This window comes from Heterodontus francisci, chromosome 3, assembly GCF_036365525.1.
Source record: "Heterodontus francisci isolate sHetFra1 chromosome 3, sHetFra1.hap1, whole genome shotgun sequence".
NCBI classification, from domain to species: Eukaryota; Metazoa; Chordata; class Chondrichthyes; order Heterodontiformes; family Heterodontidae; genus Heterodontus; species Heterodontus francisci.
In genome coordinates, this window is record NC_090373.1 from 162,990,977 (window position 1) to 163,279,334 (window position 288,358).

The window sequence follows — 288,358 nt, forward strand, 5'->3', positions numbered from 1 at the left end:
TACAAGAGACTCGGCCTGTACTTGAATGTCGGCAAAGCAAAACTCATACATCAGGCCACACCTGGGCAGCTAAATATTTCACCTCCCATATCTGTTGAAGGAAAGACTTTGGAATATGTTGAGCGCTTCCCATCCCTTGGCAGCCACCTCTCTCAAAAGACTACCATTGACGAGGCGATCCAACACCGGATCACCTGCGCCAGCTCAGCCTTCTACACACTGCGGCAGCGAGTGTTTGACAACAAATACCTCTGCAAATCAACCAAAGTACTAGTGTACAGAGCAGTTGTCACCACACTCCTGTACTGCAGTGAGATCTGGACTGTGTATCAGCGACGCATAAGAGCGCTAGAGAAATTCCATCAGCAATGCCTCCGCCATATTCTCCAGATTCAGTGGGAGGATAGTCGAACTAGCACGAGTGTCCTTGAAGCCAGCTCCACAAGCATTCAGGCAAAACACCTGCAAAATCAGCTTTGATGGACTGGACACTGTGTCCAGATGGCCGAAAACCGTCTCCCCCACCAGGTCCTGTTTTCTCAACTTTCAAATGGCCAGCGAACCAGGGGAGGACAAGAAAACGCTTCAAAGGCACTGTGAAGCTCTCTGAAGCATGGCAGCATTGACATTGATGACTGGGAGGAACTTGCTATCAATTTTTCAAAATGGCGACAACTTGTCCATCAAGCTGCATCATGCTTTGAGTCCAAATACCTCAATGATGAGGCAGAGCGGTGGCAGAGAACATAGGAACATAAGAACAGGAGTAGGCCATTCAGCCTATCGAACCTGCCCCGCCATTCAGTATGTCATAGAGTTATACGGCACAAAAACAGGCCCTTCGGCCCATCGTGTCTGTGCCGGCCATCAAGCACCTAACTATTCTAATGCCACTTTCCAGCACTTGGCCTGTAGCCTTGTATGTTATGGTGTTTCAAGTGCTCATCTGAATACTTCTTAAATGCTGTGAGGGTTCCTGCCTCTACCACCTCTTCAGGCAGTGCGTTCCAGATTACAGCCATCCTCTGAGTGAAATTTTTTTCCTCAAATCCCCTCTAAACATCCTGCCCCTTACCTTAAATCTATGCCCCCTGGTTATTGACCCCTCCGCTAAGGGAAAAAGTTTCTTCCTGTCTAACCTATCAATGCCCCTCATAATTTTGTATACCTCAATTATGTTCCCCCTCAGCCTTCTCTGCTCTAAGGAAAACAACCCTAGCCTTTTCAGTCTCTGTTCATAGCTGAAATGCTCCAGCCCAGGCAACATCCTGGTGAATCTCCTCTGCACCCTCTCCAGTGCAATCACATCCTTCCTATAGTGTGGTGACCAGAACTCTACACAGTACTCCAGCTGTGGCCTAACTGGCGTTTTATACAACTCCATCATAATCTCCCTGCTCTTATATTCTATGCCTCAGCTAATAAAGACAAGTATCCCATATACCTTCCTGGCCGATCTTTACACTTCAATGCCTTTTTCCCACACTATCCTCCTATCTCCTTATGTCATTTGTATTCAGAAATCTATCAATCTCTGCTTTAAACATACTCAATGACTGAGCTTCCACAGCCCTCTGGGGTAGAGAATTCCTAAGATTCACAACCCTCTGAGTAAGGAGATTTCTCCTCATTTCTGTCCGAAGTGGCTTCCCCCTTACTTTGAAATTGTGTCTCCTGGTTCTAGACTCCCCAACCAAGGGAAACATCTTAGCTGCATCTACCCTGTCTATCTCTTTAAGTACTTGGTAGGTTTCAATGAGATCACCTCTCATTCTTTGAAACTCTAGAGAATACCGGCCCAGTTGCCCCAATCTCTCTTTTTAGGACAGTCGTGCCATCCTGGGAACAAGTCTGGTGAACCTTTGTTATCCTCCCTAAAGTAAGGGGACCAAAACTGCACATAGGACTCCAGGTGCGGTCTAACCAAGCTACTATACAATTGAAGCAAGACTACACTACTCCTGTACTCAAATCCTCTTGCGATAAAGGCTAAAATAACCATTAACCTTCTTAATTGCTCACTACACCTGCATGTTAGCTTTCGGTGACTTACTGACGAGGACACCCAGGTCCCTTTGTACAACTAAATTTTCTAATATCTTACCATTTAAGAAATACTCTACACATCTGTTCCTCCTACAAAGTGGATAACGTCACATTTTTCCACATTATATTCCATCTGTCACGTTCTTGCCCACTCACTAAGTCTCTCCAAATCCCCTTAAAGCCGCTTTGCATCTTTCTCACAACGCACATTCCCACCTAGTTTTCTGTCATCCGCAAACTTGGAAATACTACATTTGGTCCCAACATTCAAATCATTGATATATATTGCGAACAGCTGGGGCCCAAGCACTGATCCTTGTGGTACCCCACTAGTCACAGCCTGCCAACGCAAAAATTTTTTAAAAATTCATTCATGGGATGTGAGCGTCACTGGCTGGGCCCGCATTTATTGCCCATCCCTAATTGCCCTTGAGAAGGTGGTGGTGAGCCGCTTTCTTGAACCGCTGCAGTCCATGTGAGGTAGGTACACCCACAGTGCTGTTAGGAAGGGAGTTCCAGGATTTTGACCCAGCGACAGTGAAGGAACGGCGATATAGTTCCAAGTCAGGATGGTGTGTGAGTTGGAGGGGAACTTGCAGGTGATGATGTTCCCATACATTTGCTGTCCTTGTCCTTTTAGTTGTCAAAGGTCGTGGGTTTGGAAGGTGCTGTTGAAGGAGCCTTGTTGCGTTGCTGCAGTGCATCTTATAGATGGTACATGCTGCTTTGTCCTGGATGGTGTCAAGCTTCTTGAGTGTTGTTGGAGCTGCGCCCATCCAGGCAAGTGGAGAGTATTCCATCACACTCCTTACTTGTGCCTTGGGACCTAGGACACTACCCTGAGGAACTTCTGCAGGGATGTCCTGGAGCAAAGATCATTGACCTCCAATAACCACAACCATCTTCCTTTGCGCTAGGTATGACTCCAACCAGCAGAGAGTTTTCCCTTAACTCCCGTTGACTTCAGTTTTTCTAGGGCTCCTTGAGGCCATACTCGGTTAAATGCTGCCTTGATGTCAAGGGCAGTCGCTCTCAACTCACCTCTTGAGTTCAGCTCTTTTGTTCATGTTTGAACCAAGGTTGTAATGAGGTCAGGAGCTGAGTGGAACTGGTGGAACCCAAACTGAGCGTCACTGAGCAGATTATTGCTAAGCAAGTGCGGCTTGATAGCACTGTCGCTGACACCTTCCATCACTTTATTGATGATTGAGATGAGACTGATGGGGCGGTAATTGGAGAATGACCCGTTTATTCCTACTCTCTGCTTTCTGCCTGTTAACCAATCCTTAATCCATGCCAGTATATTACCTCCTATCCCATGTGCTTTAATTTTGCTAACCAACCTCCTGTGGGGGACTTTATCAAAAGCCTTCTGAAAATCCAAGTATACCATATCCACCAACTCCCCTTTATCAATTCTGTTGGTAACATCCTCAAAAAACTCCGACAGGTTCATCAAACATGATTTCCCATTCATAAATCCATGTTGACTATGCCCAATCAGATCATTATTATCCAAGTGTCCATTTATCACATCCTGTAGAATAGATTCTAACATTTTCCCAATGTCTATGTAAGGCGAACAGGTCTGTAATTCCCTGTTTTCTCTCTCCCTCTCTTCTTAAATAGTGGGGTGACATTTGCGACCTTCCAATCTGCGGGAACCGTTCCAGAATCTATAGAATTTTGGAAGATGATCACCAATGCATCCACTATCTCCATAGCTACCTCTTTCAACACTCTGGGATGTAGAATATCAGGTCCTGGGGACTTATCAGCCTTCAGCCCCATTAATTTCTCCAATACAACCTTCTTACTAATACTAATTTCCTTCAATTCCTCATTCCCCCTAATCCCTTGGATCTCTAATTCTGGGAGATTTCTTGTATCTTCCTCAGTGAAGACAGACACAAAGTAATCATTTAGCTTCTCTGCCATTCTCTATTCCCAATTATAAATTCCCTGAAAGAAAAGGAAGCAAATCCTGCAGTCCGGATCCCACAACCTCGTTGGACGTCCTGCCCCATGTGCCTAAAGATCTGCGGGTCAAGAATCGGCCTGTTTAGTCACCTGAAGACCTGTGGCAGAAACTAGTGACCTTGAGTAGATGTCATCCTCGAATCAAGTGACAGCCAATGACGAAAGGTTCAGCATAACTTCCCTGCTTTTCTGCGCAATGCCTCCATTTATGAAGCCCAAAATCCCATATGCTTTGCTAATTACTCTCTCAATATGTCCTGCCACCTTTAAAGATCTATGCGCATGAACCCCCAGGTCCCTTTGTCCTTGCATACTTTTATATCAAACTCTAGCCAAATTTCACAAGAAATATTGAAAAAATCAAACAGAAGCCTATGTATAGTGTGTGTTTTGAAAGAAGGGAATAAGGCAAAGCAAATGGCTGGTCATGTTCAATAAATATTTTTTAAACTTACACTTCTACCATTATTGTGCAATGAGATTCTGATTTTGAAGAAATATGGTGGAATGGGATTTTTGAAATCATTTTACAGAGGGAGCTTTTTTAAAATCTGTCACACGTTCTAAGAGGAAATACTAAATACCATTTTACAGTACAGAGGAGCCCCTGTACTGAACTCCATCCTATTGAAAATAAATGTGTTGAAGTCCTCTCTGTCTCAGTGACTCTCCCTTTTACTTTTTCTATTTGCCCTGATGTTATCCCACATACTTGACCCTTTGAATTTCGCAGGCCTGGTGGGTCTGTTAGCCCATTAATGGATAAGTCCATGCAGGAGAATGACTTACCAAGGCAGGAATTTATTTGGTAAATCTGGAATTTTGGTAAGACAAAGTTCAACAATTTGGGCCATCTGTGGAACTTGAATTTCCATTGTACTGAGCGGGTCCTGGTCTGGATTACTTTAGCATGGTGAGGTTCTGCTGTACTGTTTTATTTTAAAAATGCTTTAGCATGTAAATCATTTTCCAGTGAATGAAACATTAAATGGGTATTGCATTGAATAAATCTAACTATCTAATGTATATTTGAAATTATTCTTAAAATATGTTTTAGAAAGTGCTCCTTTTCAAGCAGATTAGGAGTCAGCGCTGATACAGTTGTTTTCAGTGTAACAGATAGACTTTTTACATATACAGTAGTTTTACATATACAGTCAACAAAGACTGTGAATCTCACCAAGAAACATTTATAGCCATTACTGTTGTCAGTATTCATGTACCTTTTTTCTCCTTCTCTCTCTTTAAGGCCATAGTAAAGCTGTGCGAGACATATGCTTTAACAACGATGGTACCCAGTTCCTTAGTGCTGCTTATGACAGGTACCTTAAACTCTGGGACACTGAGACAGGTACGTAAAAATATTCTGTTTTGGTGCTTGAAACTCTCAAATCATCTTGTGCAGTTCAGTAAACTATCACACTTCAACTAATTCATATTTTTAATATATTGTAGTAAATGCCATAAACAGAAAGTTTTCCAGAATCATTGGGCTGAATTTTCCCACAGTAGGTTTTTCCTGGACAGTGGGACCATTTTTGAGTCACAAACCCAATCGCCGCAGCAGCGGGACTGCTGGGACAATCTTTTGGGAGTCATCCATTTAAGAGGGCGCTTCTGGATTGTCATCCAGTTAGGGGTGGCAGGCGGATTGAGGAGGCAGGAGGGCAATTCAGCGTGTGCAGTCGTAAGGGCGGCTGGCAGCCTTCACTGTGTCTGCAGTAAGAGTGCTGCTGGGGTGAATGGAATGAGAGAGGGCAGGATGAAGTGGAGGCATGTAAAGGCTGGAGGAAACAGCAGCCACTTCTTCACTGCCAGCATTATTCATAACATCAGTCTCCCGAAGATGATAATGCAATTGCAGGCCTCTGCCTGGAGATGACGTCAGGCTTGCCGTTTGCCCCTTCAGTGTGCAGATTGCATTTTATTTTCATGGCGCTGAAACCTCCCGTTCTGCACTCATCTCCTGTGAGTTAACAAGCTTCAGACACTAAAGGGTGTGCTGCCGATAAAATTCCATTGCCCTTGAAAACGCTTGCTAATTGTCTCATCAACTACTTCAGTTAGCTTCTCACCGCTGCCGGGTGGGCTACCATCAATGCACAGAAGCCGCCTCCAGGAAAAGCGATAGGAGGTGGGAACATGTCAACAATCCTGTCCAACGGCATTTTTTTCTAATTTTCCTGACTGGCTGATGTCACTGGTCCAGCACTCGCAGCTCACGGCGCAAATTGTAATGAGTTCTATATAGACCAGACCATGTTACAACATTGGACTACCCTTCCTAAAGGATATTATTAGAGTTTAGAATCATAAAGCACAGAGGAGAACATTCAGCTCATCATGTCTATGAAATTGTGTTCATAGCCCTGCCTGAAAATTTCTCCAATTCAAGTATTTATCTAATGCCCTTTTGAAAGTTGCAATTGAATCTGCTTCCACCACCTTTTCAGGTCGTGCATTCCACACCATAACAGATTGCGGCATAAAAAGAAATTCCCCTCATCTTCGCCATCCTGGATATTTTGCCAATTATCTTAAATCTGTGACTCTCCTGTCAGTGGAAGCATTTCTCCCCATGTACTCTACCTAAACCTCTCATAATTTTGAATTCATCACAGTTTTTACAACAATCTGACAGCTTCATGGTCACTTTTACTGACACCAATTTTTTATTCTCAGATACTTTTTTGTAACTGGATTCAATTTCTCAAACTGCCATGGTGGGATTTGACCATTTGGGGCTGAATTTTCATTTGCGGGTCCCGATCTGCTGTTGGAATGAAATGTTGTTCGGGAACCCAGAAATGCCAGCGGTGGCACCCTGAGAGAAATTAAGAAGCCGTCTCCTGGAGCTCTGTCTAATTAGAACTGTAGGCAGGCTCCTGTGTCCAAAGGGCCAATAGAAGTGCCTGAGTCTCTGGGGGCCAATAGCCACATCAGCAGAGGTGCGCAGTGCTGATCTAAGTGGAGGACCAAGAAGGCGCTAAAATGTGGCAACAGCTGCCAGGCCATCATTGTAGGCAGGAGGCCCCTCCTTAGGATGACCTGCGGTCGCAGCTATAGCCCTCTGGCAAGCGCAGCTGTGGTGGGGAGGGGAAGGTTGGTGGAACTACATGAAGCATTGCTGGCTCCCTGGCCTGCCGTCGGGAGACCACCTCCATTTCACAGACAGCCTCCTGACTCGACAGGTACACTGCTCGCTGGCTGGAAAATCGAGCCCTCCAGGGGCTTAATTGGCTGGCTACCCGCCATGAACAGTTGGATAACCAATCTTACCATCACCCCACTTCCTGCAGAATTCCATGGAGGCGGGAAGGTGTCTTGGAGCTGCCCCCCCCCCCCCCCGCCCCACCCCACCTCCACAAGATCTTGAACATTTTGCCTGCGTTCTCTGGATTTTTCATCGAGGCCTCTGATTACTAGGTCAGAAACAACCTTTTGGAGACCAGAGTGAAATAACCTCAGGCCATATAATGAGCACTTGTGGGCTAGGCAACATAATCACTGATAGGCCACCTGTGCAGCACAATTTTACAGAGAAATCAACTCTTTGGTGATCTGTAGAAGATGGCTTACTAATTTTTTATGTTACCTTTTTAGAAGAAATCAATGAAAAATAAAGGAATATTGATCTCTCCTGTTTATCCATTTGTTGATCTCTCTTCTGCTCCCCCCCCATAAATGCTTGCGTAAACTGCACCATCAAATGCTGCCTCTTCACCATCCCCCCCCCCCAGCCCCCGTCAAATTATTTCCCTCCAATGCAACTGCAGACAACTAATTAGAGGATTTCACTCATGTTTATATTTATTGTATGCTAATTATATGGTAGTGTCTGTGAAGATATAGTTTTTTAGTTTGCAGTACTGTATAATCTTTTACGCCATAGCTTACCTTTTTTCTATTGTTTCTTTCCCATCAGGGAAATGTACAGCCAAGTTTTCTAATCGAAAAGTTCCATACTGTGTCAAGTTCAATCCTGATGAAGACAAGCAGCATCTATTTGTAGCTGGAATGTCAGATAAGAAAATTGTCCAGGTAAGAATTACCTATTGTGTCCCATTCCTGTTTTAAATTCTATTGTATTAATGGCTTCTCATTATCCTCTCAAAATTACAACAGTGTGAGAAATAACTAAGTTATAATCAGTTGCTTGGTAGTACAGAACTTGAGTATTGCTGAAAAAAAGAGGCATGCTGTCGAACCTTTTCATCTTGCACTTATCAGATGCAAGAATGCCAAATTTCAAAAGGGAGCAACAATTTATACTGCATAAGAAAAACGTGCTGATTGGTTGGCAAGACGACTCTGGTCAAGGTGTTGCCATGGATCCGGTGGATCTTTGACTGACAGCGAAGACTACGGCTCTCCAGGGGGATCGTCACCAACTTATGCGCCCTGGTGTAAGACGAGTTGTGATCTATGGAATTCAGTGTCCTATGCCAGTGGCCAAATGACATGCAATTGGGAACTTGGCAGTGATGCCTAACAGCTTCACAAAGCAGTAAAAACAATTTTGGGTAACTGATTTTACATTTTTCAATCTGTGGGTAGGAGAATTAATACAGTGCATGGTACATCAATCCACGCTGTTCTATAATGATTCCATGACTTAACAAGCTGCAAGCTAATGCAATGGATTGTTTGGACTGTAATTGTCTTTTCCCAATGATTGCAGAAGGTACCACTTTTAGAATTCCCTGTAATTTCCTTTTGACTTTCAAAACAAACATATTGCTGACGAGTCCTTGGGGCTAATTTGGAAAGCCGCTGAAAATGGACACAAGGATCTGGATACGAGATTAACCCGCGCCCATTGATTGCACTGCAGGCAGAACACCAACTTTGTGCCGTCTGCTCATTTTAATGATCGCTGCATCCAGCCTGTACCAACAGTGCTGTTAATTTGTTGGACGCATCAGCTGAGGGGGGGCAATATTGTTTTTTTCTGCACTACTTAAAGCTAGCCTGCACTCTTAAGGGGGGGGCGAGGGTGAATTGTGGCTTGAGCAGGTGCCAGGAGTTATGGTTGAAGAGAATCTGATCTGGGAAAGAGGGAGGAATGGCACCAGGGAAGACAGTGGACTCCAAGGTTTACAGATAGTATTATGAACACTGGACCTTGTCACATAATTACAATAAGCTATTGACTTCTGAGTCCAGATAAATGTAATGAATTTTCTGAACACAGTCAGTACGAGAAGAAACCAATGGTTGTGGCCGCAAGGCAGGCTGGAAGAAGGAACTTAGCATTTGCAGACACAGCAGGCTGTAAGAGAAGAAGCCAGCATTTGTGGATGAGAGAGAGAGGGAGCACCTGATACAGTAAAAGGCTACAAAGACTTGAACCTGTTTTGAGAGTCAAGCTTGCAGAGAAATAGAAGACCAGCAGGATCACCAGGTCTGAAGTGCTTGGAGAAGTGAGCGAAGAGAACATTGATTTTTGAAATGTTCTGGGAGATCCAACTGGGAGGAGTTTGGGACTTTTAACCACAAAGGATTTTGTCATTAAAAAGGACTGTGTAACGTATAAGTGAGGTGTGAAGTTTTCAAGTATTTTTAATAAGTAAAGAAACTACATTTCTTTGTAATTTGGGGTATCAGCCACTTACAAAGTACTGTTCAGTTAATTGGGTATTAATTCTTGAAATTGGTTTGGAGATTCATATCTCATATTTTCACGTTAACTATCTCACTGAAGTCGTAACAGTGGTGCCCTGGAGATCATGGTGGAGAAGAGCAAAGATGTCTTGTATCCACAGTGGGGAAGGAAGCCCTCCATACATATGGTCAAAAGACAGTTGGAGCAGATGGCTGTAGAGGTCATTGTCAAGAGTGTAGCCCCGAGGACCTGGAAGCAGTGTCGCAAGAAATTCAGTGACCTCACTCAAGTGGTTATAGTCAGTGAATGCATCTTCAAATGTCATATTCTACCAAAACCCTCAGCCACTGCTTAGATCACCATACCTCCATCACCCACCAACCAACAATCTTTATCAATCAGGCCTCATACCTAACATTGATGTGCTTCACTTTGCCCTTAATACACAATCCTGCTGCAAGCCTCACACCCACATCAGCCAAATGGATTGCACCACCCTTAAATACACACTTCCCTCTCTATTGCAGGATAAGGTGGTGCGCAACCAAAGACAGCAGGAGCTAACTGGTGGGGGAAAGACATGCCTGCATGTTCTAACCACCACAGAGAGACCGTGTCGGCCATTATTGAAACCGTTATTGCTGAAGTTGTGACCAGCATCAGGGCTGAAACGATCGGAGATTACGATATCCTCATATCTAATCCTTTCTCTTCTATCCCACTTCCCCATATCCCACATTCTGTTCTGAATTAAAAGCTGCAGATAGTGTAAGCATCCTCCCTCAACTCCTCATACCACACCCTTACCCAAGTGGTGCAACCTGGCCAGGCAGCGGAAGAACACCAAAAAAAGAGGGGTGATGAAGAATTAAGTGTCAGTTGATTTCGCACTGGCAGCCACCAGCTCAGATACTGACACTGCGCATCTTGGGGGATAGATTAGAGGTGGGATCTGCAGATGAAGAAACTGTGTGTGAGTGGGCTGCAGCCAGGGCAGAGGGCAAGGATAGTGCAGGTGCCAGCTTGCCAGAGTGTGGGGTCACACATGGGTTCCGCTGCAAGGGACTCAGGTGAGCACTTACAGAAGAACACTGATGGTTATGTGCAACAGAATACTTAGTGCATTGAGAAGCCTGACAGAAAGCTGCGATCAGTGTGAAGGAGCATGGAGGAGTCCAGCAGCAACATGGCGCAGAGCTTGGAGCCCATCCTTTCCAATGTGGAAGTGATGGCCAATTCCTTGAGAACACTTATGAGAACCAACCATGATGCAGCGTCTGATAGCTGATGTCTCAGCTTCCATTATAGCACAAGCAGAAGCCAGGCAACATCTTGGAAGCTCAGACTGAAGTCATACAATCTCAGCTTGATGCCATGCAGGCTCAAACTGCTGCCATCGTGGCTGCATATAGCAGTGACAAAGGGGGGTGGGGGGGGGGTGGTTGCGGTGGCGGAGGTGGAGGTCCAGGTCTCACTGTAGTCCAGCAATCTTTCCTCCAACAGATTATTTGGACTGCTGTGGCAGAGCCCTGAGTAAGTGGCAATGGCTCTGTGCAGCATGAACTTGCTGTCCTGTCTTTTGAACAGTATTTCTTCCCCCGCTACTGCTGTCTTAGTTGTCTAGGCCACGACAGATGAGCTCTAGGCTTAAAGGGTGGGGTCGTTCTAATGCCCTTGCTGTTGTCTCAGCCAGACATGCCAAGGTGGAGCAGTCCAAAGGGCCTTCTAGTCCCAGAGCTGTTCGAAGTTGTCCTTCAGGGCCATCTGCAGTCTCCTCCACTGAGTCAGCAGCCTTCCACCAGTCATACTGCAGCCACTGGGATAGCATTGCGCAGGAGCACTAGGACAGGAAAAGGCACACGCAAGACAGATAAGGGAATGCACAAGGGTGATTAGTTGACTGTTGTATGCAATATGGCATGACTTCAGTTATAAATTTGATTTGGAATGTTTTTTTTGTGTTGCCTTTTCTTAAAATTGTGGTCAAGTGGATACAGTGATGGTCAGTGACAGAAGGAAGGGAAGGTGTGACTGTTGGTGAGTAGGGAATTGGAGTTGTGGTTACTGGTGTTGCACTCGGATGAGTTTTTCGCAGACAGCCCAGGCAGAAAATGGCTGTCTAGGCTGCCTCCTAAAGGTGGGAAAAGAAGAAAAATTCTGAAACTCTCATGCTGGCAAGATATGGGGTGTTCAGATAAAGGTAGTAGCCTTTTGTTTTCAGTCAGCTGCATCCTATTTGTAGGATGGACTGTAATCACTGGTCCTCATCTACACCCAGCTCTCACTGCTCCTCATCTACACCCAGCTCTCACTGCTGGCTCCAAGCGCCACATCCCGGCACACCATCTCAGCTGATGGGCGAAACATAGTGAGGGGAAAAATGATGAACATGACACCACCTGGGCGGATGGCTTTCTCGATAAAGATAACGGGCAGGGCAGAGGGATTCCAAGTGGCACAGTTGACCATTATATTCTGGACCAAAGGCGTACCACACCATATTGCGTGGACTATGGTTGTTGGTATACCAGCTATGGATAAAATAGCAAGGGAAGGTGGGTCCCTTCAAGCCTTGGTCGGCAAACCACCTTGGAGAGGAAAACTATAAATCCAAACCTACGGCTTGGAGACCTTGCTGCCGCTGTCTTAGTTTGCTGGGCCACGACAGATGAGCTCTAGGCTTAAAGGGTGGGGTCGTTCAGCGCAGACTGCACTCTACCTGAAAGCACCACTGCACAAGCAAGAAGGAAATCCACCCCAACTGCAACTCAACAGGTCAGTCCTCTAGCGATGGGAAAGGGATGAAAACGGCAGGTGCAAGATGACACTGGCAGCCGCAGTTCCAATCCTGCATGCAGGCGGCTCAAGATATTGTGCATTTCCATGATGACCTGGAGATGACCTCATCACTCGGTAGCACCCTGAGCGACCAAGCAGCCTTTTTGAAGGACAGCATTGCTTGTTTCTGAATTGGAGAGGGTCCTAGAAAAGGTGGCCTAAACAAATGCTCGTCACCCCACCACCTAGTTGGCTTGCCGCGGTCAACGAGTATCTCTTAATGTGGCCAAATGCGACAAAGAAGAAAACACGAACTCCTAACCTCGCTTTAAAAGGTGGGAAAAGAAGGAAAATTCTGAAACTCGCCTGCTGGAACATGAGAACAATGCTCGACTCTGCTGACAATAGCTGCCCCCCAACGATGCTCAGCCCTGGTGGCCAATGAGCTAGCCAGATTAGACGTTGATATAGCGGCTCTGAGTGAGGTCTGCTTCTCTGAGCAAGGCAGCCCAACAGAACACAGCACTGGCTACACCCTCTATTGGTCAGGTAGACCTCAAGGTGAACAATGCCCCTTCGGTGTCAGCTTCATGGTGAAGACTATCGCCACTAAACTTCCAAGCCTGCCAATTGGCCATTCCGAAAACATCATGTCCCTGCACCTGCCCCTCAATGACTAGCAGCATGCAACCCTCATCAGTGTTTATGCTCCAACTCTGAAGGCTAACCCAGCTGACAAAGATAAATTCTACACAGATCTCCGTGAACTCATCCAGAATGCCCTTCCCAAGGACAAAATTGTCGTCCTTGGTGATTTCAGCACCAGAGTGGGCGGTGACAGCCTGGCATGGAAGGGAGAGCTCAGAAACCGTGGAGTTGGAAATTGCAATGAAAACTGATGTCTATTTTGGAACTCTGTGCAGAAAGGCAGCTTCCATAACCAACACCTTCTTTCAACAAAAAAGATCGCTTCAAGACCACATGGATGCATCCCCGCTCTAAACACTGACACCTGATAGATTACATCTTGGTGCACCAGTGTGACCTAAAGAATGTCCTGCATACTAGAGTCATGCCCAGTGCTGACTGAGCAAATGAGCCGATGGTCTGGATGACAAAGCTGAACTTCCATTTCAAGCCTAAGCCCAAGAACATGCCTGGAGCCAATCCATCAAAGAAATTTCAAGTCAGCAACCTGCAAACCTCATCTTGCAGAGATAGATATCAAGCAACCTTACCGACCAGACTGGAGCACCCTGTCGAGCACAACAGCGATCTCTCGAATCCCTTCAGAATTTCCAATGCCGTGAAGCCAGGATGTGTGCTGGCCCAGACCTTATTCACCATTTTTTTCAGCATGCTGCTGCAGCAGGCAACAGAAAACCTTGAGGGAGTTTACATACGTTTCCGGACTGATGGAGGCCTTTTCAACCTTGGGCGTCTTCAGGCTCACACAAAGACATTGAAAAACTCATCTGTGAATTTCTTTTCACCGATGACTGCGCTCTCCTGGCCCACAGTCAGTCAGAACTGCAATGTATAACAACACGTTTTTCCGAGGCAGTACTACTCTTCGGACTAAAAATCAGCTTAAAGAAAACTGAAGTCTTGCATCAGCCTGCACCCCAAGAAGAATATAGACCATCAAGCATTGTCATTGAGGGAACCAAGCTGAATGCCGTCAAGCAATTTTCTTATTTGGGGAGCGTCATCTCGTTTGATGCCACCATAGACAAGGAAGTGGACAATCAGCTCTCAAAAGCAAACAGTACATTTAGCTGACTCTACAAACGAGTGTGGAGCAACTATAGCCTCAGAGCACAGACCAAACTCAAAGTGTACAAAGCTGTAGTCCTTACCATTCTTCTGTATGGTACAGAGTCATGGGTCCTGTACTGCCATCATGTATGCCTTCTAGAGCACTTCCATCAGCACTGCCTCCGCAGCATCCTCAAGATCCGCTGGCAGGACCGCATCACAAACATTGAAGTCCTGGAAACGGCCAACGTCACCAGCATCGAGGCCATCTTCCTGCAAAGCAACTGCGTCGAGCAGGTCATGCAGCCTGGATGGATGACAGTCGCCTGCCCAAGATCGTGTTGTGTGGAGAGCTGACCACTGGTAAATGGAACAGAGGGGCCCCATGCAAACGTTTCAGTGACTCCCTACAGAAGTCCCTCTCTGTGTGCCACATCACCAGTGGGAAGCACAGGCCATACATAGATCGTGATGCCTGGAGATGCTATATCGGGAGTGCTACAGGCAGCTTTGAGACTGAGCAAAGAACCAACATGAAAGAGAAAAGGAGGAGAAGGTTAGATCCAATTGTTGCCGGCAGCAGCTACACCTTCACTTGCTCCTGCTGTGGGAGAATCTGCTGGTCACGGATAGGCCTGACTAACCATCAGCGGGCCTGCAACTAATGAGCAAAACCTTCCTAAAATCTTTGTCCGCGAAGAAATGCCAAGAGAGCCTGCCTCCTCCATTCTGCTTACTCTTCCTCCTGTTCCTCAGCTCCTCATCATATAGCAGGTGGATTGGTTGTGCAGCATGCAACAGACCACCACAAATTTTGATACCTTCTCTGCTAAGTACAGTTGGGTTCCTCCAGAGTGGTCCAGGCAGCAGAAGCATTGTTTTGATACACCAGTGATATGCTCCACCACATTTTGTGTGACAGCATGGCTTTCATTGTATGCTTGCTGCACACGTGCAAGGTTTGCACACAGGAATCGTTAGCCATGTGGTCAGCAGATAGCCCTTGTCGCCCAATAGCTACCCTTTGATTTGCCTTGGTGACTCAAAATGCAGCTGGTACAGTGGACCACCACAAATTGAAGGCATCATTACTGCTGCCAGGGTACTGATCATTTGACTTGCGTGGTTCGCTGTCTATGATAGCATACCTGCTCCGTGACGCTCAGTTTCGGTTCCGCCAGGGCCACTCAGCTCCTGACCTCATTACAGCCTTGGTTCAAACATAGACAAAAGAGCTGAACTCAAGAGGTGAGGTGAGAGTGACTGCCCTTGACATCAAGGCAGCATTTGACCGAGTATGGCATAAAGGGGCCCAAGCAAAACTGAGGTCAGTGGAAATCAGGGGGAAAACCCTCTGCTGGTTGGAGTCATACCTAGCACAAAGGAAGATGGTTGTGGTTGTTGGAGGTCAATCATCTGAGCTCCAGGACATCACTACAGGAGTTCCTCAGGGTAGTGTCCTAGGCCCAACCATCTTCAGCTGCTTCATCAATGACCTTCCTTCAATCATAAGGTCATAAGTGGGGATGTTCGCTGATGATTGCACAATGTTCAACACCATTCGTGGACTCCTCAGATACTGAAGCAGTCCGTGGAGAAATGGAGCAAGATTTGGACAATATCCAGGCTTGGGCTGATAAGTGGCTAGTAACATTTGCGCCACACAAGTGCCAGGCAATGACCATCTCCAACAAGTGCAACAGTGAATGACAGACTGCGAGATGTTGCAAATATCTCCAGCACCAGCCTGGAGGAGCCAGATACATAAAAGGTTATTGCCATTGTGGCCTCCACAGCCGTTGGCAGTATGGTGCTTGCCTTGCTGTAAGGGGTTGCAGTTGTAGCTGCAGAAGGTGGCAAATTTCTGTGAGAATATCATTACTGAAGCACAGATGTTTTCGACATTGTTCCTCACTGAGGTTCATCTAAGAGAACTGCTCCCTGAACACCCTGGGTGGGTACGATCTCTTGCAGAGAGCCTTTCTTACCCTACAACTCCCTCTTCCATCAGCTTGTCTTGCTCTGCATAGCTTCTATTCATTCCCCAAGTCATGCTGCATTCCAAGGGGAATTATGCACCCATGTTTGGGAGCAGCTGGTTTGTGAAGAAGTCTTAAAGTCAGAAAAAATCCTTCAGCAGCTGCCACATCACTCCCTGTAGATTTTTACAGTTTGAAACAAGTATAGAAAGCAACAAACACTTGCAGAATTTTAGAAATAGCCAGAAGAAATCAATAAGCAACTAACCTGAAAGTAGTTGATAATTCCTTTAAATAACACCCGTGGGGCGGTGAGGTCCTTCCTCCTGCTTCTGTGTGTCCAGCTGTGTGAGTTTAAGAGAGGGTTTTGGCTGGAGCGTTGAGCTCCAAAATGGCACTGCTAGCATGACATCATGATCTGCCTATCCTGCATACTTTCAGCAGAGGTTTACTGCTAATGCCTGCACTAATATTATTGTCAGACACAATTCACCCAAAAAATGTCTGTGTGTGTCATGGCTTCCATTTGGAGCTCTAAGCACGCTCATAGAGCCCAGAAAAAGGGTACTAACAAGTCAATTTCTCAGCCCCGATATTTCTGTGTGTAATGCTAACAGATATATAACATCCATTGTTTCTTTCCTGTAGGCAATAACACCCGTGTTGTAGCAATGCAGTCTTCCAGAAGTGTAGTTTTTTTTCCTTCTGTTATTCATTTGACTCATATTATTACTGAGTGCACAGTCTATGATTGAGTGGCTTTTGCACTAAGAGGCCATCACTTCATGCTGTGTCAGACTTGCACAAAAGCCATTTGTGGATGGTTCAGTCTTTTTCCCATCTGTCTTTTGTAAACTTGTTCTGTAGTTTTTCACTTCACAATTCAGACCATTTTGCATTTCCAGCTCAATAATTGAAAATAGATAACAGCACAGGGCATTTGTGATTGGCTGCATGTGGAAGTTTTGCAGTTCTCACCAACCAATCTGTTTTTCTTTTACTTAATGTTTTACTGAGTGTTTAAAAGTGTATATGTTAAATTTCTTTTAAATTTCTATGGTAATTATGATGTAATGAGATTCTGTTTTGATGGCATGGCAACAAAACTAGATATTGTCAGGATTAACAAGTAAGAAAAATGTTTTCTTTTTGAGCATGAAGCCAGTACTACTTAGCATTCCTATACTTTAACAAACAATAAACCAGTTGTGCATGGAGGTGAATGGAAACAGTGTTAGTCATACGAGTGTCTCAGAGTTGTTTTGGGTTTAATGGGGTTCATTTTGCGTGGGCACTTTTTCTGAAATGATTTAGTGCATTTCTGTAGTACAGACAGGGTAGCTGCACAAGTCAACATATAACAACAGTATTAGATTCCCATTCAGTGATCTTTAAACAGTGAAGGAAGAACATATACTCAGTATTCAAGAAAAAGCACACTCAACTAATTAATTATTCCACACACATTTTTAACTGACTTTAAGTAGCTGCAGATGTTTGTAAAACCATGTGATATTTAAAATCTGTACCAGAGACCTGGGATTAGTCCACTCCTTTGTTACAAAATCTTACATAAGATCTGAAGTTAGAGTGCGGGTGCTGCTCATTCAAGATTCTATAACAGTGCCGCCAATGGGCCTTAAAGGTTAGACTCTGCTTGATGAGGCGGCGTCTTTTTGTAATAGCTGATATTCCAATGACATTGCTCGTGCATAATTCTCGGGATAGGAATACAATTATGATGATTAGTTACTAAAGTAGAAGTGTAATTGACCTGGCCTGCCCACAGCTCTGGTATTCCTTGTCAGGAAGTGATCTAAACTGGCAATTCATAAGTGTCATTTAGAGGCTAAAATTGTTGAGGGAAGTTTCTGGAATGGTACTCATAAGTTAAATGCCTCAATTATAATAAATTAAACAAGACTTTGGCCTGGATTTTAGCCCAGAGGTGCGTTCCGTGCAGGGAGGGTATTCTGAGGTGGGGAAACCCAGAATAATAGGCTTCCTGATTTTCCTTTAAATTTTTTTGTTGGTTTCCTGACCACAAGCAGCATGATTGACAGGCTTAGAGCCCTGTCAGGTGAGAATCCTGCAGTATAAAGCCACAGCTGAGGACAGCAGCTAGGTCTAGTGATGAGTGGGAAAGATGGCAGGGGTGGGGAGGGGGTGAGATGGTGGAGGTGAACAGAAGCAATTGCCTTCATCCTCTATTGTTCACTTCCTTCAGGAAATAACCACAGGTTGGGAGCCAATGATTTGACAAATTACATTTTCCAGCTTTCAAAATTCGATAAAGGTGAACTGTGATCTCAAATTTAAATTGCAATGAATGAAATTAGGTATTTATAGGAAATAATTTTGGGGTCATCAGAGTTCATCTTCAGTGGGTAATTAAATATGAAATTATTCTCACTAGGAGAATAATCCTATTACAGTAGACATTAGAACACTAGTGCTGAAACATCTATTTGGTAAAATATCTGCATAGACTATTTAATACTTCTAAAAAAGAGCATGTATCTCAAAAATCTGCATCTTCGTTAACCAAAGCAAATTTCTAAACATCGTTACAGTAATTGGATGGAAAAACCAAATGTCCTTGAGGAAGAAACTTGGTGTTTTTTTTTGTTACCTGCAGTGAGCTCTTGAACTTTTCTGTATTTACAGATCTATGGTGTAAAAACAAGCAATGACCATATTTTCTCCTGCCTTAAACAGCCAACATGAATCAAATTTTATTTCTACAGTGGGATATTCGATCTGGAGAGATTGTTCAAGAGTATGATAGGCATCTGGGAGCTGTTAATACCATCACATTTGTGGATGAAAACAGGAGATTTGTGAGCACTTCTGATGACAAAAGCCTCCGAGTCTGGGAATGGTAAGTTTCCTCATCACTGTGAAGATGAGGCTAAATCTTCATTTTCTGTGCATGTGTGTGAAAGGGAAAAATGCCTGAACAGGAATGATATTCCAAGAAACTGCACATTTGGTTCGCTGGTGGAAATTTCCTAACATAATGCTCAGTTAGGTTATATTATGGTTCACGTAAATACTGCAATTGTTTTTTCTGAAGTTTTAAATTCCTTGGTATGTTCAGAATATTGCTTTTTTTTCTTTATTTTGGAAGTTTACTTATGTCCTGCCATGATAAAGATTCTGCTGTGGCTGTTGTGCTGAGTTTACACTGAATGAAAATTGCTTTGCATCTCTAGGAGCAGTCTAAGCAGTTGTAAGTATTTCACAATTTGAAAAAGTCAGTGTTACTGATCAAATTGGTGAACCAGTTATGCAGTCTAATGGTAATGATCACAAAGGTATATTGCAGTTTCTAGTAGTTCACTTCAGATTACTGATGTGGTAAAGCTCCTGATTTACTCATGGCTTGAGAATTAGATCAGATTGTTTGTATCAATAAAATACTGTGGTACAAATTCCTTGAATAAGCAACGTTCAAATTGGACTCTAAAATAAAAGCAAAATCAAATTGGACTTCTGGCCGTTCGTTGCTCTGCATCAGAGCAACAACTGAAAGAAAACTGAAGCATTTGCAGAAAAAGAGTAGTTGATTCTGAATTCTAATGGCAATAGTGACCTCAATGATATGTTTCTTTGGATGATTTTATTTTTTCAGTTTTCTCCCCTGTTCTTCTGCGGCTGTCAAGTAGTCGTTCCTGATCCAGTCTGTTTGTATATGGAGGGCATTACAGTTTGCACACTGTCCACAGACATGCACTTTGCAGAAGGGCCACAAGATCTTTATGAACATCTGACTCTCCACACCCTATTACCAGTGTGGCTGAAGCTAGTTGCAGAGAGCAGCACTTCTGCAGTCAAAATCAAAATGCGTTTTTAACCAACCACCAAAGCAATTTATGGGACACTGTAAAGGCAAATCTTTTATTTGGAATAGCCTAATTTACATCCACTTTGGCTAGGTTTTTTCTGCTTAATACCCAGAAAATGGTTGTGCTTAATTAGAATTTCCCTATCCTGGCTAATGGTGCAGCTGATGAAAACAGTGAGTAACTGATAAAGATCAGTTCTGCGCTGAATTGTTCTCTGCAGGGACAGTGGTATGGATACTACAGTTGACCAGGGATTAGCTCAACTCCACAATCATTATTGAAAAGTGCCTGTTGAACATATGTGTGAGAATGTGGAGCAAGAACAGGAGCGGATTTGGCTATGATGCTCCATGCTATCAAATAGCACACTGTTTAGGCTCATGTGAACATTAGCCTCTTAAGCAAGGTACTGGAGGGCATTCAGAACCATAGAACTGTACACCAGAAAAGAGTCAACTGTTTTGGGAGGGGAACAATCTTTTTCCTTTCCTTCCTTTTCTCCCAAGGATGTTCATGCTTTCCAAGCATATAATTCAATGGTTCTGCTCAAACTGCTAAGAATTATGATTCAAATCTTTTTTTCCCAGTTTCAATCTTGCCTTTTTTAAAGTTCTATTTGTATTTTTTTAGCCTGTTTAAAATCTATGTCAATACACAGCAGAAGATATAGTCTAAAGGCTGATGTCATTTAAAGACTGAGCTGGTGTCCTTTGGAGATGGTTTTTAAGGAGTTACTGTTTCTCATCTTGGAAACAAAATGAATTAACACCCTTGGATCTAGTCATTCACCTAGAGTACTTCTGTGATAGTTTTTTATTGCAGATGTGTATCCCCTTTCATCTATTTCTCCAGTGAGCTATTTGGCAGTGAAGAGTGAAAATTTGTATCCAACTGGTGGCTCCAAAAACTAAACTGTAGTAATTGATGAAAAACTTTAAAATGGAAATCTGGAATAAATCTGCATTTCAGCAAACAATGAATATGTACCTCTGCATGTATTAAATTATTCAAACTGCTACTTCCTTTTCACTGAACAGCTTGGATTTACCCTGATGCCTTGTCATTCCACATTACAGACTATTTGTAAACTTCTCTAGAATCTTATTTCCCAGCATTATTTTTCATTTAATACAATTTAAATACAAAATCTCCGAAATCCTGAATACTTAGCTACAGTAATTTGTTGATTTGGCAGGACTGGCCAATTAGTGGATACTGTCGCTTGAATATTAAATTAAATCAGTTTTGAATTTTAAACTGATTTGTCCAATTTTATGAAAAAGACAAATTTGTCTGCTTGGAATGAATGGAAAAATTAACAGCTAAAGTGGGAAAAAATATTTAATTTTACTTTCAAATTGTTCAAATATATTCTGTTTAGTAAATACATAAGCTTTTGGACAGAATCTTTTGTTCATCAATTAAACTTCTTGAACATCATGTTTTCCTCAAGCTACTCAAATTTCAAAGGTCAGATTTTCACTAGGTAAATGCTTTATCTTTTTTATTCTGCTTCATCTTTAGCATCAGATGCAACTGATACACAATATATATAATTAATATGTTGAATTAAAATGAGTGTCACTTTTTTACACAAACAGAATCAAAGCATCTGATTCTTCTACTAAACACTGTGCAATGCATTGATGTTTGTTTGATAAAAGAATTCCGTCTCTATCCTGTTCTTGGATCTTGGGCGGACTTAAATAAGTATTGCATGGTCTGCAACAAATATTCATTCTTAGACACAAAAACCCAACAGGAAAGTTGAATCAATCATGGCTAACAAAAGAAGTTATAGATTGCATTAGATCAAAGGAAGTGGCTTCTAAGATTGCCATAAAAAGTGGTAAACCCGAGGATTAGGAGCAATTTAGAATCTAGCAAAGGATGACCGAGAAACTGATAAAGAAAGGGAAAAGCGAATATGAATGCAAGCTAGCGAGAAAAATAAAGGCGGACTGTAAAAGCTTCTTTAGGTATATGAGAAGGAAAAGATTAGCAAGGACAAATGTGGGTCCTTGGGTCCTTTACAGGTGGAGACCTGTAATTTATAATGGAGAATAGGGAAATGGCGGAGAAAGTAAACAATTACTTTGTGTCTGTCTTCACGGAGGAAGATACAGAAAATCTCCCAGACATACTAGAGAAGCAAGAGACTTGTAAAAATGAGGAACTGAAAGAAATTAGTATTAATAAAGAGGTAGTACTCGAAAAATTAACTGGATTGAAGGTTGATAAATTCCCTGGACCAGATGATCTACATCCCAGAGTGTTGAAGGAGGTGGCTAAAGAGACGGTGGATGCATTGATAGTTATCTTTCAAAATTCTATAGATTCTGGAAAGGTTCCTGCAAACTGGAAAGTAGCAAATGTAACCCCATTATTTAAGAAAGGAGGGAGAGAGAAAACGGGTAACTACAGACCTGTTAGTTTGATGTCAGTAGTAGGTAAAATGTTAGCATCTATTATAAAGGATGTGATAACTAGACACTTAGAAAATAATGATATGATTGGGCAGAGTCAACATGGATTTATGAAAGGAAAATCATGTTTGACAAACTTGTTGGAGTTTTTTGGAGATGTTACTTGTGGATGTGGTGTATTTGGATTTTCAGAAGGCTTTTTGATAAGGTCCCACACAGGAGGTTAATAAATGAAATTAGAGCACATGGGCTTGGGGGTAATATACTGCTATTGAGAATTGGTGAACAGAGAGTAGGAATAAATGAATGATTCTCAGGACGACAGGCTGTTATTAGTGGGGTATGGCAAGGATCAGTGCTCGGGCTATCGCTGTTTACATAGGAACAGGAGTGGGCCATTCAGCCCATAAAGCCTGCTCTGCCATTCAGTTAGATCATGGCTGATCATCTACCTCAAAGACACTTTCCTGTGCTGTCTCCATATTCCTTGATGTCATTTGTCTCCAGAAATTATATCAATTTCTGTCTTGAGCATGCTCATTGATTGAACTTCCACAGCCCACTGGGCTAGAGAATTCCAAAGATTCATTCCCTCTGAATGAAGAAATTCCTCCTTATCTCAGTCTTAAATGGCCTACCCCTGATTCTGAGATTGTGTCCCCTGGTTCTAGACTCACCAGCAAGGGGATACATCCTATCTACATCCATCCTATCACGCCCTGTAAGTATTTTTTAAGTTTCAATGAGATCCCCTCTCATTCTTCGAAACTCTAGAGAATACAGGCCCAATTTCCTCAATCTCTCCTCATAAGACAATCTCGCCATTCCAGGGATTAGTCTGGTGAACCTCCGTTACAATTCCTCTATGGTAAGTATATCCTTTAGATAAGGAGACCAAAACAGTATACAATACTCCAGGTGTGGTCTCCAAGGCTGTATACAATTTCATCAATACTTCTGTACTCAAATCCCCTTGCAATGAAGGCCAACATCCCATTTGCCTTCCTAATTGCTTGCTGCACATGCATGCTAGCTTTTAGTGACTCTTGAGCAAGGACACCCAGATCCCTTTGGACATCAACACTTCCCAATCTCTCACCATCTAAGAAATATTCTGCCTTTCTGTTTTTTCTACCGAAGTGGATAACTTCACACTTATTCACATTACATTCCATCTGCCATGCTCTTGCCCATTCACTTAGCCTGTCCACGTCTGCTTGAAACCTCCTTGCATCTTCTTCACAACTTAAATTCCCACCTAGTTTTATGTCATCTGCAGACTTTGAAATATTACATTTGGTCTGTACATCCAAATCATTTTATATAGATTGTGAAGATTTGCTACTGCAGTTCGGGAGGATTTAAACTAGATCCGCAGGGTGTTGTGAACCTGAGAGTATTGTGTACAGTTTTGAGGAGAGATTGAGGAAACTGGGCCTGTATTCTCTAGAGTTTCGAAGAGGGAGAGGTGATCTCATTGAAACTTGAAAAATTCTTACAGGGTGTGACAGGGTGGATGTAGTTAGGATGTTTTCTCTGGCCGGTGTCACGCAAACCATCCTAGCTACCAAGACTGAGGCACACATTATTTCGCCACATGTACAGTAAAACTTAAAATTGCAAGCCCCTGACTGAAAAGACATTTGAATAGTAACAGACAGTGTTGGAACAATGGGGACCCAGTCGTTGCTTCCCCAAAGCACAGAAGAAGTTTTCAGACCAGCTTTAGTCACATGACTAACTGGCTGTTGCAGAGGTTGGAACTGAGAGAGTTTTAAATTGGAGAAAACAGGATTTGAAATAAGAAAGCCGTGTGCTCTTGGAACTGAAGCAAGAATTACCTTCTCTCCTGTCTGCCTGCTCCCATCTCCTTCCCACGGAACCGAATCTTGTGAAAACACGTGAACCTCAAAGAGAGAAAAGTCTGCTACGCGAACAAGGTTTAAGCAGAGTACTGGGCCCCAACGAAAACCAAGAATTACCTACAAAACATAAGAACTAAGAGCAGGAGTAGGCAATTCAGCCCCTAGAGCCTGCTCCGCCATTCAATACGATCATGGCTGATCTCCTCTTGGTCTAAACTCCATTTTCCTTCATAACCCTTCAACCCATTACTAATTAATAATCTGTATCTCCTCAAATTTACTCAATGTCCTGGCATCCACCGTACTCTGGGGTCGTGAATTCCACTGACTTATGACCCTTTGAGAGAAGTAATTTCTCCTCATCTCTGTTTTAAATCTGCTACCCCTTATCCTAAAACTATGACCTCGTGTTCTAGATTGCCCCACAAGAGGAAACATCCTCTCTATGTCTACTTTGTCAATCCCCTTAATAATCTTATATACCTCGATTAGATCTCCTTATTCTTCTAAACTCTAGAGAGTAAAGGCCTAAACTGCTCAATCTCTCCTCATAAGACAAACTCCTCATCTCTGGAATCAATCTAGTGAATGTCCTCTGAACTGCCTACAATGCAACTACATCTCTCCTCAAGTAAAGGGGCCCAAAACTGTACGCAGTACTCCAGGTGCGGTCTCACTAATGCCTTGTACAGTTGCAGCAACACTTCCCTACTTTTATACTCTATTCCTCTAGCAATAAATGCCAAAATTCCATTTACCTTCCTTATTACCTGCTGTACCTGCATACTAGTTTTCTGCGATTCATGCACGAGGACACCAGATCCCTCTGCACCGAAGTACTCTGAAGTTTCTCTCCATTTAGATAATAGACTATACCATGAGCTCGAAGCACAGTAAACAAGAAATGCTTTTGAAATTGCCTCAAACCCCTCTCTACTCTTCTTTCGTCTCCTTTTTTCTGTCCCTATTTGCATGTGTATATTGCTTGTGGATGCTAGCGTGGGCGCATCGTATATTCGTAGGCATTAACCATATTAGAGTTTAAGCTTTAATACATTTCTCTCTCTTCTTGAAATCTAAGGAAGCCAGTTTGTGCTCATTTCTTTGCCTTATAATTGGAAAGCTGTGAACAAGGATTCAAAAAGGGGGAGCTCAAAACACAGTTTGTGTTTAAAATTAAACCCTTTTACAATAAGACCAGGTGAAGATAGTAACAGGCCCCTAGATACCTTTCTCACCTGGTCGTAACAGAAATTTGGGTGCTAGCGTTCGGAATTTTACCCACAGACGAATGAGTGAAATTGGAAGTGGGAAGCCAAATAGTTCCCAATCAAAAAGTGCAAAAAGTCAATCCAGGTTTTCTTGTGGTTGTGTGTGATTGAATACTAACATGTCTGCAACTGAAGCTAGTATCTCTCCAAGCCAGGGTGAAGTAACTTGGGATAAGTTAAAAGCACTGTCTGTGGAGGAGTTGAGGAAAATGGTTGAGCAGTGTGGGATCACTATACGTGGCAAGGCTAGGAAGTCTGAACTCCTAAGGCTAGTGGCCAACCATTTTTCCCTTGAATCTGAAGAAGCAGAAGCAGTGTTAGAAACCGAATCCGACAGGCTGTTTTAGCAACGATACAATTGGAACAAAGGGAACTTGAATTTGAGGAAAGAGAGAGGGAGAAAGAAAGAGCCTTCCAGATGGAACGTGAAGAAAAACAAAGACAGGAGAGGGAACGAGAGAGAGAAGAGAGAGGGAAAGAAAGAGAGAGAAAGAATATTCCAGAAAGAATCCGAAGAGAGAGTGAGAGCTGAATTGGCTTGAGTTAGCTAGGGGGCGACACAGAGTAACCCTAGTGAAAGCATGGCCAATATAGAGGAGCGCAATTCAGGGCTGGATACAAGTTTGCTAAAACTCGCTCAATTAATTCCAAAATTCAATGAAGAAGATGTGGAAGTGTTTTTCGTGTCTTTTGGGAAACTGGCAAGGCAGCTAAAATGGCCAGCTGAGACCTGGTCTCTTTTAGCGCAAAGCAAACTAACTGGAAAAGCCCATGAGGTTTATTCCTTGTTGCCAGATGCGAGTTCATCAAATTATAAACTGACCAAAAATGCTATCTTCGGGGCATATGAATTAGTACCCGAAGCCTATCGCCAAAAGTTTAGAACCCTCAAAAAGCAAGCCAATCAAACTTATCTGGAGTTTGAAAGAAGTAAGCGCTGAGTGGCTGAGGGCTTTAAAAATACAACTCAGCTATGACACTCTCCGAGAAGTACTCCTGTTAGAGGAATTTAAAAAATCTCCCGCTCTCAAAAAGACCCATGTCGAGGAGCAGTGGGTTCCGGGCGCCTGGCAAGCAGCCATTCTGGCCGATCAGTTTGCTTTAATTTATAAGTTGGTTTCCCAGGGGAGAATCTTTCCTAATCATCCCCACAAATCCGAAAAGGGCAAAGGATGGGAAGGTGATAGCCGCCCAGGCAGTCCTGGAAGAGAAAGGAAAGCAGGAGACACGGGGCCTGCCTCCAACCAAAAAGGAAGGTGCTGTGAGCAAGAGTGAGACCCGGAGACCTGTGTGCTTCCATTGTAATAAGGCAGGGCATTTAAAAGCTGACTGCTGGAAACTAAAGGGGAAACTGGTAGGGTTAATCAGGGCACACCAGCTCAGTGAAGACGAGGCCCTGATAGAAATCACAGAACAAACTTTAAGCTGTGGCTTTAACTGCAGTAAGAGTGCAATCCAGGAAGCTTATGCCAGTGCAGGAAAAGTTAATAGGATTCCTGAAGGTAATCAGGGTTTTGTATTTGAAGGGAAAGTAACCCTATATCCCTCTAGTGGGGCAAGCAAGCCCATAGTAATTCACAGAGACACAGGGGCCACCAGATGCCTTATACTGGGCAAAAGCCTGACCTTTCGCCCAGAGAGTACAGTGAACATCAGAATGGTGGTGAATGGTATTGGAGGGCAGTGTATGCCTGTACCTGTACACTGGGTGTACCTGGAATGTGACCTAGTTTTGAGACCAGTGATTGGAGGAATTGTCCCTAATTTGCCTATGGATGGGGTTGATCTGCTCCTAGGTAATGATCTGGCAGGGATTAAGGTGGTAGCTCCCCCAGTAGTGAAAAAAAAAACTGCAGGAGGTCAGAGAGACAGGGCAGTGGCAGGAGACGGTCCCCTGCAAAGTCCCTGAATGTATAGTGGGTCAGGCCCTGATCAAGCCACCTTCCCCTAGAGGAGACTGCATTGGCACTGCAGGCAGATGACCATGAGGTCTGCCTGACCGAGACTTTCTTTGGAAAGTAAGGAGACCCAGGGAATGAATTAAATAGATTTTCCCTAGCTGAGGCTCAGCGAGCCGACCCAGTATTGCGAGAGTTAGCATAGGCTGTCCAGTCTGAAAGTGAAGCAGAGGGAGTCCCTGATTACTACTATTTAAAGAATGAGGTACTGATGAGGAAATGGAGTTCTCCTCACTGACCTGAGGGCAAGGAGTGAACAGTCATTCACCAGTTAGTGGTGCCATAGAGTTACCGGGGAGAAATATTAAGAAGGGCCCACGAGACTACAGTGGCTGCACATGCTGGTATATGAAAGACTGAAGCCCGCATAAGACAGCAGTTTGACTGGCCAAAACTCCACAACGATGTGGTGGAGTACTGCAGGAGTTGCCACATGTGCCAGGTTGAGGGGAACCCCCAACCTACAGGGAAACCTGCACCCCAAAGTTCTGTACTGGTGTTAGGAGTACCCTCCAGCAGAGGGCTGGTAAACTGTAAGGGACCCCCGAGAACAAAAGTGGACAGGCAGGCACATGGCTGGCAAAAGTTTAGAAAGAGAAGGGGAAAAAGTGACCAAGAGGGCAGGTTAAAGGAAGTCTGGGAGGAATCCCAGATGAAAACCCCTACTGTGCAGTCAACCAACCCCGAAAAATGTGAAAAGTTAGACCCCACGTCCTCCTATGTAAATGCAGACTCTAGAAGCACCCCACCAGAGTTGTTAACAGCATTTACAGGAGCCTGCAGAGACAAAGAGAGACCCCTAGGTGGCACAGAAACCATGAGGGTGGTGCCAGGTGCCACAGGAGAGTGCAGCCAAGTCTGCACAAATACCTACAGGTAGGAGTGTCTCAGAAAACAAAGGGGAGAGTAACAAAGTCTCCTCCCCCATAGTCAGAGGAAAAGGGAACCACCCATCCCCTGAAGTCAAAGGGAAAGGGAACCACCCATCCCCTGAAGTCAAAAGTCTTTGTAAAGCAGCCCTGGCACCCAAAACAGACCATTTTTAATAAGCTTTAAGATTGGCGAGTGAGTGGAAATGAATGAGAGAAATGCATGGTTTTTCTTTCTGTATCTTCTCTTTCTCTCAAACTCTGTAATGAAATGCCCTGTTTTTCTTCAAATCACATTTCATTCCCCTGGGTGTGGAGGTGTCAGGCAAACCTCCCACCTGCCAAGATGAGGCACACATTATTTCGCCACCTGAACAGTAAAACTTAAAATTGCAAATCCTTGACTGGAAAGACATTTGAATAGTAACAGACAGTGTTGGAACAATGGGAACCGAGTCGTTGCTTCCCCAATACACAGAAGAAGTTGTCAGACCAGTTTTAGTCACATGACTAACTGGCTATTGCAGAGGTTGGAACTGAGAGAGTTTTAAATTGTAGAAAATAGGATTTGAAATAAGAAAGCCGTGTGCTCCTGGAACTGAAGCAAGAATTATTTCCTCCCCTGTCTGCCTGCTGCCATCTCCTTCCTACGGAACTGAATCTTGTGAAAATACGTGAACCTCAAAGAGAGAAAAGTCTGCTACGTGAACAAGGTTTAAGCAGAGTGCTTCTTCTTCTTTGGTCTCCTTGTCTCGGGAGACAATGGGTAAGCGCCTGAAGGTGGTCAGTGGTTTTTGGAGCTGCGCCTGGAGTGGCTATAAAGGCCAATACTAGACTGACAGGCTCTTCCACAGGTGCTGCAGATAAAATTGGTTGTCAGGGATGTTTCGCAGTTGGCTCTCCCCTTGCGCTTCTGTCTTTTTTCCTACCAACTGCTAAATCTCTTCGACTTGTCACACTTTAGCCCCGCCTTTATGGCTGCCCGCCAGCTGTGGCGCGTTCGCTGTACAATGTGTCCTTGGGGATCCTGCCATCTTCCATGCGGCTCACATGGCCAAGCCATCCTGAGCGCCGCTGGCTCAGTAGGGTGTATAAGCTGGGGATGTTGGCCGCCTCGAGGACTTCTGTGTTGGAGATACGGTCCTGCCACCTGATGCCAAGGATTCTCCGGAGGCAGCGAAGATGGAATGAATTGAGACGTCGCTCTTGGCTGACATACGTTGTCCAGGCCTCACTGCCGTAGAGCAAGGTACTGAGGACACAGGCTTGATACACGCGGACTTTTGTGTTCCGTGTCAGTGCGCCATTTTCCCACACTCTCTTGGGACTGGGACCCAATGAAACGCAAGAGTTACCTACAAAAGGACTATACCATGAGCTCGAAGCACAGTAAACAAGAAACTCTTCTGAAATTGCCTCAAACCCCTGTCTATTTTACATTCCTCTCATCTTTTCTGTTCCGATTTGCAAGCGTGAATTGCGTGTGCATGCTAGCATGGGCGCATCGTATATCCGTGGGCGTTAACCATATTAGAGTTTAAGGTTTAATAAATTTCTCTTTCATCTTGAAACCTAAGGATGCCTGTTTATGCTCATTTCATTGCCTTATAATTGGAAAGCTGTGAACAAGGATTCAAAAAAGGGGAGCTCAAAACACAGTGTGTGTTTAAAATTAAACCCTATTACAATAAGGCCAGGTAAAGATAGTAACAGACCCCTAGACACCTTTCTCACCTGGTCGTAACACTGGTGAGTCTAGAACCAGTGACACAGTCTCAGAATAAGGGGTAGGCTATTTAACACTGAGATGAGGAGGAATTTCTTCACTCAGAGGGTGGTGAATCTTTGGCATTCTCTTCCACATAGGGCTGCGGAAGCTCAATCATTGAACATGTTCAAGACAGAAATAGATAGATATCTAGATACTAATGACATCAAAGGATATGGGGATAACGTGGGAAACTGGCATTGAGGTAAATGATCAGCCATGATCTAATTGAATAGTAGGCTTGATGGGCTGAATGGCCTACCCCTGCTCCTATGTTCCTGTGTAGAGTCTTATGTACTGCATAACATATCTGCATATAGAGATGGCCAGGTAACATGCCAGGTCTCCACCAGTGCCTCTCTGAAGAAGTTGTAGCAAGGTTTACAACAGTAGCTTAATGGCAATTTTTTTCCTGTTTAGTTTTTTTTCAATAGTCCTTTTGGCTCAGTTGATAGTAATCGCACCTCTAAATCAGAGAGTCAAGGATTAAAGTACCCACTCCAATATTTAAACACATTATGTAAACTGACATGAGGGAGTGCTGCATTGTCAGAGGTGCTGTATTAAATCATTCTACTGAATGATTCCTTGCTGCTATTCAAAAGAGAGCAGGAGGTTCTTCCAATGTCCTTGCCAACATTCCTCAGCTAACATCGCTAAAGCAGGTTAATGAGTCATTCATTTTGAATGCTGCTTATTGGACCTTGCTATGTGCAAATCAGCGCCATATTTGCCTCCATAACAGTGGTGAATACACTTGAAAAGTTGTTTATTTGAGAATGTCCTGAAGAGATGCCATGTATGCTCCTTTCTCTAGTTTCCCTTTTATGGAAAAGCAGCTTCTCCATGACTAGGTGCCAGTTGGCTGGGTTAAATTCATAAATAATTGATTTCACAGGAAACTGCTGTTTTTTCTATATATTTGTAAATTGAACACCTTCACTGAACAATTTTTTCTATTATGATCTCAATAATGTTGGAATGGTGTCCCTTTCTGTCTCGAGAGTGAATTGTATCCCTACGTTTTAACTGAGGTAATGGAACTTGAAACATTTTGCAGTCTGTGACAGTTGAAAGATAAGAATGTAAATTGTCCAGACTAGAATAACATACAATATGGAAAGTAAGCAGGACCTGAGTGGAAATGTGGTTGAAAGCAGTGTCATAATTTGAAGTCATAATGTTTAGGGAAATACAACTTTTTAATCTAATGGGGTACCATAGAATAGTGGTTATTTCATAGAGTCGTAGAATTATACAGCACAGAAACAGACCCTTCGGCCCATTGTTTCTGCGCCGGCCATCAAGCACCCAACCACTCTAATCCCATTCTCCAGCACCTGGCACGCAGCCCTGCATGCCATGGCGTGTTAAGTGCTCACCTAAATACTTCTTAAATGTTGTGAGGGTTCCTCGAGAGGCTTGGACTGATGATCCAAAGATAGGAATTAAATTCCCACCACAGCAGCTGGGAAATTTGAATTTAAGTAGATTAATCTGGAATAAAAAGCTAGTATCATTAATGGTGACCATCAAACTACTGGATTGTCGTCTAAACCGCTCTTTTATGGTGTATATAAATGCCTTGGATATTGGAATAGAGGGTAACATTTCAAAATTTGCCAATGATAACCAAACTTGGGGGTGTTGCAAAAGTGAGGATGATACACATGAACAGCAACAGGACGTAGTCTAGCAGAATGGGCAGAGAATTGGCAAATGGAATTTAATACAGAGAAGTGTGAGGTGATGCATTTTGGCAGAAGGGTTGGGGAGAGGTCACATAGACTTAAAGGCACAGTTCTATAGAGTGTGCAGAGACAGGGGGACCTGGAGGTGCATGTGCATAGATCTTTGAAGGTGGCAGGATATATTGAGAGAGTAGTCAGCGAAGCATATGGGATCTTGGGCCTCATAAATAGCAGTTTTGCGTACAAAAGTAGGGAAGTTACGCTGAACCTTTATAAAGCTTTTGCTAACTACAGAGTATTGTGTCCAGTTCTGGTCACCACACTTGAGGAAGGATGTGATGGTCCCTGAAAGGGTTCAGAGGACATTTATCAAAATGTTTCCAGGGATGAGGGATTTTAGCTACAGGGTTAGCAGGGAGAATCTGGGGTTGCTCTGCTTGGAGCAAAGGAGATTGATGGGAAATTTCATAGAGGTGTACAAGATTATGACAGGTTTGGAGAAGGTAGACAAAGAAAAACTGTTCCCATTATCTGCTGGTACAAGGACTAGCAGACGCAGATTTAAGGTTTGAGCAAGAGATGCAGGGGGGAATGTGAGGAAGTAAGTTTTTACGCAGCGAGTGATAATGATCTGGTACTCACTACCTACGAGGGTGTCAGAAGCAGAGACAATGATTTCTAAAGAAATTGAATAGACACTTGAAGAAAATAAACTTACAGGGCTAAAGCGATAGAATAGAGAAATGGCACTGACTGGATTGCTCTATGGAGAGTTGGAATAGACTCTATGGGCCAAATGGCCACCTCTGGTGTCGTAAATTGCTCTATGGGCTGGATTTTATTATCCCACCGCCAAAAGCGGCAGCGGTCACGCCTGTGAGGTTTGCAGTCGCCCACCAATTAGCATAATGATGGCAGCTGTCCGCCCACCCCCCCCCCCGCCCCCCACCCCCCACCTCAATCACGTGGCGGGGGCAGCATTAGCTATGCTGTTGATGACATCTCCAGATGTTGGATTGCAGGGTTGCCTCCTTACCGCCCAACAGTATCCACTTGCAGAGTTCCCTGCTTCTCTCACATCTGCAGATTGAGCTCAGTGGCAATGTCTGATGTGGAAAAAAAATTCCACGAGATAACAACGGATAACTTACCTAACTTTTGCAGGCACTGATGACTCTCGCCTTGGTGGTGCCAGCTTTTCAAAGACAAGAAAGTGAAGGCACGTGAGTGCCGCACGGCGTGCATAAGATTGCGAATGCCTGGTAGGATTGCGGCAAGCTAGATACAAATTCATGTAAAATAGTGTATAGCAGATTTAAATTACGATCCTGTCGCTTCGCGGCAGAGGTGCGCCACAGAATTTCACCCCCTCCGAGAAAATTGGAAACCAGCATTACAGCGTTGGGTTCCATGGCAGAGGACTCTGCGCTGATTCTCCGGCCCTCCCCCCCGCCCAACCCCCAGCCCCCCCCAAAAAAGAAATATGCCTTCTAACAGAGTATAAAATTCAGCCCAATAACTCTATGGTTCACTAACGTCCTTCAGGGAAGGAAACCTCCGATCCAGCCTATAGTGACTCCAGACCCACAGCAATGTGGCTGACTCTTAACTACCCTCTCCAAAAGCCCAGCAAGCTGCTTAGAAATGGGCAATAAATGCTGGAATGGCATCTATATCCTGTGATTGAATAAATATGAAAAAAATCTTTGAACCAAAGAGTACATATAATTAGATCTCTAAATAGAAGGAAAATGTCAACACTACTTCTTTCAACATTTCATCTTTTAACTTTTCCTGTTGACTATTTAGTTTCCCAACAGGCCTCTCCTCATTTTTGAATTCCTTTTTTTTATATATTTCCTCCACATAGTTACATTTCTATGCACAATGTTTCAAGGGGGAAATGTTTTTTTTCCCGCAGTTATTGATTGTAAGAGTTTACACTTTCCTCTAAAGGATCATTTTTCTAAAGCAAATGAGCCATTTTCAAGCCTCTTCCGTCGTCATTTAGCATGCCACAAAGAAATGTTATACCCATTCATATAAGTGGAGATTTGCTTGAACCCCGATTATATTTTTGTCTTTCTTTCTTCCTCCCTCACCCAATAAAAGTGCCTTGCCTACCTTTAGGCATCATGCCTTAAGTTAGCACGTGCCCATCCGTGTAGCTGAGATCCAAAACTCTGCTCAGAAATCAAGGTACGTCCTTCTTGCAGCACTCCTTGACGTTGTAAATTGATACACTGATACAAGTTTTCAAAGGGTGTAAAATTCTTTGGTTTTGGACTTGAGCACAAAAGCAACCCTGACACTCCAGTGCAGTACTGAGGGTGTGCTGCACTGTTGGAGGTGCCGTCACAATGAATGCCGTAAAGATGAGATGTTAAACCGAGGCCCCATCTACCCTGTCACGTGGATGTAAAAGATCCCACGGTACTCTTTCGAGGAAGAAGAGGGGTTACCCCAGTGTCAATGCTGATCTTTCAATCAGTATCACAAAAAGCAGATGATCTGGTCATTATCACATTGCTGTGCACAAATTGGCTGCAAAGTGCTTGGGGACATCTGGTGTTCATGAAAGGCGCTACAGAAATGCAAGTCTTTTTATTATTTTTATTATTTGGACAAATCTCACTCTGATAAAAATATATTGATTAACTTGGATCAATGTCTAACTTTAGTTCAGCCTGTTTTAGTGCCACTGTTTTTTAAAATGAAGAAAACCTAATAGTTCTTCTTGCCTTGAGAAAATGGCAGTTCCCAAGGCAACAAACAGGATGATTACAGGAAGCTGCCAGTCTACAGAAACTTCCCTCAACAATTAGCCTTAAATTGACCTTACCATGCCAATGATTTAGACTACTTCCCAACGAGTGACCTTAAAGGGACAGGCTGAATTTTTGGGGCCGCCCGAGGCAGGAACGGAGACAGGGGGAGGCGGAGGGGCACCGCTAGTTTGGGCAGCATGTCAGTTACAGGATGCCTTTCCCGGTGCTGGCCATGTTCACCAGAGCGGGGGGAGGGTGGGACAGGAATCCCATTCTCTTTCCATTTGAGGCCAATTAAAGCTGTGTAAAAGCTTGTTAAGAAATTGTCAAGTTTGGAATTTAAAAAACTTTTAAAGAGGCGCACAGATTACCCCACCTTCAGAAACAGATCAGCTAAAGGGAGACGGATAAAGAATGGGGAGCCTGTCATGGCTGCCCCAGGGCATCACCATAGCCCTATAAGAGGGTCAGCGGGGCAAAGCAGTACTCGACACGGTATGAAGGTGCGCTTGGTACTGTGCAGGTGGCAGGGAGAGTGGGCACTCAGTGCCCAGGCATTGAACAGTGTCAGCACCCCCGGCATCATGGGGACAGAAGAGCAGGGGTCAAGGCTGCAAAGGACAATTGGGCGGCCACCTGCCCAGAAGAAAGGCTGCAGCTAGCACTGGAAATACGACTGACAGATTTTTGGCCCAGTGGCAATGAGGAGCAACACCTTCCGCAGGAAGGGCAGAACCCCAAGAAGCATGAGGGCATGGAAGACGAAGGAGGGGCAGGAAAACAATGAAGGCCATACTCTCAACGCAGGATCTACCGCAGAAGACGGAGCTATCTGGAGATGACTGAGACCCTATGTCGCAGGACACTACAACTCTCCAGACAGGTGATCACAGACGTGCAATTCTGGTCGCCACACTACCAGAAGGACGTGGAGGCTTTGAGGAGGGTACAGAGGAGGTTTACCAGGATGTTGCCTGGTCTGGAGGGCATTAGCTATGAGGAGAGGTTGGATAAACTCGGATTGTTTTCACTGGAACGACGGAGGTGGAGGGGCAACATGATAGAGGTTTACAAAGTTATGAGCGCATGGACAGAGTGGATAGTCAGAAGCTTTTTCCCAGGGTGGAAGAATCAGTTACTAGGGGACATAGGTTTAAGGTGCGAGGGGCAAAGTTTAGAGCGGATGTGCGAGGCAAGTTTTTTTACACAGAGGGTGGTGAGTGCCTGGAACTTGCTGCCAGGGGAGGTGGTGGAAGCAGATACGATAGCGACGTTTAAGAGACATCTTGACAAATATATGAATAGGAAGGGAATAGTGGGATATGGGCCCCGGAAGTGCAGAAGTTGTTAGTTTAGGCAGGCATCAAGATCGACGCAGGCTTGGAAGGCCGAATGGCCTGTTCCTGTGCTGTACTGTTCTTTGTTTTTTAACTGTGACATTGTCACCGAAGACCTCAGACCTCGCAGCACTGGTCACCCTGCCAGTAGCCATCCAAGTCACTGTGGCCTTGAACTTCTTCGCTTCGGGCTCCTTCAGCTGTGAACATTGATGGCATCTTGCAAGCGCTGCACACCACTACATCTTGCAGGTTACTGATTTCCTCTTTACGAGGGTTGGACAGAACATTCATACGCAGCCTTGCAGGGCAGAGGGCAATGGGTATCGCTGCCATCACTGGATTCCTCCAGGTGCAGGGCATGATCAGTTGCACCCATGTGACCATCAAGGTAACCAGCCACTTCCCACTTAGATTTATCAAGAAGAACAGCTTCCACTCCCTCAATGTTCTGCTGGTCTGCGACTGCAACTAGAGCTTCTTACATGTGAGTGCTCACTTCCCTGGCAGCTTCCATGACTCCTTTATCATCTGGCAGTCCAGGCTGCCTCAAATCTTCACTGCAATTTCCAAACTGCGTGGATGGATCCTAGGGAACAAAGTAGACATGGTGCATACCCCTTTATGGGAGCGCCAGACAGAGGGACAGAGGCAATACAACCAAAGCCACTTGCTCAGTATAACAACCATTGAGCAGGCCATCGGGCTTCTCAGGATGTGATTCCAGTGCCTGGACTGGTAGGGTGGCACCCTCCAATACCCTCCTGCAAGGGTCCCGGTCATTGTGGTGTTCTGCTATGCTCTCCGTAACACGGCCCTCCAGAGAGGTGTAGACCTTGAGGACGGTCAAGCCCTAGCAGGAGACTGCTCATCCGGGCAGGAGCAGGAGATAAGAGAATAGGAGGAAGAGGGGGCGGAGTTAGATGACACTGAACAGAGAGGTGCCCCTGCTGCACGACAAGGTGGCCTCCTCCTACCACCCTCCGGGAAGAGGACCTCCCTCCTCTCCCTCACGGCCTCTAGCATTTGATTCAGGTTGGCATCAATGGCGTAAGGGACGGCCCTGCCCCGGGTGCCAGGCCTCTGGCTCTCCTGTGACATCTCACTTCCCTCTGGTGTTGTGCAAGGCTTTGACACAAACTGCAGATCTCTCCATCTGAACAACTAGCAGGCTCACTTCACCTGAGCTGCCTCTGTTCCCACCCCCACTGGATCTAAGTGAACAGGAGACCTGTCTCCATACTAATTAAAGGAAAATCTTACTTTAATCAGTTTTTCACCAGAGGCAGGTTTCTGACCTGAATACAAACTGGATCCTGTTTCCCACCTTCGTGGCAAAAATTCAGTCCTTCATCGTAGAAACTAACTCTTAATAGTGCTCCAGTCCCCAGATTAACTATACAATGCCTCATGAGATCATCTAATGAATTTATTAACAGAGTCGATAGTGAGAAACTTCCCATTGGCAGAAGGATCCTGAACCAAAGAACACCGATTTAAGGTGATTGGCAAAAGAAGCAACAGCGACATGAGGGAAAACTTTTTTATGCAGCAAGTGATTAGAATCTGGAATGCACTGACAGAGAGTTTGGTGGAGGCAGATTCAATCGAGTCCTTCAAAAGAGAAATGGATAATTATCTGAAGAGAAAAAATTTGCAGGGTTGCAGGGAAAAGGCCGGAGAGTGGGACTAGACGAGTTGCTCTTGCAGAGAGCTGGTACGGATGTGACAGGTTGAATGTCCTCCATCAATCAAAACCTGCAGTATTGCAAAGTGGTATGTGGCTCAGTAGTGCTTGGAATGCACCATACAAATACACTTTCTGAAAGCCAGACAATTCATTACTAAGATTAAATTGCTGGCTGTGCTATTCCTGACCTGGGTCAGTATATACTGATGATTATTAACACTGAAATGGTAGACTCTTTCTCCCCCACCCCTTTGTCTAATAATGTTCAAATAACAGTGGAAATAATGGGAAAACCTGTTGCTCGAGCAATTATGAGATCAGCTTCTCTTGCAGAAAAAAATTCATCACACAGATCGTGCTGCAGGATTATGTTTTTAGAACTGGGTGTTATCACTATTGGCAGTCAAATGTCTGTTGCACCATGTCACATGCCAATTAGCAACAGTGTTGCATAAGACCTTAATGTTCCCACTCATATCTTTTTCTGAATCAGATCTAGTATTTCTTTCTCCTGCACCTTACAAAGCATGGTTTCCCCTCCCCCACGCGCCCCTCCTTTTTGCTGCAGTTTTCTTCAGCCACCTTGGAGCCTAAATGTTGCCACAGGAAAATCACAATTTGATTGTCATCAACTATTTTTGATCTTCAAAGGCAATTTATGTGGGTAATTTCCATAAACAAACATAGTCCTAACTATATTCTCAGTTCAGAGTTGTACAGGGAAAATACTAGAATGTTTTGAAACTAAATTAGCTGTGTGACTCTGGTAGTAATTGTTATTGAAGTATCTGTATGATATGGCCTTTTAACAGCTTCATTTATGCAGCATGTTGGAGAAACCTGGCAGCCCATAAAAAATGTTACGTTTGAACTTGCAGCACAGAAATGGGCTATTGGGATTAATAGATCTGTGCTGTGTTTATGCTCCACATGGGCCTCCTCCCACCTTATTTCTCTTCATATTAACATATCCTTCTATTCTTTTCTCCTTCATGTACTTACCTAGCTTCTCTTTAAATGTGTTTGTTATTCACATTAACTATTTCATGCGGGAGCATAGTTCCTCACATCTGTCCCCCCTTCCTCCACATGGCGCTCACTAATCATCTCATCTTGTGTGTATTGATGTGTGAAAATACTGAACATATGGTAGGCCATCTCACAAGGGGCGGCAGGGCAAATTTGAAACAAAGGTGCTGTTTTAATGCAAATTCTATCACATCCTCAAAGTCCCAAAGCGCTTCACTATAGGGCTTTAAAAAAATACACAGAGAGCAAGAGTTCACCCAGAGAGCAACAGAAAATAGCGAGAGCAGAGTGATGCCTAAAAACAGTGCAGAGAGAGTGAGAGTTCACTTGGAGAGCAGTGGGAAGGAGTGAGAGTGGAGCAGGGTTTAAAAACAGCACAGAGAGTGAGAGTTCACTCGAGCGGCGGGAAACAGAGAGAGCAGAGCAGGGCTTAAAAACAGCGGGGAGAGAGCGAGAGTTTACTCGGAGAGCAGCGGGAAACAGCGAGGGCAGAGTAGAGCTTAAAAACAGCACGGAGAGAGCGAGAGTTCATTCGGGGAGTGGTGGGAAGGACTGAGAGCGGATTGGTGCATAAAGAGCGCAGGAGAGAGCGAGACTTCACTGAGAGATCGGCAGGAAACAGCGAGAGTGGAGCAGGGCATAAAGAGTGCAGGACAGACTGAAACTTCACTGTGAGAGTGGCAAGAAACAGTGAGAGCGGAGCGGGGCTAACTGCTGCTACCGCAGCCACCGCCAGCCTGTGGGTCCAGAGCCCGTATTCAGAAAAAAAACTCGAGGTGTGACATCACAGGGAAGCAGGTAGTTGGCTGGTGAGTATTTCCTATTTATCTTGTCTAAGCTAGGGAATAAACTGTTGCAACCTATTTTTTTTTAAAGTAAGGTTTATTACAAGTAGGGTGTATTAAATATGAGTAGGATTTATCAGTATTAATGAGGTTTATTAGCATTAGTGAGGTTTATTGGCATTAATAAGGTTTATGAACAGTCGTAAGGTTTATTAGTATTGGTAAAGATTTATTAGCAATAGTAATGTTTATTAGCAGTAGCAAGGGTATTAACTAACAGATAGAGGAATGGCAGGGCTGATCCAACCTCTAGAATGCTATCTTGTGCTATCTGGGAACTCCAGGATGCTTCCCGTGTCCCAGATAACCATATGTGCAGGAAGTGTAATCAGTTACAGCAGCTTGAGCTCTTGGTTTCGGAACTTGAGCAACAGCTGACTTCACTGCGGAGCATCCATGAGGTTTAGAGCTTCATGGATAGCACGTTTATGGATGTGGTCACCCTGCAGCTTAAGACTATGCAAGGAGAGAGGGAATGGGTGACCATAAGACAGTCAAGAAGAAACAGGCAGGTAGTGCAGGAGACCCTGCATCTCACTCTCCAACTGGTATTCATTTCTAAATACTGAGGAATGTGATAGTTCATCTAGAGCCAGACCCAAGGCACCACAGATGACTCAGCTACACGGCGGGGGGGCGGTAGAAGGAAGACTGGATGAGTGATAGTGATAGGAGATTCGATAGTCAGGAGAACAGACAGACATTTCTGTGGCCACAGATGTGAATCCAGGATGGTGTGTTGCCTCCCTGGTGCCAGGGTCAGGGATGTCACTGAATGGCTGCACTGGGGGAGGGTAAACACCCAGCAGTTGTCGTCCACATTGGTGCCAATGACTAGGTAGAAAGAGGGTTGTGGTCCTGCAGAAAGTAACATTCGCACCACACAAGTGCCAGGCAACGACCATCTCCAACAAGAGAGAATCTAACCATCTTCCCTTGACATTCAATGGCATCACGATCGCTGAATCCCCCACTATCAACATCCTCGGGGTTACCATTGACCAGAAACTGAACTGGAGTAGCCATATAAATACCGTGGCTACAAAAGCAGGTCAAAGACAAGAAATCCTGCGGCAAGTAACTCACCTTCTGACTCCCCAAAGCCTGTCCACCATCGACAAGGCACAAGTCAGGAGTCTGATGAAATATTCTCCACTTGCCTGGATGGGTGCAGCTCCAACAACACTCAAGAAGCTCGACACCATCCAGGACAAAGAAGCCCGCTTGACTGGCACCCCATCTACAAACATTCACTCCATCCACCACCAACGCACAGTGGCAGTAGTGTGTACCATCTACAAAATGCACTGCAGCGACGCACCAAGGCTCCTTAGACAGCACCTTCCAAACCCGCGACCTCTACCAACTAGAAGGGCAAGGGTAGCAAATACATGGGAACACCACCACCTGCAAGTTCCCCTCCAAGTCACACACCATCCTGGCTTGGAACTATACCGCCGTTCCTTCAGTGTCGCTGGGTCTAAACCCTGGAACTCCCTTCCTGACAGCACAGTGGGTGTCCCTACCTCACATGGACTGCAGCGGTTCAAGAAGGCAGCTCACCACTACCTTCTCAAGGGCAATTAGGGATGGGCAATAAATGCTGGCCTAGCCAGCGATGCCCACATTCCATGAATGAATTTTTAAAAAGAGTTTAGTGAGTTAGGTAAGAAATTAGCAAGCAGGACCTCAAAAGTAGTAATCTCCAGATTACTCCCACTACCACATGCAAGTGAGTATAGAAATAGGAGGATATTGCAGATGAATGCATGGCTGGAAAGATGGTGCAGAAGGGAGGGCTTTTGATTCTTGGGGCACTGAGATCAGTTCTGGAGAAGGTGGGACCTGTACAGGCAGGACGGGTTGCATCTGAACAGAGCTGGGACAAATTTCTTGCAGGGCGATTTGCTAGTGCTATTGGGGAGGGTTTAAACTAACTTGGCAGGGATGTGGGAACAGGACGAAATATCAGAAGAATCCCAAGGTGGAGAGATAGCTATCACGAGAGTAGGGAATAGTAAGTTATTAGATGGGGTCAGAGTAAGGGAGAAAGTAATAAAGTCTAAATCAGGGTTAATGTGCATGTATGTGAATGCAATGAGTGTTAATAAGATTGGTGAGTTACAGGCGCAGATTGATATGTGGAAATATGATGTTGTGGCTATAACAGAGACCTGGCTCAAAGGAGGGCAGGACTGGGTGTTAAATATTCCTGGATACAAGATGTTCAGGAAAGATAGAAAATGAAGAAGAGGGGGAGGAGGGGCAGTATTGATTAAAGAGAGTATTGCAGTGCTGGAGAGAGGATATCCCAAAAGGGTCAAGGACAGAATCTATTTGGCTCGAGCTAAGGAACAAAAAAGGTGCAATTATATTGCTCGGTGTAGTCTTTATGCCACCAACTAGTGGAAAGGGTGTACGGGAACAAATTTGCAAGGAAATTACAGAGAGATGAAAGAATTATAAAGTAGTTATAATAGGGGATTTTAATTGCCCAAATATAGACTGGGATAGTAGTAGTGTAAAGAATGAGTTCGGGAAAATTTTCTACAGTAGTACATTTCCAGTCCAATGAGAAGGGAGGCACTGCTGGACCTGGCTCTTGGGAATGAGGTAGGCCAAGTGGATCAAATATCAGTAGGAGAACATTTAGGGGATAGTGGTCATTATATCATAAGGTTTAGGTTAGTTATGGAAAAGGACAAAGAACAATCTAGAGTAAGAATAATTAACTGGGGGAAAGCCAACTAAGAATGGATCTGGGTCGAATAAATTGGAAGCAAAGGTTGGTACGAAAAACTGCAGCTGAACAATGGGCTACCTTCAAAAAAGAGATAGTTTGGGCACAGTCAAAGTATATTCCCTTGAAGGGGAAAGGTAGGGCAAATAAATTCAGAGCTCCCTGGATGACAAAAGAGCGAGAGATAAAGATGAATAAGAAAAAGTGTGCTTATGACCGATGTCAGGTGGAGAATACAATGAAGAACTAGGCTGAATATAGAAGGTTCAGAGTGGAAGTGAAAAGCGAAAAGAGACTGGCAGCTAAAATAAAAGGGAATCCCAAAGTCTTTGAAAGGCATTTAATAGTAAAAAGGTGGTAAAAGGACGATTAGGGCCGATGAGGGAACAAAATGGGGATTTACGCATGGAGGCAGGGTAATAGCTGAGGTACTAAATTAATAAAAACAGAAAATGCTGGAAATACTCAGATCTGGCAGCATCTGTGGAGAGAGAAGCAGAGTTAACGTTTCAAGTCAGTGACCTTTCATCAGAACAAGCAAAGGTTAGGAGGCGGTGGCATACCCAGGGTACAGTATTAAGGGGACATGGGTTGGAGTCCCACTACGGCAGAAGGTGGCATTTGAATTCAATTAATAAAAATTTGGAATTAAGAAGCTATCCCAAGGATGGCCATGAAACCATTGTCAATCGTTGTGAAAACCCGTCTGGTTCCTTAATGTCCTTTAGGGAGGGAAATCTGCTGTCCTTACCTGGTCTGGCCTACATGTGACTCCAGACCCACAGCAATGTGGTTGACTCATAAATGCCCTCTGAATTGGCTAGCAAGCCACTCACTTGTATCAACCCGCTACAAAGTCAATAAGGAATGAAACCTGATGGACCACCTGACATTGACTGAGGCACCGGAAACGACAATGGCAAACCCAGCCCTGTCAATCCTGCAAAGTCCTCCTTACTAACATCTGGGGGCATGTGCCAAAGTTGGGAGAGCTGTCCCACAGACTAGTCAAGCAACAGCCTGACAGTCATACTCATGGAATCATACCTTATAGACAGTGTCCCAGACACTGCCATCACCAATACTGGGTATGGCATGTCCCATCGGCAGGACAGAACCAGCAGAGGTGGCGGCACAGTGTCGGGAGGGAGTTGCCCTAGGAGTCCTCAACATCGACTCAGGCCCCCATGAAGTCTCATGCTATCAGGTCAAACATGGGCAAGGAAACCTCCTGCTGATTACCACCTAATGCCCCCCCCCCGCCCCCCTCAGCTGATGAATCAGTCCTCCTCCATGTTGAACACCACTTGGAGGAAGCACTGAAGGTGGCAAAGGTACAGAATGTACTTCAGAATGGGGGACTTCAATGTCCATCACCAAGAGTGGCTCAGTAGCATCACTACTGACTGAACTGGCTGAGTCCAAAAGGACATAGATGCTAGATTGGGTCTGTGGCAGGTGGTGAGGGAACCAACAAGAGGGAAAAATATACTTGACTTCATCCTCACCAATCTGCCTGCCGCAGATGCATCTGTCCATGACAGTATTGGTAGGAGTGACCACCGCACAGTCGTTGTGGAGACGAAGTCCCACCTTCACATTGAGGATACCCTCCATCGTGTGGTATGGTACACCACCATGCTAAATGGGATAGATTTCAAACAGATCTAGCAATGCAAGACTGGGCATCCATGAGGCGCTGTGAGCCTTCAGCAGAATTGTACTGAATCACAATCTGTAACCTCATGCCCGGCATATCCCATACTCTACCATTACCTTCGGGGGATCAACCCTGGTTCAATGAAGAGTGCAGGAGGGCATGCCAGGAGCAAGACCAGGTATACCTCAAAATGAGGTGTTAACCTGGTGAAGCTACAACCCAGGACTACTTGTGTGCCAAACTGCGTAATCAGCATGCGATTGACAGAGCTAAGCGATCCCACAACCAATGGATCAGATCTAAGCTCTGCAGTCCTGCCACATCCAGTTGTGAATGGTGGTGGACAATTAAACAACTAACTGGAGGAAGTGACTCCACAAATATCCCCATCCTCAATGATGGGGGAATCCAGCACATCAGTGCAAAAGATAAGGCTGAAGCATTTGCAACAATCTTCAGCCATAAGTGCCAAGTTGATGATTCATCTCGACCTCCTCCTGAAGTCCCCAGTGTCACAAATGCCAGTCTTCAGCCAATTCGATTCACTCCACGTGATATCAAGAAATGACTGAAGGCACTGGATACTGCAAAGGCTATGGGCCCTGACAATATTCCGGCAATAGTACTGAAGACCTGTGCTCCAGAACTTGCCGTGCCCCTAGCCAAGCTGTTCCAGTACAGCTGCAACACTGGCATTTACCTGGCAATGTGGAAAATTGCCCAGGTATGTCCTGTACACATAAAGCAGGATAAATCCAACCTGGCTAATTACCACCCCATCAGTCTACTCTCGATCATCAGTAAAGTTATGGAAGGTGTCGTTGACAGTGCTATCAAGTGGCACTTGCTTACCAATAACCTGCTCAGTGACACTCAATTTGGGTTCCGCCAGGGCCACTCAGCTCCTGACCTCATTACAGCCTTTGTTCAAACATGGACAAAAGAGCTGAATGCAAGAGATGAGGTGACAGTGCTTGCCCTTGACATCAGGGCAGCATTTGACTGAGTATGGCATCCAGGACTAGCAAAACTGGGGTCAATGGGAATCAGGGGAAAACTCTCTGCTGGTTGGAGTCGTACCTAGCGCAATGGAAGGTGGGTGTTGGAGGTCAATCATCTGAGCTCCAGGACATCACTACAGGAGTTCCTCAGGGTAGTGTCCTAGACCCAACCGTCTTCAGCTACCTCATCAATGACCTACCTTCAATCATAAGGTCAGAAGTGGGGATGTTCGCTGATGATTGCACTATGTTCAGCACCATTCGCGACTCATCAGATACTGAAGCAGCCCGTGCAGAAATGCGGCAAGACCGGGACAATATCCAGGCTTGGGCTGATAGGTGGCAAGTAACAATCGCACCGCACAATGCCTGGCAATGACCATCTCCAACAAAAGAGATTCTAACCATCTCCCCTTGACATTCAATGGCATAACGATCGCTGAATCCCCCACTATCAACATCCTGGAGGTTACCATTTACCAGAAACTGAACTGGAGTAGTCATATAAATACCGTGGCTACAAGAGCAGTTCAGAGGCTAGGAATCCTGCGATGAGTAATTCACTTCCTGACTCTCCAAAGCCTATCCACCATCTACAAGGCACAAGTCAGGAGTGTGATGGAATACTCTCCACTTGCCTGGATGGATGCAGTTCTAACAACACTCAAGAAGCTCGACACCATCCAGGACAAAGCAGCCCGCTTGATTTGGCATCCCATCCGCAAACATTCACTCCCTCCACCATCGGACGCACAGTGGCAGCAGTGTGTACCATCTATAAGGTGCACTGCAGCAAAGCACCAAGGCTGCTTCGACAGCACCTTCCAAACCCGCGACCTCTACTGCCTGGAAGGACAAGGACAGCAGATGCATAGGAACACCACCATCTGCAAGTTCCCCCCCAAGCCACGCACCATCCTGACTTGGAACCATATCGCCGTTCCTTCACTGTCACTGGGTCAAAATTTTGGAACTCCCTTCCTAACAGCACTGTGGGTGTACCTACCTCACATGGACTGCGGCGGTTCAAGAAGGCAGCTCACCACCACCTTCTCAAGGGCAATTAGGGATGGGCAATAAATGCTGTCCTAGCTGGCGAAGCCTACATCCCATGAAATTGTTTTGAAAAAGTAATTGGTTTTCAGGGATGGGTGGTGGGGCAGAGGGCAGGAGAGATTAAATCACAAAGATGTGATGGGATAAAGGCAGAGTGAATGCTAATGGTGTTGTGAAAGACGAAACATTAGGCCAGAGGCAGTGTTAATGCCAGAATAATGAACGGCTCTTTCCTAAAGCACGAACATAAAAAAACAAGTTTAAGGAAGGCACATGGTTCATCAATAAAATAAGAAAAAAAGGCCAATCATGCTCTGAAGTTATTGAACTCAATGTTGAGTTCCGAAGGCTGTAGAGTACCTAATTGGAAAATGAGGTGCTGTTCCTCGAACTGCTGATCCTTGAATTTGCACTCAATCAGGCCCCGCAACAATGCGGCACTTCCTCAATACTGCACTGAAGTGTCAGCGTAGATGATGTGCTTGAGTTCTGGGGGTGGGTTCAAGCCACTCTTACCTGTTGATTGACAGCGACTTTGGCCTCATATTTTGACTATATTGAGGCGCAGTGCCACAATACAGTAGCCCTCCAGAAGATTGATCAGAAAGCGATCATTTTTTCACACGTGAGCTATGCATTTATTTAGGCAGTAGTTAGCACAGGGTTATCCAATCTTTTCGGGCGGAGGGCCGCATTACAATTTTTGCTTGGCCCAGGGGACCGGTGAGCAAATTTTGAAAGATAAAGGCATTAAAAATTTAGCTTACTAATAAAATCAACAATAAATGTGCATTTTTGTGAAGAAGCTTTAAATGAGAAGACTAATTTATTGACTTACTTTCTCGTCACTGCATTGAAAACTGATTTAGTGACATACCTGGCATTGTTTTCACTTGCATAAGTAGTCAATCTCTGCCCGCATACTTGATGTAGCAATGCAGAGTATTCTCGATAGATATCCATCTGTCAGGAGAGATCTTGATATCTCTCTCTCTCTGTCTCTGTCTCTCCCTGTGTTCCCCCTCTCTGTGTCGTCTTCACTCTCTCTGTCCCTCCTCTCTCTCTCTGTCCCCCCCCTCTCTGTTCAACCTCTCTGTCTGTTCCACCTCTGTCTCTCTGTTCCACCCCCCTCCGTCTCTCTGTTCCACCCCCCTCCGTCTCTCTGTTTCCACCCCCCCCGCCGTGTCTCTTCCCCCTTGCTCTGTTTTCTGCCTCTCTTGCTGTTTTCCCCCTCTCTGTCTCTGTTTTTCCCCCCCTCTGACAATTACACTGAGCGGGAGTGCTCAGCACAGCAGCTTTGTGCACGATCAGTTTGTTTAAAACCAGCGTGCTGAGCTTCACAGCTGACAGCTGCTGAAGCAGGAATGCACTTCCCAAAATTGGACAGATTTGGGGTTTTCCAGCAAACTTTTTTTAAAAAGTCGGTAAACCCCGAATCTGTCAATGTTGGGAAGCGTGTTCTTGCTTCAATAGCTGTCAGCTTGGAAACTCAGCACGATGTATTTAAAAAAGGCCGTCTGCAAGAAGAAGACGGTGGGAAATTTCCCATCTCCAGTCACAGCCCCCCGGTGAGAATCAGGAACGACCCCGGGTACAGTTTACACCTGCAGGCCGGATGGGAACCTTTGGCGGGCTGTATGTTGGACAACCCTGAATTAGTCCATCCTGTCCAAGCATCCACATTAATGCACTTTCCAGAAGGTGTCAGTAGGTAGCAGTCAGGCGTTCATTTTCTTTTCTTCCCCCTGTTGAACTTATTGAGATAAAATATGGCACCTCAACTGCTTTCCCATGTGAAATCAACTGCAGAGACCAGAGGTCCAATTTCTTTCTCAGTTTTAGGGTTTCTCATCCTCTTCATCTCCAAACATGATTCCATGATCAATAGGAAAGTAGGTGACCCTCTCCTAGGTTTTTGCCTGCAACAACAGCAACTTGATTTATATTTTTTTTTCTATTTTTTCATGGGATGCTGCCATTGCTGGCAAGGCCAGCATTTCTTGCCCATCCCTAGTTGCCCTTGAACTGAGTCGCTTGCTAGGCCATTTCAGAGGGCAGTTAAGAGTCAGCCACATTGCTGCAGGTCTGGAATCACATGTAGGCCAGACCAGGTAAGGACGGCAGATTTCCATCCCTAAAGGACATTAGTGAACCAGATGGATTTATATGGAACCTTTAATGTAGTAAGACATTCTAAGGTGCTTTACAGGAGGATTATCAAAAAAAAATTAATGCCAAGCCACATAAGGAGATATTAGAACAGATGTCCAAAATCTTGGTCAAAGAGATAGGTTTCAAGGAGCATCTTAAAGGAAGAGAGAGAGAGAGAGGTTTAGGGAGGGAATTCTGGAGCTTAGGACCTAAGTAGCTGAAGGCATGGCCACCATTAGTGGTGCATTTAAAATCAAGGATGTACAAAAGGCCAGAATTGGAAGTGCACGGATACCTTGAAGGTTTGCAGAGCTGGAGGACCTACTTTTTTTGAGGCAGGCTATAATTGAATTGAGAATGTAATACTCAGTAACTTGTGCCCTAATAATACTTAAACTTTGCCCCTCTCTATGGAAGCCTGCCTAACATCTGTTTCATGCCTTTTCCTTAGCACAGTCAAGGTTTCTAGCTTTGTTTGCATTACAAATGTGGATATGACACCATAGAGTCCTTCCTGGAGAAAGGAACCCTAGTAACCATCCAATTATGTAGTTTTATGCATTCATTCACATCATATTCTTGAGAATGTATATGTATTGGCTTCTCTGCTTCTCCACTAGCAATCTTAAAAAAATTCTCCAACCCACCTACAATATGATGAATCTCCAACAGCTAGTAGTTGCTGTTATAAATTAAAAACCAAGACAATATCAGAATCTATGTTTTTATACAAATGACGTAAACTAGTTAAGATTCATTCTCATTGGTAACAACTTCTTCAGAGCATCTGGATTGAATTGTGACCACTGCAGTCAACTCCAAGATATCCATTTAAGTCTGTTTTTCACTAACAAAATTGTAATAGCTTCTGTTAATGCCAAGCCACATGAGATATTAGAACAGATGTCCAAAATGTCCAAATTAAAATTTGATGAATTTTATTGTTTTAAGAGGCGTATGCCCAATTTAAATTTCTGTATAAATTCATGCTCATACTTCGTGAATTAAAATATTATCAGCATTTGCAACAATATTCTTCTTATGCATTTCTGGCACACAAATCTTAATCAAATCCTTAATCCGATAATAAAAACAGAAAATGCTGGAACACTTATCAGGTCTGGCTGCATCTGTGGAGAGAGAATCAGAGTTAATGTTGCCCATCAATGATCTTTCATCAGAGCATTAATTCTGTTTCTCTCTTCACAGATGCTGCCTGACCTGCTGAGTATTTCCAGCATTTTCTGTTTTGATTTTAGATTTCCAACATCCGTGGATTTCTGAATCCAATCCTGCTTCTTACTTTAATTAATCTTTCAACACAAAATCATTGTGAATCCAAACAGAAAATTGAAGTAATATTGTTTTTGCATATTGAGGCTTTACTCTTTGATGCTCTTTGCTTTTTGCTTTACAGCCTTTCCTGAAAAGGCTGCTCTGTACTCTGCCTCCTACCTCCTAACACATTAACAATACATGGCACATGCACACATCCTGCTCCCATATCCCTTTATCCCAGGGTGGTCCAACATATGGCCCGCGGGCCAGGATCCAGCCTGCCAAAGGTTTCCATCCAGCCTTTGGATATGAACTGTACTCGGGCCGTTCCTCATCCTCGCCAGGGCTCCGTGACTGGAAATGAGAAATATCCCAGTGTCAGACCGGCTTTTAAAAATATTCAGATAGACTTGGGTTTTTTTTAAAGGTGGCCAGAAAACTTCCAAATCTGTCTGAAGTTGGGAAACGGCTGTTCCCGATGTCAGCAGCTGTCAGCTGTGAAACTGACAGCGCAATGTTTTTAAAAAACTGATCAACCATCTGCTGAGCGTTCCCACTCTTTGCAACTGTCAGAGAGAGAGAGGGGAACAGAGAAAGAGACTGGGGGAAAGGGGGTGGGGGGGGGATAGAGAGAGAGTGATCAAGATCACTCCTGACAGAATGACATCTATCCGGAATAGTCAGCATCACTACAACTTATAGAGTGACAGGAAGGACCTGTTTCCCCTAGCTGAGAGATCAATTACAAGGGGGCACAGATTTAAGGTGATTGGTAGAAGGATTAGAGGAGAAATGAGGAAAAACGTGTTCACCCAGAGGTTGGTGGGTGCCAGGAATTCGGATTTCACTGACCGGATTGGTGGTGGAAGCAGAAATTGTCAACTCATTTAAAAGGTAACTGGACCTGCACCTGAAGTGCTGTAACCTGCAAAGCTGCGGACTAGGTACTGGAAGGTGGGATTCGATTGGGTGGCTAGTTTTTTCATCCCAGCTCAGACACAATGGGCTGAGTAGCCTCTTTCTGTGCTGTAACTTTCTATGGTTCTAACAAGTGTGCAGGCAAACATTGACTACTTGTGCAAGCAAAAAATGCCAGGTTTCTCACTAAATCAGTATCCAACATAGTCAATAAATTAGTCTTCTCATTTAAAGCTTCTTCACAAAAATGTACATTTGTTGCTGTTTTTATTAACAGTAAGATAAATTATTAATGCCTGTATCTTTCCGAAATGATCTCACCGGTCCCCCATGTAAGACAAAAATTGTAATGTGGCCCCCCCACACAAAAAGATTGGACAACCCTGCTTTATCCCCTTTTCCTTGATCCGCCTCTCCAATCTATTCTTGAATGTTGACATGGTTTCTGCCTCACCACTAACCTGTTAATCCAATAATATTATTGTTTATCTCGCTGTCACCCACTTCACAGGATCCACATGACATTGCTGCAGTTAGCTTTTCCCAAAGAGGCATTAATTTCACATTTTAAGTTCCTGCCTGTGTCCACATTTATAATGGAAGCTGCTATTGTAAACTTGCAACGTTGTAATTATACCTGCACTCACCTGTGCCTCAGTTTTATGAGTCCCAGCTCCTCTGCCCGTATCATTGAGAAACTCCTGTGCTCCAGCCAATTTTACAACTGTTGCTTCCAAAATTATTGTAGCCTTTACTTTTTAATTATAAGTAATTTTTGTTTGTATTCGTTCTTGGGATGTGGGCGTCACTGGCAAGACCAGCATTTATTGCCCATCTCTAATTTCCCTTGAAAAGGTGGTGGTGAGCTGCTGCCTTGAACTGCTGCAGACCATGTGGAGTAGGTACACCCACAGTGTTATTAGGGAGGGAGTTCCAGGTTTTAGACCCAGCAACAGTGAAGGAACAGAGGTATAAGGGGGAATTTTATGCTCTCCCCAACGTCAGGCTTGGAGACTGGGAGAGCATATAATCAGGCGGGATGGTGGCAGTGGTGGGGAACCCCGCCACTTTTCCACCTCCACCCAAATTAATTCCAAGGTGGGAAGGCCTGTGAGCGGCCTTCCAGCCCCGCCACCAATTGAAGCCCTTAAGTGGGCAATTAATGCCAATTAAGGGCCTCATCCCGCCACCGGTGGAAGTAGGCCAGTGGCATGCGGGTCTGTCGCCACACGGGGAGCAGGCCAAGCAAACCTGTGCAGGTTGCTTGCTGACTCCGGAGGGTGGTCCTTCGTGAAAAGGCACAGTACTTGAACGAGAGACCCGGCATTGGGAAAGAGGAGGGCCCCGCTGTAAACCACCCCCCGCCCTTACTGGCGACCCCCCTCCCCCACGACCTCCACCCTGCGAAACCCCTTCCACCAAGACTTACCTGTGGCCTGGGTCCAAGGCCTCAAGTGAGTGCTCTACCCGCAGCAGCTACCGCTCCACAGTGGCACGGCTCAGTTAAAGAGCTGCTGACCTCTGATTTGCCAGTAGCTCTCAACGGGCGAGACTTCCACTCCCGGGATCTGATGGGCCTTCCCCAAAGTAGGTGATCCGGGGCTCTCGGTGCTTTTGCTGGTGGTCGAGACCCCCATCACCCGGATAAAATCCCAGCTATAGTTCTAAGTCAGGATGGTGTGCATTGATCCAATTATCCCCATTGTTCTCACCCCATTCACCACAAGACTATATTTGTTCTTGACTCCCTGTGTGCATTACCACAGGTGATTAACTCGGTGTGGGTGCGTGTGTCTCTAATACAAGTTGTGAGAGTCTTGCAGCTCTGATGCCTTTCTGAACAAGTCTGGCTGTGCTCTTGGTGTCATCTGCACTACTTGATTTGCTACCCTAATAACTACAAAAAGAATATTTCTTCATCTCACAAAAGACTGATTTTGGAAGAGCTGTGTGTTTTCTTCCTGTTTTAGTTAATACGTGTTGAATCTAGAGAAACACAAAATAATTAAACGTAAAAATAGTGCAAGGTTTTTTTCATATAAGAACAAAATGATTGCCTGGTGGAATTTGACACCTTAAACTTGTTAATCTGTCTGCAGTTGAATACTTCTATTAAATTTATATATGATTTACGACGGGCATGGTGCTTAACACCAAGCTGAGAATGGGATCATGCAATTGTTTGCTGTTGTAAACCTTAAAAGTTGCTATATCCCAGCTTCAAATCATTTAGTGTGCTGTGATAAATCATGATCATGTATTGTTTTATGATTAGAGAGAAAGAAGTCATGTTGAGGCTGAAATCTAATTCATTGGTTACTTGTGTATGTGTAATTTATTATTGATAGTTCATAAGTATATTTTATGAAGGAGGTACAGAAAGCCTTAACTTGTTGCTTCAAACCAGCCCAAAAAAAAACTGGAAATCACTTGGAGCTTACTGTTCAACTTTCAGTTGCTTTTTATGTATGCTGCATTCAGACTGCACTTTTGACATTCCAGTGGTCATATTATGGCCTCCTTATTTCATTGGGTTCATGTTGAATATTTCTTGTGTAACAGAGCAATGTAGACTGGAAACTTCCATGAACGAAAATCTTGCAACATTATTGCATTTATTTTTGAGACATCCCTGTCTTCTCATTTTCTTATGCTACTGTTTTAGTACCTGTGCCAAGCTGTTTCATTTGTTGGCAAATGGGCAGCTGAGAAGCTGTACTTATTTAGAAGAGTTTTGTTCTTTCTTACTGGTTTAAAGATGATTGTTACCTTATGACTAAAAGGAATGCCTTTATGGCATCATAATGACACACTAGCTTCTCCCTCAAACCCATGAATTGATGGATGTGTCAGGATAATTGCTTGACTCCAGCAACATAGCAACATTTTCTACAGTAAAAGGGCACACAGGTAACTTCTTAATGCTGGCAGTATTTTTCTTTATGCACTGTTTTTTCCACTTCATTTCCATAACATAATTGTGCCTAATCTAGAAAGGTGCACCGTTTTGCTGGTTTGAGTTTCATAAAAGGGAAAAGGTTTAGAATTCATCAGTGTTATTTCACCACAACCCCGGCCCCCTCCACCACCCGCCCTTATATAAGCAAGCTCATTGTGCAATTCCAGATGCTGTCTGCCACAATTTGCTAACCTGAATAACAAGGGCCGCTTGGTTTATTTTGAGCAACCAAATACGAGGAAGAACATTTTTAAGCAACGGGTGGTAATGGCCTGCAACTCACTGCCCGCAAGGGTGGTGGAAGCGGAGGCAGTCAATGACTTTGAGGAAGTTGGATGGCCATTTGAGGGAAATAGACTTGCAGGGCTATGAGGATTAAGCGGGGGAGTGGGACTGACTAGATAGCTTCGTGGAGAGCCGGCATGGAGTGCATGGGCCAAATGGCCTCCCCTTGTGCCATAAATGACTCTATAATATCCAACGCTTCACCAAAGCACTCTCGACAAAAATGGATCAATGAAGGTTCCAGCCGTTCCCTATCATACATCTCTCCTATGCTATTGCTGGCTAAGTTCCATACTCTGCTAGCATTCCCTACTCTGAGAAATCTATGGCAGAATTTTACAAGAGCCCATGGAGGTGGGTCAAGAGGTGGGGGTGGGGCTAAATACGAGAGGGAATTCCCATCGGGCCAGCTCCATGCCATGTTCTTGCACCCTTGGGATTCTTCAGGAGACCGGGGAGACGGCAGGACTTGTTACCCGACCGGCCGCAGTGGGTAACCAGTTAAGCCCCTTGAGGGCTTAATTAAGGGCACTCCCGATGCTGCCTGGATTTTCCGGCTGGCAGGCGGGGTACCCATCAAGTCAGGAGGCTGTTCGTGAAATGGTAGCAGGCTCCTGGTGGCTGGTCTGGTAGCCAGTGGAACCAGAGGCCCCATTCAATGGAGAAGGTACATAACTAATAAAAGGCTGCATCCATGGCAGTGCCCATTACTATGGCGGGCTTCCTCCTTCTGTCTGATGGCCCTGATCCTTTTGGCCCTTGTTAAATCCCCTATTTGTGGCCGGTGACCAGGAACGGAGGTGCCCTGTGCTTCCTTGCATACCTCAGCAGCATCCACCTCCGACGGTGGGGCTGTCAGTCTTTTAGTGCTGTATACCACCTATTGGCCCTCCAGACTTGGGAGCCTACCTGCTGTCCTTAATTTATCAGGGCTCCCTGAGTGGCTGCTTCTTCCAAAATCTCCCTTGGGATCCTGCCACTGGCATTTCCGGGTTCCTGACCTGCATTTCATCCTGATGGCAGGAACGGGACCCGGGTCTGAAAGTTCTGCCCCTAATGTGCAAAACACACAGAATTTTCACATTCTTCTGTAGCTGCTGGCAATGTCACCCTCATCATCCATCCTAGACACCTGGGAAGGCTCAGTAAAAAGTTGTAGAGGTGTAGTTACATTAAATTTTATGAGTGTCTCACTAGGTGTAATATATTTTTCTTTGAAATCAGATTAATATCTGCAGGAAAATATATTAATTGTAAATTAACGATTGATAAATTATCCAGATTGTATGTTTTGAGTTTCATGCTTTTGTCAATAAAGCAATTACGGGGCTACACCTTGTGAACTTTGTTAAGCTGTATCGGATTCTAATAAATCTGTGTAACTGATAAAGCCATGTTTACAATCCTATCATGAAAAGGGCATGAATATATTTAGGAAAGTTCAAAGAGCAGCAAGGACTTAAAATTTCCTAAGTTATTACTGTGGGCAGAATTGAGCCTCTTTTCTCTGGCTGATTTTGAACATATTCCAAGTCTTTAAAATGAAATGCTGCACGTCATGAATGAGTAATGCATAAATAAGCAATTATGTACGTAACTTGAACTGTGATCCCCAAATGAGAGGATCTCTGCTCAAAACTGGCATCCCTTAAGCAAAGCCTTAGGCTAAAGAATAATTTCCTAAAATTAAAAAAAAAATACATGGAATAGACTGCTTTCTAAAACACTTAGCATTATGCTGCTTAATTCTTGGGGGAAAAATAAGTTAGAAAATATCTGAGGAATGGATTGATGGTTTAAGAGTAAATGTAACCATTTCTATTTCAGTTGCTTTGCAGAGTTGTCACCAGCAAGTGTGTCATAGCAATCCTGTAACATAAAGGTGACCCATTCGAGGAAGGTGAATTCCTCCAACAGCAAACTGCCACCTCTATTGTGTGTATCTGAGCTAACATCTTGTTTCTGATTGGAATCTCATCCCACCACCACAGGAAAGCAACAGGTTATCATCACTGCTGGTCTACATGAACCTTCCCCTCATATCAGGGAAGGGCACAACTAGAACTTTGCAGCACAGTGGTGTACAATCGGGAGGGAGTGGCCCTGGGAGTCCTCAACATCGACTCCAGAATCCATGAAGTCTCATGGCATCAGGTTAAACATGGACAAGGAAACTTCCTGCTGATTACCACCTACTGCCCTCCCTCAGCTGATGAATTAGTAATCCTCTATGTTGAACACCACTTGGAAGAAGCACTGAGGGTAGCAAGGACACAAAAAGTACTCTGGGTGGAGGACTTCAATGCCCATCACCAAAAGTGACTCGGTAGCACCACTACTGACCAAGCTGGCTGAGCCTACAGTAGGTCTTGAGAGAGCTAACAGCCACACCAATCTACCTGTTGCAGATGCATCTGTCCATGACACTATTGGTAGGAGTTACCACTGCACAGTCCTTGTGGAGATGAAGTCCCATCTTCCCTGTGAGGACACGCTCCATCATGTTGTGTGGCACTACCACTGTGCTAAATGAGATAGATTCAGAACAGATCTAGCAGCTCAGAACTGGGCATCCATGAGGCGCTGTGGGCCATCAGCAGCAGCAGAATTGTATCCAACCACAATCTGTAATCTCATGGCCCGGCAAAGCCCTCACTCCACCATTACCATCAAGCCAAGGGATCGACCCTGGTTCAGTGAGGAGCGCAGGAGAGCATGCCAGGAGCAGCACGCAGCATACCTAACCAATGAGCTGCCAATCTGGTGAAGTTACAACATAGAATGACATGTATGCTAAACAGCGAAAGCCACATGCTATAGAGAGAGCAAATCGATCCCAAAACCAATGAATCAGTTCAAAGCTCTGCAGTCCTGCCAAATCCAATTGTGAATGATGGTGGGCAATTAAACAACTAACTGGAGCTGGTGGCTCCACAAATATCCCCATCCCCATTGATGGGGGGGCCCAGCATGTCAGTGCAAAAGACAAGGCTGATGCATTTGCAACCATCTTGGCCTCCTCCTGAGGACCCCAGAATCACAGATGCCAGCTTTCAGCCAATTAAATTCAGTCGTGATATCAAGAAACCACTGAAGGCACTGAATACAGCAAAGGCTGTGGGTCCTGACAACATCCCAGCTGTAGTACTGAAGAGTTGTGCTCTAGAACTAGCCGCTCCCCTAGCCAAGCTGATCCAGTGCAGCTACAACACTGGCGACTACCCAACAATGTGGAGAATTGCCCAGGTATGTCCTGTCCAGAAAAACCAGGACAAACTAATTGTAATTCTTAAAAAAAAAATCCAATCCAGCCAATTACCACCCTGTCAGCTTCCTCTCAATCATCATCAGTGATGGAAGGTGTCATTAACAGTGCTATCAAGCGGCAGTAATCTACTCACCGATGCTCAGTTTGGGTTTAGCCAAATCCTCTCAGCTCCAGACCTCAATACAGCCTTGGTCCAAACGTGGACAAAAAAGATGAATTCCAGAGGTGAGATGAGAGTGACTGCCCTTGACATTAAGGCAGCATTTGACCGAGTGTGGCATCAAGGAACCCTAGCAAAACTGGAGTCAGTGGGTATCAGGGAAAATCCTACCCTTGTCGGAGTCATACCTATCACAAAGGAAGATGGTTGTGGTTGTTGGAGACCAATCATATCCCCATCCCCAGGACATCGCTACAGGATTTCCTCAGGGTAGTGTCCTAGGCCTAACCATCTTCAACTGCTTCATCAGTGACCTTCCCTCCATCATAAGGTCAGAAGTGAGGATGTTCGCTGATGTTGCACAGTGTTCTGTACCATTTAAGACTCCTCAGATGCTGAAGAAGTCCATGCCACATGCAGCAAGACCTGGACAACATTTAGGCTGGGAGAGATAAGTGGCAAGTTAACATTCGCACCACACAAGTGCCAGGCGATCTCCAACAAGAGAGAATCTTAACCATCTAACTCCTTGACGTTCAATGGCATTACAATTGCCTAATCCCCCACCATCAACATCCTGAGGGTTACCATTGACGAGGAGCTTAACTGGTCCAGGCACATAAACACTGGCTACAGGAGCAGGTCAGAGGCTGGGAATTCTGTGACAAGTAACTCGCTTCCTGACTCCCCAAAGCCTTTCCACCATCTACAAGGCACAAGTCAGGAGTCTGATGGAATATTCTCCACTTGCCTGGATGAGTGCAGCTCCAACAACACTCAAGAAGCTCGACACAGGACAAAGCAGCCCGCTTGATTGGCATCCCATCCATCACCTTAAACATTCACTCCCTCCACCACCAATACGCAGTTGCAGCAGTGTGTACCATCGATAAGATGCACTGCAGCAACTCGTCAAGCCTCCTTCGACAACACCTTCCAAGCCCACGACCTCTACCACCTAGAAGGACAAGGGCAGCAGACACTTGGGAACACCACCACCTGCAGGTTCCACTCCAAGTCACATACCATCCTGACTATATCGCTGTTTCTTCTATGTCGCTGGGTCAAAAACCTGGAACTCCCTTCCTAACAGCACTGTGGGTGTACCTACACCACAGGACTGCAGTGGTTCAAGAAGGCAGCTCACCACCACCTTCTCGAGGGCAATTATGGATGAACAGCAAATGCTGGCCTTGCCAGTGACGCTCACATACCATGAAAGAAAAGAAATCTAACCTCCCTGAAGGTAGTGAACATCAAATAGTTAAAACTGGGTAACTAATTGCCAACTGTGAACATGAATGAGAACTCTAGGATATAAATTTAACATTATAATCGTCATCATTAAGCCTGAGCAGCTGCACAACATTCCGAAGGCTCCAACAGGATTGAAGCCCTAATTTTGCACTGATCATTTTCCCCAGTTTCTATCAAGAAAATGTTTAGTGTTTAAAAACTACTTCTGAACAACTGTGCAAAGCTTGCATGCATGCAGGTCTTCTATTGTTGCTGAATTAGCCTTATGATGTAAATGGAGCAAATTCAACAGCAGCTTTTTCTTCATATAAATGGGGCAAAATGCTCAGTGTAACTTTATGCCTCTAATTCCATTGAGACCTAAGGAATGCTGTGCAGCTGGTCGGGATTGAGTAATGTTGATTATAATAAGTTTATATCCTAGAGGTCTCATTCACATTCAGAGTTGAGGAGAAGTTACCCAGTTTTATCAGCTAATCAGATTAAATAATTTGTAGAAAGTGCATAATAAAAGAAAAATCTGCAACTGCTGGAAATCCGAAATAAAAGTAGAAAATGTTGGAGAAACACAGCAGGCCAGTCAACATCTGAAAAGTCATAACTCATCTTTTCTCTTGACCTGATGTACATTTCCTGCATCTTATTTTATTTGTCACAAGTGCATGAGGTGTCACACTGTAAATGACCTGCAGGAAATGGCAAGTTTGATGTGAATGTTTTTATTACACACATTTTTCATACAGTATATTTTGATTCCCTATGTTTTTTAAAATTCACATCATTTTTTTTAGCTCCTCCTTATGCAACTTTAATAATCAAGAGACCAATTAGATGATGGGCTTTCAATCCTCTGACACCACACTTAGTTCAAGAGAATGGCCCTCCCTAAGGGTGCACCATGCCTTTCTCCCTCCCTGTTAATCCCATAATTGTCAAGTCACCATTTGAGACATTATTTATTTTGGGGAGGCAACAGTATTAGTAGTATGATTAAATATTAACATTGCAGTGTCTCTTTCATAGTGCAAGTAACAGATATCAAATATAGCTTAATCTTTTTGTTCTTTTATGTTTTAGATGGCCTTAAAATACATGCTCCAGTGGAGATTTGAAGTAAATAAACCTTTGAAGTAGCATCCTGCTAGAGTTTAATTAGAATGAGAGGAAAATTTGTTTGTGGCAACATAGGAAAGGTTTGGTTGCTTTGATCTTGACCTAGGTTGCTCCCTATATTATAAAGGGGGAGTGTATTTAAGTTTTTGTACTGTAGCCTTTTCCATAGACTGGTACCAGATCTGCAGATGACTCCATTACAGTTTTTTGAAATGCTTTCTAGTGTTAGAGCCTTTGTCCTTGACTTGCTGTCGGCCACACTTTAACATATAGGAACAAGATGTTTGAATGTAGCTCATGTGAATTTGTAATAAGTGAACCAAGAACAGAATCTATCTTTTAAAGATGGCATGGACTGTATTTAAAACTTAAGCTGTCTGCCCTTAAAAGATTTAAGGTGATCTTTCTGACAGCTAGTAAGGATGTTGCTTTGTGCCATTTTGCAGGCCCGACTACAGTTGCATAGGCTTGACCGAGCGGTTGTATAGTGTGCGTTCACAGCTGGAAAGAATGTCAGTTAGGACTACTCTGGTATTTTGTGTTATGTTCTCAATAAGAAAAGGTTGGATGTGTGCCTGGACACGTCAGTATAAGCCTATTCCTACTTCAAAATAGATTTGATTTTGGAGATGTGGGGGGTGGGGGAAAATAAATGCATTTTGCTTTAATTAATAATAGGAATTAAATAAGGAAAATTCTCACCAGTGTTGCTCTGACTATAAATGTTCGTTCAACATACGTTGAGAAAATAATTTGGCCCAAGATCAGTGTGTCATTCTTTAGATACGACAGCAAAAGTAGGAAAGTATTTGCCATGTTTTAAAAAAAAAAGTGTTTAATAAAGTGGAGAAACTGAATTAAGAATTGGGCAGTTGCACTGAGAATAGTTTATCTTTAATAGTAGAGTGTGAGTATAGAATCCTGGGTATTGAGCAGTATCTGTTGAGCAGAAGGGAGCCAGATGGTTCACAGAAAATCACGGGAAGCTCTGAAATTTTTGAGCAAAAAGATTCATAGTGATATGACTAATAAAATTATAAATGCATCTTTTTAAATTATGTGTCAGCTTTAACTAGTTGGCAGACATTTTTTGTTTCAAAACTGTTTTACAGATTGATTTTTCACATGCCTGCCTCTCTTGCTGTGACTCAGATGTGCCGAAACAGTTCCTCCACATGAAGCATTTAATATTACCTGTTTTAATAAAATACATGTACACACTGCCTGAAGGATGTCTGACATTTAATATTTGCTTAATATTTGACAGTATTCATGTAGCTCAAAGCCACAACTAGTCAGAATGGCAAATCATGTTAACCAGATATAAATGGAGAACATTCAGGTAAAATGTATAAAGAAGATTTATTTGTGTTCCAGCGAACATTGATTTATTTAAAGCTTGTTTTAGTTTTTTTGTCAGAAATGGATGAAGTGTTTCATATTGATACGACCTCCGGGGATGAAATTTCTCGTGACACACAGGGCTGAATTTTATCAGCGCACCTCGCTCCGCGGCGGCGCGCTGTGAAAGCGGCAGCCTTCCGACACGGAAGTGCCGCCACACAGGCCCCTTGATATTACATGCGGGGGCTGATTTAAATGCAGGGGGTGGAACAGCTGCCCCTGATGACGGCATCCGGCGCCACCGCGCAGTTGCCAGCGCCATTTTTAAAGGGCTTCAAGCTCTTAGCAAAGATTTAAATTTTTAAAGGTATATTAGATGTAATTTTTTTTAAATAAATAATTAGGAGATGGAGGCCCTTTCCCAATCCCCCCCCCCCCCAATGGTCTTTTCATTGCGCTATATTCACAAAACTTCTTTTATTCCCGACCGAACATCTCTTCCCCCGCCCCTCCCCTCCCCCCCTCAACCTTCTCACATTTGCCCTTCAACCCCTTCCCACCATCCCCACAGCCAATAAAAAGTGTTTTCCCCGCTCCCCCACCCCTCCCACCCTGATAATTTTATTCATGCATTTCATTAATGCTAATTTCAATATTTAGATGAAAGCTTCGCCACTGCTGCTAATATCTGGCGGGGCCTTCATGATGTCGCGGATCGAGGCGGGCTGCTCCCGGCAGAATTCTACAGGCCACCCCACCATCACCCCTGGCGTCGAGGGGCTTGTAAAATTTAGTATGTTAAGTGCCCTTTTTTGTGCAGTCTCACAAACACAATTTTTCTGGAAGTTCTGGTGTGGTTAGGTGTGTTAACTGTACACAACTGTAGTACAATTGTAGTAACCGATCCAAAAGCACCTGCAAATGATCACTTAAGCACTGTATATAGCACTCTGTGGCGTGCACAAAATGAAAAAGACTGCTTACAGAGAAGGTGGAAGATTTATAGATGAAGATCTCTAGGTCACAGTTGATGGTGCGAGGGCAAGGAGATTTTTTCTGTAGTGTGCAGAGGGCCAACCCACGTATAATCAGGAGTTAAGGTGTTGTGGGAGGCCATTACACTGGCTGCAAATGTGAGGTGCTGTTCCTCAGGCAAGAATGCTAGCTTAAGCTGGCACTTAAACAACAGTAATAATGAAAAATCAGAGAAGAACATTAAAGGAATCAAGTTTGGCATTGGGGAAAGAGCTCCTCAGTCATAGCCAGATGTTAACAATGTGACTGCACTGCCTTTGCTAGTTCTTTGGTTTCATCATCATCTTCCTAATGTGCCTTGAATTATCACATTTCCTCGACTATCAGACAGGTGTATGTTTGTTTCCATGTTTATATTGTGTAGCACATCACTGTCATTTTGACATTACCTCTATAGCATCTTATAATGCATTCTGGCGCATACTAAATGCATGCCTTAGATGGTTACAGTTCCTGTTTTGCTTCAAGCAGGGACACTTAAGGGGAGATAGACATGTTCAAAATCTTGATGGGTTTCGATAGAGTAATTAAGGAGAAACTGTTTACAGTGGCAGAAGGGTCAGGAACCAGAAGATACAGATTTAAGGTAATTAGCAAAAGAAGCAGAGGCAACATGAGGGAATTTACACAGCAACCTCTTATGATTTCAAATATACAGCTTGGAAGGGTGGTTGATGGATCTAGATTCAATAATAACTTTGAACAGGAAATTGGATAAATGCTTGTAAAGGAAATATTTGCAGGGCTATGGGGAAAGAGCAGAGAAGTGGGACTAATTGCCAGCATGAACTCGATGGGCTGAATGGTCTCCTGTGCTGTAAATGACTCTCTGACTGTAATTGAATAGAATTTTCAAAGAGCTGGCACAGACACAAGGGGCCAAATGGTCTTCCACGCTGTATAATTCTGAGATTCTGGTGAGCTCCTTCATTCTGTCAGGCTCTATAACCATCGTAAGTTACTTTTTGTCCCCCTCATCCCACTCTTGATGATGCCATTACTGAGCAATTCGCAACCAGTGCTTAAAATAAAGTACAGAAACAAGATACTGTAGATGTTGGAAATCTGAAATAAAAGCAGAAAATGCTGGAACTACTCAGAAGGTCAAGCAGCATCGCTGGAGCGAGAAATTAAGTTAACATTTCAGGTTGATGACCTTTCATCAGAATTGGAAAAGTTAGCGATATTAGAGGTTTTAAGCAAGTACAGAGGCTGTGAAAGGGGGTAGATGTGGAGGTGGAAAGAACAAAAGGGAAGCTCTGTGATAGGGTGAAAGGCAGGAGGGATTAAATGACAAAAGGGCTGATGGTGCAAGGCAAACGGAATGGAAATGGGACAAATAAAGAAACAAAGATAGATCTACAGGAGATATATATGCATTAGCAAAATTATTATCAACAACTGCTGACTGAAAAAAATGAAAGTAGTGGTTATGATCTGAAATAGTTGAACCCAATGTTGAGATTGTGAAGTGCTTAATCAAAAGATGAGGTCCTGTTCCTCGAACTTCCATTGAGCTTCATTACAATAGTGTCGGAAGCCCAGGACGGAGTGGGAGCAGGGCAGAAAATTTAAATGACAGGTGGCCAGAAGCTCAGGGGCATGCTTGCGATAACCCAATCTGTATTCGGCTTCCTCAGTGCAGCATCCTAAATTGAAAAAAGTGTATTTAAGTCACTATTTCACCTGGAAGGAGTGTTTGGGGCACTGGATTGTGGGCAGGGAAGAGGTAAAGGGGCAGGTGTTGCATACCCTGTGCTTTTTTTAAAATTCGTTCCTGGGATGTGGGCGGCGCTGGCCAGGCCAGCATTTATTGCCCATCCCTAATTGCCCTTGAAAAGTTGGTGGTGAGCTGCCTTCTTGAACCACTGCAGTCCATGTGGAGTAGCTACACCTACAGTGCTGTTAGGAAGGGAGCTCCAGGATTTTGACCCAGCGATGGTGAAGGAACGGCGATATAGTTCCAAATCAGGATGGTGTTCCCATGCATCTGCTGCCCTTGTCCTTCCAGGCAGTAGAGGTCGTGGGTTTGGAAGGTGCTATCTAAGGAGCCTTGATGCATTGCTGCAATGCATCTTGTCGATGGTACACACTGCTGCCACAGTGCGTCGGTGGTGGAGGGAGTGAATGTTTGTGAATGGGGTGCCATTAAGCGGGCTGCTTTGTCCTGGAAAGTGTCGAGCTTCTTGAGTGTTGGAGCTGAACCCATCCAGGCAAGTGGAGAGTATTCCATCACACTCCTGACTTGTGCCTTGTAGATGGTGGACAGGCTTTGGGGAGTCAGGAGGTAAGTTACTTGCTGCAGGATTCCTAGCCTCTGACCTGCTCTTATAGCCACGGTATTTATATGGCTACTCCAGTTCAGTTTCTGGTCAATGGTAGCCCCTAGGATGTTGATAGTGGGATTCAGCGATGGTAATGCCATTGAATATCAAGGGGAGATGGTTAGATTCTCTCTTGTTGGAGATGGTCATTGCCTGACACATGTGTGGCGTGAATGTTACTTGCCACTTATCAGCCCAAGCCTGTATATTGTCCAGGTCTTGCTGCATTTCTACACAGACTGCTTCAATATCTGAGGAGTCGTGAATGGTGCTAAACATTGTGCAATCATCAGCGAACATCCCCACTTCTGACCTTATGATTGAAGGAAGGTTATTGATGAAGCAGCAGAAGATTGTTAGGGCCTAGGACATTACCCTGAGGAACTCCTGCAGTGATGTCCTGGAGCTGAGATGATTGACCTTCAACAACCACAACCATCTTCCTTTGTGCTAGGTATGACTCCAGCCAGCGGAGAGTTTTCCCCCTGATTCCCATTGATTTCAGTTTTGCTAGGGCTCCTTTATGCCATACTCTGTCAAATGCTGCCTTGATGTCAAGGGCAGTCACACGCACTGCACCTCTAGAGTTCAGCTCTTTTGTCCATGTTTGAATCCAGGCTGAAATGAGGTCAGGAGCTGAGTGGCCCTGGCAGAACCCAAACTGAGCATCACTGAGCAGATTATTGCTAAGCAAGTGCTGTTTGATAGCACTGTCAATGACACCTTCCATCACTTTACTGATGATTGAGAGTACACTGATGGGGCGGTAATTGACTGGGTTGGATTTGTCGTGCTTTTTGTGTACAGGACATACCTGGGCAATTTTCCTCATCGCCGGGTTGATGCCAGAGTTGTAACTGTACCGGAACAGCTTGGCTACGGGCGCGGCAAGTTCTGGAGCACAAGTCTTCAGCACTATTGCCGGAATGTTGTCAGGGCCCATAGCCTTTGCAGTATCCAGTGCTTTCAGTCGTTTCTTGATATCACGCGGAGTGAATCAAATTGGCTGAAGACTGGCATCTGTGATGCTCGGGGATTCAGGAGGAGGCCGAGATGGATCATCAACTCGGCACTTCTGGCTGAAGATTGTTGCAAATGCTTCAACCTTATCTTTTGCACTGATGTGCTGGGTTCCCCCATCATTGAGGATGGGGATATTTGTGGAGCCACCTCCTCCAGTTAGTTGTTTAATTGTCCACCACCATTCACAGCTGGATGTGACAGGACTGCAGAGCTTAGATCTGATCCGTTGATTATGGGATCGCTTAGCTCTGTCTATCACATGCTGCTTACGCTGTTTGGCAAGCAAATAGATGCCGTGGCTAGTGGAGGGGTTATTGGGGATGATTGAAGAGTGGACCAGGATGTCACGGAGGGAACGGACCCTTTAGAATGCTGAAAGTGGAGATGGAGGGAAGATATGTTTGGTGATGGCATCGTGCTGGAGTTGTGGAAATGGCGGAGAATGATCCGTTGAAAAGTGTTTCTATGGGAACCCCTATCTGTCTTAACTATGCCTGCCTTTTCTGGATATGTGGAACATTCTTTGTTCTGGTCCTTACCAGGACCCCTCCCTCATCTCTTTTTTCCAGCATGTTGATGACTGTATTGGTGCTGTTTCCTCCTCTCACCCCGAACTGAAAAATTCCATCATCTTTGTTTCCAGTTTCCACCCTACCCTCACCTTCACTTGGCTGATCGCTTCCCCTCTCTTCCTCGACTTCTCTATCTCCATTTCTGGGGATAGGCTGTCGACCAATATCTGCAATAAGTTCACTGACTCCCTCAGCTACCTGGACTACACCTCCTCACACCTTAGATCCTTAAGGACTCTGTTCCATTCTCCCAGTTTTTCTGTCGCATCTGCCACCACCTTCCATTCCAGTGCTTCCTCTGTGTTGTCGTTTTTCCTCAGCCAAGGATTCTCATCCACCATTGTTGACCAGGTCCTCGACTGTGTCCGTTCCATTTCTCTCATTTCTGCTCTCACCCCTTCCCCTCCCTCCCAGCCCCATGATAGGGTTCCCCTTGTCCTCACCTTCCACCCATCAGCCTCCACACTCAGCAGATCATTCTCCTCCACTTCCAGTATGATGCTACCACCATATTTTCCCCTCCCCTCCCCTCCCCTTGCAGCATTCCAAAGGTACTGTTCCCTCTGTGACAACTTGGTCTACTCTTCAATTACCCCAGTGTTTTTTTACCACCTCCTCCTCACCATCCAAGCCCCCAAACACTCCTTCCAGGTGAAGCAGCGATTTACTTATACTTTTAATTTAGTATACTGTATTCGCTGCGCACAGTGCGGTCTCCTCTACATTGGGAGACCAAACGCAGACTGGGCGACTGCTTTGCTGAACACCTCCGCTCGGTCCACAAGCATGACCATGAGTTTCCGGTTGCTTGCCATTTTAATTCACCACCCTGCTCCCATGCCCGCATTTCTGTGCTCGGCCTGCTGCAGTGTTCTAGTAAATTTTAACGCAAGCTCAAGGAACAGCACCTCATCTTCCAATTAGGCACTCAATATTGTGTTCAATAATTTCAGACCATGAGCCCCATTATTTTTTATTAATTTTTATGTATTTTCATTTCTTTTTTATTATTTTTTAACCATGTGCTCCTCTTAAACTTGTTTTTCATGTTTTTCTTTCGGACAGAGCTGTTCATTATTCTGCCATTCGCATTCTCTCTGGATTCATGCTTTGTCTTTTGCTACAACTATTTAGCACTCCATTTGCACTCTGTTCCATGACATCTCTGTCATTTGGGTCTTTTCCCCCTCCATCCTATCACAGTCCTTCCCTCTTGTTCTTCTTCGCTCCTCTCCCCTTTCACAGGGCGGCACAGCGGCGCATGGTTAGCACTGCAGCCTCACAGCTCCACTGACCTGGTTCGGTTCTGGGTACCGCCTGTGTGGAGTTTGCAAGTTCTCCCTGTGACTGCGTGGGTTTCCGCCGGGTGCTCCGGTTTCCTCCCACAGCCAAAGATTTGCAGGTTGGTTGGTAAATTGGCCATTGTAAATTGCTCCTAGTGTAGGTAGGTGGTAGGAGAATTGTGGGGATGTAGTAGGGAATATGAGATTAATGTAGGATTAGTATAAATGGATGGTTGATAGTCGGCATAGACTCGGTGGGCCGAAGGGCCTGTTTCAGTGCTGTATCTCTCTATGACTTGCTCAAAGGCTGTTACATTTCTAACTTTTGCCAGTTCTGATGAAGGGTCACAGACCTGAAACGTTAACTCTGTTTCTCTCTACACAGATGCTGCCAGACCTGCTGAGTATTTGCAGCACTTTCTGTTCTCATTTCAGAGTTCCACCATCCACAGTATTTTGCTCTTATTACCCTCAATACCCACTCTCTTTCCCATAGCACCATTCCATCCAGGCTCAGGAGATGCAACGCCTACTATTTTGCCTCTCTTCCCACCATCCAGGGCCCCATATAACTCCTTCCAGTTGAAACAGCAATTTACTTGTACTTCTTTTAATTTATTATAATGTATTCGCTACTCATGATGCAGTCATTGGGGAGGCCAAACATGGATTGGGTGATTGCTTTGCAGAACACCTCCGTTCAGTCTGCAAGTATGACCCTGAGTTTCAGGTCACTAGTCATTTTAATTCTCCAGCCCGCTCCTTGGGCTGGATTTTATGCAGGAGGCAGGGTTCCCGGCGTCAGGCCGAAAAGGCGGGGAAACCCCGCCTCTGCATTCTTCTGACCCGCAGAGTGATCCTCCGGTCTTTTGGGGTCAAAGTTGAAGGAGGTTGGAACCCCACCTCTTTAAACACTTCATATGGACAGGGATCCCGCCCCCCAGAGCTGCTGGCCAATCAGAGGACTGGTAGCTCAACAGTATCAGCAGCACCACCGGAAGCAGGCCTGCAGTGGCAAAGATGGAGGAGACCCTGGGATGCAGACAAGTGGATTCAGGGTTGCCAGGGCAGGGCCAGTCAGGAAGGCATTCAATCCAGGGGGAGGGAGTTCCCAGGGAGTACAGTGGTTCCCGGGGGGGGGCTGGGAGGAATGCGGGGGCGGTCCTCCGTGGGCCACCAGTTGCCCACGAAGGAGGGACCACCCACCCCAAGGCCACAGGGTGGGCGCTTCGTTTTCCAAGGCATCCTCCTTGCATAGTAGAGGCCCCCCCCCCACCACAGGTAACATCCCAGCGGCAGTGAGAAGAGGCCCTTAATTGGCCTCTGGGCGGGAAGGCTGACGTCGGCAAAATAGCTACAGTCTTAAACCCTGGGTTATCATCACTTGTTCAAACCAACAGATTCAAACATTCAATAAATAGATTGAATAGAGGGATGAAATGATTGCAATACTTTCTAGCTATCTGAATTTTTATAGTGCTGCAATATTGCAATTCTCTTCCTGCTTCAGTTGGATACCCATAGCTTTGAATTCTGTCATTTTTTAGAAAATGGAGGAGATACAGTAATATTACTGAAATTGTATAAATTTTATTAATACATATTTTAAAGGAAATGATCAGTTTTGACTGAAAACACTTTTGTACTCCTTTTTCCTAACCCTCAAGCAATTATTGCCTTAACCACACGAATTGCAGAGAGAGGTTTTTGACATTTTTTTGAGCACAGCTGTAACCATTATGTTTAGATTCATGAGCATTGTCTATCTAAAGAAATAAATGCCTAACCCTTAGGAATATCCATTATCTGTGACTCTTAAAGCAGTCTAATAATTGCAGTAGCTCCATGTTAAGCTGTTCATCAGTTGTTTGCATTATCTGCTTGTTCAACAATCATCCCTTTTCCTTTCCTTTCATGGGCTGGTTTACCACTCTAATGTAATGCTCGAATGAATGACATACACTTTGTTTTCTTTGTTTTTCTGTACAGTGCGAAATAGTTGCAGTGTTTAACAATAAAAAAGCAATGGAGATTTCCTCTTGAAACTTTTATCCCACTTATTTATCACTTTGACAGGTTTTTGTGTGAGCGCACGCTTTATGCTTTTGGAGTTTTAGCTCCGCACATTCTCTGGGACTCAGCCAGACTGATTGAATAGTCTGAACTTTAGCAGAACTTTAAATGGGGATTTTTCCATTACCTTATCTGTCTCTCTTGCTATCTTACAGGGACATTCCTGTGGACTTCAAGTACATTGCTGAGCCAAGTATGCATTCCATGCCTGCAGTAACTTTGTCACCAAATGGTGAGTTTGTCTAATCTCTGCACTTAGCGTCCTGACCATTAAGCCTCACTTCATTTTTAAAAAAATGTCTGATGCAATTTTTTTTTTTTATTAATATAGTTGATCACAACAGCAATTTGCATTTATATAGTGCTTTTAACATAGTGAAAGGTCTAAGGCATTTCTCAGGAGCGCTATCAAACAAAATTTGACTGAGTATTAGAACAGATGATCAAAAGAGGTAGGTTTTAGAGAGCGTTTTAAAGGTAGAGAGTGAGGTAGCAAAGGTCAAAAAAATTGTTTTTGTTAGAGATGTACTTTGTATGAGCCATTCATATGAAATTAACTATTCTGTCACAAATATCTGGCTGCCCAATCTGCTACACTTGCAAACACTGCCCCTTTTATTTAAAGACAGAGAGGGACCACAGCAAAAACCCATCCATATAATAAAAGCAAATTACTGCAGATGCTGGAAATCTGAAATTAAAAAAAAGAAATGCTGGAAATACTCAGCGGGTCTGGCAGCATCTGTGGAGAGAGAAGCAGAGTTAACGTTTCAGGTCAGTGACCCTTCATCAGAACTGGCAAATTTTACTTTTCTAATTTCTGTTCTGATGAAGTGTCACTGACCTGAAACGTTAACTCTGCTTCTCTCTCCACAGATGTTGCCAGACCTGCTGAATATTTCCACATTTCTTGTTTATATTTTAAAACTCATTCATCTTGACTGTTAGGTGATAATTTGAAAGTTATGGATGGTTTGTATCCATTAAAGTGAAAATTACAGTTGGGTTGTACATTACTGCTGAGCACCAAAATCCTGAATGCGGGCAAGGTAGACTAATTTTAGGGGAAAACTAACATTTTTGTTCCTTTCCCCACCCACTCCCACCCAATGCAACTTACTATTCCCCATGTTCCAAGATGGTGCGTAGGTATTATGTTCTTGGGCTTCTACTTAGATACTATCTTGTAAATGACTTTCAGCAGAACTACATGTGATTATCCTGGTTAACTTCATTTCCGCATTTTTATTTGTTCCCCCCTGCCCCCCACCTTCCAAAGGTAAAGATGCACTGTGAGATACACAAGATCTTCCATGTTTGGAACTGTCTGATTGCACCAACAAGAACTATTTATAACATGTGTCTTCGTGAAAAATAGATAGAGGGAATTAAAGAAACCCAGACATTATTTTTGTTGTAAGGTTGGCACTTGCAGCAGTTTACACTTTAGCCTGAAATAGTAACTGTTGTGTGTGATATATTTTTATACTGTTACAAGTGCAAAAGACCTGATTAATTTCTCCTTTGTTTCCTGTGTAGGCAAATGGCTGGCATGTCAATCAATGGACAACCAAATTTTAATCTTTGGAGCTCAAAACAGATTTAGACTCAACAAGAAAAAGATCTTCAAGGGCCACATGGTGGCAGGTTATGCCTGTCAGGTGGATTTTTCACCTGATATGAGGTGAGTTTTTCAATTGTGACTTTTTTATGGTGAATTCATTTAAATATAATTTTTCAAGTGATAGAATACTCTCCACTGGCCTGGATGAGTGCAGACCCAACAACGCTCGAGAAGCTCAACACCATCCAGGACAAAACAGCTTGCTTGATCAACACCCAATCCACCACCTTAAACATTCACTCCCTCCACCACTGCTCTACAAGATGCATTGCAGCAACTCACCGAGGCTTCTTTGACCACACCTTCCAAACCCGCGACCTCTACCATTTAGAAGGACAAGGGCAGAATACAAAAGCAGGGATGTAATGCTGGAACTGTATAAAACACTGGTTAGGCCACAGCTGGAGTATTGCGAAGAGTTCTGATCACTTTGCAGGAAGGACATAATTGCTGTGGAGGGAGTACAGAGGAGATTTACAAGAATGTTGCCAGGGCTTGAAAGTTGCAGCTATGAGGAAAGATTGGACACTGAGTTGTACAAAATTATGAGGGGCCTAGATAGAGTAGACCTGTTTCGCTTAGCGGAGAGGTCAGTTTCCAGGAGGCACAGATTTAAGGTGATTGGTAGAAGGATTAGAGGGGATATGAGGAAAAACGTTTGCACCCATAGGGTGGTGGGTGTCTTGAATTCACTGCCAGGAACGATGGTGGAGGCAGAAACCCTCAACTTATTTAATGGTATGTGGACATGCACAGAAGTGCTGTAACCTGCGAGGCTACGGATCAGGTGCTGGAAGGTGGGATTAGATTGGGTGGCTAGTTTTTTCGGTTGGCATGGACACGATGGGCTGAATGGCTGCCTCCTGTGCCGTAATTTTTCTGTGGTTTCTATAGTTTTCCTAAGACGCATGGGAACACCACCAGGTTCCCCTCCAAGTCACACAGCATCCTCACTAGGAAGTATATTGCCATTCCTTCATCATAGCAGGATCAAAATCCTGGAACTTGCTACCTGATAGCTCTGTGGGCGTACCTGCACCACATGGACTGCAGTGGTTCGAAAAGGCAGCTCATGACAACCTTCTCAAGGGCAATTAGGGATAGGCAATAAATGCTGGCCTTTCCAGTGATGCCCACATTTTTTTTTTAAAGTAGGCAGTTTGCAGTGTTAAAGATTAAACTAAGATGACCTTTGGGTAAAGCATGAAACTATTCTATTTTTACAGCCACTCACTAGAATGTCTCTATTCTTTAGCCTGGTAATTGAAGCGATTGATTTTTGCATTGAAAATAGATGTTTATATAACAGTTGTCTGAACATTCTGTGGAAAACTATTGCTATTTGAAACAAATGAGAAAATGGAACAAATAGTTGATGTTCAGTGATTGACCTCAGAAGGTATTGGCTGTTAATATATTATTGAAACTCCTCAAAAATAGTGCATTGTTCCTGAGGTTTCTTGTGTCTTGCTTCACAGATGGAAGGTATCTATCAAATCTATTTGCATGGAGCTTCCTGTTTCATAGCTTCCTTAAAAATTCATATTTAAATGATGAATTATACTGTTGTCTAAACTTATGCTGTACTTCCACATAAATTCATTTTATAGAAAGAAAAGTACTAAATCTTGGTCGCTGGAAAAATTTGCACAAGTATTTATTTTAGTATCCATGGCCTTAATACACCTAGTAACCAATATCCTAGTCTTCGGAATCTATTTTAAAACAAGCTTTTCCATGCATTCTAATTTTTTTTGTACCAACAGCTATGTTGCCTCAGGAGATGCAGATGGAAAACTGAATATCTGGGACTGGAAGACAACCAAACTTTACAGTCGAATTAAAGCGCACGATAAAGTCTGCATTAGTGCAATCTGGCACCCACATGAAACATCCAAAGTCATCACGTGTGGCTGGGACGGGCAGATCAAACTGTGGGACTGATCAGAGTTCCTGGAATTTTAAGATTTATTTGATATTGAGACTATCCAGAGAAATCGTGTTTAGTTTCCTTGAGAAGTAAGTGTTCTCTGGCCAGGTACTTGGTGCCCTCCTTGCTGGCTGTAGACACGGACATGCTCAAGGAGAGCTGGCTGTATATTAGACTGAAAGGTTCAATATCCAAGAGCATCCTTCGAAACTTTGGAAAATTTGAATAATCTTCTGTTTGTTTTAGGTTGTATTTATTAAAAAAAAGTTCCAACAAAACTATCACAGCTTAAAGCAATTTCTAGTTTTTAACAGGTTCATTTCAGAATCTGTGAACAGCTTTCAAAATAGTGCTGCTTGCATTTCCAATTATTTTGTAATTTGTTCTGAGGAAAGCTGTGGCTACAAACTAGAAATACAGATAAAAGAGATTCTCAATGTATAACAGAAGTCCAAATATTGGTGATGAGAAGTCTTTCGGTGCAAAGACTGTACCATTATACAATGCTTTTAGGCCAAAACAGTTAAGAGAGCCTTCAGAGGACTGCACTATTTTCAAAGAACCTGTTCCCTTTGAAATGCAGAACCATTGAGGCAACTACGCCTAATGTATTACTAAAGTGAACAATGGAGTACCATTCTCCAAATAATTTTAGGGTATTTTCTTTTATAAAATGTATGTATTTTAAATGAAAACTGGATAATAGCATGTTTCTCCATAATTCATGCCTTGTTAATGAAATACAAACATGCAATTTGAAATGAATAATTTCTGAGAATGCAATTCTGTTAGAAAGCCAATTACAGAGAAAAGCAGCCATTCTACTGTGCAGGAATTTGACCCGCATAGTGTCTCAATAATTAAAGTGACTATTCTTTAGCTTTCTGTTGAAACAGTAAGCTATATATGTCATTCAGGAGCCAAATTATTGACCATTTCAAAACTCTCATTGATTGTATGGTCAGGAATGTTTGTATAAAAGGAATTTTTTTGTTTCTGTTTATCCCTATTGTAAAATTAGTAAGATGCTAGCCATAAACCTGCATATTCTGTACTATGTGGAGCAAGAATCTGAGTTAACATTTTAAGTTATGTGTAGCATTTTCCGATTCTGAAGAAAGGTCACCGACCTGAAGCATTAACTGTTTCTCTGCGGTTGCTACCTGAGCTACTGAGTATTTCCACCATTTTCTCTTTATATTTCATTATCACTGAATGCTGGTTGAACCAGAAGGAAGAATTCAAGTACTTGAATTTTTGTAGAAAGCTGCAAGGAGGGGTGGGAGTTGAGGGGAAAAAAAATCCACACTGGCATTCACAGGTCTCCAACAGAAGTCTTTAAATTATTTGTATGCTCCATGATTAATAAGAGTTTATTTTTTGACATCGGTGAAGTGTGCAGACTTAACAGTAAATTGAGTTTAAAACTTTTTTTTAATACTACTGAGGCTTCTTTGGTGTACAGGTTGGACGTCCAAAATCCAGCACCCTCGGGACCGAGACTGTCAGAATTCGGATTTTCCTGGATTTTGGACAATAAAATCAGGTAGCTTGTCTTAGACTACATTCAATGAATAAGAGATACCTGAAATAAAGTAGGAAAAAGAATAAATAATGTATACATAAATTTTGAAAAAAAGTTTTTTTTGTACTTGCCAAGTAGTCTTCCTGTTATCCATTTCCAAAAATGGATATTGGGTTACTTACATCTGGCTGAAGGTTGAACTTGAGGGAAAGAGCTCAGCTAGGATGTCAGGGGTTGGTGATGGGCCAGCAATAGGATTTTCCAGCATTTCTTTAAATCGTAAATGGTGGAGGTGCCCACCCCATACTCCTCACTCAGCTTTCACACTGATGCACCTCTATCTAATTTCCGCAGTAATTCCACTTTCTTGGCCACAGACAATGAATTATGCTTCCTTTTTGTAGTGCTACACATGGGGATATCTGCTGGCCTTTCTGCCATGATTGCGATCATAGGTTGGGTGGTTCGGGTGGAGTCGAGGGTCGTTCGGGTTAACTTGGAGCATGGGAACTAGATTAGCGCCTAGCCGAATTGTCCTGGTATCTGGACAATAAGTTCAAATTTCATTTAACTGAGTATCAAATGAAATATTTTCAAAGTCTAGTTTTCAGATAATTCCGATTTTCAGACAGCCGGATTTTGGACGTCCAATTAGTACAGTGTATCCGAATAAACATACTTTTCTATATCTTTCTTTGTTTGCGTTTGTGTGTGCGCACAAGCACGCATTTGTTTCAGTGGCATGTTGGTTTCCAGTGTCAGTTTAAGGCTGACAGTACGAAAGGCCAGAGTTCATAACAAAATGCCAAGCAGTCAACATTGACAAGCATACAGAAAGCATTTTACAGAGGGAGATTTTACTTGGAGCTATTATCTACGCAAAACAGCCTGTTTGACTTTTATAAATTTTGGTGACAAAAGAAGTTATGATCTGGACAGTTATTAATCATTGTGCACTTTGAATGGTATAGTGGAAATGCAAATTGACTGATTCTTTGTAATTTGATACAGATTTTTGTATCCTGACTGTTCAATCAGCATACAGGCCATCATGATGAAGTTATCTGATGCACAGAATAAGCTCACATTTGTGAAGGGTACTGGCTTGCATTTACAGAGGTCATAAATAAGACAAATGTGATGGTATTGTGACAATTTAACAGGCTGATCGATGTCAGAGCTGAAGCAGGGAATCTGTTTCTATGCAAATACTGCACAAAGACGAAGAAAACAAGCCTTTTCTCCTGGTTTGTGGGTAAAGTCAATGATCCCATGTTGAAAGCACAACATTTTCTCAACAAATATTTACCCAGCACAAGCCGAAAGAAAGCAGCAGATTCCTGGTATGTGCCTTTTTGGAAATTTCCCCTTCTCCTTTTGTCCTATCCGAAAGTAAATGTTTTAAAAGGCTGCATTTGGAATGCTCATCGTTTTGCCAAATGGTTTTTCCAAAATTTATTTTTTAGTTTTATTTAGTTGTAATGCAGTGATTGCTGATGATGGGTTGATCGTCTGAACTGTTACTGCAGAGAAATAGTGAAAAGCTATTTAAAGTCCAGTATGCTTGATTTTTAAGGTGCCGTTAAAACAAAGTATACACAACAACAGTTAGAAAGAAAGAAATTGTGTTTATATAGCAGCTTGCGCATCCTGAGGACCTCAAAGCCCTTCACAGCCAATGAATTACTTTTGGAGTGCCAATACTCTTGGCTTTAAAATGGTGAGGACTGAGTGCTTAATTTTCAAGGATACAAAGTATTCAGAAAAAAATAGGGAAGGAATAAAGGGATAGAAACAGAAAATGCTGGAAACGCTCGGAACAGTTCTGATGAAAGGTCATCGACCTGAAACATTAGCTCTGTTTCTCTCCACAGATGCTGCCAGACCTGCTGAGTATTTCCAGCATTTTCTGTTTTAATTTCAGATTTCCGACAGTCACAGTATTTTGCTTTTATAAAGGAAGGCGGCGTAACAGTACCAAATAGGGCAGACATTGGAGAGAGAAGATGTCCTTGAGGAGGCAAGGACAGAATCCATTATGTTAGAATTGAGAAGCAAAAAAGTATGATCATGCTACTGGGGGTATTCCATAGGCTTCCAAATAGTGAGAGATAAAGGAGCAAATCTGCAGGGAAGTCATAGAGATGTGCAAGAATGATAGAGTGGTGATATTGGGGGACATTAATTGCCCAAATATCATAGGCAGCAGTTACGGGTTATAAGTCCAGCTAAATTGGCGTAGAAACTGGGCACCACGGGTTGCCTTTGTCGGTGGGAGAGGTCATCGCACCTCACTGGACAGCTACCGCCCGCCTCAAACCGAGCAGCCCCCGGTCAATAAGGTTCTGTCACGCTACAGTCTACCTGCTTCAATGGATGCTTGGAGCTCAGGGTCATTGCCCGAAAGGTGGACTGAAACACCGCACCAAACAACACGAAAAAAGGAAAGAAGGTACCAGCCCTTCGCTTTGCAAGCTGGAACGTCAGAACTATGTGTCCTGGCCTGTCGGAAGACCTTACACAAATCAACGATTCTTGGAAGACTGCCATCATTAACAACGAGCTCAGTAGACTCAATGTAGACATTGCAGCACTTCAGGAGACACGCCTCCCTGCGAGTGGATCTCTAGCAGAGCAAGACTATACCTTCTTCTGGCAGGGCAGGGATCCTGAAGAACCAAGACAGCATGGAGTGGCTTCGCCATCAGAAACTCCTTGCTCAGCATGATAGAGCATCCCTCAAATGGCTCGGAACGCATACTGTCCATCCGACCGCTCACTACCTCTGGTCCAATGCACCTACTCAGCATCTATGCTCCAACACTCTGCTCCCCACCTGAAGCTAAAGATCAGTTCTACGAGGAACTCCATAACATCATTAGCAGCATCCCCAACACCGAACACCTACTCCTGCTGGGGGACTTTAATGCCAGGGTTGGGGCCGACCATGACTCATGGCCCTCCTGCCCTGGGTGCTATGGCGTTGGAAGGGTGAATGAGAACAGGCAGAGACTGCTTGAGTTGTGTACCTATCATAACCTCTGCATCACCAACTCGTTCTTTCACACTAAACCCTGTCACCAGGTTTCATGGAGGCACCCAAGATTGCATCGTTGGCACCAGCTAGACCTCATTGTCACAAGGCGAGCCGCCTTAAACAGTGTTCAAATCACATGCAGCTTCCACAGTGCGGACTGCGACACCGACCACTCCCTGGTGTGCAGCAAGGTTAGACTCAGACCAAAGAAGTTGTATCATTCCAAGCAGAAGGGCCACCCGCGCATCAACACGAGCAGAATTTCTCACCCACAGCTGTCACAAAAATTTCGAAATTCACTTGTAGCAGCCCTTCAAAACACTCCCACAGGGGATGCTGAGACCAAGTGGGCCCACATCAGAGACGCCATCTATGAGTCAGCTTTGACCACCTACGGCAAAAGTGCGAAGAGAAATGCAGACTGGCTTCAATCTCATAATGAAGAGCTGGAACCTGTCATAGCCGCTAAGCACATTGCACTGTTGAACTACAAGAAAGCCCCCAGCGAGTTAACATCCGTAGCACTTAAAGCAGCCAGAAGCACTGCACAAAGAACAGCAAGGCGCTGCGCAAACGACTACTGGCAACACCTATGCAGTCATATTCAGCTGGCCTCAGACACCGGAAACATCAGATGAATGTATGATGGCATTAAGAGAGCTTTTGGGCCAACCATCAAGAAGATCGCCCCCCTCAAATCTAAATCGGGGGACATAATCACTGACCAACGCAAACAAATGGACCGCTGGGTTGAGCACTACCTAGAACTGTACTCCAGGGAGAATGTTGTCACTGAGACTGCCCTCAATGCAGCCCAGCCTCTACCAGTCATGGATGAGCTGGACATACAGCCAACAAAATCGGAACTCAGTGATGCCATTGATTCTCTAGCCAGCGGAAAAGCCCCTGGGAAGGACAGCATTACCCCTGAAATAATCAAGAGTGCCAAGCCTGCTATACTCTCAGCACTACATGAACTGCTATGCCTGTGCTGGGACGAGGGAGCAGTACCTCAGGACATGCGCGATGCCAAAATCATCACCCTCTATAAAAACAAAGGTGACTGCGGTGACTGCAACAACTATCGTGGAATCTCCCTGCTCAGCATAGTGGGGAAAGTCTTTGCTCGAGTCGCTCTAAACGGGCTCCAGAAGCTGGCCAAGTGCGTCTACCCTGAGGCACAGTGTGGCTTTCGTGCAGAGAGATCGACCGTTGACATGCTGTTCTCCCTTCGTCAGATACAGGAGAAATGCCGCGAACAACAGATGCCCCTCTACATTGCTTTCATTGATCTCACCAAAGCCTTTGACCTCGTCAGCAGACGTGGTCTCTTCAGACTGCTAGAAAAGATTGGATGCCCACCAAAGCTACTAAGTATCATCACCTCATTCCATGACAATATGAAAGGCACAATTCAACATGGCGGCTCCTCATCAGACCCCTTTCCTATCCTGAGTGGCGTGAAACAGGGCTGTGTTCTCGCACCCACACTTGTTGGGGATTTTCTTCTCCCTGCTGCTTTCACATGCATTCAAGTCTTCTGAAGAAGGAATTTTCCTCCACACAAGATCAGGGGGCAGGTTGTTCAACCTTGCTCGTCTAAGAGCGAAGTCCAAAGTACGGAAAGTCCTCATCAGGGAACTCCTCTTTGCTGACGGTGCTGCTTTAACATCTCACACTGAAGGGTGCCTGCAGAGTCTCATCGACAGGTTTGCGGCTGCCTGCAATGTATTTGGCCTAACCATCAGCCTCAAGAAAACGAACATCATGGGGCAGGACGTCAGAAATGCTCCAGCCATCAATATTGGCGACCACGCTCTGGAAGTGGTTCAAGAGTTCACCTACCTAGGCTCAACTATCACCAGTAACCTGTCTCTAGATGCAGAAATCAACAAGCGCATGGGAAAGGCTTCCACTGCTATGTCCAGACTGGCCAAGAGAGTGTGGGAAAATAGCGCACTGACACGGAACACAAATCTGAGTGTATCAAGCCTGTGTCCTCAGTACCTTGCTCTATGGCAGCAAGGCCTGGACAACGTATGTCAGCCAAGAGCGACGTCTCAATTCATTCCATCTTCGCTGCCTCCGGAGAATACTTGGCATCAGGTGGCAGGACCGTATCTCCAACACAGAAGTCCTCAAGGCGGCCAACATCCCCAGCTTATACACACTACTGAGTCAGCGGCGCTTGAGATGGCTTGGCCATGTGAGTCGCATGGAAGATGGCAGGATCCCCAAAGACACATTGTACAGCGAGCTCGCCACTGGTATCAGACCCACCGGCCGTCCATGTCTCCGCTTTAAAGACGTCTGCAAACGCGACATGAAGTCCTGTGACATTGATCACAAGTCGTGGGAGTCAGTTGCCAGCGTTCGCCAGAGCTGGCGGGCAGCCATAAAGTCGGGGCTAAAGTGTGGCGAGTCGAAGAGACTTAGCAGTTGGCAGGAAAAAAGACAGAGGCGCAAGGGGAGAGCCAACTGTGTAACAGCCCCGACAAACAAATTTTTCTGCAGCACCTGTGGAAGAGCCTGTCACTCTAGAATTGGCCTTTATAGCCACTCCAGGCGCTGCTCCACACACCACTGACCACCTCCAGGGGCTTACCCATTGTCTCTCGAGATAAGGAGGCCAAGGAAGAAGAAGAAATTGCCCAAATATCATAGTAACGTAGGAGCAGAAATAGGCCATTCAGCCCATCAAGCCTGCTCCAGCATTCAATTAGATCATGGCTGATCATCTACCTCAATGCCACATTCCCATGCTATCCCCATATTCCTGGGCTGAATGGCCACCTTCTATGCTGTAACTGGTTCTATGTCGATTTCTGTCTTGGCCAATGGCCAATGATTGAGCTTCCAGAGCCTTCTGGAGGAGAGAATTCCAAATATTCACCACCCTCTGAGTGAAGGAATTCCTCACCTCAGTCTAAAATGGCTTGCCCCTTATTCTGAGACTGTCCCCTGGTTCTAGACTCACCATCCAGGAGAAACATCCTATCTACATCCACCCTGTCACAGGGTGTAAGAATTTCGTAAGTTTCAATGACATCACCTCAGTTTCTTCGAAACTCTAGAGAATACAATTTCCTCAATCTCTCCTTATTAGTCAATCCCACCATTCCAGAGATTAGTCTGGTGAATCTCCGTTGCACTCCCTCTATAAAAAGTATGTCCTTCCTTAGGTGAGACAACCAAAACTTTACACAATACTCCAGGTGTGGTCTCACCAAGGCTCTCGACAACTGAAACAATACATTTTTACTCCTGTACTCAAAACCCCTTGCGATGAAGGCCAACATACCATTTGCCTTCCTAATTGCTTACTGCTCCTGCATGCTAGCATTTAGTGACTCATGAACAAGGACACCAAGGTCCCTTTGGACATCAACATTTCCCAACCCCTCTCCATTTAAAAATTACTCAAACAAAAGTCTTTGTTTTTTTTCTACAAAGTGGATTACTTCACATTTATTCACATTATATTCCATCTGCCATGTTCTTGCCCATTCACTTCAGCCTGTCCAGGTAACCTTGAACATTTTTTTATTCATTCATGGGATGTGGGTATTGCTGGCCAGGCCAGCATTTATTGCCCATCCCTAATTGCCCTTGAGAAGGTGACGGTGAGCTGCCTTCTTGAACCGCTGCAGTCCATTTGGGGTAGGTATACCCACAGTGCTGTTAGGAAGGGAGTTCCAGGATTTTGACCCAGTGACAGTGAAGGAACGGCGATATAGTTCCAAGTCAGGATGGTGTGTGACTTGGAGGGGAACTTGCAGGTGGTGGTGTTCCCATGCATTTGCTGCCCTTGTCCTTCAAGTTGGTAGAGGTCGCGGGTTTGGAAGGTGCTGTCTAAGCAGCCTAGGTGCATTGTTGCAGTGCATCTTGTAAATGGTACACACTGCTGCCACTGTGCTTCGGTGGTGGAGGGAGTGAATGTTTGTAGATGGGGTGCCAATCAAGCGGGCTGCTTTGTCCTGGATGGTGTCGAGCTTCTTGAGAGTTGTTGGAGCTGCACCCATCCAGGCAAGTGGAGAGTATTCCATCACACTCCTGACTTGTGCCTTGTAGATGGTGGACAGGCTTTGGGGAGTCAGGAGGTGAGTTACACGCCATAGGATTCCTAGTCTCTGACCTGCTCTTGTAGCCACGGTATTTATATGGCTACTCCAGTTCAATTTCTGGTCAATGGTAGCCCCTAGGATGTTGATAGAGGGGGATTCAGCGATGGTAATGCCGTTGAATGTCAAGGGGAGATGGTTAGATTCTCTCTTGTTGGAGATGGTCATTGCCTGGCACTTGTGTGGCGCGAATGTTACGTGCCACTTATCAGCCCAAGCCTGGATATTGTCCAGGACTTGCTGCATTTCTACACGGACTGCTTCAGTATCTGAGGAGTCACGAATGGTGCTGAACATTGTGCAATCATTAGCGAACATCCCCACTTCTGACCTTATGATTGAAGGAAGATCATTGATGAAGCAGCTGAAGATGGTTGGGCCTAGGACACTACCCTGAGGAACTCCTGCAATGATGTCCTGGAGCTCAGATGATTGACCTCCAACAGCCACAACCATCTTCCTTTGCGCTAGATATGACGCCAGCCAGTGGAGGGTTTTCCCCCTGATTCCCATTGACCTTAGTTTTGCTAGGGCTCCTTGTTGCCATACTCGGTCAAATGCTGCCTTGATGTCAAGGGCAGTCACTCTCACCTCACCTCTTGAGTTCAGCTCTTTTGTCCATGTTTGAACCAAGGCTGTGATGAGGTCAGGAGCTGAGTGGCCTTGGCGGAACCCAAACTGAGCATCACTGAGCAGGTTATTGCAAAGCAAGTGTCACTTGATGGCACTGTTGATGACACCTTCCGTCACTTTACTGAAGATTGAGAGTAGGCTGATGGGGCGGTAATTGGCTGGGTTGGACATATCCTGCTTTTTGTGTACAGTGTGCAATTTTCCACATTGCAGGGTAGATGCCAGTGTTGTAGCTGTACTGGAACAGCTTGGCTAGGGGCGCGGCAAGTTCTGGAGCACAATCTTCAGTACTATTGTCAGAATATTGTCAGGGCCCATAGCCTTTGCAGTATCCAGTGCCTTCGTTCGTTCCTTGATACCACGCGGAGTGAATCCGATTGGCTGAAGTCTGGCAGCTGTGATGCTTGGGGACTTCAGGAGGAGGCCGAGATGGATAATTAACTCTGCACTTCTGGCTGAAGATTGTTGCAAATGCTTCAGCCTTTATCTTTCGCACTGATGTGCAGGGCTTCCCCATCATTGAGGATGGGGTTATTTGTGGAGGTACCTCCTCCAGTTAGTTGTTTACTTGTCCACCACCATTCACGGCTGGATGTGGCAGGACTGCAGAGCTTAGATCTGATCCGTTGGTTATGGGATCACTTAGCTCTGTCTATCACATGCTGCTTATGCAGTTTGGCATGCCAATAGTCCTGGGTTGTAGCCTCACCAGGTTAACACCTCATTTTGAGGTATGCCTGGTGCTGCTCCTGGCATACTCTCCTGCACTCTTCATTGAACCAGGGTTGGTCTCCTGGCTTGATGGTAATGGTAGAGTGGGGGATATGCCGGGCCATGAGGTTACAGATTGTGGTTGAGTACAATTCTGCTGCTGCTGATGGCCCACAGCGCATCTGTTCAAAATCTATCCCATTAGTGCCACACAACACGATGGAGGGTATCCTCAATGTGAAGGCGGGACTTCACCTCCACAATGACTGTGCGGTGGTCACTCCTACCAATACTGTCATGGACAGATGCATCTGCGGCATGCAGATTGGTGAGGACGAGGTCAAGTATGTTTTCCCCTCTTGTTGGTTCCCTCACCACCTGCCGCAGACCCAGTTTAGCAGATATGTCCTTTAGGACTCGGCCAGCTCGGTCAGCAGTGGTGCTACCAAGCCACTCTTGGTGCTGGACACCCAGAGTACATTCTGTGCCTCGCCACCCTCAGTGCTTCCTCCAAGTGCTGTTCAACATGGAGGAGTACTGACTCATCGGTGGAGGGAGAGCAGTCGGTGGTAATCAGCAGGAGGTTTCCTTGTCCATGTTTGATCTGATGCCATGAGACTTCATGGGGTCCAGCGTCGATGTTGAGGACTCCCAGGGCAACTCCCTCCCTACTGTATACCACTGTGCCGCCGCCAGCTCTGGTGGGTCTGTCCTGCAGGGGACAGGATATACCCGGGGATGGTGATGGCAGTGTCTGGGACATTGTCTGTCAGGTATGATTCCGTGAATATGACTATGTCAGGCTGTTGCTTGACTAGTCTGTGGGACAGCTCTCCCAACTTTGACACAAGCCCCTAGATGTTAGTAAGGAGGACTTTGCAGGGTCGACAGAGCTGGGTTTGCCGTTGACGTTTCCGGTGCCTAGGTCGATGCCGGGTGAACCCATGTCCCCAGAGCAATTCCCTGGGTTACTAGTCCAGTGACAATACCACTACGCCACGAGCTTTTATTTTCTGCAATAACCTTTGGTGTCTTTTTTTTTAGTTTTTAGAGATACAGCACTGAAACAGGCCCTTCGGCCCACCGAGTCTGTGCTGACCATCAACCACCCATTTATACTAATCCTACACTAATCCCATATTCCTACCACATCCCCACCAGTCCCTATATTTCCCTACCACCTACCTATACTAGGGGCAATTGCTAATGGCCAATTAACCTATCAACCTGCAAGTCTTTGGCATGTGGGAGGAAACCGGAGCACCCGGAGGAAACCCATGCAGACACCGGGATAACTTGCAAACTCCACACAGGCAGTACCCGGAATTGAACCCAGGTCGCTAGGTCTGTGAGGCTGCGGTGCTAACCACTGCGTCACCGCACCTTATTAAATGCCTTCTAGAAATCTAAGTACAATATATCCACCAGTTCCCCTTTATCAACAGCACATGTTGCTTCTTCAAAGAACTCCAATAAATTGATTAAACATGATTTCCCTTTTACAAAACCATGTTGACTGCCTGATAACCTTGAATTTTTGTAAGTGCCCTGCTTTAATGTCTTTAATAATAGCTTCTAACATTTTCCCTATGACAGATGTTAAGTTAACTGGCCTGTAGTTTCCTGCTTTCTGTCTCCCTTTTTGAATAAAAAAGTTACAATCGCTATTTTCCAATCTAATGGAGCCTACCCCAAATCTAGGGAATTTTGGAAAATTAAAACCAATGCATCAACTATCTCACTAGCAACTTCTTTTACGACCCTAGGATGACGTCCATCAGGACCCAGGTACTTGTCAGCCCGCAGATTCAACAATTTTCTGTGATTGGTGATTGTAAGCCTCCTTGCATCCTTCTCACAACTTACATTCCAACTTAGTTTTGAGTCATTAGCAAATTTAGAAATATTATATCTATATAGTGAACAGCTGTGGCCCCAGCACTGATCCTTGCGGTACCCCACTAGTAACAGCCTGCCATCCTGAGAATGACCGGTTTATTCCTACTCTCTGTTTTCTGTCTGTTAACCAATTCTCAATCCATACCAGTGTATTACCCCCAATCCCATGTGCTCTAATTTTGTTTACTAACCTGTGTGGGACCTTATCAAAAGCCTTCTGAAAATCCAAATATACCACATCCACTGGTTCTCCTTTGTCTATGCTACAAGTTACGTCCTCAAAAAACTCCAATGAGTTTGTCAAACATGATTTCCCTTTCATAAATCTATGTTGAGTCTGTCCAATCATATCATTATTTTCTAAGTGTCTAGTTATCACATCCTTTATAATAGATTCTAACATTTTCCCTACTACCGATATCAAACTAAGAGGTCTATAGTCCCTCGTTTTCTCTCTCCCTCCTTTCTTAAATAGTGGAGTTACATTTGCTACTTTCCAGAATCTATAGAATTTTGAAAGATAACCACCAATGCATCCACTATCTCTATAGCCTCCTCATTCAATACTCTGGGATGTAGCTCATCTGTCCAGGGGATTTATCAACTTTCAATCCAGTTATTTTTTCGAGTGCTACTGCTTTATTAACACTAATTTTGTTAGTTCCATATTTTCACAAGTCCCTTGATTCCCTAGTATTTCTGAGAGATCTTCTGTATATTCTGTATGTGAAGACAGACACAAAGTAATTGTTTAGTTTCTCTGCCATTTCCCTATTCTCCATTATAAATCCACCTGTTGCTGCCTGTTTTGGATCCACATTTGTCCTTGCTAATCTTTTCACATACCTAAAGAAACTTTTACAGTCTGTCTTTATGTTTCTTGCTTGCTTGCATTCATATTCTCTTTTCCCTTTCTTTGTCAGTTTCTTGGTTATCCTTTGCTGGATTCTAAATTGCTCCCAATCCTCACGTTTTCTGGCAATCTTATAAGCCACTTCCTTTGATCTAATGAAACCTTTAGCTTCTTTTGTTAGCTCTGGTTGATTCATCTTTCCTGTTTAGGTTTTTGTGTCTTAGAGGAATGTATATTTGTTGTAGACTATGTAATACTTCTTCAAATGCTAGCCATTGCCTGTCTACCATCAAATCTTTTAGTATATTTTCCCAATTCACCATAGCCAACTTGCCCCTCAAAGCTTCATAGTTTGCTTTGTTCAGATTTAAGACCCTAGTTTCAGAATGGACTATATCACTTGCAAACTTAATGTAAAATTCTGTCATATTATGGTCACTATTTCCCAAAGGCTCTTTTTCAGCTACCTTATAAATTAGCCCTTTCTCATTTCATAATACTAAATCTAAAATAGCCCGATCCCTAGTTGGTTCTTCAACATACTGCTCCAGAAACCTATCTCGTACACACTCCAGGAATTCATCCTCCATCATGACTGTACATGTTATATGTGGCTCTAATTTCCTGATTTATACCATGCCCAACGTTACCACTACTATTTGGTGACTTATAAACAACTCCCAATAATGTTTGCTGCCCCTTGCTGTTTCTTAGCTCCACCCAAACTGATTCCACATCTTGATTCTTTGATCTAAGATCCTCTCTCACTAATGTATTGATCTTTTCCCTTATTAAGAGCTCTAACCCACCTCATTTTCCTTTTAGCCTATCCTTCCTAGATGACGAATATTCAGTTCCCAGTCTTGGTCACCCTGTAACCACGTCTGCAATTAAATGCTACCCATTTACCTCTATTTATGCTTTCAAATCATCTATCTTGTTACAAATATAGATACATTTAGATAGAGTGCCCTTCACTTTCTTTTTAACATTATTCCGCATTCAGATCCTATTTGATGCTTGCTTTCGCTTCATCTGTTTTCTAAGTTTGCTTACTACTTTTCTACTTCCTATTACCAGTTTTGCTTCCCTTCAATCTTCCCTTCCTGCCACACAGAATGATAGTTCCCTTATTGTTACCTTGCTCTCTTGCCTTCTCCTCTTTCTCTGAATTATCACATCTTTCCTCACTTGATCCTTTGCCTCCACTATTTAGTTTAAAGCCCTCTCTAGTTATACGACTCACCAAAACACTGGTCCCAGCATGTTTCAGGTGAAGACCGTCCCAATGGTACAGATCCCACATTCCCCAATACTGCTACCAGTGAGTGCCCCATGAAACGAAATGCATTTCTCCCACACCAATCTCTGAGCCATGCATTTAACTCTAATCTTATTTACCCTACCCCAATTAGCTCGTGGCTCAGGGAATAATCCAGAGATTATTACCTTTGAGATTCTACTTTTTAATATAGCCCCTAGCTGCTCATGCTATCTATGCAGAACCTCTTTCCTAGTGCTATCTATATCATTGGTACACACGTGGACCACAACAAATGGATCCTCCCCCTCCCACTGCAGGTTTCTCTCCAGGCCTGAGCAGATGTCCCAAACCCTGTCACCATGCAGGCAACACGGCCTTCTGGAGTCTTGCTCTTGACTGCAGAGAACGGTGTCTATCCCCTAACTATACTATCCCCTACTACCACTACATTCCTATTTATTCCCCCGTTTGAATGACTTATTGTATCAATTGGGAATTATGTTAGAGTAAAGGGAAACCTGTTCAGGAGAACTTCCTTGGCCAGTACGTTCCTGATCCAACTAGGAAGGAGGCATTGCTGGATCTGGTGCTGGGGAATGAGGTTGGCCATGTGGACCAAGTGTCTGTGACAGTGATCGTCATAAGGTCTATATTAGGAATGGAGAAGGGCAAAGAACAATCTAAAGTAGAACTTCTAAATTGGAAGAGGGCTAACTTCAATTGGTGAGAGGGGATCTAGCCAGGATAAAATGGAACCAAAGATTGACAAGAAAAACTGACGGAACAATGGGTGATCTTTAGTAGTGATTGCAGATACAGGCTAGGTACATTCCAACAAGGACAAAAGGTAAGGGAACCAAAGCCAGGACTCCTTGGATGACAAGGGTGTTACAGAATATGACGAAACGAAAAAAAAAGAGGGTGTATGATGCATGTTAGGTGAATTCTTCAAGAGAGAACCAGGCCAAACACAATAAGTTGAGAGGGGAAGTGAAGAGGAAAATTAAGACTGGCAAAGAGAGGATATAAGAATAGAATGGCAGTTAATATAAAAGGGAACCCAAAGATCTTCTATCAGTGTGCAAATAGTAAGCGGGTAGTACGAGGTGGGATGGGGTCTATTAGGGACGAAGAGGGTGATATGTGTTTAGAGGCACAGGGCAAGCCTAGAATACTTAATGAGTACTTAGTATCGGTGTTTACTAAGAAAGAGGATGCTGACAAAATATCAGAGGAAGCAGAAATGGTAGGGGTACTAGATGGAGTGAGAATTGATAGGATGTACTGGAAAGACTGCCTATGCTTAGAGTGAATAAGTCACCTGGTCCACATAGCTTGCATTCCAGGTTGCTAAAGGAAGTGGGAGTGGAGATAGCAGAAGGGCTTGACATAATTCTTCCAATCTTCCCTAGATATGGGGAAGGTGCCAGAGGATTGGAGAGTGGCAAATCTGATATCCTTATTCAAGAAAGGATGTAAGTACAGGCTGGTCAGTTTAACATTGGTGGTGGGTAAGGTTCTAGAAACAATAATCAAGGTAAAAATCAACAGGCACTTGGAGAGGTTTAAGTTAATTAAAGAGAGGGCAGGGATTTGTGAAAGGCAGATTGTGCTTGATGAATCTAATTGATACTTCATCAAAAAATTCAGAGAAGGTCGATGAAGGGAAAGCAATGGATGTTGTCTATATGGATTCTAAGAAAGCTTTTGACGAGTGTCACATAAAAGGCTGGTTAACAACATTGAGGCTCATGGAATAGGAGGGTCAGTGTAAACATGGATTTAAAAATTGGCACGGACAGCAAACAGCAAGTCGTGGTAAATGTTTTGCAGACTGGAGGTTGGTAGACAATGACGTCCCTCCAAGGTTCAGTGCTAGGACCACTGCTTTTTTGATATATGTAAATGACTTGTATATTGGAATAAAAATTTCAAAATTTGCCAATGATACCGGCTTGGAAGTATGGCAGACAATGAGGATGATGCCAATTGAGTACAACAGGACATAGATCGGCTAACGGAATGGGCAGACAAGTGGCAGATGGAATTTAATGCAGAAAAGTGTGAGGTGATGAATTTTGGCAGAAGTGATAGGGAGAGGCAATATAGAATTAATAGCACAGTTCTAAACATTGTGCAGGAACAGAGGGACCCAGGGGTGCATCTTTGAAGGTGGCAGGACATATTGAGAGTGTAATTAACAAAGCATATGGGTTCTTGGGCTTCATAAATAGAGGAATTGAGTACAAATGCAGTGAAGTTATGCTGAACATTTATAAAGCTCTGATTAGACCACAACTAGAGTAACGTGTCCAGCTCAGGTTACCACATTTTAGGAAGGATGTGAGGGTCCTTGAGAGGATGCAGAGGAAATTCACCAGAATGGTTCCAGGGATGTGGGGTTTTAGCTACAAGGTTAGATTGGAAAAGCTGGGATTGTTCTCCTTGGAGCAAAGGAGATTGAGGGGAGATTTGATAGAGGTGAACAAGATTATTACAAAGAAAAGCTGTTCCCATTAGCTGATGACCCTGCATCAGAACTGGTAAAAATTAGAAATGTAATAGGTTTTAAATAGTTCAAATGGGGAGGGTGGAAAAAGAACAACAGAAAAGTTCTGTGATAGGGCAGAAGATGAGAGACATTAAATGACAAAAGTCTCAACCAAAGGATGGTACCTCCAACAAAGCAGCACTCCCTCAACACTGCACTTTAGTGCCAGCTTAGATTATGTGCTCAAGCCTATCGTGGAGAAGCTGACCAGGAATAGCAGCCCAGGCCAGAAGAGGCCCAGCAAAGTAAGTTTTAATTTTTTCTTAGTTTGCTAGTGTGCCAGGAGGAGCTACCTCTGAACCCCAGAAAGAAACCTTGGCTGCCTCTGCTCTGAGCTTCCTTTCTAGTCCCCCTCTGACTCCCTCCTGGAGCACTTGCCCTGTGCTGATGAAGATATTTCTTGATCCCCGGCAGCAACTTCCAATCTCTTGGTCAGCAAGAGGCCGCTATTGAGGCCCGGATACTGATGTCAGCCGAACTTGCCTGCAACCACTTTGCCACCTTCCCGCCTGAGAGTCAAGCCTTTGCCTGTTCTTATATTCTTTGGCTCCCAACAATTCTTTTGAATTTGCATTGTAATGACACTTTCAATAATTGGTCACTTAATACATTAAATTACTGTTTTCAATATTAGTGGGCAAACACCCAACATCTCTTTCTAGCATTTTTTCGCTATTGTCACAGAGATGTTAATCCACTTAAAATAAACTGCTTAATACTGCAATTAATTAAGCAGGCAAAGGAATGTCCTGCACACATTAAATGTATATCTGTTGAACAGTAATTTTTGAGCTTTAGTATCTTTTATTCAGCTATAATTGTTATTCTCAATGACTAATTTTTGTATCATTTCTCAATATTCTAGTTATCATCCATCTCAAATCATTAATTCTCTTAGGTGAATGTAATTGTAAGGCAAAAATGGGGATCACATTGATGCTTGATGTCAATATAAAGATGACTCTTACGAGAGATACCAAGCAAAGATCAGGTACTTCTCAATAGGGCTAAATAAAATAGTGGAGAGTTCACCCGACTAGTCTTGTGTGCCTCCTAGTAGTCAAGGATGACAGCCTGCCCGCCCCGAGGAGCTGCTGTCCAATCGGAAGGCCAGTAGCTCAGCAGTCTCAGCAGCACCACCGGGAATGGTGGCCACTGCTGGGACTGCACCTGGAAGAGAAGGCTGCCATGGAAGGACAGCAACCTCCCAACCAGGTAGGTCGGATCTGAGGGCACCAGGGCCAGTCAGACAGGCCGCGATGACAGGGGTGGTTGGGGAGAGCAGGCGATGCCGTTGCTGCAGGAGCGGCGATTGCCACCAGGGGGCCCTTCTGTAGGCCAAAGAGTGCCTAAATAGGAGGTTCTGCCACACACCCCGTACCCGCACGCCCCACACCTGAGCCAACTACGAAGATGCCATTTTTTATGTGAGTTTCTTGATGTAGCAAAGGGCACACCTGCCGCTGATAAAATGCCAACGGTGGTGGGAAGAAGCCATTAATTGGCCACTTAAGTGGCTCAATTGGCCTCTGGGCAGGAGGTCCATCAGCCACCTTCCATGCCATTAGCAATATGGCGTGGTGCAGGGATCTCAAGCGCCGCAGACTCAGTAGTGTGTATAAGCTGGGGATGTTGGCCGCCTTGAGGACTTCTGTGTTGGAGATGCGGTCCTGCCACCTGATGCCAAGGATTCTCCGGATGCAGTGAAGATGGAATGAATTGTGACGTCGCAGTTGGCTGACATACGTTGTCCAGTCCTCGCTGCCGTAGAGCAAGGTACTGAGGACACAGGCTTGATACACTTGGACTTTTGTGTTCCGTGTCAGTGCTCCATTTTCCCACACTCACTTGGCCAGTCTGGACATAGCCATGGAAGCCTTTCCCATGCGCTTGTTGATTTCTGCATCGAGAGACAGGTTACTGGTGATAGTTGAGCCTAGGTAGGTGAACTCTTGAACCACTTCCAGAGCGTGGTCGCCGATATTGATGGATGGAGCATTTCTGCCGTCCTGTCCCATGATGTTCGTTTTCTTGAGGCTGATGGTTAGGCCAAATTCATTGCAGGCAGCCTGTCGATGAGACTCTGCAGACACAATTCATTGTGAGATCTTAATGCAGCATCGTCAGCAAAGAGGAGTTCCCTGATGAGGACTTTCTATACTTTGGTCTTCGCTCTTAGGCGGGCAAGGTTGAACAACCTGCCACCTGATCTTGTATGGAGGAAAACGCCTTCTTCTGAAGACTTGAACGCGTGTGAGAGCAGCAGGGAGAAGAAAATCCCAAACAGTGTAGGTGCGAGAACACAGCCCTGTTTCACGCCACTCAGGCTAGGAAAGGGGTTTGATGAGGCACCACTATGCTGAATTGTGCCTTTCATATTGTCATGGAATGAGGTGATGATACTTAGTAGCTTTGGTGGACATCCGATCTTTTCTAGTAGTCTGAAGAGACCACGTCTGCTGACGAGGTCAAAGGCTTTGGTGAGATCAATGAAAGCAATGTAGAGGGGCATCTGTTGTTTGCGGCATTTCTCCTGTAGCTGATGAAGGGAGAACAGCATGTCAATGGTGGATCTCTCTGCTCGAAGGCCACGCTGTGCCTCAGGGTAGACACGCTCGGCCAGCTTCTGGAGCCTGTTTAAAGCGACTTGAGCAAAGACTTTCCCCACTATGCTGAGCAGGGAGATTCCACGGTAGTTGTTGCAGTCACCGTGGTCACCTTTGTTTTTATAGAGGGTGATGATATTGGCATCGCGCATGACCTGTGGTACTGCTCCCTCATCCCAGCAGAGGCAAAGCAGTTCGAAGAGTCCTGAGAGTATAGCAGGCTTAGCACTCTTGATTATTTCAGGGGTAATGCTGTCCTTCCCAGGGGCTTTTCCGCTGGCTAGAGAATCAATGGCATTACTGAGTTCTGATTTTGTTGGCTGTATGTCCAGCTCATCCATGACTGGCAGAGGCTGGGCGGCATTGAGGGCGGTCTCAGTGACAACATTTTCCCTGGAGTACAGTTCTCGGTAGTGCTCAACCCAGCGGTCCATTTGCTTGCGTTGGTCAGTGATTGTGTCCCCTGATTTAGATTTGATGGGGGCAATGTTCTTGATGGTTGGCCCAAAAGCTCTCTTAATGCCATCATACATTCCTCTGATGTTTCCGGTGTCGGAGGCCAGCTGAATATGACTGCATAGGTGTTGCCAGTAGTCATTTGCGCAGCGCCTGGCTGTTCTTTGTGCAGCGCTTCTAGCTGTTTTAAGTGCTACAGATGTTAACTCGCTGGGGGCTTTTTTGTAGTTCAGCAGTGCAATGCGCTTAGCCGCTATGACAGGTTCCAGCTCATCAAGATGAGATTGAAACCAGTCTGCATTCCGCTTCACACTTTTGCCAAAGGTGGTCATGGCTGACTATAGATGGTGTCTCTGATGTGGGCTCACTTGGTCTCAGCATCCCCTGTGGGAGTGTTTTGAAGGGCTTTTTCAAGTGAATTTAGAAATTTTTGTAGCAGCTGTGGATAAGAAATTCTACTCATGTTGATGCGCGGGCGGCCCTTCTGCTTGGTGTGATGCAGCTTCTTTGGTTTGAGTCTAACCTTGCTGCACACTCCTTTCCATATGCACAGCTGATAGGTGCTGAGAGCAGGAAGAGCGGTTTCCAAACTTCGGACAGACTCGTAGTTTTCTGGAGGGCTTTTAAAAAAGGCTGGAAAACCACTAAGCTGTCCGAATTTTGGAAACCACTGTTCCCCCTCTCCGCAATGGTCAGAGAGGGAGGGGGCGGCAGAGAGACAGCGGGAGAGAGTGGGCAGAGAAAGAGGGGGAACAGACAGTGTAGGTAAAGAGAGAGAGGGGTCAGACAGACAGAGAGAGGGGCAGAAAGAGAAAGGTGGCAGATAGCGAGAGTGGTGGAACAGAGAGAGGGAGGGGGGAACAGAGAGAGGGCAAGAGAGAGAAAGGGGGACAGAGAATGAGGGGGTCAGAGAGAGAGGGAGACACAGAGGGGGGACTGACACAGAAGGGAGAACAACACAGAGAGGCAGGACGACACAGAGAAGGGGGTCAACACGGGGGGGGGGGGAGCAACACAGAGAGGGAGGGGGAGAGACAGACAGAGAGAGAGAGTTGGGAGAGAGAGTGATCAAGATCACTCCCCTGACAGGTGGACATCTATCCAGAATACTCCACATTGCTACATGTGTGTGGGCAGACATTGACTACTTGTATAAGCAAAAAAATATCAGGTGTCTCACTAAATCAGTGTCCAACATAGTGACGAGAAAGTAAGTCAATAAATTAGTCTTCTCACTTACAGGTTCTTTGCAAAAATGCACATTTATTGTTTTGATTAATAGTAAGATAAATTTTTAATGCCTTTATCTTGCCAAAATTGTCTCACCGACCACCTATGCAAGACAAAAATTGTAATGTGGCCCTCCACATGAAAAGGTTGGACACCCCTGCTCCAAGCCTTTAACCTTGTGTTTTAAAAAACTTAGCAGCTAGACCTGTGTTATGTAAGCTCATTTTAAAATGGCAAAAGTCGTTTAGGGAATGTTTCGATTTCTATGCTCTAGCATGCATTACTTTCACTTGGGAAACAAGCTCAGTGACACGTTGAAAGTTGCTCGACTTTTACTTCTATATAAATGTTGCAATTCAGCTGCTATCCATTTGGAATTACATTGTTTCAGAACTTGTATTGAGGAGAAAACAGGCAGGAAATTCCAAGGAATCTCCAGAAGTCAGCACTGTAAGTTTCTCAAGAGTAGAGTGTAATAGGGCTGAGTGATATTGGCAAAAAAAAAAAGGATGCTGCTGACCTATATACAATAGTTAATAAGTACAATGTAACGGATAGCTTTAATAAACCTTAATCTATGATGAACTGTCTAGATTCCGTAACTAAATCCATGCTGCATTTGCAGTATTAGAAACTGTTGGGGAAGACATCGTAAAAATCTTTAATGTTTCAATGACCATGTTAGAAACAGTCATTAACTGATTTTTTTTTTTTGCTGTGAATTAGATTAAAGGACATGTTTTACAAGTATGTCAAAGATCAGTAACTGCAATGTGCATCATTTACCATCCAGTTTGAGGGCAGATAACCTGAGTGGCCAATGTCATTTGAAAGTTGTCTGTCTCATATAATTCCATTACATTAAAAGTGCCCCATTTGTTAACAGGTAAGAGATTTGTCTTGGACATAAATTGATTACTCTGGATTAGAATCTTAGATAGTGACTGAACATTTTCTATCTGAATAATACATGCAGTAGCAACTATTCAACTTTTTGCAGAACAGCTTTTTGTTAATACTTGTCAGAGCTGAATCAGAATCCACAGTGATAGACTGAGATAAAGATTTAAGAGAATTGCTTTATTGGAGAAACAGAAGGACATTCTTTATTTTAATTGTGTTTGTTTAATTTTGTAACTGGTCTTAGTGAGTAAATGACATTTTGTCCATGAGAGATTCTGTTGTTTCTGTATTTTATAATCCAGGACCTAGTTTAACAGCTTGTCAAGATGAATAAACTAGTTTTGGCTACTTACCATTAATCTCTCTGTCCCACTCTGCTTTTCCGTTTTACATGACTCTTTTGAAGTACTATATGCTATAAAACTCTCATGATTTGGAGATCACTGCCCCTTTGTTGGCTCCCCTGTCTTCAGACACATATTACAAGCAGGTGGAGAAGTTGCACAAACATTGCCCAAGGGTTAAAATGTCTTGTGACAACAGCATTGTGAGAAATGGTCCATTTTCCCTTTGCTGATTTTTCTACTGCCTCACATCAATAACCACAATAACAATCCTCTCCTGGAGGTTTATGGTTTATTGGATGAATTTGCACTCCTGACACAGTGTGAATCCAATAAGGTCCATTTACCACCTCATGACATGTTGTAGCTAGCTCTATTCTGTCAACAAAAATAATTTGCATTTGCATTGCATAATATTTGGCTTGCTAGCTAATACAGTTGTGCTGCTCTCCATTGATGTTTGAATGCTTAGCTACTTTATTTATAGGGAGAAATGTGTTTTAAACTGGACTGTGATGGCATTAGATTGGTTATGCACTTTATATACAGATTAATTGCTCCCATGTCCATGGCTGAGTCAACAATTCTGTCAAATGTCTATGGTGCAATATGTTGATGCCTATCCCTGGCATGGTGGCAGGAAGATGACAGGCAATCCCCTACTTTCCCTCACCATTTTATGCCCCCCATCCCTAGAGGGCCGGTAACATTCATCTCAATCTGTACATTCCACCATCGATAGACTGAACTTTCATACAGGTGCAGAATGTTTTCTCTGTCGTGCACAGGAAATCAAAATAATAGTATGCCCGTTTAACATAGAATGAACCGCTGAAAAACCCCAGCATTGCACTGTCAATTCCTAGTACTGTTAACCAAGGTCTTCACAAGCAGTGCACTCCACTTGAAAGGACAAGTAGCTCAAATTCTAATCAGATGCTGATAACAGAAATGGAGCTGTCATTGTCCATATTCTCACAAACTGAATTAAGTCATTTTATTTCCATCCGAAAAGAAAGCTGAAAAGCTTATACAGCTTTGTTTTATCAGACGATAGTCCTGCCTGTACTTTCACAGAAATCCCACTCCACTGGGAACAGCGTTTCATGAACTTTTCCAAGAAGGTTTAAACTGACAGCTGCCCTGAGCCTCTGCGAGCAGTGAGGGCTCAATTCCACCTGAAATAAGCAAGAGATTTGTATCAGCTGTTTATACGAGCCTGATTTGAGTCTCTTGCTTTACGCCTCCAGGCAAAATTCCATTGCCTAACAATTGAGTTTTTATTCCAAAAATCCCACCGGAGTTCCCAACTCCCTGCAGTTTATACCTCACCAGTTGCTATGGCGCTGCTTCAAATTTATGACCCTTGAATCAATTAGCTGCAGGTGGAGAAAATGATCTGACTGGAGGAGACCACAAATTCAGAACAATGTAAGGGAATGTCCAAAAAATGTCCTGGAGTTTCTGCTTTGGCTGTAATCAGCGTTCCAGGTGCAAATTGCGCCCAAAATGGGGCTATTTTTGAGAAGTTTGTTTTTCCCAAGCTTCTACTCAAACTCATTTGCATATCGCCAAACTTAAAATCTGCCATGATTTGAATTAGTGTCTAGTCCCCCTCCTGTGAGTAACCTGATTTTAAATAACTGGAAATTACTTTTTTAAAAAACTATAGAGAACCATGTGATACTTATGTTGGAGTACAGTGTCAGTTTCTTAATAAATTTTTAAAAATTATATTCAAATACTTTTAAAACATGCCTATGTGTCCTGGTGCCCAAAAGAGTCAGCTTAATTTTTACAGCCTCTTCAGAAGTCTGCAAATGAGCAGAATTAACAGAAACTCCCAATGGTGATTAATTCAAAATGGGGGGTGTGAAGGGAGGGGAAGAGTGACAGGTTTTGTGGGCAGGGCTGACTTCCAGTGCGATGATTTTTAAACTAGCACAAAAGATCACAGAAGCTCAATTCGTGCTGAACGTAATTTGTGCTTAAATTTCCGCGATCTTTTGCGCAGGTTACTTTGATTTTGGGCGAATTGCGCTGAAAATAAAACAGCACATCCAAGCGGAGATTCCAGGTCGTTTTCTCCCCACCCCCGAGGTCTGTTCTAATTTCATTAGCTTCAAAGAACTTCAGAGTGAACAAGTAAGCTGTGAGGTTTGAGTCGGTTGACTGTAATAATCTAGTATTGTGTGCCAAAACCACCTTCCAAAGCAAAGGACTTCTCTGTTTAGCTTTTCAGGATGCATTACCAGGGCATAGCTCAGAAGACGAACTCACTGAATAAGTAAGCAACAATGTTCTGTAACAATAGCAACATATTTAAAGAGGACTCATTAGGTACAGGGAGATCTCAGCACTTTACAGGATGCTGGATCGCGAGAGGACACAGCAGGAAGGGGAAAGGAAGAGAGCTAGAAAGCAGAGTGAAGAAGAGCCTGAAGGACGTTTTTGAAAATAATGTGATAAAGCTGAGGGACAGACTTCTAGAGGTCAGTGACAGTGACTGAGCTCGTCAAGGCTGCTTTGACGACACCCAGACCCGTGACTTCTTCCACCTAGAAGGACAAGGACAGCACATGTATGGAAACACCATTACATCCAAGTTCCCCTCAAAGCCACACACCATTCTGACTATCAAGGTTCCTTCGCCGCCGCTGCGTCAAAATCCCAGAATGTCCTCCCTAACAACACTGGCGAGTACCTTCACCACACAGGCTGCAATGGTTCAAGAAGACGGCTCACCACCACTTTTTCAAGGGCAACCAGAGATGGGCAATAAATACTAGGTTTGCCAGCAATGCCCACATCCCATGAATGAAAATTCTTTCAAAAAATTCTGAAAGTAAAAACATGAAGTTCCTGAACAAAGCACTTTTTAAGTCCTCACACGTTCCCTCCCACCATGAAAACGTCTACATAGATTGATACAGCACAGAAGGAGACCATTTGGCCCATCATGTTTGTGTCGGGTCTTTGGTAGAGCTATCCAATTAATCCCTTGCCCCTGCTCTTTCCCCATCGCCCTTCAATTACTTTTTCCTTCAGTTATATTCAGTAATCTTCTGAATGTTACTACTGAATCTGCTTCCTCCACCCTTTCAAGTATGTTCCAGATCATGACAGTTGATTATGTCATTTCCACTTCTTGTGCCAATCTCCTTAAACCTATGTCCTCCGCTCACTAACCCTTTTGCCACTGGAAACAGTTTCTCCTTACTTTATCAAAGCCATTCATGATTTTGAACACCTCCATCAAATCTTCTCTTAATTTTCCTTGCTCGAAGGAGAACAACCCCAGCTTCTTCTGTCTCTCCACAAAACTGAAGTCTCTCATCCCTGGTTCTATTCCAGTGAATCTCTTCTGCAGCATCTCTTTTTGGCCTTGAAATCCTTTCTAAAATGTGGTGCCCTGAATTGACACATCTGCCCATTTCACCAGTCTATGTCATCCTGAAGTCTGTTACTATCCTCCTCACCTTTTACTGCATTTCTAAGTTACATGTCATCTGCAAACTTTGAAATTTTGCCCTGTACACCCACGTTTAGGTCATTAATATGTATTAAAAATAACAGTGGTCCTAATCCCAGCCCACAAAACACCACAGTATACATCTCTCCATTCAACCATTCAGCACTACTCTCTGCTTTCTGTCCCTTAGCCCTGGTATTCATGTTGCCACTGCCCCTTTAATCACATGGGTTTTAGCTTTGTTAACAAGTCTATTATGTGGTACTTTGTGAAACCACACCATCCTCATTAACCCTCTCCGTTACTTCGTCAAAGAATTAATTCAAATTAAATATAATTTGTCTTTAACAAATCCATGCTGACTTCCATTATTTAACCCATACTTTTCCACATGTCAATTAATTTTATCCCAGTTTATCGTTTCTCAAAGTTTCCCCACCACGGATGTTGGGCTGACTGGCGTGCTGGGTTTATCCCTCTCCACTTTTAAACAGGGCTGTAACATTTGAAATGCTCCAGTCCTCTGACATCACCACCATATCTAAGGAGGACTGAAAGTTTGTGGCCAGAGCCTCTGCAATTTCCACCATTATTTCCCTCAGTAACCTAGGAAGCATTCCCTCTGGACCAGGTGACTTTTCTACCTTGAGAACTGCCAACATTTTTGTGCCTCCTTTTTATCTATATTTAATCTATCCAATATCACTATTGCCTTCTCCTTCAGTACTATTTTGCAGCATCCTCTTCTCTAGTGAAGACAGATGCAAAGTACTCACTTATTACCTCAGCCATGCCCTCTGCCTCTACAAGAAGATCTCCTTTTTGGTCCCTAATCGGCCCACTCTTGCTTTGACAACTCTTACTATTTTACATTCACCGCTAATCCACTCTCATACAATATGTTTGCCCCTCTTATTCCTTGTTTTAGATCTCCTCTGTACTTAATACAATACAGAACCCAGCTGAATATATAACAAACCTTAAATTTATCATAAGCCACCTTTTTGCTCTCATTTTAACCTCTATATCTTTAGCCATCTGGGGAACACTAGCTTTGGATGTCCCTCCGTTCCCACTCATGAGAATGTTTCTGATCTATACCTGAATGTAGAATCAGCATTCTTCCTGCTGTAAACAAAAGATCATATAGCTTGGTTTAGCGCTAGCATAGTCACCTCATTGCAGCACTTCAGGAGACACGCCTCCCTGCGAGTGGATCTCTAAGAGAGCAAGACTACACCTTTTTCTGGCAGGGTAGGGATCCTGAAGAACCAAGACAGCATGGAGTGTGCTTTGCCATCAGAAACATTTGCTCAGCATGATAGAGCCACCTTCAAATGGCTCGGAACACATACTGTCCATCCGACTGTTCACCGCCTCTGGTCCAGTACACCTACTCAGCATCTATGCTGCAACACTCTGCTCCCCACCTGAAGCTAAAGACCGGTTCTACGAGAAACTCCATAATATCATTAGTAGCATCCCCAATACCGAACATCTGTTCCTGCTGGGGGACTTTAATGCCAGGGTTGGGGCTGACCATGACTCATGGCCCTCCTGCCTTGGGCACTATGGCATTGGAAGGGTGAATGAGAATGGACAGAGACTGCAGGAGTTGTGTACCTATCATAACCTCTGCATCACCAACTCGTTCTTTCATACTAAACCCTGTCACCAGATTTCTTGGAGGGACCCAAGATCACGTCGTTGGCACCAGCTGGACCTCATTGTCACAAGGCGAGCCTCTTTAAACAGTGTTCAAATCACGCGCAACTTCCACAGTGCGGACTGCGACACCGACCACTCCCTGATGTGCAGCAAGATTAGACTCAAACCAAAGAAGCTGCATCATTCCAAACAGAAGGGCAGCTCACGCATCAACAATAGCAGAATTTCTTATCCACAGCTGTGACATAAGTTTCTAAATTCACTTGAAAAAGCCCTTCAAAACACTCCTACAGGGGATGCAGGGACCAAGTGGGCCCACATCAGAGATGCCATTTATGACTCAGCTATGACCACCTATGACAAACGTGTGAAGCAGAATGCAGACTGGTTTCAATCTCACTTTGAAGAGCTGGAACCTGTCATAGCCGCTAAGCGTATTGCACTGTTGAACTACAAGAAAGTCCCCAGTGAGTTAACATCCGCAGCACTTAAAGCAGCCAGAAGTGCTGCACAAAGAACAGCCAGGTGCTGTGCAAATGACTACTGGCAACATCTGTGCAGTCATATTCAGCTGGCCTCCGACACCGGAAACATCAGAGGAATGTATGATGGCATTAATAGAGCTTTTGGGCCAACCATCAAGAACATTGCCCTCCTCAGATCTAAATCAGGGGACACAATCACTAACCAACGCAAGCAAATGGACCGCTGGGTGGAACACTACCTAGAACTGTACTCCAGGGAAAATGTTGTCACTGATACCGCCCTCAATGCAGCCCAGTCTCTGCCAGTCATGGATGAGCTGGACATACAACCAACAAAATCGGAACACAGTGATGCCATTGATTCTCTAGCCAGCGGAAAAGCCCCTGGGAAGGATGGCATTACCCCTGAAATAAAGTGCCAAGCCTGCTATACTTTCAGCACTCTACGAACTGCTTTGCCTGTGCTGGGACGAGGGAGCAATACCACAGGACATGCGCGATGCCAATATCATCACCCTCTATAAGAATAAGGGTGACCACGGTGACTGCAGCAACTACCGTGGAATTTCCCTGCTCAGCATAGTGGGGAAAGTCTTCGCTCAAGTCGCTTTAAACAGACTCCAGAAGCTGACTGTGCGTGTCTACCCTGAGGCACAGCGTGGCTTTCGAGCAGAGAGATCCACCATTGACATGCTGTTCTCCCTTCGCCAGCTACAGGAGAAATGCCGCGAACAACAGATGCCCCTCTACGTTGCTTTCATTGATCTCACCAAAGCCTTTGACCTCTTCAGCAGACGTGGTCTCTTCAGACTACCAGAAAAGATTGGATGTCCACCAAAGCTACTAAGTATCATCACCTCATTCCATGACAATATGAAAGGCACAATTCAGCATAGCGGCACCTCATCAGACCCCTTTCCTAACCTGAGTGGCGTGAAACAGGGCTGTGTTCTCGCACCTACACTGTTTGGGATCTTCTTCTCCCTGCTGCTCTCACATGCGTTCAAGTCTTCAGAAGAAGGAATTTTCCTCCACACAAGATCAGATGGCAGGTTGTTCAACCTTGCCTGTCTAAGAGCGAAGATCAAAGTACGGAAAGTCCTCATCAGGGAACTCCACTTTGCTGACGATGCTGCATTAACATCTCTCACTGAAGAGCGTCTGTAGAGACTCATCGATAGGATTGCGGCTGCCTGCAACGAATTTGGCCTAACCATCAGCCTCAAGAAAACGAACATCATGGGACAGGACGGCAGAAATGCTCCATCCATCAATATCGGCGACCACGCTCTGGAAGTGGTTAGGAGTTCACCTACCTAGGCTCAACTATCACCAGTAACCTGTCTCTCGATGCAGAAATCAACAAGCGCATGGGAAAGGCTTCCACTGCTATGTCCAGACTGGCCAAGAGGGTGTGGGAAAATGGCGCATTGACACGGAACACAAAAGTCCGAGTGTATCAAGCCTGTGTCCTCAGTACCTTGCTCTACGGCAGCGAGGCCTGGACAACGTATGTCAGCCAAGACCGACGTTTCAATTCATTCCATCTTCACTGCCTCCGGAGAATCCTTGGCATCAGGTGGCAGGACCGTATCTCCAACACAGAAGTCCTCGAGGCGGTCAACATCCCCAGCATACACACTCTACTGAGCCAACGGCGCTTGAGATGGCTTGGCCATGTGAGCCGCATGGAAGATGGCAGGATCCCCAAGGACACATTGTACAGCGAGCTCGTCACTGGTATCAGACCCATCGGCCATCCATGTCTCCACTTTAAAGATGTCTGCAAACGCAACATGAAGTTCTGTGACATTGATCACAAGTCTTGGGAGTCTGTTGCCAGTGATCGCCAGAGCTGGCGGGCAGCCATAAAAGCGGGCTAAAGTGTGGCGAGTCGAAGAGACTTAGCAGTTGACAGGAAAAAAGACTGAAGTGCAAGGAGAGAGCCAACTGTGTAACAGCCCCAACAACCAATTTTATCTGCAGCACCTGTAGAAGAGTCTGTCACTCTAGAATTGGCCTTTATAGCTACTCCAGGCACTGCTTCACAAACCACTGACCCACCTCTAGGCGCTTACCCATTGTCTCTCGGGACAAGGAGGCCAAAGAAGAAAAAGGTCACCTCTGAACCATAGCGATATGGGTTCAAGCCTTAAACCCCCACCTACCCAGGACCTGAGCTGGTGCGGTACAGATGGAGCCATTCACTGATAGAGGTAATGGTGTTTGCTTGAAATGATATGCTGAATCCCTGTCTGCTGTTTCAGGTGTTAGAGTTGACATGATGACATTTAAAGGCAGTGGGCATTCTCTTGATGTCCTGGCTAACATTCAACCACCATAAAACATATCAAATTGAATGTAATGTGTTTGTGTCACAGAAGGAGGACATTTGGCCCATTGAGTCCTCCAGCTCTTTGCTGAAGCAATCCACAATCAATTGTGTTTTCCATGCTCTCTCGAATAGCCCTGTATGTTCTTCTGTTTCAAATATTTATCTCCTCTTTCCTTAAAAGGTATAATGGGCTCTCATTCAATCACTGTTTGTACAAAGCATTCCACTCACCAGTAACCCCCATGTAAAAACATTTCTCCCAAACTATCTTCCCTCAATCAACATCAATTTAAAATTGATGACATGCCCATCACTGATTCTGCAACCCCAGGAAGTATATTTTTTTTCCTTATTTATTCTATCAAAAACCCATTATAATTTTTTTTTAAACTTTATTTGAGGTTAAGTGGTCATTCATCTCTTTGTTGGGTACAATATTGCTCCTGTTGCCTCTGTTATGACCTCAGTGAGACCTTTATTGTTCAAATAGGAGATATGAATTCCCCAGACCAATTTAAAGAACTAGAAAACAAAATTTCATGTCTTAAGACTTTTGATATAACCAAACTAGAAGAAATCCCCATTAACTAAATAGTACTTTGTAAGTAGCTGATACTCCAAATTACAGAGAAAGATATTTTCTTCACTTATTAAAGCACTTGAAAACTTCCCACCACACTTACACAATCCTCTGTGATGGCGAAGTCTTTGCAGCTAAAAGTCCCAAACTCCTCCCAGTTGCAATGGGTTGGATCTCCCAGACTTTTCTCAAAGTCAATGTCCTCTTTGCTCACTTTTTCCAAGCACTTTTGACCTGGACTTCCATGAATAAGACAATCCCTGGTGACATTGTTGGTCTTTTTCTTCTCCACAAACCTCAACTTTCAAAACAGATTCAAGTCTTTGCAGCCTTTCACTGTATCAGTCTTCTGAAAGCAGGTGTTCCCTCTCTCTCTCCTTTCTGAGGCTGCTGCCACTGGTCTTCTTTACAGCCTGTCTGCCTTCTGAAAATCTGTTGAATTTGTCTGGAATCAAAAGTTAATAGCCAATTGTCTTTTCCAATATGCAAAGTCCACAAGTCTGACTACAGCAGAGCCATCCAGGCTTTCCATTGTTTCCAGGTGTTCGCAATGGCAATTTACATTTACATTCTCAGGATCACTGGCTCCTTGTTTACAATCTGAAAGTTCTTCAGGTGTTATACCCCCACAGTCTCTGCTTTTGAAATGGTCTTTGATCTGGGTTCTTTGTTGTCCTGGTAACCAAAATCCCTGTCTTGTCTTTAAGCAGAGTTGATGCGAGGTCACCTGACTTCTCTGACTCCATTATACTACATTAAAAATCACAGTTTTTAGAACATAACCACGCTACAAAGTCCAACGTTCATAACACCTCCATAACAGTGAGTGTAATTCAAACTAATTCATTGTATGTGAACTACCTCTAAGAGACATAATAAGGTAGAAATGCAAATTATTTCTATGAATGTAAGGCACGGGAAGCACCACCAGCTCTCTTCAACCCACCTCCATATAAGCACAAAGCCAATTTCAACCCCCATGGAGTTTATTTGTAAATTAAACATTTTATTTTATGAGAACCAAAGAAAAGGCAGGTTGTTTAAAAGAATTTATTTTCCTGAATGTTTCTAATTCCTTCCATAACATATATATCATTTTGTCACCAATGTTGACAACTGTTCACCCCGAGAACCAGCTCTCCCATAAACACATTCCACATTGCACAATTGTCACCTTTGACCTTTAATGTGTAGAATAGCTGAGCTTGTCCATATTATACACATACGTCTTGACTGCTGTATAGGTCTCTAATTCAGTAATATCCAAATCAGATACTGGCCCTGTTCACTTTAATGTGTGGAGAAAGCCATAGCACCAAGGAAAGATTTGTAAATAAACAACCACAGTCACAGTTTAATTGTTCTTCCATAATGTCTCGAGGCTTTGTTTCTTTGGGATAGTTTAACTTTCCTGAAGCAGGTTCACAACCACTGATCTCTGATTGTTTTCTCTGAAGCAAACTAATAGATGCCTCATAGTATGGCCCAATTTGAGCACTTGAAAGTCGAAACAGCAGCACAATTCCCATTCCACCCTCACAACACATAGGTCCGTGGAGTTTGTTCCCAATGTATTCAATACTGTCTCCACTGGGTATTGACCCAGCTGAGAATGTAGCTGCTACTAGCATTGAATGCTTGCTTTCGCAGGAAGATTTGTGGCTTATTTATGTTCTTGTAACTGCGGAAAAGCTTGAAACTCCTCAGTTCTAGTTCCTTCAGAAGGCTGTACCAATACCGAACAACATCACTGTCGTCTCCGCTGACTTCGAACCCAGGCCAGTGTAAATGTATTGCAAAAACCAATTGTCCAATTTCTTCAATGACATTTTCCAGAATTAGGTTTTCCAGAATCTTCCACTCTGCACTCTCCAGGTCTGCCTTGAGGACATCAATCTAAGAAAAGAAAACAGATTTGATGAGATATGCATTCTTAAATCACCGCTGCACAAGCAGGCTGAACTGGCGATATATCAGTATCACGATGGCTCAGTGACTCTGCACCAAAGACTTGAACACAATATTGAGGCTGGTGCTATACTGCAGTACTGAGGGAGTGCTGCACTGCCTGAGGTGCCGTCTTACAGGTGAAACTTTAAGCCAAGGCCATGTCTGCCCTGTCAGGTGGAAGCAAAAGATCACATGGCAGTATTGAAGAGCAATGCGGTTCACCCTGGTATATCAGCCAATGATTATCACTTAACCAAAATCATTAAAAACAGATTCTCACATTACTGTTTGTGGGAGTTTGCTGTGTGCAAATTGACTGCCGGGTTTCCTACATTACAACAGTGACTACACTTCAAAAAGCACTTTATTGATTGTAAATTGCTTTGGGATGTCATGAGATCTTGAAAGATGCTATATAAAATGCAACTCTTTCTTTCTTAGTGAATAGCTACATTGCTCCTTGTGGGACTGAGCCACACAGACCAGGAAAGACCAAACTCAGTCGCCAGTGTGCTTAGTATTAGTTGATCTCAGCCAGAGGAGCCTCTGGGGGGATACAACTGCCCTTAGTGCTCAACAAGGCAATGTCAAATTAATCACCTGGTTGTTGTCCAGCAACACCTTGCTGGAAACTATGTGGACAGCTGGTGAGGGCAGAGCTTGCATTTGGAAAATGGATACTTGGGTGAGGGTTGCCAGCACTTGTGGGAGCACGAGTGAGCACATTAAGAGAGGAAAGCATGGTCACTACATTTTTTAAACACGTAGCAAAGAGAATTTGTTGTTTTAAAGAGGGTCTTTAGTGTAAGAATAGTACTAACTCCAGATAAGCTAATTATTTTTTAAAATTCTCAATTTCATTGTTTTTTCTTTCTGTGTCCAGGATATCTGTGTTGGTAAATAGAATGCTTCTCTAACTGTTGTACCCTATGTCACCTCCCTCTGTTTTGACCCAACAATCGGCTTTTCCCCAGTTTCCCAGCATCTACCACAGCCGTTCTCCACACAAGCCAACATTTTGGCCTCTCAGAGTGACAGTATAAATTCAGCAGCAATTAGTAATAAATTCTGGGTAGTTTTGTGATGAGGACGGGCTTGAATCTTCCCCAACTTATTCACACAGAGCACCTGTAGCAATCAGAGATATGACTTCTATCTTATCACCTGAAATGAATTCTAATCCAGGTCCCAGGCTTGAAACAATGGGATCGTAACACATCAGGACCCAGTTACCCAGCACTTTTTTCTTCGCTAATTTGCTTCATTTAAAAATGGTTTAATTTACAGGGCTTCCCCTCATGAAGCCTCACATTCAACCATTTCAGACCAGTGGATTATGAAGACAAAGGGAGATTCTACTGCTGCTTCTTGAATGTTTGTGACAATGGGTTCAATCTGTTTACCAGCCTAATTCTGGTTGGCTCCTTTTTGTTTTATTTTTGCTAAAATATGACAGGAAGAGATTGAACTGGAGATAAAAGCTATGACATTTTTCCTCCTTATTTCTAAGCACATTTTACCTCAGTCCTGCCTTGGTCTCCTACCAGGCTATGTCAATGCCACTTTGAACCAACCTCAGAGGTGTGCAGCAGCAGGAAAGCGAGTGACACCATCCAATTTTCCCTGCCTTATGTCTGCAGCAGGAGCAATGGAGTCACTGGGCTCTGTCTGCAGCAGCTCAGCTAGAACCAGGAGCCTGGCAAAGAGATCAAACCTGCACTGCCATCCATTGATACTGAAACAAATCTGGACTCCAGACCAGCAGCCATGTGTGAAAGCTAGTATATTCTGAATGTTGCCTTGGACTGAATACAAGGGAAGCTATTTTCCGTAAACAATGAGCTTTTTTGTCTGACGTCTCCATGGCAACCCCTTCCCCTATACACTCTAGCAATCTCGCAGGGTGAGAAAGCAGGTTAAAACCACAAAACTGCAACAGTGGCCCACCAAAATCTAGCCAGGCCAATGACTGCAGCCAAGAGGACCACTGGTTAAGCAGGACACCAGTACTAACTCCCAACCGACTAACTGAACTCTGTTTGTTTGTTCATTCGTTGGTGTCATCTTCTTCCCAGAAGGTTGACTGTCATGGATCTCCACCTCTCTGTCCTGTGCTCTCCTTACACATTCTGCATTGGTCAACTACATCCAGTCCATTATATCCGTCATCTATTTTCTTCTCTGCTTCCCTCTCCTACATTTTCTGTCCATCCTTCCTTCCAATAATTGTCTCTGTCTACCTTCTGCTCTAATGATGTGACTGAAGTATTGTATTTTTCTCGCTTTGATGTTATGCACTAATGGCCTCTTAACTCCAGCCATTTCCAGCACTTCCTCATTAGTCCGTGTAGGATATGCAGAACATCCTCTGATATGTCCACAGATTAAATAAATTGCTTCAATCCTTAATGTGCACAACCAAAGGAACCTAATGTATCAAATACTCTCCTCACAGCCAACCAATCTGTTTGTAGGGTCATCTGGAGATGAGTAGGCCATTCAGCCCCTCCAGCCTGTTCCACCATTGAATTGGATCATTGTTGATCTGAACCTTAACTTCATTAACCTGCCTTTATTCATACCCCCTGATATCTTTACCCACAAAAATTTGATTGATCTTGAAAATTTCTGTTGACCCAGCATCCACAGCCTTTTGGGAGAGAGAATTCCAGATTTCCACTAACCTTTGTGTGAAAAGTGCTTCCTGATTTCACTTCTGAATGACCTAGCTTTAATTTGAAGATTGTGCCACCTAATTCTGGATTCTCCAACCAGAGGAAGTAACTTCTCTGTACCTAGAAGGTACAGAGGGTGACGAATCTTTGGAATTCTCTACCCCAGAGGGCTGTGGAGGGTCAATCATTGAGTATGTTCAAGGCAGAGATCGATAGATTTCTAGATATTAAAGTTATCAAGGGATATGGGGATAGTACGCGAAGATGGAATTGAGGTAGAAGATCAGCCATGATCCAGTTGAATGGCGGAACAGATTCGAGGGGCCGAATGGCCTACTCCTGCTCCTATTTCCTATGTTCCTACCCTAGCAAATCCTTAGTCATTTTCACACCTTAATTAGATCACCCCTGAACCTTTTAAAACCAAGGGAATAGAAACTACGCCAAACCCAAGGCAAAAGAAGCTTAAAATAGCAGTAGCATCTCAGACAGTATGGTTTAAAACAGCAATGGTTGCTGAAGCCAGGAAATCAATTTCCAAAAGTGTTTACAATGAAAAAAAGACTTTCCCCTTTTATTCAAACACGTACACACATCTGTACAGACACCAAAAATTAATAGAATAAGTTATTGGCAGTAACTACTTCATAGGTACCGATCTCTACAGGCTGAACACATTTGAATGTAATATAATGATGTACAAATGAAATCTGAAGTCTATTCCCCAAAGAAACAAACTGTTTATGCCTCTTCCTATGTGCTATCCAAAGATATGTCTGGAAAATCCCTAAATACATTAAGACTGAGCTTCGTGAGTTGATTTGGGGCCAGCCGTTCTACTCAATAACTCATGGTTTTCAATCACCACCAAACCAAAAGCTTGTACAACATCCCAGGCAGAACTAACTGGCGTGAAACCTCTAAGTTAACAAGAGCTGCAAGTTTGAATAAATATGCATATTAAAAAGAGTAGGGAGCTGCAAATGTTAATGAATCATCCTCAGTGTGATCATCATTTGCTCTCATCCCTCTTGATTTTTATTTAAGGTTTTAAATCCAATTTTAAAATGGACTGAGGGAAAACGCGCATTCAATTAGGATGATCCTGCCAGTCTCCATCCTCCCCGAGGGTTGGTTACAGTAACAGAGAATGATAAGTCTATGGCATCTGCATCTGCACAGTTAGTTGTCATGGAAACAGGAACATTTGCATTTCCCAGAACAAGAGTGTAAGCAAAATGATGAGCTGGGCCAAGCTCCAACAATGGATCAGTCTTGCCCTAAAGGAAATCATCAGCAATGTTAGTTATTTTAACTGTCAGTTAGATTCAATTTTTTATTCATCCATGCATGTGGATGTCACTGGCAAGGCCAGCATTTATTGCCCATCCCTAATTGCCCTTGAGAAGGTGGTGGTGAGCTGCCTTCTTGAACTGCTGCAGTCCATGTGGTGTAGGTACACCCAGTGCTGTTAGGAAGGGATCCAGGATTTTGACCCAGCGACACTGAAGGAGCGGCAATATAGTTCCAACTCAGGATGGTGTGTGACTTGGAGGGGAACTTGCAGGTGGTGGTGTTCCCATGGATCTGCTGCCCTTGTCCTTCTAGGTGGTAGAGGTTGCGGGTTTGGAAGGTGCTGTCGAAGGAGCCTTGGTGCGTTGCTGCAGTGCATCTTGTAGATGGTACACACTGCTGCCACTGTGTGTCGGTGGTGGAGGGAGTGAATGTTTGTAGATGGGGTGCCAATCAAGTGGGCTGCTTTGTCCTGGATGGTGTCGAGCTTCTTGAGTGTTGTTGGAGCTGCACCCATCCAGGCAAGTGGAGAGTATTCCATCACCTTCCTGATTTGTGCCTTGTAGATGGTGGACAGGCTTTGGGGAGTCAGGAGGTGAGTTACACGCCACAGGATCCTGAGCCTCTGACCTGCTCTTGTAGCCACAGTATTTATTTGGTTCAGTTCAGTTCAGTTTCTGGTCCATGGTAAACCCCAGGATGTTGATGGTGGGGGATTCAGCGATGATAATGCCATTGAATGTCATGGGGAGATGGTTAGATTCTATCTTGTTTGAGATGCTCATTGCTGGCACTTATGTGGCATGAATGTTACTTCCATTTATCAGTCCAAGCCTGCATGTTTTCCATGACTTGCTACATACAGACAAGAACTGCTTCAGGATCTGAGGAGTTATCAATTGTACCGAACACTGTGCAATCATTAGCTTCTGACCCTATGATGGAGGAAGGTCATTGATGAAGTAGCTGAAGATGGTTGGGCCGAGGACACTACCCTGAGGAACTCCTGGAGCTGAAATGATTGACCACCAACAACTACAACCATCTTTCTTTGTGCTAGGTATAACTCCAACCTGTGGAGAGCTTTCCCCTGATTCCCATTGACTTCAATTTTGCTAGGACTCTTTCACGCTGCACTCAGTGGTGATATATTTAGCTTAGAAGGTTAGGGGTTCAAGCCCCACGCTTGGCCCTGAGCATATAACTCTGACACTTCAGCGCTGTACTGATGGAGTACTGCACTGCCTGAGGTGCTATCCTTTGGACCCCATTTTTAACTGGGGCCTGTTCAGGCGCATGTTAAATAGCCCATCGCATCATTTGGCTAAAAGACAGACTTACTGCTCAGTTATATTTTCACTAGCTGTATTTCAAATTCATTGTAACACATGGGATGTTGCAAAGGGACATAATAAAATTGGCGGTTTTGTAAGTGATTTATTAACACCAACTAGAAGTGTACATTCGGTGTCAAGATGTATTATGAATGTTTTGATATTTTACATCCTGTAGTCCTGAAAATCTGCAGACTGCAATCCCAGAGGCTTTGCTGGAATTGTGCCCGCTGCTGTGGTCTGGCATTGATCCTGCCAGAGTTCAGCAGGTTGGTATACAAGTTACATCATGCTCATGGTACCTTCACCAGTACAGTCACGTTTCCGCCACCCGCCTGCTCTGTTCAGCTGGGGGTGCCTGGACCCTCTCCCCAAGACTCAATTCTGCAACCACCACCCACACCCCCATCCTCAGTCTTTTATGCGAGGTGGCCAGTCCATTTCTTTTGAATTACCTTTTCTTTAGGGGGTCCAGATCATTTACATGAACTGGGTCCACCCCCAGGAGGAATCACTTGTGCCCATCTAGACGCTGGTACACCTCATCAACACAGTGTCCTCTGGTAATATGCTGGATCCCTACTACTGAGGGGAGTGTGAACTCGCAGCGTAAGGGGTCACCGACTCTTTAAAGTCACAGTGAGACATTCTGTCCTTTACAGGTCGAGGAGGAAATCCTGGTGATGGGTCGGGGCCCGACATCTCCAGGTCCCTGGCTTTTCGAGTGAGTTCCACTGGAATGGAATCCTGTGGAATACAGGAGGAATTTCAGAGCCTGGTTCTCCAAAACGAAAAGTTTATGGACATTAACATTTTTGGTCTTATCATGGACCCTGAAGGCAATTCTTCTTCTTTTCCAAAACAGAAGGTCAGCTGTGCATTCTAAAATAAAATGACATCTGCAGATGGAGATTACTATTTTGGAATGTAGGCATTGCTGACTAGGCCAGCATTTATTGCCCATCTTTAATTGCCCTTGACCCGAGTGGCTTGCTAGGCCATTTTAGAGGGCATTTTAAGAGTCAGCCATGTTGCTGTGGGTCTGGAGTCACATCTAGGCCAGACCAGGTAAAGATGGCAAATTTCCTTCCCTCAAGAACATTAGTGAACCAGATGGGCTTTTACAACAATTGGCAATGATTTTATGGTCATCATTAGACTAGCTCTCCATGGACCTTTGCTGTAGATGTCAGAGGCAGGAAGCAGTGATGATGTCAGAAGCACAGATGAGTGATGATGTCAAGAGGCGGAGGGTGAGTAATGATATCAGAGGCAGGAAGGTGAGTGATGATGTCAGAGGCAGGAAGGTGAGTGATGATGTCAGAGGCGGAGGGTGAGTGATGATGTCAGAGGCGGAGGGTGAGTGATGATGTCAGAGGCGGAGGGTGAGTGATGATGTCAGAGGCGGAGGGTGAGTGATGATGTCAGAGGCGGAGGGTGAGTGATGATGTCAGAGGCGGAGGGTGAGTGATGATGTCAGAGGCGGAGGGTGAGTGATGATGTCAGAGGCGGAGGGTGAGTGATGATGTCAGAGGCGGAGGGTGAGTGATGATGTCAGAGGCGGAGGGTGAGTGATGATGTCAGAGGCGGAGGGTGTGATGATGTCAGAGGCGGAGGGTGAGTGATGATGTCAGAGGCGGAGGGTGAGTGATGATGTCAGAGGCGGAGGGTGAGTGATGATGTCAGAGGCGGAGGGTGAGTGATGATGTCAGAGGCGGAGGGTGAGTGATGATGTCAGAGGCGGAGGGTGAGTGATGATGTCAGAGGCGGAGGGTGAGTGATGATGTCAGAGGCGGAGGGTGAGTGATGATGTCAGAGGCGGAGGGTGAGTGATGATGTCAGAGGCGGAGGGTGAGTGATGATGTCAGAGGCGGAGGGTGAGTGATGATGTCAGAGGCGGAGGGTGAGTGATGATGTCAGAGGCGGAGGGTGAGTAGTGATGTCAGAGGCGGAGGGTGAGTGATGATGTCAGAGGCGGAGGGTGAGTGATGATGTCAGAGGCGGAGGGTGAGTGATGATGTCAGAGGCGGAGGGTGAGTGATGATGTCAGAGGCGGAGGGTGAGTGATGATGTCAGAGGCATGAAGGTGAGTGATGATGTCAGAGGCATGAAGGTGTTTGATGATGTCAGAGGCAGGCATATCTAGCTCCGTGCAAAGACCAAACATGTTGAGTGAGGAAGGAAAAAGAAAAACCAAATGGCTGAATGTTAAAAATGGGAAGTTGAAAATTTTCACTGATACCAAGGAGTAACATGCCAGTGTTTGTGACGCTAGAAAACGTTTCTCGAGTTGTTCAACAATGTATACTGCTTCATGTGGGGAGAGGGGAGAATGGAGTGAACAAAATGTATAGAAGCACAGAAATAGAACTGTTGACAACATCGTTACCCCTGGGTATTCTGTCACACATGTACCTCGAGCAAGATATATGCTGCTGTTTCTAAAGAGGGAATTGCCATGGTTACAAAACAAAAGTAAGAAAGAAATGGAACAATAATTGGGCTGGTTCTACAATGATCTGCTCCACCGGATTATGGCCCACACAGTAAAGACGAACATTTAACCCCATTAGTTATGGTAGATAATCCCCACTGGCAATGAGAAAAGGGCAAAAAATTCACTGCGAAGGAAGATTTGTTACAGTTAGTTTAGCACAGAGTTGTGAGCGCTTAATTATTTTCTAATGCATGAGGAATTGACACTGATGATCATGTTATATTTCTGCTATTTATTCATTCACTGTTCAGTAAATTCATTTTGCAGCCTTAGCCTAAAACAAAGTCTAAGTGTAGTCTCATTGGAAGGTAAAAAAATGGAAGACTTGTATTTATACAACACCTTCCAAATCGCTTTACGACCAATGAAGTACTTTTGAATTATAATCACTGTTGTAATATCAGAAACACAGCAGCCAATTTTCACAGAGCAAGCTCCCACAAACAGCAATGTGATAATGGCCAGATTGTCTGGGTTTTTTTTAGTACTGTTAAGTAGGATGCTGTGGAGGCATGGATTACAATCAGTAGCTAAAACAATCTAAAGGAGGGGTTTCAATTCCTCATTTTGGGTATACTATCAAACTTCCCCAGATATCAGGGCAAGTGCAGCACTATTGAGACTGTAGGGAGAAAGTGGCCTTAAAACACAGTAGTCAAAAATATCCAGAGTAAAAAGTGTAAAAATAAGACCAGGAAACAGTACAGCACATGAAGCACACACACATACAAAAATAAAGGAAAAATGATGAGCATTGAGAACCAGACAAGCTTCAATCAAATCACACAGATTATACATAGGGTTACAAACTCTCCAGGGTTATCCTGAAATCTCCAGGAATTGAAGATAAATCCCCAGGACATTCCTGGGAGCAACCCAGGCGAAAAATCCTACAAGCATTAAAAATAATTTATTTTGACACTGTTGTTTATTATTTATAAAAGTGTTAGAGATGGGAAAGAAAAGGCCGTTTGACTGACAGCAAATAACATCCAATCTGGTAACGGAGGTTCTGTTTGCTTCCCAACTGGCACTGGATAGCATTGAGCCACGACCATGGACGATGTTGGCCGACCAGTGGGGGAAAGGGGGACAGCAGAGTTGGAGGAAGAGGTTAAATGATGAAACCTCCTGGAATACTGAAAATATAATAAAGAGTAGTCAGCATGGATCTCAAAAGGAAATCTCATGCTTGGCCAGCCTCATTGAATTCTTTAAAACAAAGTAGCAGAGAGTATGGACAAGGATAATGTAGCAGATGTAATATATTTGGATTTTGAAAAGGCCTTTGATAAGGTACCACATAGTAGACAGATTCTTAATTAAGGTCAGAGTATGTGGAGTCAGACTATGAGTAGCAGAATGTAAAGCAAGCTGGCTGCAAATTAGAAAGCAGAGATGGTGGTTAAGGGTAGCTACATCGACTGGCAAAAGGTAGGAAGTAGTGTTCCATAGGGTGTAACAGTGCTGGGATCACTATTGTTCCCAATTTATGTTAATGATTTGGACTCAGGAATTTGAAGTACAATTTCAAAATTTGCAGATGACACCAAATTGGGGGCTCGAGTTAATACAAAGGAAGAATGTAACAAAATACAGGAAGACACTAATAAACTTGCAGAATGGGCAAATTGATTTCAATATAGGTTAAGTGTGAGGTGGTTCATTTTGGCAGGAAGAATAAGGAGGCTACATAACTGCATTGGAAATAAGTGTCTAAACGGGGTAGAGGAGCAGAGGAGCAGAGGGATGTGGAGGTACAGATAGCCAAATGTAGCAACACAAATTAATAAGGCCATAAAACAGAAACCAAGCACTTGGGTTCATTTCAGGAGTGATAGAACATAAAAGCAGACGTATTCTGTTAAATTTGTATAGCACCTTAGTTAGACCACACTTGGAGTACTGTGAACAGTTCTGGTCTCCATAGTATAAAAAGGATTGAGATGCACTGGAGAAGGTGCAAAGAAGTTTCACAAGGATGATACCAGAACTGAGAGGATATACTTATCAGGAAAGGCTGAACAGACTGGGGCTCTTTTTTCTAGAAAAGAAAAGGCTGAGAGTGCCCTGGTAGATTATGAAAGAATTTGATAGATTCGGCATAAAGATGACATTTCTACATGTGGGGGAGACCAGAACTCGGAGCCATAAATATGATAATCACTAATAAATCCAGAAAGGAATTTAGGAGAAACACCTTCACTCAGAGTGGTTAGAATGTGGAATTCACTATCACTTGGAGTAGTTGAGGGGAAACTAGGTAATCACTTGAGGGAGAAAGGAATAGAAGGATAGAGTGATAGGGTTAGATGAAAGTAATGGATGGGGCATAAATGCTGACATGTATCAGTTGGGCCAAATGGCCTGTTTCTTTGCTGTAGATGCTATGTAAATCTATGGAAATACATCCCAGCAGAATTGGCAACCTAGTTTATTCACTAAATCCAGACTGTATCCTCAATGCAAACATAGCCTTGAGCTTTCAGTTGCTCACGTTAATTCTACTTCCAGCCTTGAATGAAACATCCCTGCACTCCACTTAGCGAATAATGTGGATAATCCCATTTGTGTTTATATCCTCCCTTCAAACAACTGCTGCTTTTGACAATACAAAACTTTTCCAAAGAATTCTCAAGCCAGCTCCCAGGTTGGTATCTTTTATTATTTTATTTAGAGATACAGCACTGAAACAGGCTCTTCAGCCCACCGAGTCTGTGCTGACCATCAACCACCCAGTTATACTAATCCTACATTAATCCCATATTCCCTACCACATCCCCACAATTCTCCTACCACCTACCTACACTAGGGGCACAATTTACCCATCAACCTGCAAATTTTTGGCTGTTGGAGGAAACCAGAGCACCCAACGGAAACCCACGTGGTCACAGGGAGAACTTGCAAACTCTACACAGGCAGTACCCTGAATCAGACCTGTGTCGCTGGAGCTGTGAGGCTGCAGTATTAACCACTGCACCACTCAATATAGCCAGCATTCCAAGCAGGCAGTCAGAACCACAGTGCCTCAAACTGCAGAGAGAAGAAAAAGTTAATAATATAATTAATGTTCCTGCAGGAGACACATATCCAGAAAGAAATGATACCAGCCATACTTGGAAGGATAGGAAAAGGGCAGCATTTGATTAGGAAATAAAGGAATTCTGATTAAGGAAAACTACAGACATTACTTTAAAAACCTACAGCAGAAGAGTGCTGCAGTGGCGCACTCGTCTGAGTATTGATAGAAAATGAAAAAGACCAGAAAGTGGCATTTATTGGGAAATAAATCAGTAGGTGCAATCAATACTGCACAACACAGATGCCTGAATAAACAGTCATTAACACCCAGAGAACTTCTCTTTAATTCCTGGCGAAATCCAATTTGGACATAGTCCCTTAACAGAACAGTCTTCATATACTGAAACCCTTTTCTTCCCAAGTGCTTTCAGTCAGCTATGTTGTTAGGTGAAAAGCCTATACACTAAATAGATTAAATAGTTAAGTGGAACAGTTAAGTGCCTTAAGCACCGGTGTTTTTTTGAAATGCTCCTAAAGATTATTAGATCTCACTAGTAAACATCCTAGAGGGTTTGTAATTTTGTCTCTCTCAGATCTTGTAGGATTTTTTTTGCGACAGCCCATAAATACCTTGCATTCAGAGCTATTGCCAGAGCCAAAAAACTAATTACAAACAAGAACCTACTTTAAAGTTGTCATAACAGGCATCTGGTAAGGTACAGTGCTGGTCTGGAATCACACAAAAAGCCCTTGGGCAGATTTTCCTGTGCATTTACACTGGCTCCCCCAACATTACTAGTAGGTGCAGGAAGAAAGCCAGACAGGGAGCAGTTTTGCTGACTTCTTCCCACAAGACATCACTTCACTGATTTCATACCAGAAGTGAGGTCAGGCACAAGTTGGCCCAGAAATTGCTAAACGCCAAATATCTCCTGGATTTTCTCAACCTTTAGGTTGTATTATTTTTTGCGTCACAAATTGCTGGAAATGTGAATTGACCATGGCGTAGCGAGGACATTGGGGCATCTGGGACTTCATAAACTTGGGGTCCAATTGTGTGTCTCCTTAACCAATGAAATTTACGGGGAGAGGAAGAAAACAGAGTGAATGAAGGAGCAGAAAATAGAATTAAAGTCAAATTAGATACAGAAAGGGAAATAAAGAGAGGGAAAGAAAGATTGGTTCAGGAGAGAAGGAAAAGTGAGAGAAAAAAATAAAATTTTTAAAACTTCCTGGAACAATTTACTCTCAGCAGGAGTGGGACTCCACAGTTTATAGTATGCAAGGCAGATTAGAAATTTTTAATACAAAATAAAACTTCTTTTTGGTCTTCTGCCAGGGATTGCCAGCTGCACCATACTGGAGCAGACAATGCAGTTATTTTCTCTCACCCATTTACCCCCAAAAAGAATATCAATTCAAAGGTGCTACTGTCAAGAGGTACGAGATAAGCACACTCAGGGGGGTGAAATTCAGTTGCAGCGGCAGCACAAAAACAGGCAATAGCAAACTGCCAGCTCCCTTTCCACCCTCTCCTGTTTTCTTTCCTGCTACAGTCATGTGGACTGCAGTGGTGGCTCAGTTGTTAGAACTTCTGCCCTCTGAGTCATATCTGAGACTTGAGACCAAAACACAAATCAAGCCTGACATCCAGTGCAGTACTGAGGGAGTGCTGCACTGTTGACAGTGCTGTGATTTAAATGTGATATTAAAATGAAGCCCTGCCTGCCCTTTCAGGTGGGTGTAAAAGATCCCATAGCACTATTTTGAAGAAGAGCAGGGGAGTTATCTCTAGTGTCCCGGACAATATTTATCCCTGAATCAACACAAAAAAATAGATTATTACCACATTGCTGTTTCTTGGGAGTTTATAGCCCTACAGACACAGATCAGGCTGGTACTTCAGTTCACTACTGAGTTGCATTCTTGAAGATGCAGTCCTTCACTTTCAAAAGGGAACTGGATATAAGTTTGATAGGGAAACATATGCTGGGCTATTAGGAAAGAGCAAGCAAGTGGGACTTTCAAAGAGTCGGCACAGATGCGACAGGCCAAATGGCCTGTGTATGATTCTAGTATTATGCCAGATGCACAGTGATCTTGGTGTAGCGTTATCAGCTCCAAATTATTGTTTGTCTCATGTTGAGAAGGAAAAGAATTCTGTCTAGCAATAGTCATTAGTTTCATGGGGAGACAGCTAGCCTTTGTTGTTGTCAAAAACTAATCAGATTCTTTGGTTTGAAATGTTAATGTAAGCAAACCTGCAGACTCATAACCAGACATTAGGATTGGACTTTGTTGTGGCCAGGTGTCAAGAACAAATTCCTCATTTTGTCAACTGCTGTTTGCACCTTTTCTACTTAGGTAATAGAAATGATTAATATCTTGAACATCTGACTGTTCAGAATAGCCCCTTTGATCTTAACTTCAAATCCCACATCCTATCCATCACTAAGACTTCTTGCATCTACCTCTGCTTCATTGCTTGTCTCCATTCCATCTCACATTGCTGAAAGCCTTCCATGCATAATTATCACCTCAAGATTCAATTTCTCCAGCACCCTCCTCACCAGGCTACTAAGTTCCAATCTACACAAACTCCAATTTGTCCAAAGATCTGCCTCACTCCGCCTCACTCCATCACACTCACCCATCATCCCTTGTACTTTCCACTGACTCCCTGTATTCCAGCACACTGAATTCAAAATCCTTGTTTTTGTCTACAATCCCGCCATGATCTAGCCTCAACCTACCTTTACATCCACTTCATGTCCCAGCCCATGCCTGTCAATCCTTGGCCTCCTCCCATTTATGGCACAGCCTTCAGCTGCATATTCTGGAACTCTCTCCCTGAACCCGTTAACCATCCTATTTCTCTCCCAGCATTTAAAGCCTCCTTAAAACCTACCCATTCAGAGTATGTCTTTACTCACCTCTCCTAACTCTTATCGCTCAACATCAGCATTCTCTTATGTGAAGCACATGGGGGCATTTTAATATATTAATGACACTATTAAAATGCAAAGAGCTTGTTATGACCAGGTGAGAAAGTTTCCTAGGGTTCCCTCTCAGCCTTCACCTGGTCTTACTGTAACAGGGTTTTATTTTTAAACACACTGTGTTTTTAGCTCCCGTTGGTGAATCCTTGTTCACCGCATTCCAATTATAAGGTAAAGAAATGAGCACAAACAGGCTTTCTTAGGTTTAAAGAAGAAAGGTGAAATTTATTGAACATAAACTTAAACTCTAATTCAGTTAACGCCTCCAGATACACGACGTGCCCACGCTAGCATGCATATGCAATACACACATGCAGTTAGGGACAGAAAAGAGAAGAAAAAAATAAGTGGAAAGGTTTGAGGCAACATCCGAAGTGTTGTTACGGTTCTTCGCGCTCACTGCAGAGTCTCTGCTCGTAGGTAATTCTTGCCCCTTGTTGGGGCCCAACACTCCTCTCAAACCCCGTTCACCACAGGAGACCCTTCTCTCTTGGGGTTCATGTGTCTTCAATGGATTCCGAAGCTGGTGAGAAAGAGATGGGAGCAGACAGGAGGAGAGGAGGTCTGCTTCAGCCCAGGAGCCAAGAGCTCTCTGTCTTCAAACATAGTTTCTCCAATTCAAAACTCTCAGTTCAAATCTCTGCAACAGCCAGTTAGTCATGTGACTAAACTGGTCCGACCACGTACACTCTGTGCATTGGGAGCAGGGACTGGTCCTTTGTTCTAAGCAGTGTCTGCTACTATGCAAAAAATGTCCTTCCGCCCAAGCCTGGCAATTCCTTGTATCAGGCCTTCTCTTCTTCCCAGCAACAATTTGAAGTTTAATGCCACGTGGCAAAATTAATGTGCCTCATTCTTGGCAGGTGGGGGCCTGCATAACAAGCTGTTTTGCTTTTTTTTTGGCCTGGGCTTCAAAGAACAGAGGGAAATATAAACAGGCCACTGCCCTGTAGTTTACTCTCTTTCACACTCTGCTTATTTCAGTGGAGGCAGCCTAGGGGGCTCCACCAAGTGTTCACCATCTAATGGTTCATAAGAGACTCAACTGAAAAGCTATCGAAATAAAATTCTAAACATTCAGGATTCCTTATTGTTTCTGTAACATGTAAGTCAAATATTTTACTGCTAGGTTCCTGTTGCATGTTTCAATTGTTGTGCGATAACTTTACGTATAAAATAAAGCATTAGTTTAGCCTCAATGTCACAATCTACTTCCTGCCTTTTGAGTGGACAGGAGAATGTGGCAGGCATCTCTGTGGTCTCTCATGCAAAGCCCCATCAGCCAAGTTTAATTGTTAATCCCGTGGCTATCCCATTCACATCACATATAATGCTACATTTCTTTGGTTATAAAATATGCAGCTCTGCCCCTTCACTTTAAATGCAAGTTTAGAGATAGAGTTGTAACAATGGCAGCACCATGAAATGATGAGGTGTGGATCTGCACTTGTAATTTCACACACACTGAGCTCATGATTGCAATAAGGACACTATGGGCCATTGCTCAGTGGAGGCCAGGCAGTTTTATGAGTTCTCCCCGGTGTCCTGACCAATATTTATCCCTCAAACAACACTAAAGCAGAATATCTGGTCATTATCTTATTGCTGTTTGTTGGACCTTGTTATATGCCTATTGGCTTCTGCCTTTCCTACATTATAACAGTGATTATACTTCAAAAAGTATTTTGCTGGCTGTAAAGCATTTTGGAACATCTTGAGGTCGCAGAAGATGCAATAGAAATGAAAGTTCTTTCTTTCTTTATGAAGTAGCTCTTTTTTAATAATGCCCTTTACTGGACAGAATCTGGGATATTCATGTCACATTGCTTCATTGCCATGCCTTTTATTGCTGGGCAGTGAAAATAGGAAAGAGAACTGAAGCCCAGTCAGGTGACTGGAAATGAAAACCTGGAGACACAAAGTTTAGCAGCTTGTCAAAGACCCCAGCTGAAGGGTAGATGGACTACAAATAACCCAAGGCTGTATTGTCAGGAGAACCACCTCACATGCTGACACAGAGAATACAAAATACTTTCATGGTGCCCTGGACACCCAATTAGCAGGAATCCACTTTGCAGTTTCTAGAGCCTCGAATATAAAAAGAAAGAACTTGCATTTATATAGCACCTTTCACAACCTCAGGATGTCCCAAAGTGCTTTATAGCCAATGACATGTGGACACGGTTCTATTGTAGGAAAGGCAGCAGCCAATTTGCATATAGCAAGCTCCCACAAGCAGCAATGAGATAATTTGTTTTAGTGATATTGATTGAGAAATAATTATTGGCTAGGCGTGAGTAAAACAAGACTAAAAAATCCAGCCGATTTTCCCCTTCAAAAACCACAGGCAGAGAGCCCAATGCTAGCATCTTACATGGAGTGTGTTGTCATGCGACGAGAATGCGCACTCAGCAATGAAGGAAAAAGTAATAATGCTATTTGCCTAAATTTCTCAAGAGCTGGTTTGAGTTTACCCTGACTGTGGTTGTACGGTGCCTGCAATAGAAACAGCTCTGCGAGTTGATTCAACTACCACCTGAGATCATTTGCTTTATGTGGATTTGTCACAAATCCAGATATAAAAGGCTTGTTATATCCCTGAGGATCTGCAAACCACCGAGATTTATGTTTGGAACAGCATGGAGCGGACAAGGAGTCTCGCTGCTCAGCATATTATCTATGGCAGTGCCAAACCTGAGTGACATACCTTTGGAAGCTACAGAAGGTATTCATTCCTCTAAGGACTTGATCTCCCTGGGGCACAAGCATCTGTACATCAACCCCAATTTACAACTGTTACCATGGCAATTGGGTATGTACACAAGCAGTGCCACTATAGGGAGAGCATACATTACCAATTGTGTCCACAATAACAAGCATTTGAATCTCAAGGGATAAAAATCGCCACAAACAACAAATTCGAAACAGTCGTCTTTGTTAAATGAACAGCCAAGTAATTTTGAAGAATGTGATTTTCATCACACCGAGAACACTTACCAACAATGGGCTGAATTTTATCAGTGCACTGCGCTCTGCGGCAACACTCTGTGAAGGTGGCGGCCTTCCGACACAGAGGTGCTGCTGCACACCACCCGCGATATTTTGCGCGGGGTCTGATTTAAATGAAGCAAGCAGAGCAGCCACGCCCAATGATGTAGAGAGGGCGGCTACCGGGTCCCCAGCAACGGCATCTGGCGCCAGTGTGCAGGCGCCCGGGCTATTTTTAAAGGGCTCCAAGCCCTTAGGAGAAATTTTAATATTTAATGCAGTTTAGCAAAATTTTTATTTCAAATAAAAACTTAAAACATGCAGGCCCTTTCCCAACCCCCACAATGGTGTGTTTACTGTCTGTTGTGTTTGTAAGTATTTTACTCCCAGCACGAACTTTCTCCCCCAACCTCTTCACTTTTGCGCTTCAACCACTTCCCACCATCCCCACAGCCAATAGGTATAGTTTTCCCTGCTCCCCCACCCCTCCCGCCCTGATAATTTTATTCCTCCCCCCTCCCCAGCAGTGTCTCACTTCGGAACTCCAGTGGAGTTTCAAAGGCGCATGAGTCGCGGCTGACGGGTTGTAAAATTGGCGTGGGACGGCTGCCGTTGGCAGGTAACTTAATTTGAATGTTAATTACCCTCACTTTAATATTTTAATGAAGGCCTCGCCGCCACCGCTAATATCTGGCGGGGCCTTCTCAGCATCGTGTGCCGTGGTGGGCCGCTTCCACTAGCACTTTATGGGCCTCCCCGCCACGACCCACAACGTCGAAGGGCTGGTAAAATTCAGCCTTATAGTTTAAAAGATTTAGGAACATGGCTGTTTTTTTAATGATTACAATGGTTTCAAGGGCCACTTGTCAATGGTTGCACAATATAGTTGCATTTTCAAAGTGCCTGTATTATAAAGTTTCGAAGAAGGGTCACTGACCCGAAACGTTAACTCTGCTTCTCTTTCCACAGATGCTGCCAGACCTGCTGAGTGAATCCGGCATTTCTTGTTTTTGTTTCAGATTTCCAGCATCCGCAGTATTTTGCTTTTATTATAAAGTTTACTATTGGTCCTGTTTATGACACTATATATGAGCTCCAATATATTCAAATTGCTGGTATATGATTTGTGGTAACTTTGATGTAATGAAAAGTGCTCTTTAAAAAGTAATTTCACTGGTGACATGAACAGCCAGCTTTCTCGAGAGAGGTAAATTGCAATTCAATTAATATTATGACAAGAATAGGAGGGAATTTAACAAGTTAATATGGGAGGCAAAGAGAGAAAAGATTAGCAATCAACATTACATTGAACCCTAAAACATTTTATAAACATACAAAGTCTAAGCCATTAGCTAGGGATAATTTGGGCCTATTAGGGCCACAAAGGGAAATCTTAATGTAGAGGTAAAGAGCATGGCTAAAGTATTAACTGAGTACTTTGCGTCTGTCTTGACAAAGGAAGTGGATGATTTGAAGGTTACATTAATAAGAGGAGAGGTAAGTTATACACAGGATAGTAATAGATATAGAAGGTGTAGTAAAAAGTTTAACATTACTGAAAGTTGGTAAGTCACCTGACCCAGATGGAATGCATCCTAGGCTGCTGAAGGAAGCAAAGGTCAGAATAGCAGAGGCATCTTTCAATCCTCATTGGATACAGGAGTAGAGCTGGAGGACTAGTGGCTTGCTAATGTTATACCACTATTCAAGGAAGGGGTGAGGGATAAACCTGGAAATTACAGGCCAGTCAACCTATCATATCAGCAGTGGGAAAGTTATTGGAAACCATTATCAAGGCCAAAATAAACTTTCATTTGGAAAGGCATGGGTTAATCAGGGCCAGCCAGGATTTGTTGAAGGTAAATCGTATCTGACGAACCTGATTGAAAATTTTGATGAGACAACAGAGAAGGTGGATTAAGATTAACTGTCTAATTCCCTTTTGAATGCTTCAATTGAACCTGCCTCCTCCACAACCAGGCAGTCCATTCCAGACCTTAACCACTATCTGCGTGAAAAAGTTTTCCTCATGTCACTTTTGCTTCTCTTACCAAATACTTTAAATCTGTGTCCTCTTGTTCTCGACCCTTTCATGAGTGGAAACAGTTTCTCTCTATCTACTCTGTCCAGACCCCTCATGATTTTGAATACCTCTATCTAAAACACCTCTCAGCCTTCTCTTCTCCAAGAAAACAGTTCTAACTTCTCCACTCTATCTTCATAAACTGAAGTTCCTCATCCTTGGAACCATTCTCATGAATCTTTTCTGTACTCTCTCCAATACCCTCATGTCTTTCCTAAAGTGCGGCGCCCAGAACTGGACACAATACTCCAGCTGAGGCCGAACGAGTGTCTTATACAAGTTCAATATAGCTTCCTTGCCCTTGTACTCTACGCCGCTATTAATAAAGCCCAGCTACTTTATTAACCACTCTCTCCACCTGTCCTGCCACCTTCAATGACTTATGTACATATACCTGCAGGTCCCTCTGCTCCTGCACCCCCTTTAGAATTGTACCCTTTATTTTATATTGTCTCTCCATGTTCTTCCTACCAAAATGAATCATTTCACATTTCTCTGCAAAGAAGCAAAGAATGTCATCTGTCACCTGTCTGCCCATTCCACTAACTTGTCCTTTTGGAGTTCTACAATATCCTCTTCACAGATCACAACGCTTCCAAATTTCATAGCATCTGCAAACTTTGAAATTATGCTCTGTACACCAAGGTCTAGGTCATTAATATATATCAGGAAAAGCAAGGTTCCCAACACTGATCCCTGGGGAACTCCACTACAAACCTCCTTCCAGCCTGAAAAACATCCATTAACCACTACTCTTTGTTTCCTGTCACTCAGCCAATTCCATATCCATGTTGCTACTGCCCCTTTTATTCCCTGAACTATAATTTTGCTCACAAGTCTGTTGTACGGCACTGTATCAAATGCTTTTTGAAAGTCCATGTACATCACAGCAACTGCATTGTCCTTATCAACCCTCTCTGTTACTTCCTCAAAAAACTCCAAGTTAGTTAACAAAAACAAGAAATGCTGGATTCACTCAGCAGGTCTGGCAGCATCTGTGGAAAGAGAAGCAGAGTTAACGTTTCGGGTCAGTGACCCTTCTTCGGAACTGACAAATATTAGAAAAGTCACAGATTATAAACAAGTGAGGTGGGGGTTGGGCAAGAGATAACAAAGGAGAAGGTGCAGATTGGACCAGGCCACATAGCTGACCAAAAGGTCACGGAGCAAAGGCAAACAATATGTTAATAGTGTGTTGAAAGACAAAGCATTAGTACAGATTAGGTGTGAATATACTGAATATTGAACATCAGCAAGTGCAAACCTGAAGAAAAACAACCTGAAAAAAACAGTGGGTAAGCAAACTGAACAAACTAAGATGAAATGAAATAAATGCAAAAAAGGATTGTAAAAAATGTAAAAAGGAATGCAAAAAAAAAGGAAGAAAAAATAACTAAAAATGACTAAAAATGAAAGTAAAGTGGAGGGCTGTCATGCTCTGAAATTATTGAACTCAATGTTCAGTCCGGCAGGCTGTAGTGTGCCTAATCGGTAGATGAGATGCTGTTCCTCGAGCTTGCGTTGATGTTCACTGGAACACTGCAGCAATCCCAGGACAGAGATGTGAGCATGAGAGCAGGGGGGAGTGTTGAAATGGCAAGCAACCGGAAGCTCAGGGTCCTGCTTGCGGACTGAGCGGAGATGTTCCGCAAAGCGGTCACCCAGTCTGCGCTTGGTCTCCCCAATGTAGAGGAGACCACACTGTGAGCAGCGAATACTGTATACTACATTGAAAGAAGTACAAGTAAATCGCTGCTTCACCTGAAAGGAGTGTTTGGGGCCTGGGATAGTGAGGAGAGAGGAGGTAAATGGGCAGGTATTACACCTCCTGCGATTGCAAGGGAAGGTGCCCTGGGACGGGGACGAGGTGGTGGGGGTAATGGAGGAGTGGACCAGGGTGTCGCGGAGGGAACGATCCCTTCGGAATGCTGACAGGGGAAGGGAGGGGAAGATGCGACTGGTAGTGGCATCACGCTGGAGGTGGCGAAAATGGCGGAGGATGATCCTTTGGATATGGAGGCTGGTGAGATGAAAAGTGAGGACAAGAGGAACCCTGTCACGGTTCTGGGAGGGAGGGGAAGGGGTGAGGGTAGAGGTGCGGGGAATGGGTCGGACATGGTTGAGGGCCCTGTCAACCACAGTGGGGGGAAATCCTCGGTTGAGGCCCCAAACACTCCTTTCAGGTGAAGCAGCGATTTACTTGTACTTCTTTCAATGTAGTATACTGTATTCGCTGCTCACAGTGTGGTCTCCTCTACATTGGGGAGACCAAGCGCAGACTGGGTGACCGCTTTGCGGAACATCTCCGCTCAGTCCGCAAGCAGGACCCTGAGCTTCCGGTTGCTTGCCATTTCAACACTCCCCCCTGCTCTCATGCTCACATCTCTGTCCTGGGATTGCTGCAGTGTTCCAGTGAACATCAACGCAAGCTCGAGGAACAGCATCTCATCTACCGATTAGGCACACTACAGCCTGCCAGACTGAACATTGAGTTCAATAATTTCAGAGCATGACAGCCCCCCACTTTACTTTCATTTTTAGTCATTTTTAGTTATTTTTTCTTCCTTTTTTTTTGCATTCCTTTTTACATTTTTTACAATCTTTTTTTGCATTTATTTCATTTCATCTTAGTTTGTTCAGTTTGCTTACCCACTGTTTTTTTCAGGTTGTCTTTCTTCAGGTTTGCACTTGCTGATGTTCAATATTCAGTATATTCACACCTAATCTGTACTAATGCTTTGTCTTTCAACACACCATTAACATATTGTTTGCCTTTGCTCCGTGACCTTTTGGTCAGCTATGTGGCCTGGTCCAATCTGCACCTTCTCCTTTGTTATCTCTTGCCCAACCCCCACCTCACTTGTTTATAATCTGTGACTTTTCTAATATTTGTCAGTTCCGAAGAAGGGTCACTGACCCGAAACATTAACTCTGCTTCTCTTTCCACAGATGCTGCCAGACCTGCTGAGTGAATCCAGCATTTCTTGTTTTTGTTTCAGATTTCCAGCATCCGCAGTATTTTGCTTTTATTTTATCCAAGTTAGTTAAACCTGATTTTCCCTTAAATCCATTCTGGCTTTCCTTAACTAACACGCATTTGTCCAAGTGACTTTTAATTTTATCCCAAATTATTTTTTCCAGAAGTTTCCCCACCACCAAAGTTAAACTGACTGACCTGTAGTCGTTGGGCTTATCTTTGGACCTTTTTTTGAACAAGGGTGTAACGTCTGCAATTCTCCTGTCCTCTGGCACCACCCCCGAGTCTATGGAAGACTGCAAAATTATGGCCAGTGCCTCCGCAATTTCCACCCTCACTTCCCTCAGTATGCTTAGATGCATCTCATCCGGTCCTGGTGTTTTATCCACTGTAAGTACAGACAGCCTATCTAATACATCCTCTTTATCAATTTTAAACCCTTCTAGTATCTGACTTACCTCCTCTTTCAACATTTCCTGGGTTGCATCTTCTTCCTTGGTAAAGACGGATGCAAAGTATTCATTTAATACCTAGCTATGCCCTCTGCCTCCATGTGGAAATCCCCTTTATGGCCCCTAATTGGCCCCACTCCTCCTTTTACCACACTTTTACTATTTATATATCTCTCGATCTGGAACACTCGACCTGAAAAGATGGTAGAAGCTGATTCCATAAATAATTTGAACAGGGAGTTGGACAGGTTCTTGGGGATGAGGAACTTACAGGGTTATGGAGAAAAAGCAGGGATGTGGAACTAAACAAGACTACTCTTTCAAAAAGCCAGCACTGACATGATGGGCCAAATGGCCTCCTTCTGTGCTGTAATTTTCTATGATTCTATAATCAATTTAACTCTGACTAACATCAGTACGTCCAGCTCCTCCTTCTCACTAGCTAGTGCCAGTATTCAGCGGTCGCACTTTCGTGTCAGAATGTTGTGGGCTCGTGCCCCACTTGAGCACATAATCTCGGCTGACACTTCAGTGTAGGACTGAGGGAGTGCTACATTGTCGGCAGTGACATCTCTTGGATGTGATGTTAAACCAATTTACATGTTCCGCGCATGTAAAAGATCCTGCAGGACTATTTGAAGAGTAGTGGTTGATCCAGGTGTCCTGGACATTATTCATTCCTCAGCCATCATCACTAAAACAGATTACTTGCTCATTTTTCTTATCCCTGGGATCTTGATGAATGCAAATTGGCTGAGGTGTTTGCTTGCAAAACGGCAGTGACTACACTTCTAAAGAAATTCACTGACTGTGAAGTCTTGAGGATGTGAAAGGTGTAATATAAATGCAGGTTTATTCTTTCTCTCATAAGCTCTGTAGTATCGCCACCGATTCCATTGCCTGCCTCCATACCTGCCTCAGCCCATCTGCTGCTGAAATCCTCATTCATGCCTTTGTCATCTCCAGGCTTGATCATTCCACAGGCCACACTCCCCTCTCTGTAAACTTCAGCTCACACAACTCTGCCCCCTGCATTCTATCCTGCACCAAAGTCCCACAAATTGGAATGAAAAGCAAAATATTGCAGATGCTAGAAATCTGAAATAAAACCAGAAAATGCTGGAAACCTTCAGCAGGTTAGAGAAAGGGAAACTTAAGGTTAATGTTTCAGGTCAATTACCTTTCATCAGCACAAGACCGTAGGGATGAGAGTAAGTTATTGAGCCCCTTGAGTCTGCTCTGCCATTGCTGATCATGGCTGATCTGTACCTCAAATCCATTCATCTGCCTTTAATCCCTTGTTACTCTTACTAAACAAAAATCTATCAGTATCACTCTTGAAAACTTCAATTACTCGGTACCCACAGCCTTTACTGAGGAGACATTTCCATTCCTCTGTATGGAAAAGTGCTTCCTGATTTCACTTTTGAATAGCCTAGCTCAAATTTTAAGATGATGTCACCTTGTTCTGGATTCCCCTGCCAGACAAAATGGTTTTTACTGAATCTACTCAATGGAATTCATTTATCATTTTAAACACTTACAGAAAGCCACTGTGTCAGAGTCTGGACATACTTCCTCAGAGGAAGCAGTTCTTGATTGCTGAGAAAAATCTCTCTGTATATATTTATATTAAAAAGCTGGTTTATTATTTAGGAAAGGTTTTTTTTGCAGATTTCTCACTCTGTATGTGCGTGTGCTGAGGTTATGTGACCTGAGAGCTGTCCTTGCTGACCTACATTGACTCCTGGTCTCTCCACGCCTCAGATTTAAAATTCACATTTTTGTGTTTAAATCCCTTCATGGCCTCACCCCTTTCCAACTCTGTAAGCTTCTTCAGTGCTACAACGCACCCTCAACCCTCTCCTCCTCCCTGCACAGATTCCTCCTCCCACCCCCTCCTCCTCTCACCCCCTCCCACCCCGTACTCTCCATCTCTCTGTTCCTCTGTCTCTGGCTTCTTTGCATCTTCCTCACATTGCCCACCATTGGCAGCTATGGCCGTAGCTGCCTAATGAAAGAAATAATAGCTCCCTTGCTCTGGAATTGCTGCTTAAAGACCTCTGCCTCTCCATTTCCCTCTCTGCCTTTAAGATCATCATTAACACCGACCTCTTTATCTAAGCTTTCGGTCATTCTGCTTCTTTGGAAAAGCATCTGTTTTTTCTTGAGCCTCAGTGAAGCACTTTGGAACATTCTTCTATGTTAAAGTGAGAGACAGAGAGGCAGGGGTACTAACATTCAGCTCTGGTAATATTCCACACTTGGCTGGTTAGGAAACGGAGGCATAGAGAAACATGGCGCTGCATGTCTGCCACCTATTGCAGCTGGTAGGGGCAGGCATGGCCTGCAAGTTGCCTGCAACAATCTTAAGGGCAGAAAGACACCAGTGAAATACTTGGAGTTACTGCTGAGCTTGTGCAACAAGATCTTGACAACTGAAACAGGAGCAGATTAATTTGCAGGAGATCGCACCGACACCATAATGTGTACAGGAGAAGGATGAAGTAATCTTGACCAGTTGATGGAGCAATATTGCCTGGGAGGTAAGAACTCATAGATGCAAGTAGCCAGCTCAACACTTTTACTTAGCATTACGCAAATCAACTTCCCATCATGATGGTGAAAGGGATGACTCCTATAAATTCTTGTAAAATTTATTTACACTGAGGATTGTTGGAGAGTGGAACACTTTTCCACAGGAAAGGCAGGATCATTGCATCTTTTGAGGGAAAAATGGATAAATATTTGAAGCAAAGGGTGATAAAGGCTATAGAGAGAGAAAGTGGGTCAATGGGAATTATTTTACATTCCTGTAGCAAACAGCCAGCACAGGCACAATGGAGGCAGATCTGATATTGTGCAATCGTGCAAAATGGGTGACAGCAATTCTGTTTTACACCTCCACCGACTGGTATTTCTATAGAAGGTGGAAAGATTCCCAGAGAATTTCCCGATGTACTCCAACTAAGTAATGCTGGGGAAAACCTAGATCACTGACTGTAGCCTGCTCACTCCCATTTTCCCTGTCTACACAGAACAATACTCTTTCCTATAGGAGACAATAGGTGAACTGAGAGATTGCCAGTTGCAGATAACCTGCTCAGATGCGAGTGCTAAAGGAAGGAAAGTGCCCTAAAATCATGAAGAGCTACATTGCTTTCTCTTAAATGCACAACAGTGACCTCCTCACCTTGCATTCTGTTACATTTGTCTCCGCCACTTCCTAGCAGATGGTACTGTACAGCCGACATACGGAGGCAGATTGTGAAAGGGTCTCTGGTAAAATTCCAGAGCTGCCAGTCTCAGCAGGTTAACAACAGGGAGAACAAAAGCTGTATTTACACACGGCAGACTTGAGTCTCGGGGAAAAAGCAGTTCAGGTTTCAAAACTTACATGGCAATATTATTTTAGCATGAAAACAATGACATCAAAAAAAATTCCCCCACTCCCCCTAGAGATGTAAAAGACACAAAAAGCATCCCAAGAATAGTAGAAAATCAAGAGGCAAAGAGAGAGAGGAACTTAAAACAATCACTATCACTAGAGAAAAAATATTAGGAAAACTAATGGACCCGATGGCCTGCATCCTAGGATCCTAAAAGAAGTGCTGCAGAGACAGTGGAAGCATTAGTTATAATTTTCCAAAATTCCCTATATTCTGGAAAGGTCCCAGCAGATTGGAAAACTGCAAATGAAACACCTCTATTCAAGAAAGAAGGGAAACGGAATGTGGGAAACTATAGGCCAGTTAGCTGAACATCTGTCGCTGGGAAAATGTTGGAATTAATTATTAAGGAAGTAGTAGCAAAAATCACAATACAATCAGGCAAAGTCAACATGGTTTTATGAAAGGGAAATCATGTTTGACAAAATTAGATTTCTCTGATGATGTAGCAAGCAGGGTAGATGAAGTGTATCAGGATTTCCAAAAGGCATTCAATGAGGTGCCACATAAAAGTTTACTACACAAAATAAGAGCTCATGGTATTGGGTATAATAATATAACTAACAGGAAACAGCGAGTTGGGATAAATGAGTCTTTTTCAGGTTGGCAAACTATTGGAGTGCCACAGGGATCAGTGCTGGGGCTGCAACTATTTACAGTCTACATCAATGACTTGGATGAAGGGACCGAGTATATTGTAGCCAAATTTGCAGATGGTACAAAGATAGGTTGGAAAGAAAGTTGTGAGGACCACAAAGTGTCTGCAAAGAGGTATGGATAGGTTAAGTGAATGGGCAAAAATTTGGCAGATGGAGTATAATTTGGGAAAATGCGAGGTTGTCCACTTTGGCGGGAAGAATAGAAAAGCAGAATATTATTTAAATGGAGAGAGACTGCAGAACTCTGCGGTACAGAGGGATCTGTGTGTCCTTATATATGAATCACAAAAAATTAACATGCAGGTACAGCAAGTAATTAGGAAGGCAAATGGAATGTTGGCATTTATTGCAAGGGAGACGGAGTATAAAAGTAGGGAAGTCTTGATACAGTTGTACAGGGCATTGTTGAGTCTGCACTTAGAGTACAGTGTACAGTTTTAGTCTCCTTACTTAAAGAGGGAGATAGTTGCATTGGAAACAGTTCAGAGAAGGTTCAGTAGGCTGATTCCGGGGATGAAGGGGTTGTCTTATGAGGAAAGGTTGAGCAGTTTAGGCCTATACTCATTGGAATTTAGAAGAATGAGAGGTGATCTTATTGAAACATAAGATTCTGAGGGGGCTTGACAGGGTAGACGCTGAGAAAATATTCCCTCTCATGGGGGAATGTAGAACTAGGAGGCACAGTTTCAAAATAAGGGGTCTCCCATTTAAGACAGAGGTGAGGAGGAATGTCCTCTCTGAGAGGGTTGTTAATCTTTGGAATTCTCTTCCTCAGAGAGCAGTGGGGGCTGGGTCATTAAATATATGCAAGGCTGTTAGGCAGATTTTTTGATCTACAAGGAAATCCAGCATTATGGGGGGGCAGGAAGGAAAGTGGGGTCAAGGCCTCAATCAGATCAGCCATGATCTTATTGAGTGGTGGAGCAGGCCTGAGGGACCAAATGGCCTACTCCTGCTCCTATTTCTTATGATCATTTGGTCAGAGTGCTAAAGCATCGGTCATATGAACCTTTTTCCAGTGCAACCTCAGAATAATCTGTGCCATCAAGTGACCTTGATGAGACATTTGTCTCTTGAGGAACATCACACCTGGATGCAGCTTGGAAGTCAGTGGAGCATACATTGCCTTATTTATTGAGGTCACCTTGTTGAGATTAATTTCCCTGCATAGTTAGGCCACTATCCCCGTGACTCGGGAATGTGATAAGGTAGAATAATGCCGTATGATGCATTTCCCATCATTCCCTCAACAAAGCTGGGTATAAAGCTGGGGTGTTCTCATCTTGATACCCAGCATTACTATGGCCAGTGGGAGGAGTGGGAAGGTTTGAAATTTAATGGGCCACTTTACATAACAAAACCTGCCCGAGAGTAATGAACTGTTTTAGTCAAATTTTAAGAAATTAGGATTGGAAAAAATAACTTCTTTAGCCAGTGCTACTGGCCAACTTGCACTGTGGGCAAGCTGCTCCAGCAATGTCCCATCTGCATCCCACCTGAGACAGGTGCTGTTATCTGTTCTATACACGCAAGATACCCTGACTCCAGAAAATGCGCCAGGGTCAGCGGCATGGGGAAGGGGTGAGCCCTGGCCCAGAGGAAGTCCAGTCTCACAAGGCAGATGATAAGGGACTCGTCCATCTAGTGCATGACTGCACAGCCCAGGGTTCATCCACAACTATGGCATAAAGCACATCAAAGCTGTGCCCATAATGAGCCAGAACAGCTCTTTAGAATAAAGTAAATTACAATCCTAACCGTAGCCAAAACTATTTGTGTCAGACAATAGCAAAAACACAACGGCCTCAAGCCATTAGAAAGCCGTACAAGAAACAGTGGTGGGAGAAGGATCTGACATTGTTTTTGAAAGGGAAGTGGATAAATAATTGAAAAAGAAAAAATGAACGGCTATGGGGAAAGAGCAGGAGAATGCGATTAACTGGATGCTCTTTCAGAGAGTCGGCACAGGTTTGATGGGCTGATTAGCCTCCTTCTGGACTGAGATTCATGATAAAAATTCTGCCTAGTGTCCGTTTTTTAAAATTTAGCTGCAGTTAATGTAAAAGTTTAGAAAGTGGGGATGGTCTAGCCTGTTCACTCAAAGCATTTAATTTTACATATTTTACACATACACAGAATTGACCGTTGGGTGTGAAATTGGCTTTCCAGCCAGGCAGTATACTGAGGTCAGCTACAGCACATAGTGTCAGTCTTGGCTCACTGGTAGTACTGTTGCCTCTGAGTCAGAAAGTCATGGTTTTAATCCTCCCTCTGGGACTCCAGCAGGATACTTCAATGCTGTGCTGTTGCAGGTGCTGTCTTTTGGATGGGACGTTAAATTGAGGCCCTATCTGCCCATTAAAGTGGATGTAAAAGAGCCCATGACATTAATTGATGAAGAGCAAGGGAGTTTTACAAGTCCCCTGGCCAACATTATTCCACAATCAGCATCTCTAAAACAGATGGTCCTTTTTCTCATTGCTGTTTACGGGACAAATTGCCTACATTATAACCCTGACGAGGACACTTAACGGATGAAGTCATGCACTATAGAAATGCAAGTCTTTTCCTTCTTATCACTGTGATATCAGTTTCTGCAGCAGAAATGCAGAGACAGACTGAATAGGTACACTTAGATTTGACATAACAACTGTTTCAACATGGGCAGACTATTCAATTAGATCATGGCTGCTCTGTACCTCAACTCCATTAACCTGCCTTTGGTCCATATCTCTTGATATCCTTGCCTCATACAAATCTATCAGCCCCTGTGTAGAGTAGGTGCTTATTAGCTTGACTCCGTGTGGATAAGTTAGGGAGAACCAGGGGATGTGCGTATAAAATACATAAACATAAAACTGGATTAGATGTCAGGAGGTTTCTCTTTACAGAGATTGTCATGAATCTCTAGGAACAATTTGCCAGCTTGTGCAGTGAATGCAAATCCACTGAAACTTTCAAATGGGATCCAGACAAGTTCATTGTGTGTCTGATGTCACAGCGTGCAAACAGGTAGGTGAGCTTTTGGACAGCATGTCTCATAGGGACCTTGGTCTCTTGGAACTCATTTTGATCGCCTTCCAGGATGGAGAGGAATTCAGATTCTCCCCCCGCTGCCGTGAATTGACCTTGGCGTGTGTTCTCTGCTTTTATACCTCTCCCAGGAGAGCTAGTGGACGGGAAGGCATCGAGGATTGTGATGCTCATGGTGATAGTATGGAACAGCCTCACTGGACCAGCTGGTCTTTTCCCGTCCATCATTTTCCTAAGGTTGTACTCCGGTTCCTATGGTAACAGGTCAACCAACCAAATAAGAAAGGCGCAAAACTACAGCTGAGAATTTTTGCATCTGTTACTCTTGTGGGATGGCGAGCTGGATGATTTGCATTCACTAAACGCAAGCCAGTTCCTACTGCAACACCCACATACTGTACCATAGCAGACAAATTCCTCCAGGGTGACATAACCCGACAGTGGACTCTCCTTTGGCCTTTTCAACAATTAGTATGAGTTCATAGAGCAATACAACAATCATATAATCAGAGAGCACAGAAGGAGGCTATACAGCCCATCATCCCTATGTCAGCTCTTTGAAAGGGCTTTCCAATTAGTCACACTTCACTGCTCTTTCCCCGTGGCTCAGAAAATTTATTCCTTTCAAGTGCGCATTCAATTTTTGTAATTTTAATTTAACAGCTACAGTAAAGGAAGAACTTAAGTTCTGTTTAATCCAGTTCCGTTTAATCCAGTCCATTGCTAACCTCAGCCTTTGTGTTCAAATTAAAACAGATGCCCCTCTACATTGCTTTCTTTGATCTCACCAAAGCCTTTGACCTCGTCAGCAGATCTCTCTGCACGAAAGCCACACTGTGCCTCACTACCCTGAGGCACAGTGTGGCTTTCATGCAGAGAGATCGACCGTTGACATGCTGTTCTCCCTTCGTCAGATACAGGAGAAATGCCGTGAATAACAGATGCCCCTCTACATTGCTTTCTTTGATCTCACCAAAGCCTTTGACCTCGTCAGCAGACGTGGTCTCTTCAGACTACTAGAAAAGATTGGATGCCCACCAAAGCTACTAAGTATCATCACCTCATTCCATGACAATATGAAAGGCACAATTCAACATGGTGGCTCCTCATCAGAGCCTTTTCCTATCCTGAGTGGCGTGAAACAGGGCTGTGTTCGCGCACCCACACTTTTTGGGATTTTTTTCTCCCTGCTGCTTTCACATGCGTTCAAATCCTCTGAAGAAGGAATTTTCCTCCACACAAGATCAGGGGGCAGGTTGTTCAACCTTGCCCGTCTAAGAGCGAAGTCCAAAGTACGGAAAGTCCTCATCAGGGAACTCCTCTTTGCTGATGATACTGCTTTAACATCTTACACTGAAGAGTGCCTGCAGAGTCTCATCGACGGGTTTGCGGCTGCCTGCAATGAATTTGGCCTAACCATCAGCCTCAAGAAAACGAACATCATGGAGCAGGACGTCAGAAATGCTCCATCCATCAATATTGGCGACCACGCTCTGGAAGTGGTTCAAGAGTTCACCTATCTAGGCTCAACTATCACCAGTAACCTGTCTCTAGATGCAGAAATCAACAAGTGCATGGGAAAGGCTTCCACTGCTATGTCCAGACCGGCCAAGAGAGTGTGGGAAAATGGCGCACTGACACGGAACACAAAAGTCCGAGTGTATCAGGCCTGTGTCCTCAGTACCTTGCTCTATGGCAGCGAGGCCTGGACAACGTATGTCAGCCAAGAGCAACGTCTCAATTCATTCCATCTTCGCTTCCTCCGGAGAATACTTGGCATCAGGTGGCAGGACCGTATCTCCAACACAGAAGTCCTCGAGGCAGCCAATATCCCCAGCTTATACACACTACTGAGTCAGCGACGCTTGAGATGGCTTGGCCATGTGAGCCGCATGGAAGATGGCAGGATCCCCAAAGACACATTGTACAGCGAGCTCGCCACTGGTATCGGACCCACCGGCCGTCCATGTCTCCGCTTTAAAGACGTCTGCAAACGCGACATGAAATCCTGTGACATTGATCACAAGTCGTTGGAGTCAGTTGCCAGCGTTCGCCAGAGCTGGCGGGCAGCCATAAAGGCAGGGCTAAAGTGTGGTGAGTCGAAGAGACTCAGTAGTTGACAGGAAAAAAGACAGAGGCGGAAGGGGAGAGCCAACTGTGTAACAGCCCCGACAAACAAATTTCTCTGCAGCACCTGTGGAAGAGTCTGTCACTCTAGAATTGGCCTTTATAGCCACTCCAGGCGCTGCTTCACAAACCACTGACCACCTCCAGGGGCTTACCCATTGTCTCTCGAGATAAGGAGGCCAAAGAAAAAAAAGCTGTTGCCTAATGTTTTAACTCGACTGCAATTACATTCAGGCTTGATGATAAAACGTCTACTTGATCTTTTTAAAATATGCACCTCTACATAGCATTTCTTCTCTTAAAAAAAAAACCTTTTGCCTTGATTAACCTATAACCTACCACAAATCTAATTCACTGTAGCAGTCGGTACTTAGCAGACTCAGAATTAAAGGGGAGCTATTTTATAGGGCATACTTTGAAGGGAAAGCATTCTCGCCAGATTATTTGCAAAAAGCAATCACTAAATATTTCTGTTCGGTACCTGTTAGAGGAAACTTGTTCCCCTGCCTGTACCACCAGCTCATGGAGCCCATTGCACCAGGTCCTTGAAACCTTGAGAGAACTGCTCAACAGATGTGGCCATCAAGACTTCTTGCAGACAGCTGTGGCTCAGTTGGTAGCACTGTTGCTGGAGTCAGAAGGTTGTAGGAACAAGTTTAACTCCAGACGCTTGAGCAGAAAGTCTACACTAACACTCCAGTGTATTACATATGAGTTCTGGGCTATCTTTCATTTGAAGTGTTAAACTGAGGCTCTATTTGCCTCTCAGGTGGATGGAAAAGATTCCATAGCACTCTTTCAAAGAAGAGCAGGGGAGTTATCCCCAGTTTCCTGACCAATAATTATCCCCCAATCAACATTACAGAACAGATTATCAGGTCATTATCACACTGCTATGTGCGGAAGCTTGCTGTGCACAAATTGGCAGCTGCATTTCTTCCAGTACAATGCTTCAAAAACACTTCATTGTCTGTAAAGTGCTTTGGGGTAAAACTGAGATTGTCAAATTGCTACTGAAGTGCAAGTCTTTACTTTTGTTCTTTTCATTACGGTAACACTGACACTGGTTTTGAACTTCTTGTAGTGTAATATATTCTGGATTGCTCAGCATCACAGAGAAATGAACAATTCAATGTCGGAATAAGAAAAGAGAGGCAAAAAACAGGCAGAATATGTGCAGACAGAGAGAGAGAGAGAGGGTGTATATAAAGTAAGAGAGGAAGAACAGGAAAAGACTCGGAAGAAAAGTTGATGAAGATTATTTAAGTTACATATTTATTATTGACCGTTTTTATTTTTCACAATGTACTGGAGGAAATATCCCTGCACAGTGTGTGATGTATTTGTGATGTATTTTTCCAGTGCTGTACTTGTTTTTCAATCCAATGGAAAAATGCTTTTCTGCAAAGACAACTTCTTGTGCGGGTTTCCTCCTTGACTCCGAGCAGACTCCTGTCCTTACTGACAGCCAGCAAAACATGTCCATCAAAGATAGTAAAGGTCAAACAACTGTCAAAAGTGGAGCTGAACACAGGCCCTCTAAAGTCAGTCACTGGTGTTCTTCTGTCCTACCTCGCACCCTACTCTCTGTCTGTTCCTCCTTTTCCTTGCTCTGCTTCCTTACTTCTTTTCTCTTCCCAGTGAGCTGGCTATTGAGCATGAGACAGACTGCCATGTAGTGTTTCCTGGAAACTGTAGTACCTCCCTTTTGTTGATGGGATCTTGCTTTGTGCACAACCAATGGATCAGATCAAAGCTCTGCAGTCCTGCCACATCCAGTCATGGGATTGTGGACAATTAAACAACTAACAGGAGGAGGAGAAGACTCCACAAGGATAGGGGAGCCCAGCACATCAGTGCAAAAAAAAAAGGCGAAAGCATATGCAACCATGTTCAGCCAGAAATACCGAGTCGATGATCCACCTCAGCCTCCTCCTGAAGTCCCCAGCATCACAGATGCCAGTCTTCAGCCAATCATTCAATGTGATATCAAGAAACGGCTGAAGACACTGGATACTGCAAAGGCTATGGGCCCTGACTACATTCCGGCAAAAGTACTGAAGACCTGTGCTGCGGAACTAGCTGCACCCCTAGCCAAGCTGTTCCAGTACAGCTACAACACTGGCCTCTACCCAGCAATGTGAAAAATTGCCCACGTATGTCCTATCCACTAAAATCAGGACAAATCCAATCCAGCCAATTACCACCCCATCAGTCTACTCTCGATCATCAGAAAGTGATGGAAGGTGTCGTCGACAGTGCTATCAAGCAGAACTTGCTTAGCAATAACCTGCTCAGTGACGCTCAGTTTGGGTTCCACCAGGGCCACTCAGCTCCTGACCTCATTACAGCCTTTGTCCAAACATGGATGAAAGAGCTAAACTCCAGAGGTGAGGTGAGAGTGACTGCCCTTTACATCAAGGCAGCACTTGACCAAGTATGGCATCAAGGAGCCCCAGCAAAACTGGAGTCAATGGGAATCAGGGGGAAAGCCCTCTGCTGGTTGGAGTCATACCTAGCATAAAGGAAAATGGCTGTTGAAGGTTATTAACTCAGCTCCAGGACATCACTGCAGGAGTTCCTCAGAGTAGTGTCCTAGACCCAACCATCTTTAGCTGCTTCATCAATGACCTTCCCTCCATCATAAGATCAGAAGTGGGGATACTCGCTGATGATTACACAATGTTCAGCACCATTCGCGACTCCTCAGATACTGAAGCAGTCCGTGCAGAAATGAAGGAAGACCTGGACAACATTCAGGCTTGGGCTGATAAGTGGCAAGTAACATTCGTGCAACACAAGTGCCAGGCAATGACCATCTCAAACAAGAGAGAATCTAACCATCTCCCTTTGACATTCAATGGCGTTACTATCGCTGAATCCCCCACTATCAACATCCTGGGGGTTACCGTTGACCAGAAACTGAATGGAGCAGCCACATAAATACGGTGGCTACAAGAGCAGGTCAGAGGGTGGGAATTCTGCAGCAAATAACTCACCTCCTGACTCCCCAAAGCCTGTCCACCATTCACAAGGCACAAGCCAGGAGTGTGATGGAATACTTTCCACCTGCTTGGATGGGTGCAGCTCCAACAACACTCCAGAAGCTCGACACCATCCAGGATAAAGCAGCCCGCTTGATTGGCACCCCATCCGCCACCTTAAACATTCACTCGCTCCACCACAGGTACACAGTGGCAGCGGTGTGTACCATCTACAAGATGCACTGCAGCAACTCACCACATCTCCTTCGAAAGCACCTTCCAAACCCGCAACTCTTCCACCTAGAAGAACAAGGACAGCAGACACAAGGGAACGCCACCAGCTGCAAGTTTCCCTCCAAGTTACACACCATCCTGATTTGGAACTATATCGCTGTTCCTTCACTGTCGCTGGATCAAAATCCTGGAACTCCCTTCCTCACAGCACTGTGGGTGTACCTACACCACATGGACTGCAGCGGTTCAAGAGGCAGCTCCCACCACCTACTCAAGGGCAATTAGGGATGGGCAATAAATGCTGGCCTGGCCAGCGACGCCCACATCCCATGAAAGAATGGGAAAAAAAGTGTCTGTACTTTAAGTGGTTCATTGGCTGTGAAACACTGGGAGAACCTGACGTTGTGAAAGCAGCTGTGCAAACAAAAAAAAACTTCTTTAACCGCACCACTTTAATGGACAAGCTAACTCACAAGTTAACATGAGCAACAGGAATTTCAAGCTTGAGCTTGTTACGCTGTATTGCAAAAGTATTCTGAAAACTTTCTTTCAGAGTTTACCAAACAGTAACCTCCTGCAGTATTTGAAAAAAAATACAAGTGACATCTTCACAGGATATTACAAGCATAGGGATTTTATACAAGACAATAAATTTCTTGGCTGAAAGCTTCTAAGGTCATGTGTGATGCCTGCTGTCCTTATCCTTCCATTGCACAGATGCTAATGAGAACAAATTGTATATTTTATTGTAGAAATCTTAAACTAATAATACTTTTATGATGAAATGACAGATTTAGGAAATGACGCAGTATAATGAGTTAAATATGCTCTATTTATCTCTGGCGCCAGGGTTCAAATTCAGCTCAGATTAATGAGATGAAAGTTTCCTCAGTCTATGAACTGTAAGGGTCCAATGTCAAATGAGATTGGGTGGTCTCAATGCAGTGCTTATGAGCAGAGACCCAGAGCGCAAAACTGTCCCTAATTCGGTAATAATTGCAAATTACAGGACTGCTGGTACAGGATATGGAGAGAATGTTATACTGGTTCAGTAGGGGACACGTTTCCATGTTTGGGACAGAGTAGAGAGAGCTTTACTCTGCATCTGGCCATACTATACCTGACCTGGAAGTGCTTGTTGTCAACACTGAGTGCCTGAAATGGGAAGAGTTCCACTCCTTCACCACCTTGTCAATAAAATCAGGAAGTTTGGCCTGACTCCTAGGAGTCGAACTTCTGCAGAGTGGAATCTTCTGCTGAGAGACTGGAGAAAGGATGAAACTGGTGTTTGCACAATTTCCCAAGAGTTTCCGATGATCTCCCAGCAAAATTACAGCGCTCGCTCGATCGGGAGAACCCTTGCAGAAATAACTGACACTTATTTCTTCCAATGTCGTGCAAATATTTTCCTTGAATCCAAACTCATATATGTTTCAATATGCAACTCTCTAGTGCATGAGCCAAACTGTATGTGAGACTCTAAATGTAAAATGAAATAGAATCTTTCTGTAATCACTGTAGGGCACTGGCTCTGTGAAAATGGTCAATTTCTCCAGACTGATATTTGAAAACAGTGACTCTGGCATTTTCTCTCAAAATGCTCCAGTTTTTCAAAATATTCCCACAATGAAGATATGAATAATAAGTACAACAGAAATGTGTTAACCCATTGACAGCTGCAAAATTCTATAACCTTTCCTGGTCAAACATGGTGGTTTTCCAGGAAAGGAGGGGGAAGAGGGTCAGGGTTCAGCAGGGAGGGAAGGGGCGGGTTGGGGAGACTCCATGGGAATGGGGGAAAGAGGCTGTTAAAATCCAGCAATGTGATTTACTGCCCTGGCCACTGCATTAACTGCTCACTGCATTTAGGTGGCTGAGGTGCCCGTTGGGAGCAGGCAGGTGCCTCATGAATGCAAGCAAATTGGAAGTGTATGATATAGTAGGAGGGTCAGTAACCAGAGGACAAGGATTCAGGTAACTGTCAAAAGAGCCAAAGGGAAAATGCGGAGAGTTTTTTTTAACACAGTGAGTTGTTATGATCTGAAATGCACTGCCTGAAAGGGTGATGGAAGGAGATTCAATAATAACTTTGAAAACAGAATTGGATAAATACTTAAAGGGGAAAGTTTGCAGGGTTATGGAGAAACTGGGACTACTTGGGTAGCTTTCAAAGAACCAGCACAGACATGATGGGCTAAATGGCCTCCTTCTCCTTCTGTGCTCCATGACTCTAGGACCCCAATCCAATGCCATTTTAGCTGGGTGGACCAGAAGTCCCATATGATGACAATCTGGCTGAGTTAAACTCTTCCTGTTGCTCTGCCTCCGTGGCAGCTATTGGTTGAGGATGTGGCGAGACAGCAGACCAGCTGACATGTGGAGGGAGGGCAACACACACCATGATATTGCAGCATTGCCCGTCCCTTGGGGCTGAGTCTCATCAGTCCCACTGATCCGCCGAGTGCAGACCGCAGGAGATGTGTCAAAGTCCCTATCTATTCGGCACACCTCGAAAGCACCAATGAGGACAGCTCTCGAGGGATCACCAATGTTGAGATCTGGCGGCTCCTGTTCGGAGAGGACCACGTTACTGGGTATTTCAAAGCCTATTCTTGCTCCTCTTGTGAAAAGTGTGCAGGCTTCCCGTTCCCATCCCAATCACGTAGGAAACCTACCAGTAAAATTTAAATGAGTCCTGGGAATTAAATAGTCCAGGCCTAAAACCTAGGCCAGCTCCTGACCCAAACTACCTCCATACAGCCCCCCAACCCCTAACACCTATTTTTGATAAGAATAACATTTCCCATTCTCAGTCAAGGGAACACTCCCAGTTTTCTCCCCCTTTCTCTTATTATGTTTCACAGCTAGAGCAGACGATTACCTGCACCAAGGCCACCAACAATGCTGCTCCGAAGCTGCTAATAGGCATAAAGTCTCACAAGTTGGCAAACTTAAAACAATTAAAGATATAAATGATAAAAAGGGAAAGAAAGAAATGTCTTAGAGAGGGAATTCTCTCCTGTTCAGCTACTGCAAGACTCACCTTCCTGTGACCAAATTCATTCATTATTGTGCCCAATTTTTTGGTAGTTCTGCGCTGTTTCTGGGCAACGGCAGCTGGGTTGGGGTCTCTCCAGTCGATTGACATGCGATGGTGCCAGTAACCTTGACTCTTCTGAAAGTGGGCCTCTTTGATGCTTGGGTCAAAATAGTGAACCTCACATCCAGCTTTGGCCATTTCCACTTCAAAATGTTTGTCTCCACTCCCCAGTCTACAGGAAAAGGTGAAAAGTTGAATAAGTCATGTGTCTGGAATGATGCTGTGCAGTCACAATCACCACAAATCAAAACACTGCGCAAACAATTCTCTCCAACAATTCACTGACCCTTTTCTCTGCAGATGAGGTATTACAGCTGTTGTGGAACACTTAGCTGCAGACACACGAACAGCAGAACTGTATTCTTCACAGGTTTTGCCCAACACTAAGAAATAACACTAATGTATAAGAAAATAAAGGATTTCTGATATTTAATACATATTTTCCTCTTTCTCTCTCTGAGGAGATTGTGGGTTCAAGTCCCACTCCAGAGACTTCAGCACAACATCTAAGGTGGTACAGCAGTGTAGTACTGAGGCAGTGTAGTACTGAGGGAGTGCTGCACTGTTGGAAGTGCATATTTCAGATGAGACTTCAAACTGAGGTTCCATCTGCCCTCTCAGGTGGACGTAAAAGATGCCATGGCACTATTTGAAGAACAGCAGGTTAGTTCTCCCCAATGTCCTGACCAATATTTATCCCTAAACCAACATCACTAAAACAGAAGATTATCTGCTCATTGCTGTTTGTGGGAGTTTGCTGTGTGCAAATTGGCGGGCATGTTTCCTACATCACGACAGTGACTAAACTGAACTTCAAAAGTACTTAATTGGTTGTAAAGCACTTTGGAATGTCCTGAGATGGTGAAAGGCACTATATAAACGAGTACTTTGCATCGGTATTCACCGAGGAGAGGGACATGACGGATGTTGAGGTTAGGAACAGATGTTTGATTACTCTAGGTCAAGTCGGCATAAGGAGGGAGGAAGTGTTGGGTATTCTAAAGGGCATTAAGGTGGACAAGTCCCCAGGTCCGGATGGGATCTATCCCAGGTTACTGAGGGAAGCGAGAGAGGAAATAGCTGGGGCCTTAACAGATATCTTTGCAGCATCCTTAAACACGGGTGAGGTCCCGGAGGACTGGAGAATTGCTAATGTTGTCCCCTTGTTTAAGAAGGGTAGCAGGGATAATCCAGGTAATTATAGACCGGTGAGCCTGACGTCAGTGGTAGGGAAGCTGCTGGAGAAGATACTGAGGGATAGGATCTATTCCCATTTGGAAGAAAATGGGCTCATCAGTGATAGGCAACATGGTTTTGTGCAGGGAAGGTCATGTCTTACCAACTTAATAGAATTCTTTGAGGAAGTGACAAAGTTGATTGATGAGGGAAGGGCTGTCGATGTCATATACATGGACTTCAGTAAGGCGTTTGATAAGGTTCCCCATGGCAGGCTGATGGAGAAAGTGAAGGCGCTTGGGGTCCAAGGTGTACTAGCTAGATGGATAAAGAACTGGCTGGGCAACAGGAGACAGAGAGTAGCAGTAGAGGGGAGTTTCTCAAAATGGAGACGTGTGACCAGTGGTGTTCCACAGGGATCCGTGCTGGGACCACTGTTGTTTGTGATATACATTAATGATTTGGAGGAAAGTATAGGTGGACTGATTAGCAAGTTTGCAGACGACACTAAGATTGGTGGAGTAGCAGATAGTGAAGGGGACTGTCAGAGAATACAGCAGAATATAGATAGATTAGAGAGTTGGGCAGAGAAATGGCAGATGGAGTTCAATCAGGGCAAATGTGAGGTGATGCATTTTGGAAGATCCAATTCAAGAGTGAACTATACAGTAAATGGAAAAGTCCTGGGGAAAATTGATGTCCAGAGAGATTTGGGTGTTCAGGTCCACTGTTCCCTGAAGGTGGCAACGCAGGTAAATAGAGTGGTCAAGAAGGCATACGGCATGCTTTCCTTCATCGGACGGGGCATTGAGTACAAGAGTTGGCAGGTCATGTTACAGTTGTATAGGACTTTGGTTCGGCCACATTTGGAATACTGCGTACAGTTCTGGTCGCCACATTATCAAAAGGATGTGGATGCTTTGGAGAGGGTGCAGAGGAGGTTCACCAGGATGTTGCCTGGTATGGAGGGCGCTAGCTATGAAGAGAGGTTGAGTAGATTAGGATTATTTTCATTAGAAAGACGGAGGTTGAGGGGGGACCTGATTGAGGTGTACAAAATCATGAGAGGTATAGACAGGGTGGACAGCAAGAGGCTTTTTCCCAGAGTGGGGGTTTCAATTACTAGAGGACACGAGTTCAAAGTGAAAGGGGAAATGTTTAGGGGGGATATGCGTGGAAAGTTCTTTACGCAGAGGGTGGTGGGCACCTGGAACGCGTTGCCAGCGGAGGTGGTAGACGCGGGCACGATGGAGTCTTTTAAGATGTATCTAGACAGATACATGAATGGGCAGGAAGAAAAGAGATACAGAACCTTAGAAAATAGGCGACATGTTTAGAGAGAGGATCTGGATCGGCGCAGGCTTGGAGGGCCGAAGGGCCTGTTCCTGTGCTGTAATTATCTTTGTTCTTTGTTCTAAATGTAAGTTCTGTCTTTCTGTCTTTAAGAACTCTGCTGCCCAATGGTTCAGGAATGTACCTTTGCCTCAAAGACTCCACCAAAGCAGCTCTGCAGGCATCAGAGTGACTCAGCCTTCAGGTTCTCCTGCCTCCCACAGAGAGAAAGTGCTGGCAAGCTCCTCACCGCCACTGTGGCATGACATGAGATTAGGAAGACAGTTGGAAACTCCTGTAAGTAACCTCTTCAGGACCTTCCTCTTGCATGACTCCCAGCAACTAATCACAGTGACATTGCCAGAGGCCAAGAGCTGGTTTACTCACCCACTCTCGCAAAGACAGTAGATATAGTCTACTCCTGATAATTCAAAGCTTGCACTGAATACATGCTCCTGAGGTTCTGCAGTGGGTTTTTCCAGTCTCCTGTCATAATATTAGTGAGACTACTGAAGCCCCTATAGATATGAAGTAAACGGCCACTGAAGGAGTGCTGCATCGCTGAAAGTTCCATGACAGATAAACCATGCCCTCATCTGCATGTTCAGGTGGATGTAAAAGGTCCTATGGCATTATTTGGCCAGGTGCAGGTGCTCTTCTGGTGCTCTGACAACCAAACAGATCAACTGGCCATTCATCTATTGTTTTGTGTATACACTAATTGGACTCTATGTTTGCCTACATGGGAAGAGCATTTATATAGTGTGTTACACAACCCTGGAGGTTACATCACAAAGTGCTTTACAGCCAATGAAGTACTTTTGAAGTGCAGTCACTGTTTTAATGTAGTGATATATGGCAGGTACTTTGCGCACAGCAAGCTCCCACAAATAACAATGAAATAAATGGTTCAATATTCTGATGAAGTGATGATGGCTGAGGGATGTATGTTGGCTGTGATACTATGGGCTTGGTTTAACATCTCATCTGAAAGGCTGTACTCCCTCAGACCTGCAGTGTCGGCCGAGATCACATGCTTTCCCGTCTCTCAAACCAATGACCTTCTAACTCAGAGGTGACAATGCTATCACTGAGCCAAGGCAGACACCTTAAGAAAGTAATTCATTGGCTGTGAAGCACTTTGGGACTCCTGAAGATGTGAAAGATGCGATATAAATGCAACTCCTTTCTTCACCCAAGAACTGTTTCAATTACCAGGAGCTGATATCCCCAATACCGATGATGCCTCAACGTTCAGAAAAGTAGGCATGATCCAATGAAACAAACACTTCAAGGAATATAAATGAGTTACTACAAACATTGATCTGGAACAGGTTAGGAGTAGTCACAGGCTGCAATGTGGAAAGATGGAGCGGCTAAAGTGAATAATAAAGTGGATTTAGATGGATTCTGCCTGAAATGGATTAGAATGACCTCAGATTGACCTCTCAGAGCATTTCCACCTCACTTCATTACTCCAGCTCAGGTTCCGACAGTTATATCATTTGCTCTAATCCTCCTGATGGCATTAGGATTGACAACTGTTGTAACAGAGCATGCCAGCAACGTGCTTCAACAAGCAAAGAAACAATCATTCAGCATCCGAAACATGATTAACAAATTGTCAGAGGAAAACCCAGAAATCTTGTGGAAGGAGGCACGGGGCAGTTGTACTGGCAGAAGTATGGTGCGGCAGGACTTCTGGCAGTCCATTTCGCAGTGTGCATGTCCCATTTGGGAAATCGCAGAGCTTGCTTATTTTAATACGCGATGGTGTTTTTTTATTCATCCATGGGATGTGGGCATCACTGGCGAGGCTAGCATCTGTTGTCCATCCCTAATTGTCCTTGAGAAGGTGGTGGTGAGCCGTATTCTTGAACCACTGCAGCTGACTTGCTGTAGGTACATCCACTGTGCTGTTAGGATGGGAGTTCCAGGATTTTGACCCAGCAACAGTGAAGGAACGGCGATATAGTTCCAAGTCAGGATGGTGTGTGACTTGGAGGGGAACTTGCAGGTGGTGGTGTTCCCATGCATCTGCTGCCCTTGTCCTTCTAGTTGGTAGAGGTCGTGGGTTTGGAAGGTGCTGTCGAAGGAGCCTTGGCGCGTTGCTGCATTGCATGTTGTAGATGGTACACACTGCTGCCACTGTGTGTCGGTGGTGAAGGGAGTGAATGTTTGTGGATGGGGTGCCATTCAAGCAGGCTGCTTTGTCCTGGATGGTGTTGAGCTTCTTGAGTGTTGTTGGAGCTGCACCCATCCAGACAAGTCACTCATGACTTGTGCCTTGTAGATGGTGGACAGGCTTTGGGGAGTCAGGAGATGAGTTACTCACACGCAGGCTGTGTAAATCCAGCTTCTTGGAGTGGCATGCATCAGCATATCCCCGCAAATACCAGCATGACTGTCAATAGACAACCACTATCCTGCTTCACTGATCCTTCACCACAAGGGAAAGTCGGTCACAATAAAACCAGTCACAGGCTACAGGCACAGAACCACTCAATATCCCACCTGTGGTAGCACAGGAGGAAGGTGCATTGTAGATCCAGGGAAGGCAGGAAGCTGATACTATAAGAGATGGCGTGGTTGGGGGGGCGAGGGGGTCGTGGGAGGGTTTGCGGGGGGTGGGGGGAGAAATGCCTGTGGCACACTGTAGTTTTGTCAGATCCATCAGGTGTTGGCTATAATAAAGGCTTGTGTATTGTGTCCCCATGTAAAAATCTGACTGGCATTGCGCAATGACCAGACCTCCCGAAATTCAGCCTGTACTTCATATTTTCCTTTATTTGTCTCTCTTGGATAAGCCAGAGCGAGCTGCTGCAGTCGGGGAGTATATACATCTCACATTCCCTTCAGAGGGTGTTTAAGCAGCCCATCTCTGAGCTTCTGACACTGCTTTTCCACCATTGCAATATCAAACCCATCATCATCCATGCTGAAATTTCACCCTTTCTTGCTCACTCACCAACACAGAGAGGCACAGCTGGGGGAATCTAGGTAATTCCGATGAGCGTTTGTAACTGAGTGAATCACAGAAAGTGAAAGTGGCGGAGCGAGGAGGGGGCTGAAGGGGGTGGGTTACGAATGGCAGTGGAGTCTGACAGTGAGCAGAAGAGGTGCTGCAGGAGTCAGTCCTGAGGCCCCAGAGCCTCAGGAATGTGATGTCAGGGGTCCATGTTATATCAAAAGAGATGCTGAATGAGCAGCGCATTTACACTGAGATGCTGAGGGTTATCTCAGAGGATCGGAGACAAGTAGTGAGGGAACACAGTGGAGAGTGGGTATTGTGTAATGAGAGAGGAATAATTGACAATCTACTGGTGCGAGACCCCTTGGGGATGAGTGACCATAATATGCTAGAATTCTTCATCAAGATGGAGAGTGATGTAGTTGATTCTGAGACTAGGGTCCTAAACCTTAGTGGAGGAAACTACGAAGGTATGAGGCGCGAGTTGACCATGATGGATTGCAAAAAGTTACTTAAAGGGATAACGGTGGATAGGCAATGGCAAACATTTAAAGAGTGCATGGATGAACTGCAACAGTTGTTTGTCCCTGTCTGGCGCAAAAGTAAAATGGGAAAAGTAGCCAAACCATGACTTACAAGGGAAATTAGAGATAGCATTAGATCCAAGGAAGAGGCATATAAATTTGCCAGAAAAAACAACAGACCTGAGGATTGGGAGCAGTTTAGAATTCAGCAAAGGAGGACCAAGGGATTGATTAAGAAGGGGAAAATAGAGTACGAGAGCAAGCTTGCGGGGAACATAAAATCTGACTGTAAAAGTTTCTATAGGTATGTGAAGAGAAAAAGATTGGTGAAGACAAATGTAGGTCCCTTACAGTCAGAAACAGGGGAATTTATTATGGGGAACAAAGAAATGGCTGACCAACTAAATGCATACTTTGGTTCTGTCTTCACAAAGGAGGACACAAATATCATACCAGAAATGTTGGGGAACACAGGGCTTAGTGAGAGAGAGGAACTGAAGGAAATCAGTATTAGTAGAGAAATGGTGTTGGGGAAATTGATAGGATTGAAGGCCGATAAATCCCCAGGGCCTGATAATCAACATCCCAGAGTACTTAAGGAAGTGGGCCTAGAAATAGTGGATGCATTAGTGGTCATCTTCCAAGATTCTATAGACTCTGGAACAGTTCCTACAGATTGGAGGGTAGCTAATGTAACCCCATTATTTAAAAAGGGAGGTAGAGAGAAAACAGGGAATTATAAACCAGTCAGCCTGACGTCGGTAGTGGGGAAAATTCTACAGTCCATTATCAAAGATTTTATAGCAGAACACTTGGAGAACAGTGGTAGAATCGGGCAGAGTCAGCATGGATTTACAAAAGGGAAATCATGCTTGACAAATCTACTAGAATTCTTTGAGGATGTAACTAGTAGAGTTGATGAGGGGGAGCCAATGGATGTGGTTTATTTGGACTTTCAGAAGGCTTTCGACAAAGACCCACATAAGAGATTAGCATGTAAAATTAAAGCGCATGGGATTGGGGGTAGTGTATTGCAATGGATAGAAAATTGGTTGGCAGACAGGAAACAAAGAGTAAGGATAAATGGGTCTTTTTCCGAATGGCAGGCAGTGACTAGTGGGGTACCACAAGGATCGGTGCTAGGATCCCAGCTATTCACAATATATATTAATGATTTAGATGAGGGAACTAAATCTAATATCTCCAAATTTGCAGATGACGCAAAACTGGGTGGGAAGGTGAGTTGTGAGGAGAATGCATAGAGGCTTCAGGGTGATTTGGACAAGTTGAGTGAGTGGGCAAATGCATGGCAGATGCAGTATAATGTGGATAAATGTGAGGTTCTCCACTTTGGTAGCAAAAACAGGAAGGTAGATTATTATCTGAACAGCTATAAACTGAGAAAGGGGAATATGCAGCGAGACCTGGGTGTTCTCGTACACCAGTTGCTGAAGGTAAGCATGAAAGTGCAACAGGTGGTAAAAAAGGCAAATGGTATGTTGGCCTTCATAGCAAGAGGATTCGAGTACAGGAGCAGGGATGTCTTGCTGCAATTGTACAGGGCCTTGGTGAGGCCACACCTGGAATATTGTGTGCAGTTTTGGTCTCCTCATCTGAGGAAGGATGTTCTTGCTATAGAGGGAGTGCAGCAAAGGTTTATCAGACTGATTCCTGGGATGGCGGGACTGACATATGAGGAGAGATTGAGTCAGTTCGGATTATATTCGCTGGAGTTCAGAAGATTGAGGTGGGGTCTCATAGAAACCTATAAAATTCTAACAGGACTTGACAGGGTAGATGCAGGAAGGATGTTCCCGATGGTGGGGGAGCCCAGAACCAGGGGTTATAGTCTAAGGATACGGGGTATACCTTTCAGGACTGAGATGAGGAGAAATTCCTTCACCTAGAGAGTGGTGAGCCTGTGGAATTCGCTACCACAGAAAGCAGTTGAGGCCAAAACATTGTACGTTTTCAAGAAGGAGTTAAATATAGCTCTTGGGTCTAAAGGGATCAAAGGGTATGGGGCGAAAGCGCGAACAGGCTACTGAGTTGGATGATCAGCCATGATCAAAATGAATGGTGGAGCAGGCTCGAAGGGCTGAATGGCCTACTCCTGCTCCTATTTTCTATGTTTCTATGAGACCTATCTTTCTGCTAATATCCGAGATGGATTTGAAATGAAGTGGGGCCAACTGGAGTGAGTTAGTTGTCGGAACCTCTACATCCATTGTCATTTCCCACCCCCCCCCCCCCCGCTCCCCCAATCTCTCACCCAGATGCCTCCAAGTGGAGCTGTTGTGGGTTTATCACTGGGTGATGCACAGAGCACAAGGGTGCAGGGAGAGCCTGATAGAAGTCAAAACGTCAGGGCTCGAATAGCAGGAGTCTTGCTGCAGCAAGAGAATGCTGGATGTTAGAGACACACTTCTTCACACAAAGGGCAGTGGAAATATGGAATTCTCTCGCTCAAAAAGCTGTTGACATCGGGAGTCAATTGAAAATTTAAAAACTAAGACTAATAGATTTTGTAAGGCAAGGGCATTCAATCAAGGTGGGTAAATGGGGTTAAGGTATAGATCGGCCATGATCTAATTGAACAGGTTCTAGGGGATGAATGGCCTCCTCCTATTCCTATGAGCATCACAGTTATGGTAAATTTGAGAATTCTCGAAGGATCTGGCTTCCACCTCCAACAGAGAAGGGTCATTGGGAATCTCTTGGTAGAGGCTCAATGAAACAGGGCTGAAAGTAAAACCATTTCCCTGCCTGAAGCTGCTGAAAGGCAGCTTAAACAATCCTCACTCGAACAGAACAGCAAAAACAGAACAAAATTCAGAGCGCTCCTATCTGACATATCAGATACAGCTTGTGGACAGACCAAGCCTGTGAAATCATCCACTCCCTGCCTGGCAGGAAATGCACCATTGAGTCGGGTACAATACTAGCTTAAACAACTGACTTTATGATGGATCAGGTTCTGTCCTCATTATCCAAACCTCTGCCACTTTTGAGGGAGACACAATTTCCACTTTCCCTCATCTCCACCAGAATTCATGCTCTACTTTAGAAATGACAGAACTCTGCTCCAATGTGAGTCTTTCCCTAAACTCTGATTCATCTGCTGGAAATACAACATTTCCACCCCTCCACCTCCAAAAGGAGCACAGAATGTCTAGACTCTAAATCAATGTCTTTGATGGCAGACACTAATGGTTGGTGTACACTGTTTTGTACAAAAGAATTTTCTTGACCATTATTGAAGACCATTTTTGGTAAGATAATCAACAGTCAATATTGGGCAAATTTACAAGCCCCTACTCGCAGCAGGAATCCCTGCCTGCTGGGAATGAATATCGGATATTTAGTTGTGCAAGCCCAATGATTTCCTGGCCATTCATGAATTCTCTGAATGCTCTGACTTCTGGATTGACATCCAAACTGAGTCTGGTGGGTTTGAGGTGGGTGACCTCCTTTCATCATATAAATTGTGGGAGCCCACAAAACCCTCCAGCTAATATGGGACTAATCAGTTGGCGATAAAAAAGGTTAAGGTCATGGAAGCAGTGTTCACATCTGATTGATTAACCTGTGGAATGTTTCCATTACTTCAAACTATTCTCCAGTGAAAGAGTATGAATATACCAAAGCAACAACCATAGTTGTGAAATACAAGTAAGAAACTTCTTTACCCTGAGAGTGATGAGAATGTGGAACTCCCTACACATGGAGGAGCTGAGGTGAAAAGTATAGATGCATTTAAGAGGAAGGTAGGTAAACCTACAAGGGAGAAGGGAATAGAGCGTTGTGCTGATAGTATTAGATGAAGAAGAATGGGAGAAGTCTCGAGTAGAGAATAAATGCAGGCCTGCACAGGTTGGGCTGAATGGCTTGTTTCTGTGCTGTATTTTCATATATGCACGTTACAGTTGTACATAACGTTGGTTAAGCCGCATTTGGAGTATTGTGTGCAGTTCTGGTCGCCGCACTACAGGAAAGATGTGATTAAGCTAGAGAGGGTGCAGAAAAGATTCAGAAGGATGTTGCCTGGTTTGGAGGGCTTGAGTTATAATGAGAGATTGGATAGGCTGGGTCTGTTTTCCCTGGAGCGAAGGAGGCTGAGAGGGGACATGATAGAGGTATATAAAATTATAAGAGGCATAGATAGGGTAGATAGCCAGAGTCTGTTTCCTATGGTAGGGGTGACTAAAACTAGAGGGCATATATTTAAGGTGAGAGGGAGGAGGTTTAAAGGGGATCAAAGGGGTAAATTTTTCACACAAAGAATAGTGGGTATCTGGAATGAGCTGCCTGAGGAGGTGGTGGAGGCAGGAACAGTAACAACATTTAAGAGGCATCTGGACAGGTACTTGAATGAGCAAAGCACAGAGGGATATGGAATTAATGCAGGCAGGTGGGATTAGTATAGATAGACATTATGGTCGGCATGGACGAAGTGGGCCGAAGGGCCTGTTTCTATGCTGTACAACTCTATGACTCTATATTCTATTTATAGAGAAGCTTTCTCCCTGAAAAAGCACACAAGTGCTTCTCTCTTGTCTAGCCTCCACCATCTCTCCATTATTACTTCCTTGTTTCTCTCTGTCATTTATCTGCTGTGGCTTGTGGTCTTTGCTCCTCTGAACTTTTCTCTCTTGTTGCTACAAAGCTCCGAGTACACAGTTCGACACCTGCTTTCTCCTCCCTGCATCCTCACATTGTTGAAAGCAAGATTCCTTATCACCCTGTGCTTTCCTCCTGCGATACACAGACTTTTAACAACAGCAATTTGCATTTAGGGGGATGGTAGCATAGTGGTTATATTACTGAAGTAACTCAAAGGCCTGTAATGATATAACAGAGACATGAGTTCCAATCCTACCAAAGTAGCTGGTGAATTTAAGTGCAATTAATAATGTGGAATAAAAAAACTGATATCAGTCATGGGAATCATGAAGCTACTGGATTGTCATAAAAATCCATCTGGTTCACTAATGCCCTTTAGGGAAGGAAATCTGCCATCTTTACCTGGTCTGACCTACATGTGACTCCAGACCCACAGCAATGTGGTTGACTCTCTTAACTGGCATAGCAAACAATTCAGTTGTTTCAAACGCTACCAAAAAAATATATTGCACCTTTAACATAATAAAACATCCCAAGGCACTTCACAAAACGTTATCAAGGAAAATTTGACACCGAACCAAAAAGGGCGACATTAGGACAGGTGACCAAAAGCTTGGTCAAAGAGGTAGGTTTTAAGGAGCAGCTTTAAGGAGGAGAAAGTGGTGGGGAGGCGGAGAGGTTTAAGGGGGATTCCAGAGCTTCGTGCCGAGATGGCTGAAACCCAAGCTTACCATCAGTGTGTCCACTATTTCCTGGTCTTCCTAATCTGTGTTTCGGTTGGTAGTTGATCGCCCTCTAGCCTCTGAGACACAAAGTCCTGGATTCAAGTCTCACTCCAGGGCTTAAGCACAAAAATCAAGACTGACACCCAGTACAGTGTTGAGAGAGTGCTACACTGTTGCAGGTGCTGTCTTTCAAATGGGATGTTTAGCTAAGCCCCTGCCAGGTGGATGTAAAAAATCCCATGATGCTATTTTGAAGAAGGGCAAGGGAGTTATCCCGGTGTCCTGGCCAATATATATCCCTCAATCAACATCACAAAAACAGATTATCTGGTCACTATCACTTTGCTGCCTGTGGGAGCTTGCTGTGTGCATTCTGGCTGCCTTACATTACAACAGTGACAACACTTCAAAGGTACTTCATTGGCTATAAAGTGCTTTGAGACATCTGGTGGTTGTGGAAGGTGCTATATAAATGCAAGTCTTTCTTTTTTTCATCTGCTCACCTAATTTTTTTCAACTTTAGTGTTGTCCTATATCACTGGACCTCGGCCCTACTCTATTTAAACATTTCTCATCTGACAGGTTGTTCGAATGAGACTGGTTCTCGCTGAATTAAAATCTAAAACCGGATCAAAAATTCTTTCTGTCTGTTAAAGCACTTTTGTTTACCACTGCTTCCTGTCCTTTGGAACACCATGTCCACAACTTCAGCCAAGTTACATTATCTCAAATCTTAGGAAATAGCTCAACATATCACATCAACCCCACTTTGTACAATAGGTCAAACGTTTTCCACAGCAAACACAAACATCAGAATGTTATTCTTCCATAAGGACCTGTCTCGAGTTATTATTCTGAGGCCAGGATGAGAGGTAGGAGGTGGGGGAGGGGCAGGTAAAAATCTTTTTAGTCCAGCAGTAATTTCCTGGAAAATTAAAGCAAAAAGAAAACAGCACAGATGCTAGGGAATTGAAATAGAAACAGAAAATGCTGGAAACACTCAGCAGGTCAGACAGCATCTGTGGAGACAGCAGCTAAGTTAACATTTCAGATGTCACCCCCTGTTACACAGCAAGGCTGATATGATAATTTGAGGCATTTTCTGCCTGAGGAGCTTGGCTGAAGTTTACTTTATGCTCTGATGAGTGCATCCAGAGTTGACAGTTTTTACAGCATCAAAGCATCAAGCACAGAGGAATGCCATTCCGCCCATCGTGCCTGTGCCAGCTCTTTAAGAGAGCTTTCCAGTTCGTCCCACTCTCCTGCTCTGACCCCATAGCCCTGTAATTTTTTCCCTTTCAAGTATTTATCCAATTCTCTTTCAAAAGTTACTATTGAATCTGCTTCCACCACTCTTGCAGGCAATGCGTTGCAGATCAGAACAACTTGCTGTGTAAAACATGTTTCCGTTTGTCACCTTTGGTGCTTTCGCCAATCGCTTTAATTCTGTGTCCTGTGGTTAACGATCCTTTTGCCACTTCTTATTTACATTATAAAAACCCTTCATGATTTTGAACACCTCTATTAAATCTCCTCTGAACCTTCTCTGTTCTAAGGAGAACAATCCAGCAGTGCTGGACCTAATTCTGGGGAATGAAGCCGGACAGGTGGTTGATGTGTTGGTGGGGGACCATTTTGGTGATGGCGACCACAACATGGTACAATTTAAGCTTGTTATGGAGAAAGAAATAGACAAGTTGCAAAAAAAGGTTTTGGATTGGGGGAGAGCAAATTTTAGTAAAATAAGGCAGGATCTGGCCAAGGTAGACTGGAAAGAGTTACTTGTCGGGAAATCTACGGAAGAGCAGTGGGGGGCATTCAAGAAGGAAATGGGGAGGGTACAGGCCCAACATGTCCCCTCTAGGGTAATAGGTAGGAGAAAAAGGCCAGAGAACCATGGATGACCAGAAACATTCAGGGTACGATGAGAAGGAAAAGAGAGGCTTTTAGCAAATACAAGGAGAGCAAATCAATGGAAGCATTAGTGGAGTACAGAAAGTGTAGGATGGAGCTTAAGAAAGCAATTAGGAGAGCAAAGAGGGGATATGAGAAAGCTCTGGCTGGTAAAAGTAGGGAAAATCCCAAGATATTCAATCAGTATACAATGGAAGAGGATAACCAGGGAAAGAGTCGGACCCATTTGGGACCAAGGGGGAAATTTGTGGGTGGAGCCAGAGGACATTGGCAGGGTGTTGAACAAATACTTCACATCTGTCTTCACCCAAGAGAAAGAGGATGTAGATATGGAACTCAGAGAAAGAGAGACTGTGAGGTTCTTGAGCAAATTGTCATCGGGAGTGACAAGGTATTGGAGGTTTTGGAAGGCTTAAAAGTGGACAAATCTCCAGGTCCGGACGATTTGTGTCCCAGGATGCTGTGGGAGGTGAGGGTAGAGATTGCAGGGGCTCTGACCCTAATTTTTAATTCCTCTCTGGCCATGGGGGAGGTGCCAGAGGACTGGAGAACAGCTAATGTGGTCCCACTATTTAAGAAAGGTTGTAGAGATAAGCCAGGGAACTACAGACCAGTGAGTCTCACGTCAGTGGTAGGGAAACTATTGGAGAAAATTCTGAAGGAGAGAATCTATCACCACTTGGAGAGGCAAAATTTGATTAGGAATAGTCAGCATGGCTTTGTCAGAGGGAAGTCATGCCTAACAAATTTGATTGAATTTTTTGAGCATGTGACCAGGTATGTAGATGAGGGTAGTGCAGTTGATGTAGTTTACATGGATTTCAGCAAAGCCTTTGACAAGGTCCCACATGGGAGACTTATCAAGAAAGCAAATGCACATGGGATACAAGGTAACTTGATAAGGTGGATTCAAAATTGGCTTAGCTGTAGGAGACAGAGAGTGGTGACAGACGGCTGTTTTAGTGACTGGAAGCCAGTGTCCAGTGACGTACCACAGGGATCTGTGCTGGGTCCCCTATTGTTTGTCATTTATATAAACGACATAGATGGCTATGTGGGAGGTAGGATCAGTAAGTTCGCGGATGACACAAAGATTTGCCGAGTGGTTAAGAGTGAGGTGGAGTGTCTTAGGTTACAGGAAGATATAGACGGGCTGATCAAATGGGCAGAAAAGTGGCAGATGGAATTTAACGCTGAAAAGTGTGAGGTGATACACTTTGGAAGGAGTAATGTGACACAGAAGTATTCAATGAATGGCCTGGCACTGGGAAGTTCCGAGGAACAAAGGGACCTTGGTGTGTTTGTCCATAGATCTCTGAAGGCAGAAGGGCAGGTTAATAGGGTGGTGAAAAAGGCATATGGGACACTTGCCTTTATCAATCGAGGCATAGATTACAAAAGCATGTTGGAGTTGTACAGAACTTTGGTAAGGCCACAGCTGGAGTACTGTGTGCAATTCTGGTCACCACATTATAGGAAGGATGTGATTGCATTGGAGGGGGTGCAGAGGCGATTCACCAGGATGTTGCCTGGGATGGAACATTTAAGCTATGAACAGAGGTTGGATAGGCTTGGGCTGTTTTCACTGGAGCAGAGAAGACTGAGGGGTGACCTGATCGAGGTGTACAAGATTATGAGGGGCATGGACAGGGTGGATAGGGAGCAGCTGTTCCCCTTAGTTGAAGGGTCAAAGTGAGAGGGGAAAAGTTTAGGGGGGATATGCGTGGAAAGTTCTTTACGCAGAGGGTGGTGGGTGCCTGGAACGCGTTGCCAGCGGAGGTGGTAGACGCGGGCACGATAGCGTCTTTTAAGATGTATCTAGACAGATACATGAATGGGCAGGAAGCAAAGAGATACAGACCCTTAGAAAATAGGCGACATGTTTAGATAGAGGATCTGGATCGGCGCAGGCTTGGAGGGCCGAAGGGCCTGTTCCTGTGCTGTAATTTTCTTTGTTCTTTGTTTACGAGGGGGTCACAAGTTTAAGGTGAGGGGCGGGAGGTTTAAGGGGGATTTGAGGAAGAACTTTTTTACCCAGAGGGTGGTGACGGTCTGGAATGCCCTGCCTGGGAGGGTGGTAGAGGCAGGTTGCCTCACATACTTTAAAAAGTACTTGGATGAGCACTTGGCATAACATTCAAGGCTACGAGCCAAGTGCTGGCAAATGGGATTAGGTCGACAGGTCAGGTGTTTTAATACATCGGTGCAGACTCAATGGGCCGAAGGGCCTCTTCTGCATTGTATTATTCTGTGATTCTGTGATTCTGTAACCACAGTTTCTCCAGTCACCCCATGTAACTGAAGTTAATCATCCCTGTACCATTCTAGCAAATCTCTTCTGCACACTCCCCAAGACCTTGCGATCCTTCCAAAGGTGGGTGTCCAGAAATGAACACAATACTCCAGCTGAGGCCTAACCAGAGTTGTATGATAATATTTTAGCAATTTCCTGGAACCTGCCACACACCGTTAATCTGTTTCATTACAAACATTCAGCTTGGCGAAGTCTAACATTTACATTATGCGCTGTTGAAATTCATTGCACCAGCTGAGGCTACCAACATAAACAGGGCTTGATGCTGACAAACTGAAAAAGGACTGGCAAAACACTGAGGATCTACATCTGGCTCACAGTCTAAAGGCGTCTGTGTTAACCTGACAGGCAACTGCAGAACTGAAATCTGTTGTAGGAAGACTGTCTGAATCATAATGCTTATAATCACACTGCAGGCTGCACTGTGACCTCAGCTGTCACATGACCAAGCCGAGAAAGGGAGTCAAAGGTGCCAGATGCCTTACTGGTCCATTTTTCAATAATCTCCCAGTGATTGCTTTTGTTGACAGCAAACGTGAAGAGGTCACTCCAAATCCAGTGGTACCAGCAGTTTGATGTTGCCCACATTTAATGGCAAGTGGTGGCTTTTTTTAAAATGCCCTGGTGCATTGTGCTACTGTGCTTCTAAGTGCAAGAACTGCAGAAAGTCCTGCAGCTTCAGCCACTTCTCGCCTATGGGCTATTTTTTATTATACCTGAGTATCGAAGTTTATGGGATCCTGAGCTTTATTAATAGAGACATAGGGCTGAATTTTACAAGCTCTCCGGCATTGGGGATCGTGGTGAGGGGGTGGGGGGGGGCCCTGGGAAATTCATCCAGGAAAGGCCCGCCACGACCCCTGACACCAAGAAGGCCCTGTCACATGTTACTGGCTGCGGTGAGGCTTTGGTGCGGCCCTCCCACCACTTTCATTTGAATATGTTAATAAAGGTTACTGCATGCAAATAAATTTACCTGGTCCTGATGGCTGACCCACACCGATAGTCTGGTCACTGCGCCTTCGGATGTCCACACAGATATCCAAGGTGTGACACTGGTGGGGAGAGGGGAGCAGTGAAATTCTCAGGGTGGGGGGTGCGGAGTGGTGAAAACTAATTCAATTGGCTGAGGGGATAGTGGGAAGGGGTTGAAGGGGAAAGAGTGTTAAGTTTGGGGTTGAAAAGTCAGGACCGGCAAAAATGGTTTTTCAGAGGAGGAGAGGGAAATAAATATATTGTTTGATTATTGGGGGAGGATGGAAGAAGGGCTTTGATGTTCAATTTACCGTTTTTATTGAAATTTAATGCGCTGGTCTCTTTAAAATTTTACATCAGCTATCAGGGCTTGAAGTCTTTACAAATGGCGCCAGACGCCATTGCCGGGGGCGGAGCAGCGTCCCCCTCCATATCATCGGGGGCGGCTGTTCCGCCCCCTCCATTTAACTGAGCCCCCGCATGAAATATCACAGGGGCTCAGCAGCGCACAAGTCGAACGTGCGCCGCACATTCTTCCAAGCGCGGCGAGCTTATAAAATTCAGCTCATAGAGTACAAAAGCAAGCAAGTTATGCTAAACCCGTATTAAGCACTGCTTTGGCCTCAGCTGGAGTATTGTGTTCAATTCTGGGACTAATTGGATATATCTACCAATGAGTTTGCACAGGAATGATGGGCTGAATAGCCCGCCTCTGTGTTGCAACATTCTATGCTCCGATGGGTGAAGGTCCAGGTCCTAGTGCAGAATACCACCATTATACTTCCACAGTTGCATCCTTCTCACACAAAGGGCTGAATTTTATGCAGCTGGCGGAGGGATCCGACACTGGGCCAAAAAGGCAAGGGGACCCCGCCTCAGCCTTTTGGGGGATCCCTGGCCGCCTTTTACACTGCTCGGGAAAATAACTGCCGAGTGCCAGGGACCCATCTCTTTAAGGACAGGGACCCGCCTCCAAGAGCTGCCAGCCAATCAGAAGGCCAGCAACTCAGCAGTCCCAGCAGCGCCACTGCCAGGAGCCACCATGGAGTCTCGGACTGCGGGTAAGTGGGGGAGACTCGCTGGGGCCAGCCAGGCAGGTCCTGGCGAGGGTCAGGGGGTTTGGTGTGCGATGTTGAGGGCAGGGGGCTGAGTGGTGGCACAGCAGTGGCCTTCCGTGGACCAAAGTTTGCCCAAGCAGGTGGGCCTTCCGCCACCAGTCCACATGGAGGCTGCCTGGAGTTACTGGGCGGCCTCTGCACATGGCGGAGGGCCCTGCACCAACACCCCCTCCCCACCCCCGCTGGTAAAAAACAGCGGTGGTGGGATGAGGCCCTTAAGTGGCCATTAATGGGCCATTTTACAGCCTCAATTGACCTGTGGCGGGATGGCCATCCTCGACCTTCCCCACCCCTGCCTAAATTGAATGGCATTGGGAAGGCAATGGGAACCCTACCCCACCATCTTCCCTCACAATATTATGGGCCCACACACCACCCTGCCCATCCCGAGAAGGCTGATAACATTCAGCCTGTAGAGTTTGTCAAGAACTGCTGTTGAATGTTTGCAATGTAGGGCTGAAGCAAAACTCAAACCCAGGCCCCAAAAAAGAGGGAAAGATGCGGAAAGGAAACCAATTTCAAGGGTCTCTAACCTTAAATGCTAAATTTATGTTTTTTTCCAGAATTGTGCAATTTTTTAATGTGTGTATTATGTTAGAAGTATTATATTTATCTGTTTATGGTAATCAGATTGAGGAGGAAAATGGTAGGCAAAAGCAATTTGGAAAACAAAGGCGAAGCAATTTGATTAGGTGGTTTTGTGTTGATTGCTTTTCAATCAGTTCTAGTCAACACATCTGCTTTTTGATCGTTTGCTATTGAGTAACAGTTATTTGAGCCATGAGTTGATTTTAACTCAGGAACAGGAGTAAAAGGTATACGGGAGGTGGGCAGCAACGCAGGCACTGATCCGTCTGGCTTCAGGAGTGTGAGATCTTAACTCCCAGGTCTTGTTAGCATTTTATGAAGCTTACTCCCGCCTGATATTCTACTCCAGAAAGCCAGATGGTGAAGGATAGAATGGGAGCCAATCATTACACACTTTGTAAGCATTTATTTAGAGTTACACATTACAAAGATACACCTCCTAACCCAACAGCCACAGTTTCAGTCTGTTCCTATTTATAGGAGCACAAGTGAATCCCCAGTTAATACCCATCACCTGCATACAATTAATATACAATTAATACAAGTAACACCAAAGCCAGCAGGAATGACATTGAGGCAGGTGGAAAATTGGGGTGGGGGTGGGGTTAGCTCACCAGCAGGGACCATTGTCGGCCCAGTTAAGTGAGGAAGGGCGGGGGTTGGGAGCAATCAGGATTGGAGGCCTGATGCATCCTTCTGGGGCTCTCCCACCCCATTACAGGGAAAAATCTAGCATTTGCTTTCTTGACTTTTCCATTATTTTCTTTTTTTTGAGGGATTGGATTGTTCATTTCCACCTGTTTGCTGGGTTTCTATGTTACTGTTGATGCCTCCACTCAAAACACTTTACCCAGCATGGGTGGTCCTGCTTGTCCCCTCTCCCACCTCAGCTCCATACAAAAACACAGCAGAAAATGCCCCACCTCAAACTATGCCACCAGGGAAGTGCCTTTTAATGTTTAAGGACATTACTGCTCCTGTTTGGGAGGTCCTGACCAACATGTGACACAAACCACTCTAGGAGCATGTCAGCTGCCTCTGAATGAGGGAACATCAGAAACCCAGGGAAGTCTCATCTGTGCACCAGCAGCACAAAAATGTACCAGGCAAAAGAATGCACGATCACTCCTGATGCAGCAGGAGCAGAAATGCAGCTCCAAAGTATCTGCTGCTGTACTAACCTTCTCAATATCCAATGGTCCAAACAGAGCTTTCACCACAGGGTGCTCTTTTATAAGCCTGGTTCAAAAACTTCACAAAAGGGCCACACTCATCTTATAGGGAACCTGTTTCCTCATTGTTCAGGTCCGTTACCGCATTGATAATTGGAAATCAGTTCAGAGAGAAAGAAGTTATTAGTTTGCACTTATGTAGCGCCTTTCATGACCTTACATCATACCAAGGTTCTTCTCAGCCAATTAAGTCCTTTTGAAGTGTACTTACTGCTGTAATGTAGGAAATGAGGCAGCCAATTTGCACACAGCAAGCTCCCACAAACAGCAATGAACAGGGCTGAATTTTTACATGCCCACCAAGATCGGCGGCGGACGTAAACTATGGTGGTCCGCCCTTGCGGACCGCTTGTCATGGAGCTGCTGTGTTATTTAAATGGCCAGGGCAGACTGCCTCCCCCTCTCTGATGACGTGGAGGAGGAGGGCTGTCCATCCCCAGCAATGGCGTCAGGCGTCATTGTGCAGGTGCCGACGTCATTTTTAATGGGCATCCAGCCCTTACATTCAATTTGAACTTTTAAAGACACAGGGGTTCGTAAAAAATGAAATAAATTTATCCTGACCCTCTCCCACCCCGCTCCCAATAACCATGGAAATAAAAACCTGCTTCACCAACCACCCCCCCACCCCAAAACACTTGCCTTGTGTTTGCGACCTTTCCCCCCCCAAAAGTTCAAACTTTAAAATCCACCCCTTCCCACCATCCCCTAGACCAATTAAAATACTCGGACGCCGCTCCCCCCACCTCCCTACATACCTGCTCTGCCCTCCCCGCCAGTGTTCTGCCTGGGACCGCTGCACAGAGATCCAAAGGCGTGGGATTGCCAGCCACCGGCACCAATATGGCACCGGAACAAATGGCAAGCGTGGGTAAGTAATTTATTTCAATAAATTAACATATGTAAATTTTGGTCCTGTTGCCGAGTGATGTGGGTGCTGCCACGAGGCCTCGCCACTGCCGGCAATATCGGGCCGGGCCTTCCTGGTGTCGAGGCCTGTGGTGGGCCTCTCCTGGAGGCATTATCCGGGACCCCCGCCATGACCCCCGACATCAGGGGGGCTGTAAAATCCAGCTCACTATGTTTTATTACTGAAGTTCGTTGAGGGATAAGTATTTGCCATGACTCCTGGTCTTTTTCAAAATAGTACCATGGAATCTCATATTCACCTGACGGGACATACCGAGAGGCCTCGGTTTAATGCCTCAGCCGAAAAGACGGCACCTCCGACAGTGTAGCACTCCCTCAGTACTGCACAGTCAGCCTAGATTATGTGCTCAAGTCTCCGGAGTGGAACCAATAACCTTCTGACTCAAGAAATGAGAGTGCTAGCAGGGAAAGTTGAACACTTGAACCATCTTCTTCAGTTACAAATCTCAGTTCCTTACTCATGGAGGTCTTTAAGCGTGATTATTCCAAAACAATGTGTGGCAGAAAGTGATCTTTCAGGTCTAAATGTGAACATCGCCTGGGCTGTTACTTACTAAATAAGAGTTTGAAATTCTTGCCACTGATTTAAAACCAGAATTCTGAACAGTTCAAAATCACACTCACCCCACTGAGTAAACCCGGCACTGTTTTCTGTGGATCTGCTGAGCAAGGTTAAAAGTATTGTCCAGGCAAACAGGCCATGGTTCTTGGGTGGGCTCCAGGCTGCCAAACCAACCCATTTCCTCCACATTGTTACAGGATATCTGTACAGTGACAAAAGGGGAATTGTTGCTTGTATCTTTCAAATATGAACATTGAGAAAACTGGAGCTGGCACAAACTGAGGACATGTTGTGGGCTTCAGAGCAGTGTCACACATATCTATCTCATCTGAGGCGGAACAGCCAACTCAGATGAGATGAAATTACAAGTAGGTCACCACTAGACTCAGACATGAAGTTATTTACCACAGCAGTGAAGAGCATTGGCTATGTTACTGCACCAGAAACTCAGAGGACTGGACTAATAATCCAGACAATATGAGTTCAAATCCCACATGAATTCAATTGCAACTTATATTTAGATAGCGCCTTTAACTTAATAAAACAACCCAAGGTGCTTCACAGCAACATCATAAAACAAAATAAGACATTGAGACACATAAGGAGTTATTTGGTCAGGTGACCAAAAGCTTGGTCAAAGAGGTAGGTTTTAAGGAATGTCTTAAAGGAGGAAAGTGAGGCGGAGAGGTGTAGTGAGGGAATTCCAGAGCTTGGGGCCTAGGCAACTGAAGGAGGGGCCACCAATGGTGGAGCGATTAAAATCAGGGATGCTCAAGAGGCCAGAATTAGAGGAATGCAGATATCTTGGAGGGTTGTGGGCCTGGAGGAGATTCCAGAGATAGGGAGGGATGAGGCCATGCTGGGATGTGAAAACAAGGATGAGAATTTTAAGATCAAGACAGAGTCAATGTAGGTCAGTGAGCACAGGGGTGATTGGGGAACGGGACTTGGTGCGAGTTTCGACATGGACAGCAGAGTTTTGGATGACCTCAAGGTTACAGAGAGTAGAATGTGGGAAACCAGCCAGGATTGCATTGGAATAATCAAGTCTAGAGGTAACGAAAACATGAATGGGGGTTTCAGCAGCAGATGAGCTGAGACAGAGCCAAAGTCGGGTGATGTTATGGAGGTGGAAATAGGTGGTCTTAGTGACAGCGGCGCAAAGGTAAGGTCAGAGATCTATTTCGGGGTCAAATGTAACACCAAGGTTGCGAACAAACTGGCTTAATCTCAGACTGTTGCCAGGGAGAGGGATGGAGTCAGTAGCTAGGAAATGAAGGTTGGAGAAGGGACCGGAAACAATGGCTTCAGTCTTCCCAGTATTTAATAGGAGTAAATTTCTGCTCATCCGGTACTGGATGTCGGATATGCAGTCTGATAATTAGCAACAATGGAGGAGTTGAGAGATGTGGTGGTGGTGAGGTAGAGATGTATGTTATCAGAATACATGTGAAAACTAACACTATGCTTTCGTCTGATGACGTCGAGGGGCAGCGTGTCGACAAGAAATAGGACAGGGCTAAGGATAGGTCCTTGGGGGAGACCAGAGGTAATGGTGTGGGAGCAGGAAGAGAAGCCATTGCACGTGATTCTCTGATTACAATTCGATAAGAATAGAACCAGGTGAGAGCAGTCCCAGCCACTGGGTGACAGTGGAGAGGTGTTGGAGAAGGATGGTGTGGTCAACTGTGTTAAAGGCTGCAGAAAGATCAAGAAGGACAATGAGGGAAAGAGTACCTGTGTCACATTCACTAGGATGTCATTTGTAACATTGATGAGCCATTTCGGTACAGTGGCAGGGGCAGAAACCTGATTGGAGGATTCAAATATGGAGTTCTGGGAAAGGTGGGAACAGATTTGGGAGGCGACAAAACGTTCAAGGACTCTGGAGAGGAAAGGGGGATTTGAGATGAGGTGGTAGTTTGCAAGGATGGTGGGTTCAAGGGTTGATTTTTGAGGATGGTGTGCTGACAGCAGATTTAAAGGAGAGAGGGACAACAAATGAAGAGAGAGAACAGTTAACAATATTGGCTAACACTGGGACCCAGAGGGGAAGTTGGGTGATCAGCAGTTTAGTGGGAATAGGATCGAGGGAACAGGATGTGGGTCTCATGCACAAGATGAGCTCAGAGAGGGCATGAGGGGAGATAGGAGAGAAACTAGAGAAAAATACGAGTTCAGGGCTAGGGCAGGAGGAGCTTTAGAGGAGGTTTGGCCCAGTCGGCTAATGGAAGGGAGGGAAGAGGCAGAGGCAGCTGATCAGATGGTCTTCATCTTAGTGACAAAGTCCCTGAGCTCCTCGCACTTATTCTTGGACGTGAGGGTGGAGGGGACAGGGGAGAGGGGGTTTAAGAAGACGGTTTGCAATGGAGAAAATAAACCAGGGTTATCTTTGCATTCCAGGATGATTCTGGAATAGTGAGCAGTTTTAGCAGAAGGACCCGATAGTGTCTGATAGTTAAAGAAATCTAGAAATACAGAGTCAGTATCAGTAAATATAAAAGTGACTATTGGATACTGAATTCTCATTAAAACCCAACTGGTTTTCTTCAGGCAGAAAAACCTGCTGTCCTGGTCTGGTCAGGCCAAGATGTGACTCCAATCCCACAGAAAGGTAGTTGACTCTGAAGGGGCCTAACAAGCCACTTAGGTGCATCAAACCACCGCAAAGCATCACAAGGGCAACTAGGAATGGGCAATAAATGCTGGCCTTGACAGTGTAGCGCAAGAATTCATTTGAAGAATTAATAAAACAACCCTTTTCTCACAATGACATATCCTTCATTTATGATCTTATACTACTTACAACAAAGGACATATTATACATACAATATATATTATTCACCAGGTGAAGAGTTTAATAGGGTCAACTGTCCTCCACCTTTCTTAGTTGCCCTGGGATGCCCAGGATTTCCCGAGTGATGTTGGGGGGCGTGTGGGGTGTAAGGACAGAGCGCATGCTCCTGTGGCTGGTTCAATTCTCATGCAAAACTATGCAAAAGTGATGAACGTGCCTCACTTTCCAGTCCAATGTCAGCCAGGCGATGATTAGGAAGGACACCAAGAAGAACTAGGCCCTGCGCCCAGCCCCACTCAGATCGGAGGTAAAAGGAACCCAGAAAAGACAAGCAGTGTTTTTTTCCCTAGATGCTCAAGCTGGCATTCGGGACTGGAGGCCTTCTGGACAGCAGGCAGAGAACGCACTTGCCTGGAGCAGAGCTTGGAGTTTCACCTCCCATTCTGGGTCCTGCTTTCTGTCAATCGTTAAGCCTGTTCTGGGGAGAGGGTGGGCCCATTCAAACAAACCAGAAAGTACAGGCAAGTTTTAGGTTGAGTCAGGCAAGGTGGACTTTGGCTGCACTTCACCTGACTAGCACCCAGGTGAAGATGAGGGAGGAAGGAAGAAAATTGGTCACAGTGTGTCTACTATTTGTAATCAAAGTCAGTCCCAATAGATACTGAAGAAACCAACAGCAACTTGCATTTATATAGCATCTTTAACTTAGAAAGATGGCCCAGACTGTTTCAATAAGGTGTAAGGAAATAAGCCAAGGAAAGAGATATCAGGATGGACAACCAAGTGTTTGGTAAGAGATGCATTTAAAAGGAGAAGGAGGTGGAGAAGGTTTAGGGAAGGAAACTGAGGCATCAGAACAGGAATGGCTCCTTTCATTAGTATGGACAGCAGGCCAGAGGTTATTCCTGGGCCTAATAGAATCCATCTGGGGAACACCAGTAGATCAAAGGACAGCATATTGAGGGCAGAGGCCCAAAATAATCAGTCTCCAATTCATGGTATCATGAGCTTGGTGCTAGCTTCTTGTTCCTCACTGCATCTGGGAACTGAGCAGGCTGAGAAACATTGCCCCTGTTTGCTTTCTGCACATGTATGGGCAGTCACAACACTGTTATTGATGCCAGATGAGATTACTACAACAATTAAAGAGAGCAAATGGAAGGTAACTGTGCGAGGTCAAACGAGACATAATCTGCTAGAAAAAATCAATTACAACTAAAAAGGTCAGTCACTTTTAATTGAATATCATTTGCAGCGAGGTTATATTCACTGTTTCTGTGTTTCAATGTCGAAGAGAATTCTAAGTGAGTTACAAAGCAATATTTCAATCAAACAATTCCGATGACTGCAAACTACGAAAGTGAAGCTTGAGAACTGTATAAAGGTCATTGGAATTAGGAGATTTCCTTCTACACACAACCAGATATTTTTAGGCTTATCTGGGAGTAACGTATTTTTCAGTAGGCACACTGGGAACTGCAGAGGTTACAGAACACCAGAACACAAGAAATAGGAGCAGGAGTAGACCATATGGTCCATCGAGCCTGCTCCGCCATTCAATACAATCATGACTGATCTTCGGCTTTAATTCCACTTTCCTGTCTGCTCCCCATATCCCTTGATTCTCTGTGAGGCCAACAATCTTTCTATCCCAGCCTTAAATGTATTCAATGATGGAGCATCCACAACCCTCTGGGGTGGAGAATTCCAAAGATTCACAACCCTTTGAATGAGGAAATTTCTCCTCATCTCAGTCCTGAATGATTGGCCCCTTATCCTGAGACTGTGTCCCCGTGTTCTAGATTCCCCGACCAGTGGAAACAATCTCTCAGCTTCTACCCTATCAAGGCCTTTCTTGTATATCTCAATTAGATCACCTCTCAGTCTTCTAAACTCCAGAGAGAACCTAAGTGAAAATTCTACAATAAAAGATAGCTGGGTGGAACCTAAAAGTATGCAACATTAGGAGTACTGAAATATTGGTTTCTTATTTATCAAAGGTTTACTTGCAACCTGTGAACAAAGAATTTCTTACAGCCAAGAAAAATTAGAATATCCAAGCTTATAGGATCAAGTGAGTTCTTTCATCAGGTTGGAAATAACTAAATAAATACACCTTTCAGTTCCATGATCTGAGAGTGTTTTTTTCAAAGTACAGGAAGCCTAGTAGTTATGGTTCTGGATCAGTAACCTGGAGTTTGTGAGTTTAGAATTGCACCGTAGAACCAGAAAAGTAGCCCCAATATTGCATATGCAAAGCAAGTGGACATAGCAAATTCATCTCCGTTTTGTAGTTCTAACCTGATAATATGCACCAGCAGCAATTCTTCAGAACACATAAGGAGTCAATGCTTGTGAGTAAATGACACAAAGTAAGATTTTTTTTTTAATTTGCAAGAGTTACAGGGAAACAAAATTGCACAAAGAATTTATTTGAGATTCACTGTGGATAGAAGCATTCTTATAAACATCTTTACGTTTCCATATGACAGGCAATTTTCTTTCATTATATATCCACTGCAGAGACCATGGCACCGAATAATTTCACAGCAGTGTTGGGGTGAAGGGGGGAGGATGGTGATTGTATCCTAATATAAATAGCAAGATGCGCCAGCCCGTGACTTCTGCTGCTGACCCTGTCAAAGTTCGTCGGGCCAGGGAGGAGGTTCCCTGTTTTGCATGGATTGGCCCTATGCCAGAAGGGATGCATCTACAGGGGCTGCCCACCAAAGAGGCTGGAAAGCCCAGCTGGGAAGTGGCTGTCCAGGGTGATGTGGGAGACTGGTTGCCAGGTGCCTATCAGACCCCCCTCTACCTCTCCGGGGCGGGGGTCTGGGCCAGTAGCACCATTTGGTGGGTAAATACGCCTGGTCTGACCACAGATACCTGCTCTTCCACCAAGCTGAATGGCTTCCTTCTGTGCTGTAAGATTCTATTATCTCCACCAAATTTATGTCTCATCCCTCTGAGGCCAGAAAAGTGGGAATTCCCAATGTAGGGATCCCTTACCCCTCGTAAGCTGATGGCTTGTTTGGAATGGGCAGAGACTCTGTCCCCAACAAGTGATTCAGAATCTCCAACCTAAAGCTGGGATCCAGCCTAATCTGTGACAATTCCAGTGCACTCCCGCTGAAGTTACAATGGGAGTGCGCTGGAACAGCTGCAGATTTTCAGCTGCTATTACAATGGGATTTTATTTTGGTACGGAGAAGCATTTGGAGTGATTACAGCTGGAATCTCCTGCAATGAATGGAATACTTCAGCCACAGTAACATTTGAGACTGCTCTGTATCGAGACCATCTGATTTCTCTTCAGCAGTTTGAACTGCAACTCCCTGAGCTTAATAGAAGAGGGTTTCCAGATGCAGACAGGTCAAGACAGCAGGATGACCATTGAGACAATCGGCATGCGCCAGATGTTTTGCATCTTTGCAGCATCCAGTCTGAAGAGCAGCACATACTTCTCTCAGAATAAACATATGCTGGGAGGTCGCCACCTCCTCAGCTTTCAGGAAACCTTTGGGCACTTTTTCTCCCCCTTTTAAGATTTTACCATGCTATCACTGTGTGAGGTTGTCCTTTCAGAGGCTCCCATTGTTTACTCCACTTCCTGCTGTTGGTTTATCATATTTCACTCATGTTTTTAACCTGGGAGAAGACGTCCTCTGGTGCTGGCTGACTATTTGCTCATTGCAGTGATGGGCTCCATGTGTGCGGAATCTAGTGTCTAGAACCTGCCTAAAAAACCTGGTGTCATTTGAATGAAGTGTGAGCAGAATGTTGCGAATTATGTGCCTGATTCCTTTTCCTTAAAGCTGCACAGTATTGTTGTAAGTTATTTTCGAGAGGATTCTCCCACTTCTATTTTCTAAAGGTGTGGAGTCACCCGATTTTCTTCAGTCTTTTCACGCTGCCTATGGAGAAGAAGGTGGAAAGTGACCTGCATCCACACCTCAACCAGTGTCTCTCTCAACTATCACCAGGAGACATGCAAGAGCTGTCCAAGGAAAACTCTCCCTCCAGTTTTCATTCATACCAAGGGAGAGATGCTTGGTCATTGTGTGGTGTCTCTCTACCACTCTCAACAAAGATCAGGAACTTAGCAGAATGACGGGTTCCAGCCCGCATTCCAGAGCTTTGTGCGCAGTAAGTTATCGAGACCCAGAACTCACCAGAAGTTTCCAGTCCAACCTCTGGCTCTTCTACCCCTGTGTGACCTTTTATGTGAAAAATTGCATCTCCTTCTATTCTGCAGATGTCCACGGGTTTTTGAGACTATAGTCAGCCTCCAGCTGCACTTGTAGATTTCCAGCTGAATAGTTTCATTGTTGACAATTCAGTGCCATTGAGATATTTTCCATCTTCTACTTTTGGAAACACCATTAATAATTTTGGCAATTTCTGCCATATTCCTGCAGGTATGACAACCTGGATCCAAATAGAGCTTTACACCACTTCAGTACTTGATTGGCCTCAGATCTCCTGTCCCCATGATAGTTAGATGTTGTTTTCTGCACCACCCCATCAATAGAAACAATGGCCTAAGGGTGGGTTATTTAGACAGGTAGTGGGACGGTGCGATGCCAGGAGTGGGGGAGTTGGGGAGGGTGAGGCAGGAAACCCGAGTTGTGGAGTTTTAACTCCACAGCGTGTGTCTTTTGTCGTTGACAACTTCCCTGCCTGGAAGTCAGCCTGACTTGGTTTCCAGTCAGATGTGGAGCACTCCAGAGCAGAACACAGGACCACGTAGGTCCGATCCATGACCGCAGGGGTGGGGCGGCCGGTAGAGGGGTCTGATCCCTGACCTCGGGGGTCTTGGTATGGGGAGGGGTATCTGACAGGTTGCAGGGGGGGGGGGGTGGGTAACTTGTGGGGGGCTGGGAGAAAGCACTTCTGCTCCTCCTGGCCCACAAACAGTGCTGTAAAGGTACTGACCTTCTCCTTGAAGCTATCCTTACTTTCCTTCAGCTGCCGGGTTTCCTGAGGCCTGAGAAAGTCGGCAGGCCACAGTTAAAGCTGTAAAACAGATTAGATCAGCGGCTGGCAGTCTCATTGAAATATTTAAATTGTCAACCGGCCTCCCGGGAGTAGGTTGGCTGCCCTGCCCCCCCCACCCCGCCCACCCCTTATATTGCCTCCATTAAATCGGGAAGTGGGCGAGTTGAAGGTGGGTTGGGGTCAGGTTTGATATTTGTAGAATTTTCACTTCTGACCCAACTCCCAAGCCAGGTGGGAAAATCCAGCCCAATGTTTAGAAAGGTCAAGTGGCTCATTTCGAGGCTACAGTTTGGCAAATTTGAAGGAAAGTCAGGATAAGCAGTCTTATAAAAAGGATACTAATCTTATAGAATAAGTTATAAGGGCGATCTATTGAGCTAGAGAGTATAATTCGATTCAAGAGGCAACTAGTTGCATTTCTGGCAAGAGTAGATCGAGGGACCCCGTGAGAAAAGGATAGGTGGGGTTTAGATCAATAAAAATAAACTTGAGAGGTTCCAACCCACATCCTTGTTATTTTTAATTCATTCCCAGGATATGAGCCTTGCTTACAAGGCCAGCATTTATTGCCCATCCTCAATTCCCCTTGAGAAGATGGCGATGAGCCATCTTCTTGAACTACTGCAGTCCATGAGGCAAAATTGGGCCAAATGCACTTATCTTGATCTAGATGGATTTCAGAGCTTGTGCAGAGGATTTACCTTCACAAACATTGTCCCCTCCACCAAGATAGAAAAATCAGGCCTGAACTATTCATTTAGAGAGAAGTGACGGTGGCTATTATTCTAGATGATAGAATGCTCAGTGCCCCATGATGCACAAAAGAAGACAGATCTACCAGGTTATGACACTTTATGTCCAGTGCAAAGATTATTTTAAAATATTAAATTCAAAGCATATAGACCAATCCTCTATTTTTTGGCAACCCTCCCTTCAGAACTGAGTTTTGAGTGCTGGTGTTGATGGGCACAAAGATGATTTCAACGAACTCTCAAGAAAAGGAATTTTGTGTTTACTTTGGGAAGTATGGTAGCAGAGCAGAACATACAAAGTCTACTTGTTTGCCGTGTTGCCAGGAAGTAAGGTCTACTGACAAAGTGATGATTAAAGTGAGAGAACAGTACACAAGGGTTCACACAATCCTGTAAATGTGCCAGGAATCAATGACAGTGAATATTCTCCATTGGCACTCAGTAGTCTGTGGCTCAAAGCCAATTAACCCTCTGTAGATTATAATGCCATTTTTCTTTACACATTTGATAGGAGAGTAACAATATTTATTCCACAGTATGGATGGTGAATTTCACTCCCTTTAAAGCAAAGATGTGTGGAAATGACAAAATGAAAACAATTAACAGTTAGGAGAATTCTCAATGACAGAGGTAAACTGACAAAGCTTTGGAAAGGGTGAAAAGGAGAATTATCGGAATGAACCGGGGACTTCAGTTCTACGCAGAGATGGAAGAAGTTGAGATTGTTCTCCTTACAGTAGAGGAGGTTATGGACAGAGTTAATAGAGTTGTTCAAAATTATAAGGTATTTTGATAGAATAAATAGGGAGAAACTGTTCTCATTGGCAGAAGGGTCAGCAAACAGAAAACACAGATTTAAGGTAATTTGCAAAAAACTATAAAAAGAACTGTCTGAATGTGACAAAAATAGAACCATTTGCCCATGTTTTCCTTCAGTTTGTTAAAATACCAAAATCAGAATGAAAGCTATGCATTCATTTAAAAAGCCACTATTGATGGAAGCTGGGACTATCATCTTTGGGGTGGTGTTCCAGTGGGGTGGAATATCTACCTGCCCCTGTGATCCAGCCCCAACACCAACCCATTTCCTTGCAATGGGATGCATGGTGTAAGCATTAGCAGGATTCCTGCTGCAAAAAAGGACCTGCTTCAACAGCATTAAAGGGACAGGAGTGCCCCCAAAACCTGCTGCAGCCTTCCAAGCCAACATAGCTAAGTCATTGGGTGCCAGATTGAAAGTAGAATAAGTCACTACAAAGGCTCTCTCTTTCTCTGCTGGTGGCACCTGGGACTGTTACCTCCTCTTCTGAAATCTACAATCACTTTCCACATGGCAGTCCACATCCAATACAGACAATGCAGAAAATGTCAAGTAGTGCGTTTTGGAAAAAAGCACAGTGGAAAGAGTATACCTTAAATGGTGGAAGAGCAGAAATCTTTTACATTGAAAATACAAGTGGAAAAGACCACAAAAAGGCAAATGGAATTCTGGAATGCGTTGAATAGAAAATTAAAGAAATGGAAGAAGAAAAAAATTGACAAAAGTAATCTGAAATAAAAACAAAAAATGCTGGCAAACACTTCTTTAGGTCAGACAGCATCTGTGGAGTGAGAAATTGTTAATGTTTCAGCCTTTCATCAGGATGTTGGATTTGTACAAGACATTGGTTAGCCGACAACTGGAATAACATATGAAGTTCTGGGCATTCTATTATAGTAAGGTTAGTGGAGCGATGGGAAGGATACTGGGGAGATTGACTAGAATGATACCTGGAAGCAATGTTTAAAAATTAGCATTATTTTCACCGGAACATAGAAGACTAACAAGGGGAGGAGGAAGCTAATAGGGGTTTCATAATTATGAAAGCTTTTGAGAAGTTAAATAGTGAAAGTTTGTTTCCACTCATTGACAGATAAGCAAAGGCATTGATGAAAGATTATCACCACAAGAATGAAGAGGGGAGTTAGAAGAACTTCTCAGTAATTTTTTTTGAATGTCGAATGCTTTATCACAAGTCACTGTCGAAGCACAGACTATAAACACAAGGTAGGAGGGAATTGCATAACAAATGAAATGGAAGGGTTGTGAGGCAACTCATGATTGTATTGAAGGAAACTGATCACCTTTGCACTGTTTGTAATTTTTGACTTGGTGCTGTTTGAAACTGTTTGGTAATGTATTTTTTTACAGATTTTTATGAATAAAGTATATTTTGGAAATAAAAAAAATAAACACAATGTAGGAGGGAATTGCACAAGTATTTGAAAAGGTAGAAGAATATGAGGAAAGAGCAGGACAATTGGTTCAAATCAGACAGCTACAGTGGAAGAGCTAGTAGAGATACAACGGGCCAAATGGCCTCTTTTGGTATTGATTTCATAAAGTTTAGAAAACACGTTTTCAAAGTATCTCATCTGGTTGGTTTGTCTATTTAACCTTCCTTGAAGTGGCTCCAGACTGCTGATTTTGGCTGACTTCAATAATTCGCTCTTACTATTTGCTTCCTTATATAGCCCTATTCATGAATAAATGTCTTTCATAGGTCGCTTAGCTTATTACAAAAGTGTCCGGAATGGTCAATATTAACCATTGTCTGATGTGACATGATAAGTAGTGGAATCCCTACATGTTACCTATTAGTAATAAAAGGATTCATTACTCATCTGGACATTGCATACATGAGTTCACAATTCCATTCATAGGGAACGAGTGCTTACCTATGGCAGTGGCCTGTGTATGTTGGGTACAAGAAAAATGATCAGGACTGAGCTTGAATTGTAGCAGGTGTCTTCACCGGTTTTGAGAACAGAAGCATATGCAATGACTCATTCAGTGAAGAATGACACCATTACTGTGATACTGTTAAGATTATTATTTAAAATTCTTTCAACTGAATTTTCACACTCATCAAGGTTCACGGGAAAGGAATATTTTTGCACCTAGAGTCAGGTACAATTCAGGTCAGATGCGGAGTGAAGTCCTGTCCTGTTTGTCCAATTATGTCAGCTCTGCTTCTTTAATGGCCATTATGTGTGGAGGCCACTTAGACATTCAGAAACTGCAACATATAGCAACAATTTATCAGGTCTGCCTATATGATAATAGCCTTAATTACTGCGTCACTTTCAGGGAACCAAAAGAGCTATTTACATGGGGACCTGGTGGGGAGCGGGCTCAAAGGGCTGAAGTCACTACCCTCATTTTAACTGCCCGGCCCAGCCAGTTTCCATCAGACGAGGGAGGAGTTAAAATCGGGGCGTGTGTTTCTGGCATGTAACTCCTTCAAGGTGAACTTGGCAAAGTAAGACCTTTCACACGTAATGAGCACTTTTTTACACTCAGCCAGCCGAAATTGCGAGGAATCCGCTGCCGGTTCGAGAGTTGAGCTTGGATTAGAGAGAGGGCTGCAACACTGTAACCCAAACCCTGCAGCCTGCATTCTCAACCAGTGAGGCTGTGCAACAGATACTTTACACCAGTAATTGACAGTGCTAACATTGGGTAAAAACACCTTTAAATTGATAGAGAGTGTGCTTTCGACTGGTTCTTAACCCTCCTTTCCTATAGTCTCTGTCAGTGTTTCATTCAGTTAAATTCCCCGACGCTGAGCTGTGCCCTTGTCAGAGGCCATTTCAATGTGAAGGTTGGATTGTTCCCCATTCTCTCTGTTGTTGTTGATCTCCTGCCATTTCCTTTCAGTTGGCCTCATTATTTTTTTAAACACAGGGTTATACAATGGCTAGGCAGCTGTCTGCTCTGACATGCATTTGTAATTAATTTGATCCAACTGGAAGAAGTGATTAATTATACGACACGTTGGCCTACTTTGAAAAGAAAAGGATGAACTTGTATCTATTATATATCAACATCCCAAAGCACTTAGAAGTTTACTGCCAATGGGCTTTGGATTTGAAATTGCAAACTACCTTTCCATTTTCATTGCTTCTTTATTTTTGAACATGGAGTTGAGTAACAACGTAGGTTAATACACTGTCCTTCCACCTCTGGAACCCAAGTTTACTGGCACCATCCCACTCCCGGCCATTTTCCTGGAGGCAGGATGAGAGAGGTGGGGGGGTGTTGGGGGAGGGGGGTGGCAGGGCTTCCGAATATGGGTCTTTAAAGGCTAATTAGGACCTATGTTCAGAGGCCAACTGGAATTTTCCAGTCGGCCTCTGGGTTCCCGAGGTGTCAGCCTGGAGGTGGCCTCCCAGTGGCAGGCCGTGGAGCCAGCACTCCAGGCAGGCTTTGAGGCCCTCTCTGCCTGCCTGGAAGGGGTTTTCCTTCCACAATGATGGCCTTGTTTCTGAAGACACTTTTGAATTTAAAAGTATAAAAAGTTGGAGAGAGGGCACGTCAAAATGAAGGCACCCTCTCTCTCACTTACCCGAATTGCAAGCTGCTGCTTCTTCAGTGCTGGAGGGCCCTCGCTTCAAGAGCACGCCCACCCACCGTCCTTAATTGGACAGGAAGCCCAATCTCTGGCCAGTAATTGGCCTAATTGGGGAAAATCACTGCCGGGTAACTGTTCCTCACACAGTGTGAGGTATGACGCCCGCCCCCCCCCCACCGCATTTGACCCCGATGTCGGGTTCCCAACCCAAAGGGCAAAATCCTACCCCCCATTGAAAAGACATTGGGCAATTTTAGTCAGCATAAATCCAAACAAAACTGCCTAGGATTGGCAGGGCAGGGAGTAGTGGGCCTTCCAGCTGTTCCCCACGTCAACAGCAAGCTTTGGCTGAGTGCCTGTGGGTGTCCCTTGGGAATTCTGCCCAGTCTGCTACCCAATGGGTCCAGCAGGACCTGTGGTCCTGGTACCCAGGAACGCTCCAACAGTGTTCAGCTGGGATGTATTACCATTAGGAAGTTGTTCATTTTCTCCCTTTGTGAAGAACATTACACCTTGGAATGTATGCGAGTGGCTAGCGGTAGGTTAGAGGGTTCGGGTAAACAGTGTAGTAGTCCCTTCTTATGTTCCTATTCTCATCTATTGCTGGAGTTTCTGTTGCACTGGAGCCTGTCACTTCTGTTTGCCTCTGGTGGCAGTATGATGCTGTTCTTGGAGATTTATCCCAAAGAAGTGCTAAAATACAAAAAGATCCAAGTCTCATCAATCAAGTAACCCAGGGGTTGGGCAGCCAACAACACGGATGCTGCCCAGCACCCATTTTCTACTGTTGCTTAGCAACTGGGGAGCTGCCTGTAAAAAACCTCAGGGAATTTGTTAAGGGACGACTTTGCATTAATTGAAATAATCCTGGTGCAGTAATGAGGTCTCTACACACATGTAGTAGTACGATCTCCAAATGTAATGAACTTCTACTGCAGAATTGGAAGTTCAATATCAGGTGCACCAGAGCACAACTTCAACATTCTCCAAAGCTTCTATATTCCAGGTGGGGAGGGAGGAGGGGAGGGGCCTGGTGGAGATGCATGAGCGCAACATCAGAGAATGCTTTCTATTATGTGCATTAAATTTACCCTGGTCAGCAGTGTAACATGATAAATATTACAGCAGGATCAATGCTCATCCTGCCTCCACAGCTGACTGGAAAATCTAGGCCTTAGAGTTTTTTGTGAGCTTCGCTGGCTCGGCCAGTATTTATTGCACATCCCCAAGTGCCCTTGAGAACATGGTGGTGAGCTGCCTTCTTGAACCGCTGCAGTTCATGTGAAGTAGGTATACCCACAGTGCTGTAATGAAGGGAGTTCCAGGATTTTGACACTGCGACAGTGAAGGAACGGCGATATAGTTCCAAGTCAGGAAGGTGTGTGGCTTGGAGGGGAACTTGCAGGTGGTGGTGTTCCCATGCATTTGCTGCCCTTGTCCATCTAGCTCCTAGAGGTCATGGGTTTGGAAGGTGCTGTCTAAGGAGCCTTGGTGAGTTGCTGCAGTGCATCTTGTAGATGGTACACACTGTTGCCACTGTGCGTCGGTGGTGGAGGGAGTGAATGTTTGTGGATGGGGTGCCAATCAAGCAGGCTGCTTTGTTCTGGATGGTGTTGAGCTTCTTGAGTGTTGTTGGAGCTGCACCCATCCAAGCAAGTGGCGAGTATTCCATCACACTCCTGACTTGTGCCTTGTAGATGGTGGACAGGCTTTAGGGAGACAGGAGGTGAGTTACTCGCTGCAGGATTCCTAGTCTCTGACCTGCTCTTGTTGCCATGGTATTTATATGGCTACTCCAGTTCAGTTTACGGTCAATGGTAACACCTAGGATGTTGATAGTGGGGGATTCAGAGATGGTAATGTCATTGAATATCAAGGGGAGATGATTAGATTCTCTCTTGTTGGAGATGGTCATTGCCTGGCACTTGTTTGGCGCGAATGTTACTTGCAACTTAGCAGCCCAAGCCTGGATATTGTCCAGGTATTGCTGCATTTCTACACGGACTGCTTCAGTATCTGAGGAGCCGCGAATGTTGTTGAACATTGTGCAATCATCAGCGAACATCCCCACTTCTGACCTTATGATTGAAGGTAGGTCATTGATGAAGCAGCTGAAGATGGTTGGGACCTAGGACACTACCCTGAGGAAGTCCTGCAGTGATGTCCTGGAGCTCAGATCACTGACCTCTAACAACCACAGCCATCTTCCTTTGAGCTAGGTACGACTCCAATCAATGGAGAGTTTTGCCCCGGATTCCCATTGACCTCAGTTTTGTTAGGGCTCCTTGATGCCATACTCGGTCAAATGCTGCCTTGATGTAAAGGGCAGTCACTCTCACCTCAACTCTTGAGTTCAGCTCTTTTGTCCATGTTTGAACCAAGGCTGTAATGAGGTCTGGCCCTGGCGGAACCCAAACTGAGCGTCACTGAGCAGGTTATTGCTAATTAAGTGCCGCTTGATAGCACTGTCGATGACACCTTCCATCACTTTACTGATGATTGAGAGTAGGCTGATGGGGCGGTAATTGGCCGGGTTGGACTTGTCCTGCTTTTTGTGTACGGGACAAATCTGGGCAATTTTCCACATTGCCCAGGTAGATGCCAGTGTTGTAGCTATACTGGAACAGCTTGTCTAGGGGCGCAGAAGGTTCTGGAGCACAGGTCTTCAGTACTATTGCCGGAATATTGTCAGGGCCCATAGCCTTTGCAGTATCCAGTGCCTTCAGTCGTTTCTTGATATCACGCGGAGTGAATCGAATTGGCTGAAGTCTGGCATCTGTGATGCTGGGAACTTCAGGAGGAGGCCGAGATGGATCATCAACCCGGCACTTCTGGCTGAAGATTGTTGCAAATGCTTCTGCCTTATCTTTCGCACTGATGTGCTGGGCTTCCCCATCATTGAGGATGGGGATATTTGTGGAGCCACCTCCTCCAGTTAGTTGTTTAATTGTCCACCACCATTCACGGCTGGATGTGGCAGGACTGCAGAACTTAGATCTGATCCGCTGGTTATGGGATCGCTTAGCTCTGTCTATCGGATGCTGCTTACGCAGTTTGGCATGCAAGTAGTCCTGGGTTGTAGTTTCACCAGGTTGACACCTCGTTTTGAGGGATGCCTGGTGCTGCTCCTGGCATGCCCTCCTGCACTCTTCATTGAACCAGGGCTGGTCTCCTGGCTTGATGGTAATGGTAGAGTGGGGGATATGCTGGGCCATGAGGTTACAGATTGTGGTCGAGTACAATTCTGCTGCTGCTGATGGCCCACAGCGCCTCATGGATGCCCAGTTTTGCATTGCTAGATCTGTTCAAAATCTATTCCATTTAGAACGGTGGTAGTGCCACACAACACGATGGAGGGTATCTTCAATGTGAAGGCGGGACTTGGTCTCCACAAGGACTGTGCGGTGGTCACTCCTACCAATACTGTCATGGACAGATGCATCTTCGACCGGCAGATTGTGAGGACGAGGTCAAGTATGTTTTTCCCTCGTGTTGGTTCCCTCACCACTTGCCGTATACCCAGTCTCGCAGCTATGCCCTTTAGGACTCGGCCAGCATGGTCAGTAGTGGTGCTACTGAGCCAATCTTGGTGATGGACATTGAAGTCCCCCACCCAGAGTACATTTTGTGCCTTTGCCACCCTCAGTGCTTCCTCCAAGTGGTGTTCAACATGGAGGAGTACTGATTCATCAGCTGAGGGTGGGTGGTAGATGGTAATCAGCAGGAGGTTTCCTTGCCCATGTTTGACCTGATGCCATGAGACTTCATGGGGTCCAGAGTCGATGTTGAGGACTCCCAGGGCAACTCCCTCCCGACTGTATACCACTGTGCCACCACCTCTGGTGGGTCTGTCCTGACAGTGGGACAGGACATACCCGAGGATGGTAATGGCAGTGTCTGGGACATTGCCTATAAGGTGTGATTCCGTGAGTATGACTATGTCAGGCTGTTGTTTGACTAGTCTGTGGGACAGCTCTCCCAACTTTGGCACAAGCCGCCAGATGTTCGTTAGGAGGACTTTGCAGGGTCGACAGTGCTGTTTGCCATTGTCGTTTCCAGTGCCTAGGTCGATGCCGGGTGGTCCGTCTGGTTTCATCCTTTTTTATTGATTTCATTGATTGCCAGGCCATTTCAGAGGGCGATTAAGAGTCAACCGCATTGTTGTGGGTCTGGAGTCACACGTAGGCCAGACCAGGTAAGGATAGCACATTTCCTTCCCTGAAGGACATTAGTGAACCAGACTCAGGAACATAATTCTGTGAGTTTCTCTTGTGTTACAATCAACTGCTCTGTGATTATCCTCTGCAGGTTCCACACCCAGCTTGATATTTAAACACAATCTCTTCATCTGCAACCCTTTTAATATTGCTCAGTCTGGTATCCTGTCAGCTTCTCTCTGCTGAGCCACTTTATTCTCTCTTCCCATTCTTCCCTAGGAGGCGGTCTGTGGCTGGAAAGGAAGTTCCAGCTCCCAGAAGATAATTTTACAGTTCCCAGGCATTTTTATCATTCTTTCTTAAATCTTGCCATCAGCATCATTTTCCCATATTTGGCTTGTGATTGCCATGTTAGCTGTGATAACTTAGATTAGATTAGATTCGAGATACAGCACTGAAACAGGTCCTTCGGCCCACCGCGTCTGTGCCGACCATCAACCACCCATTTATACTAATCCTACACTAATTTCATATTCCTACCACATCCCCACCTGTCCCTATATTTCCCTACCACCTACCTATACTAGGAGCAATTGCTAATGGCCAATTTACCTATCAACCTGCAAGTCTTTGGCATGTGGGAGGAAACCAGAGCACCTGGAGGAAACCCACGCAGACACAGGGAGAACTTGCAAACTCCACACAGGCAGTACCCGGAATTGAACCCGGGTCACTGGAGCTGTGAGGCTGCGGTGCTAACCACTGCACCACTGAGCCGCATTGTATGTTTAGATGTTAATTATCTGCCCATGGGTTGCACTGGATAGTTCAGCAGAAAGTGTTGGTGAATCCCTTGCCGCAACTCAAATATTTAAAATCCAGTAAAGTGGCTGAAAGTAAGACCTGGCAGTTATTACACAGGAGATATCATTTTGCTCCTGAGGGGACATGGAAGTCTCAAGTGTTATAAAGCCACAAGTAGGTTTAGTCTCATAAGCAGACAGATTTTCCAAGCAAACAAAAAAACAATTGCCTCCAATGGATAAAACTGAAGTGGAACCAGTAGAGAACCCTAACAGCAAAAACGTTATAAACTGTAATGGAGGAAAAGGTCCTGGAAGCTCATTGCTGATGCAGCACTACAGGTTCATAGGGACTTTTGAAGTGCAGTGGATTCTGATAACTTTATCTTGCATCTTCTAACAATGATGCTGTAAAAGCAAATATGTTCCCTGTCCAAATGCAAAGAATGCAAGACAAACATATTCACTGAGAAACGTACTGCAGTTATTTGCAAAGATTCTGAAGGCAGAGTCGCGTCCCTCAACTTTTCCCACTTACTGTAGTCTCCTGGAGTTTGCTGGATCATCAGCAAATCGGCAAGAGGCGGTAAGGAGGAAAATCCACCAAGAGCCCTGGGCTTCGCCTCCCTGCCAGCATTTGCAAGCAGCAGGCAGGAGTAGGGACAGGAAAAGTCTGGCCGAGGTAGAGGTGGCAGTATGTCTGCTATCTCATTTTTCCACCATGTTCACCCAATATAAGCAGAAGAAGATCCAGCTTATTTAATCAGTTATCAGGAGAGAGCTGGCGGATATTTAACAGCTGGAAGGAAATGTTTGTCAAAGATGAGAGATGCCATGTTTATAAATCACTAAAAAGCTCAGGCACAGGTTGAAGAAGTAATTACAAAGGCTAAAAGAACATTGGCCATTATCTCAAGGGAGCTGGGATACAAAAAGTAAGGAGGTGATGCTTCAGTTTTATAGACAGTTGGTCAGACCCCATCTGGAGAACTCAGGAAGGACATACTGGCCTTGGAAGGAGGAAGACTGCAGATTCATCAAAATGATACCAGACTTAGGTTATAATGAAAGGTCAAAGAGACTTTATTTATGTTCCTTTGAGTTGAGGAGTGATCTAAACAAGGTGTTAATAATCATAAAGGGATTTGATAGGATAGATACAGAGAGAAACTATTTCCTCTGGTGGGGGAATCCAGAACAAGGGGGAATAATCGTAAAGTTAGATCTAGGTCGGCTAGGAGTGAAATCAGGAAGCAGTGTTTTCACACAAAATGTAGTGGAAATCTGGAACTTTCTTCTCCAGAAGTCTGTAGCTGCTGGGTTAAATACATTTTTAAAGATTTTAAGGGGTATCAAGGGATGGGGAGAAAAGGCAGGTAAATAGAGCTGAGGTACAGATCAGCCATGATGGACCAAGTTCGAGAGGCTGAATGGTCTATTCCTGTTCCTATGTGCTTTGCAATCTGGCTTCAGCCAACTCGATAGCTGCTGTTTGTGTTAGAAGCCACAATAGAGAAAGCCTGAATCAGACAATGGCACTCATCCAGTGATCTGTCTTTAGTATTATCTGTTTTGCAGGACAGTATATGAAGCAGACATTATGCAGTTTAGATTAGATTAGAGATACAGCACTGAAACAGGCCCTTCGGCCCACCAAGTCTGTGCCGAACATCAACCACCCATTTATACTAATCCTACACTAATCCCATATTCCTACCAAACATCCCCACCTGTCCCTATATTTACCTACCACCTACCTATACTAGTGACAATTTATAATGGCCAATTTACCTATCAACCTGCAAGTCTTTTGGCTTGTGGGAGGAAACCGGAGCACCCGGAGAAAACCCACGCAGACACAGGGAGAACTTGCAAACTCCACACAGGCAGTACCCGGAATCGAACCCGGGTCCCTGGAGCTGTGAGGCTGCGGTGCTAACCACTGCGCCACTGTGCCACCCTGTGCCGTGAAAACACTTGCTAATGCTGTTTCTGTAACTAGAATCTAATCCCTACGATTTCAGCATTCAGCTGTTGAAATACTTCATTATTAATCTGGTACTGTGATAAAATGGCTTGCATCAGGAATACAATCTTCTACTGTAGTCCTTTTAAGGAGAGATTCTAGGATTACAGAGATAAACCACCACAGTGCAACCAACAGGCACTGTCATGCCAACTTGCTTTGTTGAATGATAATTTTCTTTAATCCACGGACTTGAGATCTAAATGTATATATTTTTAAAGAAATATAAAAAAGAACAGATAAAAGATATCTTTGCTAGCAGCTTAAGATGGCCACCTAATTTGCAACACTGTATCACACATTGCAAGGCCTGCGAGGAGGGAGATGAAATGTCTGCTCATCCCAGCAAGAACCAAGACCCAGGAAGTTTAAGGGAACTGTTTGTTCTTTTTCTTTTAGCAAGAAGAAATACTGCTAACTACTATGCTTGAATCACTGAGTGACTGTCAAATGTCAAGCCCCTCCCCATCTGTGGTTTTAAGCTTGTGTTTCTTGGCAGCAGCAAGAAGAAGAATCTGGATTCTGACATGTGCAGAGCCAAGTGGGGGTTCCTCTCTCTCTCTCTATTCCAGCTTGCAAGCTTCAAATCCTGCCGGTTGACTGACCACCTTTGCATACTCTGGCTACAATCAGAAACCCTGTTGGAGGAAATCTTCCACATCGCTGTCTCCAAGAGACTCACAGAACCAGTCATCTTATTCTTCAAACTAAAAGCCTCAGGATCACCAAATTCAACTAGAAGCTAGCCAAATCACCAGACCCCACAGACTGTATACCCCTTTTTCTATGAGTCCTAACTCAATCAATCCAGCTTTCCCCACTCTGTAACCTATTTGTGTGTGTGTGTGTGTGTTTATGTGTGTAAGTGAAATTTGCCATGTAGTTTATTATTTTAATTAGTTTGGTTTAAGTACAATAAAGTTAACCTCTTTCTTTGTTAAACTCAAGAAAACCTGTCCGATTGGTTCTTGTTATGATCATAGCAGGTAAATAATCAAACACCTACTGAATTGGCCAGTACATCCATTTAAAAAAATAATTAAACCTGTTGTGCTCAAACAAGAAGAGGGAAAAGAGGGAAGCCCTTTGATTCCTCCTCACTTGACCATAACAGAAACTTGGGGGCTTATGTGTTGGATCAAACCCAAAGGCAAACTGGAAATTGGAAGCGGGAAACCAAATTGATCCCTATCAATAATTTAAAAACTTCAATACAGGTTTTCTTGTGGTTTTCAGTGTGAGAGTACTAAAATGTCTTCATGTTGGCTTTCAGCATGACATGAAGACATCCCAAAATGAAGAAATGCAACATTGACATCAACTCCTGGGAGTCCATCATCCTGGACTAAACCAGATGGAGGCAGATTCTGTGGGAAGGATCCCAGCATTTGAGACCCAATGATGACAAAATGAAGAAGAAAAACGAGAGCGGTGGAAAGAACGAGCCATGACCCAAACTAATAATATACGACCAGACATCCCACATGGAAACAAATGCCCTATGTGCCGTAAAGTCTGTAGATCCTGAATTGTGGGGCACTTTAATCTGCATATAGACTGGGACAATCAAATTGGCAACAGTGGTCTAGCAGATGAATTTGTAGAATGTTTTTGTGACAATTTCTTGGAGCAATACGTTGTAGAACTGACTAGGGATAAAGCTATCTTAGATCTCATACTGTGTAATGAAGCAGGGTTAATAAGCAATGTAATCGTAAAAGATCCACTGGGAAATAGTGATCATAATACCACTGAATTTCATGTTAACTTTGAAAGTGACACATTTTAATCACAAACAAGAATCTTAAACTTAAAGCCAATTACGAAGGTATGAGGGGAGAACTGGCTAAGGTTAATTGGGTAAATAGACTGGAAGGTATGGCAGTAAATGAACAGTGGGAAACATTTAAAGAGCCAACTCAATTGTTCAACAAAAGTACATTCCATTCAAAAACAAAAACTCATCAAGAAAGACCCATCCATGCCTCACTCAGGAAGTCAAGGAGAGTATTAGACTAAAAGAAGAGGCTTACAATTTTGCAAAAAAAAGTAGCAAGTCTGAGGATCGGGAGTGTTTTAGAAACCAGCAAAGGGTCACCAAAAAGTTAATAAAAAGAGGAAAACAATATGAGAGTAAACTAGCCAGCAATATAAAAACAGATTGTAAGATCTTTTAAAAGTACATAAAAAGGAAGAGAGTAGCTAAAGTAGATGTTGGTCCCTTCGAGGCAGAGACAGGAGAAATCATCATGGGAAATGACGAAATGGCAGACGCATTGAACAAATATTTTGTGTCTGTCTTCACAGTAGAAGACAAAGTTCCATACCAGAAATAGGCAGTAACCTTGGGGCTAAAAAGAGTGAGGAAATGAAGGATATAGATATCAGCTGAGAAAAAGTATTGGAGACACTTGAGTGACTAAAATCTGACAAGTCCCCAGGACCAGATGGCCTACATCCTAGGGTTCTAAGAGAGATACCTAAAGAAATAGTGGATGCGCTGGCTATGATTTTCCAGAATTGCTTAGATTCTGGAATGGTCCCGTCAGATTGGAAGTTGGCAAATGTTACACTGTTTTTCACAAAAGGAGGTAGAGAGAAAACAGGGGACTACAGGCCAGTTAGCCTAACATCAGTCATTGGGAAGATGCTGGAAACTATTATTAAAGAAGTCTTAACATTGCACTTGGAAAAGCATAGTATGATTTGAGCAAGTCAGCATGGTTTTACTAAAGGGAGATCTTGTTTATCAAATTTATTAGTATATTTTGAGGATGTAACTAGTAGGGTAGATAAAGGGGAACCAGTAGATGTAATATACCTGGATTTACAAAAGGCATTCGATAAGGTGCCACATAAAAGATTAATAGGCAAGATAAGGGCTCATGGTGTTGGGGGTAATATATCAGCGTGGATAGAGGATTGGTTAACAGAGAGTAAGCAGAGAGTGGGCATAAATGGGGCACTTTCACGTTGGCAGGCAGTGAATAGTGGGGTGCTGCAAGGATCAGTGCTGGGGCCTCAGCTACTAACAGTCTATATTAATAACATGGATGAAGAGACAGGGAGTAATGTATCTAAGTTTGCTGATGATACAAAGCTTGGTGGAAAGGTAAGCTGCGGCGAGGACATAGAGAAGCTGCAAGAAGATATAGACGGCTAAGTAAGTGGGCAACAAGATGGAAAATGGAATATTATGTATGCAGTTGTTCACTTTGGTCATAAAAATAGAAAAGCAGAATATTTTTTGAAAGTTGTAAAGTTGTGAAACTGCTAAGTGTTGATGTTCAGAAAGACTTGGGCGTACTCTTACAAGGAACACACAAAGTTAACATGCAGCAGGCTATTAGGAAGGCAAATGGCATGTTAGCCTTTATTGCAAGGGGATTGGAGTACAGGAATAAAGAAATCTTACTGAAATTGTACAGGGCTTTGGTGAGACTGCACCTGGAATACTGTGTGCAGTTTAAGTCTCCACATTTAAGAAAGGATATACCTCCACTGGAGGTGGTGCAACGAAGATTTACTAAATCGGTCCCTGGGATGAGGGGGTTGTCCGATGATGACAGGCTGTGTCAATTGGGCCTATATTCTCTGGAGTTTAGAAGAATGAGAGGCGATCTAATTGATTAGAGATTAGATTAGAGATACAGCACTGAAACAGGTCCTTCGGCTCACCGAGTCTGTGCCGACCGTCAACCACCCATTTATACTAATCCTACACTAATCCCATATTCCTACCAAACATCCCCACCTGTCCCTATATTTCCCTACCACCTACCTATACTAGTGACAATTTATAATGGCCAATTTACCTACCAACCTGCAAGTCTTTTGGCTTGTGGGAGGAAACCGGAGCACCCGGAGAAAACCCACGCAGATACAGGGAGAACTTGCAAACTCCACACAGGCAGTACCCAGAATCGAACCCGGGTCCCTGCAGCTGTGAGGCTGCAGTGCTAACCACTGCGCCACTGTGCCGCCCCCATACAGGGGCGTACAGAGACATACAGATTCTGAAAGGGCTTGATCGGGTAGAAGCTGAGAGATTGTTTCCACTGGTCAGGGAATCTAGAACATGGGGCACAGTCTCAGGATAAAGGGCCGATCATTCAGGACTGAGATGAGGAGAAATTACTACATTCAAAGGGTTGTGAATCTTTGGAATTCTCTATCCCAGAAGATTGTGGATGCTCCATCATTGAATACATTTAAGGCTGGGATAAATAGGTTTTTGGTCTCACAGGGAATCAAGGGATATGGGGAGCAGGAAGGAAAGTGGAATTGAAGCCCAAGATCAGCCATGATCATATTGAATGGTGGAGCAGGCTTGATGGACCATATGGTCTATTCTGCTCCTATTTCTTGTGTTCTTGTGGCCTCATCAGCCACCTTCGGACTCACGGAAGACGATCATCCTCACTTGTGAGGGATAGCCAATACTACTACTAATAATAATAATTATAACTAAAATGTCCACATTCGAGGCCAAGACCTTATTGAACAGAGTGAAGTAACTTGGGCCAGGTTAAAAGCCCTATCTGTTGAAGAGTTGAGGAATGTAGCTGGGCAATTAGACATTACTATCTGCCCAAAAGCTAGGAAGCCCAAGATCCTAAAACTTGTGGCTGACCATTTTAAAATTGTACTGAAGAACCAGACACAGGCATAGAATCTGATATAGCTAGAACAGAGGAGAATAGAATTAGAATGCCAGAGAGAGGAAGAGGAGAAAGAATTCCAGGAAAGGGGAAAAGAAAGGGAGGAAAAGAAAATAGGAAGAGCTTTCCAGATGGAGAAGGAGGAAGGGATGTTAAGGCGGCTCGAATTGAATGGGGAAGCCCCAATACAACCAGTGAAGGCACTGCTAGTGAGGAGTTACCCAGCTCAGGACTGAGTGCTGAGTTGTTAAAGTTCTCCCAATTGATACCAAAGTTCAGTGAGGGGGATGTGGAAGCATTTTCCATCTCTTTTGAAAAGATTGCAAAACAGTTGAAATGGCCAACCGAGAGCTGGATCCTGTTACTGCAGAGCAAACAAACAGGAAAAACCCATGAGGTTTATACACACAGGCCAAAAGGAAGGTGCTGAGAACAGGAATGACGCCCAGAAGCCTGTATGTTTCCATTGTAACAAGGCAGGTCACCTTCGAACTGACTGCTGGAAGTTACAGGGAAAACCCATCAGTTTAGTCAGGGTACATCAGACCTGTGCAGGAAGAGGGGCCCTGATGGAAAGCACAGCGGACCAGGCTGTGGCTTTAACTGTGGTAGTAAAACCCAGTAAACCTACCGCTGAGAGTGCATGAAAACTTAAAATCCCTGAGAGTTACCAAGCTTTTGTATCCAGTAAAAAAGTGACCCCATACTCCTGGGGCAAGTAAGACCATAGTCATACAGGGGCCACCCAATCCCTTCTGCTGGGAAAAGGCATGAACTTTCCCCCAGAGAGTGCATTGAATGCTAGAGTGCTAGTAAACGATATTGGGGGAAGGTATATGCCCATACCTTTACACCAGGTGCACCTATAGTGTGCCCTTGTTTCAGAACCGGTAACTGTGGGGATTGTCCCTAATTTACCTGTGGACAGGGTTGACCTGCTCCTGGGTAACAATCTGGCGAAGGAGAAGGTGGTAGCTTCCCCAGTGGTTTTAGAGAGACAGCAAGAGGTCAGACAGACAGGAGAGTTACAGGAAAACTGCCAGGGACCTTTTCCTGACTGTGTGGTGACCCGGTCCATGACCAAACAAGCTCTGTCAGAGGAGGCTGAACTGGTACTGCAGACAGATGACCCTACTGTCTGGTTATCTAAAACCTTCTTTGGGAAGTGAGAGGACCCAAAGGATGGGTTAAAACAGGTCTTCCTTGGTGGCAGCTCAGCAAGGCGACCCAGGGTTAAAAAGGTTAGTACATATTGCCCAAACTGAAGTTGAAGCAGAGGGAGTTCCAGAGTGCTACTATTTAAAGGATGAGGTGATGAGGAAGTGGAGACCTTCTCACAGACCTGCAGACGAAGAGCGGACAGTGGTTCACCAGGTGGTGCTGCCGTCGAGTACCATAAGGAAATACTGAGAATGGATCACGAGATTCCAAACACTGGACATGTCGGTATCAGAAAAACCCAAGCCTGCATCAGACAGCATTTTCACTGGCCACAACTCCACAAGGATGTGGTGGAGCTCTGTAAGACTTGCCACACGTGCCAGTTTGTGATGAAGCTTCAAACTGCAAAAAAACCTGCACCCCTAATGACCATACTGGCTTTTGGGGAACAGTTCAGCAGAGTGCTGGTAGATTGTGTGGGGCCCCTGCCAAAAACAAAAGGGGACTACCAGTATCTTCTCACCATTATGGATGTGGCTACCCGATTTCCAGAGGCAATCCCTCTAAAATCTATCTCTGCCAAGGTAGTGGTGGAGGGGCAAACCCAATTCTCCACCCGATACAGGCTGCCTGCTGAGATCCAGTCAGATCAGGGCACAAATTTTATGTCCAGTATTTTTCAAAAGGTCATGGGTAATCTGGGCATAATCCAGCTAAAGTCTTCAGCCTAACACCCACAGTTTCAAGGAGTTCTGGAGCAGTACCACCAGACCCTGAAGACAATGGTCAGGGCACACTGTCCCAGTCATGGAGGTACTCACAGCAAAGGGCTGGGATTTCTTCTGTTTGTTTCAGGGACTGAGCCAATGAGTCCACTGGCTTTAGTCCCTTTGAATTAGTTTACAGACACGAGGTGAGAGGTCCTATAAAACAAATCAAGGAGAGGTTTTTGGGACACAGGGACGATTCTTCCCTGTTAGAGAACGGGTCACAAGAGCCTATGCAGTGGCTCATGAACATCTCAAAACCTCCCGGACAGCAATGAAAAGGCAGACGGATAAACGTGCCAAGGCCGGAACATTTCAAACTGAAGGGAGACACAGAAAAGCTCATAAGCCAAAGGAAATCCCTAAGCCCAAAAAGGGTTTTGTGGCAGATTTGGAGGGTGGTGATGGTGGTAGTGACTGCAAGTCAAGTATCCTAACTGAGGAGTAATTGTGGGCCAGGCTAGATGAGCAGAGGAAAAACCATGGCTGGAATTTTAAGTTGGGCAGGAGGCCCCGCCTGTCGGCCAAAAGGTCAGTGGCGAGCCTGCCTCCACCAGGCCTGGGGAGCTAGGCCGGGATATTTTGCTCCCCAGGCCCTTTATTGCTCTTGGGTGGGACTTCCACCTCCTTGAGGCAGGACGTCCCACCGAATGGAGCTGCCAGCCAATCAGCGGGTCAGCAGCTCTCAGTCCCAGCAGCGCCACCAGGAGTGGTGGCCACTGCTGGGACTACACCCAGCCATCGGAGGCAAGAGCAAGGATGGCCCTGAAACTCAGGTAGGTTTCTGGGGCCTCACCGGGGACAAAATTGGCCAAGCACTGGCAACACAAGGGGGGAGGGGGGATCAGGTGTAGGTGGTTAGTGTTGTGCGTTGGGGGCAGTTGGGGCTTCAAGGGCGGGCCTCCGTGAGGCACAGGGTGCCCGATCAGGAGGACCCCTCCTGTCAGCCCGCAAGAAGGTCGCCTGGTTTTACCAGGCAGGGTTCTTGGGATCTTTGCCGTCCGACCGCCGAGGTTATAATACCCATGGAGGTGGGAGGACGCCCTTAAGTGGCAGTTAATTTTCCAGTTCAGGGCCTTGATTGGCCTGGGCAGCTGGGCCGTTTCTCGCAGCCACCGCCCTGTGTAAAATTGCAGTAGGGTGGGAGGGGGGGTGCTGTAAGATTCAAGAACATAAGAAATAGGAGCAGGAGTAGATCATATGACCCATCGAGCCTGCTGTGCCATTCAATACAATCATGGCTGATCTTAGGCTTCAATTCCACTTTCCTGCCCGTTCCCCATATCCCTTGATTCCCTGTCAGATCAAATATCTGTCTATCCCAGCCTTAAATATATTCAATGATGGAGCATCCACAACCCTCTGGGGTAGAGAATTCCAAAGATTCACAACCCTCGAGTGTAGTAATTTCTCCTCATCACAGTCCTAAATGATCGGCACCTTATCCTGAGGCCGATGTACAAAAAGCACTGAATGATCTTCACAAAGTTATGAACAACTTTGAATCCCGGGTTGAGTTCACTGATATAGAGAAACTGGAAAAGGAAGATATTGTAGAAATACACGAGGAAATCAGTACATGCTGGAGCACAAGCTGATTCAGCCCAGTCACAGCAGCTGAGTTCACCAGTTGTGCTCGTGCATAATCCTGGATAAAAAAAAACTAGAGTATGGCTATGACAGTGAGACTGATGAGTATATGTGTACAGGTTCTTTTTAATTTGTGACCCCATAATGAAATGTTCCTGTTGTCACATTTCATTTTGCATGTTGGGGAGATGTTACGCCAATGTGCTTTGTTGAATGATAATTTTCGTTAATCCACTGACTGGAGATCTGAATTTGTATTTTTTTAAAAAGACATTTTTCAAAAAGACATTTAAAATAGGATGACTGCTAGCAGCTTAAGATGATCACCGAGTTTGCTACACTCTAACCGACATTGCAAAGAACTGTGAGGAGGGAGATGAAATGTCTGCTAATTCTCCAGCAAGAACCAAGACCCAGGAAGTTTAAAGTAACTGCTTGATCTTTTCAGCAAGCAGAGAAATACAGATAGCTGCTATGTTTTGAATCACTGAGTGACTGTCATGTGACAAGCCCCTCCCCATCTGTGGTTTTTAAGCTGGTGTTGTCTCTGCAGCAGAAAAGCAACGGGACTCTGACATGAGCAGACCCTAAGTGGGGGTCTCTCTCCCTCTCTCTCTCTCTCTCTCTCTTCATTCCAGTGTGAAAGCTTTCAAATCCTGCCTGTTGACTGACCACCTTTGCATACTCCCGCTACAATCTGAAACCCTGTTGGAGGAAATCATCTGCATCGCTATCTCCAAGAGACCCACCAAACCAGTCATCTACCTCTTCAAACTAAAAGCCTCAGGACCACTGAATTCAGCTGGAAGCCGGCCGAATCACTACACTCTCTGTGGACTATATACCTTTTTTTATGGACTCTAACTTAACCAATCTACCTTTCCCCACTCTAACCTATTTGTGTGTATGTATCAACCTCCAGTGTGTGTGTGAGTGAAAGTCAGTGCGTTGTTTATTATTTTTATTAGTTCGGTTTAGGTACAATAAGGTTAGCCTCTTTCTTTGTTAACTCAAGAAAACCTGTCCAATTGACTGTTGTTATGATCATAGCAAGTAAGTAATCAAACACCTACTGAATTGGCCAGTATATCCACTTTAGGAAAGAATTAAACCTGTTGTGGTCTAACAAGGAGGGGGAAAAGAGGGAGGTCCTTCGACCCCTCCTCACTTGACCGTAACAGCTGCCTGCAAGTGTGGAGGAGGCAGGTTCAATTGAAGCATTCAAAAGGAAATTAGACAATTCTATGAAAAGGAAAAATGTGTAGGGTTACGGGGAGAAGGTGGGGGAATGGCACTAAGTGAATTGCTCTTTCAGAGAGCCAGTGCAGGCACGATGGGCCAAATGGCCTCCTTCTGCGCTGTAACAATTCTGTGATTCTGCCCTGCTCTTGTAGCCACAGTATTTATATGGCTAGTCTCGTTAAGTTTCTGGGCAATGGTGATCCCTAGGATGTTGATGGTCAGGGATTCAATGGTGGTAATGCCATTGAATGTCAAGGGGTGATGGTAGGATACTCTCTTGTTGGAGATGGTCATTGCCTGGCACTTGTGTCACTTGCCATTTATCAGCCCAATCACAGTGCAAACATTTGGTGCAGTAATTTAGCCCATCTCGAGAAAATTCATGCAACATACTAAACTGTTTGACACATTATCAAACTGCTGCCTAGCCAATCTGAGTTAAAACATGGTTGTAAAGTACTAAAGGAGCTGTAGCTGTGAATTAGCACAGTTCATTGCAGAATGTCTAATATTCAAATTCTACTGCCAATCACCTTCGAATTAAAATGTATAATTTAAGAACATTAATTACACATGGACTCAGTCCTCAGTTGACACATAGGTATCATAATTTATCTGTCAGTTTTCAGTAACTGCACATTAATTCAGATGTAACATGGCGTAGTTACCCTACATAAGATGTAACTGCTCAAACCCATTGATGTTACGCACGGATGGGGCCAAAGTTTCACAGCCATTCCAGCAAGTTCACAGTCACTCACCAGCAGCCAGCCACCAGCAGCTAGTCAATCGCCAATCTCTCATAGCCAGCTACCAGCAGCTGGCCCAGCAGCTAGGCTATAGCCAATCTCTCATAGCCAGCTACCAGCAGCTGGCCCAGCAGCTAGTCTATAGCCAATCTCTCATAGCCAGCTACCAGCAGCTGGCCCAGCAGCTAGTCTATAGCCAATCTCTCATAGCCAGCTACCAGCAGCCAGTCTTGTAGTTATTCTGGAGCCAACTACCAGCAGCCAGTGCTGCAGTCAGCCAGTAGCCAGTCAGTCTGCAGACACACCCCAGCCAGCCACTACCATCCACTGGAAACATACGAACATACAAATTAGGAGCAGAAGTAGGCCATTCGGCCCGTCGAGCCTGCTCCACCATTCAGTAAGATCATGGCTGATCTGTTTGTGCCTCGAATTCCACACTCCCATCTACCCCCGATAACTGTTGATTCCCTTGCCTAACAAGAATCTATCTACCTCTGCCTTAAAAATATTCAATGACCCCGTCTCCACCACCTTCTGAGGCAGAGAGTTCCAAAGTCACACAACCCTCTGAGAGAAAAAAATTCTCCTCATCTCTGTCCTAAAAGGGCAACTCCTAATTATAAAACCGTACCCCCTAGTTCTGGACTCTCCCACAAGAAGAAACATCCTTTCCACCTTGTCAAGACTGTTCAGGATCTTATAAACTTCAATTAAGTCTCCCCTCACTCTTCTAAGCTCCAGTGAAAACAAGCCCAGTCTGTTCAACCTTTCCTCATAAGACAACCCGCTCATTCCAGGTATTAAACCTCCTCCGAACCGCGTCCAAAACATTTACATCCTTCCTTAAGATGTGCTCTCACCAATGCCCTGTATAACTGAAGCATCACATCCTTGCTTTTATTTTCAATTCCTCTTGTAATAAAGGATAGCATTCCATTTGTCTTCTTTATTACCTGCTGTACCTGCAAACTAACTTATTGTGACTCATGCACTAGTACACCTAGATCCCTCTGCACCTCGGAATTTGGCAGTCATTCTCCATTTAAGTAATACTCTGCTTTTTTATTCTTCCTGCCAAAGTGAACAACTTCACATTTTCCCACATTATTCTCCACTTGCCAGATTTTTTCCCACTCACTCAACTTATCTATATCGGTCTGCAACTCCGGACCCCATGACGTCTCATGGCATCAGGTCAAACATGGGCAAGGTAACCTCCTACTGATCACCGCCTACCGCCCTCCCTCAGCTGATGACTCAGTACTCCTCCATGTTGAACACCATTTGGAGGTAGCACTGAGGGTGGCAAAGGCACAAAATGTACTCTGTGTGGGGGACTTCAATGTCCATCACCAAGAGTGGCTCAGTAGCACCACTACTGACCGAGCTGGCCGTGTACTAAAGGACATAGCTGCCAGACTGGGTCTGCGGCAGGTGGTGGGGGAACCAACACGAGGGAAAAACATACTTGACCTTGTCCTCACCAATCTGCCTGCCGCAGATGCTTCTGTCCATGACTGTATTGGTAGGAGTGACCTTGTGGGGACGAGGTCCCGCCTTCACATTGAGGGTACCGTCCATCGTGTTGTGTGGCATTATCACTGTGCTAAATGGGATAGATTTCGAACAGATCTAGCAATGCAAAACTGGGCATCCATGAGGCGCTGTGGGCCATCAGCAGCAGCAGAATTGTACTCAACCACAATCTGTAACCTCACGGCCCGGCATATCCCCCACTTTACCATTACCATCAAGCCAAGAGACCAACCCTGGTTCAACGAAGAGTGCAGGAGGGCATGCCAGGAGCAGCACCAGGCATACCTCAAAATAAGGTGTCAAAAGAAGCTACAACCCAGGACTAGTTGCATGCGAAACATCATAAGCAGCATGCGATAGACAGAGCTAAGCGATCCCATAACCAACAGATCAGATCTAAGCTCTGCAGTCCTGCCACATCCAGCTGTGAAAGGTGGTGGACAATTAAACAACTTACTGGAGAAGGTGGCTCCACAAATATCCCCATACTCAATGATAGGGTAGCCCAGCACATCAGTGCAAAAGATAAGGCAGAAGCATTTGCAACAATCTTCAGCCAGAAGTGCCGAGTTCATGATCCATCTCGGCCTCCTCCTGAAGTCCCCAGCATCACAGATGCCAGACTTCAGCCAATTTGATTTCTCCGCGTGATATCAAGAAACGACTGCAGGCACTGGATACTGCAAAGGCTAGGGTCCTGACAATATTCCGGCAATAGTACTGAAGACTTGTTCTCCAGAAAGTGTCGCACCCCTAGCCAAGCTGTTCCAATACAGCTACAACACTGGCATCTACCCGGCAATGTGGAAAATCGCCCAGGTATGTCCTGTACACAAAAAGCAGGACAAAAACAACCTGGCCAATTACCACCCCATCAGTCTACTCTCAATCATCAGTAAAGTGATGGAAGGTGTCATCAACAGTGCCATCAAGCAGCACTTGCTTAGCAATAACCTGCTCAGTGATGCTCAATTTGGGTTCCGTCAGGGCCACTCAGCTCCTGACCTCGTTTCAGCCTTGGTTCAAACATAGACAAAAGAGCTGAACTCAAGAGGTGAGGTGAGAGTGACTGCCCTTAACATCAAGGCAGCATTTGACTGAGTATGGCATCAAGGAGCCCTAGCAAAACTGGAGTCAATGGGAATCAGGGGGAAAACTCCCCAGTGGTTGGAGTCATACCTAACGCAAAGGAAGATGGCTGTGGTTGTTGGAGGTCAATCATCTGAGCTCCAGGTCATCACTGCAGGAGTTCCTCAGGGTAGTGTCCTAGGCCCAAACATCTTCAGCTGCTTCATCAATGACCTTCCTTCAATCATAAGGTCAGAAGTGGGGATGTTCGCTGATGATTGCACAATGTTCAGCACCATTCATGACTCCTCAAATACTGAAGCAGTCCGTGTAGAAATGCAGCAAGACCTGGACAATATCCAGGCTTGGGCTGATAAGTGGCAAGTAACATTTGCTCCACACAAGTGCCAGGCAATGACCATCTCCAAGAAGAGAGAATCTAACCATCTCCCCTTGACATTCAATGACATTACCATCGCTGAATCCCCCACTATCAACATCCTAGGGGCTACCATTGAGCAGAAACTGAACTGGAGTAACCATACAAATACCGTGGCTACAACAGCAGGTCAGTGGTTAGGAATCCTGCGGCGAGTAACTCACCTCTTGACTCCCCAAAGCCTGTCCAAGGCACAAATCAGGAATGTGATGGAATACTCTCCACTTGCCTGGATGAGTGCAGCTCCAACAACACTCAAGAAGCTCAACACCATCCAGAACAAAGCAGCCCGCTTGATTGGCACCCCATCTACAAACATTCACTCCCTCCACCACCAATGCACAGTGGCAACAGTGTGTACCATCTACAAGATGCACTGCAGCAACACACCAAGGCTCCTTCGACAGCACCTTCCAAACCTGCGACCTTTACCACCTCGAAGGACAAGAGCAGCAGATGCATGGGAACTTCACCACCTGCTAGTTCCCGTCCAAGTCACACACCATCCTGACTTTGAACTATATCACCGTTCCTTTACTGTCGCTGGGTCAAAATCCTGGAACTCCCTTCCTAACAGCACTGTGGGTGTACCTACCCCACATGGACTGCAGCGGTTCAAGAAGGCAGCTCACCACCACCTTCTCAAGGGCAATTAGGGATGGGCAATAAATGCTGGCATAGCCAGTGACACCCACATCCCATGAATAAATTTTTTAAAAAGTCCTCTTCACAACCTACTTTCCTACCTATCTTTGTGTCATCTGCAAATTTAGCTACCATGCCATTGCTCCCTTCACCTAAGTCATTGATATAAATTGTAAAAATTTGAAGCCCCAGCACAGACCCCTCCACTCATCACATCCTGCCAATCAGAACTTTGTGCAATAACCTTTTATATGGCACCTTGTCAAAGGAGACAGAAGTGCCACAATCAGCAGTGGTTGGGACGATGCTGTCTGAATTGACAAAGAACTGCAAAAATCTAAAGCAGAGCTGTTTGTTGGACTTGGCACCAATTGGCTACCACATTCCCTTACAAAACAGCACAAGGCTTAAAAATTCCTTTTTTTGTTGTGAAGGACTCTGGGACGTCCTGAGGCCACAAAAGGCGTTATATAAATGCAAGTTGTTTCTTTCTTGACTCCGTTCGGTGATGGATGCACCAATGGTCACATGTTCATTATCGTTCAAGTTATCATTACCAGACCCACCTGAGAAGTGCTGACATAGGCTAGGAACCTAGCTGCCTCCTCCTCCAGTAAATGATGTGGACTGACCCAGGGTTGGAGTTCAATGTGCCATTGAAGCGACTATCAAAGGAAAACAGACGACAGTTAGTGTGTGCAAAACCTACAGCTCATTGATCAGTCAATGCATAATCAATGATTGTTTGCAGCTTAGTTCTCATGGCTGTTAAGTGATTAGTTTACCTCTTCAGTTTCCAGTAATGTTGCATTGTCAAACCAGTGATCTTACACATACGATATATTACGTAAGGACTACATACCTTGTGCTGTGCTAGTTTTCCCTGCAGATTACCATATTTCTTTATTTCCCTTCCCATATCTATTGAGGTAATCATTCCTACAAAATGAAACAATTCCTAAGCCAAAGATGACAACATTGAAGCTCAGTAAGTTGTTATAATGAACCGTGACAACACTATTTATGGAATTGACTAGATTCACAGTGCATACCCTTCAAAGCTGCAGCAGTTGTGTTGATCATTAACATATTGTGAATAGAAGCTCCTTGTGACTGGTAAAGATGATGACAGTTATGCAGCGCAAAACATTTAATTCAGAAACAAGTGTGAGAATAGTTTTGTTGAAACAATTTTTTCGGAGCAAGCTGTCATGACCTGGGATTGGCTGCCTGAAAAGGGTGGTGGAAGCAGATTCAGTAGTGATTTTCAAAAGGGAAATGGATAAATACTTGAAAGGAAAATAACTTACAGGGCTATGGGGAAAGAGCAGGGAAGTAGAATTAATTCAAAAACTCTTTCAAAGAGCAGGCACAGGCATGACTGGCCACAAATAGCCTCCTTCTACACTGTAGCATTCTATGATTCTATGAGTTATGTTGACTCCAATTTCTCATTTTATTTTTAAATTAACATGGCTGCTGATGTAACATGCAATTTTCTCTGTAGTTGGGATGGATGACAGGGTTCAAATTCTAAATTAATCTACCATGTGCTGTCATTGTGATTGACTTGGCAAGGCTTTGTTTGTAGCTGAGTTATTTTGGAGACCCTATTGGCCTCTCTGCCCATCTTTCTCGAAGTAGAATTGCCAGATTGTCATGGAGAAGGTTCCTTTCCAGCTTTGACAATCAACGACACCAATAAGTAAAGCAACCTGCCTAAACTGGCACCAAGATCGGCAGCATTCAGTCTAAAGGCCTGCTACCCGACCTGAACCCGACAACATGTGTCGGGTTCGGGTCGGGTCGGGTCGGGTTGCACTTCAGGGTCCAGCATTCAGGCTCGGGTCGGGCAGACTCGGACCGGACATGCTCTATCACAGGTAAGTGGCTCCAATGTGAATTTAATTATTGGACCAGAAAGGTGGTTTTGTTACAGTTATTTAAAGCTTGTGCAGATCAGCAACAAATTGAAAAACGGAAGGTAAGTTAACTGATGGTCGAGTTGGGGGCGGGAAAAAACGGAAGGACTCAGACCGGGTCGGGCTTGCGTCGGATGTGGTTCTGTCGGGCTTGGGTCGGGTTTTTTTTGTTTACAGGCCTTTAATTCAGACACTGATGTGGCAGTCAGCAAGCTGCCACTCTCTTCAAATCTCCAGTTGCTGCTTTGTACTGCATATCTGGCCATCTCTACATGAGCAGTTGCTACTCTTCAGTTACAGTCATAGGTCATTACAGCATAGAATGAGGCCATTCGGCCCATTGAGTCTATGCCAGCTCTCCATGCTAAGCCAGTCAGTCCCGCTCCCCTGCTCAATCCCCGTAGCCTTGAAAGTTTATTTCCTTCAAGTGTTCATCCAAGTTCCTTTTTGAAATCATTGGTCATCTCGGCTTCTACCACCCTTGTAGGCAGCAAGTTCCAGGTCATTACCACCTGCTACGTAATGAAAGTTCATCCGCAATCCCCCTGCATTTCTTGCCCAAAACCTTAAATCTGTGTCCTTCTAGTCCTTGTACCATCAGATAATGGGAACAGTTTTTCCTTGTCTAATTTATCTAAACTTATTATAATCTTGTACATCTCTATCAAAGTTAAGATGATTCCACAATAATAGTTTTCTCAATTCTGTCATCATCAGCTTTGGCTGACAGTGCACAGACACTACAGGAATTCTTACACTTTCCAGGAACAATTTACTGAAAGAGAGAAATGGAAAGGATAATAACTCAATCACAATGACAGCACATGGTAGGTTACTTTAGAATTTGAACCCGGCATCCATCCCAACTACAGAGAAAATATCATGTTACATCAGCAGCCTTCCTAAAACCCACAACAGGACTGTTCCAGCAGACCCATTCTGTCAGCCTGTTCCTGCCCCACTGAATTTATTTCTTCCTATCTTGACTCTATCTTTTCTCCCCGGTCCAGTCTCTTCCCACCTACATCCGTGACTCTTCTGACGCCCTACGTCATTTTGACAATTTCCAGTTTCCTGGCCCTAACTGCCTCCTCTTCACTATGGACATCCAATCTCTCTACACCTCCATCCCCCAACAGGATGGTTTGAGGGCTCTCCACTTCTTCCTTGAACAGGGGCCCAACCGGTCCCCATCCACCATCACCCTCCTCCGCCTGGTTGACTTTGAACAACTTCTCATTCAACTCCAGTCACTTCCTTCAAGTAGAAGGTGTTGCTATGGGTACCCGCATGGGTCCTAGTTATGCCTGTCTTTTTGTGGGATATGTCGAACATTCCTTGTTCCAGTCCTACTCAGGCCCCCTCCCACAACTCTTTTTCTCGTACAATGATGACTGTATCGGTGCCGTTTCCTGCTCCTGCCCCAAACTGGAAAACCTGATCAACTTTGCTTCCAATTTCTACCCTTCTCTCACCTCTACACGGTCCATCTCCAACACTTCCCTTCCCTTCCTCGACTTCTCTGTCTCCATCTCTGGGGATAGGCTGTCTACTAATATCCATTATAAGCCCAGCCACTCCCACAGCTACCTCGACCACTTCTTCACACCCTGCCTCCTGTAAGGACTCCATTCCATCCTCTCAGTTTCTCTGTCTCTGACGCATCTGCTCTGATGCTACCTTCCATGACAGCGCTTCTGATATGTCCTCCTTTTATTCCCCCCCACTGTGGTTGACAGGGCCCTGAACTGTGTCCGGCCCATTTCTCGTACCTCTACCCTCACTCCTTCCCCTTCCTCCCCGAACCGCGACAGGGTTCCCCTTGTCCTCACTTTCCACCCCACCAGCTTCCACATCCAAAGGGCCAATCCTCCGCCATTTCCGCCACATCCAGCGTGATGCCACTACCAAACGCATCTTCCCCTCCCCTGCCCTGTCAGCATTCCGAAGGGATCATTCCCTCCGCGACACCCTGGTCCACTCCTCCATTACCCCGACACTTCGTCCCCTTCCCACGGCACCTTCCCCTGCAATCGCAGGAGGTGTAATACCTGCCACTTTACCTCCTCTCTCCTCACTACACAAGGCCCCAAACACTCCTTTCAGGTGAAGCAGCGATTTACTTGTACTTATTTCAATTTAGTATACTGTATTCACTGCTCACAATGTGGTCTCCCATTCTTTAGGGAAACCAAACGCAGACTGGGTGACCACTTTGCGGAACACCTTTGCTCAGTCTGAAAACATGACCCTGAGCTTCCTGTCGCTTGCCATTTCAACACACCCCCCTGCTCTCATGCCCACATCTATATCCTGGGCTTGCTACAGTGTTCCAGTGAACATCAACGCAAGCTCAAGGAACAGCATCTCATTTACCGACTAGGCACACTACAGCCTGCCGGACTGAACATTGAGTTCAATAATTTCAGAGCATGACTGGCCCCCCTTTTTTATTTTTATTTTTATTTTTTATTTTTATTCTAATTTTAAATTAGTTTGTTTCATTCATTTTTTTACCATGTGCCTGCCCACTTTTTTTTCATGTTTGTGCTTTTGGCCAGGGCTGTTCATATTCTGTCATTTAATACCCTCTCTGCACTAACACTTTGTCTTTCAGCACACCATTAACACACCCATTGCCTTTGCTCCATGACCTTCTGGTCAGTTATTCTGTGTGATCCTCTATCCTATCAACACCTTCCCTTGTGTTATCTTTTGCCCCACCCCCCCGCTTTATTTGCTTAAAACCTATTACATTTCTAACCTTTGCCAGTTCTGATGAAAGGTCACAGACCTGAAACGTTATCTCTGCTTCTCTCTCTACAGATGCTGCCAGACCTGCTGTGTATTTCCAGCACTTTTTGTACTTAATTCAGATTTCCAGCATCTGCAGTATTTTGCTTTTATATTCGGATAAGGAAAGCTGGTAATGTCCAATATTTAAAACAGAAAAGGAATCCATTTTTGGAATGAACACAGTTATCTCCAAATTGACCGTTTCTAACACAATAAGCTCAATGTAGAAGCCAATAGATCCTGCTTCTGATCAGCCCCTATCCCCAACTGCATACACAGGCTGAAGCATTAAAAAGCATATAAGCATACTCCATAAAATTGAATGCAAACTCTCAAAATCAAATTTCAGAGGTTAGGAAAGATACAGAGTTTGCCATTTATTCCACAACAAGATGGCATGAACAGTACATTATCTTACTAAAACACCAGCTAACACAAAAATAAACACTTGTATTCGTTGCTATGGTTGCAATCCCCAGTCACTCATTCTCAATCTCCATGAAGATTGGAGGTAAGTGACACTGCGGTGCATATTAATAGTCCCATTGTACAAAACCTTCTAAAGAAAGAGGTTCGCTCCAAAGATGTCTGAACTTTGTTAAATTCAGTAATCAGCAAACTGGTTCTGTCTAGTCTACTTCAGGTCACTTTCTTTGGTTTGATGCCTAAAGAAAAGATTCAGAATTGTGCTTCCATGCAACACAAAATACTTTTCAAATGTAGCAGCTACACAGAATAATTGTTTAAGAACATTGGAAAAGGAGCAGGAATAGGCCATTTGGCCCCTCGAGCCTACTCCGTTATTCCATAAGATCATGGCTGATCTTCAACTCCACTTTCCCACCCGATCCCTCTATCCCTTAATTCCCTTATTATCCAAAAATGTATCAACTTCTGTCTTAAATATACTCAACCACTGAGCCCACTGAGGTAGAGCATTCCAAAGATTCACAACCTTTTGAGTGCAGTCCTAAATGTTCGATCCCTTATTGTGGGACTGTTATACGTGTTCTGGATTCCCCAGCCAGGGGAAACATTTTCTCAGCTCCTTAGAAATTTTTATATGTTTCAATTGGATCACCTCTCATTCTTCTAAACTCTAGAGAATATAGACCTAGTCTACTCAATCTCTCCTCATAGGACAATACCTTCATCCCAGGAAAAAATACAATTGTGGAAACTTTTATGTCTACCCAAGTCTGCCCTCTTAGGTAGATAGGGCCCCGGTTTAACTTTTCATTGAACAACAGCACCTCTGACAATACAGCACTCCCTCAGTACTGCACTGGGAGCATCAGCCTAGATTTTGTGCTCCATTCTTTGGAGTGGGAGTTAGACGCATAACCTTCAGACCCAGAGGTGAGAGTGCAACCAACAGTACATCCACAATGGATTCGATCACACTGCAGTTTAATTTAGCATCAGTTTCATTTGTCAATAAATGCATACAGCAGTGCTAACCAGCCTATAAACACACTGACATTTACTAATAAAGATCTAGTGTAACATTTCCATTACTGTCTCTGAAGTTGTCTCTCCTGTCATCCAGGTCTCCATTGCTGGAAGATGGCAAGAGGGTATCATTCATTTGAAAAGAAAGAACTTGTATTTATATAATACCTGTTACAACCTTAAGGCACCCTGAAGTGCTTTACAGCCAATGAAATACTAATAGGTGCAGTCACTGTTGTAACGGAAATGTGGCAGCTAATTTGTGCACAGCAAGCTTCCACAAACAGAAATGCACTAAATGGCTAGTCAGTCTGTTTTTAGTGGTGTTGGTTGAGGGATAGAGACTGGCTGAGTCACCAGAAAGAACTCCCCTACTCTCTTTCAAATAGTGCCATGTCCACCTGAGAGGGCAGATGGGGACTCGGTTTAGCATTTCATCTGATTCAATTACCCTTAGAAGTTCTGCAATGGTCAAAAAAATGCTACAGTCCCCTCAAACACTTCATCCAGTCCCTATTCAGTAATTCCAACTGGCAGCATTTCCAGCAGGAAATCATCTTCTAAACTATGTACAACTGCTGACATGACTCATAGTTCCCTCTGCATCCTGCCAGCTAGCCAACCCTATCTCCTTCCTCCACCCTGGTGGAAACAAGAAATAAGTTAACCTTAATGAATGATTAAAGAGCTGTGCAGGGTAAAGGGGGACAGCAGCTTTCCATAGCTGCAAAAATCTGTTTTTACTATTGGGGGGAGGGGGGGGGGGGGGGGGAGGAAAAAAAGCAGATTTTCAATGCGGTTTTTCTAAGTCTTTCTGTTTATGAAAGTTGTGAAACAAAAATAACACTGCCTCTTTAACAGCATGCCGTTTGCTTATCTTGATTTAAATATGCTTGGTGTTGTTTTAAGACTTTCCTGCTAAGAAAGCAAAGTCTTTCATCAAATGGTTTCCTACCAGAATTATATTGTGGGATGGTGTGTGTTAACACAGGTGTGCACTGCACCTATAGGCTGGTCTTGGTTTTTTTCTGATATAAAAACTGAGCTGTAGAATAGAGCTCAGCTGAAAGGTCATCAACCTGAAACGTTAACTCTGTTTCTCTCTCCACAGCTGCAGCCAGACCTTGCTGAGTGCTTCCAGCATTTTCTATTAATATTTTCTATTTCCAGCTTCCACAGTATTTTTCCTTTGTTGTAGAATATATCCACATTCAGTGCCTAGAGGTAAGGAGAGTGGAATATAAATGAGTCTACATCTGTGCTTGCTCTTTACTCAGAGTGGCGAGAATATGGAACTCATTACCACATGAGTGGTTGTGGCAAATAGCACTGATGCATTTAACGGGAAGCTAGCTAAGTACATGAGGAAGAAGGAATAGAAGGATATTAATTTGGTTATTTTCTCAGTGGTGGGTGACATTTTCAAAACAATAATCAGGAAAAAATCAACAGGCACTTGGAGTGATGTGAGTTAATTAAGGATAGCCAGCACGGATTTGTAAAAAGCAGAGCATGCTTGACCGACCTAATTGAATTTTTTGATGAAGTAACAGAGAAGGTTGGTGAAGGAAATGCAGTGGATGTTGTTTATATGGATTTTAAGAAAGTGTTTGATAACGCACCACATAAAAGGCTGATAACAAAATTGAGGCCCATGGAATAGGAGGGTCAGTGTCCAACTGGATAAAAAAAAATTGGCTTAAGGACAGAAAACAGCAAGTCATGGTAAGTGGTTGTTTTTCAGACAGGAAGATGGTAGACAGTGGTATTCCCCAAGGGTGAGAACTAGGGCCACGGCCTTTTTTGCTATATATAAATGACTTGGATATTGGAATACAGAGTAGAATTTCAAAATGTGCCGATGGTACCAAACTTGGAGGAGTGGCAAATAGTGAGGATGATACAAGTCCACTGCAACAGGACATAGACAGGCTAGCAGAATCGGCAGACAAGTGGCAGATGCAATTTAATACTGACAAGTGTGAGGTGATGCATTTTGGCAGAAGGGATAGGGAGAGACAATATAATTTTAATGGCACAGTTATGAAGAGTGTGCAGGGTCAGAGGAACCCAGGGTTCCAGTGCATCGATCTTTGAATGTGGCAGGACATATTGAGGGAGTAGTTAGTAAAGCATAAGGGATCTTGGGCTTCATAGATAGAGGCATAGAGTACAAAAGCAGGGAAGTTATGCCAAACCTCTCTAAAGCTCTACCTAGGCCCCAACTAGAGTACTGCGTCCTTTTCTGGTCACCACACTTTCGGAAGGATGTGAGGGTCCTTGAGAGAATGCAGAGGAGATTTACCAGAATGGTTCCAGGGATGTAAGATTTTAGTTACAAGGTTAGGTTGGAAAAGCTGGGGTTGTTCTCCTTGGAGTAAAGGAGATTGAGAGGAGATTTGACAGAGGTGTACAAGATTATGACAGGTTTAGATAAAATAGACAAGGAAAAACTATTCCCATTAACTGGTGGTACAAGGACTAGGAGACACAGATCGAAGATTCTGGGCAAGAGATAGATGCAGGGGGAATGTGAGGAAGATTGTTTTTTACACAGCGAGTGGTAATGACCTGGAACTCACTGCCCACGAGGGTGGTGGAAGCAGAGACAATGATTTATTAGTTGGGCCTATACTCATTGGAGTTTAGAAGAATGAGAGGGTGATCATACATATGAACATACATATTAGGAGCAGGAGTAGACCACTTGGCCCCTCGAACCTGCTCTAGCATTCAACAAATTGATGGCTGAACTGATTACTCCACATTCCCACCTACCCCCGGTAACCTTACACCCCCTTGCTTATCAAGAATCTATCTACCTCTGCCTTAAAAATATTCAAAGACTCTGCTTCCACTGCCTTTTGAGGATTATGATTATGATTAGAGATACAGCACTGAAACAGGCCCTTCGGCCCACCGAGTCTGTGCCGACCATCCAGGAAGAGAATTCCAAAGACTCCCAACTCTCAGAGAAAGAATTTCTCCTCATCTCTGTCTTAAATGGGCAACCCCTAGTTCTAGATTCTCCCACAAGGGGAAGCATCCTTTCCACATCCACCCTGTCAAGACCTCTCAGGATCTTATATGTTTCAATCAAGTCGCTTCTTATTCTTCTCAATTCCAGCGGATACAAGCCTAGCCTGTCCAATCTTTCCTCGTAAAACAGCCCGCCCATTCCATTATTGAAACGTATAAGATTCTGAGGGGGCTTGACAGGGTAGATGCTGAGAGCATATTTCCCCTCATGGGGGAATCTAGACCTAGAGGGTGCAATTTCAAATTAAGGGGTCTCCCTTTTAAGATGGAAATGAGGAGGAATTTCTTCCCTCAGAGGTTTGTTAATCTTTGGAATTCTCTTTCCCCAACGAGCAGTGGAGACTGAGTCATTGAATATATTCAAGGCTGAGTTAGACAGATTTTTTGACTGACAAGGGAGTCAAGGGTTATGGGGGGCAAACAGGAAAGTGGAGTTCAGGCCACAATCAACATGATGTAATTGAATGGTGGAGCAGGCTCGAAGGGCCAAATAATCTACTCCTGCTCCTATTTCTTATGTTCTTATATTTCAAGAGGAAATTGGATGGCCACTCAAAGGAAATAAACTTGCAGGATTACGGGGATCGAGGAGGGCAGTGGGACTGACTGGATTGCTCCGCAGAGAGCTGACATGGACTCAATGGGCTGAATGGCCTCCTTCTGTGCCTTAAATGACTCTATGACTCCATGGCTCTATATGCTGATAAAGGCCATATGAAGTAAAGTGCGAGGGTACTCCAGGTGTGTCAATATTCAAAGAGGTTCCTGGTACTGTGTTAGTGGCCGGGTATTTCCTTAGAGCTGCTTCCTCTTCCAGGCAATTCCCAGGCAATGTTTGCAGAAAGACTTATAGATGGTACAGGATTTACACAGAGAGGAAGAGTAATTAGTGAGTCGTAACACAAGCTACATTGACACATTCCCAGGAACCCCAGGAAATACTGAAACACTTGGTTATGGGCATGGGAGGGGGTGCTGCAAATAGAGTCACCCCTTTGGTGACCCCCCTCTGAATACTGACACCCCCCACCAGGGATGCCCTGTGAATACTGACACCCCTCTGGGGACTCCTGCGAATACTGAAACCTCTCTGTGTCCCCCTGAAACTACTGACATCCCCCCCTCCCGGTCACTCCCTGTGAATACTGATGTACTCCTGGGAACCACCCCCCCACCCCATAAATATTGACACATTCATGGAGGAGGGGTCTGAAAATACTGACCTATTCCAGTAAAACCACTGAAATTATTGACATTCCGGGGCACCCCTTGCAAATATGACATATTCCAGGATATCCCTGCAAATATTGATCCACTCTTGGATGTCAGTGCCTTAACTTCCAAAAGGCACAAGAACACAAGAAGGAGCAGGAGTAGACCATATGGCCCATCGAGCCTGCTCCACCATTCAATACGATCGTAGCTGATCTTGGGCTTCAATTCCACTTTCCTGCCTGCTCCCCATATCCCTTGATTCCCTGCGATACCAAAAATCTATCTACCCCAGCCTTAAATGTATTCAACGATGGAGCATCCACAACCCTCGGGTAGAGAATTCCAAAGATTTACAACCCTTTGAGTGAAGTAATTTCTCCTCATCTCAGTCCTGAATGATTGACCCCTTATCCTGAGACTGTGTCCCCATGTTCTAGATTCCCCGACCAGTGGGAACAATCTCTCAGCTTCTACCCTATCAAGTCCTTTCAAAATCTTGTATGTCTCAATTAGATCACCTCTCATTCTTCTGAACTCCAGAGAATATAGGCCCAATTTACACAGCCTTTCATCATAGGACAACCCCCTCATCCCAGGGACCAATGTAATAAATCTTCACTGCACTGCCTCCAGTGCAAGTATATCCTTTCTTAAATGTGGAGACCAAAACTACACACAGTATTCCAGGCACGATCTCACCAAAACCCTGTACAATTATAATAAGACTTCTTTATTCCTGTACTCCAATCCACTTGCAATAAAGGCCAACATGCCATTTGCCTTCCTAATAGCCTGCTGCACCTACATGTTAACTTTGTGTGTTCCCTGTACGAGTACCCCCAAGTCTGTCTGAACATCAACACCTTTTTACCAGTTACACACCTTTTAAAAAATATTGTGCTTGTCTATTTTTACGACCAAAGTGAACAACTTCACACTTCCCTACATTATACTCCATTTGCCATCTTGTTGCCCACTCACTTAACCTGTCTATATCTCTTTTTCAGCCTCTCTATATCCTCCCCGCAACTTACCTTTCCACCGAGCTTTGTATCATCAGCAAACTTAGATAAATTACTCTCTGTTTCTTCATCCAAGTCATTAATATAGTGTAAATAGCTGAGGCCTCAGCACTGATCCTTGCAGCACCCCACTTTTCACTGCCTGCCAACTTGAAAATGTCCCATTTATGCCCACTCTCTGCTTCCTGTCTGTTAACCAATCCTCTATCCATGCTAATATATTATCCCAACACCGAATCCTTATCTTGCTTATTAATCTTTTATGTGGCACCTTATCGAATGCCTTTTGTAAAGCCAGGTATACTACATCTACTGGTTCCCCTTTATCTACCCTACTAGTTACATCCTCAAAAAACTCTAATAATAAATTTTGTCAAACAGGATCTCCCTTTAGTAAAACCATGCTGACTTGCTCTAATCACATTGTGAATTGACCAAAGGGAAACAGGCGGTCACCACAGAGAATATTTGTTTATTGTAACACAGTGACCAAAGTAGCATGTTTATTAAGTCAGAGAAATCTGATGGGGGAACGGGCAAAATTCTGATGACTTTGAGTCCACGGGCTCCAGTTTGGAAGTCTATATACTAGATGGCTATTTTAAAACTTTCTCTGCGTAAATGTCCATCAAAAGGGGGCAGGAGAAAACAATTCATGTTGTCTTTGTTCATACAAATAATCTCTATACAAGACAATGACATCGTCACCCACCCCATAGGTGATCTTACATTATTGGTTAGCGAACGCAATGATACATTTACACAAAGATTTGCCCCCGCAGTCTCTTCTGTTCCTCAGATCCTGTGAAACCCCACTGGTTTTAAATCTGATGCAAATTCAGCTGCATCTTCACTCAAAATACAGCCTGGGATGAAACACAATTTAATTGCTTCATTTACCTGTGATGCTGTGTCAGCCTGAAGCTGTACATAAATCTACAGCTAAGGACAGATTGAAGCTCAACAGCCTTCATGTTTAGGTTTTATCAGGAAGGATCGGCACTGCCCTGCCCTATCCACAGCACAGGGTACTTTAGAACAAAGAATAAATAACCATTTAATATCTCACTGGATAAAAGGCCCCCACATAAAGTTGCATTGAGCCCCACAGACTAGGAAAGACCCCAGGGTTCACCTTGGGTTAGCTTCATTTTGTCTCGACCACTTTGAGAGGTAGAGGAGGTAGGGATGCTGTCAATCATCGGCCTCACTATGCTCAACATTTGGCAACGGGAAAAATCAGCCAAGCATACCCCTACTAATGACATCCAGTGCCCTTGCTAAAGATGCATGCATTTGTGTGCCCATGTGTCTGGGTATGTGCCAATGTGTGTCAGCTGTGACTCAGTTGGTAACACTCTTGCCTCTCAGTCAGGAAGGCTGTGGGTTCAAGTTCCACTCCAGGACTGCAGCATAACAATCCAAGCCTACACTACATTGCAGTACTGAGAGTGCTGCACTGTCAGAGGTGCTGTGCTGAATTATACTAGCTCTCTGATGTCGGAGGTCATGGAGGGGGGGGGGGGCCTGGAAAATTCTTCCGGGAAAAGACCACCACAACCCCTGACGTCGGGAAGGCCCCATGCATTTTACCAGCAGCGGCAAGGACTTGGTGTGGCCTCCCCGACGCTTGGTGGCAGAGCTTTCACTTCAATATGTTAATAAAGGTTAATGCGTGCAAATAAACTTACCTTGTCCCGATGGCCGTCCCACACCGATATTCCAGCCACTGGCCGGCACTTCCGCGCCCTCGGATCTCTGTTCGGGGAAAACTCTTTCGATTGGTGGGGGGGGATGGTGGGAGGGGTTGAGGGGTAAAGTTATTAAAGGTCAGGGGGTGGGGAAGGTCTGAATCTGAATAAAAGTATTTTTTTGGGGGGGGGGGGGGAGGATGGGCTATTAATGAATCGATTATTGCTTGGGGGCATGGGTGAGGGGAATGAAGATATTGTTTAATGTTAAACGTTAATTTTAAATGTTAATTCCCTTTAAAATCTCTAATGCCAGTGAAGGATTTGAAGCCCTTTAAAAATGGTGCCGGTGCCTGCGCGGTGACGCCGTACGCCATTGCCGGGGACAGAGCGGCCGCCCCCTCTATATCATCGGGGGCGGCTGTTCCACCCCTCCATTTAACTGAGGCCCCCGCGCGAAATATCATGGGGGCTCAGCAGCGCACAAGTCACGTGTGCACCACGTCTTCTTTCAAGCTCGCCACCGAGAACTGTGGTGAGCTTATAAAATTCAGCCCGCTGTCTTTTGGATGCGAGGACAAATCTCTTTTGTGGATGTAAAATATCCCATGGCTATTTTGAAGAAGAGTAGGGGGGTTATCCCTCAATCAACATCACAAAAAACAGGTTATCTGGTCATTATCAAATTGCTGTGTGCATATTAGCTGAGGTGTTTCCTACATTACAACAGTGACTGCACTTCAAAAATACTTCATTGACTGTAAAGCGCTTCGGGACGTCTGGTGGTTGTGAAAGGTGTTCTCTAAATGCAAGTCTTTCTTTTCTTTATATGTCTGAGTGTGTGCCTATGTGTCCGGTTTGTGTCCATGTCTCTGTGTGTGCCTGTCTCCAAGGAACTGTCCCCAAGAATGAATCAGCAATGTTAACAAAGGAGGAGAGGAAAAAAACTCATCTGTAGCTAGATTGCATTACAATGAGTTCAGGTGGTTTTTGTAGCCTTTTGTCCCTGCTCTCCAGTCTGTAAATGTCAGCAGTCGAATAAAAAGAAAGCTTACAATATTTACTGCACTATGCCGGGTTCTACAGGTCGCCAATCTTAAAAGCTATTTGCTGCTGATTTATCAGTGTTGAGAGAAGGAATGTGAGCTTCTTCATGACAGCAATCTTTGTTAGAGATCCTCTTGCCTTTCCAAGAAACAGCCAGCACTGTGATAAATTGGACAGATAAGCGAGTGTGATTGCACTGCACCACTGAACAGATTCTTAACTCCAAGCAACTTCAGTGAAAGGGCCATCGATCTCTGGTAGAATCGACTAAAATGAAACACGTTTCACTCATTTTAAAAGCAAAGCTGCTATCTCTGCGACTCTAACCGTGGCCCTATCCTACTCCGTGCTGACAAAGTAGATAGGCTGGTCCTGCCCATTTGTTTCTCCTGATTAAATTTGCATTACTTCCTCAATTCTAAAATATCAACGGAAAGTGTTGCAATCAAGCCCAGAGAAAGATAAGTGAGCTATTCCGTATAAAATCCAGCACATGGAAAAGAAATCTGCATAATTAATAGTAAGGTTACAAACAACATGGCAAGTTCAGCTGGCAACTAGTCCTTCATCTGTTTTCACAGGAAAAGACCACCCTTAATACTGTGCAATAGAGTGATTCTGTTACCAAGCAATGGTGAAACATTCCCTGTATAATGGGCTCTAATGTTTTATGATTGTCTTTTTGCTTTTCTAATTATTGGCGTGGTCATATTCTCCCTATCTGATGTGAACTATTCTGCACCACCTCACTGCCAAATAGATGTCACTTGATACGCCCTCCTTTCTAAAAGAGACATTGCAAAATAATCTTACTTCGAAAAATGAATCATAAAATGCTCATTTTAATGTCTTTCAGATTGGTTCATGCTAAAGATGAGTTTGGCTCAATGCTTGTACATTTTTATACGTATGTAGAATCAGAGGAGGGTAGTGCCTTTCTCAATGGTTCAGGATCACTCTTCTCTTGGCATTTCTTCACGGGTGAAGATTTTGGGAAGGTTGTACTCATCGGTTGCAGGCCCGCTGGTGATTAGTCTGGCCTATCTGTGACCAGTAGATTCTCCCACAGCGAGTACAAGTGAAGGTGTAGTCGTTACTGGAGGCAGTTGGATTTATCCTTCTCCTCCTTTTCTCTTTCATGCTGGTTCTTCGCTCAGTCTCAAAAGTGTCTGTAGCCCTCCTGACGTAGCATCTCCAGGCATCATGATCTATGGCCTGCGCTTCCCACTGGTGATGGTCGATGTGGCACAGGGAGAGGGAGTTCTTCAGGGAGTTCTTGAAGCGTTTGCATGGGGCCCCTCTGTTCCGTTTACCAGTGGTCAGCACTCCATACAACACAATCTTGGGCAGGCAACTGTCATCCATCTGGGTAACGTGACCCACCCAGCGCAATTGGCTTTGTAGGAGGATGGCCTTGATGCTGGTGATAAGGCAGACAAAGGAGTGACTATGGATAACAAAAACAGAAAGTACTGGAAATACTCAGCCAGTCTGGCAGCATCTGTGGAGCGAGAAGCAGAGTGAACGTCTCAGGTCGAAGATTTTTCATCAGAATTGGGAAAGGTTAGTAATGTAATAGGTTTTGAGCAAGTGAAAGGAAGTGGGTTGGGGAGGAGTGGGGAGAAGAACAAAAGGGAAGGTCTGTGATAGAGTGGAGGGCAGAAGAGATTAAATGACAAAGATGTCATGGAACAAAAGGCAAAGGGAGTGGTAATAGTTGTAGTGAAAGACAAAGCATTTGTCCAGAGAGACTGTTCATGGAAGAAAAAGGAACAGCTCCGTCTCAGAGCAAAAACATGAAAAACAAGTTTAAGACTGGGTCATGTTCTGAAATTGTTGAACTCAATGTTGAGTCCAGAAGGCTGTAAAGTGCCTAATTGGAAGATGAGGTGCTGTTCCTTGAGCTTGCGTTGAGTGTCACTGGAACACGGCAGCAGGCAGAGGACAGAAATGTGGGCGAGAGCGGGGTGGTTAATTAAAATGACAAGCAACCGGATGTTCGGGGTCATGCTTGTGGACTGAGCGGAGGTGTTCTGCAAAGCAGTCACCCAATCTGCGTTTGGTCTCCCCAATGTAGAGAAGACCGCATTGTAAGCAGCAAAAACAAAAGTACCAGTACATCGCTGCTTCACCTGGAAGGAGTATTTTTTTTTATTCATTCATGGGATGTGGGTATCGCTGGCCAGGCCAGCATTTATTGCCCATCCCTTAATTGCCCTTGAGAAGGTGATGGTGAGCTGCCTTCTTGAACCCCTGCAGTCCATTTGGGGTAGGTACACCCACAGTGCTGTTAGGAAGGGAGTTCCAGGATTTTGACCCGGTGACAGTGAAGGAACAGCGATATAGTTCTAAGTCAGGATGGTGTGTGACTTGGAGGGGAACTTGCAGGTGGTGGTGTTCCCATGCATTTGCTGCCCTTGTCCATCTAGCTCGTAGAGGTCACGGGTTTGGAAGGTGCTGTCTAAGGAGCCTTGGTGCGCTGCTGCAGTGCATCTTGTAGATGGTACACACTGCTGCCACTGTGCGTCGGTGGTGGAGGGAGTGAATGTTTGTAGATGGGGTGCCAATCAAGTGGGCTGCTTTGTTCTGGATGGTGTCGAGCTTCTTGAGTGTTATTGGAGCTGCACCCATCCAGGCAAGTGGAGAGTATTCCATCACTCCTGACTTGTGCCTTGTAGATTGTGGACAGGCTTTGGGGAGTCAGGAGGTGAGTTACTTGCTACAGAATTCCTAGCCTCTGACCTGCTCTTGTAGCCACGGTATTTATATGGCTACTCCAGTTCAGTTTCTGGTCAATGGTAGCCCCTAGGATGTTGATAGTGGGGGATTCAGTGATGGTAATGCCATTGAATGTCAAGGGGAGATGGTTAGATTCTCTCTTGTTGGAGATGGTCATTGCCTGGCACTTGTGTGGCATGAATGTTACTTGCCACTTATCAGCCCAAGCCTGGATATTGTCCAAGTCTTGCTGCATTTCTACATGGACTGCTTCAGTATCTGAGGAGTCATGAATGGTGCTGAACATTGTGCAATCATCAGCGAACATCCCCACTTCTGACCTTATGATTGAAGGAAGGTCATTGATGAAGCAGCTGTAGTTGGTTGGGCCTAGGACACTACCCTGAGGAAGTCCTGCAGTGATGTCATGGATCTCAGATGATTGACTTCCAAAAAGACAACAATCTTCCTTTGAGCTAGGTATGACTCCAACCAGCAGAGAATTTTCCCCCTGATTCCCACTGACTTCAGTTTTGCTAGGGCTCCTTGATGCCATACTAGATCAAATGCTGCCTTGATGTCAAGGGCAGTCACTCTCACTTCACCTCTTGAGTTCAGCTCATTTGTCCATGTTTGAACCAAGGCTGTAATGAGGTCAGGAACTGAATGGCCCTCTTTGGGGCCTGGGATGGTGAGGAGAGTGGAGGTAAAAGGGCAGGTATTACAATTTCCAGTTTCCTGGCCCGAACCACCTCTTCTTCACTATGGACGTCCAATCTCTCGACACTTCCATCCCCCACCAGGACAGTGGTGGGGTGCTCTGCTTCTTGCATGAATAAAGGTCCAACCAGTCCCCTTCCACCACCACTCTGCCTGCATGAACTTGTTTTCACATTGAACAACTTTTTCTTCAACTCCACTCACTTCCTCCAAATAAATGATGTTGCTATGGATACCCCTATGGTTTTAGTTATGCATGTCTTTTTGTGAGACACTACTGAGTCAGCGGCGCTTGAGATGGCTTGGCCATGTGAGCCGCATGGAAGATGGCAGGATCCCCAAAGACACATTGTACAGCGAGCTCGCCACTGGTATCAGACCCACCGGCCGTCCATGTCTCCGTTATAAAGACGTCTGCAAACGCGACATGAAATTGTGTGACATTGATCACAAGTCGTGGGAGTCAGTTGCCAGCATTCGCCAGAGCTGGCGGGCAGCCATAAAGACAGGGCTAAATTGTGGCGAGTCGAAGAGACTTAGTAGTTGGCAGGAAAAAAGGCAGAGGCGCAAGGGGAGAGCCAACTGTGCAACAGCCCCAACAAACAAATTTCTCTGCAGCACCTGTGGAAGAGCCTGTCACTCCAGAATTGGCCTTTATAGCCACTCCAGGCGCTGCTTCACAAACCACTGACCACCTCCAGGCGCGTATCCATTGTCTCTCGACAAGGAGGCCCAAAAGAAAGAAAGTCCCCTTCCACCACCACTCTGCCTGCATGAACTTGTTTTCACATTGAACAACTTTTTCTTCAACTCCACTCACTTCCTCCAAATAAATGATGTTGCTATGGATACCCCTATGGTTTTAGTTATGCATGTCTTTTTGTGGGGTATAATGAACATTCCTTGTTCCGTCCTACTCTAGATGGAGCAGAATTTGTAAGGAGCATCCAGGAGGGTTTTCTAGAGCAGTATGTAAATAGTCCAACTCGGGAAGGGGCCATACTGGACCTGGTGTTGGGGAATGAGCCCGGCCAGGTGGTTGAAGTTTCAGTAGGGGACTACTTTGGGAATAGTGATCACAATTCCGTAAGTTTTAGAATACTCATGGACAAAGACGAGAGTGGTCCTAAAGGAAGAGTGCTAAATTGGGGGAAGGCCAACTATACCAAAATTTGGCAGGAGCTGGGGAATGTAGATTGGGAGCAGCTGTTTGAAGGTAAATCCACATTTGATATGTGGGAGGCTTTTAAAGAGAGGTTGATTAGCGTGCAGGAGAGACATGTTCCTGTGAAAATGAGGGATAGAAATAGCAAGATTAGGGAACCATGGATGACAGGTGAAATTGTGAGACTAGCTAAGAGGAAAAAGGAAGCATACATAAGGTCTAGGAGGCTGAAGAAAGACGAAGCTTTGAAAGAATATCGGGAATGTAGGACCAATCTGAAACGAGGAATTAAGAGGGCTAAAAGGGGTCATGAAATATCTTGAGCAAACAGGGTTAAGGAAAATCCCAAAGCCTTTTATTCATATATAAGGAGCAAGAGGGTAACTAGAGAAAGGATTGGCCCACTCAAGGACAAAAGAGGAAAGTTATGCGTGGAGTCAGAGAAAATGGGTGAGATTCTAAACGAGTACTTTGCATCGGTATTCACCGAGGAGAGGGATATGACGGATGTTGAGGTTAGGGACAGATGTTTGATTACTCTAGGTCAAGTCGGCATAAGGAGTTGGGTATTCTAAAAGGCATTAAGGTGGATAAGTCCCCAGGTCTGGATGGGATCTATCCCAGGTTACTGAGGGAAGCGAGAGAGGAAATAGCTGGGGCCTTCACAGATATCTTTGCAGTATTCCTAAACACGAGTGAGGTCCGGAGGACTGGAGAATTGCTACTGTTGTCCCCTTGTTTAAGAAGGGTAGCAGGGATAATCCAGGTAATTATAGACCGGTGAGCCTGACGTCAGTGGTAGGGAAGCTGCTGGAGAAGATACTGAGGGATTGGATCTATTCCCATTTGGAAGAAAATGGGCTTATCAGTGATAGGCAACATGGTTTTGTGCAGGGAAGGTCATGTCTTACCAACTTAATAGAATTCTTTGAGGAAGTGACAAAATTGATTGATGAGGGAAGGGCTGTAGATGTCATATACATGGACTTCAGTAAGGCGTTTGATAAGGTTCCCCATGGTAGGCTGATGGAGAAAGTGAAGTCGCATGGGGTCCAGGGTGTACTAGCTGGATGGATAAAGAACTGGCTGGGCAACAGGAGACAGAGAGTAGCAGTGGAAGGGAGTTTCTCAAAATGGAGACGTGTGACCAGTGGTGTTCCACAGGGATCTGTGCTGGGACCACTGTTGTTTGTGATATACATAAATGATTTGGAGGAAAGTATAGGTAGTCTGATTAGCAAGTTTGCAGACGACACTAAGATTGGTGGAGTAGCAGATAGTGACGGGGACTGTCAGAGAATACAGCAGAATATAGATAGATTGGAGAGTTGGGCAGAGAAATGGCAGATGAAGTTCAATCAGGGCAAATGCGAGGTGATGCATTTTGGAAGATCCAATTCAAGAGTGAACTATACAGTAAATGGAAAAGTCCTGGGGAAAATTGATGTACAGAGAGATTTGGGTGTTCAGGTCCATTGTTCCCTGAAGGTGGCAACGCAGGTCAATAGAGTGGTCAAGAAGGCATACGGCATGCTTTCCTTCATCGGACGGGGTATTGAGTACAAGGGTTGGCAGGTCATGTTACAGTTGTATAAGACTTTGGTTCGGCCACATTTGGAATACTGTGTGCAATTCTGGTCGCCACATTATCAAAAGGATGTAGATGCTTTGGAGAGGGTGCAGAGGAGGTTCACCAGGATGTTGCCTGGTATGGAGGGCGCTAGCTATGAAGAGAGGTTGAGTAGATTAGGATTATTTTCATTAGAAAAACAGAGGTTATGGGGGGACCTGATTGAGGTGTACAAAATCATGAGAGGTATAGACAGGGTGGATAGCAAGAAGCTTTTTCCCAGAGTGGGGGATTCAATTACTGGGGGTCACGAGTTCAAAGTGAGAGGGGAAAAGTTTAGGGGGGATATGCGTGGAAAGTTCTTTACGCAGAAGGTGGTGGGTGCCTGGAACGCGTTGCCAGTGGAGGTGGTAGACGCGGGCACGATAGCGTCTTTTAAGATGTATCTAGACAGATACATGAATGGGCAGGAAGCAAAGAGATACAGACCCTTAGAAAATAGGCGACATGTTTAGATAGAGGATCTGGATCGCCGAAGGGCCTGTTCCAGTGCTGTAATTTTCTTTGTTCTTTGTTCTTTGTTGACCTGAAATGTTAACTCTCTCCACAGATACTGCAGACCTGTTGAGTATTTCCAGCACTTGCTGTTTTTATTTCAGATTTCCAGCATCTGCAGTATTTTGATTTTTTTTTGAATGATTATGGATGTTGTCTATATGGGCTTCCAGAAGGCATTCAATAAGGTTCCCCACAAAAGATTGTTGACAAAAAGGAGAGTACATGGAATTGGAGGTAGCCTCTTGATGGGTTTGGAAATCAGGGTTAAGGTTTTATTGGCAGGTAGGAGACAGAGAGTGGGCATAAAGGTTATATACTGATTTGCATGAGGTGACAAAATGGTGTACCTCAGGGATCAGTTTGGGATCTGAACGTCTCACCATCTTTATAAATGATGGCACAGTGGCGCAGTGGTTAGCACTGAAGCCTCACAGCTCCAGCGACCCAGTTCAGTTCTGGGTACTGCCTGTGCAGAGTTTGCAAGTTCTCCCTGTGACTGCGTGGGTTTCTGCCGGGTGCTCCGGTTTCCTCCCACAGCCAAAGAGTTGCGGGTTGATAGGTAAATTGGCCATTGTAAATTGCCCCTCGTGTAGGTAGGTGGGGATGTGGTCGGGGACATGGGATTAATATAGGATTAGTATAAATGGGTGGTTGATGGTTGGCACAGACTCGGTGGGCCGAAGGGCCTGTTTCAGTGCTGTATCTCTCTATGACTATGACTTGGATCAAGGAATAGAGAGTTTTATATCCAAATCTGCAGATGATACAAAGTGAGCAGGGACAGTAAGTAGTGCAGACAGGAACTGGAAGTTTCAAAGGGACATGAAGCTGGATTTTAACTTTGTGATACGGTGGGAGTTGTGGTGATGGGGAGTGCAATAGTGTGCAGGAATCCCAGAAGTAAGCGCAGTGTGTCTGTCAGAGGCTTTTTAACCCTGCCACTGCATTACCATATCATTTCCAGGTTTTATCATGAGTGATGATTTAGTTTAGTTTAGTTTAGAGATACAGCACTGAAACAGGCCCTTCGGCCCACCGAGTCTGTGCCGACCATCAACCACCCATTTATACTAATCCTACACTAATCCCATATTCCTACCACATCCCCACCTGTCCCTATATTTCCCTACCACCTACCTATACTAGGGGCAATTTATAATGGCCAATTTACCTATCAACCTGCAAGTCTTTGGGATGTGGGAGGAAACCGGAGCACCTGGAGGAAACCCACACAGAGACAGGGAGAACTTGCAAACTCCACACAGGCAGTACCCAGAATTGAACCCGGGTCGCTGGAGCTGTGAGGCTGCAATGTTAACCGCTGCGCCACTGTGCCGCCCCCAAAGCCTACTGCACCTGGTATTCCCAGGCAGTCTCCCATCCATTTAAAGGGACAATTTGGTGGAGTTCGGAGTGGGAGCATAACAAAAGGAATTGGCAAAATGGAGTCCAGAGTCGGCGTCTCATCTTAGTGATGTCACCCTGAATGTGACGTGGGGGGCTTTCACAGTGAGATATTCTTCCCTCTAATAGGAGGAACAAGCCTGGAGGCGATACAAAGAAGGCATGGCTGGAGGTTACCCATGAGGTCAGCAGCAGGAGCATGGTGCCACACTCGTGAATTTAATGCTAAAAGCAGGATCAGACAAATCTTCACTATGCTTGTCCCCTTATTATGGATCACAGTCAACAAGTGAAATGTGTTCCTCTTTATAAATATTTGCACAAAGTCAAGTCGTGAGGTATTTATACAAAGAAACACATCTAAGCCGAGTTATGGTGCATTGTCACGAGGGTATCCTGAAACCTTGGCCCAGGTGTAAATGGAATAAGCTGTTGAGCCGTTAAGGACAGAGTAAACCGAATTCATATTTACAAGAAAAGGAGGCTTCAGTGCTCAGGATAAAACATAGGAGGAAGCTACACTTAGAATTACCATTTGTCCCATATGTAATACTGGACAAAAATAAATTCCTAACAGTCCTGCCTAGATGGAGGCATTTACATTATCCTTTTAGTCTTGTATGTTGATTATTGAAGTCTGATTAATTCCAGAATACATACACATTCCAAGACCGATACCAGCTGGGATAATTTAACATAATTCAAAACGGCTTGTGTTGAATTAGATGTTAATTAAAATACAGATCAAGTTAAAGAATATTGCTGAAGGAATTATCCCGGATAATGGCCTCTTCCTAGACTTACCCCTCAAAGATTTCACAGCTTTGCGTTAAAGTCTGCAGCTTTTCTAATTAAATCTGGACAAAGAAATCATTTAAACGTTCCCTATCGCCTGAGTGCCCACCCATTCACAGCTTCCATCTTCCAAACTTCACACAGCAGCTGCCTGGGTTCACACATGTGGAATCTGGTGCTCATCATGTATCAGACAGAAGGTGGTGAGTTGTATCTCATTACTCATCGCACAATAATCCGGAGTATTTTCAAGAGCAACCTTCTAGCAAAAACACTAGGATTGTGACCCTTGACAAAAGATTGGTGGAAAAGACTGCAGAAATAGTTGCAGAAATCCTGCAAAGCTTTTCAGGTGCCAACTGTTGCACTGCTGTGTTTTTTTTACAGTGAATGATTATTATGATGGTTATAGGGTTACTAATTCAGCAAATTACTGAGGAGATTAAGGTACCAAGGTATGTATCCTAACGCTCCCAGGAGGGGTAATACGTTCCACACCATACAGACCACACTGGATCACATGGCAGATCTCATCAGAAATGTTAACCCATTGTTCTCTTTCTTGGAGAGGAAGGTGAGAACAACTGTATGAAATATGGTCACACTGGTCAACTGGACACTATCAGAACTATGATAGGGATAGTGACTAAAACAGAGTGGTATGATTATGGAATGACACATGGAATGGTTGAGGTGAATAGCAAAGATGCATAGATAAGTACATGAGGGAGAAAGGAATAGAAACTTATGTTAATAGGGTCAGGTGAAGTAAGATGGGAGGAGGCCCATGTGGAGCATAAACATCTGCTGTTATGAACGCTGGACTTTGTAGCATGATTATGTTTTAAAACTATGATTTTTAATGTCATTTGAGATGGAGTCAGAGATGTCAGGTGACCTCACATCAACTCACATCACATCTTACCAAAATGGTTTACTTTCTTACAGTGGAAGCATTCTGCTTTGTTTGCAGGACACTGTTCACACTTGTGGGTCTTTTTGCCACAACAGTGTTGGCAGGGTTTCATGGTTTCTCACACTTACCCCGTGAGTGTACCTTCTTTTCTGGTGCTTCTTTTACAGCCCTGTGCTTAAGGAACTGTATGGTCACTGAAGGTTTCATGAACCAAGGTTTTTCTTCACCTTTCAGGATTGCACTGTTCTTCTCCTGGACTTCTGCATCTCTCATTAGCTGTATTGCTTTGTCCAGGGTGGGATCTTCCTTAGATTGCAATAAATCTGATAGGGATTCATCAGCAATACCTACAACCATGCAGTCTCTTATTAATTCTGCTTTTACGTCTCCATATTCGCATCCTTCAGCTAATCTGTAAAGGTCCTTAAACCTCTGGTGATAAGGTGAGGACTACTAAAGTGTTTTTTTTTCAGGACTTTAGATTAAAGTGGGTAGAACAAGACCCCTAGTGTACTTAGAATGTTTTAATTAAGGGAGTAACTAATTAACCTAAGGGTAAGTCATGACAGGGAGCTCAGCCCTGTGATATGCTCCTCCTGCGCTATGTGGGAAATCAGGGATGCTTCCAGTGTCCCTGATGACCATGTGTGCAGGAAGTGTATCCATCTGAAGCTACTGGCTACCCACATTACAGAGCTGGAGCTGCAGGTGGATTCACTGTGGAGCATCATTGATGCTGAGGACGTCGTGGATAGCACGTTTAGTGAGGTGGTCACACCGCAGGTAATGGCTGCACAGGTAGAAAAGAGATGGGTGACCAGACAGAGTAGCAGGCGCAGGCAGGTAGTGCAGGAGTCCACTTTGGCCATCCCCCTCTCAAACAGATATTCCGCTTTGGATACTGTTGGGGGGGGATGACCTCCCAGGGGAAAGCAGCAACAGCCAGGTTCGTGGCACCACGGAGGGCTCTGCTGCACAGCAGGGGAGGAAAAGGAGTGGAAGAGCTATAGTGATAGGAGATTCTATCGTAAGGGGTACAGATAGTACAGTTTCTGTGGCCACAAACGAGACTCCAGGATGGTATGTTGCCTCCCTGGTGCTCGGGTCAAGGATGTCTCAGAGCAGCTGCAGGACATTCTGAAAGGGGAGGGTGAGCAGCCAGAGGTCGTGGTCCATATTAGTACGAACGACATAGGCAGGAAGAGAGATGAGGTCCTGCAAAATGAATATAGGGAGTTAAGCAGAAGGTTAAAAAGCAGGACCTCTAAGGTTGTAATCTCAGGATTACTCCCTGTGCCACGTGCTAGTGAGGGTAGGAATAGGAGGATAAGGCAAATGAATGCATGGCTGAAGAGCTGGTGTAGGCGGGAGGGCTTCAGCTACTTGGATCATTGGGATCTCTTCTGGTGCAGAGGTGACCTGGACAAGAGGGACAGGTTGCATCTGAACTGGAAGACGACCAATATCCTTGCGGGGTGGTTTAAACGAGTCTTGCAGGGGGGTGGGACCCAAAGTAGTACTCTCTCCAATGAGATAGTTGAGGCAAATGTAGAGGTTAAAGCAAGCAAGTCCAGTAGGCAAGCCGGGCAGGGGCAGGACCGGTAGCATGGAAGGTCTGGTAGGCTAAACTGCATTTACTTTAATGCAAGAAGACTTACAGGTGAGGCAGATGAACTCAGAGCATGGAATTGTGATATTATAGCTATTACGGAAACGTGGTTGAGGGATGGGCAGGACTGGCAGCTCAATGTTCCAGGGTACCGATGCTTCCGGCGTGACAGAGGTGGAGGTAAGAGAGGAGGGGGAGTTGCACTATTGATTAGGGAGGACATCACGGCAGTACTTAGAGAGGATATCCCGGGGGGAACGTCCAGCGAGGCCATATGGGTAGAACTTAGAAATAAGAAAGGGGTGATCACTTTGATGGGATTATACTATAGGCCCCCCAATAGTCAGAGGGAAGTGGAGGAGCATATATGTAGGGAAATCACAGATAGGTGTAGGAATTATAGGGTTGTAATAGTAGGTGATTTTAACTTCCCTTATATTGACTGGGACTGTCTTTGTGCTAAGGGATCAGATGGGGAAGAATTTGTTCAGTGTGTCCAGGATAGTTTTCTGAAGCAGTATGTGGATGGCCCTACTACAGAAGGGGCTACACTCGACCTCCTCTTAGGAAATGAAGATAGGCAGGTGGTTGATGTGTCAGTGGGGGAGCACTTTGGGACCAGTGACCATAACTCTATTAGCTTCAAGATAGTTATGGAAAAGGATAGGACTGGTCCTCAGGTTGAAGCCCTAAATTGGGGAAGGCTAATTTCGATGGCATCAGACAGGAACTCTCAAAAGTTGAATGGGAGAGGCTGTTTACAGGTAAAGGGACGTCTGGCAAGTGGGAAGCTTTTAAAAGTGAGATAGAAAGAGTTCAGGGCTGGCATGTTCCTGTTAGATGGAAGGGCAAGACTGGCAAGTTTAGGGAACCTTGGTTGACGAGGGATTTTGAGGGTCTGGTCAGGACAAAGAAGGAGGCATATGTCAGGTATAGGCAGCTGGGATCAAGCGAGTCCCTCGAGGAGTATAGGGGATGTAGCAGTACACTGAAGAAGGAAATTAGGAGGGCGAAAAGGGGCCATGAGATATCCCTGGCAGATAAGATAAAGGAGAATCCTAAAAGATTCTATAAGTATATTAAGAGTAAAAGGGTAGCTCGGGAGAGAGTTGGTCCCCTTAAGGATCAGTGTGGTAATCTATGTGTGGAGCCATGGGAAATGGGCGAGGTCTGAAATGAATACTTCTCGTCTGTATTTACCGTGGAGAAGGTCATGGAAGTTAGTAAGTTCAAGGGAGGGAACAGCGATATCCTGGAGCATATCAACATTACAAAGGAGGAGGTGTTGGAGGTTTTGAAGCGCATTAAGGTTTATAAATCCCCAGGGCCTGACCAGGTGTATCCTAGGATGCTATGGGAAGCAAGGGAGGAGATTGCTGGGGCCTTGGCAGAGATTTTTGTATCATCATTAGCCACGGGTGAGGTACCGGAAGACTGGAGGATAGCTAATGGTGTGCCTTTATTTAAGAAGGGCAACAGGGATAAGCCAGGGAGCTACAGGCCGGTGAGCCTTACATCAGTGGTGGGAAAGTTATTGGAAGGGATTCTGAGAGACAGGATTTATATGCATTTGGAAAGGCATGGTTTGATCAGGGATAGTCAGCATGGCTTTGTGTGTGGGAAATCATGTCTCACGAATTTGATTGAGTTTTTCGAGGAGGTGACCAAGAGGATTGACGAGGGCAGGGCGATGGACGTCGTCTACATGGACTTTAGCAAGGCCTTTGACAAGGACCCACATGGTAGGCTGGTCCAGAAGGTTCGAACACATGGGATCCAGGATGAGCTAGCAAATTGGATACAAAATTGGCTTGGTGATAGGAGGCAGAGGGTGGTAGTGGAGGGTTGTTTTTCAGATTGGAGGCCGGTGACCAGTGGTGTGCCGCAGGGATCGATGCTGGGCCCTCTGTTGTTTGTCATATATATTAATGACTTGGATGTGAATGTAGGGGGCATGATTAGTAAGTTTGCAGATGACACCAGAATTGGTGGTATAGTGGACAGTGAAGAAGGTTGTCTAAGGTTACAACAGGATATAGATAAACTGGGAAAGTGGGCAAGGGACTGGCAAATGGAATTTAACGCAGACAAGTGTGAAGTGATGCATTTTGGGAAGTTAAACCAGGGCAGGACATATGCAGTGAATGGCAGGGCCCTGGGGGGTGTTGTTGAGCAGAGACCTTGGGGTGCAAGTACATAGTTCCCTGAAAGTTGCAACACAGGTAAACAGGGTGGTGAAGAAGGCGTATGGCATGCTTGCCTTCATCGGCCGAGGCACTGAGTATAAGAGTTGGGACGTCATGTTACAATTGTACGTAACGTTGGTTAGGCCACATTTGGAGTACTGTGTGCGGTTTTGGCCGCCGCAGTACAGGAAAGATGTGATTAAGCGAGAGAGGGTGCAGAAAAGATTCACAAGGATGTTGCCTGGTTTGGAGGGCTTGAGTTATAAAGAGAGACTGGATAGGCTGGGTCTGTTTTCCCTGGAGCGAAGGAGGCTGAGTGGGGACATGATAGAGGTATATAAAATTATGAGAGGCATAGATAGGGTAGATAGCCAGAGTCTGTTTCCCATGGTAGGGGTGACTAAAACTAGAGGGCATAGATTTAAGGTGAGAGGGAGGAGGTTTAAAGGGGACCAAAGGGGTAACTTTTTCACGCAAAGAATAGTGGGTATCTGGAATGAGCTGCCTGAGGAGGTGGTGGAGGCAGGAACAGTAACAACATTTAAGAGGCATCTGGACAGGTACTTGAATGAGCAAGGCATAGAGGGATATGGAATTAATGCAGGCAGGTGGGATTAGTATAGATAGGCATTATGGTCGGCATGGATGTAGTGGGCCGAAGGGCATGTTTCTATGCTGTACAACTCTATGACTCTATAAAAGCATCAACTGTTTCACCTGGTTTCTGTGCCTCTCTGTTAAATCTTGCCCTTTCTAGAATCTTATTGCTCCTCACGTTACAATAACTATCAAAGGCTTTTAAGACTTTATCAAATTTGTCTGATGTCTCATTAATGCCTTGTTTTGCAATAACATTGTATGCTATTGCTCCAATGGAATACAGCAATGTGTTAACTTGCTCTGTTTCAGACTGGTTATCTAATTTGGAAGCAATTCTATATCTCAGAAATCTTTTTCGCTGTAGTGACCAATTTTGAGTTTGACTTGGTCCTTCCTGTGTCCAAACCTCTCTGGTATTGTGAATTTAAGATCCATGACTTCCTATTTGGTTTACTTTCTCTTTAAAATATTCCCTCCAGTATTGGAAGTTTCCTGCACTTTTGAGCCTCACAGCAGACTCCCGCAATGGTCACCGTTTCTCCCTGTGTAATCTCGTTGCTAGACTCTATATTTTTTCTTTAAATGCAGTTTTGGAGCATTTTTTTCTATTTCTATACTCGTTTTACTGCCTTCGCTCACAGTATTGTGTATTTGCAGCCTCTTTTTTTCTCCCTTGTGGTCACCACTTGTAATGGCAGCGACCTCAGATCCGCCCTCGCTAATGTCTTTTAATTTTCCTGGTGTTGGCTGCCTAGTGCCATTAAGAACAAACTTTTACCCTTTTTTACAGGTTGCTCACCAGATCCTGACCATTGCTTGGTTCTCCGACTCGAAGCCTGTGATCGCTGGACTGGAACTTTTTCATAAACTACCTGCCTCTGTGGTGCAGCCTGAATGCCTCTACAAGCCGATTCCCCCGACTCGCTGTGCCTCCTTTCATCCATGGAGCAGCTCTGGAGCTTTATCACAGCCCCTTCTCGAGTTCTGCAGTTCCAGCGCTTTTATTTCCAGGCCAGCTTTCTTCAAAGTATTTTTCAAATTCTTCTGGGTGTTGTACGGTAAGAACCACTGCTGTTCACCATATTGTATGTTTGGTTATTCTGCCACCATTTGTATATTCGGCTAGTTTAGCTAGAATAAATTACTGAGTCTTCAGCAGTTTTAACATTAACTCATTTATTACATTTTAACTATATATAGCTTTACATAAGTCTGTGTGACTCCCCTGAAGCCATGCTGCTTCTCTCTCCAGTCTCTCCGACATGTGATCTCTTACATCATCATTGTGGGGGGTATTCCTCACACTGTCTCAAACATCACCCCTTTCAAACCCTTATATTACAGCCACTGATTCTGGCCATCTGTCTATTGCCATATGGAAATGGAGCTGCTTTCCTGTGTTGGAACCTCTGTACTGTCAGTGGTGAGGAAGACAGGAATGGAGGAGAAGCTATTTATCTGGTCACCTCTTCCATTGCTATTCTCTCCAAATGCCAGCTTTTCTGCCACCAGGTTTCTTCAGAGACATGCAGAAATCTCCAGTTTGCCACACTTTGCCAGTTGCTGCACCACCACATTTTACTCGCCAGAACTGGCAGGTACTCCCCACCCCCCCACCCCCCACCAGGATATCACTGCTTCATGTTTGACAGCCAATGCTACACTGCTGTACAGAGTAGTTAGAAGAAAAATTGTAGAACAGTTCCTTAAAAATATCTGATTACATTTTTTAAAAAATCCATTCTTCTTCTGTAAGTTCCCCGGCCTGACTCCAGATGCAGGGTACATTTACAGCATAATTGCAGCTTCAGGGCAAAGCAAAAGTATTTCACGGTACAACAACACCTGTAGTGTAAATTCATCTTACAACTCCGAACACTGTGTAAGAAAATTGGAAACGAGTGCAACTTCAACCTTACGCAACAGAGAGAATTTTTTAAAAATTGGTCAGATGTTTTTCAGGAGCTGTCTTAAAATACAGTTTGAAAAGTGCAGTATCAGCCATCATAAAGAATCATACAGTCTTACAACATAGTAGGAGGCCGGTTGGTCCATCATGCCTGTGCCAGCTCTTTGAAAGATTTGTCCAATTAGCCCCACTCCGCTGCCCTTGCCCCATAGCCCTGCAAATGTTTCCTTTTCAAGAAGATATCCAGTTCCCTTTTGAAAGTTATTACTGAACTTGCTTCCACTCTTTCGGGCAGTGCATTCCAGATCATAACAACTTGCTGCGTAAAAAAACACTCCTCATCTCCCCACTAGTTCTTTTGCCTATTATCATAAGTCTGTATCCTCTGGTTACTAACCCTCCTGCCAATGAGAGAAGCTTCTTGACACCCAGGGAAATAGCAATAATTCCTATCAGTTGGCTAGGATCATACAGTGCAATGATGGGTACACAGGGCAATGATGGGTATACTGTGCTTTGACTAAGTTAGATCTTTCTAGGAATTACTATTCGTGATTTTACAAGGTGCTGCAGAACAAATGGATTCCAAAATAAACCGATGTGCCTGCATGTTATTCAGGTCTAATATTCTAAAAATCAGGAGGCTGTAATGAGGCAGAAATCAGGGAATCCATTGTTTATATATTTCCATATGTATTAAGCAGCACCCTCCCCTTAGGGAGGCAACTAATGCTCCACAAGTTTTATACACTTACTGAGAGTAGGTATAAAGTAGCATTGTCCAATAGAAATCACTGACAATCTACAAGTGTGGCTACGGGGACATGGTTTTAGTTACATGCATTAGGCTTAGAAGAAAACATCTTACGTACACTCACACAATACAGGTAAATGGATTTCACAAGTGTATATTCACTTAACAAATATCTACTACCATCCAATAACCAAGGAAGTAGAGCTTTCACAATAATAAAAACAAAACACTTGCACACACTGATTATAGTCTTACCATTTTACCAACAAATGCACAATATCATGAATACCACACCTGCCAAATGACTCATATTAATTTCATATGAAACACTCATTTTAAACTGTTACTGGACTGAAAAAAAAATGCTTGGTTTAAAAGACCACTGAAACATGGCTGCACATTTTGCATTATAAAAGACAGTTGAAGAAAAAAAGACAATGGGAACTGCTCACTGATTCAATAAACAAAGATTAGTCTGGGCAACAGTGATCCACATTTTGTCTGGGTAAGAGACAGCACTACCCCCCCCCCCCCCCCTCCCCCCTCACAGAACAGTTGGAAGGGAGACTGCAGTTTGAAGACAACAGAGAAGGAAGGATTCTCGCTGTCTCCCTCTCTCTGTCTCTCACAACATTCCAGGGATCCACACAAGGTACTCAAACCTCAAGAGAGAAGACTCCTGCAGCTAAACAAGTTTGAAAGTGTGTACTGAGCCCCAACGAGAACTGCAATACAACTGCAATCGAAGACTACATCAAATTCAAAAGCCAGTAACTGAACTCCAGCTATTACTGTAAACCTTTCCCCTTCTTTCACCTCCTCTGTCTCTATTTGCGTGTGTGTTTATTGCATATGCATGCTAGCGTGGTCACATCGCTTTTTTCTAGTAGTTTTAACCGAAGTAGAGTTTTAAGGTGAATAAACTTACACTTTTCTTGTTTAAAACTAAAAAACCCTGTCTGGTTGATTTCTTTGCCATTACAATTAGAGAGCGATGAACAAGGATTCACTGAGGGGAAGCTTAAAACATGGTGTTTTAAAAGTTAAACCCTGTTACGGCCAAACCAGGCAAAGGCTGAGAGGGGAGCCCTAGACCCCTGCCTCACCTGGTCATAACAACAAAAATGGTTAAAAATCCACATGCAAAGACTGTGTAAATGTATATGGAGATCACATGCCCAACGACGGAGTCTATTACTCGTTTTTTATTTACTAATCAGAAACTGAATTTGCGACATCTGGATTCCCAATCAGCCATATGTGACTAGCGGCTAACATACTGGACAAGACTGGTATGAAGGAAGCTTTGACAACTTAAGCCATTTACTGAGAAACAGGCATTTATGTATAGTGAAAACACAGTAGAAGGAAGTGCAGGAACAATGAAAGCTTGTTGGGTTTTATTGAAGAGCACTTTCATTGTGATAGCTATGGCTGGTGGAGATCATGAACTTACAAGTGACACCTTCCCCCTGCACACCAACCACCCCCCCCCCCCCCCCCACTGCCCCCGGCCCAACCACACACACACATTGTAAATTGCCAGTTCGAAACGCCCAAACCTGTTCAAGAATTATTAATGAAACACAATCTGTCTATTATCCCAGGGGCAACCAGCTTTCACCTTTTCCATACAGTATCTAGAGACAATTAATTTCTTCTCCAAAAATAATAGATACTACCATCAACCTGGAACACTGTTAATGAGAAACCTTCTCTCTTAGCTGTTCAGTTCAATTTATGGTGTAAAATGGGCATGTTCAGGCTCATGAAATGCCGATTTATATGCAGAGGATTAGAAATTTCAAACTGACTTCAATTTTCTAACACACTGACTTACATAATTAGACTCTCCTCACCACCTTGGCCATCTCCACTCTTCTCTCACATTTCATGCTTCAGTACCTTATTTAACCATGAAGTAAACTTGACATTTAAGCCTATATCAATCATGCGAGTAGCAGTATTGGCAGGTGCATTGCCCTCTGTGCAAAGGGAAATTTGGAATGCCTCATTCAAGGATCTCATTACTTACTTTCCCATTCCAGTTAGTTTGAATTAACTCCATACTGTCATTAACACATCAAGCCTTGAGGAATTCAACTCTCCTGCTCTGACAGCTGCACAAAGGGTCAGCACTTGTCACCCATTTACTTTTTAAAAATTTTTTCATGGGCATCACTGGCTAGGCCAGCATTTATTGACCATCCCTAATTGCCCTGGAACTAGGTAAGAATGGCAGATTTCCTTGCAGAAAGTGCATTACAACAATGGTTTAATGCTCACCATTACTCTAGCTTTTTAAATCCAGATTTATTAATTGAACTCAAATTTCACCACCTGGCATAGTGGGATCCGAACCCACGAACACTAGCCTAGACTCCTAAACACCCCCACCTCCTCTTAATGCTCCATGCCGAAGGGGAGGGACATCTGTGTTCTATCACTAAGTATACACAAGTACAATTTACACAGAACTTTGCTCACTGTTTTTTTTCTAAATAGAGGCTTACATTTTTCAAACTTCAATTTTAAAAGTTTGGAAAGTGAACTCTGCAGTCATGGCACTTGCATGTGAATTAATGGGCATGAGGCACCTATCTAACTAACTCCCACCCAAACCCTCATCCACTCGCCACTTTCTTCTGCAGCCTAAATTCACTTTTCAAGTAGTGCAGCAAACAGCCCGAGGGGTATACCGCTGCCCCTAACCATTCAGCCCTTTGAGCCTGTGTTGCCATTCAATGAGATCACGACCATAGCTCCATTTACCCGCCTTGATACCATATTCCTTAATACTCTTACTTAACAAACAAAATGCAAAGGGATAAGTCCAAAAAGGTGCCCCTTGCCCCGTATTCTCATCACCAGGCAGCACTTTTAAGCTGGGGGTTTTATTCAAGCCTGCTGAGTTAGACTGCCACTTGTCTGCAGCGGTGCATCCACTAACCTCTCTGAACGGGTGTAAAGTTTATTCTGTGGAAAAAGTGCAAACCTTTGCACTGCCAGCACCTTTCCCCAGCACCTTTCCCCAGCAGCTACAAGCTCTCACTCACCTTCCGTCTGCCCTGAAAGAGGGGACTAGGGCAGCAATTCCCTGCCCTGCTCTCCACACTCTGGCTCCGGGCTGTCGGACTGTCCCGTTTCAAACTCCGGACGTAAGTCACTCTGCCGCTGCCCGCAGCGGAGCTCGGCTCCCGGGCTGCCTGCTCCTGCTGCTCCCGGCCCCTCCTCAAGCCCCAGTCGGGGGACCAGGAGTCCCGAAAGCCGGACAGCACCGCCACCAGCAGCAGGACGGCAAGGGAGGAGAAGCCGAAGGGCATCCAGCGGCAGCGAGGGGCAACAGAGCCCGTGGGCAGCTTCCTCCAGGACATGGCTGGCATCAACTCTTGTGTAAAAAGTCAGCGGCTCTGCTTTACAGCATCAGTTATAACCAGGGATGATTCTTAACTATCGGGGCTACTTCAGCTGAACTTTGCTGTGAGCTGCTCCGCCCGGGACTCTCACTGGTCCTATTGAGAGTGATGTGGGCACAGGGTGGCAGATCAATGAATGAGAGACAGGGAAACAAACCTCAGCTCAGGATAACCCAGTTCCCCTTCAGCTTCCTCCAGCCCCGGGCACCGCCCCCTAGGCTGAGCTGTCAACCCCTTCCCCCTGCCCACACACATGCTTCATCCCCCATCCACATCCACTGTCAGCGATTTAACCCCTGCCTGCACAGCTCCCCATTCTCTCTCTGCAGCCAGCGAGTTTCCCTGCAAGCAAGGGATGGGGATATATTTGGAGCACTGCATGCAGCCCCTGTAATGTCTCTTCATGCAGAAATATTTTGGGGCTGGGGGTGGAGTTCGGGAGATACATGTGTCAGCAACACACAATTACACAGAGTCAGCAACACACAATTACACAGAGTCAGCAACACACAATTACACAGAAGTGCAAGTTTCCATGTATAAAAATACAAGACTCCCCTGTCCCCCAACCCTATACACGTAAGGAATGATAGAATGTCTACAGCATAAAAGGAGGCCATTCGGCCCATCGTGCCTATGCCCGCTCTCTGCAAGAGCAGTTCACCTGGTGCCACTCCCCGGCCTTTTCCCTGTAGCCCTCCAAATTTCTTCTCCTCAAATAACTGTCCAATTCTCCTTTGAAGGCCTCAGTTAAATCTGCCTCCACCAAACTCTCAGGCAGAGCATTCCACATCCTAACCACCTGCTGCCAAGTAGGTATCCTGATGCTGAGCTGGAAGGGCAGAAATGGGCTGTTTCCCATGTGTTGACCCAGTTGGCAAGTCGAGCCTGGGGCAGGGGAGGTCACCCCAGGGCAGGCCTCGATGTGGGTGATCCAGGTGGCAGCAGGCCAGAGTTTTTTGTTGGGGGTGTGGGTGCCCAAGAGCAGCATGACTCAGGCTCAGGGTAAACTCTGGGAATGGCTGAAGGGGAAGTGCTGAGTGGGGTGTCCCAGGACGTGCTATTGTCATTTCTCACCTTCATAAATAGCCTGGAAGCAGAAAAACAATACAAAACTGTTAGATTTACTGATACCAAACCAGGAATGCCTGTGGAATTGGAGGAGGCAGCTCCAACTTGCAGAGTGAGTTGGACAAAATAAGTCGATGAGTAGGCCAATGGGAGGTGAAATTTAACACTGGCACATAGTTACACAAGAGGATGGAAAAATAAGCAGCACTCTGTAAATGGTACTGGAATATTTAAGGATGAAGTGGTGAGAAATCTGGAAGTAGCCGTTATAAAGATGTCCAACCACTGCACAGCAGCAATCAACAAAACCAATAAAATGGTGAACTGAATAGTCAAAACAGTTGAGTTCTTGTCAGAGGAGGTAATGATGTCCTGATTTTTTTTTCCATTGACTTCAGTGAAGATGAGAGACATAAAACAGGTTGTCGACGAGCTACCACCCCTGTCCACTATCACACAATGTCAAGATCTACCCTGCTACGTATTCCATAGTTCTGGTTGCTGAGAGAGATATTACAAAATATCAACTCAGATTCTTGCTCTGGTCATGGTATTCTTTATACCAGGATCCACACTTTAATCCACTTATCAATTGAACTGTTGGTTGGCTCTTTAAGAAAGCACACAGTACCACTTTTCAAATGTAAATAAAGTTCTCAGAAAGCAGGATTATGATGAATGGATGCTCACCAGCTGACTTGTTTCCTTTAATAACACAATCTGCCTTTATGAATATTGACTCATTACAGCAGAGACCTTGGCTGTACATGGGCCATTTATTTAAAGGTGTACGTTTATGAAATCACAGCAGAAATGAGCAGAGATAAGAATTTGAGAATAATTCACTGGCAATTTGCCTGTTTTCTGGACTTGGCTTATCCTGCTGGTAATGTATCAGTGTGTGAAGTCAGAACATGCTGGAGAAGAGGAGTTTAGTTCATAGGCAAAGACAGTTTTATGAGGTTGACTTTCAGCGGACAGTAAAAGTGTTTTTTGCTTGTCTGCTATAACTTTAGCGGATGAGCCTGGAAAATCCCAGAAAACAGCGTAAACACTGTTAGGGCCAACGCTAGGGTGGAGAAGCGACATAAATCCTAGCTGTGTCTGGGATATTCAGTCTACAAAGTTTATTTGCAATTTTTCTTTCAGGGAACATCATCGCTATATACCCTGGGATGTTTTACTATGTTAAAGGCGCTATATAAATGAAAGTTGTTGTTTGGATTCGTTAAGCGTCACTGTTGATTCTTGTATGTCAACACTGATGATGAACAAGAATGAAAAATTGCTGCAAATAATGAGATCTCTGTTAATCTTATAACACCTTCTCTAATATTGCTTAATTATAAAACATAAGACACTATGATCAAAAGAACATATCAAGCATTGAGGCGGCACAGTGGCGCAGTGGTTAGCACCGCAGCCTCATAGCTCCAGTGACCCGGGTTCAATTCTGGGTACTGCCTGTGTGGAGCTTGCAAGTTCTCCCTGTGTCTGCGTGGGTTTCCTCCCACATGCCAAAAGACTTGCAGGTTGATAGGTAAATTGGCCATTATAAATTGTCACTAGTATAGGTAGGTGGTAGGGAAACATAGGGACAGGTGGGGATGTGGTAGGAATATGGAATTGGTGTAGGATTAGTATAAATGGGTGGTTGATAGTCGGCACAGACTTGGTGGCCTGAAAGGCCTGTTTCAGTGCTGTATCTCTAACTAACTTTAAAAAAAATCAATATAATAAAAGCAAAATGCTGCAGATGCCAGTTCTGATGAAGGGTCACTGACCTGAAACATTAACTTTGCTTCTCTCTCCACGGATGCTGTCAGACCTGCTGAGTATTTCCAGCATCAAGCTCATCATTCCAGGCTAGATAAAATCCATTCCGTCCTGGACTTTACATAACCCACTGAATTATTTCATTTAGGTTATTCCCTGGCTGATTCCCAGGGACTATGCCATTCCAAATATTATTTGACTACCCCCTGTCTGCACTTATCCTTAGAATCCTCAATTTATAGCCCAACCATTTATTTTTCCAACTTCCTTTAAAGATGTTAATAAATATTACATCAACGTATTGCTTCTACAAATTCTGATTAGTGAGTTACTTTGTGAAGAGTTGAAAATTTGACGTTTTTCCATATTAGATTTGAAGAATATCAAACTGCCTGTGTTCAATATGTTGGGTTCTCATATATTCTACCCTAGACTGGTGCTAGAGACGTGGAGGATTGCAAATGTTACAGCCCTGTTTAAAGAAAGGGGAGAGGGAAAAACTGCTCTCAGTGGTGGGGATACTTGTAGAGACAACGATCTGGGACAAAATTACTTGCTATTTGGAAAAGTATGGGCTAAATAATGAAAGTCAGCATTGATTTGTTAAAGGCAAATCATGTTTGACTAACTTGATTGAGTTCTTTGATGAAGTAACGGAGAGGGTTGATTGGTGCTTGATGTTGTGCACATGGACTTTTAAAAGGCATTTGACAAGGCACCACATAATAGACTTATTAGCAAAATTGAAGCTCGTGGGATTAAAGAGACAGTGGCAGCATGGATACAAAATTAGTGAAGGAACAGAAATCAGAAAGTAGCGGGGAATTGTTGTTTTTTAGACTGGAGGCAAGTGTACAGTGGCGTCCCCTAAGGGTTGGTATTAGAACCACAGCTCTTTTTGATATATATTATTGACATCAACTTGGGTACACAGGGCAGAAATTTAAAATTTACAGATGACAAGAAACTCGGAAATGTAGCAAACGGTGAGGAGGATAGTAACAAACTCCAGGGAACCATAGCCACGCTGTTAAAATGGGCAAATACATGCCAAATGAAATTTAACATGGAGAAGTATGAAGAACGAGAAGAGACAATATAAGTTAAAGGGTATAATTTTAAAGGGCGTACAGACCTTCCTAAAAGCACTGTGATTGTACATACACCATATGGACTGCAGTGGTTCAAGAAGGCAGCTCACCACCACCTTCTCAAGGGCAATTAGGAATGGGCAATAAATGCTGGCCTGGCCAGCGACTCCCACATCCCATGAAGATATTTTTAAAAACACAAATTTTTGAAGGTGGCAGGGCAGTTAAGGCACTTGTGGGTCCATTACAGGCAGAGTCAGGAGGATTTATAATGAGGAATAGAGAAATGGCAGAGAAGCTAAATGATTACTTTGTGTCTGTGTTCACTGAGGAAGATACAAGAAATCTCCCAGAATTAGAGATCCAAGGGACTAGGGAGATTGAGGAATTGAAGGAAATTAGTATTAGTAGGAAGGTTATATAGGAGAAATTAATGGGGCTGAAGGTTGATAAGTCCCCAGGACCTGATATTCTACATCCCAGCATGTTGAAAGAGGTAGCTATGGAGATAATGGATACATTGGTGATCATCTTCCAAAATTCTATTGATTCTGGAATATTTCTTGCAGACTGGAAGGTAGCAAATGTCACCGCACTGTTTAAGAAGGGAGGGAGAGAGAAAACAGGGAATTACAGACCTGTTAGCCTTACATCAGCAGTAGGGACAACGTTAGAATCTATTCTAAAGGATGTGATAAATGGACACTTGGGAAATAATGATCTGATTGGGCATAGTCAACATGGATTTATGAATGGGAAATCATGTTTGACAAATGTGTTGGAGTTTTTTGAGGATGTTACTAACAGAGTTGATAAAGGGGGAGTTGGTGGACATGGTATACTTGGATATTCAGAAGGTTTTTGATAAAGTCCCCCACAGGAGATTGATTAGCAAAATTAAAGCATTTAAGATAGGAGGTAATATACTGGCATGGATTAAGGATTGGTTAACAAGCAGAAAATAGAGAGTAGGAATAAACGGGTTATTCTCGTGTTGGCAGGCTGTGACTAGTAGGGTACGGCAAGGATCAGTACTTGGGCCCGAGCTGTTCACAATATATATCTATGATTTGGATGTGGGGGCCAAATGTAATATTTCCAAAATAAAAGCAAAATACTGCGGATGCTGGAAATCTGAAATAAAAACAAGAAATGCTGGAATCACTCAGCAGGTCTGGCAGCATCTGTGGAAAGAGAAGCAGAGTTAACGTTTCGGGTCAGTGACCCTTCATCGGAACTGACAAATATTAGAAAAGTCACAGGTTATAAGCAAGTGAGGTGGGGGTGGGGCAAGAGATAACAAAGGAGATCTAGATCGGACCAGGCCACATAGCTGACCAAAATGTCACGGAGCAAAGGCAAACAATATGTCAATGGTGTGTTGAAAGACAAAGCATTAGTACAGATTAGGTGTAAATACACTGAATATTGAACAGCAGCAAGTGCAAACCTGAAAAAAAAAGTAGGTAAGCAAACTGAACAAACAAAGATGAAATGAAATAAATGCAAAAAAAGATTGTAAAAAATGTAAAAAAGAATGTTAAAAAAAAGGAAGAAAAAATAACTAAAAATGAAAGTAAAATGGGGGGCTGTCATGCTCTGAAATTATTGAACTCAATGTTCAGTCCGGCAGGCTGTAGTGTGCCTAATCGGTAAATGAGATGCTGTTCCTCGAGCTTGCGTTGATGTTCACTGGAACACTGCAGCAATCCCAGGACAGAGATGTGAGCATGAGAGCAGGGGGGAGTGTTGAAATGGCAAGCAACCGGAAGCTCAGGGTCCTGCTTGCGGACTGAGCGGAGATGTTCTGCAAAGCGGTCACCCAGTCTGCGCTTAGTCTCTCCAATGTAGAGGAGACCACACTGTGAGCAGCGAATACAGTATACTACATTGAAAGAAGTACAAGTAAATCGCTGCTTCACCTGAAAGGAGTGTTTGGGGCCTGGGATAGTGAGGAGAGAGGAGGTAAATGGGCAGGTATTACACCTCCTGCGATTGCAGGGGAAGGTGCCCTGGGACGGGGACGAGGTGGTGGGGGTAATGGAGGAGTGGACCAGGGTGTCGCGGAGGGAACGATCCCTTCGGAATGCTGACAGGGGAAGGGAGGGAAGATGCGACTGGTAGTGGCATCACGCTGGAGGTGGCGGAAATGGCGGAGGATGATCCTTTGGATATGGAGGCTGGTGGGGTGAAAAGTGAGGACAAGGGGAACCCTGTCACGGTTCTGGGAGGGAGGGGAAGGGGTGAGGGTAGAGGTGCGGGGAATGGGTCGGACACGGTTGAGGGCCCTGTCAACCACAGTGGGGGGAAATCCTCGGTTGAGGAAAAAGGAGGTCATATCAGAAGTACCGTCATGGAAGGTAGCATCATCAGAGCAGATGCGTTGGAGACGGAGAAACTGGGAGAATGGAATGGAGTCCTTACTATGTGCAGCTATGTGGCCTGGTCCAATCTAGATCTCCTTTGTTATCTCTTGCCCCACCCCCACCTCACTTGCTTATAACCTGTGACTTTTCTAATATTTGTCAGTTCCGATGAAGGGTCACTGACCCGAAACGTTAACTCTGCTTCTCTTTCCACAGATGCTGCCAGACCTGCTGAGTGATTCCAGGATTTCTTGTTTTTATTTCAGATTTCCAGCATCCGCAGTATTTTGCTTTTATTTTACTGTTTAATTCACTGCACTTCGCTTCCAGGAATGCCTACCTTGAAGAAGTTCTGCTCTTCTCTCCGACGGGATTTTCGTTTGTCTGTTTTACCTTGTTCACCTTCATTGCTTTCTATTTCCCTCCTGGTGTTTGATAAGGTATCTACCAAAACTCGTTTTCACAGCCACATCTCCTTCCTCAGTGACTGTCTTCGGCTCCGACTTATTCCACGTGGATTCCAACTGCAGTTTCACCCATCATGCTTTGAATCCACCCAGGATCACAGGTATCTCCGAGAAATACAACGTTCCTCGGACTGCTACGCTCGCCGCATCCTGAGATCCACACTCAGTGCTATGCGCCGCCACATGCACACACTGAACCTCTCTCTCCAGCAGCACCGCCTCACCTTATCTCAAAGCTGTTCTACTCCGCAGTTTCATTTCCTCTTTCGTCTCATCCGACGCATTAACAAAAAACTTTTTTTCTTCCTTTCAGGTGTTAAGGAACGCAAGCTCCAGCAGCTGATGGGGACTAATGCCCCTCCAGATCCTTCTTCCGCTTCACTTCCCTCTGACCCCACCCCTTCTGTTCTGACCCCTTGCCGTGTATTCACTATACCCTCTGACCTCCCCTTCTCTGATGCTGAGCGTTCTGTACTCAGCAAAGGTTTCAGTTTTATCCCCTTACGCCCCCACCTCAATGAAGTTCGCGCTCGGCATGACGTTGAGCTCTTCTTCCGTCGCCTCCGCCTCCGGGCTCACTTCTTTGACCAGGAGTCCTCCCCCCGACCAGTAGACCCATTCACCTGCCTCCAGCATTCTCCCTCTACCTGGACCCCTCCCCCTGGCCTCTTACCCGCTCTTGATCTCTTCATTGAAAACTGTCGGCGAGACATTGGTCGTCTCAATTTCTCTGCCCCCCTCACTCACTCTAACCTGTCCCCCTTTGAACTTGAGGCACTCTGTTCTCTCAGGTCTAACCCCGACATGGTCATCAAACCTGCAGACATGGGTGGTGCTGTTGTCGTATGGCGTACCGACATCTACCTTGCAGAAGCTCAGCGCCAACTCACGGACACTTCTTCCTACCTCCCTCTGGACCATGACCCCACCACCGAACATCAAGCCATCGTCCAAAGGACTGTCACTGACCTCATCTCCTCTGGAGATCTTCCCTGTACAGCTTCCAACCTCATAGTCCCACAACCCGGGACAGCCCGCTTCTACCTCCTTCCCAAAATCCACAGACGGGACTGTCCCGGCAGACCCATTGTGTCAGCCTGCTCCTGCCCCACTGAACTTATTTCTTCCTATCTAGACTCTACCTTTCCTCCGCTGGTCCAGTCTCTTCCCACCTACATCCGTGACTCTTCTGACGCCCTACGTCATTTTGACAATTTCCAGTTTCCTGGTCCCAACCGCCTCCTCTTCACTATGGACGTCCAATCGCTCTACACCTCCATCCCCCACCAGGATGGTTTGAGGGCTCTCCGCTTCTTCCTGGAACAGAGGCCCAACCAGTCCCCATCCACCACCACCCTCCTCCGCCTGGCTGAACTTGTTCTCACGTTGAACAACTTCTCCTTCAACTCCATGCACTTCCTTCAAGTAAAAGGTGTCGCTATGGGTACCCGCATGGGTCCTAGTTATGCCTGTCTTTTTGTGGGATATGTCGAGCATTCTTTGTTCCAGTCCTACTCAGGCCCCCTCTCCCAACTCTTTTTCCGGTACATTGATGACTGTATCGGTGCCGTTTCCTGCTCCCGCCCCGAACTGGAAAACTTTATCAACTTTGCTTCCAATTTCCACCCTTCTCTCACCTTTACATGGTCCATCTCTGACACTTCCCTTCCCTTCCTCGACTTCTCTGTCTCCATCTCTGGGGATAGGTTGTCTACTAATATCCATTATAAGCCCACCGACTCCCACAGCTATCTCAACTACACTTCTTCACACCCTACCTCCTGTAAGGACTCCATTCCATTCTCCCAGTTTCTCCGTCTCTGACGCATCTGCTCTGATGATGCTACCTTCCATGACGGTGCTTCTGATATGACCTCCTTTTTCCTCAACCGAGGATTTCCCCCCACTGTGGTTGACAGGGCCCTCAACCGTGTCCGACCCATTCCCCGCACCTCTACCCTCACCCCTTCCCCTCCCTCCCAGAACCGTGACAGGGTTCCCCTTGTCCTCACTTTTCACCCCACCAGCCTCCATATCCAAAGGATCATCCTCCGCCATTTCCGCCACCTCCAGCGTGATGCCACTACCAGTCGCATCTACCCCTCCCTTCCCCTATCAGCATTCCGAAGGGATCATTCCCTCCGCGACACCCTGGTCCACTCCTCCATTACCCCCACCACCTCGTCCCCGTCCCAGGGCACCTTCCCCTGCAATCGCAGGAGGTGTAATACCTGCCCATTTACCTCCTCTCTCCTCACTATCCCAGGCCCCAAACACTCCTTTCAGGTGAAGCAGCGATTTACTTGTACTTCTTTCAATGTAGTATACTGTATTCGCTGCTCACAGTGTGGTCTCCTCTACATTGGGGAGATTAAGCGTAGACTGGGTGACCGCTTTGCGGAACATCTCCGCTCAGTCCGCAAGCAGGACCCTGAGCTTCCGGTTGCTTGCCATTTCAACACTCCCCCCTGCTCTCATGCTCACATCTCTGTCCTGGGATTGCTGCAGTGTTCCAGTGAACATCAACGCAAGCTCGAGGAACAGCATCTCATTTACCGATTAGGCACACTATAGCCTGCCGGACTGAACATTGAGTTCAATAATTTCAGAGCATGACAGCCCCCCATTTTACTTTCATTTTTAGTTATTTTTTCTTCCTTTTTTTTTAACATTCTTTTTTACATTTTTTACAATTTTTTTTTGCATTTATTTCATTTCATCTTTGTTTGTTCAGTTTGCTTACCTACTGTTTTTTTCAGGTTTGCACTTGCTGCTGTTCAATATTCAGTGTATTTACACCTAATCTGTACTAATGCTTTGTCTTTCAACGCACCATTAACATATTGTTTGCCTTTGCTCCGTGACCTTTTGGTCTGGTCCAATCTAGATCTCCTTTGTTATCTCTTGCCCCACCCCCACCTCACTTGCTTATAACCTGTGACTTTTCTAATATTTGTCAGTTCCGATGAAGGGTCACTGACCCGAAACGTTAACTCTGCTCTTTCCACAGATGCTGCCAGACCTGCTGAGTGATTCCAGCATTTCATGTAATATTTCCAAGTTCGCAGATGACACAAAACTAGGTGGGAATGTGTGTTGTGAGGAAGATGCAAGGCGGATTCAAGGGGATTTGGAAACACTTGGTGAGTGGGCAAGAATGTGGCAGATGGAATATAATGTGGGAAAATGTGAGATTATCCACTTTGGTAGGAGGAATAGATGTGCAGAGTATTTCATAAATGGTAAGATATTAGAAAAGGATCTGGGTGTCCTCGTCAATAAGTCATTGAAAGCTAACATGTAGGTGCAGCAAACAATTAAGAAGGCGAATGGTATGCTCGTCTTTATTACAAGAGGATTTGAGTACAGAAGTAGCAAAGTCTTGCTTCAATTGTATAGAACCTTGGTTAGACTACACCTGCAGTATTGTGTGCAGTTTTGGTTCCCTTGCTTAGAAAGGATATTATTGCCATGGAGGGAGTGCAACGAAGGTTCACCAGACTTGTTCCCGGGTTGACGGAACTGTTCTATGAAGAGAGATTGGGGAAACTGGGCCTGTATTCTCTAGAGTTTTGAAGAATGAGAGGTGATCTCATTGAAACCTACAAAATACTTAAAGGGATAGACAGGGTAGATGCAGGTAAGATGTCTCCCCTGGTTGGAGAGTCCAGAACCAGGTGGCACAATTTCAAAATAAGGAGGAAGCCACTTAGGACAGAGATGCGGAGAAATTTCTTTACTCAGAGGGTTGTGAATCTTTAGAATTCTCAACCCCAGAGGGCTGTGGAAGCTCAGTTATTGAGTATGTTTAAAGTAGAGATTGACAGATTTCTAAATACCAATGACATAAAGGAATATGGGGATAGTGTGGGTAAAAGGCATTGAAGTGGATGGTCAAGCATGATTGTATTGAATGGCGAAGCAGGCTCGATGGGCTGAATGGCCTACTCCTGCTCCTATGTTTCTAAAAAGCATGTGAGATCTTCAACTTTATAAATAGAGGAATAGAATACAAAAACAAGGACATTAAGTTAAAACTTAATAAAACACTAGTTAACTCTCAGCAGGAGTATTATGTTCAATTCTGGGCACCACACTTTAGGAAGGATGTCAAGACCTTAGAGATTGTGCAGAACAGATATATTAGAATATTTCCAGTTCAGATATATGGAAAAACTGGAGAGACTGGTGTTGTTCTCCTTCAAGCAGAGAAGGTTAAGTAGTGATTTGAGAGAGGTGTTCAAAATCATTAAGGTTTTTGAAAAGAAAATAAGGAGAAACTGTTGCCAATGATGGAAGAGACAGTAACCAGAGGACACATACTTATGGTGATTGGCAAAAGATCCAGAGGTGACATTGTTTTACACCGTGAGTTGTCATGATTTAGAATGCACTGCCTGAAAGGATGGTTGAAGCAGATTCAATGGTAACTTTCAAAATACATAGAACATAGAACATAGAACATTTAACATTACAGCGCAGTACAGGCCCTTCAGCCCTCGATGTTGCGCCGTCCTGTGAAACCATCTGACCTACACTATTCCATTTTCATCCATATGTCTATCCAATGACCACTTAAATGCCCTTAAAGTTGGCGAGTCTACTACTGTTGCAGGCAGGGCGTTCCACGCCCCTACTACTCTCTGAGTAAAGAAACTACCTCTGACATCTGTCCTATATCTATCACCCCTCAACTTAAAGCTATGTCCCCTCGTGTTTGCCATCACCATCCGAGGAAAACGACTCTCACTATCCACCCTATCTAATCCTCTGATTATCTTATATGTCTCTATTAAGTCACCTCTCCTCCTCCTTCTCTCCAACGAAAACAACCTCAAGTCCCTCAGCCTTTCCTCGTAAGACCTTCCCTCCATACCAGGCAACATCCTAGTAAATCTCCTCTGCACCCTTTCCAAAGCTTCCACATCCTTCCTATAATGTGGTGACCAGAACTGCACGCAATACTCCAGGTGCGGCCGCACCAGAGTTTTGTACAGCTGCAGCATGACCTCGTGGCTCCGAAACTCGATCCCCCTACTAATAAAAGCTAACACACCATATGCCTTCTTAACAGCCCTATTAACTTGGGTGGCAACTTTCAGGGATTTATGTACCTGGACACCAAGATCTCTCTGCTCATCTACACTACCAAGAATCTTCCCATTAGCCCAGTACTCTGCATTCCTGTTACTCCTTCCAAAGTGAATCACCTCACACTTTTCCGCATTAAACTCCATTTGCCATCTCTCAGCCCAGCTCTGCAGCCTATCTATGTCCCTCTGTAACCTACAACATCCTTCGGCACTATCCACAACTCCACCGACCTTCGTGTCATCCGCAAATTTACTAACCCACCCTTCTACACCCTCTTCCAGGTCATTTATAAAAATGACAAACAGCAGTGGCCCCAAAACAGATCCTTGCGGTACACCATTAGTAACTTAACTCCAGGATGAACATTTGCCATCAACCACCACCCTCTGTCTTCTTTCAGCTAGCCAATTTCTGATCCAAAGCACTAAATCACCTTCAATCCCATACTTCCGTATTTTCTGCAATAGCCTACCATGGGGAACCTTATCAAATGCCTTACTGAAATCCACATACACCACATCCACTGCTTTACCCTCATCCACCTGTTTGGTCACCTTCTCAAAAAACTCAATAAGGTTTGTGAGGCACGACCTACCCTTCACAAAACCGTGCTGACTATCGCTAATAAACTTATTCTTTTCAAAGTGATTATAAATCCTATCTCTTATAACCTTTTCCAACATTTTACCCACAACCGAAGTAAGGCTCACAGGTCTATAATTACCAGGGCTGTCTCTACTCCCCTTCTTGAACAAGGAGACAACATTTGCTATCCTCCAGTCTTCCGGCACTATTCCTGTCGGCAATGACGACATAAAGATCAAGGACAAAGGCTCTGCAATCTCCTCCCTGGCTTCCCAGAGAATCCTAGGATAAATCCCATCTGGACCAGAGGACTTATCTATTTTCACACTTTCCAAAATTGCTAACACCTCTTCCTTGTGAACCTCAATCCCATCTAGCCGAGTAGTCTGTATCTCAGTATTCTCCTCGACAACATTTTCTTTCTCTACTGTAAATACTGACGAAAAATATTCATTTAACGCTTCCCCTATCTCCTCTGATTCCACACACAACTTCCCACTACTATCCTTGATTGGCCCTAATCTAACTCTAGTCATTCTTTTATTCCTGATATACCTATAGAAAGCCTTAGGGTTTTCCTTGATCCTATCCGCCAATGACTTCTCGTGTCCTCTCCTTGCTCTTCTAAGCTCTCCCTTTAGATCCTTCCTGGCTAGCTCTCAAGCGCCCTAACTGAGCCTTCACGTCTCATCCTAACATAAGACTTCTTCTTCCTCTTGACAAGCGCTTCAACTTCTTTAGTAATCCACGGCTCCCTCGCTCGACAACTTCCTCCCTGCCTGACAGGTACATACTTATCAAGGACACGCAGTAGCTGCTCCTTGAATAAGCTCCACATTTCGATTGCGCCCATCCCCTGCAGTTTCCTTCCCCATCCTACGCATCCTAAATCTTGCCTAATCGCATCATAATTTCCTTTCCCCCAGCTATAATTCTTGCCCTGCGGTATATACCTGTCCCTGCCCATCGCTAAGGTAAACCTAACCGAATTGTGATCACTATCACCAAAGTGCTCACCTACATCTAAATCTAACACCTGGCCGGGTTCATTACCCAGTACCAAATCCAATGTGGCATCGCCCCTGGTTGGCCTGTCTACATACTGTGTCAGAAAACCCTCCTGCACACACTGGACAAAAACTGACCCATCTAAAGTACTCGAACTATAGTATTTCCAGTCAATATTTGGAAAGTTAAAGTCCCCCATAAAAACTACCCTGTTACTCTCGCTCCTGTTGAGAATCATCTTCGCTATCCTTTCCTCTACATCTCTGGAACTATTCGGAGGTCTATAGAAAACTCCCAACAGGGTGACCTCTCCTCTCCTGTTTCTAACCTTGGCCCATACTACCTCAGTAGACGAGTCCTCAAACGTCCTTTCTGCCGCCGTAATACTCTCCTTGATTAACAATGCCACACCCCCCCCCTCTTTTACCATCTTCTCTGTTCTTACTGAAACATTTCAATCCCGGAACCTGCAACATCCATTCCTGTCCCTGCTCTACCCATGTCTCTGAAATGGCCACATCGAGATCCCAGGTACCAACCCATGCTGCAAGCTCACCCACCTTATTCCGGATGCTCCTGGCGTTGAAGTAGACACACTTTAAACCAAGTTCTTGCTTGCCAGTGCCCTCTTGCGTCCTTGTAACCTTATCCCTGACCTCACTACTCTCAACATCCTGTACACTGGAACTACAATTTAGGTACCCATCCCCCTGCTGAATTAGTTTAAACCCCCCCGAAGAGCACTAGCAAATCTTCCCCCCAGGATATTGGTACCCCTCTGGTTCAGGTGAAGACCATCCTGTTTGTAGAGGTCCCACCTACCCCAGAAAGAGCCCCAATTATCCAGGAAACCAAAACCCTCCATCCTACACCATTCCTGCAGCCACGTGTTCAACTCCTCTCTCTCCCTATTCCTCGCTTCGCTAGCACGTGGCACGGGCAACAACCCAGCGATAACAACTCTGTTTGTTCTCGCTCTAAGCTTCCACCCTAGCTCCCTGAATTTCTGCCTTAAATCCCCATCTCTCTTCCTACCTATGTCGTTGGTGCCTATGTGGACCACGAACTGGGGCTGCTCCCCCTCCCCCTTAAGAATCCCAAAAACACGATCTGAGACATCACGAACCCTGGCACCTGGGAGGCAACACACCAACCGTGAGTCTCACTCGTTCCCACAGAACCTCCTATCTGTTCCCCTAACTATGGAGTCCCCAATGACTAATGCTCTGCTCCTCTTCCCCCTTCCCTTCTGAGCAACAGGGACAGACTCTGCGCCAGAGACCTGTACCCCATTGCTTACCCCTGGTAAGTCCCCCCCCCAACAGTATCCAAAACGGTATACCTGTTGTTGAGGGAAACGGCCACAGGGGATCCCTGCATTGCCTGCTGGTTCCCTCTCCTTCCCCTGACGGTAACCCATCTACCTACTTCTTTTACCTGAGGTGTGACTACCTCCCTATAACTCCTCTCAATAACCCCCTCCGCCTCCCGAATGATCCGAAGTTCATCCAGCTCCAGCTCCAGTTCTCTAACGCGGTTCTCGAGGAGCTGGAGTTGGGTGCACTTCCCGCAGATGCTGTCAGCAGGGACACTCTTGGCGACCCTTACCTCCCACATTCTGCAGGAGGAACATTCAACTGCCTTAACCTCCATTCCCACTATTCTAAATTCCCAACAAATCTACTGAAAACCAAAAAAAAACGTCAAAACTTGTTAGCTTAGCAATCCGACGGACAGAACTTTTTTTTTTGGTTAGAGGAGGAGGATGGGTGGGAGACACTACCCGAGTAGTGTTTCGGGTAAAGCAACCGCCCAAATATGTAACCTCACTTACCCAGCAGTCCCGCGTGCGCTCCGCCTATACATGAGAAATACAATTGGGTAAATGCTTTAAGGGAAAAGCTGCAGGACAATGAGGTAACAGCAGGGGAGTGGGACTAGTTGAATAGTTCTCCCAAAGAGCTGGCAGAGGCACAATGGGCCGAACGACCTTTTTCTATGATTAAGCGGCTCTGAAATTTGGTGTGGGAGGCGTTATGGTCAGGAAACCCGGAAATGTGTGCATGTTTCCCCGAGCACCCAGGAACTCCAACTCCAAGGTGGGAACCAATCTGTAGCTAAGTTTGGTGTTAGTGTGAGGCAGAGACCGGGGAGTGGGGGTGGTGGGGGCGAGAGGGAGAGATGAGACGGGAGTGGAGACACCGTAGAGTTGGGGAAAGTAGAGAAATTGTGGAGTTGGGGGAGCGGAGACATCGGGGGGATGTTGGGGCGATTGAGGAGGGTCAGTGAACTCAGACGGGTGGGGGGAATATAGAGGAGGGTCACTGATTGTTGGGGGATGGGGGGCAGGGAGAGATTGGGGTGGGAGTCGCTGATCGCAGGAGCATCACGGGGAGAACAGGTGGGTGGTCGGGCAGATCGCGGGGGATTTATTTCACTTAAACACAATAAGTTATTTTATTGAAAACATAGAAATAATAATGAAGTATAAACAAATATTTTCTTCGACTCTCTTGGTCAAGTCCTTTTTCTTTTTGCTCTTGATACATTTAACAAGGTTTACTGCACATAGAGCTTGCTGCCACAGAGCTTTGCCAGTGATGTTCTGTGATCAGCTGCTGCTGCTAATCCCCCAGCTTGGCTGGTCTCAGGTTTTATCTGCCTTCCTGTGTGACTGGCCTCCACGCCAGCATGGGTGAGACTAGGAACATGCGGTTGGGGAAGTGTAGCGTGAACAAGAGTCTTACCATTCTGATACAGGGTGCCTTTTATTAAAATAATTGAACAGCACTGATCAGTTAAAAGAAATTAATCTGCTGCTGCCCTCTTTGGGTAAAGAGAAGTACTGCAGGTACTGTTAATGCTGCCTTATTCAATATTTATTACTGCTGCAGGTTTTCAACGCTGCCTTCAAGGTTAGATCAGCATTGGTGAGATGACCCACAAATCCCTGCTTTGAACAAGTTTATCGGATCTTTATCTGAAAAACAACCCTTTACGTTTCTATACCTATTTTAACAGCTACTGGTGGTGGGAAGAAAACATTCTCACGTTGAACATTAGGAGCTGGTAATGTGATGCCAGGAGCCTACGCCCTGTATTGTCAGGTGTTGAGGACTGAGGTTTACTACACAGTTGATGGCCCCAGTATAACCCAGTGTGGTTGACCAGGAAAACGATGCTGGCAGCATCCACACAAGATGGTAACTGTGGATTACAAAGGGATATTGATTAGGTGATTGGGTATAACTGTAGCAAATGGATTTCAATGTCGGCAAGTGTGAGGACCTAATAAGAATAGAACAGGGTACCTTCTAAATGGTGAAAAGCTAGAAACAGTGGAGGCCCAAAGAGACATAGGGATCAATGTATAGAGATCATTAAAATGTCGTTAGCAGGTACAAAAATAATCAAAAAGGCTAATGGAATGCTGACCTTTATATCCAGAGGACTAGAATTCAAGAGAGTAGAAGTCAAACTTCAGCTGTACAAAGACTACACCTGGAGTACTGTGAGCAGTTCTGGGCACCACATCTTATGAAAGATATACTGGATTTGGAGGGAGTGCAGCGTAGATTTACTAGAATGATAGTTGGACGCCCAAGGTTTAAATTATAAGGAGAGATTTCACAAACTACAGTTGTATTCCCTGGAATTTAGAAAATTAAGGGGTGATTTGGTTGATGTTTTCAAGATATTGAGGGGGACTGATAGGGTAGATGGAGAGAAACTATTTCCGCTGGTTGGGAATATAGGACTAGGGGACTTAGCCTAGAAATTAGACCCAGGCCTTTTAGGAGTGAAGTTAGGAAACACTACATGCAAATGGTGGGAAAGGATTGATACAATTGATGCTAAGCTGATTGTTAATTTTAAATCTGTGATTGAGTTTTCTGTTAATCAGGTTTATTAAGGGATGTGGAGCAAAGGCAGATATATAAGGTGATATCATCTAGCCATGATCCCATTTAATGGTGAAACAGATTCAAGGGACGAAATACTCGACTACTGTTCCTATGTTCCTAAACTGTGCTCAAGGGCTTGAAAGGGCCTTAAAAATATTTAAATTGAGGGGAATCTCCCCCTTAAGGTGATGGAAGTTCCCAAGCAACTTAGTCTGAAAGGACAGAAATTCCTAACACATACATAACAGTTTTAGTGAAATGTCATTGACCTGAAATGTTAACTCTGTTTCTCTCTCCATAGATGCTGCCAGGCCTGCTGAGTATTTCCAGCATTTTCTGTTTTTATTTCAGAAATGGAATGCTGTCGTTTATCGCATGGGAAATGGAATATAAAAGTAGGGATGTTTTGCTACAGTTGTATAGGGTATTGGTGAGACCACATCTGGAGTACGGTGTACAGTTTTGGTCTCCTTATGTAAGAAAGGAAATAAATGTGTTAGAAGCAGTTCAGAGAAGGTTCACTTGATTGATACCTGGGATGTTGGGGGGGGGGGCGGTGGTGGTGCGGGGGTGCGTTATCTTATGAAGAAAGGTTGGACAGGTTGGGTCTGTATCCATTGGAGTTTAGAAGAATGAGAGGTGATCTTATTGAAACATATAAGATCGTGAGGGGACTTGACAGGGTGGATGCTGAAAGGATGTTTCTCCTTGTGGGAGAGACTAGAACTGGGGGACACAGTTTAAAAATAAAGGGTTGCCTATTTAAGACAGAGATGAGCCTTTGGAACTCTCTTCCCCAGACAGTGGTGGAGGCAGAGTCATTGAATATTTTTAAGGCAGAGATAGATAAATTCTTGACTAACGAGGGAGTCAAAGGGTATCGGGGGTAGGTGGGAAAGTGGAGTTGAGGTTACAATCAGATCAGACACGATCTTATTAAATTGTAGAGCATGCACAAAGAGACTGAATGGCCTACTCCTGCTCCTAATTCATATGTTCATATTCCCAGCATCTGCAGTATTTTGCTTTTGTGTTGTGTCAAAAAGCTTGAGCTGGTTTTCCGCCATCAATAAATGCAACATTAAAATATGATCTGGTTGGTTCAGATTAAAGCAGTGAAGATATCCCTTGGGGCAACATATGAAGTAAAAGAGAGTTGAATGAGAAAATCCGTCGGCAGTCCAACAAAATGGATGCACCCAAACAAATCAATTCAGTCGACAGTTCAACAATTACAAATTACTTTGGTTGCTTGTAATGGATGAAGATCCATTTTATACAGTGATTTCTTTCCAGTACACAAAACAATGCATTCATTCAGAATAAAATAATTCGATAGGCCTTTGTCTTTTTTAACGGGGCTACATTTGGAACTTTTCAGATGGATTTTGAAAATGAAGGTGAGGAACATCTGTTAGGTACTGCTGGTCTGCTGATTTCCAGTAGACTTGCAAAGTGTGATTTATTACAGTACTTATAAAACCAGGGTGACTACCCCTGACCTCTATAAATTTTTAGAAGAATGTTCACAGCATCCTATAAAAATTAAGGTCTCTACTATCAATCTCTAGGCAGGATAATTCTCTGATTCATACTTCACTGCTTTATTTGAACAGAAAGGTTGCATTTACACCATCCCTGAGAACAATTTGTTACACTTAGAGAATTCTAATATTATTCACCAGAGCCTTGCCTATTTCAACATTCATTTCCTTGAGATCTGTAGGTTGTATTCCCCTGTTGCTGGTTCCCTGAAGAGATTTCCCTCCAGGAACACATTCTGGGAAAACCACACCCATGCAACCCATGATGTTCGAGTGTCTTTTTGCACCGCATGCCTTCCACAGGTCTTGAAATGCAGGACAACTTCTGTGTGTGTGACAAACTACACTTATCACACAGCTTGCTTGCACTTTTTGACCTGGTTGTCACGTTGGCTTCATATTTCCTGCCATCTTCCAGCAGCGCATCAATGCTGTGACCTTTCTTTTTCCCCAAAAGGTCTTTCTGAAATGGGTGTTGATACGATCACCAGCTCCATTATTCGCTCTGACATTTCAGTTTCTGAGAAATCGCATTCATTGCCCTTACTATGGGATCTACAGATGAACTGGTCTATTGATTCAATTAAAATAAAAGCAAAATACTGCGGATGCTGGAAATCTGAAATAAAAACAAGAAATGCTGGAAATACTCAGCAGGTCTGGCAGCTTCTGTGGAGAGAGAAGTAGAGTTAACGTTTCAGGTCAGTGACCCTTCTTCAAAACTAGGTCTATTGATTCCCTTGTTGTTGCCTGTAGGAGTGGCACAGTGGTTAGCACCGCAGCCTCACAGCTCCAGCAACCTGGGTTTGGTTCTAGGTGCTGCCTGTGTGGAATTTGCAAGTTCTCTCTGTGACCATGTGGGTTTCCACTGGGTGCTCTGGTTTCCTCACACAGCCAAAGACTTGCAGGTTAATAGGTAAATTGGCCATTGTAAATTGCCCCTAGTGTAGGTAGGTGGTAGGAGAATGGTGGGGATGTGGTAGGGAATATGGGATTAATGTGGGATTAGTATAACTGGGTGGTTGTTGGTCAGCACAGACTCAGTGAGCCAAAGGGCCTGTTTCAGTGCTGTATCTCTCTATGACATCAATTCCAGGCAGTGAATTTGAAAATTCACTCATAATCGGAGCTGATCTTCCAGCACTTTCATATCCTTGTGGGATCTTTCTGCTCTTCTTCAGATGAGCCAGAGGTATTGTGTGCAATCCCTCATTTCCAACTGCTAGTAGTATTTTTACGGACTGTTTTTTCTGGCTCTACCATTACTTGGTTTGTAAAGCATACTTGCATTCTTTGTTGGAACAGTTTGAATTCGGGTAGGATATCCATGGCCTTCCAGTTCATGCCGGGAAATTTGGTATCCATCTTCCTGCTGTTCTTTTGCTTTAAAACCTGCTTTAAGACATGTTCTATGACTGCACTGTTTCCCCTTAAGTAACATATTTAGACTAGCTACTTTGATTGACAGGAGCAGGTGTTTATCCTGCTTCCAGCACTTAAGCCTGTTCTGTTTACATAGCTGTTCAATAGGCAATTCAAGTGCTTTTTTTAAAGAGTTTTTTTATGTTCTTGATGCTGGAGTGGTTTTAATGTTTTTTTCTGTGGCTTGTGAATGGAAGCTCTGATTCATGCTCGAGTGGTTTTAATATTTTTTTTAAAGTTTGGCTCGGTGCATGAGGTTCTGCAGAGATCGGGGTTTTCCCACGCCTTTTCTAACGGATGCCTCCTGTAATGGCGCCAACCTCGATCAGCCTGGGGGTGGGGGGGGGGGGGGGTGGTGGGGGGGAGTTGGTTCTTCCTCGTCTTTTCTGACATGGAGCTTTTGAAAAAAATCAATCTTTTGAAGGATGTCAAACAGGTGGCAAGGACGCATGCTCAAAAATATCGTTGGGACCTGACTGTAATTTTATCAGGGAGACCTGTGCAAACGTTATCCACACAGGTTCTTGGAATATGGATCTGGAATATTGCATTCATTTTGCCAGATATTATGGGATGTGGGGGTGGGGAGCGAAGAGATAGGAAGTGCAGATTCATGGAGATGAAATTTAACAGATAATTGAGTGAGCGAATTTGGGACTGATGGTCCCATCTTGTCCTAGGTGCAGAGCATAACATTACCAAACTGACATGTGGCTTTGGAAGAATTAAAGATGCCGCCTTCACTTGCACACAGACGTTGATTTTGATAGAATTGGAGCTAAAAGCAGAGTAGTGTATTTTTGCTCAAAAGCACATTTTGATTTTGAAGGTTCTGATGAAGCATCATCAAACTGAATCTTTAACTTTGATTTTCTCTCCACATTTGCTGCCTGACCCGCTGAGCATTATTCAGCATTTTACAAAAACATAAGAACATAAGAAATAGGAGCAGGAATAGGCCATTCGGCCCTGTTCTGCCATTCAGTACTATCACGACTGATCTGATCATGGCCTCAACTCCACTTTCCTGCCTGCCCCCCCCCCCACCCATAACCCTTGACTCCCTTGCTGATCAAAAATCTGTCTAACTCAGCCTTGAATATATATTTTCTGTTTTTATTTCAGATTTCCAGCCTCCGCAGCATTTTTATTTAGTTTTGAAATGTAGGCACCGACACGAAACTGACAGGAGCACAGTGGAGATCAGTCAGTAACAATTCACTCACTGATCTGGGCTACAAGTGATATTTTCTCAATTCAAAAGAGAAAAAAGTGACAACAAAAACTTGTATTTACGTGGCACCTTTAACATAGTTAAACCTTCCATGGGGGTCAAAAGAGGTAACGGTGCAGGAGTGGGAAGAGATGCCATTGCAAGTGATACTCTGGCTATGAGTCAATAGATAAGAATGGAATCAGGTGAGAGTGATCTCACACAGCTGGATGACAGTGGAGAGGTGTTGGAGGAGGATGGTGTGGTCAACCGTGTCAAAGGCTACAGACAGGTCGAGCAGGATGAGGAGAGAAAGTTTACCTTTGTCACAGTCACACAGGATGTCACTAGAGACTTTGATAGGAGCCATTTCAGTACTGTGGCGGGGGTGGGAACCTGACTGGACGGATTCAAACATGGAATTCCAGGAAAGATGGATTTGGAAGGCGACAACATGGTCAAGTAAGTTGGAGAATAAAGGATGGTTGGAGATGGGGCAACAGTTCGAAAGGATGGAGTTTAGTGAATGTTGGTATATACAGGGAATTGAGACAGGGTGGAAAAGAGGCTTAGGCCCCAGTATATACGGGAGGGTGTGAAGGAGGCTGAAAACAGCCGAAGAGCCCAGCAAGACTGGGGACCCAGAAACACAGTGGAAGTTCACCCCTGAATAACAGAGGCGGATGGCTCAGTGATGACTAGGCCGAGCACAAACTTATTATTTTTCCTCCACCTGTAGTCACATAATTTTTAATACGGTTGGGGATTAATGAAACTCAACGTCTAATTTTTATTGAACAAATTGATTTTTTTTTACCTTGTCTGTACCGTTTGAAGTTCCAACCGGGAGATGTGCTATGCTGAGAGAACCAATTAAGGACAATTACAGGCTTCAGCAAAGATAGGTTCACTTTAGGCACTGGATTCCTCATGTACGCAATGGGTTGGGACAGATAAAAAGTAGCTTTTGACCGGATTTGGCATTGACATCTCTGATTATAGCGTTACTGACTGTGTGAGAAACCAACTGGGTGACAACATTAGTAATTTGCTTCCATCAGAATTGCATACAAGCCACCAGTGTACAGCATTTGATTATATACCAAGCAGGTTTCTCTGTGGATAGCTTTGGGTTTGTTTAAGGAAGGGCTACTATCTCATAAACCTGTAATTCTATTGCTGAACCAACAAACACGCACAATCACACCAAACAACAGCCTACTTATTAAAACGCAGAGCCATGTGAGCAATTGCTGCAAATTTCCCACAGGGAATTGAAAATTGCTGGAATTTCTCCTGCAACTGATTGGCTTCCCTTCAGCTTCAAATAAGAACTGCAATTATTGCCCACACTCACCACCCCCCAGCAGCAGTTTGTCATAATTGCCATCAGTAACCATCGAGTGGGAGCCAAGTCTCATTAATTATACAGTAGGAAGGGAATCTTTTGACCCAAGTGATAATGAACAACAACATTCTTTCATCCACAAAATTATGTTGTGTTGAAAATTGCTCAACAGTACATGCATTGTAATGTGGCTTTGTGGCACCATTGTGTGCAGGGCCCTGCAAACTGTTGAAAGACAGTTCTTATTCAGTAAAGTATTCACTGTCTCCTGCCTTTATATCTGTTACACCCAGCACAATACAGCATATTTATTGTAGCACCAGCGTAGAGTTTCTGCTTTGGGCACAATGGGAAAATTGCACCCAAAAATGCATTTGAAATGATGCTGGTTAGGTTACAGTTCAAGATTCCACTAAAATTTATTTGCAGAATAACGAAAGTAAAATCCTCAATGAACCAGAACAATTGGGCAACATAATAGGACTTAATTGTTTCTTTATTTCCCTTTCCAGTAAAAAGACGTATTTAAGGATGGTAACCTGGTGAAAATGTGTTTATCCCCAAAAATAGAGTTTCCAGTCCTCCACCTCTAACTAACCTGATTTATGATCACTGAAAATTACTTCCAAAAGCTATACTAAACCATCTAACAGTGTCAATGGTGTACACTAGTCAGTTTCTTAGCAAATTAAATATTTTTGGATATGAAGAAACTTTAAAACCATGCCTAATAGTGCCTGTGCTCCTATTGAAATTAAGTGCTATTTGGAGCCATCAGAAAGCAGCACAATTGGCAGAATGTCGCATTGTGGGCCCTGGAATGTGACAGCTACATTCAATCTTAAACCAGAGTAAAAGATTGTGAGAAACACAAACATAAGAGACATTGGACATAACTAACATACATTTAACATTTCCTGATATTTGACGCTGGTTCAGCCGATTTGGCCTGGATTGTGCTGATATTATTCGCAGAAACAAATGGAAGCTTGCCCTTATGGTGCTTAATAAAAACAAAAAATCGATTGGCCGGGATATGCCTCAGAGCTACTCTGGCAGTTTACATGCTTGGTGCAGTTTTAGTGCTGGAGTGGGACCAGGTTCAGGGAATTCCCTGGCAAATGTGTTTCCTTTCTGGTGCGCTGGCTTGAGTGGTCTACTCACACTGATGTTTCTCTGATGCCTCAGTTTGAAGTTTACAATTAAATAAGGTGTACTAGCCATGGAGGTCCAGCTTCAGTCCCTGGTCTCTGCTGAGTTGGCTGGTCTCAGTCTTTGGGTCATTGACCTGAAACATTAACTGTTTCTCTCTCCACAGATGCTGCCAGACCTGCTAAGCATTTCCAGCACTTTCTGTTTTTATTTCAGATCTCCAGCATCTCCACAGTATTTTGCTTTTGATCTCAGTTACATTTGGCCTTAAAGTAGGGAGGGAAAGGACATCAGTCAAAATTCCTGCTTCCGATCGCTCCACTGACTCCGAGTGGAAGGTGTGCACATGTGGACATAGGGTGAGGTCAGGCTCAGCTGCCATGTTCCTCCACAATGCTCGAGTTTCAGTCTCAGACAGAGGGAGTTGCATCTTAAGTAAGGTACTAGAGGATGTCTGGTATTCGTGGAACCGGAGGACACCATCAGGTAGCATCTGCAGAATGGAAGAGAAGACAAACATGTTAAACCTACACGTCTAGCATTTGGGGAGGGGTAAAGTTTTCTGAGTATAGAAAGGAAGAGCTTGTATTTAAATAGCATCTTTCACACTCTCAGAACATCCCAAAGCACTTTACAGCCAATGAAGTACTTTCAAAGTATTGTTGTAACAGGAAACACGGAAAACAACTTGCACACAGCAAACTCCCACAAACAGCAATGTGATAACAGCATCACAGAATCGTTACAGTGCAGAAGGAGGCCATTCGGCCCATCGTGTCTGCACTGGCTCTCTGAAAGAGCAATTCTCTCAGTTCCATTCCCCTGCCTTCTCCCCGTAACTCTGCACAATCTTCCTTTTCATATAACTGTCTAATTCCCTTTTGAATACTTCAGTTGAATCTGCCCCACCATGTTCTCAGGCAGCGCATTCCAGACCTTAACCACTCGCTGCGTGAAAAAGTTTTTCAGACCCCTCATGATTTTGAACATCTCTATTAAATCACCTCTCAATCTTCTCTTCTTCAAGGAAAACAGTCCTAACTTCTTCAATCTATCTTCATAACTGAAATTCCTCATCCCTGGAACCATTCTCATGAATCTTTTTTGTACTCTTTCCAATGTCTTCACGTCTTTTCTCAAGTGCGGCGCCCAGAACTGGACGCAATACTCCAACTGAGGTCGAGCTGATGTCTTATACAAGTTCAACATAACCTCCTTGCTCTTGTACTCTATGCCTCTATTAATAAAGCCCAGCTACTGTATGCTTTATTAACCACTTCCTCAACCTGTCCTGCTACCTTTAATGATTTATGCACATATACACCCAGGTCCCTCTGCTTCTGCATCCCCTTTAGAATTGTACCCTTTATTCTATATTGCCTCTCCATGTTCTTCCTACCAAAATGAGTCACTTCACATTTCTCTGCATTGAACTTCATCTGCCACCTGTCTGCCCATTCCACCAACTTGTCTATGTTCTTTTGAAGTTTTACACTATTCTCCTCACAGTTTACAATGATTCCAAGTTTCATATCATCTGTAAATTTTGAAATTGAGCCCTTTACACCAAGGTCTAGGTGAGTAATATATATCAGGAAAAGCAAGGGTCCCAACACTGATTCCTGGGCAACTCCACTACAAACCTTCCTCCAGCCCGAAAAACATCCATTAACCACTACTCTTTGTTTCCTGTCACTCAGTCAATTTCATATCCATGTTGTTACCGTCCCTTTTATTCCATGAGCTACAAGTTTGATCACAAGTCTGTTGTGTTGCACTGTATCAAATGCCTTTCGACAGTCCATTTACACCACATCAACAACATTGCTCTCATCAACCCTCTCTGTTACCTCCTCAACCACCAGATAATCTGCTTTGTAGAGATGTTGGTTGAGGGATAAATATTGGCCAGACACCACAGAAAACTCCCCTGTTCTTCTTCCAATTGAGTCATGGTTTTTTTTTACATCTACCTGACAGGGCAGACAAGGCCTCAGTTTAACAGTTCATCCAAAAGATGGCACCTCTGACAGTGCAGCACTCCCTCACTACTGCACTGAGCACCAACTTGGATTTTGTGTTCAAATCTATGAAGCAGGGCCTAAATGTGCTACCACCTGAGCCTTGGTGACACAATACCTGTCACCCCTGAGTATTCTTCTATGGCTTGGGGCTGATTGCTAACTCACAAAAATGGGTGGGTTGGGTCTCAGAGGTAAAAATGCAAAATATATGGAAAAGGAACGGAAAACATCTTAAACGCACCTGCTTCCAATTTTAATGGAGGTGGGACGGGGCTGGAAACTAACCTGCTCAAGGGAAACTGATTGGCTATTTAAATATTCTAATGAGACTGCATGGGTTGAGTTTTGCTGTGGGCTTCAGGACCCCGATGTTAGGAGCAAATGGGAGTTCAGAGCCCACACTCGCCGGCAGCAGGACTGGCACAGTGACATTCCCGGAGGTTAACCTCCCAACCAGAGGGCCGGCAGCTCTGAAGCCTCAACAGCCCCTATGGGAGAGGTAGGCACTGCTGAATCAGGTTGGCAATCGAGAGGGCGCCTCCATTTTGAGATGCTCTGGGAGAGTTAAGTCAAGAATTAAAAATCAGAGGGGCCAAGCAGGCATGCAGCTTTGGATGGCCCTTTGGGGACGGAGTGGGGGGAGGGGGAGGGGGCAGGAAACTCTCCCTTAATAGGACCGTTAATTATTTGCATTGGCTGCCCAGCTCCTTTCGGCAGGCAGTCGATCCGCATTCCGTCCCACCACTGGAAAACCCCCCCAGTGGCGGGATCGCATTTGGGAGCCATCCCGATGCGGTTGCCCACTATTTTCCTGAGCCCGCTTGCCTCCCAGTTGGCTATGCCAGGGCCAGAACAATCCTACCCCGTGCCTTCACTTTAACAGTCATTCTACTTTTAGCCACAGGGGACCGGGATTTCCGGACCTCGGGAAACTCGGCAGCTTAAATGAGGTGAGAGGGGCTGAATCAATGAGGTAATTGTCTTTACAGCACTGTTTGTGGGCCAGGAGGAGTAGGACTGTTTCCTCCAGGACACAGAAGCTAACCCAGTAAACCACATTAGTAATCAAATTTGCCTGTTTGTTTTCCTGGCTATAAGAAAATTGAGTCCAGTTGCAATCCAATGTTTATCTCTTACTTGTTCAGTCATATTTGATTTTGCATTCAGGCTCCTAGCAATGCCTTAATTGTCGAAGGAAGAATTGAATGGACTTGAAATACAGCCTACTGCAATTAAGTGTGACTTATCCCAATGCAAACACAATTTAATCCACAAGGACTACGTGTACATTATTGGTTTATTTTATAAGTCACTGAGTTGACTATGAGCCTCACTTCTGTTTGTGAACACATGCAAAATTGGGATCACATTAACAAAGACATTTCTCAGAATGAAGTCACTGACAATTTTAGATTTATTTCTCTTTATTTTTAGTCAGCTGGTGTCTCACCGTTCAAAACTTGTCATCAAATTTATGAGTCTCCAAACCAAGAAATATGCAAAGGTAGAGTTTCTGTTTGCCCCACATGGGGTGCATACTCTTTCCCCATAGTGATGCAACCTACTGACCTGACTCCAGAGAGTTTAGAGGTTGGCAGAGCCAAGTCTCAGGACCTCCAGTGAGGACAGAGGTATTGCAATAGCTTCACCCACTAGAACATTGATAGGTCTCCAAACGCTTGTCTGACTGGGACGATCCCATCCATTACAGCAGAGTTATCGAGTGCCAAGTGGAAAGGGTCCTTACCCCCAATGATAGGTCAACCCCCTTCATTATCAATGTCAGCTCTGGCTCAGTTGGTCGCACTTTAACCTCTGAGTTGCAAGGTTCTAAATTCAAGTCCCACTCTGGGGCTTGAGTACACAAATCAAGGCAGATGCTTCAGTGCAGTGCTGAGGAAGTGCTGCACTGTCTGAGCTGCTGCCTTTCAGATGAGACATTAAACTACTGCCCCATCTGCTTGCTTGGGCAAAGGTAAAAGATCCTGTGACACTCTTTCAAAGAAGAGCAGGGGAGCTATCCCAGTGTCCTGGCCAACATCACAAAAACAGATTATTTGCTAATTATCACATTGCTGTTTGTGGGAGCTGCTGCGTTTCCTACATTACAACAGTGACTGCACTTCAACAGTACTTCGTTGGCTGTAAAGCACTTTGAGGTATCTGGTGGTCATGAAAGGTGCTATATAAATGCAAGTCTTCCTTTTTTATTATAATGGTTCCATTACTGAGCCAGGCTGACTAGTTAATCAGATACAGTCCCGGAGTTACCCCAGGCTTGTCTGGCTCAAATATCAGATTATCAGGTCTGCCACAGAGGGTGAACTATGTCCCATGAGAACATAAGGAGTAGGAGCAGGAGCTGGCTGTTCGGCCCCTCGAACTTGCTCCACCATTTAATAAGATCATGGTTGATCTGATTTTGGCCTTAACTCCACTTTCCTGTCTGCAACCACCCCCACCACCACCCCCCCCCCCCACCCACATTGAACCCTTGACTCCCTTGTCAATCAAAAATCTGTCTAACTAGGCCTTGAATATATTCAATGACCCAGCTTCCACTGCTCTCTGGGGAAGAGAATTCCCAAGATTACTAACCCTCTGAAAGACGAAATTACTCCTCATCTCTGTTTTAAAAGGGTGCCCCTTATTTTGAAATTGTACCCCCTAGTTCCCATGAGGAGAAACATCCTCTCAGCATCTACGCTGTCAAGCCCCCTCAATAAGATCACCAAGCTGATCCTTGGCCAACAAGGTAATGGGTAGAGAAAGATAGGGAACTGTGTGAGCAAATTAGTTGAGCAGTGGAGCAATGTAATGCAATTATCATGGGGGATTTTAACTACTTATCCATTAAGTGGTCTGACATGAGGCAGCCAAGAGCAGAGCGAGGCAAGGCTGAGTTACTTGCTGGCACGCTAAATGATTGTTTCTTTATTCAATACATTAGGGAGAGCGCTAAAAAGTGCAACTTGTTAGAGTGAATACTTAGTGATCCAGAGATGATTGAGCTCATTCTCTAATGTAGAACTCGGGGAAACATGCCTTCACTAGGAATGTTTAAGCCCTATAGAATTGGAAAGGTAGGGCACAGCACACTGGGGACTGAAAGGGTCCTGTGAAGAAGAATTTCAATTCTTTAAAGCCACACTGTACACATTTTATCATCTCATTATACATTGCAAAACTATTTAAATTGATGCAAAGTGTTCCCACAACAAACTGCCCCATTCTCTTCTCCAGTGCAGCTCTTGATTAAAACAGGCTCAAGCAGACTTGCTTAAAGCTAGCTTGACCTCTTTATGGGACTTGGATTTTTCCTTCTGATTTTGACTTGACAGAGTTTTGTGCGTTATAGCGTTTTTAAAAAAAACCTATACATTCTTAGGATGTAGGCGATACTGATAAAGCTACATTTACTGTCTACCCTTAGTTGCTTTGAAAACGTGGTGGTGGATCTTCTCCTTGAACCACTGCAGTGTGTGGAGTGAAGATGCTCCTGCAATAGGGAGAGTTCCAGTAAACTGACCCAGAAACAATGGGGGAATGGGTATGGTTCTGCTGTAGGCTGGTATGGGCTGATTGAAGGAGCTGTAAATAGAACTGAACACTGTTCAAGCAGCAACAAACAAACACCACTCCCGACTTCACGATGAAGAGATGATCATTGATGAAGTAGGTGAAGATGTTTGGGTCAAGAATGCTTCCCTGAGGAACTCCTGCAGCGATGTCGTGAAGCTAGATTGATTAACCTCCAGCAATCACAAGCATCTTCTTTTCTGTCAGGTTTGACTCCTGCACTTGGGCTTCTTCCCCTTGACCTTCATTCACTTCAGCTTTTTGCATGCTGTTTTGTGCCATACTTGGATGAATGTTACCTTGATGTCAAACACAGCCTTTCTCACCTCTTCTTCATATGGACTCGCCATAAAACCCAACTCTTTGGACAAACCTTTGGTCACCCTCCTAATAACTCCTTCTTTGGCTCAGCAGCCAATTTAAATACCTACTTTGAAGTATTTTGGGACGGTATTCTGCATTAAAGGTGCTATATAAGTTGCTGCTGGTATTTTTTATCAGGCAAAACCATGAGAGGCTGCAATACCTTTGGCTGGTGTCAGGCTTCCCTAATGCACAGGGCCTCAAGACCTCTAATACCATCATATAGCACATATAGGAAATGCTTTCATTCCATCAGCATCCTGGCGCTAGGCCACTGGAAGAGAATATTGCAAGTAAGTGCATGATAGCCCAGCAACAGTTTGAAGGCTTCAACATTCTCCAGCCCATGGTGCTATATTTGAAGGAGCAAGGAGACATGGATAGATGGCTGCTGGTGGACAAGGGATGTACCCTAGAGCTCCTGCTGAGGAACATCTGAACATTGGCTGATAGACAGTACAGAGAAGTAAGTATAGGATAGTATTAGATGTGATGTGAGGGGTATTGCAATGAAAACATAAAAACATAAGAAATAGGAGCAGGAGTAGACCAGACAGTCTGTCGAGCCTCCTCCACCATTCAATACCAGGTCATGGCTGATCTGCCTTAATTCCACTTTCCCACCCGTTCCACATGTCCTTTGATTCCCTGAGAGATCAAATGTCTGTCTCTCTCAGTCTTAAATATATTTAATGATGGAGCATTTATAACCCTCTGGGGTAGAGAATTCCAAAGATTCACAACGCCTTGAATGAAGAAATTTCTCCGCATCTCAGTCCTAAATGATTGGCCCCTTCTCCTGAAACTGTGCCCCCTTGTTCTAGATTCCCAAGCTAGAGGAAACAATCTCTCAGTGTCTACCCAATCCAGACCCTTTAGAATCTTGTATGTTTCAATGAGATCACCTCTCTTTCTTCTAAACTCCAGAGAATACAGACCCAATTTATTCAGCCTGTCATCATAGACTCTTATCCCAGGAACAAATCTAGTGAACCGTTTCTTTACTGCCTCCAATGCAAGTATATCCTTCTTCAAATATAGAGACCAAAACTGCACACAATATTCCAGGCATGGTCGCACCAAAGCCCCGTACAATTGTAGCAAGACTTCCGTATTCTTCTACTCCAATCCGCTTGCAATAAAGGCTAACATGCCATTTGCCTTCCTAATTTCTTCTTGTACCTGCATGCTAACTCTTTGTACAAGTACACCCAAGTCTCTCTAAACATCAACATTTAAAAGTTTCACCCCTTTTCAAAAATATTCTGCTTTTCTATTCTTACGACCAAAGTGATTAACCTCACACTTCCCCACATTATACTCCAGCTGCCACCCTGTTGGCCTCTCACTTAACCTGTCTATATCTCTTTGCAGCCTTTTTGTGGCCTCCTCACACTTACATTGCCACCTAGCGTTGTATCGTCAGCAAATGTCAATGCATTCTTCTCAGTCTCTTCAACTAAGTCATTAATATAGATTGTACATAGCTGAGACTCTAGTACTGATCCTTGTGACCTGCCAACTTGAAAATACCCCATTTATCCCTACTGTCTGCTTTCTGTCTGTAAACCAATTCTCCATCTGAGTTAATACATCACCCCCAACTACATGAGCCCAAATCTTGCATATTGATCTTTTGTGTGGCATCTTATCAAATGCTTTTGGAAATCCAAGCATATTACATCAACTTTTTGTCTACCCTGCTAGTTAAATTCTCAAAAAATCACTAATAAATTTGTCAAACATGATTTCCCTGTAGTAAAACCATGTTGACTCTGTCTAATGATGCCATGATTTTCTAAGTCCATTGTTAAGACTTCAGACTTAAATTACAGCATTTCCCAATGACTGATTTCAGGCTAAGTGGCTTGTAGTTCCCTGTTTTCTTTCTCCCTCCTTTCTTGAATAGTGGAGTTACATTTGCTAACTTTCAATTCGCTGGGATCGTTCTAGAATCTAGGGAATTTTGGAAAATCATAACCAGTGCATCTACTGTCGCTGCAGCTAGCTCTTTTAGAATGGCAGTGCCCAGGTACTTACAACAGTTCCCAGGCACATACAGCAGTGCCCAGGCAGACAGAGCAGTGCCCAGGCAGATACAGCAGTGCCCAGGCAGATAGAGCAGTGTCCAGGCAGATAGAGCAATGTCCAGGCAGATAGAGCAGTGCCCAGGCAGATAGAGCAGTGCCCAGGCAGATAGAGCAGTGCCCAGGCAGATAGAGCAATGTCCAGGCAGATAGAGCAGTGCCCAGGCAGATAGAGCAGTGCCCAGGCAGATAGAGCAGTGCCCAGGCAGATAGAGCAATGTCCAGGCAGATAGAGCAGTGCCCAGGCAGATAGAGCAGTGCCCAGGCAGATAGAGCAGTGCCCAGGCAGATAGAGCAATGTCCAGGCAGATAGAGCAGTGCCCAGGCAGATAGGGCAGTGTCCAGGCAGATACAGCAGTGCCCTGGCAGATAGAGCAGTGCCCAGGCAGATACAGCAGTGCCCAGGCACGAACAGCAGTGCCCAGACAGATAAAACAGTGCCCAGGCAGATAGAGCAGTGTCCAGGCAGATACAGCAGTGCCCAGGCAGATAGAGCAGTGCCCGGGCAGATAGGGCAGTGTCCAGGCAGATAGAGCAGTGCCCAGGCAGATAGGGCAGTGCCCTGGCAGATAGAGCAGTGTCCAGGCAGATACAGCAGTGCCCTGGCAGATAGGGCAGTGCCCTGGCAGATAGAGCAGTGCCCAGGCAGATACAGCTGTGTCCAGGCAGATAGAGCAGTGCCCAGGCAGATAGAGCAGTGCCCAGGCAGATAGGGCAGTGTCCAGGCAGATAGAGCAGTGCCCTGGCAGATAGAGCAGTGCCCAGACAGATAAAACAGTGCCCAGGCAGATAAAGCAGTGTCCAGGCAGATAGAGCAGTGCCCAAGCAGATAGAGCAGTGCCCGGGCAGATAGGGCCGTGTCCAGGCAGATAGAGCAGTGCCCAGGCAGATAGGGCAGTGCCCTGGCAGATAGAGCAGTGCCCAGGCAGGTACAGCAGTGCCCTGGCAGATAGGGCAGTGCCCTGGCAGATAGAGCAGTGCCCAGGCACTTACAGCAGTGCCCAGGCAGATACAGCAGTGCCCTGGCAGATAGAGCAGTGCCCAGGCAGATAGAGCAGTGCCCAGGCAGATACAGCAGTGCCCTGGCAGATAGGGCAGTGCCCTGGCAGATAGAGCAGTGCCCAGGCAGATACAGCTGTGTCCAGGCAGATAGAGCAGTGCCCAGGCAGATAGAGCAGTGCCCAGGCAGATAGAGCAGTGTCCAGGCAGATAGGGCAGTGCCCAGGCAGATAGAGCAGTGCCCTGGCAGATAGAGCAGTGCCCAGGCAAATAGAGCAGTGTCCAGGCAGATAGAGCAGTGCCCAGGCAGATACAGCAGTGCCCAGACAGATAAAACAGTGCCCAGGCAGATAAAGCAGTGTCCAGGCAGATAGAGCAGTGCCCAGGCAGATAGAGCAGTGCCCGGGCAGATAGGGCCGTGTCCAGGCAGATAGAGCAGTGCCCAGGCAGATAGGGCAGTGCCCTGGCAGATAGAGCAGTGCCCAGGCAGGTACAGCAGTGCCCTGGCAGATAGGGCAGTGCCCTGGCAGATAGAGCAGTGCCCAGGCACTTACAGCAGTGCCCAGGCAGATACAGCAGTGCCCTGGCAGATAGAGCAGTGCCCAGGCAGATAGAGCAGTGCCCAGGCAGATACAGCAGTGCCCTGGCAGATAGAGCAGTGGCCTGGCAGATAGAGCAGTGCCCAGGCAGATACAGCAGTGCCCAGGCAGATAGAGCAGTGCCCAGGCAGATAGAGCAGTGGCCTGGCAGATAGAGCAGTGCCCAGGCAGATACAGCAGTGCCCAGGCAGATACAGCAGTGCCCTGGCAGATAGAGCAGTGCCCAGGCAGATAGGGCAGAGTCCAGGCAGATAGAGCAGTGCCCAGTTTGATAGGGCAGTGCCCTGGCAGATAGGGCAGTGCCCTGGCAGATAGAGCAGTGCCCTGGCAGATAGAGCAGTGCCCAGGCAGATAGGGCAGTGCCCTGGCAGATAGAGCAGTGCCCAGGCAGATACAGCAGTGCCCTGGCAGATAGAGCAGTGCCCAGGCAGATAGAGCAGTGGCCTGGCAGATAGAGCAGTGCCCAGGCAGATACAGCAGTGCCCAGGCAGATACAGCAGTGCCCTGGCAGATAGAGCAGTGCCCAGGCAGATAGGGCAGAGTCCAGGCAGATAGAGCAGTGCCCAGTTTGATAGGGCAGTGCCCTGGCAGATAGGGCAGTGCCCTGGCAGATAGAGCAGTGCCCAGGCAGATAGGGCAGTGCCCTGGCAGATAGAGCAGTGCCCAGGCAGATACAGCAGTGCCCTGGCAGATAGAGCAGTGCCCTGGCAGATGGAGCAGTGCCCAGGCAGATACAGCAGTGCCCTGGCAGATAGAGCAGTGCCCATGCAGATAGAGCAGTGCCCAGGCAGATACAGCAGTGCCCAGGCAGATAGGGCAGTGCCCTGGCAGATACAGCAGTGCCCAGGCAGATACAGCAGTGCCCTGGCTGATAGAGCAGTGCCCTGGCAGATAGAGCAGTGCCCAGGCAGATACAGCAGTGCCCTGGCAGATAGAGCAGTGCCCAGGCAGATAGAGCAGTGCCCAGGCAGATACAGCAGTGCCCTGGCAGATATTGCAGTGCCCTGGCAGATAGGGCAGTGCCCTGGCAGATAGAGCAGTGCCCAGGCAGATACAGCAGTGCCCTGGCAGATAGAGCAGTGCCCTGGCAGATAGAGCAGTGCCCAGGCAGATAGGGCAGTGCCCTGGCAGATAGAGCAGTGCCCAGGCAGATACAGCAGTGCCCTGGCAGATAGAGCAGTGCCCTGGCAGATAGAGTAGTGCCCAGGCAGATAGGGCAGTGCCCTGGCAGATAGAGCAGTGCCCAGGCAGATACAGCAGTGCCCTGGCAGATAGAGCAGTGCCCAGGCAGATACAGCAGTGCCCTGGCAGATAGAGCAGTGCCCAGGCAGATACAGCAGCGCCCAGGCAAATACAGCAGCGCCCAGGCAGATAGAGCACAGCCCAGGCAGATAGAGCAGTGTCCAGGCAGATAGAGCAATGGCCAGATGTACAAAGCAGTGCCCACGCACATGCAACAGTTCCTACGCACACTGTGCCCAGGCACATACAGCAGTGCCCAGGTGTGTACTGCAGTGCCCAGGTGTATAAAGCAGTGCCCAGGCGCATACTGCAGTGCCCAGGTGTGTACTGCGGTGCCCAGGTGTATAAAGCAGTGCCCAGGCACATACAGCAGTGCCCAGCTGTGTACTGCAGTGCCCAGGTGTATAAAGCAGTGCCCAGGTGTATAAAGCAGTGCCCAACTGTGTACTGCAGTGCCCAGGTGTATAAAGCAGTGCCCAGCTGTGTACTGCAGTGTCCAGCTGTGTACTGCAGTGCCCAGGTGTATAAAGCAGTGCCCAGCTGTGTACTGCAGTGCCCAGGTGTATAAAGCAGTGCCCAGCTGTGCACTGCAGTGCCCAGGTGTATAAAGCAGTGCCCAGCTGTGTACTGCAGTGCCCAGGTGTATAAAGCAGTGCCCAGCTGTGTACTGCAGTGCCCAGTTGTATAAAGCAGTGCCCAGCTGTGTACTGCAGTGCCCAGGTGTATAAAGCAGTGTCCTGGTATCAATTTACTATTGTAAAAATTTCAGCCTGGCAGAATGTTTTCCATGTTATCTTGTCAATTTATTCGGATCAGTTGAAGAGATGATTTGGTACTTTCTTCTCTGAATTTAATCCAGAGGGGGACCATTCGCAGCCCCCTTGAATCAAACATCCTACAACAGACAGCAGGAGTAACACACCCTGATACATCTGATAATAAAACAACAGGGGTAGAAACTCAACTCAGTTCAGGAAAGGTGACTTTCTCATCCCCGTTCACAGTCCCATTCTTTTCAGAAGGAAGAAATAGCAGCTGAAAATGTTTGCAGAACAAAGTACTTTGCTGAACAAAACAAACTTGATGGTGCGTGGAAAGCTCTTACTAATCAAGCTGTCATCCCAGAAATATTAGTGGCCTTTCAGTGAAGGAAATGACTTCAATGCATTATAGATTAGATTTATGCAATTAATAAATTTTGCTCTGTATACAAACAGACTTTGCTCATCTTTATCCTCCAGTTTCCTACACTGAAGAGGGATTAGGCAGTAAAATCCCATTTGTCTACATGTCAGCATCCCTTTCAAGTGGTTTGGTAAAGGTTTGCTAATCATTTATTTTGTCTCAGCCACATCCTCCCTCTTCAATTTGAGGAGCACTGGGAATGGGGAACGTAGTGTTGTGAATTGTCAGACTAACTCTGTGGTTGGGCACTCCCAGTGCAGCAGAGCACATGCAGGGAGAGCTGATTGAGACATCACCGGCCTGCATGATTTTCTGTTCATTCAGTGATGGGATGTCAGGCACTGTGGGCCTGTGATTTCCTGGCCAGTGCTCCCTGCCTGTGTCTGATCTGCGGAATCAGCCCTGGACAGTGTTGGTGTGAGTAGAACAGATAGGATAGTTCACAGGAAAGCAATAATAGAACTGGAAAGGCAACCTGTTTTTTCTCGGCATTTAGTCCATGTTCTCAGCTCTCCAAAGGCTCTGGTTTCTCTCAACTCCCATTCTCGCCAAGATTCATTATTGACTCTAAGATCCCTTCCTCTCACTTTCAGGTTGATAGGTAAATTGGCCATTATAAATTGCCCCTAGTATAGGTAGGTGGTAGGAGAATATAGGAACAGGTGGGGATGTGGTAGGAATATGGAATTAGTGTAGGATTAGTATAAATGGGTGGTTGATGGTCGGCAGAGAAGGGCCTGTTTCAGTGCTGTATCTAAATTAAATGAAATTAAATAGATCCCTACATGGCTTCTCTCCCCACACAACCTCAGCAATCTTATCTGCATGAACCCTCTGCTGCTCCGACACAGGTCTTAACTCTTGTTCCCTGCTGCCTCCAATTCATCAGTCAGCCACCAAATCAGGTTTCCCAGGAGCGACTGTCACAGCTGCAGTTACCAGTGACTCCTTGCCAGGATCAAGGTATCATGAAGCAGAGTTAACGTTTCAGGTCAGTCACCCTTCATCAGTAGTTCTGATAAAGGGTCACTGATCTGAAACATTAACTCTGTTTCTCTCTCCACAGATTCTGCCAGACCTGCTGAGTATTTCCAGCATTGCTTGCCTTTATTTCAGATTTCCAGTATCTGCAGTATTTTGCTTTTATTCAAGGTATCATAAGGCAGCTTGGGTGGCCAATCAACTCCTGCGAGTCTGACCCTCAGGACCTGGAAGAAGCATGAAAATAGGTGAAAAAAGGCATGTGTGGACACCCAGAGGAAGCCCGATATTTAGATCGATAGGTCCTGATTTTAACATTAATGCGTGGGAGGGGTTACAATTCCAAAAAAAATCTAATTCCCAGTTTCAACCCACCCACCACCTTCCCAGTTGTTTAAACGTTTCTTCCCCCTAAGTCAGGCTATTGACGAGACTCCCCCCCCCCACCCCCCAACTCCCTACCTTTCTGCAGCCTCTGCTCCATCCCCCCATCGTGCTGCAGACAGGTGCTGGCACTGCTGGTCCCATACCTGTTGCAGTCTTTGAGTGGACAGGTCACAAATTCTTTTGTTCCCCTGTGAGGATGCAGCTACACTCACTAGGAAATCCAGAAACTCACCAGTAATTTGGGTGCCTGACCCTTTAGATAATGCTGGTACAGGGCCTCTATAAACAGTGGCCAAATCACACACAGTTTCCACAGTGCGGACTGCGACACCGACCACTCCCTGGTGTGCAGCAAAGTTAGACTCAAACCAAAGAAGCTGCATCACTCCAAGCAGAAGGGCCGCCCGCGCATCAACACGAACAGAATTTCTCATCCACTGCTGTGACGTAAGTTTCTAAATTCACTTGAAAAAGCCCTTCAAAACACTCCCACAGGTGATGCAGAGACCAAGTGGGCCCACATCAGAGGGGCAATGACCGCCTATGGCAAACGCGTGAAGCGGAATGCAGACTGGTTTCAATCTCACTTTGAAGAGGTGGAACCTGTCATAGCCGCTAAGCGCATTGCACTGTTGAACTTCAAGAAAGCCCCCAGTGAGTTAACATCCGTAGCACTGAAAGTAGCCAGAAGTACTGCACAAAGAACAGCCAGGCGCTGCGCAAAAGACTACTGGCAACACCTATGCAGTCGTATTCAGCTGGCCTCTGACACCGGAAACATCAGAGGAATGTATGATGGCATTAAGAGAGCTTTTGGGCCAACCATCAAGAGGATCGCCCCCCTCAAGTCTAAATCAGGGGACACAATCACTGACCAACACAAGCAAATGGACCGCTGGGTGGAGCACTACCTAGAACTGTACTCCAGGGAGAATGTTGTCACTGAGACCACCCTCAATGCAGCCCAGTCTCTGCCAGTCATGGATGAGCTGGACATACAGCCAACAAAATTGGAACTCAGTGATGCCATTGATTCTCTAGCCAGTGGAAAAGCCCCTGGAAAGGATGGCATTACCCCTGAAATAATCAAGAGTGCCAAGCCTGCTATACTTTCAGCACTCCATGAACTGCTTTGCCTGTGCTGGGATGAGGGAGAATACCACAGGACATGCGCGATGCCAATATCATCACCCTCTATAAGAACAAGGGTGATCACGGGCGACTGCAACAACTACCGTGGAATCTCCCTGCTCAGTATAGGGGGAAAGTCTTCACTCGAGTTGTTTTAAACAGACTCCAGAAGCTGGCTGAGCGTGTCTACCCTGAGGCACAGCGTGGCTTTCGAGCAGAGATCGACCATTGACATGCTGTTCTCCCTTTGCCAGCTACAGGAGAAATGCCGCGAACAACAGATGCCCCTCTACGTTGCTTTCATTGATCTCACCAAAGCCTTTGACCTCGTCAGCAGACGTGGTCTCTTCAGACTATTAGAAAAGTTCGGATGTCCACCAAAGCTACTAAGTATCATCACCTCATTCCATGACAATATGAAAGGCACAATTCAGCATAGCGGTGCCTCATCAGACCCCTTTCCTATCCTGAGTGGCGTGAAACAGGGCTGTGTTCTCGCACCTACACTGTTTGGGATCTTCTTCTCCCTGCTGCTCTCACATGCGTTCAAGTCTTCAGAAGAAGGAATTTTCCTCCACGGAAGATCAGATGGCAGGTTGTTCAACCTTGCCCGTTTAAGAGCGAAGACCAAAGTACGGAAAGTCCTCATCAGGGAACTTCTCTTTGCTGACGATGCTGCATTAACATCTCACACTGAAGAGTGCCTGCAGAGACTCATCGACAGGATTGTGGCTGCCTGCAACGAATTTGGCTTAACCATCAGCCTCAAGAAAACGAACATCATGGGGCAGGACGTCAGAAATGCTCCATCCATCAATATTGGCGACCATGCTCTGGAAGTGGTTCAAGAGTTCACCTGCCTAGGCTCAACTATCACCAGTAACCTGTCTCTCGATGCAGAAATCAACAAGCTCATGGGAAAGGCGTCCGCTGCTATGTCCAGACTGGCTAAGAGGGTGTGGGAAAATGGTGCGCTGACACAGAACACAAAAGTCTGAGTGTATCAAGCCTGCGTCCTCAGTACCTTCCTCTACGCCAGTGAGGACTGGACAACGTATGTCAGCCAAGAATGACGTCGCCGGTGAATCCTTGGCATCAGGTGGCAGGACCGTATCTCCAATGCAGAAGTCCTCAAGGTGGCCAACATCCCCAGCATATACACCCTACTGAGTCAACGGCGCTTGAGATAGCTTGGCCATGTGAGCCGCATGGAAGATCGCAGAATCCCCAAGGACACATTGTACAGGGAGCTCATCACTGATATCAGACCAACCGGCCGTCCAAGTCTCCGCTTTAAAGACGTCTGCAAACACGACATGAAGTCCTGTGACATTGACCACAAGTCGTGGGAGTCAGTTGCCAGCGATCGTCAGAGCTGGCGGACAGCCATAAAGGCAGGGTTAAAGCATGGCGAGTTAATGAGACTTAGCAGTTGACAGGAAAAAAGACAGAAGCGCAAGGCGAGAGCCAACTGTGTAACAGCCCCGACAACCAATTTTATCTGCATCACCTGTGGAAGAGTCTGTCATTCTAGAATTGGCCTTTATAGCCACTCCAGGCGCTGCTTCACAAACTACTGACCCACCTCTAGGCGCTTACCCATTGTCTCTCGAGACAAGGAGGCCAAAGAAGGTGGTACAGGGCCCATCTTGTAGCAGCACACTTGTTGTTTGCAGAGTGCTCGACGAAATCATTGCCTGGGCATGCGATATCCATATTAGGGATCCTGGCATTGCATCAATAGTTGGGCTATGTGACATCAGGATAGTGTCAATTTGAAGCCTTCCAGTGTACACAGGGGTCGCCCCTGCATGCACCCTTCTCTTCATGGAAAAAAAGGGTCAGTAGCAGCATGGATGTGAAGTTGGCTGAGTGACAGGAAACAGAGAGTAGCAGCAAACTGGAGGAAGATATATAGTGGGGCTCCCAGCGATCGGTGTTCGGACCCCTGTTTCTCTTGATCTATTTTAAGGATCTGGACTTTGGTGTGCAGGGCACAATTTCAAAATTTGCGAATGACACGAAACTTGGAAGTATCATGAAATGTGAGGAGGATAGTGATAAACTTCAAGAGGACTTAGACAGGTTGGTCGAATGGGCGGACAGGTGGCAGATGAAATTTAATGCAGAAAAGTGTGAAGTGATTCATTTTGGTAGGAAGAACAGGGAGAGGCAATATAAAATAATGGGTGCAATTCTAAAGGAGATGTGGGAGCAGAGGGACCTGGGGGTCTATGTTCACAAATCATTGAAGGCGGCAAGGCAGGTTGATAAAGTGTGCGGGATCCTGGGTTTTATAAATAGGGCCACAGAGTACAAAAGCAAGTGAACCTGTACAAAACCCTGGTTCAGCCTCAACTGGAGTATTGTGACCAGTTCTGGAAACCACATTTCAGGAATGATATGAAGGCATTAGAGAGGATGCAGAAAAGTTTCACAAGAATGGTTGCAGAGATGAGGAATTTCAGTTATGTGGATTGATTGGAGAAGCTGGGGCTGTGAAGATTTAGAGGAGATTTGATAGAGGTGTTCAAAATCATACGGAGTCTGGACAGAACAGATAGAGAAAATAAAAGCAAAATACTGCGGATGCTGGAAATCTGAAATAAAAACAAGAAATGCTGGAACCACTCAGCAGGTCTGGCAGCATCTGTGGAAAGAGAAGCAGAGTTAACGTTTCGGGTCAGTGACCCTTCTTTGGAACTGACAAATATTAAAAATGTCACAGGTTATAAGCAAGTGAGGTGGGGGTGGGGCAAGAGATAACATATAGATAGGGAGAAACTAGTTCGATTGGTGCAAGTGTTAAGAACCAGAGGACACCGATTTAAGATGATCGGCAAAAGAAGCAACACCGACATGAGGAAAATCTTTTTTATGCAGCGCGTGGTTAGGATCTGGAATGCTGTGCCTGAGAGTGCGATGGAAGCAGATTCAATCGAGGCCTTCAAAAGAGAATTGGATTATTATATGAAGCTAAAAGTTTCTGGAGGGCTACGGAGAAAAGGTGGAGGAGTGGGACTAGGTGAGTTGCTTTGCAGACAGCTGGGTATGGACACGACGGGCTGAATGGCCTTCTTCTACGTTATAACCATTCTATGATTTTATGATTCTAAAAGGCAGGCAGGGGTCAAGTTAACATTGAAAAGGCTCAGCCCGATAACATTATCGGTGCTGCAATGTGAGATTAACTGATTACCGGGGGAGTCCTGGCTGGATCCTCTCTGGACACCCTAGCTGGGTGTCAGGGAGGAATCTGCAGATTTTTACTTAACTGAGGCTCTGCTGATTCGCCTCCAGTCTTGCCAGCTAGAGGCTCCTCCGCATCCTGACTGTCCTGTGGTTAATGTCAAGGGCATTATGTGTACTCAGAGATTCATGGTATTAAAATAGAAAGTGCACTGACATGTCGCTTTATTATTCATGGAGATTACAGTCTGACAGGAAAGGTGCACTTATTTGGTGCTGACTTATTGGGCTGGACTTGTGAGTTGCCAACCCAGTGCTCAACATCACTCACTGTAGAGGCTGGTGCGCATCTCCTGCACCCTCTTGGTGGCTTGCTGCTCTCAATGAGAGCCACCACTGTCTGAATGGGGAAGGCCATGTGCTCATACACCACAGACATGCCACCACTCACGGCATGGACAGAATCCTCCATGGTGCCCACATGGGTGCAAACATTCTCTGGGAGCTCTGATAGACGTCCACACATTTCCCACTGCTGCTCTAGTGTCTGCCACTTTGATGATGGCCACCAAGGCTCAGAGACGCGTGGACCCATTGCCAGGTGTCATCCCATTCCTGGTAAACAGGGAAGTGCAGGTGAATCATGAAAGGGTCAAGGAGCAGATGCCTGAAGGCTATGGGGGGCTGTGGTCAAGGCACTCCTGGCATTGACTGTGGATTCTCGGCCCAATTGACGGTGACATGAATGCTGCAGTCAGCCCTGATCACAGGGGCTGTCCCTGTACAGGTGCAGGTGGTACCACCTGTGCTGGGTCCCTCTAGGGCTCTGCAACCCAGAGACTGTCTGCTGCAGGCATCTCATAGACCAGAGCAGCAAGGCCTGGGTGATTTCTATTTCTTGTGTGCCACTGTGCGTTTGCTTTGTGAACCCTAACATTTGTTGAAATCCATACTTAGACAGCTCGTGTATTTCTTTCTACCCCAGGGGCCCATGACCAGATGTTGAGGCTTTGAGATTGGGCTCATGGGCAGGGCTATGGTGAATGGGATGGTCTCATCACAGGCCCCTGACATAGTGATGGAGTTTCATCACCTGCCATCATGGCATCCATAGGGCTGAATCTGTCTCATATCCAGTGAGGGAACAGGGATTATCAGTTGAATTGTGTGCAGATGAGAGAGTTGCATATTTCCCTTGCACACATGTCAATGGCCGTGGCCATCGTTCCCTCCCTCGTGTGTATTGCCGCCTGGTCCAGACGCACTTCTCTCTCATCCTCGAGGAGGTGCTGCACTCACTCATGTTGTCCAGCACCAGTTTAACTCCCCTTTGCTGCACCAGATTGTGCAGAGAAGAACACACCACCATGATATAGGTGATCTTTGAGGGTCCGTATTGGAGGGCTCCCCGAGAATGGACTAGGCATCTGAACTGCATTTTTAGAAGATCAATTTCTTGCTCAATGATCACCCTTGTAGTCCCCTGGCAGTGGTTTTATGCTTCCTCTGCCTCGGTGTTGGGGCTCCACACTGATGTGAGCAGCCATGTCTTTAGTGGATAACCCATGTCACCCAGGGTCCATCCACGAAGGCGTTCGGGTGGCGTGAACAGTTGAGGCGCCTGGGACTATCTCAGGATGTATGAGTCATGGCAGCTTCCTGGGAAGCTTACACACACCTGGAGGATCCTTTTGCTGTGGTCACAGATAATTTGTACATTGAGGGAGTAGGCACTCTTACTGAGATCATCGACCTTGAGAGCAGGCGCTAGGCTTTGTGATCCAAAAGCCGTCCACTGATGTGATTTTCTCCCCTGAAGAGGTCAGAGGGTCACATTTTGCTGTATGAAGGGATTGTGACAGCTTCCAACATATCAGGTATTGAAATGGAGATGTTGGCACACAAAATCTTCACATTCAGGGACTGGATCTGTTCTCCTGTTCAGCAAGGGCACTCAGAACAACGTACATACCATCGATTGTATCGCGGATCGGGTGGAAGTCAGCAACCCTGTCTAACTGGATGGCCCTATCTCGTTGCTGCCTGCTCTCCTGTAAAAGGGTGTTTGTGATGTGATGAATGCATTCATATTCTGCCTCCTGTGGCTTTTTGAAATGAGCTTATGGCCAAGATATTATGGGCAGGGAAGGAGGCGGGGGGTGGGGGGGTGCATGGAGTATTGCGGCGGGTAGCGGGGGGAGGGTGGTAGTGTGGCGCAGGGCCCATCACCTCCCCGTCGCCAAGCGATCTTCACTGGGGCAGGATAGGCCAATGACGGTCTTCCCGCCCAGAGGCCAATTGAGGCCAATAAGTGGTCTATTAATGGCCAATTAAGAGCCTGGTCCCACCACCGCTGGGATCTTACCAGTGGCGGGGAGGGCCTCCACCAGGCGGGGAGGACACCTTGTAAAACGAGGCGACCTCTCTGTTGTCTTGGGGGGCAGGGTCCCTCCTCCGTGGGCAATTTGTAGCCCACAGAGGACCTCCACTGGGAACAACTTTATCCCCCGGGACACCCCCCCCACCCCTTGGACAGCATGACCACAACCTCCCCCCACCCCCGCTCGCCAGGGCCTTCTGGACTGACCCCAGTGACGCTTCCTCACCTACCTCAGGTCTGGGCTTCCAGCGCTGGGCCTGGGTCTGAGGCATCTGCAGCACTCTGATTGGCCGGCAGCTCATGGAGGCTGTCTTTAAAGGGACGGGGATTCCAGCCCGTGAATCGTTAGTTGAAAAACACCAGAGGATCGCTCTGTGGGACTGCGAAAATGCAGAGGCGGGGTTACCCCTGACTCTTCGTCCTGGCACGGGGAGCCCCACCTCCTACACAAAATCCAGCCCGATGACATAAAAGATGTGGGCGGAGAGAGCAGTGCAGACATAGGAGCTTGGCTTCAGGCTACCATGCTGTAGGTGACAGAACTGCCTCTCCCTTCTTTGGTGAAGTGTACTCTTTTTGTGCACAACTCTTCAGAAAGGTCCTCATTGCCTGCACTTCCTGCAGCTTCTTTGTAAGGGGAAGCAGTAATAATGGGTGGGCTCCATCCTCCTCACCACTGCCTGGCTCACCTTGGGTTGTCCTGTGAAAAGAAGCTGAGTAAATTGGGCCTATACTCTCTGAAGTTTAGAAGAATGAGAGGGGATCTTAATCGAGAGTGGAGGCAGCAGTGGCAGACCTGCGTGAAACCTATGGGGAGAGAATAAATTCAGACCCAGGCTTGGGGTCTTCCACTTGCCTGGAGAGAGTCGGGAGCAGTGGTTGACCCTGTGAGGAACCTCACTCCTCTAGGTGCCGGAGTTTGAAGAGAGAGAAAAGAAATCAAACAGTGACGTCCCAGGAAAGCGGTGAGTTGATTGGCTGGTGAGTATTTGCTGCTTAGGGACTGAGTCTTAACAACCGGGAGTTTAAAAATGTTAAAAATATTAAGTAAGAGTAACTGCTGTTAGAGATTATCTGTAAATAGCTGAAAATTAGAAAAAAGTATTTTTTTTAACCCTCAAATAGCCGCGTTATAAGTGGTAAGGTTAATATTACAAAGATTTAAGTTAGTGTATTTATCAGTAATTACTTTTCAGAAAGAGCTGCTTGGACAGAGTGTGAAGCTGTGAGTTGGTGTGTGAGGGAGTTCGGTGATGAGGGGAAGAAGATGCTCCTTTGTCTCTTTTTCTTTTTCTGCCTTTTCAGCCTCCAGTATTTGGTTCTTACTTCAATACAGGGGAATAAGCTCATTGGTGAGTAACTGGTAAGTTATTTTACTTATTCCACTAATAATAAGGTTGAGTGGAATGTGCCTCCTGTGGTATGCGAGAAGTCGTGGACGCACTCGGTGTCCTTGACTTATATCTCTGCAGGAAATGTCACCAGTTGCAGATGTTTGAGCTCCAGGTTTCGAAACTCGAGCGGCGGCTGGAGACACTGTTGTGCATCCGCGAGACAGAGAACTACGTGGATTGCACATGTAGGAACACTGCAGGTTAAGAATGTGCAGGCAGAGAGGCAATGGGTGACCGCCAGGCATTCTAAGAGAACCAGACAGGTAGTGCAGGAGTCCCCTGAGTCAATCTCGTTGCTTTCCAATTTTCCATTTTGGATACTGGTGAGGGCAATGGTTCCTCACAGGAATGCAGCAACAGCCAAGTATGTGGCACCACAGGTGGCTCAGCTGCACAGGAGGGGAGAAAGAAGAGTGGAAGTGCAACAGTGATAGGGGATTTGTTAGTTAGGGGAACAGACATGTGTTTCTGTGGCTGCAGATGTGACTCCAGGATGGAGCAGGGTCAAGGATGTCACAGAGTGGCTGCAGAGCATACTTCTGGGGAGGGTGAACAGCCAGAGGTCGTAGTCCACAATGGTACCAACAACATAGATAGGAAGAGGGAAGAGGTCCTGAAAGCAGAGTTTAGGGAGTTAGGAAAGAAATACAGCCCAAGGATCACGGCCTACAGCACTTACCTTCCGGGAGAGCAGTGGAGAGGAGTCCAGGAGCACCTGAGTTTGAAAACAAAGTGAACAGTGACATCACAGGAAAGCTACAAGGTGATTGGTTGGTGAGTAACTGCTGTTAGGGAGTATCAGTAAATAGCTGGGTTAATACACTACTGTTAGGGTGCGTGTATAAATAGTTGGGTTATAGCGTCTCAACAACTGGGAGACAAACAAAGAGTAAAAAATCAAAATAAGGAACAAGTGAGAAGCTGGTGAGTATTTTTTTGTGAGTAATGTTTATTTTAACTAGTGAACTGTATAGATTATTGGTAGGATTTATCAGTACTAGTAAGGTTTTATTAATAATTCTAAGGTGTTGTAGTATTGGTAAGTTTTTTTAATCAGTAGCAAAGGACTAACTAATAAATAAAGGAATGGCAGGGTTGCTTCAACCTCAAGAGTGCACATCCTGTGCTATGTGGGAACTCCAGGATGCTTCTCGTATCCTCAAGAAACATTTGTGCAGGAAGTGTTGTCAATTGCCGCAGCTTGAGCTCCAGGTTTTGGAACTTGAACAGCAGCTGGCGACACTGTGGTGCATTCGTGAGGATGAGAGCTATGTGGAAAGCACGTTTATAGATGTGGTCACCATACAGCTTAAGATATGCAGGGAGAGAGGGAATGGGTGACCACCAGGCAGTCAAAAAAAATCAGGCAGGGAGTGCAGGAGACCCCTGAGTGCATCTCACTTTCCAACAGGTATTCAGTTCTGAATAGTGAGGAAAGTGATAGTTCACCTGGGGAGTATAGCCAGAGCCAAGTCCATGGCACCACAAGTAGCTCAGCTGCTCAGGGGGCAGGTACAGGGAAGACTGGAAGAGCCATAGTGAAAGGTGATTCAATAGTCAGGGGAACAGACAGGCATTTCTGTGGCCACATACATGAATACAGGGTGGTGTGTTGCCTCCCCGGTGCCGGGATCAAAGATGTCACTGAGTGGCTGCAGAGCATCCTGAAGGGTGAACAGTCAGCAGTCGTAGTCCACATCGGAACCAACAACATAGGTAGAAAGAGGGATGTGGTCCTGCAGTCAGAATTTAGGGATCTAGGTAAGAAATTAGCAAGCAGGACCTCAAAAGTAGTAATCTCCGGATTACTCCCAGTGCCACACGCAAGTGAGTATTGAAATAGAAGGATAAGACAGATGAATGCATGGCTGGAAAGATGGTGCAGGAGGGAGGGTTTTAGATTCCTGGGACATTGGGACTGGCTCTGGGGGAGATGGGACCTGCACAGGCCAGACGGGTTGCACCTGAACAGAGTCGCAACTGAGTGCCTTGCGGGACGTTTTGCTAGTGCTGTTGGGGAAGGTTTAAAGTAGTGTTGCAGGGGGATGGGGACCTGAGGGTAGACTCAACTGGGACAAAATCAGAAATTAAAATGGAAGGCAGAAAATTAATGGATGAGTCTGGAAGGCGGAGAAACAAAGGTTAGAAAATAAAAAAGAAGAGTTTGGCAGTGCTCAAGGGTATCTATTTCAATGCAAGGAGTATAGTAAATAAGCCAGATGAGCTGAGGGCACAGATAGACACATGACAGTATGATATCATTGCTATTACAGAAACATCGCTTTAGGAAGGACAAGAATGGCAGCTCAATGTTCCTGGTTACAGGGTTTTCAGATGCGATAGGGAGGAGGATAAGAAAGGAGGGGGAGTGGCAATTTTGGTCAAGGAAACTATTACAGCTGTGAGGAGGGATAATATGTTGGAAGGTTCATCAAATGAGGCCATATGGATTGAACTAAGGAACAAAAAAAGGGCAATCACACTGCTGGGAGTGTACTATAGATCCCCAAACAGTCAGAGGGAGATAGAAGAGCAGATATGTAGGTAAATCTCCGAAAGTGCAAGAACAATAGGGCAGTAATAGTAGGGGATTTTAACTAATCGAATATTAACTGGGATAGTTTTAGTGTGAAAGGAATTGAGGTGCATTCAGCAGAACATTTTTGCCCAGTATGTAGCAAGTCCAACAAAAGAGTTTTAGACTTCGTTTTAGGAAATGAAGATGGGCAGGTGGAAGGAGTGACATTTTGGCGGTAGTGATCATAATTCAGTCAGCTTTAACATAATTATGGAAAAGGACAGAGATAGAACAGGAGTTAGAGTTCTCAATTGGGGCAAGGACAGTTTAACAAAACTGAGGAGTGATTTAGCAACAGTGGACTGGAAACGGCTACTTGAAGGTAAATCAGTGTCAGAGCAGTGGGAGGCATTCAAAGGGGAGATTCAAGGGGTTCAGAGTAAACATGTTCCCACAAAGAAAAAGGGTGAGACGGCCAAATCTACAGCCCCATGGATGTCAAGGGGCCTACCAGGTAAGATAATGCAGAAAAGGAAAGCTTATAAACAACGCCGAGAACTCAATACAACAGAAAGTTGAGAGCAGTATAGAAAGTCAAGGGGTGAAATCAAAAAGGAAATTAGGAAAGCAAAGAGAGGGCATGAAAGAATATTGGCAAGCAATATCAAGGTGAAACCAAAGATGTTTTATCAATACATTAAGAGTAAGAGGATAATGAAGGAGAGAGTAGGGCCCATAAAAGTAATCTATGTATAGGGGCGGAAGATGTTGGTATGGTTTATTTATTTAGAGATACAACACTGAAACAGGCCCTTCGGCCCACTGAGTCTGTGCTGACCATCAACCACCCATTTATACTAATCCTACACTAATTCCATAGTCCTACCACCTACCTATACTAGGGGCAATTTATAATGGCCAATTCACCTATAGGTCTTTGGCTGTGGGAGGAAACCAGAGCACCCGGCGAAAACCCATGCGGTTCACAAGGAGAACTTGCAAACTCTGCACAGGCAGTACCCAGAATTGAACCCAGGTTGCTGGAGCTGTGAGGCTGCAGTGCTAACCACTGCGCTGTACAGGTTCTTAATGAATACTTTGCATCTGTCTTCACAGAAGAGGGGGATGATGCAGATATTGTAGTTAAGGAGGAGTGTGAAGTATTGGATGTGATAAACATAGGGGAGAGAGGAAGTATTAATGGGATTAGCATCCTTAAAAGTTGATAAATCACCAGGGCTGAATGAAATGTACCCGAGACTGTTAAAAGAAGCAAGAGAGGAAATAGCAGAGGGTCTGTCCATCCCATTTTCCAATCCTCACTGGATACAGGTGTGGCGCCGGAGAATTGGGGAACTGCTAATGTTGTACCTCTGTTTAAAAAGGGAGCGAGGGATAGACCGAATAATTACAGGCCAGTCAGTCTAACCTCAGTAGTGGGCAAGTTATTGGAATCTATTCTGAGAGACAGGATAAACTGTCACTTAGAAAGTCACAGGTTAATCAAGGATAGTCAGCATGGATTTGTTAAGGGAAGATATTGTTTGACCAACTTAATCGAATTTTTTGAAGAAGTAACAAGGAAGATAGATGAGGGTAGTGCAGTTGATGTGGTCTACATGGATTTCAGCAAGGCTTTTGACAAGGTCCCACATGGCAGACTGGTTAAAAAAATAAAATCCCGTGGGTTCCTGGGAATTGCAGCAAGGTGGATACAGAATTGACTCAGTGGCAGGAAACAAAGGGTAATTGTTGATGGGTGTTTTTGCGACTGGAGGGCTGTTTCCAGTGGCGTTCCACAGGGCTCAGTACTGGGTCACCTGCTTTTTGTATCATACATTAATGATTTACATGTAAATGTAGGGGGCATGATCAAGAAGTTTGCAGATGACACAAAGATTGGCTGTGTGGTAGATAGCGAGGAGGATAACTGTAGACTGCAGGAAGATATTGATGGTCTGGTCAGATGGGCAGAAAAGTGGCAAATGGAATTCAACCCAGAGAAGTGTGAGGTGATGCATTTGGGGAGGCCAAACAAAGCAAAGGAATATACGACCCGCCCAATTTACCAACCCATCTATATCGTCCTTGGAGTGAATGTCCACAGATCCCTGAAGGTAGCAGGACAGGTCGATAAGGTGGTTAAACTGGCATAAGGAATCATTTCCTTTATTAGCCAAGGTATAGAATATAAGAGCAGGGAGGTTATGCTGGAACTGTATAAATCATTGGTTATAGAGTCATAGAGTTATACAGCACAGAAAAAGGCCCTTCGGCCCATCATGTCTGTGCTGGCTATGAAGCACCTATCTATTCTAATCCCATTTTCCAGCACTTGGCCCATAGCCTTGTATGCTATGGCATTTCATATGCTCATCTAAATACTTCTTAAATGTTGTGAGGATTCCTGCCTCGACCACCCTTTCAGGCAGTGCGCTCCAGATTCCAACCACCCTCTAGGTGAAAAAGCTTTTCCTCAAATCCCCTCTAAATCTATGCCCCCTGGTTATTGACACCTCCGCTAAGGGAAAAAGCTTCTTCCTACCGGTCCTATCAATGCCCCTCATAATTTTGTATACCTCAATCAGGTCCCCCCTCAGCCTTCTCTGCTCTAAGGAAAATAACCCTAGCCTATCCAGTCTCTCCTCATAGCTCAAATGCTCCAGCAAAGGTGATATCCTGGTGAATCTCCTCTGCACCCTCTCCAGTGCAATCACATCCTTCCTATAGTGTGGTGACCAGGACTGTACACAGTACTCCAGCTGTGGCCTAACTTGCATTTTATACAGCTCCATCATAACCTCCCTGCTCTTATATTCTATGCCCCGGCTAATAAAGGCAAGTATCCCATATGCCTTCCTAACCACATTATCTACCTGTGCTGCACCTTCAGTGGTCTACGGACAAGTACACCAAGTTCCCTCTGACCCTCTGTACTTCCGAGGGTCCTACCATCCATTGTATATTCCCTTGCCTTGTTAGTCCTCCCAAAATGCATCACCTCACACTTCTCAGGATCAAATTCCATTTGCCACTGCTCCGCCCATCTTACCAACCCATCTATATTGTCCTGTAATCTAAGGCTTTCCTCCTCACTATTTATGACACCATCAATTTTAGTGTATTCTGCAAACTTACTGATCATACCTCCTATGTTGACATCTAAATCATCAATGTACACTGCATTTAGGCCACAACTTGAATACTGTGTGCTGTTCTGGTCACCTCATTACAGAAAGGATGTAATTGCATTAGAGAGGGTACAGAGGAGATTTACAAGTATGTTGCCAGGACTGAAAAAATGCAGCTATGAGGAAAGATTGGATAGGCTGGGGATGTTCGTCTTGGAACAGAGAAGGCTGAGGTAAGATCTGATTGAAATGTACAAAATTTTGAGGGGCCTGGATAGAGTGGAGGTGAAAGGCCGTTTCACCTTAGCAGAGAGGTCAGTGACTAGGGGGCACTTTAAAGATTTAAAGTGATTGGTAGAAAAATTAGAGGGCAGATGAGGAAAAACCTTTTCACCCAGAGGGTGATGGGGGTCTGGAACTCACTGCCTGAAAGGGTGGTTGAGGCAGAAACCCTCAACTCATTCAAAAGGAGTCTGGATATGCACCTCAAGTGCTGTAATCTGCAGGGTTACAGACCAAATGCTGGAAGGTGGAATTAGAATAGGTGGATTGTTTTTCAGCTGGCACAGAATCGCTGGGCCGTGGCCTCTTTCTATGCCTTAAAATTTCTATGATTCTATGATTCCAAATTAAAAAGCAGAACCTCAAAGGCAGTAATCTCAGGATTACTCCCAGTGTCACATGGTAGTGAGCACAGGAATAGGAGGAATGAGCGATTGAACACGTGGCTGGAGAATTGGTGCAGGAGGGAGGGCATCAGATTTCTGAGGCACTGGGACCTGTTCTGGGGCAGGTGGGACCTGCAGAAGATGGACAGGTTGCACCTTGGCAGGACTGAGACTAACATCCTCGCAGGGAGATTTGCTGGTGCTGTTGGGGAGGGTTTAAACTAGATTGGCAGGGGGTTGGGAACCTGAGAGGGAGCTCAGATTGGCAGGGGGTTGGGAACCTGAGAGGGAGTTCAGTTTGGCAGGGGGTTGGGAACCTGAGAGGGAGTTCAGTTTGGCAGGGGGTTGGGAACCTGAGAGGGAGTTCAGTTTGGCAGGGGGTTGGGAACCTGAGAGGGAGCTCAGATTGGCAGGGGGTTGGGAACCTGAGAGGGAGCTCAGATTGGAGGGAAACAAAACTGGTAACAGGAAATAGAAAAGTAGTAAGCGAAATTAGAAGGCAGATGAAATAAAGGCAAACAGCAAATAGGATCAAAGTGAGGAATAAACTAAATAGTAGGGGCAATTTGGGAAGAGGTGGCCATTCAAGGACAGGAGACAAGGCAAGAGGGAAAGGTATTATGGGAAATGATAAACAGACTGTGACAGAAAGGGACAGAGAGTACAAATCCAAGAGTAAATCAGTAGATAAGGCTAGAGGTCACACAAATAATAAAAGGACAAAACTAAAAGCTCTGTATCTGAATGCACGTAACATTCGAAACAAAACAAATGAACTGAGAGTGCAAATAGAAATAAATAAGTACGATCTGATAGCCATTACAGAGACATGGCTGCTGGATGACCTGAATATTGAAGGGTACATGACATTTAGGAAGGACTGGAAGCTAGGAAAAGGTTAATAAATGATAGTATTAGCACAATAGAGAGGGATAAGTTCAGGACACCAGGATGTAGAAGCAGTTTGGGTAGAGATGAGAAATGATAAAGGCAAGAAGTCACTTGTGGGAGTTATGTACAGGCCCCCTAATGATAACCACATAATAGGAGGGGATATAAAGGAAGAAATAATGGGAGATTATCAGAAAGGTACAATAATAATCATGGGGGATTTTAATCAATGTATAGACTGGAAAAATTAGATGGGCAAAGGTAGCCTAGATGAGGAGTTCATAGAATGTTGTCGGAATAGTTTCTTAGAAAGGTGATATTTCAGAAACACAGAATAGATACATTCCAGCAGGAAAGAAGGGTGGGATCTATTATCCGTGGTTAACTATAACAGTTAAAGATAGTATCAAACTGAAAGAAAAAGCCTATAATTGTGCAAAAATGGAAGGTAGGTCAGAAGATCAGACAGAATATAAAAAGCAGCAAAGAATGACTAAAAGATTACTAAGGAGTGAAAAATTAGAGTATGAGAGAAAGCTGGCTAGAAATATAAGAACAGATAGTAAAAGTAAAGATAAAAGAGTTAACAAAGTGAACGTTGGTCCAATAGAAAGTGAGTCTGGGGAATTAATAATGGAAAATAAGGAGATGGCAGATGAATTGAACAGGTATTTTGCACTGGTCCTCACTATTGAGGATACAGGTAACATTTCAGAAATAGCTGTAAATTCGGAAATGGACTGGAGGGAAGAACTCAAGAAAATTACAATCACCAGGGACATGATACTGAGCAAATTGTTGGAGCTGCGGACTGACAAGTCCCGGGTCCTGATGGACTTCATCCTAGGGTGTTAAAAGAAGTGGCTAGTGAGATAGTTGCAGCGTTGGTTTTAATTTTCCAAAACTCCCTAGATTCACGGAAGGTTCCAATAGGTTGGAAAATAGCCATTGTAACTCTGAAATAAAAACAGGAAATGCTGGAAATACTCAGCAGGTCTGGCAGCATCTGTGGAGAGAGAAGCAGAGTTAACGTTTCAGGTCAGTGACCCTTCTTCAGAACTGGCAAATATTAGAAATGCAAAAGGTTATAAGCAAGTAAAGCGGGGGTGGGGCAAGAGATAACAAAGGAGAAGGTGTAGATAGGACAAAGTCACAGAATAGCTGACCAGAAGGTCGTGGAGCAAAGGCAAACAATATGTTAATGGTGTGTTGAAAGACAAAGCATTAGTACAGATAGGGTGTTAACGGACTGAAAAATTGAACAGCCGCAAGTACAAACATGAAAAAAAAACAGTGGGTAAGCAAACTGAACAAACTAAGATGAAATAAAATAAAATAAACACAAAAATTTTTTTTTTTAAGTAAAAAGAAAATAATAACTAAAAATGAAAGTAAAATGGGGAGTCCGTCATGCTGTGAAATTATTGAACTCAATGTTCAGTCCGGCAGGCAGTAGTGTGCCTAATCGGTAAATGAGATGTTGTTCCTCGAGCTTGCGTTGATGTTCACTGGAACACTGCAGCAATCCCAGGACAGAGATGTGAGCATGGGAGCAGGGGGGAGTGTTGAAATGGCGAGCAACCGGAAGCTCGGGGTCCTGCTTGCGGACTGAGCGGAGGTGTTCCGCAAAGTGGTCAACCAGTCTGCGTTTGGTCTCCCCAATGTAGAGGAGACCACATTGTGAGCAGCGAATACAGTATACTACATTGAAAGAAGTACAAGTAAATCGCTGCTTCACTTGAAAGGAGTGTTTGGGGCCTTGGATAGTGAGGAGAGAGGAGGTAAATGGGCAGGTATTACACCTCCTGCGATTGCAGGGGAAGGTGCCATGGGAAGGGGACGAGGTGGTGGGGGTAATGGAGGAGTGGACTAGGGTGTCACGGAGGGAATGATCCCTTCGGAATGCTGACAGGGGAAGGGAGGGGGAGATGTGTTTTGTAGTGGCATCACACTGGAGGTGGCGGAAATGGCGGAGGATAATCCTTTGGATATGGAGGCTGATAGGGTGGATAGCCATTGTAACTCATTTATTCAAAAAGGGAGAGAGACGGAAAGTAGGAAACTACAGACCAGTTAGTTTAACATCTGTCATAGGGAAAATGTTAGAAGCTCTTATTAAAGATGTTATAGCAGGGCACTTAGAAAAATTCAAGACAATCAAGCAGAGTCAACATGGTTTTGTGAAAGGGAAGTCATGTTTAACCAATTTATTGGAGTTCTTTGAAGAAGTAACATGTGCTGTGGATAAAGGGGAACCAGTGGATATACTGTACTTAGATTTCCAGAAGGCATTTGATAAGGTGCCACATCAAAGGTTATTATGGAAAATAGAAGCTCATGGTGTGGGGGTAACATATTGGCACGGATAGAAGATTGGCTAGCTAACTGGAAACAGAGCAGGCATAAATGGGTCATTTTCTGGTTGCAAAATGTAACAATTGATTTGCCACAGGGATCAGTGCTGGGACCTCAACTTTTTACAATTTATATAAATGACTTAAATGAAGGGACCGAAGGTATGGTTGCTAAATTTACTGATGACACAAAGATAGGTAGGAAAATAAGTTGTGATGAGGACATAAGGGGGCTACAAACGGATATAGATAGGTTAAGTGAGTGGGCAAAGATCTGGCAAATGGATGATCATGTAGGAAAATGTGAAATAGTCCATTTTTGCAGGAAGAATAAAAAAGAAGCATATTATCTAAATGATGAGAGTTTGCAGAGCTCTGAGATGCAGAGGGACCTGGGTGTCCTAGTGCATGAATCGCAAAAGGTTAGTATGCAGGTACAGCAAGTAATTAGGAAAGCTAATAGAATGTTATTGTTTATTGCGAGGGGAATTGAATCCAAAAGTAGGGAGGTTATGCTACAGTTATACAGGGCATTGGTGAGACCACATCTGGAGTACTGTGTACAGTATCGATCTCCTTATTTAAGGAAGGATGTAAATGCATTGGAAGTAGTTCCGAGAAGGTTTACTAGGCTAATACCTGGAATGGGCGGGTTGTCTTATGAGGAAAGGTTGAACAGGCTAGGCTTGTATCCACTGGAGTTTAGAAGAGTAAGTGACGACTTGACTGAAACATATAAGGTGCTGAGGGGTCTTGACAGTGTTGATGGGGAAAGGATGTTTCCTCTTGTGGAAGAATCTAGAATTAGCGGGCACTGTTTAAAAGTAAGAATTTAAAATAGAGCT

At 44.8% G+C, this 288,358-nt stretch overlaps 2 protein-coding genes across 6 annotated transcripts in view; one reads left to right on the plus strand and one right to left on the minus strand.

The window, feature by feature from the left end:
- Window positions 1-74,974, plus strand: part of cdc40 (cell division cycle 40 homolog (S. cerevisiae)) — a 207,511-nt gene extending 132,537 nt beyond the window's left edge. The window contains exons 10-15 of the mRNA XM_068027281.1: window positions 5,276-5,377; window positions 7,952-8,067; window positions 18,894-19,027; window positions 69,167-69,243; window positions 70,551-70,695; window positions 72,402-74,974. Of these exons, the coding sequence (XP_067883382.1) occupies window positions 5,276-5,377; window positions 7,952-8,067; window positions 18,894-19,027; window positions 69,167-69,243; window positions 70,551-70,695; window positions 72,402-72,579 (752 nt within the window). The 3' untranslated portion in view covers window positions 72,580-74,974. The remainder of the gene's footprint in view (window positions 1-5,275; window positions 5,378-7,951; window positions 8,068-18,893; window positions 19,028-69,166; window positions 69,244-70,550; window positions 70,696-72,401) is intronic.
- A 29,217-nt stretch (window positions 74,975-104,191) lies between these two features.
- mettl24 (methyltransferase like 24) lies at window positions 104,192-232,611 on the minus strand. Of its 5 annotated transcripts, none has more exons than XM_068019335.1 (5): window positions 232,010-232,611; window positions 198,432-198,530; window positions 164,140-164,279; window positions 143,037-143,265; window positions 104,192-105,134 (listed from the first exon to the last, which is right to left on the minus strand). In XM_068019335.1, the coding sequence occupies exons 1-5, from the start codon at window positions 232,334-232,336 to the stop codon at window positions 104,814-104,816; spliced, it is 1,116 nt and encodes a 371-aa protein (XP_067875436.1). In that variant the 5' UTR covers window positions 232,337-232,611; the 3' UTR covers window positions 104,192-104,813. The 5 variants fall into 5 exon arrangements, with proteins under 5 accessions (XP_067875436.1, XP_067875452.1, XP_067875471.1 ...); XM_068019351.1 differs by lacking the exon at window positions 232,010-232,611 and adding an exon at window positions 227,090-227,385; XM_068019342.1 differs by lacking the exon at window positions 198,432-198,530 and having other exon boundaries at window positions 104,195-105,134; window positions 232,010-232,602.
- Window positions 232,612-288,358: the final 55,747 nt, after the last annotated feature.

Excerpts from the sequence above, each read along its gene's own strand:
- mettl24 (XM_068019335.1), bottom strand. The coding sequence starts at position 232,336 with ATGCCAGCCATGTCCTGGAGGAAGCTGCCCACGGGCTCTGTTGCCCCT. Across the intron at positions 198,531-232,009 it reads TCTTTCAGGGCAGACGGAAG|TCGCTTCAATGGCACATTGA; the intron begins GTGAGTGAGAGC and ends TTCCTTTGATAG. Across the intron at positions 105,135-143,036 it reads ATGAATTTGGTCACAGGAAG|ATTGATGTCCTCAAGGCAGA; the intron begins GTGAGTCTTGCA and ends TTCTTTTCTTAG.